Source organism: Dermacentor albipictus, chromosome 9, assembly GCF_038994185.2.
Source record: "Dermacentor albipictus isolate Rhodes 1998 colony chromosome 9, USDA_Dalb.pri_finalv2, whole genome shotgun sequence".
Lineage (NCBI taxonomy): Eukaryota > Metazoa > Arthropoda > Arachnida > Ixodida > Ixodidae > Dermacentor > Dermacentor albipictus.
The window spans coordinates 121,641,162-121,870,640 of NC_091829.1; the positions used below are offsets into that span (position 1 = coordinate 121,641,162).

Consider the following 229,479-nt stretch of genomic DNA (forward strand, 5'->3'; position numbering starts at 1 on the left):
GCCCTGACGTCTTTTCAGCATGTGGTATCTACTCAACTCCAGCGCGTGTTACTCCCGCGATCGGTCGCCCTGAGGGGCAACGTTCCGTAGGTTTCACTCAGCCTTTGTCTTTCAAGAGCCGCCGAGACCTGCTGGGCGGCCCAGGTTTGGATTTCGTGGTCGCAGCATTCAGCCGCAGCCACGAGTCGTGGCGGAATCCTTGTACTAGTCGAAGCTTCGTCGGGGAACTTGGTGCAATCCCATAGGATGTGCTTCAAGGTGGCCCTTTCCCGCTGGCACACACGGCACACATCGCTCACATATACTTTCGGGGACAGATGATTCATTAACACTGGGGTGCGTAAGGGACCAGTTTGCAATTGTCTGAACAGCACCGCCTCCGCTCGGCTCAGCCACGGGCGCGGGGGTGGGAATGTCTTACGAGCCAGGCGGTGAAACTGTGTAAGTTCGTCGAACGTCGTCATCGGTCCTTGGCACTACAGCACGTTGGACGGTCGGTTGCAGCGGCGTGGTTGATTAGCGCTCGCGCCACTGCGTGTGCCGTCTCGTTGTGGTTATCGTGCTTCTCCGACGCATTGTTGCCCGCGTGCGCCGGGAACCACTTGATTTTAACACACCTATTCACTCGTTGCAGGTCAGCCGAGCACAGAACGCGCACAGCCTCACCCCACACTTTGTCCTGGGCATAATTCCGCACTGCACTTCGTGAATCACAACACCGTCTGGCACCCGAGGTCCGAAGGGCCAGGACAATGGCCACCTCCTCCGCCTGACACGCCTCTCGGACCCGTAAGCTCGCCACTGCCCTCGTCGCACCGGGCGACGCCTCGATTACAGTAGCTACGAACACCGCGCTGCCTCCCTGGTATTATACCGCATCCACGAACCTTGCGTGCTCGTCCTTGGGGTGAAAGTCGATGAGGGCCTTGGCCCTCGCCGCTCTTCTCTCCTTGTTAAACTCGGGTTCATGTTTCTCGGGATGAAGTCTACCCAAATCCGGCGCCGGGTCCCGTCCGGGACAGGAACGTCGCTGCTCGCCTTTTTCGCCCCAGGCGTGATGAGACTTATTGCGTTGGCAATCTTGGCTGTAAGGCGGGAAATGGTCTCGGCGTTGCCCCGTCGTTTGTCTATAATCAGGCCGTGCACCCGGATTTTGTCGACCTCCGGGATCACTTGGCCGTTCATCGTCACGATCTTGATGGCCTCGTAATCCCTCGGTTTGCTCTTGTTACGTTTGAAGTACTTGGGTGGTAACACCAACAGTTCTGACTTGCTCGGTGAGCAGATTAAACCGGAACCATTTAGCTGGTTTCTTGCAGCGTGCTCTCAATGGGACCATCGCTGCCTTCCGGAACCCACAGCGTGATGTCATCGGCGTAGATGGTGTGCCGGACGCCATCGACTCGAGAGAGTCGCTTGGCTATACCGATCATAACGAGGTTGAATAACAACGGCGAGATGACTGAGCCCTGGGGGGTCCGAACACTGCCGAGCCTCTTCTCTTGGAGCCATAGATCGCCGGCGCAGAGCTCGATAGTCCGCCCCGTCAGAAAGTTATTGATGTAATTGTACTTTCTTACGCCCATGTTGAGCCTGGACACCTTGGCTAGGATCGCAGAGTGCTTCACTTTGTCGAAGGCGCTCTGCAGGTCCATTCCCAGGATGGCCTTGTTGTCTTTCGTTAGGGTGTCATCGTCAATGATATCTTTCTTCAACAGAATCTTCGCGTCTTAGGTGCCGAGGGAACGCCAAAACCCGATGATCGTGGTGGGGTATAGTCCTGACTCCTCCAGGTAGTCTTGCCACCTACACATGAGGACGTGCTCCTAGACCTTGCCCACGCCAGACATGAGCGAGATGGACCGGATGTTGTCCGTGTTCGGCGGCTTGCCTAGTTTGGGGATGAGGATGGTCTTGGAAGTCTTCCACTGATGGGGCAGTGACACTGCCCTCCAGCACTTGTAATAACCGATGCGGTTCTCAATGGCCGCATCGCTGAGGCGCTTGAGCGCTCTGTTCGAGATGTGATCCGGGCCGGCTGCCGACTTGCTGTTTAGTTCGTGCAGGGCCGCTCGCACCTGCCCCTCCTCGCACCTCCTCGATGCTGATGTCGTGGTAGAGGTTCTCGTTGGATTGACCGCCGTACTCGGTATGCCTTTCTGTTGGTGTAACCGGGAGGTACTTGCTGTCTATGCACCTGATTACTTCGGGTTGCCCGTTTTCCTTGACTGCTCGGTGAATGATCTTTGGGAGGTGGTCGCGTTGGTGGGATTTTATATTAGTCTCGTCGAGCAGATGGTGCATGAAGTTCAAGGTCTCGCCCCAATGCATCTGCCTGTCCGCAGTGCTACAGATTTCGTTCCACTGTTGCGTGCTGAGAACCTAACAATGGTCTTTGATGGCGCGATTCAGCTCCGCCACCTTCTTCCTTAGGCGCCGATTTAGTCGCTGCTCCTTCCACCTGGTTAGGATAGCTTGCTTTGCTTCGATTAAGTGCGCCAGGCGGCTGTCAACCTTGTCGACCTGCTCATCCGTTTCTGTGATCTTGGTCGTCTCCTTGATCTTCCCCGCGATGTGTGCTGACCATTCTTCTATGTTCTCGATTTTCTCCACCTCCGTTGGTAACAGGCTATGGAAGGCATCCCAATCCGTAAAATTATGTTTTCTGATGTCCTCCGAGGCCTTGACCTCCTCCGGTATGATGACATCTACGATGTAGTGGTCGCTGCCGAGCTCAGACCCCAAGTTGCGCCAGGAGATATTTCCATTCTCGTCGTTCTTCACGAACGCGAGGCCCAGCATCGTGTTCCCGGACACAGAGTTCCCAATCCTCGTAGGATCAGTCGGGTCTGTGATGAGGGTGAAGCCCAGGTCTATTGTGTCTTGGAACAGGTCTCGCCCCTTGGCCAATTGCTTGTTATATCCCCATGCCGTGTGCGCCGCGTTGAAGTCCCCGCAGGAGACGAGCCTGTGAGTCCCCGTCACGGTGCTGGCTCTGTGAAGGCGCGTCTTGAATTTTTGCTTCTAGGTGAAGGGCTACTTTAGACGTTAAGCAGAAAGGTGCTCTTTTGTTCCTTGCCCTTAACGACCTCGATGAGAGTGTATTCAATTTTACTGTTGTGCAACTCATGCTCAATGAAGGTGAGTCCCTTGCGAACCAATGTGCATATCCATCTACCACCGCTGACCTTCGGAGACTTGGCGTATACCCGATAATCGGGTAGCAATACCGCATCAGTGCGAGCCTCTGGTATCATGATTATATCGGGCTTGCGTGCTACTTGTGTTACGTGTTGCTGCAAGACTGCCCTCTAGCTAGCGAAACCATTACACTTTCAGTGCCAGGTCATGAGACCCTTCACTGCTGTAGTTGTTGCTGTTGCTGGAGCGGCCATGATTGTTGCTGATTGTAATGCTGCGATATTTGCTGTATTGCGTTCGTTAACTGCTGACACGCCCGCTCGATGGCGGTGAACCTGTCGTTAATCATCTTGGTGAAGGTTGTCTTAATATAATCTTCGAGCCCGTCGAGGTGTTCCTTAATTTGGTCGACCTTGTCTTTCAGGTTGTCCACACGGTCGTTGAGCTTGCGCTCCTTCAGGTTCTCGATCGCTCGTCTCTTGGGTGACGGTTCCTTCTCTGCGGGTGTTGGTGGTACAGCACTGCTGATGCTGGGTGTGAGTTCACACGATACCACTCGTGGCGTTTCATTATTGGTGGTTCGGGTCGTCAGAAGCGTTTTGATTTCCGTGATCTCGTTTGCCATCTTGCTAATAGTGGCCTCTTGTGTACTGACTTTCGTCTCGAGCTCGTTGTTTTTGCGCCGGAGTGCCTCATGCCTTCCTTCAACGTCCTCATCGCCTCGTCTTCCCTCGCCTTGCTGTTGTTGTTGCCGTCGACGTTCTTGGTGGTGCTAATGGTCTTGGTGGTTGCGGTGGTATTGGAGGTGGTGGTGGTGGTATCCCCCTGTGCTTTCTTGGCATCGTGCCTTGCTGCATCGGCCTAGCTCACGCGGTCACGTGACTGCGATCGCTTACGCCTAAGTCTACGCTGTCTACTCTCTCTGGTCCTGTGCTTCGAGACGGAACGCGACGTGCGGCGACCAGCTGGGCCAGCAGGTGTTGCGGTTGCTGACATCAGCGATGGAAATTCCTCAGCTCTGAGAGACGCTCGTTGTTGTTGCTGCGCTTGTTGTTCGGCCATCTAGCGCTCCCATTGCCTCTTTGTAACCACGTATGATATCTTGTACCTATTCTTGCAAACCTTGTCACCGGTGAGATGTGGCCTTCCACACAATTTGCAAGTGGGGGTACATCTATGGTCTTCCTTGGGGTCAACGACCCCACAAGCAAAGCAGGCCTTCACGTAAGGGTTTGGACAAACGTCACGGTGGTGGCCCACCTTTCCGCACTGCTTACATACATCGAATTGTTTTCGATATAGGCTGCACTTGGTGAGAGCGGGACCATAGCACACATAATTCGGGACCTTCAGGCCCTTGAAAGCCACGATGACTGTGGTCGAGCTACCAATCCTCTTCGCGCCAAGTGCCAAGGGATTTCTCGAGTTTACAATGTTCCGGTCGATTGCGGCCGGGGAGTCCTCTATTGGGATACCTCTAATAACGCCTTTAACGGTGCCATATGGCGCGATTTGATATACGCCAACCACGTGTTCCTTGCCACCAATGCAGATCGATTGTATTTCGGCGTAACGCGAAGCACGTATATCGTCGGGGGTACTCACAACCATGATGTTTTGTTGCAAGTTGGACCAGAAGGTGTCCGCTGCCCCGTGCTCCCTTGATACGTTCGCCGCCGTCATGATGGCCGATGCCACGGTGGCGGTCTGAGTCCTCGCAGTGTTAAGGCCTCCCCGAGGCCGCAATATCACCTTGGTCTCCTCCCTCGGTAGAGCGTCCGGCATCCTTGCTGCCCTCGTCAAGGCATCGTTGCAAGGCATAAGAAGCCGAAGAATGGTGCCACAAAAAGCAAAGGATTGTCAGCGATCCGCATTCGTAGGGTGCCGTTGGGCCCAGTCTACACTACAATCGCAAATTATGCTTGAGGTAATTTTCATACGACGTTTTACATAATGCGTGTTGGCTATTTGCTAGTATTGCTTCAGTTCAAGGCAGCAGATAAAGAATAGAAAGGATTCCACGCGCAGTGGAATCTGTTTAAGCAAAATTTTCATTGCGGTTCGTGATGAACATTGTTCCTGCGTAGCGTAGTAGAGCACGCGAAATGATTTTACTGCGAACGGCTTCGCTAAATATACAGTTGTTCCTCTAGATCATGCACACGTCGCACATGACGCGTGATAAAGCTAGGCGCCGCGATTCCCACTATACCAGGCGTTTCTTTGCACTTCCTCCGAACTGGCCAATCGCGCGAGGCTATAGCCAGAAGCCAGCAGTTGTGACAATGGTACGACGACGCAGGCGTGACCACGACAGTAATTTGAGTGTGGCCGGGGGATTTGCCAAGAGCCATTCGGTGAGGCAGCAGCCAGAAGCGGCGAGCAAGTGGCACGAAAAGGAAGCTTCATAACAAAAAAAAGGCTCGATCATGCTGTTATTCGGGAGCCTTATTGAGCCTTTGAATTTGGGAGGCACATCTGCATGTTTGCAAGGGGCCGCTGTAGATTGATTGGATAATACAGTGAGAGTGCACGCGTGGCATGAGAATGCTTGCAGTTTACCGAGAAATGCGGCGGGCTAGCGTGGCTTCGGTGCCGACAGGCGCTGCTCGCCGTCTGCCAGGTTGGGCGCTCCCCGGCGTCGCTCGATGCCCAACGGGAAAAGCGGTCGACAGGAAGCCGCCGAGTTGAACACGCGCGGCGCCAGGTGGCGGCCTCGCCCGTGGCGGTTCGGACCTCGGGGGCGCTGTCATGTCGATCGCCGGCCCGAGAGGGACGCGCGAAGGGAAGGCCGTGTGGGCGCCACTGCTGCGTGAGCCACCGACGTTTGTTGATAACCCCGAGTGCAGTGATATCGTGCACCGCCGGAGAATATAAATTCCCTCGTCCTGCCTAACGCGCTGTGCCGCGGTGATTCTGTGCGCCGCCAGCCTTGGATTATAGAGCCCGCGTCGTCCGAGTGCGGCCGATATGGGCGACAGCCCGGACCGCATCCAAGCTCCGAGCATCTCGGCTGTCCACGGCGCGTCGGCTTGTTGGAGCTAACGGCATAGCGCCACGCACGACCGGTGAGTTCGCCGAGCAGCTTGCTTGCGGGCGGCGGTCGCCGTTGCACTGTGGAACACTGCCGAGTGGGGAGGATAGCTCTTGCTTTGTTTTTCATTTTATTCATTTTCCTATTATTTCATTTCCTTAGTTTATTTTCGTAGACACCGATGGGTGAGTGGCTGTATCAAGCAACCTACCGCCTTCTAGGCGGACGACACGACTGGAGAGATCGTCATTGGGGAAAGTTTTCCGCACGCTGAATGAAGACAACGAGGAAATGACACATAGACCAGCGCAGACTGACAACTGAACTTTTATTCCTAATGACGGCACATATGTACCCTCGAGACCCACCACACGATCACCACCCATGGGCAACAGCGCATCCTTTCCACATGATAACCACGCTCATAAAATGCATCATGATCGACACACTATCGCCTAATATTGAGCACGTTAATTTCACTATCATACAAAGCGACAAACGGATTGCTAACACATGCTCGCTGTAGTCTAGATATGTGCCAAGCTTCTACAATTTCTCTTGCTCTCTGATTAGGATAAATATACAAAATAGTGGTTTGGCCAAACAGTGGCTTACACATGATCAATGAACATTGCGCACACTGCATTGCCTAATGCGTATAGGGCCTTCCCTTCAAGCTGGCAAACTGCTCTGCCAAACGCTATAGCCAAACGCTATGTCGGCCAATCTGGCCGACATAGCGCTGCCTACACTTGAAAGGAATCTTATATACCACATTTCTTTTACATTCTAAAAACTGGTGCACATGACGCATATGGCACTTATTAGTAAGACTGTTAACCTTGTTATCATACACACTATTTGTCGCAAGGCAAACACCCCCCCCCCCCACTTTGTCTCTTGCCGAAAAAGCTACATTCAGGTCATATTTGACAGCGACCTTCTGGAGTTTATGCGATAAGCCATGTACATACGGGATTACTAAAATTTTTATCTTATCTCGGCTTCTTTCCATACCCTTGCCCTCCGATTTTATTTTCCTCACTACCCTTTCGCTTGCAGTTAGCAGCGATGAAGTAGCGTATCCAGCGTTTCCGAAACGAAGCACCTGCTCAAGGAACGCTTTACTCAACTTGTGCTTGCGAGCTTTTGTCAAAACCGATTGAAAACAGCTCATAGCGATTCGTTTCGTGCTATCCTTGAATGGACTGAATTGTTTTGAAGAAGAGGTTTCTCAGTTCTCGTGGAATATTTCCAGCACAAGTGCTCATCTTCAAAACTGAGCATCACATCCAGGAACTGTAAAGGGCTGCTGGCACTTCATACGTGAAATCCAGCCCTTTGCCTCTTATCCTGAACGCATCCAGCACACGTGACGAGAACACATCTAAATCTCTGCTCATGTCTCTGTTCATGTTCATGGTCTATGTGTCCTTTATTTGTAGTCTTCTTTCAGTGTGCGCAAAACTTTCCACTATGAAGTCAAACCAACTAGCCCGCCTTTCAGACTTATTGGAGAGATCGACAAAATACGTACCAGTTCTCTGCTTCCTGGCGCATCTCAAAAGGTCATGCGCACTTTTTCATTTCCAAAGGAATTTGCAACAACAAATAACTTTTCTTTTGAAAAGTTACATCTGCATTTGTTTAGGTAACATGTTACTTATGCGTGTTATCCACGCAAAAAGCGCTGAGAAAAAAGAAATATCTGGACAATAAAACGGTAAGAATTTGGCCCTCTTATGTAGGCATGCGCCAAGATTTGTCCTTCTCTGTCATTACTTGACTTGCTGTCATCGTTTTCAAAAGGTTAATACAGTTAAAGTCTTGCGTCCCGCCTGTCTAGCCATCTTTCCTTTTCTCTGTTCTCTTTTCCGTTTTTCCCTTACATAGTGGACCATGTATATTTATTAAACTAGACCAGCTATCTGCCTGAAATGTTAAGAGTTATGTGCCTCAATTCAATGCTTGTTGTTCTTGAACTGCCACTTTATAGTAAAAATCAAGGAGGCATCGCAGAATACTTTCCGGCTGGCTGCGTCGTAAAGTCAGCTGAAAAGAATCAGCGGAGCAGACAGAATACGAGTTTTTGTCTCCGGTGAGATAGACACGTTTCTTCTATACACGCCTCACGGGAAACTATACAAGCATTATTCGGACAGCGAGGTAAACCCTAATTCTTAGCATTCGCAGCATAGTCCAACAATATACTTTGGGAATACGCACCCAGTCAGAACAACAGGCATACAAAACTACTACTTTCCGCGACGACGAAAGCTAACCGGTTCGGCCAGCACAGGGACCGTACAAGTGAAACAAGAGCTCGGTTCACTGGCAACTCTACTGGAGAGAAGCAGATGCAGAGGCGGGGCGCGGTAAACGACAACATATGTTATCCACGTTTACATCGCTATATAAGCTTCTGCATCCCTAAAATATTACATAGCAGTCAGTCAGTGGCGTTCTTCTTTCTTTTTGGCTATCCTGGAGTCACATTACGCTGCCCAAACTATTTCAAAGTACTGACTAGCACTGAAAAATATCGTGTTATACAAAAAAAAGAAAAGCTTTCACATACGCATAAGAAATTGATCGCGTATCCCTGCTATCATCCGGCGCGCAATGCTGTTTCACGAGGTTATGGAATCGTGCTTAAAGTGCGTCGAAGAAATTATGTCGAAAAAGGGAATTTTGAAAGACTACGAAAGTATTTTGTCAAATGTAAAGAGATTATTCGCCAGATTAGACGAACATCAAAATGCGCCTAAAGGCAGACTTTTGTATCCATTCTTAAACGTCTAGCCCTTGTCCGTGCTTTGCTTGTCATTTTTACTTTTACCCCGTCTAAATTTCCATGCGTGCGAAATGCAGGTTAGCTCTTGCGTAATCCAGCAACGAGATGTACAGCAGCGACAGTTATATTGGAAACACAGCAACAGCGCTGAACGACTAAACGACGGCACTAGAAAGACAACCCATAGTCATAGGCTAACAAGTTTTATTTGAAAGAAACTACAGACTGAATGAAGGTGCACAAACAGTTAAAATTCAGTTCAGTGAGCGATGGCACGCTCATGAAAGAGGGGCCCCTCCTATGAGTTGCATACGCTTCAACGATTTCTGCGTTCTTTGGTCTTTGTGCCGCCTAAGTATTAGTACAACCGCAAGAAACTGCATCAACGGCTAGGTTGCTCACAGACTATCTTTATTGCTACGATTCGAGTGATCTAAAATTTTGAGCAAGTAATACAGGTTTTACCTTATTGTTCGCAACAGACAAAGCCTCTCAAAAAATAACACGGTCAGAATCAATATGAAATGTTAAGATCAGAGCACCTGGTTTTGCTAAAGCCCAGCTTTAAGCAATGAATACGAAGATTTGTGTACTCTGGTATTTGTCTAACATGGCATAACAAACGAGGATAACAAATAGCAAAACAGATGAGAGACAGACGTGTTTAGTTCGTGCCTATTTCTGGTGGATGGTAATTTGGTGTCTAGGTAATTAAACATAACCCAGGTAACTGCATCAATTTCATATAATCAGATGAGAACACTCAAAGGTTTCTATCGCAGCGATACTAGATGAAGTTTACGACCTTTTTCGGAATCGTATATAATTCTCGTTATGTCGCCAATTTTGTACGGATTCCAGAGATGGGCAACATACTCGAGAAGTGGTCTTATGAGGGATTTGTATGTTAGTAATTTTGTTTCTTTGAAGCTACTCCTAATGAACTACTTATATGTCCGAGCTCTTCCAGGGCTGTGTGGCAAGTAAGGTTAATGTGACTAGACCAAGACCGGGATAGATAATTTATTAGAGGAAAGACAAAAAGGTCGGCATGAGCTCGTGTGCTCTGAGAAAGTTAGCGATAAGAAAGGAGGCTGAGATGCGTGTATAGTGATAATCGGAGCACTGAAGAAGCAATAAATTAAGAAAAGTTATATTCAATAAATGAGCGGAAGCAAGAGGGTATGCTGGAGATAAAAATTCAAGACGATTAGCAAAACGAGAAGAAGGTGAACGCAGGAGCCAACGTTTCGACAAGTGGACTTGTCTTTTTCAAGGCGGCTTGAAAAAAAACAAGTCCATTTGTGGAAACACTGGCTGCCGCTTTTACCTTGTTCTCGTGTTGCTAATCATATTCAACAAGTGAGTGTTTTAGTAGTTAACGAGACGATCGTTTCTTAAAACAGATAGCACGTGTCCTCTGAAATTTTATTTTCATTTGCCAGTTTTGACACAACCTACACGAAATTGTGAGGACTATGATTACCATCACACGACTTGAATAGGCTGTAGAGAACTCTGTTATCGGCGTAAAGACGAATCTCTGCAGAAGCTGCGCCTTGAAGCGCACTAAAAGTGCTTAAAAGAGACATGTTGGCGGTGACGGGAAATGAAGTTACTAATCCAGTCAACAAGCTAAAGTTCACGTATGGTAGAGCTCATAAGAAAAAAGTTTGAACGGCTTGGCAGCGTCGACATCTTGGGAAACGCCGACGAAAAATGGATCCACCTGAAGAACTAGGCCCCGAGCTAGAAATATGTTGCAAATTCATTCCGTTAGGTGAGTGATCATTGCTGCAGAGCGGACAGCGCACGAGAAACACGGGCGCTTTCTCTCATCGCGTGCGCAATTGAAGTGCGACGCCTGTCCTCGCTGCGCCACCGTTGTGCGAGAGCGCGTTCTTTCTGCTGCGCTCGGCGTATACGGTGTCGCCGCTAGCATGTCGCGTATTCTTCGAGCACTGTCTGAGAAACGTCAGCGCGATGCTTCCTCGCTATCGCTTGCAGTGCCTCACCCTTCGGATGAAATTGCCCAATTGTGGCGAGCTTGACCTAGGTGACTAACCGAAAGTAAGAGCAAGGCACTGCAACATGTATGCGCCGATCCCAGAGGCAGCGCACACGGTGACCCTAAAGCGCTGGCTGTTACAAGGGAAGAATGCGACAGACTGGCACGCGACACACTCTCCAGACGTTTAAGATTGCGACTTTGGCACGATACAAGCAAGCATGAGATCAAGCAAGAAAGAAAAGCGATCGCTTGCCCTAGTAGAGCCATAGGCTGCGGCCCGGGAAGAGAGAGGCGGATTTGGCCCACTCTGGGTGTATCTATAACAGAGAACTTGAGCAATGTGTAGCGTACGGCGAGTACGTAACAGTGTGCTTGAAATGATAAGTTGGTAAGAAATATTCCGTATAGAAACGTCACTTTGATAACTGCGAAAGCGCAAGGTCACCAGTGACGCGCCCGAGACGCCACAATGTAGTATGGTGTCGCATATCCCAGTTTTCTTTCATCGCCTCCCAGGCGTAGTCGAGGTTCAATAGCAAAACCTCTCCTGTGACTGGTGACTGATTGTGGACCACCGCTTTTTGTCCGAAGCTTCGCGACACTAGCCGCAGTAACTAGCAATCGCACTCGAGGGTTCGGGTTCAATAGACCTTATCGTGTCACATTCTGATGTTATCATCGAAAGAAACGATGTCCTGTCAAAGCTTCTTTCTTTTTTTTCATGTGTCGCCCGGAACTCCTTTATTGCCCCGCGGAAATTTATTCTTTCATCGTTTTTCTGAGCGCCGTCCACAACCGCATAAATTGCTCCCGCGGACATTCTCGTACACTTAAGATTCTTTCGTTATCCTCTCGTTCCTCAAGAACAGCACTGTGACAGATTGGAGACACTAGTGAGGTTGACACATTCCGAAGAGCTCCTCCTCCTATAGAGTCGTCGGCGCCGGCTGTTCTTGACTCGCTTTCACCTCCATTACTTCTCCTAAAAAAGAGTGCAGGAAAGACGACAGACGAAGACGGTGACGCACAATACGAGCGTTCAACTCACAACTGCTTTTTAATGCCTGTACCGAAAAGATATGGAACCTGTCATCAGTGGATGAATTGATGGCGTGTGGTGTACTACCGGTCGAAGGTCAGGTCAATGAAGCCAGAGGTATGACAGTCATAGTTCGCCAAGCCGTCTGGTTGTCCAGACGTGCAGGTGATGATGATGATGATACTATTGGCACCCCCTTTGAAACGGCGCGGTGAAAAATAGTCACCTAGCCTGCTTGATTTAACCAGACCTCCTATACATGTTTTTTTTTTTTTATCTAGAATTGTTGTATACATTTCCTTCATCGCTTTTTCTTCTTCAAAATGTACCTTGTACCGCTAGCCATGACTGTGAGAGATCCCGTCGTTCACAACTTTTTTCCACCAGTACTTTAACCGTCCCTTTCTTATCTCGACAGCTGACCATTTGATGCCTCCGTCCACTTTAAACCCAAGCGCTTCTAGAAGGTGTACGTTACGTACGGTTCTCTCTGGGTGAAACTCTCCGCATTCTATGAGGATGTGCTGAGTGGTCTCCGCATTTTCGCTGCAGCAGACACATGCTTCATCTAATTCCGAATATTTGCTCCGGTATGTTTTTTGTCCTTAGGCAACCGACTCGAGCCCCAAATAGCAAGGCATGGTCCTATGTGTTATCGCACAGATTTTCCCTTCTAATTTCTTTCTTGTCATTCTTGTAAATCTCCATGGTCCTTTTTGTTTCCACTCTTTGCATCCACTTTACTGTCTCTGTTTCTCACTTTACTTCTGATGACTCCTGGCTGTACATGTACAGTTTCAATTATCTCGTACTTGGTGGCCAACTTCCTTGGGCTCTTCCTCCATTCTGCGTCCACGCTTTGCAAGTGCAGATACTTGTGCACTTTAGCTGCCCGTTAATTTTCATCCATGCTCCCGAGTGTTTCTTTAAAACTAATTTTGCTCTGCGCTTCTCCGACTTCAAAAGAGGCCCAACCCGCGTCAGCCTGCACTGCCTCATTTGTGGTTTTGCCGTGGGCTCCCAAAGCCAACCGGCCTGCCGATCTTTGTTTAACTTCCAACCTAGACAAAATATTCGTTCTTAAACACTGAATGGCATTTGTGAACGTTAGCATTGTCACCATCGCTCCTTTCCAGATTCCGCGCACCACCTCGCACTTATTGCAGCCCCACAATACTGTGGGTTGCATTAATGCAGCATTACGCTTCAGTAAGGTGTAGTGCAGCGACGGTGTATGGGTGAAATGAAACAATGTACGGACGTGAAATTCTGCTTCACACTTAGGAAAACGCGAAGTGAATATCACGTATCACGACGTGCTGCGTCAAGTATATGGAAACAGTGGTTTATTGAAAAATTATTTACACTGCGCTTTGCGAGCATGGCCGACATCCAGCGCAATGTGAACGCGGAAGTGAACTGAATTCCACCGGTTAAAAATAGCTTTGAACAGCTGAACTGAAAACGCAGTTGGACTAAGGAAGGCAGACAAGGACGTCACTGTTGTCTTCTTCACTAAAGGCGTCCTTGCCTGTCTTCCTATGTTTTTTTTTAAAGCTGGACTGTTCAAAATTCGTCTTCGCTGTGAAGCAATGGGGTTAATCAATTAGATTAGTCTTGCTGGGCGAGTTGGTGCATGGCTATGTTAGGAAGATTAGCGCGAACACAAGAAGAAAATGAATTTAGCACTCTTTCCGTCGACTTCGTTTTCTCTTATGTTTGTCCTTTTTTACGCGCAAGTCTCCCTATCATAACTTCGTCAAATGCTGATCTGCCCCACAGGTGCTGTTTTCACCCAAACGCATTCTCAAAAGCTCTTAACCACGGGAGGCAATTATTCTGAAGGAAACTGTATTCTCGCACACAGGTATCATCTTTCCTCCAAATAAGTTATGAAATCAATCATTCACCGTATCGATCACAGGTTGTATATACACAGATAGATCGCGCATGTCAAAGAGAGTTAAAACAAACAAGCGAAAGATCAAAGGCATTTGTCTAACATTTATCACTGTCATGCATTAGCAAGGGTAGCTATGACGAGACGCATATGATAATGATGAGACGCATATGATATCACATATATCACAGACGCATATGATATGATATGCATCATATGAGACGCATATGATGCGCCTCCGAGAGTTTTGTCGTGATCTGATAAGGGTTTTTGACAAAATTACTGCTTTGAAACCAGGGTGCACGGCACCCTTAGTAATGCGGTGCAAGCTGAGAGAACGACGCGTGTGCGTTTTCTGACGCGTGTCTTAACACGTCGATCTGTTGGGTCGACGAATATATGTGCACAGTCATCAAAATCAATGAATACAATCGACAATGCGTTTTTCATGCTTCTGGATGCATTTTCCGCGGCCCACTGATGTGCTCGCGTGCCCTTCTGTACATAATTACTTCTCCTGGCTTTCTTAGTTTCCCCCTATTTTATTTGTTATTGCGTGGGTTGATTAAACATTGTTATGAAATAGATCTAAGTGACGGAAAATTACATTCATGCACGAGAAACACGACGGTAAGTGCTAGAGTACCTGCTTCTTGCGAGAAGAGCATTCGAAGCGTGGGACTAGATGACATCCATAATATCCAACAACCACTGCCTACATGTACGCCACGGCCTTTTATTGAAAAGCAATAGTTCACCTGAGTGTAAGCATAGTAAAGCCTTACTCATGGGGCCTTACAATTTTTTCATAATTATTTACCATTTTCATTGAAAACGAGAAATGCTTCCCAAAAGAAAAATGAAAACGCTCGTATCAGCGGTGCTTTAGTATGCTTGCAATAATGTAAGATATCGTTCAAGAATAACTGTTGCTAGTGAGCGCTCATCGCCGTCGTCTTTCTTACGTGCTGTCGCACTAATATTGAATTTTTTAGCAATGTTAATTTTTCTATAGCGGAAATGCTACTGTGAGCGGAATGGCTCGAAAATGTAAAGTAAGTGTTCTAACGATAAAAATAAATAAATAGCAAATTCTGCTGTTGTGATAGCGCGACGCAGTTTTGTGACGTGACCGCTGTCGGTAAAGAATCATGACCGCGTGCTGTGATAAGACGTCACTCCTCGGCCTATGCGTATCTTTACGGCTGCACTGAATAGAACAAGAAGAAACTTTAATAAACAACGGTCCGGCAGTGTTTGTTGTGGAGGCCTCAGGTGGCGGTTTGAAGTCCTTGTACTCGGGCGGCATATATTCGGCTTGCCGGACGGCCCAGAGAGAGCAAAGCCACCTATTTGCCCAGAGCCGCCTCCCAGCGGCGGCGACGCCGATGGAGCAGATTCCCGGCGAGAGAGTGAACGTATTGCGGCATCGGAAGGAAGCGAGCTCGAGGCTTATTGTACTCTGGCCATGGCCGTGATTACGGACGCGTCGCGAACGGAGGTGGTTTCATTACCGTTGTTTGCGGCACATTCCCAGAGCATGTGCGCAGCGATGCTCTCTGTCCGCAAGCTTTACACACGTCTGTTGGATATAAACCTGGGTAGCAGTGGTGTAAGATGGCGGGGCGATAGGGTAGGAGTGTGTGTGGAGCAAGCGTAAAATTACGGCCTCGCTCTTGTTTAATTTTTCGTGCGGTGGCGGGAATGCGCGTCTTTCGAGTCTGTAGTGTTGGGTGAGGTCCCTGAACGTGGTTAGGTGATCGCCCCACGCCCACTGTGAGTCTTGTTGCTACGTTTGTGTAGTAGTGTCCCGATCCGGCAGATCCGATGCCCCGCTCGTGCGGGCGGTGGTGGCGGCTACATAATCTGCAGCGGCTCGGCGTGTGAGACCTCGAGCCGTGGCGTGGGCCGCCTCGTTGCCCGCGAGCGGGACATCGGTGTGTGCCGGGGTCCAGAGGAAGAGCACCGTAGAATTTTGGAGTTGCGATGGCGATGACGAGTTTCCGTCGTCACAGATTTGAAGTATGCGGGCCGCTTCCCGCGAGACGCGACCGTGCGCGACGCCGCGGATTGCCGCCTGCGAGTCGCTGATCACGATCGCAGCGCTCGGCACCGCGTCCAGTGCTAGGGCTATCGCGGCTTCTTCGGCCGCCTCCGTGTGTCCCGTGGTCACCGTGGCGCTCGCCCGTGCGGTCTACAACCGCGATCGCGTGTGCGCTTCTCCGTCCTCCATAACGCGCAGCGTCTACGTACACCGCCTCGTTGCTGTTGCCAAACTTCTGAAGCTCGCTTGCTCGTTTGTTGCGTCTCCCGGCGTGGTGTGTCGGGTGCATGTTCTTGGGAAGCGGCGGGATGGTCAGGCGGTCGCGGACAGAGGCCGGAACCGCCGTCTTTTAACCGTTATGAGTGTGGTACGTGATGCCGAGTGACTCGAGGATGCATCGACCTGTCTTTGGCTTCGATAATCGTTCGTTTTGCGCAACGTCGTGCGCCTCGATTAACTCGTCAAATGAGTTGTGAAGTCCGTGCTCTAGAAGGCTGTCGGTGCTCGCATTGAGTGGAACGCAGACCGCCCTCTTGAAAGCATTTCGTATCATGTATTCGACCTTGTTTTTTTTTCGCATCCTATCCAATTAAGGTAGGGGGCAACATACGTTATGCGGCTTATCGCGTACACGTGCACGAGACGGATCGCGCAGTATTTACTCATACCATTGCGTCTATTCGCGATGCGACGCAAGAGTCGGATCGTGTCATCTACCGAACGACGAAGTCTTCGCACCGTCTCTCCGTTATGGCCGTTTGCCTGCAGGTGTCACCCCAGGATTCTAATTTTGTCTACGTGCGATACGGGAGTACCATCTGCCAATATAATGCGTATTTTGGAGTATTTCCGTTCCTCGTTGCGCAGCGTTTTACGACCTCTCCTTCTCAGTTTGTAGATTAAGAGTTCGGACTTAACAGGAATTTGTTTGTAGCCCAGGTAAGGCGTCAGTCATATCATCTGGCGACTAGGATGGAATTTTTTAGCATAAGTTTTCTACAATAACTACTAGAGGGAGCTGTGAGCACGTCTACCCAGCGGTCGATTTAGGCACCACTGGCCTCCTTGAAGCCCTTGGGTTCAGCGGGAGCAGTGGTAAAGCAAACAGGTCCGCAATAGACATTAGTAAGAGGCGATTGGAGGATTGGCGGAAGAAAAGTAGGGAAACGACGAAAGATGGAGACGTACAAAAACACAGTTCGCAATAGGGGATCAGAAAATTTGGACGTGTTAGTTCTTAGTGTTTTTTTTCTTTCCTTTTTTCATTGGTTAACCTAGGTAGGATATCAGGCAGCACAGTGGTAAGAGCTTGGTGGCGCAACCCACCGCCCCGTTCCAAAGGGGACGCTCATAACATCCATCCATCCATCCTTCCATTCAGCCACCATGGGAATGATGGTGCATGGATTTGTCTCGTCTACGTGCTTGTGGATTCAAAAGTTCTTGTGGCTTGTTTATTGGGCTTATATGCCTTCAATTTCGTAAGTTTCAGAACCATCTATGCTTTTCCCAAGTGGCGAAGACGCTGCGAACACGCAAAAACGCTACTAATGGCAAGCGTTCAGCTTGTCGAGGTGGCCAAATCGAAAGGCGCCAAGCGTCTCAAGGCATAGAGTTTCTCACTACATTACCTAGAGGGAAATCTGGCGCTCCTGCGCTGTGGTATGCATGGGAATGCCGGTTTATTGTGGATTCGGATTGGCATCGTTCTCGTAGAGACAGGACACCTTGAAGACGCGCTTGGCAAGTACCGTTCCGTCTGTCACAATAATTCATTTTCTACTAAAACAGCACATAAAAAGGTGCTTTAGCTTTATTATTACGCGAAAACATGTGTTGTTTAACTATGAGAACTTGTTATTGTGTGTACGACTACATGTTACGGAAAAAGTATCAGCGGGCCGCTAAAGTTGGAGGACAGACGACAAGGTTCGCGCTCGCTTTGCAACAGTTGGTCGTCTGTTCTTGCTTTTCTTCGCTTGGTCATGCATCGTGGAGGAGGGAGGGAAAGAGATAGGAAGAAGGCAGGGAGGTTAACCAGAATCACGTCCGGTTGGCTACCCTACACCGGGGGAATGGGAAAGGGGGAACACAAAGATAACATGGAGAGAGAGGAAGAAAGGAAATTGCAGTGAGTTCGATGACGGGCGTGGCCTTACAGAAACTACATTAATAGTGACAAATGGTAGCACAAGCCCGTCGTCCTTAAGAAGCACAAAAGTGCCTTCACCGCTTTATGGGCCGACGGGCGATGGGGGCGGTGTTCTAGCAGCACCTGCACAGAAAGCGGCCGATTGTCCAGTTTTTGAAAAGCTTTGGCAAGTTCTTGTCTCTCAGGGGTGTATCTTGGACAGTGGCATAGCAGGTGGTCGATGTTTTCTTCCGTGCCACAGACCTCGCATGCTCCACTGTCAGTCACTCCAATTAATGTAGAGTATGCCTTTGTGAAGGCAACTCCTAACCAAAGGCGACAGAGAAGCGTAGCTTCACGTCGAGGAAGTCCGAGTGGATGCCGGAGTTGCAGGGAGGGGTTTAGTCGATCCAGTCGTGTAAGTGGTAAGTTTGGCGAGTTCCACTCGGTCAGTGTGAGACTGCGTGCCAGGTGTCGAAGCTGCCTAGCGGCGTCTGTCCTCGAAATGGGCATTGGAACGTTCTGATCTTCATGATGTGCTGTACGAGCAGCGTTATCGGCGGAATCATTGCCACTGATTCCACAATGGCCAGGTACCCATTGAAAAATGACCTCGTGACCTTTTTGTTGGACATGGTGGTAAAGTTTCGCGATTTCGTATGTCAGTTGGTCATGGCATCCGTGTCGGAGAACTGACTGTGTGCACTGTAATGCCGGTTTTGAATCACAGAACACAGCCCATTTTCCAACTCTTTCAGATTCAATGAATTCCAGTGCTCGACACAGGGCCGTTGGTTCTGCCGCCGTTGAGGGCGTGACATGCGATGTCTTGTCGTTCCTCGCGTTGGTACCACTACGGCACCACTGGAACTGCACGACGTAGTTGATCCATCGGTATAGATGTGCACGTGGTTGCTGTACTGTTCATGCAAAAGAAGTAAGGTCAACTGTTTTAAAGCAGAGACCGGTAGATCTGTCTTCTTCTGTAGTCCTGGAATCATTAGATGTACTTGTGGACGGCTCAAACACCAAGGAGGAAACGCTGGCTTGGCCGCAGGTGCGTACCCTGAAGTAAACGACGCACGATGTGCACTAACAATGCCGCTAAATGTCGAGCAGGGCCTTGCAGCAGTGAGGCTCACCAAGTGGTGGGAAGGGGTCCTAGCATAATGCCTGAGATGCATGCGCATTGTCTCAACGGTAATGTGCGTAGTGATGCATCGTGGATGCATCGTAGTGCATCGTGGGTGAGTAAAGATGTAATATGCGTGAATTAAAAAAATTATGAAGATTTTACTTTGAGAACGCGTTATTTGCGTAGCCATATCCACGTTTTAGACGAAGCCTTTTACGACACCAGCCAACATGAGCCTCGCAGACACATATACCGTCATTCCCATGACGGCACGGTGCCCCCTTAAGAAACTCCCATAGACGGTGGCGCCAGATTACCCTCTAGGTGTTATAGTGAGAAACTCTATGTCTCAAGGCATACAGTTTCCTACGAAATTGCTAGAGGGAACTCTGGCGCTGTAGTCGTTTTCCTACCATGGGAATGATGGGAAGTACATGGATTTGTCTGATCTTCGTGCTTGTGGACTCAAACGTTCTTGTAGCTCTGTGTATTACGCTATATGAGTCTGATTGTCGGATATTTCAGCGAAATCTATATTCTTCGAAGTGCAGAAGACGCCGGGAACGCGTACAATTGCTATTGCAACGATCGAGCTTGTCCAGGTGGCCAAATCGAAACGCGTAAAGCGTCTCAACGCACTGGCATGCCCGCGATAAATTTATAAGGGCGTTTCATTCGCTTGCCGATACATACGTCCGTGGCTTAATAGTCTCAATATCAAGCTTCTGTGCTAGAATCCCTGTGTTCGAATCCTGCCGTCGGGCAATTTTAATGATGTTTATTTAAGTATTTATTGCGCAATATACTGTTGAAAATGACGAGTTTACAAAGTCACAAAGCCGTTTGAAGCCAAAAGAACGAAGTTTAGGCAAATCCATGTACTTCCCATAATTCCCATGCTGGGACAACCGCTCCCATTGCAGCTCCCGTAGACACTAGCGCCAGAGTTCCCTATAGTAATTTTTGTAGGAAACTCTATGTCTCAAGGCACTGGGTTGCCCGCGATAATTTCATAATGGCATTTTATGTCGCTTGTTGATGCATGCGACCGTGGCATAGTGGTTTGAATATCGGGCCTTTGTGCTAAACGTCCCGTGTTCGAATCCTGCCTTCGGGCAATTTTAGTAATGTTTATTCACTCATTTATTGCGCAATACTTTCTTGAATATAACGCGTCTAGAAAGTTACGAAGCCATTTCAAGCCAGAAGGACGAAGTTCAGGCAAATGCATGTACTTCCCATAATTCGAGGAGTTGAAATTCACGTGAAGGTTAGCGCCTTTTCGTGTCCCTGTTGAATTTCGCGCAGTACATTTATTTCCTCGCACTATGGAACGAACTCGCCCAACAACAAGTCTTGTTGCCCATAATTCCCCATAGTGGCTGAACCGCCCCCATCGCAGCTCCCGCAAGCGCTATACTCAGTCTCACATGCCGGCTGCTGCACTGTGGAAGCTACACTAATTATCCTTAGCCAATAGGAAGGCCCGTCGAGATGTGCCCATCCGCGCCGCGTCGTCTCCTCAGCGTCTGCTTGCCATCCTGTCACATGCTCCGTGGTTGGTGGATTGACGCAAAAAATGTTTTGACGTCGTAACCACAAGCTGTGTTTACATGCATAAGACAGCAGGGTATCTCTTGTGCGCTTTCCCTGCAGTTACCTTGCAGCCCCCTTAGCAAGTCACACGGGCGAATGTCCTTACAAATGTTCACCTATGCCACAGCGTCTGCTCGGCGTCTGCTTGGCGTTTGCTCGCTACCGTCATTCCGCACCATGCTACCGCGAGGTAATGGCCGTAAATAATGGCCGAAGAGTCAATGTCGTGCGTTCTTTCAGGTCCATTTCTATTTTTGGGAGTTCTATTCTTTCTGCGTCTTTTTCTTCAGCTGCCCTACTTTCCTTCGTTCTACATTGGACTTCTCGAAATTGTTAAAAATAGCTTGCTTTCTGAAGGTTTTGTAATTTTCGGCGTTAATTATTACGGAAGCGCTGGTTTCGTCCTTGAGTTTGACATTTTTGTTTTTCAGAAACGTACCAATCATGTTTTCGTGCGCCAATCCTTCTGTGGTGATGAAAGTCCTTCTTTTCTTCCGCTTTCACCGCTTCGTCAATACCAGCAAGCTTTTCTTGCTCTGGAGGCCTGGCGGCAATGCTTCGCACTTTGGCGTCACTTTTGGCCGAACTGCATATTTTCGCTATCCATCTTTCCATCTAGATAACCACTCGTTTTTTTTTCGAACCAGCATGGTTTCTGGTGAGATGTTTCATGTAAAACACGGCTTGTCGAGTCCACCACACACATTCACCTAAATCTTGATACCGACTTCAAAACAGACGTCATGTATCTCGATTTCGCAAAAGCATTTGATCGTGTATCCATCGTCGACTATTGATCAAGATTTCTTGCCACAGTCTTGACCCTGTAATATAATCATGGAACCATTGTCTTTTCTTTCTAATCATTACCACTACGCAGTCATTTACAATCGCAGCTCGGCTAGCAAGACAGTGAAGTCCGGCGTTCCTCAAGATCCGGTCCTTGGTCCCCTTTTGTTTTTAATTTTTATTAACGACCTTCCTAACGATATATTATCCTAAGTTCATTTATTTGCAGATGACTAGTTCCTGTACCGGTGCATAACATCGGAAACTGATCACTCATCGCTACAAAAGTACCTCAGCAAAATAAAAAAACTGGCGTTCACGTTGGCGTATGGTACTTAATACCTAAATATGCAATATAATGTCTATCTCTTGGCAGCGAAACAGCGGCATTTACCCGTATTAGCTCGATTCATCGGTTCTCTCATCTACAGATACTTACCGCTACATAACCGTCACAATATCCAAAAATATCAACCTGGTCTGACAGCATCTTACAAGGAGCGGCTGATTGTTCGAAATCGCTCGGTACACACTAAGAAAAAAAAAGAGTATCCCTTACTCTTTTCGAAGAGTCTGGACTCGTCACGTATACGACTCACTTTGTGGGAGACACCCGAACTCTCTTTTGGCAGAGAGTCCCGAGACTATCTGTGCTCAATACAAGGTGTTCGCCTGACTCTGCACACAATAGTCATGCATACTCTGTTGTAATAGTCGCCTATACCCTCTCAAAAGGGTTACAAGACTAGTGCTGAGGGAGTCCGTTAACAATTCTAAATGAGTCGAACGACTCAAGATAAAGTGTCTCGTGAACACTGCAAGAATGATTCAGGTAACTATTCTAGACGAGTCTGATGACTCCACCATCTGTGTCAAGTTACCCTTAGTGCGTGGTGCCGGCCTCTTGCAAATGCTAGCGGCAAATGCGGCCTCTTGCAAGTCGTTTCACTCTTGGATGGCAGTGTTGAGCCGCTTTTCAAAATGTGTCAACAACTCTTGCTGTAAGTACACACGACTACGGCTAGTTCTCAAGAAGACTACTATGAAAAAACAACATAGGATAACAAAGAATCCACAGTAAACTTGACAAAAAGCACATGGCAGGTTAGCAAGAAAAAGTTAATATTTCATCAATCTTTGTTACTGTCTTCTGGAAAATTCAAATGTATAAGTCAGCACAGAATCACTATGAAAGCAAGACAGTTCTCTTTACCATTAAACTGGAATCAATAGCCAACTAAGCAAAACAGTCTTAAATAAATATCCAATATGTAGCCTGCAGCTGCATATGCATGACACTGCAATGCCACTCAGAACCATAATGAGACCCCAAAATATTATGTAACTCATGTAGAAGGTTAATTCACCACCGCACAAGTCTCTTATAATATGTCAAAATATTCATAAGTTCAACCTATTTCCCTGTTCTAAAAGACTTAACTTACGACTTAACATTCTAAGCAAGTAAGCTACACATAACAAATAAGAGAGGCTGCACTTACGTACAAAGGAGACCCATATAATGAAGTGCAATAAAAACAATATTCCAACTTAGATTACATTATCTATGCATTATGCTATGCTTGCTGAAAACAACTGGTTGGCAATTGATAATCCAGTCTAATAGTAAGAACAGCTGTCTTACCTTATGGTACTCTTGTTGGCACTTTTTCCCACACAATTTGTGCATGTTAGCGTGATGAAAATTGATCTGAAAAACACCACATTAAAAAGTTGTGCATCAATTTTATTCTGTCATACAACATGCAACAGTGTATAAAAACCTCATAACTGACAAAATTACAAAAATAAATAAAGCAACACTTACACTGATCATTTATTTATGTTGAGAAGCATACTTTTGCAAGACTAAGTAAAATAGCTGACACAGACAGTTTCACAGGTAGAAATAACCGCTAATACAAAACTTTCCATAATCCAAACACGTTGACAAAATAAGTAGCACAGGCAGCTGTACTTTGTTACGGCAAAGATAGCGCATGAATGACGAGTACAAGAGGGGAATCAGAACACATAAACAAACTATACCATGCTGCATGCACGCAGCTGTAAGAATACACATAGTGCACAAAGATCCAAAAGAAACAAAGAGGAAGATGTGAGGAAGGCTTCTTGTACTCATCACAAGTCATCCTGTAAGAGCACATTATGCACTGGCTGTAATCTATCCTCAGGACATACATGAATAAGTTACTTTAGGTGCCACATTTATAAATCACTCATACAATGTTCTTGTGATTTTCCTTATTCCAATCTTTAGCTTAGCAAGCTGGACTTAGTTACGTAAAGCCTCCCTACGGCTTGGCACATATACACAAAGAAGTGTTTCTATAAACACTGGAGGTCACGGACGGATGACAGACACATGCCTCTTTTAATTCTTTTGTCTTTGTCATTATGATAACCTACCACAGTAGTCTTTTGTAGAGTGAAACACATCCAAATAACACACTGTGGGCAACCAAGTGTGAATACCTGTTCTCGATTTCTACCTTTCTCTGGTGTCCCGCTAAGGTAACAATGGCGCAAAGGATTGTCTTCCCAATGTATGCATTCCCATACAACAGGAGCAGATGATAAACCACATTAATGGTGCGTGAAATAAAGCATCTGTGCTTGACTTCCCACTGCCGCTCCCATCTGGAGTGATCTTTTTTTTTGCTTTGTATACACTAGTACAGGTGCTACGTAGTCCCCTTGGAACCCAAAGCAATTCTCACACCACAGCAGGATGTCAATTTTTTTTAAATTCTAAGCAGAACTCTCGTTATGGGGGACAATTGCGAACTTGTATTTTTGCTTTGTATCTTGATTATGTTGTTGACCTTTAAATTTAGCCACTTTACTACTTTTCTGCAGACAGGCCATTGCACCAATGCTAGGTTTTGAAAACACCAGAGCAGGGTAGAAAGCAAGAAGAGATATTTATAATTTGGGTGCCCTCTCTGCATTACATGGATATGTTTCAATGAACGATAAGACTACTTGGTAGATAAACATATAAAAGATAAGAGAATTAAGCACAAAGCCTACCAAATTAGTAACTGGGAATTTCATATGCAAATTAAATTTCCTGGTTCCCAGTGATGAAACAGTTTTGAGAATATGTGCGAAGGCAACCAAGTGACTCATTCTCACAAAGAAAACAAAATAAAAACAAGCAAGATTACAAGAACTTCGAACTTGCAACCTAAAGTAAGATACCTGACATGACTGATTTATGTATTTACTGAGCATAAATTACAGCTAGCGCATAATCTGCTTGAACAAGATGACAAAAAATGAGTTACTGTTGCTTTCTCTCTGGGGCATTTGGCTCTTCTGAACACATGCACATTGTATGGCACAGCTGCGTGGATGTAGCTGGGCATAGTTATGAGTCAGCATCACTTTGTTATTATGGTCCTTCACTATTATCGTTATAATTTATATTTGGCAAGCAGCCTAACTATCGGGTTGATCAGCTGTATATTAAACAAAACATACTGACAGATTTCCGTTTCTAGCTAACATAAGGAGGCAGGTACATCCTTTCAGATTTCAAGAAACAGCTGTGCAACAGAAAGTCTACGATGACCAGTACCTTTATTATTAAGTGCCATGTACTAGATCTTTCTGCAATGAATACTTCTATTACCAAAAATTGTAGTCTGAAAAACTAATTGGAAAATATTTACAAAAGTGACAGATACTAGAACTGAATTACAATTGCAAATGTTTTCGTAAACAAGATCACAATAATTGAAGTTTTATTAATTTCAGCAAAATGGCTGACCTCCTATTATTGAGGCTAGTCAGTGCTGAAGGTATTGTTAGTTTGTAGGAGTCCTCAGACTGACAGCTCTGAAATATTTATCGCCATACTTGGTGGAACATGCTTTGCTGTTGCAGATATTACTTAGCCACAAAACATTTTGTAAGCTTTATGGGACAATTCTGTGTGGAAGATAAACCTTTCTGATCATGTCTTTTTGGGTTGTGTATATCGGAACTGGTGCTAGTCCGAGTTCTTACAAACTAGACGTTATTGAGTACGGTAATTATAATGCCTGCCAGTGCTATAAATTTCTGTTAGCGAAAATTGTCGCATTGTCATGAAGCAGTTATGTTCAATTTTTAGTGGCAGTCACTGCTGAAACACTCAGTACAAAGCACAAAACAAAGATATGGAGTCAAAATGTAAATGTCGAACAAAGTTATAGTCAATTCTTCATTTCACAGAACTGTCTTTTTTTCTGTTAGTTTGCCAATACCAATTGCACATACACAAACATTTGAGCATTGCACTTCTGGTAAATGCAGGAAATTTCAGTGTTTAACAGAAGCCCTTGGGAAGACAGCCCAGAGTCGCTTCAACAAAAAGACTTGCGTTCAATTTGCGCTTCTAGGTTGTAGGTCACTATAGCAAGGGGCATGTTTTGCTGATTGAATATTACTCGAAACAGTCTTATTATTCGTGCTAGAGGCTTGAAAAGAGAGCAAATTGTAGAGTTCTTCATGCAGATGTCATATATGTCAGTATTTCTTTAGCTGCTTCTTGAGTTATGTCCTACACAATGGGAAAATACACTGATCTTTGCGGGCACTTTCTTGTGTAAATTTTCACAAAAAGCAGTGTGCTGTAGCTACCTCAGCTCTTTGTAGACTGCAAAGTGCCGATATCTATTCAAAGAGCATGTAAAGTTACTAGAAGTATGCTAATCTTGCATACTTCTCATGCTATTGTGAAAAAAAAACTATTGAATATACTTCAAAAACATTTTCTCACAATAGCATGAGAATAACCTTATGCACTTATAGTTGTCCTATACTTCGAAATTTGGCATACGTACTCTTCAAGATATGCAGAATGCTGATATCTAATTGAAATTGTAATCTGTAAAATTATTTAATGTGGCCTAATATATTTTTGCATAGTTCCAGTAATTGTACAAGCCATTTGGATAGGTATCACCACTTTGCAGTATACGAGTAGCTAAATAAGATACAGCATGAAGCTATTTCTGAAAATTTTATACACAGGAAAGTGCCCACAAAAATATTTTGCCACTGTGTAGGACATAACTGAAAAACAGCAGCTACACAAAAATAAATGACAATTCAAATCTAATAAAACACTTTATGAATGACAGTATATTCAAATCTCTAGTACAAATATATAAAAGAGTTGTTTCGAAGAGTTAATAAGGGGGTGTCAGTGTATTCTACCAAAGTGTTAGAAAATGCCTTCAGGCATACCATGGGGAGCTTTATAAATAGCACACGCACGCATCTGCCTAAAAAGCCCCATGCCCTGCTTGAATTCATTAGTCATTTTTGCATTCTGTTGTATGTCACCATTTGCATCCCTTAACACAGAGTGAACGAAACCAAAAACAGCCTATTACCGTATTTACTCGCATAATGATTGCACTCGCGTAATGATCGCACTCCTAAATTTTGTCGTGAAAATTCGATTTTTTAAATTTCCCATGTAACGATTTCACCCCGAACTTGCCGCAGCGATGTGTCATGTGCCAAATCTAGCTAATAATGATCGCGCTTACCATCTGTCGACTGCTATGCGAACGACTCTTCAAGACAAACCAAGCAGACTGCATGCAAAAAACTTTCTTAAGCAGATGCCCCATTTCATTCCTTTCATCACTTTCTGCACTTCTACGACAAAAAATGGTTGTGGTCAACAAAAACAACAAAAAAGGCGTCTTTCGATTCTTCTCATCTGCACTTGTGGGCACGCAACAAATCGCGAGCGGCAATGATAGCAGCCACGTTTACACTGATACGTTAGAAGTGTACCCTATTCATTCGCCGACGTTTGTAGCGCAGCTAAGATATTCGCCCACCCTTAGCGGAAATGTGCCACATTAGGATAGTGGTGAAGACAAATGCCGCAGTTTCCGCAGCATGCCCACCATGTGTTCCTATGTCACTGGCAGAGCTAAGCGCGCCTATCTCTGTCCCCTCACAGTGGGCATGGCTATGTTATTGCCGCAAACTCGCCGATTTTATTCATTACTAATATGGAAGAAACTGTTTGAATGCACTGTAATGTACTCACGAGAAGAAAAACGCAATCAACGCGTTCGGCTTGCTCTGCCGGCCACCATTTTTTTTCGTGTCCTGCACTACATACAGCAGCAGCCGCCTATTTGTTGACCTGTTGTCATCCCGTAGTAAATGCCAGATAATATATTTTTTCTTTTTGCGGGAAATTTAAACAGCGTAATGATCGCACCCCTGAATTTGAGTCAATTTTTTTTACAAAAAAGTGCGATCATTATGCGAGTAAATAGGGTAACACACTGAATTTTTAGCCTGTAAAGGGGTTGTACACAAATGGGGGCAGCCAACTCTAGTGTGACAATAAACAAATATTTGTTTTCACAATATTGAAACTAGTCATAAAATATATCCTCACAAATTTGGAAATGAATAACCAAAGAACCTTGCTGATTGTCTTATTGGTGTCCTAAACAAGATCTTTTCATGTTTATAATTCCTAGTTTAATTCACTTTCTCTAGTAAATGGGCTCTGACCTAGACTACTCAGTGTAGGAGACTAACCCAGACCTGGAAGCCAATATTTAAATCTGAAATAAAGACATTCATCCCACGAACACGTCACTGCTATGTCATCAGAAGCGTGCATCCATGGACATATAGTCTGTAAAATAATTTTTACATGATCTGTACTGTTACTCTTGTACTAATAAATTAGGAAATGCACTTGCTATTTAAAGCACTGCTGTAAACCTTTGTGTTTGAGAAATGCAATACTCAAAAGTGTAACACAACCAATGTGTGCATGAAACCTACGATGCCTTTGACATTCGTCAGTGTGGCAAATAGGCACTGAGAAATGCCAAGGGCATCATAGCTTTCTTGTTTGAAACCTTGTATGCGAGTACATTACTGGTATCTTTGCAGTGAAAGGAAGTCGCATTATTATCAGACCTATGAGGGGAACTCATGTTTCTCTAGTTTAATATTTTCTTTTTGTGCTCCTATATTCTTGACTTTTCCAAGAATAATGGGTGTTTGAAATAAGTACTCTATATTGCTCTTAAATTTTTCCTGCACAAGAGCCCACGTTAGGTTACATTTCTTGAACCCTTTGCAGTGCTGTAGATTATCAAAAGAAAGAAAAAAAATGCTGTAAGTTTGCATTTTAGCCTTCTGTATAACAAGTATGAACCTATCGATTACACACACAAGTACGAAACAACTACGAAAAACTGGGCATAAAGACATACATTATAATACCAGGAATCGATGGTGAGAATTTTAATAGAAAGGAACCATTAAAAACTCGGCACTAAAGACACATATTAATTATAATAACACAAGTATTTGCTAAGAATTTGAAGAGACAAATAGAATGTCTCTTCAAATCACTCCACCCAACATTCATCCATGGTTCGATGAGTGACCACAGTTGGTGATGCTGTTTGGATAAGTTGCGGCTGAGGTGCAGCTGTGAAATAGGTGGAACATGTAGAGGGGCCACCAAAGGTTGCATGCTGGTTGCACAGCAGGTTGCCTTGATCTCCAGACTCACTCGACACTCATGCGTTGAGCCTGGTTATACGCCATTTGCAAAAAGGCCTTGCCCGAGTGTGTGGTACGGCTTTGGTAAAATTTCGAGGCAACCTGAAAAACATAGATCGATATCTATAAGCACCACAATATTCTTCACCATAGGGCAAACCTGAAGTTTACCATCAGCACATAGCAGATAATGAAAACAGACACAAGCCACCAGACTTCAGGTATAAAAATGTGCAAAAGTGTAAATGAGTGTGAAGGGCTGCTTATAGGATGGAATGTTTCATTTTGTCTTTTGTAGATCAATAATAGTATCTTAACATAAAGTCAAGTTTACTTTGCCCTCCCTAAAAAAACTTAAAATTATGGGGTTTTACTTGCTAAAACCACTTTCTGATCATGAGGCACGCCGTAGTGGAGGACTCCGGAAAGTTCGACCGCCTGGGGTTCTTTAATGTGCACCTAAATCTAAGTACACGGGTGTTTTCGCATTTCAACCCTATCGGAATGTGGCCGCCATGGCCGGGGTTCGATCACACGACCTCGTGCTCAGCAGCCCAACACAGCCACTGAGCAACCACGGAGGGCATGGCCCTCCCTATTTGTGTAAGTAGGCTATTCCATGCGAGCTGTACCAACCTGGCACACGACCACTTGAAATTTTTTTTGAATAACTGGAGGCCCTTCAATATAGCGCAAATGTTAATTTCAAGAAATACTTAACTTAAAAAGTTTTTTTACTGGCGCAAGCACTAAGTGAGATTTTGTGTAATGCCCCAATCTATGCATCATAAAAGGCATAGCAGAAAAATTGGTTCCTTCATTAAGGGGGCCAAATTTTTCAGGGCAATAAAGAGAGGCCTTACACCAAAAATTGAACTGCTTATTAGCCACTGCTCAGTTTATTATGGGTCATTAAAAATGGACAAAATGGCCTATTAACTTTATTTTCATGAATCTGGCTTACAGCAAAAGCTGCAAATTTATGTAATCCACATAATTAGGAGTTGTGCTGCATGCAAAAACTGGTTTCAGGAACATAAATTATGCAGCAGTGCACAGAGATGAGGATGAACTAGCAAAAAAAAGTCAGTTTTGGTGTGTTTATCGGCATACTTACTATTGAGGCAATCCTAGTAAATTTATGCCCACTGCCATGTATGAATGTACACTGTATTGTTTTTAGATTGCTAAAGCTTTATCAGACAGTTTTTTGTTAAGCAAGAAAAAAAATTGTACAAGTGGTCTCCTACTGGTTTCAAAATTTGCAGCGCATTTCGTGTAATCCACATAGCCTTTTGGCGGCTAAGGCAAACTGCGTGGACTTGAGCATCCCTGCACAGATAGCAGGGAGTCTAAACTGCTTTGAAGTTAACTCTTTCATTGCTGAGTGGCTACAAGCCACTTCACTCAAAAAGTTGCCACTTAATCACATGTATTTACCTTAATCTTTCTGTCGGCTTCCAGCCTGCTTGGCATCATCACGAAGGCTGCCAACTCCCTAGTGGACGTAGTCAGGACACGGTGGTGGCAGGACGCAGTGGCAGGAGCCGCCAAAGGCTTCGAACTCTCTAGTGGACGTAGTCAGGATACAGTGGTGGTAGGATGCAAGGGCGGGAGCCACCAGAGTGTACCTGCAGCAAATTTGCACAAATGCTCTTAGTCCTAACATGTCACAATTTACAAGAAAAATTCAGCTGTCTGTGTAACATGGATACCAATACAAATAAATGTAAACAGTTAGGTCCTACAACACAACTAGAACATCGACAAAGAAGAAATGGTACTTATGCTTATGAAAATCCAAGCAATGAAAAAAAAAAAGAATGTGCATCCGATTTGTGCATGGAAGCTCAGTGGAAACCCGAGCTCATACCATCAAATGATCTGCTAGTCAACTGCAAGCCTCTTAAAATGTCATTGTATATTTTTTACACGCACTATGTTAAGCTGCATTAAAACAAATTCAGCATCTCTAAATATAAGTAATCACGAAGCAATTCAATTAATGAATTCCAGTGGTCGATAATGCAACAAAGTGCATGCTCTGATGAAGCTGGCCAAACTGGGTAGTGACAAATAACAATGTGGTTCTCTACATCTTGTTTTTCTGGCTTTTGCTGTAGCATTTACATACACAAGAAATTTCACATTCCTGACATTTAACCCTGCTAATTTTTATTCCATAATGCATAATACTTCAGCAAGAGCAATAATGCTGTCTTTTAATCATAAATAGTGATAGAACAAGAAATTTTACTGGAGCTAATGTTTTGACAAGAAAACTTATCTCCTTCTCTTTGTCGAAACATTGGCTCCAGCGATGCTCCTTGTTCTACGCCTCTTCATCATTTCAAGTCTCTGTCTTCCTGTGCACCTCTGTACTTTCAATGTTGTATCAATGAAATTGTAATAACGGAGAATTAGTAAATGTAGCTGATGAAGAACTTGGGCTTGTTGGTAGAAAATGACAGAGTAACTGCGCAACATAGAGATACGGACAAAGGAGGCTTATGTGTGCCGTCTCCTCCAGCCATGTTTCTCCTTTGGACGATTACTCTATCTCGATGTAAAAGTATTACCCTTTGCACAATAATGCTGAAATGAATAAAGGCCAGGAAAGTGGACACAACAATTACAACAAATAGCATCATATGCTAATGAGATATGCGAAAGTGCCTGCTACGATCTGTCTCACCCATAACGTGCTGGATAAGATGGCGTCTTCTGGATGTTGGCATTTCTTGAATACCTAAAATAAAGTACATTTCAAAATTAAAAAAATACACAGAACAGCAGTAGCAGAGGAGATAACGCATTGTTTAGTAAAAGAAAGTAAACTAATCTCTGATGCAGTGCAGACGAAATTTCCTTTATTAAATTAGTAGAATAATACACCACACTTCATTCAATGCTGTGAGCGTTTCTTGGTACAAGAAAGAAAGGTATTTCTGCATGAAAACAGTAAAATAATCATAGCCTTCTACTTTTACAAAATACGCGACAGTGACTAAGCCAACTACAGCAGTATATACTTAAAATTGTTATATGCACATTACAATAGCCAAGACAGGATAAACTTGGGTTTATATGCAGATCACCAGGAGGTACCACTTTGCAATCAATTCATTTCTGCTTGCCAAATATCTGCACTAACATAAGACTACAAATAAAAAGACCCTCTTTTTCATAAAACACCGGACTCAAAATAAAAAATCCAGTAGGAATACCACAACTTCTGTGCATAACACAGCCAGGTTTTGTACGCCTAGTAGGATTTACTATATAAAGGTTGCAGCAAATTCATGCTTTTAAATATTTACCACCATGAAAATAAAGATTACATAAAAAATAATAACATTATACATCGGCTTAGATTGTCAGCTAACGTGTTTTGTGTTTTCTACTTACAGCCAAATGCACATAAATTTTTTTCTGTTTCAGCGCTTTTAAAGCGCTGTGTCTGTTCGCTTGTGCATGCAGCCGCTTTACCGCTCTTAAGATATCTGTGCTGCCACATCGCCTGACACTGCCATACAGCGTTGTAGCGCTTTTATTATTCGCGGTAATATACCTAAAGCGCTAGTAAATCTTCAGAATACACAAGCTGTCTTTTCGACTACCTGTCTTCGCCAGCGAAATTCACATTGGTGCTAGTATTGTATCTACACTTCAAGTTACGCAGTACTTGATATTATACGGATTTTTCGATGCGACAGGCCACTCGTCACCGGAGTCGTTAAGAACGGTGTTTCTCCTGGCAGTACAGCTTTGCAATAATTTCAGATGCTCTCCTGAGGCTTCCGTCTGCCAGTAGTATTTTCGCATACATACGCGCACGCATGCCCAAGAAACGTCTGTGAACTGCCAAGAGGAACGTGGCGCAAAATGTAGCCATACCGGAAGGGCCGAGTCCGCGCCGTTTGTAAACTCGGAACAAAAGCTGATATGCTTACCTGAGACGTTAAGAGAAATATGGCACAGGTCACAGGTCCCCGCTGGTAGTGGTTCGTATGCATCTGGTCGTCTCTGTCCGTTGCGATCTCCCATATCACAATGAAAGATGCAGTGCAAACCGAAAGACGAAATCGGCGATACGCTGCTGCTGGCGGCGGTCCCCTCGTCGCAATCACACAGCACGGACAGAAGCTCCCACCGTAACTTGCCGCAACGCTTCGTTGCAGTCGCCCCTAACGCAGCGATTTCAGAACCACTCAACGACAACGCAGTCGCGCGTGATACAGCGCAACTTTAAAATGGCGTCATGCTATTGACGGCTTCGGCTTTGGATCATTTTGTATCTGCACAACTGAGCAAAACAGTTGCGCTAGTTTCGGTTTTGTTTCCTCGCGTTGAAATAAAAACTGTTTTGCTCACTGATAATTTTACGTCACTTAAGTAATGTTCACGAATGAAACAGCCATGAATTTAACACGCGTGTTGAAATGCCCGCTACGTTCACTTGGCAGAAGCAAAATTTGCCCGTCCGAGCGTGGTTACGTTTGAAATATCTCTCGGGGGGCTGTCGGAGCATGCTCGAAGTGTGAAGACGCGGCGTAATTGTCCTTAATTTACTTAGCTATAACGGTGCGGCTGCCCTTTATTTCTGTCGAGTGCAGTTTGCTCTGATGTGAGGTAGACCTACAAAGCCGCCCATGTTACTGAATGATCTAGTGCACCTGAAGCTGCCAGAACTCAGCTATTTCCTCCACAAGTTCTTGCGACTGTGTGCCGTTGTCACCAAATGCGAGCGTAGTCATTTGGCGGAGATTTAGCAACACATTTTCTAGAACTATCGTTCACCGCTCTCTCACGGCATGGAGAAGCAGCGTGGTTGGTCCTTAGTGAAAATTTCTATTTATTGCGAATTTTGCGATAGCAATTATATGGACACAACCGTCGAAATATATCTGTCGGTGTTACCGTGAGCTTTCGTATAAAGTCAAGTGCGATAAGATCCTATCCCGCTCCGTTGGCTGTGCGCGTTAAAGGAAGTTTTTGAGGCTGAGCCGGGCTCGATGGGCGCCCCAAGTATCTATAGGAGGTCACGTGATAAAACGCGCGCAAGCCGGGAGAGGGATGCGCTAGTTTAGCGCGCTTCTCCTCCTCTAGCCGTTGCTCTAGCCCGGTCTTGCGCCACCCTCGCTCTGTTTTGGTGATAATTTCCGATGGACGCAAAGCTGGGGGGAGGGGGGGGCGCTCAGATAACGCAATTTTGCGGAGACGCTTTGACGGAAGAGGCAGCAGAAGCGTTCGGTCCGCTCTGTTCGCGCCCTTCGTCACGCCAACGCTGTGACAGCGAGTGTTCGCCGTCATTGAGTGAGATCTGTTGTTTGCACGTACGCGCGTGAGCCAGTGCTTCCTAATTTAAGGAGCAAGAGAATGTTTACTGCAGTTTATTCAGCCGATGAAACAACGAACCTTGGTTCGAGCAATAGTTCGTGCAGTGGTTCATGCAGCATTGGGGCGAAACTGCTGTATTTTTGTTTTTATATTTCTAGGGGGTTCCAAAGCAGTGTTGCGTACGCTAATATTTGTTTCTGGCCGCGGAACGCAACGCACTGCGGTAGCCCAGTGGCTTTGGTGTTGCGCTGCTGAGCTCGAGGTGACGGGTCCAACCACAACCGCGGCAGTCACATCCCAACGGGGGCAGAATGCGAAAACGCGCGTAACCGTGCATTCCGTACACGTTAAATAACCCGAGCTGCTAGAAATAAATCTGCAGCTTTCCATTACCGTGCGCCTCATAACAAGATATTGATTTTGGAACTTAAATCTTCAAAATTTAGTTTAAGTCGCGGAATTACATTTACAATCGACACTGTTGACTGCACCTACTGAACTTATCTCTTTGCTGTGCTCTCTTTAGTAGCCAATACTTTTTTTTAGATTTACTTATGGTCAGAATCCAGTGTGACAAATCCAAGTTTTCCTTATCATGGGAATCCAGCTATCGCTTAAGCGTGTGAGGTATCAACAAACATGGTCAAGGAAAATCAATATATAGAGTTCGAAGTAATTGCAGAACATGACAAGGATGAAAGAATGATACACGGCATTACAACCAGGACAGGAACCCGAGGGTCTGCCTAAAACAGAAGAATTTATCTGGTATTTCTTCTCCTGCATTAAAATCTTTCTCTCGCCAGACTCATCTCGAATATCAGAGGAATGGCGATCTTCCATGACTCTTAGCGTGCTATTGAGAGTCAAACGACCCATGCGGGAATGTTGACTCTTCTTTCTGACTCTACTCGCGCAAAAGTGGGTCTTAGGAAGAAAAAAGAGAGTCAAGTTGCCGTGACTCACTTTTTACTCTCTTTTTTCTTAGAGTGTATAATCAAAACTTCCCTATCTATGCATCCGGAAAACTTGCCTACGAAACATTCATCCTCATTGAACTTGAATATAAGTCACCTATTTGGAGCCCTCATCAGACTTACTTGATTAACACATCAGAATCTGTACGGAATCGGGCTGCACGATTTGTAACTTCCAAATACTATTGGCAAAGAGGGTGCTAACTGCGTCAATCACTTTTAGCGGAAGAGAAATTGCCTATCTGGAAAATGTTTGCTTGCGCGTGCGATGATTTCTACTCGTTTTGTCGGGATAAGTATTATGCTCTTGCGAAATGCTCTTGCGCACGTCCTGTCGTCTTTTTTGCCCGTGTAACTCCAGCGCTGTGGCCTCAACAACTTATTTCCCAATAAAAACTTAATTTCCTCATACATTGTTTTGCTGTTGGGCTCTTTTCTGTCAGTACTATGTGATAATATATATGAAAATAAGGAACGCGCTAAGTTTCAGGTTTTCGAGTGGGAACAGCTGTTTAGTTTAGACTTAATCATGCCATGTATAATGGCTTATGCAAGCAAGCTCCAAAATCCTTGTTACGGAAAGTCGGGTTTTTGAAATTAAGATAAATTTTGGTTGAAGTTTTCTTTCTCTTTAATTCAGTTGTCCATCGAATGTTTGGCTTTGATTCTATACGTCGAGATTTTGGGCAAGAGACCGGGCAGCTTGCTAAGCGTTACTAGGATCTTCAGAGGAATAGTTGTATTTAGGTGCCACCTCCATTTCAATCGAATGTGCAAGGAGAACGGTGTCATCCGCCACAACCTGCGTCTGAAACGTCCGCTTTTATCATCGGAAGGCCTCCAGATCATCTCCGAAACTGAGCAGCGCTTGCTTAATGCACACATGCATGATTGCAACGCGACCATCAGGAAGAAAGAACTGGACCTTCACCCGGCCAGAGCAGGAACATCGTATTCCCGCAGCCATGCCATCCTTGGAGGACTTTGGAAAGAAAGCAGCCTCTACAGAAGCCAGCAAGCACAAGGCATTTCAAGAAACTCAGCAGCCCGGGTCGCCACCAAAATTCACCGGTAAATCCCCCAATCATCTTCGTGACGAACCTATCATCCCGGCGTGTTTCAGCGCCGGAAGGCCAAGAGTTCAACGTTTCAATCAGCCCCCCTCTGCCCAATATTATCGCAGCGTTTCAGGACGGTATATAAGATCTGGAAATTGGTGTCCACGAAGAGACTCGGCTAAAAGCAATAAGAATTCTTTACAAGATACCGACCCGCCAAAACAAAAACTTTTTAGACGACGAGGTGAAGGCTCTCCAAGACTTGAAGAAGGACAAAAGTATCGTTGTCCGCCCGGCCGACACAGGCAACAGCACTTTCCTCATGGGTCGGGCTGACTACGAGAAGAAAGCAGAGTGTTTAAAAAAGTCTCTCTGAAATGTTTCATGCAGAATTGAAAACCTCGAGGTTGGTATGTAGGAATGGTTCCGCCCCAAACATCCACGGCCTCCCAAAGATTCATGAAATATGAATTGCTCTTCGGCCTATCGTAGATTTCTCGTGTTCCCCCCAACGAACCTTGTCAACCTTTCTTCATAAGATAATCGCTCCACTCAGCGGAAAAACCGAAACCTGCATTCGCCACGTAAGACAGCTCGTGGGAATGACGTCCAGTGTCAGTATTGATGAAAACGACTGCATGGTGTCCTTTGATGTCGTTTCGCTGTTCACTAGTGTGCCTGTGCCCCTCGCGCTTTCTGTCACACGTTGTGCGCTCAAACATGACCACACACCTAAACACCGCAGTGCCCTTTCTATTATTCTCAGCTGACGCTGAAAGACACGCAACTAATTCCCTGTAGTTGCCACAGAATAGATCCTACCCACCACCGAGAATGGGCGAAGTAGCCGGGGCTCCGCACCCAAAACTAAACGGGCCGCAGGCACCAACGCTACGCTTGTTACAGACGCGTACCTGTCCCCACCCCGCCACGTTGCACATCGTCCACCCGGACGTCTGCCCCGACGACGCGGGCCCCTCGTGCGGCGACACTCGCACACGTGCAGCGTAGAAACGCTCCACCCGACTCGGACAAGTGGGGAGAAGACCCTACGAAGCCTGCTACTGCAGCAGGCCCGCGCTGTGGGTCTCTGCGGGGGAGACGCGCTTCCGGCAGGACCTTTACTATCCCATCCGAGACTGAAACTGAAATATGACTCACGATATCGGAGCGTAGTGTGGGGAATGAATGCGTCCCGTACTTCTGGGTCCTGTAGGAACACGTCGAAAGAATATACTGCAGCAACATTGGCCGACAAAATAAAGAACCAAGTGTTGAGGTTGTTCAGCAATGATGGGCTCCAGTTTACGTTCGAACCACTGCGCTATAGGATTGCCTTCGATTTATGGACCGGGACATCAATTTTGACAGCCTGCATACATGCTGGACCTACAAGACAAGAGCTGCCAAAATAATTTTACCGTATGACTCGGGGCACTCAAAAATTGTGAACCGTTGCCACCGCATACCGGTGGAGGCTACAACGAAGTCGCACGAGCACACGGTGGGAGTCAGCGTTGGGGTGCATATCGAGCGCCTGAGAAGGAGCAACTGCCCGCACTATTTCACAGCTTGCATCATGCACACGGTATCACACCGATAGAAAGAGGTAGCCGCAAGGTATGCCGTACGCGTGGTCCTTACAGCACCACAAAATCTAAAATGAATGCGCTCAAAAGCAAATGGAATGACCAGCGATAGGAATACCCCCAATGTAAGCACTCAAACCACCCCACAATATTTGTAGTCTACAAGGTACCTTTGCATGTGGGCCTGATTACGCGGGCCAGAAAGGCAGGTGTGCAGATGATCGACTGCGCGAACATTGATAAAACTGCAGTCTGATACCATCACCTTGGCCCCTTGCCACGCACATGCGCTTCATGCAAGTGCACGCCTCCCTTTCAGAGGACGGTGATTCCAGTCAACTGAAGAAAAAAAAACAAGAAAAATATAATTCGTTGAAGCCTACAACATCATGTTGGCCGCACATAGTTCACGTGCAAAAAGCAAAAAGAGATCAGCTTAATCACTCACAATAGAGGGCGAAGGTAGACTGGAAAGAGCATCTCTGCGCATGCGAGTGGCTATATGTTTGCCTCATTTTCTAAAAAATAACACAGTTAATAGTTTGTGCTCGGGTGTCATGTTCTGTTCCTCACTCGAGTCCTGTCTCTTCGTCGCTTTGAGCAAAAGAATTAATTGTGAATTGGGAAATTGAGCCACAAATACAGGTAAAAAATGCGGAATCGTAATTGGTTAAACCCTGTAGAGCAAATCGGAGTACCATATTTTTCTTCGCACTGTAAGGCATCTGTCCCATCGAAATCGTTTATTGGTAAATTCAGTAAATAATCTAGCAATGTACTATTTTATATATTCTTAATGAAACGTTTGTTCGAATAGTTGTCATAAATGGTCTCTAGGCGCTCATGCACATAGCGAATAGTTGGTGCCTTCCAAATGCATACATTAAGAGAATAAACAAAATGTGTACAGACACCGCAAGGTGTATGAAACCTAGGCCATTGTACTACAAATTGAGCGCAGGTTGAACTATAAATTAAATTTTCACACTGCTTGTAGGAGCACCATGGATATTCAAGAATGTTTGTACTGTCAGTAAACGAAATATGAATGTTAATGAGGGTAATCTGACTTGTTGCTGTAGCTCACTACTGGCAACTCATTTCGGCAATCCGCGGGGCAATCACCGACGTCTCCTGTTCCAGGACTAATTTATAAGCTAGCGGATCAGAAAATAATACACATCAAAATTCTGAAATGGGCCGCACATACACTTTGAGATCCAACGTAATTTCTTTCTTCATCGTAAACTAGGCGGTGTATGCGCACCTGTTTTACAAGTGTAGCTATACGACGCGTACAGCGCTCCAAGCACCAAAGCGCTGGCTTGCCCGCTAGGTTATTCCTCCCTTTCAGTTGGGGGGAGGAGGGGTGAGGGGGTGCATGCGTCCGTGGTCTAAGGGTAAGATCACCGAGCTTCTGTCCTTGGGGGCCAGGGTTAGAGACCGACCATCAAAAATGTCTTATTTATTTCTAGAAACAACTAGTGACATCTAGTGTCGCAACTTCGTCATAAACAGCAAGAAACTTACAAACCGCAAAGCGGAGGGTTATCACCTTGTGCATGACGCTACTAATTCACTTGAATTTATCAGACGATCGCTCCACCTCCTCGCCCTCAATTGATGAACTTGGAGAAACAACCTTTCTACGTCTAATCTCGCGCATGACTCTTCGATGTTGGACTCTGAGCAAAATTACTTTACCGATGCCTTAGAGAAAGTACAATTTGAAACGGCTCGTTTCACTGATCTCCCTACGCATAGCGAAATAAAAACAACCCCTCACTCACAACGTCTGGTCGCAAAACATCACGTCTGTGCCTTTTGTACCAGTCGTACAATTTGTCAGGCCTACGCGATAACGTGCTTCTTCCACCACATCGCACTGCGCGATGTATACTAAGTCTTATGTTTTAGTATGGTTCGACTATGGGCCGACCCTCTTCCATATGGTCTGAACAACACTTTTAAGCAATCTTCTATTCCGATTGTCATTGATGAGTGCAATAATTGCCTATTTCAGGTGCAAACGACCTTAACCATCTAAGTCTCTAAACGCGTAGCCAACGCATGCTACTAGTTTCTTTGTCCCGGTAACATTTTGATGATTGTAGATATGAGTGTGGTTGATGATTGCCCGCACACCTAAGTGTCCCATTGGTAACCAGTGAGAAACATAAATTATGGTGACGACGGACCCGAAAAAAAAAGCCCTTAACCCTCATCTTGTGATTTGCGCAAATTAACTTGTTTTCATGCCAGTTTATCGATATCTTGTAGTTTTATTGTTTGCTCTAATGATAGCAAATTCTCCAATCTCGATATTATTGAAAAATGGGGCGAGCTGGTCGTCAGTGTGAGCCGATTATAGCGCAGCCAACCGTCAGCGTTCAGTGGTTGTCAGGCAGCGCCGAAGGCGAACAGTCTCCACAATTTGCCCGCCGGCGCCCAGAAGTGGCGGCCGGCCAACTTAGCTAAGCGCGAGCAGCTCGAACACTTCGCTATTTCTTGCTGTCGCATCCTTTCGGCGCACTTTCGGATAGGCCGGTTTTATAATGCGTTTATATAGCGCGTCTTTATTACATGCTCAAGCATTAAGCTTTCTAGGTCGAAAAAAAAAAATCAACGATGCGATACAGGAAAAGCAGGCGTGGAAACGGCGCAGGGAAATAGTTTTGCCCCAGCTAATGGCCCCTCTTTTGTGCCCATTAAATCTCAAAATTTGTTTTCCCGACTTTTTATCGCGCTGCTTCCTCAGCAACGCTGCTCATGAGCTCTAGCCGTTTTTGTTACCTTTTGTCGTTGTTCTTTTATTTGGCGCTTGCTATTTTTATAGCGTACCGCCACTTTTTTCTTCTAGGTAACCGTCTGGTCCAGATAATGAGGAACAGTTTTGAATGTTGCTTGAAATATCGCCAATTCAAACAGCGTTAGAAACCAACGTTGGAAATTAGATGGGCTTGTGGCCAGATATGACTGGGACAGTTTTCTTGCGGATGTCACGAGAACTGACGTTTACAATAACGTTGTTGAAGTATTTAGGAGGTTGAAAGCAGCCGCTAAAAACAATAATTGTAAAACTACGCAGACCAGGAAATAAGTGTTTATATACTGACATTCTTCAGGCCATTAAAGAAACGGATGCCCTTTGGTGACGTTCCAAGCCGTCTCCCAACAATACAGGCCTCAGAGACCTTTATAGAACTATGCGGAACAAGGTAACGGCAATGATGCAGTCGGCGAAGCGTCGTTATTGCAAACATTTTCGTGATAGCAAGCAAGGTCCCCCAAAAAAACTTGGCCTTCAATTGATGTTTTGTTTGGACTAAGTTCTAAATTGACAGTACGCGAAACACTCCATCAAAATTTTGGAGATTTATAAATTGCGCTATACAACTTCAATGGGCGCTTTTCAAAAATATCGCCACTCCTTCCGTCCTTTAAATCAGACGCTCTTAAGTACGTCAGTAGTAGCCACCAATCAGCATTCTTGCCTAACATTTACGTTTATAAACGAGAAGAAAGGGGGTTAACCGAGAGGCCCGATTTTTATTAGTCATATCATATCATGTCAAGCCATATCAGGCAAGTTGTTTTTTCATCCACTTTCATTTCCATTATTTGATCGTTTCTTTATTTCATTTATTAAGTACAAGTAAATTCCCCTGTGTTGTACCTGGTGTTATTGTTTGTTGGATTCTTATGATATTTTCTTTTATGATATTTTATTAAGTTTTAAGCCCAAGAAGAACACCCGGCATAGCCAACGTACACATGCAAAACCTCCAACGCAATTTTCTTGCGCTGAATCATGTTCTTCTGCACATGCCTAACAGTACCATTGACCATGGCATCATGCCTCATAACCTTAAGGCAGCATTGAATAGCATTGGAGAGATCGTATCTCCCTGCCTGACGCCTTTCTTTATTGGGATTTGAAGCACTGCAGAAAGGCAGGTGGCTGTTTCAAAAATATCGAAAACTAAAGACCTATTTCCATTTTGCCGGCAATTAGTCTTATTTTAGAAAAACGGCCACTTTTGGTTATGACAGGTTTTCCTGACATGAACAATAATGTGTGTAAAGCGCAATATGGTTATAACTCTGGAAGAAGTACCACAACGCTGTTGGAAAAAATTTGTGACATTATATACACAGCGTTAGATGGTAATGAGGTGGCATGTGCTCTTTTCCTGGATGCAACAAAGGCTTTTGACTCTGTGTGTCATCAGTTACTGCTAAAAAAATTTGAACTGTTAAAATTTCGTGGTCCCTTTTTGAAACTACTTATTTCATTTTTTTCTCATCACACTCAAATTACTCCCGTCAACAATTACTCCAGCAACAGCGTAACCTTGAAGTCCGGAGCTCCGCAAGATCCTGCACTCTCCCGTCTTTAATTTATTCTGTATGTTAATGATTTCAGTTCTGTATATAGGTACTATATATTTCAATACGCGGACGATATCGTTATTCTTGCTACTGACGCTGTACATCAGAATGCAATCGAAACGCTTCAAGTTGATGCCATATCAGTCATGGATTGGTTTCACAACAGCCTGATATTGATTAACAAATCAAAAGCAAAACTTGTTTGTTTTCGAAACCCGCTTAAAAAAAAGTTGACGAGACCACATCTGGTATTGTGCACAATTCGCAATGCAGTAATTGTTGTTGTACAAAAATACCTTACTCAAGAACTATTAAGTACTCAGGTCTTACTTTCGGCGAACATATGACCTGGAATGCCATCTTTCACTTATGTCCAATAAGCTCCATGGTACGTCATGCGTTTTACACAACTTGCGTTCTTTAATTCCTTACCCTGTCGATTAACTTACTGCGCATGCGCTTGTTTATAGCACGCCCAGACGGGGCATCACTTTGTTTTATAATTGTTCTCTATATCCCGGCGCAAAAATATTAACTGTCTCTTGCAGGCTACATTTCGAAGTGTCGCGTACAATGTTCACCTTTTGGAGAGTTCGAACCTGTTTTGTAGCATGCACCTTCCGTAATTTGATGCTGTTTTTGCAGACCATTGTACGTAAACATTACTGGGGCAGTGCCTTTTTAACTCAGCATGTGCCTGTTGGACTGTTTCGGTCGAATTCCCGCTTTTCTGTTCCGAGATGTTATACGAGGTATGGCCATTTCGCAAGGGGTTCCGTACACCAAGCATTTTTAACTCGCTTTCGGATTTCCCATTTTCTCTGTTTTCAAAGCGTGAATTGCTTCAATACCAATGTGTTAACCTTTCCGAAGTGTCTATACAACCTGTGCAGCGTTTACCTGTGTAATATACCCTTTCATGTGATCACATTTTTGCTGTCTTCGTTGCTTAGGGTTTTTTGTTTTAGAAACTACTGCACTAGCGCCTTTTTACTGCTGGCTGCCGGGTACGGCCCGATAAGTCTCCTCCTGACTTGGGCCGACCCGCCAAAATGATCTGTACATCTTAAGGCGAAATAAACATTATTATTATTACTATTATTATTATTATTATTATTATTATTATAATTATTATTATTATTGCGCTCATGCCGGATGATTATAACTAGAAGGCCATTTCAGAGGCCAACACCTCGAAGCAATGCACGCTGCGCGATGGAGACCTGCAACGTTGCGACCAGCACTTCTCATGATTTCCAAGCGCAGAGAAGCGCAGCTCATGTGTATTTGGGGGAGGGCACGATTAGTGGTGCGAAAGGAGGTCAGAAAGTAAAGACACCAGTGAGTTAGAGCCGCAATCTACCCTGTGAGCGCCTCACTACATATACGTACGGGAATAGGCTGATTTCACGACGTGTTTCACTGTGCCACCTCAAATGCAAAGCATGCCGGTACGCTGGCGAAAATGTCTGCATTTATTGTGGGAGCGATTCGGGCACTCTGGGCGCATTTTCGCCGTCGCCGTGATGTTCCACACAAAGTCAAAGGGCGATAACACCGTCGCTGCGAGCCGTATGCTTAGAACGACAGAAAGCTGAGCTAGTTGGTAAGGATTCATTATGCAAAAAACAAGTGAGGCGTGCAGACAGGACACAAGAATGGAGAAGCGGACAACACGAACGCCGTGTTGTCCACTTCTCTACTCTTGTGCCCTCTCTGCACGCCTCACTTCTTTTATGCGAAGCATATTACGAGAGCTCAACCCAGCTCCTCAGGCGCGGCGGTGTCGCCTTCAATACCACGTGACACCGTGACGTCACGACAGAGGAGAAACGGCGCTCCAACTCGCGCCGTCGCTCGCGGCGTCGCGGCGGTATATAAGCAGCTGCGCTTGCCTCTGCTAGACACTCACGAGGGGAGATGCCTCCTGGAGACAGACCTGCTCGTTGGAATGACAAGCGAAGGTTGCGGCGTGCTACAGAGACTGATTTTCTAGGTGGCTTTGGCTCAACTCTTGCAAGACGGGCTGGGTGGGAATCGAACCAGGGTCTCCGGAGTGTGAGACGGAGACGCTACCACTGAGCCACGAGTACGATGCTTCAACGCGGTACAAAAACGCCTCTAGTGAATGCGGTGTTGCCTTAGAAACGAGCTGTTTCTAAGGCTCAGGCGTGCGTCGCTTGCTCAGGCGTACATTTCGTTGCCGCGCCGAACGCTGCGTTGCTCGACGCTCACCGCGTCAAATGCAGGGCGCGTAGTCGCTGCGCCGTAGCCCATTGTCTTACACCCCTTGGCGGGTCGACGGGAACGCTGTGGCGTTCCACTCTTGAAGGCGAAGCAGAGTAACGCATGAGTTGTTTCTTCGTCTAGCCGAACCAAATATAGCCAAGCAACAGCAGTTCACCAGGCTAAACAGTGGTTCAACAACTAAAATAAAGGCTAGTATGCTTCGCATCCTGGGCTTAACCTTAGCTAAGCCGCAGCCATTTTTTTGCATAATGAGCCGTATGCGGTATGTGCGAGTGAAAGCGCGCGAGGTAAGCCGACGATCGCGGCGCAATGTCGCGCGCGCGCGGGAGGAAAGCGGGAAGGAAGCGCGCAGTCTTGAGAAGGCACCTCAGGCCGCAGTCAATGAACGTAGACGAGGAGTCAGAAATGACATTTTGCGTCCTCGACGGCGCGCTGTCGTAGTGATGCGCGGCCACCCGAAGTTTGTTCCATGAAGAACGACGATTCCTCAAGCCACAGCGAGAATACGTTTTTGTGCTCGTAAACTCCAAATGGATCGCAAATGGGCCGATGTGTCGTACGTGTCTCCAGTGCGTTCTTGCAGTGCAGTGAAAATGCGTACATATTTTTCGTATCGCCAGACGTCCAGCTCGCAAGGCCGTCTGAGAGCCCCAGGAAGCCCAAGCAGAGAAAAGGAAGCAGAAGGCAGCGATAAAGCTGACATTTTTTAAAAACACGCAAGAACTGGGCAGCGGCCGGTACCTGCGGTTGATGAGAACAGTTCGGTCGGGTGGCCTTATAGAGCATGTTTATTTTCATAAAAGTAAGTAAAAGCAGCCGATTTGACCTCATGGCCCAATTTGCGAAATTCATTATGGGCTTCTTGCAACATGACTTCGGCAATGGTAATGCAATTAGACATCGCGATTACATCCTTTTGTTTAGTATAGCTGCGGAGCGCGCGCGTCCGAGCAGCCCGGTTGCGCGCAGTGCGGCGTGGTTTCGCGATTAATGCAAACAAGAGAGGAGAAGTGGCCCGGCATGATGTCGGAGCAACGCCAACTTCCGGCTTCACTTAGCGTCACAAAGAGTGACGTCAGGCCCCTTGGTCAGTTTTACTTCCTCCATGACTGTAAGTAGTGCGGGCGGATGTGAGGGCTGTAGTGAGAGGCTTGTGATAAGAGAAAATAACGCAGCGCCGTCGCTCCGGAAATCTTGAAAGTATACTTCATCACCAAGCAGCGGCAAGGAGTTCGCGTCCCTATGTGTTGTATTGTTGCTCGGTTGGCATTCGTTTTCTGGAGAAAAAACCGCGTTGTCGTCAGTAGCTTGCGAAGAACTGCTGAAGGACACCGCCGATGGCGCATCCCGAGGCGCCTGTACGATGACGCTCGTGTGAGCGCGGTGCTCCGGGTTCACCAGAAGCGACAGGACGTTCTTGACAGCGATGAAGGCGGCCGCGGACCAAGCAAGGGGAGGCGAAGTTGACTTGGTTGCCCGATGGAGCATCTCGAGGAGCTGGCCAATGGCGCGGCACATCAAGGGAACGCCGGTAATAATTATCGAGTCCCAGAAAGCGGCGTAGTTGGGGCAGCGATTCTTGGCGCGGTAATTCAGTGATGGCTGTAACATTGGAGAGAAGGGTATACGGATGCTGCTGGCGTCAACCAAGTGATCCAAAGACTCAAACGATGGAACACCGAAATCTCGTTTGGCCACGTTGGTTATCAGGCCTCGCTCGCTGATGATGCTCGAAGAGGAGGCGCAGGTGTCGAAAGTATACGGAAGGCGAGGCACTGGCGACCAGAATGTCGTCCACGTAGACGAACACGAGCGACAGGCCTTGAAGTATGAGACCAATGAAGCGTTGAAAATATTACGCGGCGTTTCTAACGCTGAAGGGCATGTAGGTGAATTCAAACAGCCAGAATGGGGTGGTAATGGTGGTCTTACGAACGTCTTCTGGAGCAACAGGAATCTGGTGGTATGCCTTCTCGAGGCTGAGCTTCGAGAACATCATGCATCCAGGCAAGTCCATCATGAAGTCCAGCAGAGCGTAGCAGTCTGGAACAGTTGCCAAGTTTAGGGCGTGGTAAAGCCGACACGGTTTCCCGTCCCCACATTTTTTCGGAACCATGTGCAAGGCGGCTGACCAGCTGCTTGATAATGGGCGCGCAGTTCCGATCTCGACTATGTGCTTAAACACCTGTGGAGCTGTTCAGCCGAGTTATGGAATTGTTGGCCGGTCATCATCGAAAGGTATAGCGCAACAAAACAAGGATACAAGAAGAAACGAAGACAAGCGCTATCAGCAACAAAAATTTACTTCCGGGATCGGTCATATTTATACCCCCCAAATAACCACACGCTGCGCGGCCTACCCATAGGAGTGCTGCAACGGGGGAGTTGCAATCGGGGTGGTTCAGCCAGCATGACAATTATGTGAAGTACATGGATTTGCCTAAAACTTCGTCCTTCAGGCTTCAACAGGCTTCGTGATTTTGGAACATCAATTTTAACAAAGTCATGTGTAATAAATAAATGAGCATTGATAAAAGCGTTCCACAGCAGTACGAAAGCCAGATATTTGAACCATTACGCCACGGACGCATGTTTCGACAAGCGGCATAGAACGTCCGTATGAACTTCTCACGTGTTGATCACGAAATATGTGGCTCGGATGCTTGTTTGTGCTTGTTTTTGATTGAACCAAATGCTGTTCTGTATGTTGTACGCGTGATTCCTAAGAAGCTATGCACTTTTCACCTCACTTTGCCGAGAGCTTGAAGACTGCGCCAACTCCGCCACGAGTCGGGGCGGTATTGCACAGCCTGCGTGATCAGCACACATTTTTGCCCACCGACGCGGACACGAAAAATGCCGACCATCGAGAGGATAACAGCTTCGCTGTAAAATACCCGGTGACGCAGGTTAGCCTCAAAGAGGTTCATTGAGCATATTCGCTGTGACGTCAGAACATTCAACCGTATACACAGCGCCGTCACCGGAAACACTGAAGACGCCCACCACAAGATTGCTTTCGAAGAAACCCAAATCCTTCAAACGAAGACCAACTCGTGGAAAGCACTACTGCTGGAGTCATGGCCCCTTCAGAATTCGGAATTTTCACAGACGGTGGCGCCTTCGTGCGGCGGCGGCCAGAAACAATCGAAAGATCATACTCGCCGCTGGCTGCCGCCTGTTCGCGTAGCGTATTGGCGTTGTCTACGCTTTTCCTTCACTTTTGGTTAATGTTTTAATGCGTTCAAAGCTCCTCTGAGATACCGAAGGACACTTAACGTGCTCAGAATGAGCAAACATACAAGTAACCGTATTTGCTGCGTGCCGCAATGCAGAAGTTATGCGGTAGATGATGTGAGCCTTCACTCAATCCCGCCGGCTGTGTCCATGAGGAAGAAATTCATTATTAAGCTGTCGATCGGCAAAGCCATCACAGAAGCGATGGAGGTTTGCAACTTCATGCCGGAGGACGTTTTTTGGAATACGACAGATGAGTGATGATTACGAGCACTTGAAATCGCGAATAGACGCACCTCCGTAAGAACGCACTATATTATGTGCAGGGAAAGAAAAAATTCGCAATCTTAACTCAAATGTGTTGTGGGATGATTGATGGTTGCGTTATTGCCACTCATGCCTTTGCGGCTACGTTGGAGCGCAAACAATCTCCGTGAAGCCTTGTACCTGCTTCAAAATTTATTGTTCTCGCTCATGCGTATCTGCTCTGCAACGCCGGTTTGACATTCCACCATTTTCGAACAGAGTGATGAGTTTCTCATTTGTGCATCGAAGCAAAGTGACGAAGGCGTAGAGGGACCTGGATCTCGTGCTTTTTGTCGTCTGCCGCTTCGATGTGCGGCTGCAACGTGTGCACAGGCGCGCATGACTGCACGCGTAAGGTAACAAATCCTAGTCCAAGAAATGTTAAACTACTGGGCAGTGTTCGCATAACGAACCACCAGCTGACTTGCGTGTATATTATTTTATAAAGATAACTGGAAGTATGAAGCGAGCATTGCCGCCGACTGGTAAATATGTATGGTAAGGGTTGTAACAGCGCACCCAAGACAAGGACAACAGAAGAAAAAAACGACGGCATGGCGTTGACTGTCAACTGATATTGACAAGTGTACTTGTATTTATCGGGCGACACGTCTCGCCGCCTAACAAATGTCATCGCACAGCGCGGGACGCGCCTGCATGTATCAGAAGTTTCTGGAATGTTATCGATGCTTATATCCGCTGTCTCTTGTCGCCGAACCTTGTGTTATCTGAGTTCATCACGTGACGCGAATGCTGTAGAACTCTTTGGAAGACATGCGGGTCCCAGCGATTAGTATGGGACATTCGACGACTGCTGTATAAAAGCCGACGCGCTTGACCCACTGATCAGATTTTCGACGATCGCCGACCGTGTTCGCCGCTATCGTTGTGCTATAAGTGTAGCCTCTTTTGTGGGCACAGGTTTGCCCAATGAAAGTTAGTTTTGTCTTTCACAGTATTGCTACTATGTTCTTCAACGTCACCACCACGTGAAAATATATTATTGAAGATATGTCTAACATATATACAGGTGCCATTATATGTTATAGATGCCATATATATGTTAGACATATCTTCAATAAAAAAAAAATATCAGTTGAGAGTCAGCGCCGTGTCGGCGTTTTATTTCTTCTGTTGTCCTTGTCTTGGGTGCGGTGTTACAACCCTTACCATGGATCCCAACCAAATGGCCCAACTTGCCGTTCTGAGCCGGTAAATATCGGCTATGTATCTCTTGATCTGTCTATAGGCAAGACGTGGTAGGACTCACGCAGGCTGTAAAACTACGGCAAGACTGTAGCTTGCACATCGCGAATAAAGCGCAATAACTAAATTACAATGGTGAACAGTTATCGTATTAGCTCGCAAAAGCGGTCAGATATTAGTTTTTGTTTACTTCTCGTGTTCGACATCCAGCTTCGTGAACACAGGCAGGGATAACTAGACACGAAATTTTCCCTCCCAAAACGCTGCTTTAAGGGTGCTTTCCACGCCGTCGATGTAAAGAACTTGGGTAGCGCAACACCAGGAAGATTTTTTTTTCTCGACACGGCTGCTGATTTAAGCGGTCCTAGTAACAACTTGAAGAGAGCACCACACCGTATAAAGGCTGCTGATTTAAGCGGTCCGAGTAACAACTTGCAGAGAGCACCACACCGTATAAAAGGCGACAGTACACGTTCATAGCGGTCAAATTAATAGAATAGCAAAGAGAAAGCACGGTCACTTTTCTTTATAACACCGTCGCCGTAAAACTGAAACCACAGCTCATGTGGTTTGCTTCGAAGCCGCGAATTTTGCATGCAAAGGCCTCCCTCCAACAGTCCCGGAGGTCGACGTGCACGCTTTTATACCGCAGCACACAAGATGACCAGCGTTTAGGACTTTCTCCCCTTCAAGCAGGCTTCGAATCCTGCGTTCTGCTCGCCCAATGTGAGCCATTACGTAGGCAAACGACTGCGGGCGTGTAAACTGAAGAGACATTTGAACATGACGACGCGAAACAACATGTCACTGAGCAAGACGAGCGCAGCACTGCACCGACTGCTCTAGTTCTTAATCTACCGGACAGCCATGTTGGATTTAAGGTAGCGCCCATTATAGGCCTTGAAAGTTGCGAATACGAAGGTAACATAAACCGCGTGAAGGGCAACCTACCCTCGCTGTATATCCATGGCCTTGCCGACATGACGAAAATAAGAAAAGGACGCCCAGCCAGGTGGATTCCCGCTCGCGGTACCCAACACCGAAGCGTCTGCGCTCCCCGGAACTCCCCACCCCACCCCCCACCTCCCGTCAACGGCACTCTCGCGGGTCAAGCTCCCCCAGTACGGGTCATTCCAGCCGACCAGCACCACTGCAGCCATCTCGCCCTTTCGCTTCCCCCCTTCCCGTATGTGAAGTGTCGCCCCACCTTCCGTACTCTCCCCTCGTTCTTTTTTTTTTTTTACAAAAGACCCTTTAAAAGCGGCACACAGCCACCCCCGAAGAGCAACCCCTGAAGAAGGAGCCCAATAGGCTAAGAAACGTCGCGCTAATAAAATTCGCTTATTTGGTTGGAGTTAGTCTGAAAGCCCTAATCATGTCCCAACCAGACAGGCAATTCTGTCGAAACGTTTAGCTTCAAAAAGAAAGTAACAGAAAGAGAATGTACAAAGGAAATTTCTCCCTACACTTAAGCACATCCGGCACACAGCAAGTGTCGTCTCCTTGTGTTACAACGTGCTCCGTGTTGACGAGAGCTTCGGGGTCAGTGTTGGTCCAGCCCCATGGTTAGCCCTTGTTACGTTGCGGGCTGCAAACGTAGCGACTGGCGAATGTGTCAAGCGGCGACATGGTGTCCCTCTGCAAGGCAGCAGACGGGCGAAATGGTGGCAGCGCATCGGACTGTCCGTATTCTATCCGTCGTTCCACGGGTTGAGCGGAAGCGCAAACGTGAATGGTCTAAAGCCCCTTAAAGGGCCCACGTGATGTTATTAGGCCAATAGCGCGCGAGGAGGAGGCGGCATTCTTCAAAGCGTGTCGCTACTTTACGAAGTTTAAGGGGTTTTAGAATGGACTGCACGGTGCAGCCACTTGGTGCCACATAGCTCAAGGAAGCACAGAACTAATATAGCAGTGACTAAGTGTATTCTACTTTGCAGTTGGTGTAAATTTTTGATAAGAGCGTAATCGTGAGCATGTTGGTTGTCTGAATGGCTAAAACATTTTACACTTGGTTAGAGCCATTTTAGCTCTGTGCCACCAGATGGCCGGATCATGCAGACCATTCTAAAGACCCCTGATAATTTGAAAGTACCGCCACTCTTTGAACTTTACCGCCGACGCGCGACCTCCGCGCCTGTGGCGCGTCCCCTCGGCGGGAACCGCTTTGGCGGCCGCTTTTCTCACGACCACAGGTCTCCCTGTCGTTGCCCTTGGAAGCGCGCGGACCTTGCGTTTTCTTTCTTTTCTTTTACCTGGCACCATATTTCTCTCTAGCTTTGCTGGCTCGGCGCAGCGAACGCTGCGCGCTGTGTTTCCTGCGGTGTTGTGCTAGTGAGAAGGGAACGGAAGAAACTGGTACATAAGAAGCCGGTCAACGAGTTAGCGGTAAGAGCGAAAATAGAGGAATTCCAGATCAAGCTTCAGAACAGGTATTCGGCTTTAACTCAGGAAGAGGACCTTAGTGTTGAAGCGATGAACGACAATCTTGTGGACATCATTAAGGAGTGTGCAATTGAAGTCGGTGGTAACTCCGTTAGGCAGGATACCAGTAAACTATCGCAGGAGACGAAAGATCTGATCAAGAAACGCCAATGTATGAAAGCCTCTAACCCTACAGCTAGAATAGAACTGGCAGAACATTCTAAGTTAATCATCAAGCGTAAGACAGCTGACATAAGGAAGTATAATATGGATAGAATTGAACATGCTCTCAAGAACAGAGGAAGCCTAAAAACAGTGAAGAAGAAACTAGGAATTGGCAAGAATCAGATGTATGCGTTAAGAGACAAAGCCGGCAATATCATTACTAATATGGATGAGATAGTACAAGTGGCTGAGGAGTTCTATATAGATTTATACAGTACCAGTGCCACCCACGACGATAATGGAAGAGAAAAAAACAGTCTAGAGGAATTCGAAATCCCAAAGGTAACGCCGGAAGAAGTAAAGAAAGCCTTGGGAGATATGCAAAGGGGGAAGGCAGCTGGGGAGGATCAGGTAACAGCAGATTTATTGAAAGATGGTGGGCAGATTGTTCTAGAGAAACTGGCCACCCTGTATACGCAATGCCTCATAACGTCGAGCGTACCGGAATCTTGGAAAAACGCTAACATAATCCTAATCCATAAGAAAGGGGACGCCAAAGACTTGAAAAATTATAGACCGATGAGCTTACTGTCCGTTGCCTACAAACTATTTACTAAGGTAATCGCAAATAGAATCAGGAACACTTTAGACTTCTGTCAAGCAAAGGACCAGGCAGGATTCCGTAAAGGCTACTCAACAATAGATCATATTCACACTATTAATCAGGTGATAGAGAAATGTGCGGAATATAACCAACCCTTATATATAGCTTTCATTGAGTACGAGAAAGCATTTGATTCTGTCGAAACCTCAGCAGTCATGGAGGCATTACGGAATCAGGGTGTAGACGAGCCATATGTAAAAATACTGAAAAATATCCATAGCGGCTCCACAGCCACCGTAGTCCTCCATAAAGAAAGCAACAAAATCCCAATAAAGAAAGGCGTCAGGCAGGGAGATACGATCTCTCCAATACTATTCACAGCGTGTTTACAGCAGGTATTCAGAGACCTGGATTGGGAAGAAATGGGGATAAAAGTTAATGGAGAATACCTTAGTAACTTGCGATTCGCTGATGATATTGCCTTGCTTAGTAACTCAGGGGACCAACTGCAATGCATGCTCACTGACCTGGAGAGGCAAAGCAGAAGAGTGGGTCTAAAAATTAATCTGCAGAAAACTAAAGTAATGTTTAACAGTCTCGGAAGAGAACAACAGTTTACAATAGGCAGCGAGGCACTGGAAGTCGTAAGGGAATACATCTACTTAGGGCAGGTAGTGACTGCGGATCCGGATCATGAGACAGAAATAATCAGAAGAATAAGAATGGGCTGGGGTGCGTTTGGCAGGCATTCTCAGATCATGAACAGCAGGTTGCCATTATCCCTGAAGAGAAAAGTGTATAATAGCTGTGTCTTACCAGTACTCACCTACGGGGCAGAAACCTGGAGGCTTACGAAAAGGGTTCTACTCAAATTGAGGACGACGCAACGAGCTATGGAAAGAAGAATGATAGGTGTAACGTTAAGAGATAAGAAAAGAGCAGATTGGGTGAGGGAACAAACGCGAGTTAATGACATCTTAGTTGAAATCAAGAAAAAGAAATGGGCATGGGCAGGACATGTAATGAGGAGGGAAGATAACCAATGGTCATTAAGGGTTACGGACTGGATTCCAAGGGAAGGGAAGCGTAGCAGGGGACGGCAGAAAGTTAGGTGGGCGGATGAGATTAAGAAATTTGCAGGGACGGCATGGCCACAATTAGTACATGACCGGGGTTGTTGGAGAAATATGGGAGAGGCCTTTGCCCTGCAGTGGGCGTAACCAGGCTGATGATGATGATGATGATGATGATGATGATGATGTGCTAGCGCTATGCTGTGCTGTAGCGCATATAATTGCAGCGAGAAGCTTGAAAACGGTTATGCCGTTTTATTGCGCAAGCATTCTTTGGCGAGTAACCCAGTCCTGACGCCAAAAGTATAATGTCTTGTACCTGCGCAAAAATGTAACTTGGTAGCTTTGTATACGATAAGGAACAATTTAAACTATGAATAAGATAAAAAAAGAATATCCATACGGAGAAGTAGGGCTCCTTAAAAAGTCCATGGGGAAGCTTATAGTAGGGGTGGGCCAACTGAAATTTGGGATTGGGTCAATTTCAAGTTTGGAAGTGAGCCAACTGAAATTTGGGGGTAGGCAAACTTAAATTTGGCGTGGGCCAACTTGAAATTTGGAAATAGGCCAAATGAAATTTGAGGGTGGGCCAACTTACGTTTAGGGGTGGCCAGAGTTGAAATTTGGGGCTTGGCTAAGCGAAATTTGGCAGTTGGATAACATATATTTGGGGGAATGCTTACACATACTTAGCCAACTCAAGTGGAGTTTCAGCATTCTTTTTTGGGATACTACAACGAAAGCTTGATGGTTTGCACAAGAGGCAGTGGCTGCACAACATTGGCCGAAATTACTTTGTTCCGACAAAGAACAGTGTTGTTTGCGAGGTAAAGCGCTTTTCTTATCGTTCCTATCAAAGCATCCCGTAGTGCGGCATTTCTTTCATTCTTCCGGCCTGCTCCCTAACGTTCTTGTTGCGGCAATTTGTACGTTGCATAAGAATGCGGTTGTCTTCCGTACGCTTAAAATTCTGCCGCGGCCCATCACCTCGTACGTCGCCAACTGTAGTTATTCAGTCAGAAATGCAGCACTAGAGGTACTGCTTTCCGATATGAACAATTATGTGCGAATATATAGCCTCTCGATCGCACTTTTTGTGATTGTTAGGATCCGTTGCCTGTTTTACTAAAATTGAAATAGCGACTTGTACGGGAGCTTTCTTTCTAGCTTAATTCGATGTGGACGTCAGCCACTTAAATACAATGAGTGCAGCCCTTGAAAAAATTAACGGCAAGTATACCCGTGGTATTGCGTTTGATGAGCGCTGGCTTGGCCACATATTCCGTTTTTCCAGTTCTTGAATTTGCTAAGAATTGGGCTGCCACGGACGCACGAATGGGTGACGATTATTATTTGGTTTATTGCCTTCATTGATTACTATTGCGGTTGGACCGCGGGCGCCGAAAACAGTTTTAGGTCGGCGTTGTATATGCTAACATTTGGCCCATAAGCCGCGTGAAATTTTTCGTCCAGTCCATGCTTAATCACAATAACAAAAAAGAAAAAGAAAGTGGCGCGGTAGCCTAATTTGCCGACATAGTGGATAAGGCGCTGCGCTGCTATACTCGAGCTCACGGGTTCAAACCAGCTCGCGGAATTCGATGGAAACGAAATGGAAAACATTCGTGTACACCTGTTTAGGTGCACGTTAAAGAACCGCAGGTGGTGAGAACTGCACAGCGTGCTTCATAATCATATCGCGAGACGTAAAACGCCAGAATTTGTTAAATTAGAAAAAGAATAAAAAAGAAAATAAATTAGTTGCGTCCTTCGACTTCTTTCTAGGCCTCTAAAACGAAATAAATTATTCTCGAGCCTAATTTCTGAATATGAAAGACGTGCTATGCTTATTTTATATTTCCCACCTAAATGTAATGCCGTTCCCAGCCGTACATTCGCTCAACTAAGCAGCTTCTGTGTTATAAACGGCTGCTTTCGACGGTTATCCAGTGCACTATCATAAGGACAATAATGAAACAAAGGAGCGGCATGTTTCACACACATTTAAATATATTTGTAGATCTACTGTGTCCATTGAAGGAGATAAGTGTGGTACCACATAGGGCGCCCAGCTTTGATAGGTTGCAGACATGGTGAGACTCACAAAATTGCTTTCCTTACCTGAATCAAGTTAGCAGACTTGCAGGCTGGCGCGAAACGGGGCGTTTATATTGAATGACAGCTGGGAACTTCTTGAGCAGAATAACACCCGTGCGTTAGTTATCTCGGGAACTGGTGAGCCTGTGCGCAACAGGCCCGACTCTCCAGCAGCACAGTCATTCGTAATGAGAGTCCTCTCTTGCATCGACCCCTCACCTTCGGTGTTTCAAAGGTACTGTTGGTCGATACATTCGAATGCAATGATTTTTAATAGGGAAATCTGAAGTAGAATACGATCTGAATAGCAATTACCACTCGATTGCACTATATGTTCCTACTTCATTTCACCCGCTTGCACCTTGAAGGAGATCGCCAGACAAGCCACGGATATTGCATTGGTAAAGACTTCCCGATCTCCCCGATTCAGTCTGAGTATACATAGGCAATATCTTTTCCCTAACGATGTTGTTCATATTAACGTACAATAATTGCCTTGATTCCTTTTCTCGGAAAGTGAATGGGTTCACCTGGGGCTGGTTCAGCTTCTAAAAGAAACACGCATTGTTCCGGTCGGGAGTTCTCACTTTTTCGATTTTCGATAAACAGAAGCTTTCTTGGCCTCTCCCTTCGACTTTTCCACTGCTGCTGCTGTGAGGCACAGAGTGTCTTGGGGGGATCACAGCGTGTGCATACATGACAGGAGCGAGTCAGAGAGGAATGGCGATGCCAGAAGCTCGTTTTCACCCCACCGCGTCGAATGTGCCCTCTGGAGCTCCCTGGCCGTCGCCACATTCGCCTCTTGACAGCTGTAATTATCTGTGACTCCCCTCATAACTATCGCAGAAATTGCAGGACTTCCCTTTCTGCTAAGGTGCGAGTCCGAGGGGACGTAAGATAGAAATGTAGGGAGGTGGCAGGAGAAGAGCCAGTTCCCATACAAGGGTGGGTTGGGAATGCGACGTGAGACTGCAAGCAAACCTGATACTATACGGCGGTGGTTGCGGGGAAGCTGGATGAGCTTAAGTTCATGGTACGGTGGAGTGCGTTGCTGCTTTTTCTGAAAAGAAACGCCATGCAAATATGTCAAGTGGACCAACTACGCAGGGCGTGCAGTAGCAGAGCCACATTTCAGGGTCCAGGCGACACTACGGAAGCGGCCGTGCCCGCCGCGGTGTACCGTTGCGGCTGCGGCATTGCTAGAGGTCGTGGATTTGATCCCGACTGCGGCAGCCGCATTTCGACGTGGGAGAAATAGAAAACCCACGTGCACTGAGATTTTGGGACATCTTAAAGAAGATGGCGGTGTCACAATGAATCCGGAGTCTGCTACTACGGCGTGCCTCATAATCCGATTGTGGTTTTGGCACGTACAGCGCCATAATCCAGTTTAATACTTCTGCCACAATGCGATGTGCCGTGTGAGGCAATGACTACGCTCAACTCTCCCAGACGTTATGAAATATGGCACACAACGCCTCAAGCAAACACCTTTCCCGGCCTGTGTGTTCTGTGTACCACGCAGACAAACAGCAGTGACGCCGGCAAAGTAACGTTTAACGTCAACTCACCACCCTCGTGTTAGACTACACGTTGAAGAAATTAAGGTTTAGCCGTCAACATCACCGCTAATTATCGTCAATCAAATCATCCAGCACGGAATGCTTCGCTTACATCGATTCCCGCAGTGCGTGGGATATGCGTAATTTTTTAATATTTTTTTCTTACATGTATGTCGTGGATATGTTGGTAGCTTGGTTTAGAGGAGGCAAGGAATACACGCCTTGACAGGTGAGTACGGAGAGTCGACTGGGTTTATTCAAAGGTAAAGACAAGTGGGAATCGGTTGGCGCAGGACAGGGGTAATCGGAGATCGCAGGGAGAGCCCTTCGTCCCGCAGTGGACATAAATTAGACGGTTGATGATGATAAAAAGGAGGTTTGCCGAGTGGCAGTGGTGACGCCCCAGTCGGGTAGTTAGGTCGGTTCCAAGACGAGGTGGGGGGAAATGACCCACACGGCGAGGCGAAGTGACGGACGGTCCCCACAAGGGCTTCCCCCCCCCTCCCCTTCCCTGGACTGCCGGAGGCTTAGGTGTGAATGGCGGAAAGAATGAAGAGTTAAGAGCGGCGTACGCAAGCACCACGTTTCGCGACTACTTTGTGCTTTTGTAGCGTAGTATCGTGTTCGCGATGCCGGATTGCTGTGCCGTCGGGTGCAACACAAGTGAAAGGGTCGGCAAGCGACCATTACGCATGCCATCTGACAAGCGAGACGCGGCAAGGAGGAAGGTCTGGCTTCAAAGAATCAGCCGGGCTGATTTCAACCCAACGCAATGATGCCGGCTCTGCGAGGTACGCGAGCGATTTTTCGCTCATCACTAATCTCATATGCTGCCACTTGTTATATGCAGCTTCGTTAGTTTTTTGCTCTCCTAAGGGCCCGCATGTTCACCCTGCGTTTCGTTACAACTTTCCTGCTCGACTTTAATGAAGTCGTCTTCAAACACACGTGCTTTTGGTCGACTCGTTCATACATTCCGTGGCGTTGTCTTTGTTTGGCCTGAATGTATGCGAACAGCACCTTTTCAGCGTATCGCCGTAGGTTACGAAGTTGTGACGGTACGTAGGCAAACAGGTGCGCCGGTGACGTTCCGGTCATTATAAGCCGTTATCGCTCTTGAGTGCCTCATTCCTCCGTGTCTAACCGTTATGAACCGTGGCCAAACGTACTCGGGCCGCGGCACCGCCGCGCGGACCGTACCTCGAAAGCGATCTGCGATGCCGGCAAAGAGTGCCGACTGGTGCTATAGCTTCGCGCTTTGTGTTCTGGCCGCTTACTGAGCGTTGAAGAGAGACGCGCGGAGAGAGTCTTTGCAGAGCGTCCGCAAGTCCTGCACCGTGTAGGGGGAACCACGGTCGACGGACGAGAGTGAACGCCGGCGCAGGAGGACAAGAGGGGAGGTGGCGCAACTTTTATTTCATTTAGGAGTTTTACTCGGACGTTCTCTCTCGCGCGCTCCCTACCGGAGTGAAGTGGCGCAGGAGGCGAGGACGCGGCGGTGGCATGCGATCGATGACGGACGTATAAAGAGGCAGACGCTGCTCCCTGTTGCAGATTGCGTCGCCACGAGGGAGCCTCGTAAAGAAGAGGGGCGGCGGGGAAGGAAGCATCCGCGGAGCAACGAAGCGATAAGGAGAGCGCAAGAAAGCTGATGAATTAGGTACTTCGAAGAAAAAATAAAGATTGAGGATCCATTCCACTCAGTAAAGGTAGATGGCCAGCGAAGCTGTAGCACATCACACAGGGTTAGACAAGGCCGCATGTACTTATTTTCATCATTTGGTAATGGTGGTGACGGTAGCTTTGCGATTACTGCGATATACACTGATTGATTCGGTTATTACTTTAGACAGCTTCTTGGCCAAAGTTAACTCTATACACGACCGTTGTTGAGTAGTTGAGTGACTTGGATTTAAGTGTCAGCTCAAACAAAACTCTTATAGCACCCACTGAGGGAACCCTTTCTTGTCTGGTTTGGAAAATTCCACATTGAAGTCTGCGACGATGATCACAGCGGTACTGTCATCACGGCTAAACTACGCAAAGTGTATTACTTCTCGATATCACGCTCGGGTGGGCCTGGAGATATACACACTGTGGATATCACTACTCTGTCTTTCTTCTGTACGGCACACACATCCCCACAGTCGGTGGCATTGTCCTCTGGCGAGTCAAGGGTGCATGGCTGTATATACGTTCCGTCCTTTGCGCATGTGGCAACGCTTCCTGCTCGCGAGTCCATGTGCTGTTCACAAACGATTCCGTATACCCATGGACTTGACAAAATGCATCTTTATTTATTTATTTCACTTACTATTATTTACTTTTATTGTGGCCGGTGTGCTTCACGCCTACTTCAGCTCCGCCGCTGGTCGGCCCGGTATTGCGCCATCTCCAGGATTGGCCCACGCTCACCTTTGTCATTGCCCAGGGTGTCTGTTGTTGACGAACAGACGCGAAAAATACATGGAATCTTAGCCATATAGAGCTTCGCTGTAAAAAGCCGCAGAGAGAAAGAAGAAAGTGTCATTATGGTTGCTCCACTCAACTCCGTGTTTTGAGGCGATAGCAACTACTCCTGACGATGTCCTTTCTATCACACCATGCCCTTTCTATCAGGGATCGTTCGCAAATATAAGCTTGTGGGTGGAGGAATCTCTGTTCCTGTACATATTTCTTCAGTTCCCGGACGGACGACTGCAAAAATGATTTGTAGTGCAGGCACTGCAAATTCACGAGTGGCTGCCTACAGATATCCTTGAAAACAAAAGTGTACAATTCCAGCACTTTTTCCGGTGCTAACGCGTCGGCCCAGAATTTTCAGATTGTCAGAGGTGACTAATAGAGAGCTCCAGGCCCTGCAGCTAGTGATGCAGCGGGAAATACGCCTTGCCCTGTGAGGTAAAATGGCAGCATTGTTGTTTCATTGCTTGTTTTCATAGAAAACAAGCAATTAACCTACACTGTGTAGCTTTTATTCCACATAATCGTCATTATGCATTGTACTTGAACAAAACTTGAGCAATTCGCCTCAATTCGAATACTCACCAGGGATGCGAAAAACACTGACGGCGTGCCTCACAAAGCACATCAAACTAAGGAAAAGACGACTGCACAGTACACTGGTACATAGTGTAAACAGACAAGTAGCAAATATTTGCTTTCAGCTGAACAGGAAGTGTACAGCTATTGAATTAACAACCCGTGGGGCAAAAATGTGAAAGTCAAAAGGAGCTTCAGAAGAAGCTTTAGACCATGCAACGGGCGCTGGAAGAAAGATAGTCTCAGCGTAAAAAGGCAGGCTGGGTATAGTATGGAAAATACGCCGTGCCGTAGAGTAATACGAGTCTCGCTGGTTATGTGCTTTGTTTGGGATTTTGTGCGTATATCACGCCCTTGAAAAGTGTTCGACACATACGTAGGACGTTGTGCGCTACCGAAAGCAGTTCAGGTCATGGAGTGCGGGCACGTTTTCAGTTTCATTAGTTAACTAATTCATTGTTATTGGGCCACGGTTCCGAGTTGGTGCATGTGCTTATAGGCGAATAGACATTTATTGCAGCAGTCTGCCGTCGCAGCTTGGCATCGTGCTACTTGCGCAGCACACGCACTGATTAAAGCGCGCTTTCAGTGCGCTTTCTGAACAAGATGAGGCGTTACGCCCGCGGCCGCGCACCGTAACAGCGTCTGCGACTTCGTACTGTAGTGCACGCGTTCGGCACAGTGCTTTGCTTCCTTGGCGACGGAAGGCGTGCTACAATGCCTCCCATGCACGAAATTCTCCAAATTCCCACCCCAGCGTAGCTGAGGCGAGCAGATATACCGTGGCGCCATGCATTCAGCAGCAGAGCGTTGCGGTTTGTACTACCCGAAACATATAAGTGCGGCATGGAGGGCGCTGTTGATCGGCGTTTCCATAGCGCCGCCTATATAACGGTTACGGGTTCAATGCTGAACAACTGAAACGCGGTATTTGGCGCGGATCGCCGCCGGCACTTCTTGCGCTGACTGTGAGCATTGGGGACACCGAACTGATTCATCGTAGTATACAATTTAAGTGAGACTTTGGGGCGCATTCTGACGGAATTTAGTCTCTCGGCGATCACCCAGCGTTCACCGCAAAAAAGCGACGGCAGACGCGCACTCCGAGTATCGCGTTTCAATGGCTGAGCGCTGGACATTTCCGACGCTGCTTTGCTTTTATCTAGTTCTTCGAACATAAATAAAGGAGCCGTTCATGCGCAAGGGCTTCATGTTCCACGTGAGTTGCGTGTATTCGCCTCCACATGTGCAAGGGCTCCGGAGCTTGGGCACCGAAGCCGAACACTCAGATTTGTAGTCCTCATTTTGCCGTGGTCTCGGTGGCTCAGTCTCTTTTTTTAGGCTACGTCTTTCCTCGCGCTTCTCAACTATGGCTGCGTCTGGTTCGGGACTCTTCGTGCTGTTCATCGACGGCGAAGACAAACGCAACGGGGTGTTCACACTCGCCGTACACGCCGGCCTCACTGTACACGTGCATCGACCGCCCCCGACTGCGGTCGTAGCGCTAAGCTGTTCGAAATGAACCAGGACTGAAGATTAGGCTAGCTTATAAGGCATTAGGATCGGCGAAGCAGCGCAAAAAAATGGCTGTGGCTTAGCTAAGGTTAAGCCCAGGATGCGAAGCATACTAGCCTTTATTTTAACACGACAGCGTTAAGGAGCTCGTGTCGCAGAAAAGCCGGTGTCGTCGGCGTCGGCTGAGGCGTGCGGCGCTTGCTCAGGCCCACATTTCGTTGTCGCGCCGAACGCTGCGTTGTTCGACGCTCAACGCGTCCGATGCGGGGCGCGTAGTCGCTGCGCCGTAGCAAAGCCACCTAGAAACAGTCTCTGTAGCACGCCGCAACCTTCGCTTCTCATTCCAACGAACAGCTCTGTCTCCAGGAGGCATCTCACCTCGTGAGTGTCTAGCAGAGGCAAACGCAGCTGCTTATATACCGCCGCGACGGCGCGAGCGACGGCGCGAGTTGGAGTCCCGTTTCTCCTCTGTCGTGACGTTACGGTGTCACGTGGTCAGCCTTGAAGGCGACGCCGCGAGCGACGGCGCAAGTTGGAGCCCCGTTTCTCCTCTGTCGTGACGTCACGGTGTCACGTGGTATTGAAGGCGACACCGCCGCGCCTGAGGAGCTGGGTTGAGCTCTAGTAATATGCTTCGCATAAAAGAAAAGAATTACAACGGACCGAGCACGGCAACTTACCGACACATATGGAATCAGCGAAGCAGCGCAACAAACAGAAAAGAGAGGCGCGTATCTCCCTTTATGAGTCCCTAATTTTGTGCAGGGTCGCAAGTTTACAGGATTAAATATGCGATAATGTTAACGTGCACAGCAAAATAATATGTGAAAAATAACTGCAGTAGCTCCACGTCTTAGCTTGCCACGGTGAGCTCTGTTTGTGGGAGTGCGTTTACATCGCAATTTGCACTCGTTTTCTGCTTTATACTTCCCGATGCCATGAATGTGACCAGCCTCGTTCTGGCGGTGACCTTTGTCAAGAGGAGACCCAAGAAAATTTGGAGGGCGCTTAAGCTTCGCCTTTAAGAATGGAACGCGATATCATTCAAAGACACCTAACTGCTTTTTACGCTTCCCGGCAAATGCAGCTAACGCGAAACGGCTAACGCTGGCGGACAACGCTATGCACAAAGGCGAACTTTCTGGTGGAAACGCGGCCTCTATCGTGGGCCGATCTCCTGTTATTGTGTCGCGCTATTAATATTTCAATCTGAGAAAATCTAACACAAACGGTGTGCGCTGTCGGTGTTTTGTTTTCATGACATTTGTTTGTGCGCGTTATTCTCAATATTCCGAGGAGTAACATTGCAAAGAATGAAAGACAACGTCTGAGCAACTTTGGTGGTAGAAGAGGGGTTGGGCATGCGCGATTCGGAACAATTTTTTTGCCGAAACGACGGTCGACACTGTGCGCGGGACGAGGGACGCTGACGCCGGATTTTCTGCGACACGGGGTCTATTAACGCACGAGAATACATTCTTGTGGCACGTCAGGCCTCAAAATCCGCAGTGCGAAGCCACTGGAAGCACCGTGTGCGCCTTGGCTCCGTCGTTTGCTTCACACGTTGTGCTGCCGACCAAGGCGCTGTTGACCAGCGCGCCGACGGCCGCGCGGTGCCTATAATGCCAGCCGGCGTATAACGGTTACGGGTTTCTAACGTGCGCGTCCTTGACAGCGCCTGGTGACAAAATGAAAATGCCGCCAAATGCCATTGCTAATCACATAATCTCGCAGTGAACACAAACAGCGAACACTTGGCGTTTACTGCAAGATAACAGCACGTCGCCGCTACCGGCGAAGCGCTCGTGCAGCGTCGCCGGTCGCCGCAAGGGCGACACAAACATCGACTTTTTTTTGGCTCTGTAGCTTCTATTATAGGAAAAGTGATGCTCGCTACAGTAAAGTGACGCGTAGTGTCCATTTTATTAAAAGCGATGTCTACGGTTAAACGCTTAGCGCCAACGAGAGTTCCGACACAAGTTCAGAGCTGTGCACTGCACGGCTATTGGCCTCTATAGCTCCACCACTGGAAATGCTGGCGCCACCGTCGGCGCGACGTGCTATTAGGGATCACGTGGACATAGCGGCCGCGTCGGCTGCTTAGGGAGCGCCGAAGCGAGCTGGAAACGAGAGTTCAAATTCCCTCGTACGCTGCGGTGCTCATTTAGTGGCGAGATTTGCCCGCTTCGAGTATCTCCTCTACAACGTTTGAAAACACTAGAATAGGTAGTGGCTGCCTTTGAAGGCGCGCAACATGGTAGGCTACTGCTCGGTGCCGCAGGGCCGGACGTACGCAACGGAGCCCGGTGTCAGCCTTATTCACACGTAGCCGCAGGACAAGAAGCTGCGTGAAGCTTGGCTCACGAAACATAAAACCGGCAAACAGTCATCGGCTACAACTCGGGTATGCAGCAAGCACAGACGCGAGGAGGATTTCTGTAACGGCGCCGGGTCTGCGATGTTCGGAAAACGCGCACTGAGACGCTCGCCTGAGTCCGCTGCCCGACTAATGTCATGACGGTTTGGTCTATGAACTTGTCGATGCTATAGATACTGGCAAGTTCACTGGAATGGAAATGGAGCGGTAAGCACATTAAAAAAAGGCATGACATATGGTCATGTTTGTACATGTTATGAATTAATGCACTGGATTACAAAAAAGAAGCAACGGGAATCGCACGCTGAGAACACCGATAAACATACAATGCGACGCAACTCGAGAAATAATATAGAAACGTCCAAGAATTTAGAAGAAAAAAAAAAGATTGAACCGTCGCCACGGCACATCGCAGTCCCCGTAGGCGTCGAAGTCTCTACAATGAAATTATTTTTGAACAGCTCTGATAGCGTCCAGAGCGCCCAGAACTTGTTGTTGGCAGTTCTTGGGATCAACCCTATCCTCATGGAAGAGCGGAAATATGAAATATCAGAAAATCAAAGGAACACTATACGAGTTGCACCGTTTCCCCGTAATGTTCATCCTCGACACAACGTAGGCAGACGCAGGGCAAGAGCCCTCGCCCTCCTCAAGCGTACCAAAGACGATCCTTACTCGGCATGTTTTGTCGACGCAGCCCAATATGGACAGTCGTCTAACTTCGCCATTGCCCTCGTTGATCACAACGGACAGATAGTGAATGCGGCTTCCCTGAAGTGCTCAACACCAACCAGAGCGGAGCAGGTCGCAGTTGCTATAGCACTCCTAGACAACAGCAGATCACAAATCTTCACTGATTCGAGATCGGCGGTCAGGGCTTTCGCTTCAGGATCCATCGCTGAGGAGGCTCACAAGATTCTCAAGAACAAGATAATCTCTCCGCACACCATCACGTGGTTTCCGGCTCACCTCGACCCCCAGCTTGACTCGTTTCCCAATCTTAATGACATTGCCCACTACCAAGCGCGCGCACTAACCCACCGCGCGGGAGCAATATTGAGCTCAGACTCTGGGGTTCTCGAGTTTCGGGACACTCTCACTACTTTCAGCAAAATTACTACGCACTATCACCTGGGTAGGCGGACTTATCCTCCCCCTCACTGCAAACTGGCTAGACCTCTGGCGTCCACTTTACGCATGCTTCAGACGCAGTGCTATCCGAACCAGGCCCTTTTCCACACGATCACTCCAGAGGCTTTCAGCTATACTTGCCCCGACTGTGGGGCTGTTAGCAATCTCGCACACATGCTCTGGCGATGCCCCTCGTTACAGGGACCCAATCGCATCACAGAACAAGAATGGAGCTCTGCCATCCGCAGCTCAGAATATGCACGTCAAACTTGGGCTGTCCAGAGAGCCCGCGATGCGGCGGTTAGGCTCGGCCTACCAGTACCCACGTGGCAGCGGCCCGCAGCTCTGCCCTAGGGCAAAGCGTCTCAGGACCTTGCTATTAAAGTTCTTTGTCTGTCTGTCTGATAGCGCCCACGCAACAATGGTTGCTTGTATACTGTCAAATGCTCATATTCTGCGGCCTAAAGCTCATGGCACGGTGCGAAAATGCGCACGCGGCGAAAGCGAAACTGCGCGGACAAGCATGCAGACGTGCAGTCGGTCGCTGCGAATCTGAGCGATCGCTGCATTGTGGCTTCATTCTATTACGCTCCATTTAGTTATACAAACAATATAAGGACATATTTCACATAGCTTGCTCTCAGCGTTTACCTACCTTTCACGCAAAAAGCCGGTTCGGGAAACTTCATCGGAGCGACCGCGCGCCGTGGCGTTCACTGTACGTATTCGGTAAAGAGATAGCGTCTGTAAACGATTCTGTGCTTTCAGTTTGCCCAAGATTATTATTTAGGTACTATAAAACTTCTCTCACTTCGAAATTACTTACAGAAATGTCCGGGAGAGCTCGCGCGTGGTGCTTTCAGTGAGCGCTGAGAGAAAAAAAATTACCGACGATTACGTTACTTCCTAATGCGAAATTTGAGCGCAGCAAATAAGCTGTTTCACCTTTTCGATAGATTGAGGCAAAGAAATCGAGCAACACATGTATGCGCTATCACAGAATTTTTTTTTTATTTTTCACACGTATTCCTTTAACAAAGACTCCATTAACAGTTCTTGACAGTCATGAAGGAAGCTTTGTGGTCGGAGAAATAGACTGATATATGTTCGACTTGGTACACCAATGCTTGATTCTCAAAGACGAGATGTATACAAGTGCCTCGCGAGGTTGTCACAGCCGTGGGACGCGTTACGAGCGAGAGGAACGGGATGTTCTCCCGCATAAGTGTTAGGAAATTGCTGTTTGTCTTTATGTCAACATTAAAGTCCCCCACTACTAATATCGGTGTGGATCGATGGACGGTTAATGCGAGTTGCAGGAAGTGCACGACGTCTTTCGTGAGTGCGGTAGCGGACTCACGAAAGCGGTATCAGTCGGTCGCTGCTAGCGCTGGGGGGATGAAAGGGGGGCGGAGCTGGTTACGAGGCCGACGACGACGCGAAACCCAGGAACGGACGCCAAAGAGCCATTTGTGTAGCCAGCCCTCCTTCACAGTCTCTCCTCCTCCCTTCCATCATCCTCCCTCGCCCGGAGAGCCGACAGCGCGCATGCGCGGCGGCGGAGCAGCGGCGCATGCGCGGCGGCGGAGGCGAGCTGGTTACGAGGCCGACGACAACGCCGACGACAACGCCGACGCCGACGACGACGACGACGCCGACGACGACGCGAAACCCAGGAACGGACGCCAAAGAGCTGCGCTCTAAAACCTATGATGAGCGCGTCGCGTGATCCCTCACACTACGCCAGCGAGGCGCTTCCGATAGATGGCGACTCCGTAACTCCTCGCCGCCAATACCGATGGCTCGGCCAGGGTCGCATCGCAGCCAGGGGTGCCGAAAATATCTTCTTTCTGTGAAATAATTGCGAGGAGAAGGTGAAACGGCAACAATGGTAGCAAAACATTGAGGCTTGGGAGCGTCGGCGGTTTGTTCTGAAGCGCCTTCAGCTTCAGTATCAAAGCGGAAAAGGCCTAGTGACGACATCGGCGGCCAGCCATGAGCAGCGATGAAGCTACCGACGGCGCCAAAGCGTAACCGCGACCACTCTTTTGTCGCTGAATGGACATGTCTGTGTGCCGCAGGTGGATCTCGCCGGAAGATCGTGTGTGACAGGTAGATCTCGCAGTTCGCCTGCAAGACCGGAGTCGGCCGGCAGTCCGTGATAAACAAACATCGTGCGGCGAGTTGCCGTTGCGCTACCGTGGACGGGCCTTTGGACGTCCTTAGGACGCCTTAGGACGTCCTTTGGACGCGCCAAAGTCAGCGTCACTCTTCTGACAAAGGAACTGTCTCTATTTGCGTCTGGAATATCTACAAATGAAACAAGTGATCGCTTGCTGGAATTGTGACGGAGCTTCTTAACTCGTGAATTGCATCTCGTTGAAACGCTGAACCGCCGCTGATCGACAGGTATCCCTTCTCGAGTTAACGCGAATAAAAGAACGAGTCGATCCTTTTGAAACCACTGTTGCCGGAACACTACGGGTGGTATGTACGCTTGCAGGTGCTGGTGGCTTGCAGTTTCCTGCGCGCGACACTTTTCCGGCGTTTTTCACAATTCGTCCTAGATGAGCTTAGACTCTTCGTAGTTTGAAATATTCACACTCAGAGAAATAAAAAAATAATAAAAAGATGCCGAATTCGCGGATCTTACAGTTTCGTAAAAGGTAGAAAACAGCGTGCTCCCCCGCGCTTCTTTGGGAGACTAAAAGTTACCGTGCTTTCTCACTTACCCCCCCCCCCCCCCCCCCCCGGGCAGGGCTGGTTTCCCATAGGCACGGCGTACATATATGCGCGCGCCGCTTTCTTTTCCCAGTTCTGTGCAGGGTTAGCCAAGATCAATACAAGGACAGCTACCTATGTGGCTAGATTTTACTTTAGTCGGCAGCGCATACCTATAGAGCATCAATGAAGGCATATTCATGTTTGACGGAACGTACGACGTGCTGCGCTTCAGCAGCATTGGAGCAGGAACAATTTTCTTTTCTCGCACTGTCTGTAACTAATAATAAACCCGTGCGCCAGCTTTCGGCTGGTTATCCAGTTCCCTACAAAAATAATTAAATAATAAATAAATAAATAAATAAATAAATAAATAAATAAATAAATAAATAAAAACGACATGAATTAGAGCATGCTCAACCCAAGGCTTTTCTGCAACAATTCTGCAACAATTTCTGCCTTTCGTGAACCTTCCTGCAGGCTGCGGGCTTCCGTAGAACTTACATGCCATATCAGTGTCCCTGTGCTTCGAGTTTCCTACTTATTGGCCTTCACGGTGCGACCGGCTAACCACCTGGTTATAGCTAAGGTGGCAGCTAGAGCGACCACCCCGCTAAGGAGTTGGTCGCAAATTCGGGTTTTGGACCAGGATAAAGTTTTTTCAACAGCGAGGCGATTTCAGGAACCCGCACGTATTTTCTTGTAGCTTTGTTTTGCACTCGTGTAAATGATCAGTTTTTCCCTTTCATAAATCCCGAATTCATTACTTTGTAATTACTAGTACTCGTTAGAGAGTGTGTATACCTTATACAAATTAGACATTCTTTCAATATAGGTTCCAGTACCCTGGCATAATCATTTGTATGTTTGGCACATTTATTGGCAGTACGCCTTATTTCCTGATCGTAATCGTATTAATTAAGCAACAATCCGAGAAATGCGTCTTCTGAACATTACACGAATCACCAGTTTGTGCACCTTGCCACAGTCTATTTCCGGTCAGTTTCAGCGAGCCAAGTTTCGACTTTCGTACGCCACTTTGATCTCACCGCGCCGCTCATGACTCGAGGTCAGCTCGCGCTCCGAGCCCATTTCGGGGCCCCCGAGTGGTGGCACGTCAGCGCCCGTATCGATCAACAGTCTGTGCCTGCGCGTGCAGTGGCTACTTCAGCGGCTACTAGTGTTCCTGTATATGCTCCCGCAGGGAGCAGAGTTGCGCATAGGTCCGCCGTCGAGATCCAGCTCTGCAGCGAAGCTCCTCCTCGCGCGCGCAGGAGCCAAATGCCGCGCGGTGTTCCGCCTTTTTCTCTAGTGGTCGCGAGCTACAAGCGCCAATTGTTCGCAGGCGCTTAGCAAAGGGCACTTCTTAATACAGGTTACGCTCGAATGAGTCATTCGTGCATTCGGAAGGGGTGGGCTTCCAACCAACCGAAACTTTGTATGTACCTATGTAAACACGCATATACAACACACACATGAACGTACAAATAGGGGGTAGGACCGCCTTCGATTCCCCAAAATAAAATACTCCCGTGGCTCGAACAGCTCTAAAGTTCGCTCGCAAATGCGCAGTACGTTGCCACAAAAGGCGGTGCAATGATTTTCAGCATGCATATGAAGTTGTCTTATCATTGTCAGAAAGCAAGACATGTTTTAAAGAGTGTTTAAAACTTCACACACGTAAGTGGACACTTAGCGCATTTTGGCTGCCGAAACCAGCCGATTAATGACCGTCGCCAAGAGAGCTATCGTGCCTGCAGTTATGTCAGTGACCGTTAACAGAGCGTCATTTATCACTAACCATCGTTCACAACAGCTGCACGTTTTCGATACATGCGGTGCAGACACAGATTTAAGCGCATTTCAAAATGTTCACATGCGCACATTTTAAGCAAAGCTTACTTTTAGGATTCATTCATACCGCAGACTAATCAGCTATATAGTAGCAGCGAATCTGCAAGTAGAAAAATATTCAAGATGCAAGAGCTTCTAGATCAAATTTATTTCATACAAGGGAATGCATGAACGGCTGCTGGCAGCACGCCAAGTGTGCTGGTTCTTGGAACCTTGGGGGCAGTATTCAAAGAAAATGGAAAGGCGAAAAGCTATTAAGAGTAACAACAGGTTATTTTTATTGCACTAATCACATCAAGATGACAAACTTGCAGAGTATTTATTCACACAGTGCAGACTGGAATCTGACAACACATTTTTGGCATCGTACTGGCACAATACAAGTGCCAGTACGATGTGTTTCGTATCACTTCACCAAGGTCCTTGACTTCACATCGTTGAATACCAAACCTGAAACCCGCAGCTGCTCCTCTCAACGCACGATCGACGGTCCGCTGATTGCAATGGCGATGGCACTGACGGAAACGACGAGTTCGCATGAGTCGGTGATGCGCCTGTAAAGTTGGCTTCGCAGCGGCGCGGATCATTTGACGTCATTTTTCGCGTTCGGCCAATAGGTGTGCGAGCGGCGCCGGAAAAGGTATGCGCAACTCTGCTCCCTGCGGGAGCATATACAGGAACACTAGCGGCTACTGGCGGCTAACGCCCTCTTTCGGCAATCGCCGCTAACGATCGTTGGCTCCGTCCGTTTTCTCGATTATGTCGACAGGCGATTGGCTCATATTGGCAAGTAGCGCCAGGCATGTCTTTAATGCGCGAACATAGGAGTATTTGAAAGCCGGTGTTTTCCGGAAAGCGTCGCAGCGTGCACGAAAAGGAGGATGCTTGTTGCTCTTGGGCGACAGCCAGGGTCGATGACATGTCTTCCGAGAACGCTGTTTGCGCAGCTCAAATAAACATGTCCAAACAAACCGACATAAGGTGCCTCTCAAGACAGGCCCTCGATACAGCCTTGTAGCTCTCTCAGAGCGAAGCTTTCTTGGCTTTAGGACTTTCCTGACCGGAGATGCTGCGTCTTGCCGAATAGCTGGGAGATGGTTCCCCAGCAGAGCAGCGCGATTCTCTGGTGGTAAGGCCAGAATATCTTTTCCTACATGGTACTTGTTGTATCATGTGTAATACTGTGTGCGAGAACTGTGCAAGTGTTAGCCAAAACATCGCACATTGATGGCCTGAAAACTATCTAAAGTACAATGTGTACATTTTGCAGCACATAAAGAAACAACAATTATTTTTCACCTAAATGAGTGGCAACGACAGGCAACTGATCGACAGTTGGTATCAGTCCACGTGAAGCTCTGTTAGAGTGTACGTGTCGGTAAAGTGAGGAATCGTTTTAGAAAACTCAATTTAGAGAAATCAGTGGGCTCAGCATTTTGGTCAGTGTAAACTTTAGCGCAAGTGCTACAGGACCAAAGTTTACGAGCGTGCCTAGGGGTCCCACAAGCTACGTCCAGTCACCTTACTATTGCAGAAAGGAGGGAACCACACTTCACCTGAATTCGCAGCCATGAAGCATGCCGGCATCTCTTCAGAATTTCTACTTGGCATTCTGCGCACCGACTTCTTTCAATAAATTAGAAACGTCCGGGTGCACAGGTACACGCCGTGTTTCAAATCAAGACTTCCACGATCGTTTTTTTTTTGTCACTCAGACTTTTCTCCTTCCCACCATGGCTTCTGAAGCACCGAAAATGGAAACGTCAGTCGAAGGTCTTAAAAAAGTCGCGGTTTCGCCCGAGAGTCGAAACGTCGATTGCGATAGCAAATTAGTAGACAGCGACACTACGTCGGGATAGTAGGGGCCGTATAACGCAAAACTATTCCAATGTGTTTTTATTCCAATCTCCTGGGGTGCGATCTTGTACGCGTTCCAAAATAGAACGGAGGCGGTCCGTTCCACCGAGCCGCACACGGTTGGTCAGTTTGAACGGTGAAGAACGCCATGACGTCAATTGTGAAGTGATATCTGCGGTGCGATCTTGTACGCGTTCCAAACTCGAACGGAGGCGGTCCGTTCTTTCCGTCGCGAAATTGGCGGTCCGTTCCGTTGCGTTCGTCCGATAGCAGACAACACGGAATGATTGACAGCAGATATCACTTCACAATTGACGTCATGGCGTTCGACACCGTTCAAACTGACCAAGCGTGTGCGGCTCGGTGGAACGGACCGCCTCCGTTCTATTTTGGAACGCGTACAAGATCGCACCCCTGCTGTCCATCATTCCGTGTTGTCTGCTATCGGACGAACGCAACGGAACGGACCGCCAATTTCGCGACGGAAAGAACGGACCGCCTCCGTTCGAGTTTGGAACGCGTACAAGATCGCACCCCTGATGTCAAATTTGCGTGACCGCCGACGCAAGCGTCGGGCGGTCACCCGCACGGTTGTCTGAACAAACCAATCAAATGCTCTCCTCGTTCACAGGAGGTCAATATTGTTCGCTTTAAAAACGAATAAAATTGCCTGCACAGAGCGGCTTGTCTTATCTAATTGGCTCACAAGAGGCGAGGAGCATGCTCAACTGGAGAGGGATTCGATGGGGCCGAGCCGCTGCACTGAATATCGGTAACCGGATGAAGAGGGTGGTGCCGGCGTCTGCGATTGGTCCGCTTTCTCTTACTTAGCTTGCGGTGGCTCGTCGACAATCGCGGCGGCATGCAACGGAAGCTTAAAAATGACGCTAAAACGGATCCTCAGCAAAGACGAGTTGGCAGACCAAGGTCGTAAACGTGCCGAAAGTTCTCGAAAACGTTACACGGCCACCCAAAAAGTTTTATTACACGCTAATAAACCCATGCTCTCCGGCAGGGGCGAGTAGCCAGTGCCGGAGCGATCGGCGGCAGCCATCTTTTTTTCCTTTCGGAACGGGACAGCCTGCGGCTAATCAGTTGAAAATTCAGTTTTGTTCGGCATATTAGTGCATCTTTAACGCGTACGCGTCACTTTGACGCGGTAAGTTTTTGCGGTTTTGCGACGTCACGTGAGAGGCAGGTGAGTGGGTGCAGCCCGCAATCTTTTAACTGCTTTGACTCTACTTCGCGTTCATTCACTCACACATTAACTACGGATTAATTGTTTGGGGTAATACATACCTATGTTATTTGTCTTCAGTCCAGCATATACAAAATCGAACAATCCGTATCATCACCCACAGTTCACCACGCCCTAATGCTATCGGCCTGCTTGAGCAGTACAAAATTTTATGTATAAAAGATTATTCAACTACAATTTAGCAATATTGTTTTATAATTTGCTTAATTCCCAGCTGACCTTTCAATATATTCAAAGCAGCTCCCTTAGATATACAAACCCTACTAGGTTCGCTTCTAATTATAATTTTTTGTTACCATCAGTTCGCACTATGGTAAAAAAAACATCTACATTCGCTATCATTACACTTTGGAATCGTTTTCCTGCTTCGCTTAAAATACTACCTACATTTCAGCGTTTCAAAGCTTCGCTAAAAGATTTTCTGCTAACCTCTGATAATTTTTCCTAATAAATATTTGTATTTTCATAGTCACCTAACTAATAAGTATCACCCGCTCTTTTTTTTTTGCATTGTTCACATTGCGCCACATTTTTTTCTCTTTGATCGTTCTTTTTTTTCCTCTTTGCCTTTAACAAGTGTATAATTTTTGTCACTTCCGTTGTTGTTTCTGTTATACTACATCGACTAGAGCATAATTTGTTGGGTTTTTCTTGTTTTTTTCTTTCGTCATCATTTGCTTTTCTTGCAACTAATATATTAATATGCTATCCACTTTATGCTGCCAACAAATTTACAATTCTGTTGTAGTTACTAACCGAGGGTCCCGTTTTCACTTTGGGAGCCTCGTCTGTATATTACATTTATGTCCCTATGTTTTCCATATGAATAAACTTCAACTTCAATAGACGAGGGCTAATGGCAAAAAGGCGTCGAATCAGAAATAACTTTTGTTTTGTTCGGTCAAATCATGCATGATTAGTGTGGTCACGTCATATCAGATGGGGAGCTATCGCGGTTTTTGTGACGTCGTGTGACAAACAGGTGAAGTGGTGGTGGTCCAAAAAAGTTTTTCACCAATCGCGGTTGGCTGATTGCAGAATTGGAATAGAAAAGTTTGGAATAGTTTTACATTATAGCGGCTAGTTTTATCGGCCGTATAATGTTATAAACATATGCATACTAAGTTAAAAAGTATGGTGCGACCCACGCACGAGCAAATATGAACACATCTCACCCGATGGCTGCGGAAACTCGCTGTCAAAACGCTAGGGTGCGCGGCTGCAACAGCGGGCGAATCGTCCTTCGTGCTGCTGCTCGCTTGAACGCCGGCGAAGCGAAAACACAGCGCGCGGCGGACTGTGCATCTGTGCACGCGTTCAAGACACAGCGGCCCGGGCGGACGCGCGACCGACCGCGCCGCCCCGAGTGGAACCCGGGACCTTATGCGGGACCTCACAGCCACGCCGACGGCAGAGATGCGCTTGAAGGGCTCATGCGATCGCTGGCGCAATAAAATAAACGCGACGCTTCCACAATAGCATGCGAAACAATTACCTTTACGCCAGGTATTCGACCAGCACAAGGAATCGACCCACGTCTGCGCGCACGGTTCTACAACCGAAGAAAGTGCGACAGCAGATTACGTTGTACGATCCTTACAGGGGTAGTACGCTTGTAGGCTAGAACGCACGTCGTTACCAACAATTGCGGAATTAGTGTCAATTCTGCAAGGCACCTATTCTATCAAAACATGTCAGACACCAAGAAAGTTGGTAAATTTTACAGCATCCTTACCGATTTTTGCATATATTGAAAGTAGTGGTGCACGCCAACCACACGAACGAATCATGTAAGCAGTACTGAACAGTTTAACATGGGCTACTGTAACCGCGAAGTGATATTCGAGTGGGTTGCGGGGCATGGTGGCCCGGCAGGCAACGAATTAGCGGACTCTGGCAAAATCGGCCCACAAAGATGCAAGAATTCAACTCATTCCTTTATCACCGATCGACAGGCAACGCATATTAAGAGTACTAAAGAAGGAATTGTGTATGTCAGCTTGGTTTATTCAATATACTAAGGAATCGATTCTGCAAGAAGTGGACCTTCAACTCAAATACCATCTGGTTGCAGAGCTTTCGAAAAATACCGAGATACTAATTCATAGGCTACGCCTTGAAAGAGCATACGCAAAACATTTTCTAGATGGCGTGAAACCAGCTTCATCCACACATTGCTCTTGTGGCAACGACGATGAGGATGTTCGCCATTAACTCCTCGAAGGCCTCAGACGTGCGACGCAAGGACGACAGCTAGAACAAGAGCTACACTCCACTCATCCTCACCGACTTTTCTCACTCGCAAAATTCCTTGGCCCATGGCCGTCGAACATAACGCGGCGGAAAGCATTGAAGGCTCCCAAAGATTCTTTTCAAAGACAGATGCCCCTCTAACAAGTAGTAGATACTGCTCTGAATAGTTACACAATGCAACTATAACTGGCTTCCATTGTTTGTAATTATTAGCACTTCTATATTACGCGTTATGCTCTTTTGTATTCTGTGCTGAAACTCACTTTTGTCTGTGCGCATTATTTTATATGTGGGTATCCGTCATTTGATTACCGGCTAATCGTGGCATACATCGCCGCCGCTTGTGTGCGTTTGTGGCTGCCCGCTACGGTGGCGTAGTGGCCATGGCATTGCGCTAAAAAGCACGAGGTCGCGGGATCAAATGCCGGCTGCGGTGGTCGCATTTCCATGGGGGCGAAATGCAAAAATGCCCCGTGTCCCACACAATGGGGGCAAGGTAAAGTTCACGGGTAGTAAAAAGTAATTCGGTGTCCCCCATGTGCCTAATAATCAAATCGCGGTTTGGGCACGTAAGCCCCCAAAACTTATTCATTCATTGTGTTTGTAAGTTAGATTGCAGACTCATTGTGCTGCGACATATATTTGCATTTTTATCTATATGTTCGTGTGTGGAAAGGACTAGGTGCTGTGGATTTCTGGTCCCATGGCGTTTTCTTTTCCTTCTTTTAGTACATATATTTTTGTATTGTTGTTTCTGCTACGCGAAAAGGAGTGGCCGTTGCTGTTATGTGGTGAGTTCATCTCTTTCTTTACTTGCATTGAGAAAGATTACTGTAGCGAGTGGCCTGCACATACCTGAGCACAATAAAAATTGCGGGTGCCAACCGCTGTTTCAAATGCAACGATTGTCAGCAATTCTAATGGCACACTGATGAGGGAAATCATTGAAGGTGAACAGATAAGCGTGCAATAAGCCACGTGTGTTAGTGGCCCGTCAGTAGCGCTGACTGATGCAGAAATAAGATATTTTAGTAGGAGTAAGGTTTTTTTTAACTTTCCTATGGGATTCTGTGTGAGCCTTGGATCTTCTTTTTGACTACGCATGCGCGCCCCCTGCGCTTCCCTGGAAACTTCAGAACGAAAGTAACGGCGCTAAGCAGACAAGGACGAAGTGAGGCACTATCGCGAACTTTGTCGCGTGTCATTGAGCTCGGGGGCGTGCGGATGTTGGTAGAGATGGAGTCGGGAGACGCAGGGCATGCAACACAGCTAACAGATTTTAATTAACCTAAACTCAAGATGAAAAAATTACCGACGATTACGTTACTTCCTAATGCGAAATTTGAGCGCAGCAAATAAGCTGTTTCACCTTTTCGATAGATTGAGGCAAAGAAATCGAGCAACACATGTATGCGCTATCACAGATTTTTTTTTTATTTTTCACACGTATTCCTTTAACAAAGACTCCACTAACAGTTCTTGACAGTCATGAAGGAAGCTTTGTGGTCGGAGAAATAGACTGATATATGTTCGACTTGGTACACCAATGCTTGATTCTCAAAGACGTTCACAAAGACGTCACAACTGGGCCCTTAATGCCATATTGGCCTCCGCCGTGCATCAGTCGTCGCACTTGCATGAATGGGATTCGCGGAGATACGAGTCTTACACTCACCGCATTAAGTTGTGGAAGGTGCGCTGGCCTCGAGGGATATTTGTAACCGTTTGTTGTCGAAATAACAACCGAAACAAGCGCGAACGAGACCGACCCAACAGAACCAAACAGGCGCGGGCGAGAGCTGTGGCGCGAGCAGACGATAGTACGAAACGAGCGGATCGGCTGAGACCAGACACGAGTGCGCATCGAGCCGTAAGGAGGGTCCGCATGACACCAGCATCGCGCGCGCACGTCACCGAAGGGGCCGCTCTCATTGGTCTCCGCCATTCGCGGCTCGCGTCCTTCGTCTCCCACTCCAGCGAAGGGGGGCGGAGCTGGTTACGAGGCCGACAACGCCGACGACGACGCGAAACCCAGGAACGGACGCCAAAGAGCTGCGCTCTAAAAAAACCCACAAAACTAAATTCAATAAAAATAAAAACTCCACTAAGAATAGTAACACACAATTGCACAGCCTAAATATCTCCTTATCCTCGTCTACGTTCGTCCTGAGTGGTTCTTAAGCGAAAGTCAGGCAAACCTAACCTATGGTTCCGGCTTACAAACTTCTGTCGTCTCAAGTATCACCGAGTCCGATGCCTGGCGGATCTTCCTCATCACCGACGCCGTAGAAGTTGCCTTGATGTCGGCCAGTCCACCTGTCCGTCTTTTGATGCCGCTGTCCGGAACTTCGTCGGTGACGTGGAACTCACGCCTCAGTGGCTAGCGCCGGGTTCCGCTGCTACTTCTTCGAGTGCCGACGAGACGCCCCGGGGACTATCGTACGTTCCGGTCTGCCTCTAAAGGGGAATCCTGCCTAGAGCGGCCGGCACTGCTGTGAGAGGCTGCAGCAGGTCCAAGGAGCCTCGCTGGAACGTCACCGAGGTCGATGGCCACACCCTGGATCGCCAGCGTCACGGGCTTGACCGTACCTCCGTGGATCCCGTCGCCATTGCGATGCTGATGCTCCAACCTTCTTGGCCCAGAGCCACGTCGATAATGCCAGCCCAGCGCCGCTTCTCTCCCGATCACGCTCGGGTCACGCACCACGAAGGATCATGCCGTTTGGACCGACCCGCCACATCGTCCTCTTCCTTTCTTTTTGTGCCGCATGTCTCTTACAAATGACGGAAAGAAACGGCATATGCGGGCGCCGTATACTGGCGCAGGCTGTTACTAAAACCCCATATTGTCACGAAGTAGTGAAGGTGAAAAACAGAGGGGCGAAACTGTGAATAACAAACTTTTTATTGGGCGAACCTGTGCACGCAAAAGAAAGTTGCGCTTTCTTTTGCGTGCACAAGAAAGCAGTGCACAATTCGCGTCGCGCATACAATCAGATTGCACAAGCTTCGGTGGCAAGAGACAACGCATAGAACCATCGGTAACATACCAGTCAGTTTAAATTCAGTAAGACAACGCATAGAACCATCGGTAACATACCAGTCAGTTTAAATTCAGTAACATTCGTGTAAGTAATATATTTTGGTTGTTAGCAGGTAAAATGCAGTCCCTGAGAAAAGGATAAATAAGTACAAGTGTCAATGCCCCCCTCTTAGAAAGCATTGTCCCCTTGCTACAAACACGAGTGCGAGAAACTAAAGCACATGCAGTGTAGAGAAAAAAAAACGCCACAGTTAGTTAGCGTTGGTAGAAGGGCTTAAGGCGCACAGCATGGACTACTTCAGGCCGTGAGCGGCGCCGTTGTGACTGCGAAATCTTGCCCTCATAGTCCAGTGCGCCAATACGTCGGATGATCTTGCAGGGTCCGAAATAGCGTCGCAAAGGCTTCTCACTAAGTCCTCGTCGGCGTATTGGGGTCCAAACACAAACATGGTTGCCGGGCTGATACCCGATGTAGTGTCGTCGAAGATTGTTGTGTCGGCTGTCGGTGCTGTACTGGTTCTTGATCCGCAGACGGGCGAGCTGTTGGGCTTCTTCTGGACGCTAAAGATAGACGGCGACGTCGAGATTCTCTTCGTCGGTGACATGCGGCAGCACGGCGTCGAGAGTCCTCGTCGGGTTCCCGTAAACCATTTTGAACGGCGCGAGCTGCGTTGTTTCTTGCACCGTCATGTTCTAAGGGAAGGTTGCGTACGGCACGACGGCATCCAACGTCTTGTGTTCGACGTCGACGTACATCGCTAACATGTCGGCGAGCGCCTTGTTCAGACGTTCCCTTAGGCCATTCGTCGGCGGGCGGAAGGCAGTGGTCCTCTGGTGACTTGTCTGGCTATGCTGCAGTGTGGATTGAGTAAGCACAGCTGTGAAAGCCATTCCTGTGTCAGTAATGATGACTTCTGGTGCGCCATGTCGCAGCAGGATGTTCTCGATGAAAACTTTGGCTACTTCCGCTGCACTAATTTTGAGCAGGGCTTTCATTTCAGCGTAGCGGGTAAAGTAGTTGGTGTCCTCAACGATCCACTTGTTTCTAAATGTTGACGTCGGAAAGGTCCCAAGGAATTCGATCCCGATCTGCCGAAATTGTCGGCAAGGAGACTCGATCAGCTAAGTAAACCCGCTGGCCTTGTCGGTGGTGTCTTGCATCGCTGGCAATCACGGCATGTCTTGAAGTAGCGGGCGACATTGGTGGTCAGGCGCCGACGTGGCTTGTACGCTTCTATTCTTGCGAGCGTACGGGAAACCCCAAGGTACCCGGCTGTCTGATGTTTGTGCCGGCTGTGTGACAATTGTGTGGGGAGTGCGAGACTTCTCGCCGGAGTGCTGCTTGTACAATGAGAAAGTAGCTTGTGCGAACTGGGGAGAGGTTCTTTTTTATGAGGACGTCGTGCACGCAAAGCGAAGAAGGTCCACACTGAAATACTCTAGGGACAACGCCGGTCTTGCCATCTAAGTACGCCACAAGGCTTCATAGAACCGGGTCTACTCGTTGTTGTTCGACGGAGTCGTCTGCAGTTATTATTCCAAGGAAGGCATTGACGTCAAGTTCGTCTTACGGTGGCTGGCCAATAGGCATCCGCGACAGGCAGTCGGTATCAGAATGCTATAAACCGGACTTACCCACCATGGTCATGTCGAATTCCTGGAGTCTGAGACACCGTAGGGTTAGGCAACCTTAAGGGTTCTTTAAGTTTGCCTGCCAAGAATAGGCGTGGTGGTCGCCTACGACTTTGATGTGCCAACCGTATATGTAATGCCGGTATTGCTAGTTTCCACAATTTCTTCGAAGTTTGCGATCGTCGTGCCCTTGTTGAAGCGCTTGAACTACTGGATGAAGTTGGTCAGCATCACTTTCGCTGTTCCTCCATGCAGTCAAGCGATCCCTCTTGCGACTGAAATTTTACGATCGAGCAGTAGACGTTGACTGCCTTGAATAACGCCTTCAACGTCTGCGGGTGTTTGGGCGCCGACGGAAATACGAAATCTGAGCGAGGCGGGGATGCTCACTTGATCTTCGAGCACAATCAAGGCGTGGTGACCACGAGAGCTCTTCGGCGGTGTCGCTTCATCTTCGGGCTGTGTTATCGACTTCGACTTCAGGTGGACGATTCCGCCGTGTTGGTTCAGGAAGTTTATGCCGAGATTGACGTCTCGCGAATATTGTTGGAAGATAACGAAGTGACAGGGCAGGTCCGGTCGTGAACGCTAATTATTGCCTCGCAAATTCCGGTCGGCGTGGTTACGCGTCCTCCAGCGCTCCAAGTTTGAGGGCTTTCCAATGAAGTCTTAATTTTCTTCAGCTGGGCGGCGATTGGTACACTCGTGACGAAGTAATCAGTTTCTGTGTCCATTAAGGCGGTGACTGCGTGGCCGTTGAGAAGTACTTCAAGGTCGGTGATTCTTTGTCTTGCGTTGCAGTTATTTCTTGGCGTCGGATCATGTCTGTGTCGAGTTGGCCTGTGGCTGGAACGTCGCGTCGTCAGGTGTTCTTTTGTCTTCGTATTCTTCGCTTCCATGCTTCATCAGGATAGTGGCGTCTCGTTGGTATGTCGCCCAGACACGCTTTTCGCCGTCTTTGTCGGTGGCGTAGGATATTCGTCAGTGTTGACGAAGAGCAAACACACCTCCATCAGTCGCTGCTTTCAGTTTTCCGGATATGGGCTTCCAGGATGGGCCAGTGTTCCGGAGGCCACAAAGATGGGGACTATATGTAAAATTAACTGCGCTGAAGCACTACCGCAAGGTGCCGACAACTTGCGCGAGACGATCAAAGTGGTCGTACGGGAAGAGCTGCAGAAGTTTTGCCCAAGGTCGAAGCCCCAGGTGGCCTGGATCTCTGATATAGTCAAAGTAGAGCTTCAGCGGTCACTGAAAGTACCAGAAGTTCCGGAATTGCCGCATCTCTAGCCTAAAGAGATGACCTACGTCGTCGTCGCCCGTTGTCAAGGTCCCCTTCAGCGACCCCGCCACGGCCCCGTAACGCTGCAATTCAGTCGTCAACCGCTGCCGCCGCCACCACGCCCGCCCGTCGCCCAGCGCAGCTAACCGAGGAAGACGGACGTTTGGCGCATCCCCGATCAGCGCCCGCTCTGCTATCACTGCGGGGAAGCCGGACATGTCTACCGCGGATGCCCATACCACGACTTAGGACTGCGACAGTTCGCCGTGAATGCACCGCGCCCGCACAGCAGGGTGAACGGCCACGGGATATCGCTGACAACTTCGCCGCCACTCAGTGGAGCCCTCGAAGACCGTCCCCCTAGCTATCGGGGGCTAGCTATCGCTGACGCGCCAACCCTACGCTTGCCCAACCCGGAGCCGGTCCGTCAGCCCATATCCGGAAAACTAAAAGCACCAACTGATGGAGGTGCCGTTGGTGTTCGTCGAAATGACGAAGCTCCTCCGCCGCCAACGAAGATGCCGAAGAGACTATCTCGACGACATAACAACGGCACGCCGCCGTCCCGACAACGCCGGGAAGCAAAGAATGCACCCCCCAAAGACGCGACGACGTGACGTACCAGCCACATGTCAACGTGACGCACCCGTGATCCGACAACAAGACCGTAGTGCAATGCAAAAAAAGAAGAGCCACCGATCTCTGCATACTGCTCGACGGCCACACGGTCACAGCCTTAGTAGGCACAGGAGCCGACTACACCGTCATGAATGGACCCTTCGACGCCCGTTGAAGAAAGTTAAGACTTGGGGGGAAGGCCTCAAAATTCGGGCCACTGAAGGACACCTAATAACGCCGACTGGAATCTGCATGGCAAGAATTACCATTCATGACTAGACCTACTCTGCCACCTTCGTTATCCTACAACAGTGTTCCCGAGACGTCATTCTCGGCATGGACTTCCTGAACCAACACGGCGCTATCGTTGACTTGAAGTCAAAATAAATAACGCTATCTGTAGATCAAAAGATTCTGCCGGAGAGTGCTCGTAGTCACCATGCCTAGAATGGGCTCGAAGGTTAGCATTGCGGCTCGCTCTATTTAGCATTGTCATTTCCGTCGGTGCCGAAACACCCGTAGATGTAGAAGGCGTCATCGAGGGCGACCAACGTCTACTGCTCGACCGTGAAACTTGCGTCGTAAGAGGGATCGCTCGACTGCATGGAGGACAAACGGAAGTGATGCGGACAGAATTAAGCCAGGGGTTCAAATTTAAAAGTGCACGATGATCTCATACATCACGGAAATTCTGGAAACCAGCAGTGCGTTTGCCCTCTCGGATTCTGCCGCATCTACGTTGAAGATCATAGCTCCCGAACCCAACTTATCATGGTCCCCCCATGAGTAAGCAGCAATAGCTCAAAAGTCTTCGCTGACGATACAAAGACTGTTTGTCGACGTCATAGTGCATTCGACAAATGCGAGTTGCAAGACATCGCTTAACAACTGAAAAATCCACTCGACGACTACGCCAGAGCCCCTATAGAGTTTAGACGCGGGAACGTGAAGCTATACGGCAACAAGTCGATAAAATGCTGCCTGACGACATCATCGAGTCGTCGTAGAGCCTGTAGGCATCTCATGTGGTCTTGGTGAAGAAAATGGATAGAACGCTGCGTTTCTGCGTCGATTACCGTCGACTGAACAAGATCACAAAGGACGTATACCCCCTCCCTCGTATAGACGACGCATTGGATCGGCTCTGCAACGCGAAGTTCTTCTCGTCAATGGATCTCCAGACTGACTACTGGCAAATAGGAGTAGACGAGAGGGATCGCGAGAAGACCACCTCCATTGCGCCGGCCGGCCTCTATGAGTTCAGGGTCATGCCATTGCTATATATGCTAGGCGCCTGCAACGTTCCAGCAGGTGATGGACATGGTAATAACAGGGTTTAAGTGGCAGACCTGTCTTGTCTACTTAGGTGACGTCGTCGTCTTCGCCGAGAGTTTCGATGATCACCTTAGGTGGCTTGGAACAGTACTAGAGGCCATCAAGTCACCAGGGCTCACTCTGAAGTATGAAAAGTGTCGCTTCGCTTACGACGGGCTTCTGTTTTTGGGACACGTTATCGGCAAATCTGCGGGAGGTTTGCATCGCCAACTTTCCGCCGCCCACCGACAAGAAAGGCGTGCACAGATTCCTTGGCTTGTGTGCCTATTACAGGCGCTTCGCCAAGAACTTTTCCCGCATCACCATTTAACTCTTCTCACTAAACCAGACGTCGATTTCAAGTGGGAAGCGCCGCAAGCCAAAGCCTTCGAAGACCTTAAGCAGCGCCTGCAATTACCACTTGTGATCGTCAACTTCGACGATGGCACCGACACCGAAATCCAGCATCATCATCAGCCTGGTTACGCCCACTGCAGGGCAAAGGCCTCTCCCATACTGCTCCAACTACCCCGGTCATGTACTAATTGCGGCCATGTTGTCCCTACAAACTTCTCAATCTCATCCACCCTCCTAACTTTCTGCCGTCCCCTGCTGCGCTTCCCTTCCCTTGGAATCCAGTCCGTAACCCTTAATGACCATCGGTTATTTTCGCTCCTCATTACATGCCCTGCCCATGCCCACTTCTTTTTCAATTCAATTATATTCAATTATTGAATTTCAAATTCCTCTAGACTATTCTCTCTTCCATTATCGTCGTGGGTGCCACTGGTATTGAACAAATCTCTATTGAACTATCTCACCCATATTAGTAATGATATTGCCGGCTTTGCCTCTTAACGCATACATCTGATTCCTGCCTTTTCCTAGTTTATTCTTCACCGCTTTTAGGCTTTCTCCGTTCCTGAGAGCTTGTTCAATACTATCCATATTATACTTTCTTATGTCAGCCGTCTTACGCTTGTTAAATAACTTCGAAAGTTCTTCCAGTTCTATTCTAGCTGTAGGGTTAGAGGCTTTCATACATTGGCGTTTCTTGATCAGATCTTTCGTCTCCTGCGATAGCTTACTGGCGTCCTGTCTAACGGAGTTACCACCGACTTCTATTGCACACTCATTAATGGTGCCCAGAATATTGTCGTTCGTATGTTCAACACTAAGGTCCTCCTCCTAAGGTCCTCCTCTGCTATTCCTAGAGCCTATGCCATATTCCCCCACTGACTTGTCTCCAGCCTGCTTCCTGTCTACCCTGACATTAAAGTCGCCCATCAGTATACTGTATTTTGCTTTGACTTTACCCATCGCCGATTCCACGTCTTCATGGAAGCTTTCGACTTCCTGGTCATCATGACTGGATGTAGGGGCGTAGGCCTGTACGGCATTGAGTTTGTACCTCTTATTAAGTTTCACAGCAAGATGCTCCACCCTTTCGTTAATGCTATAGAATTACTGTATATTACCAGCTATATCCTTATTAATCAGGAATCCGACTCCTAGTTCTCGCCTCTCCGCTAAGCCCCGGTAGCACATGACGTGCCCGGCTCTTAGCGCTGTATATGCTTCTTTTGTTCTCCTAACTTCACTGAGCCCTATTATGTCCCACTTACTGTCCTCTAATTCCTCCACTAGCACTGCTAGACTCGGCTCACTTGATAACGTTCTAGCGTCAAACGTTGCCATATTCAGATCCCAATGGCGGAATGTCCGGAACCAGGGATTCTTAGCACCTTCTGCTGCGTCGCAGGTCTGACCGCCGCCGTGGTCAGTTGCTTCGCAGCTGCAGGGGATTGAGTGCCGGAGTTTGATTGTTGCATTCATATAGGAGGTTGTGGCCAAGTGCTGCGCCAGGTTGGCCAATCCTGCTCTGGTGAGGGAGCGCGTCACCGGTTCTGGTCACCGTGATCAGGCCGCACTCCAGGCTTGTTTATGCAATTTTATCAACACGCGGATTTTTTTTAATGCGGTAGAAAATTGCGCGGCACCGGGATTCGAACCACGGTTCTCTTGCACGCGAGGCGGATGCTCTACCTCTACGCCACCGCTGCACCTCTGCACCGAAATCCACACTGACGCAAGTAGCCCATAGGGCTCGGCGCCGTCCTAGTCCAAATGAAAGACGGATTTGAAAGGGTCCTTGCTTACGCCAGTCGGTCGGAGTCAGAAGTGGAAGCGAAATATTCGACGACGGAAAAGGAATGCCTTGCATCATTTGGGCTACCACAAATTTTTGCCTTTAACTTTGTGGCAGGCTCTTTAAATCCGTAAGCGACCACCACGCCTTGTGTTGGCTAGAAAATTTATAGGACCATTCAGGACGCGTCGCAGGATGGAGTCTGAGATTCGAGGAATCTTACGAAACTGTAGTCTACAAATCCGGACAGAAGCACTCTGATGCCAACCGCCTATCACGCGCCCCTGTTGACCCTCCGCTGCAAGACGAGGAGGGCGACGACGCCTTTCTAAGAACAATAAGCGCGGAATACATGGCTGAACAGTAACGAGCAGACCCGGAACTAAAAAGCCTCGTCAAGTATTTGAAAGTTCATAGGGTATTGAAGTTAGGATTTTGTTGCATTTCCATGCAATACAATTTCCTGGTAAAAAGAACTTCTCACCACTCCGCGCCAACTACTTTCTTGTTGTTCCCTGAGCACTGCGTCAGAATACTGCACGCCCTACATGACGATCAGCCCGTTGGGCACCTCGGATTCTCCAGGATGCTATAGAGGATACCGGAACGGCATTACTGGCCGCACCTGACCGCCGACGTCGCCTGTTACGTGAAAACATGCCGAGACTCTTAGCGACGCAAGGCACTGCCGACAAGGTCTGCGAGATTACTACAGCGGATTAAGCCTCATTGCCGACTATTTCATGAGTTCGGGATGTATTCGCTGGGACCTTCTCCGACGTCAACATCTGGATATCAGTGGATCGTCGTGGCTACCGACTTCCTTACCCACTACGCTGAAGCGAAAGCTCTGCCTAAAGATTTGCTGAATTCCTCGTCGAGAACATCCTGATGCGACATGGTGGCCCGGATGTCCTCCTCAGCGACAGAGAAACGGCTTTCACTGCAGAGCTCACCCAAGCCATTTTGCAATACAGCCAGGCAAGCCACAGGAGGACAACTGCCTACCATCCGCAGATGAATGGACTTACGGAGTGGCTGAACCCTCGCCGACATGCGTGCAATGTACGTCGGCGTCGAACGCAAGACGTGAGATGCCGTCATGCCGTACGGACCCTACAAGATGACGTACTGGCACACTGGACTGTAAGGCCGGGCCAGACAGCATTTCGCATTCACAGCGGCGCCGCGCTTGACCTGAAGACGTCCACGTGGTGCGTCTTAAGCCTTTCTACGCCCGCTGATGAACTTAGAGACTTTCTTTGTTGATTCGTTGTGTTTTCTATGTTATGCGTGTTCGTTTTCGCTTTCATGTTTGTAACATTGGGACGACGCTATTTTAAGAGGGACGTATTGACACGTGTACTTGTGTATCTTTCTCGGCTGACCGCTTTTCACCGTCTAACAAATGTTATCGCTCAGAGCAGGACGTGCCCGCGCGTAAGTTTCTCGAATGTTATCAATGGTGCTACCCGCTGTCTGTTGTCACCGAACCTTGCGTAATCTGATTGTAGGCGCGACGCGAATTGTGCAGTGCTTTCTGGAAGACACGCGGGCAACAGCGATTACCCTGGGACATTCGATGACTCGTGTATAAAAGCCGACGCGTTTGACTCGCTGATCAGATTTCCGACGATTACTGACTGTGTTCGCCGCTATCGTTGTGCTTTCAGTGTAGCCTGTTTTTCTGGGTTCGCCCAAGAAAGAGTTACTTTCGCCATTTATAGTTTGGCTACTGTGTTCTTTGCCGTCACTATCACGTGACATCTGGTGGAGGCGCTTCGCGTTCACGTACCGGACGCCCCCGAGAAACCGTGATGACAGTATTAGGTCACGGAGGGCGAAGTATATATATACATATATAGCATTCTGGCCGTTGTGGTTCAGTACCGATTTCGGAAACTTCCTATGTTCATTGTGTTCGGCTGTTTTCGTGGATAATGTATTCATTATTACTGACGGAAATTTCGCTAGGCTCGTGCAGATGGAGTTGAAGTTCATGCCGTGCTGGCGGGAACTTGTAGGAGTTTCGAAGGGGTGAGGCCACACTTCTTTCGTATTTTCCGGCTTAACTTCTCCCGGTGAGAGCGGCTTCTTTTACGTTGTGGAAGCGTAATTTACCAACTTATGGCTCAACTTAGCTGGCAGAAAGGGTCCCTGCTCCAAAGGCGGCCAACCCAGGAAGGACGGCTCGCATACCGCGCACCAGAAGAAGCTTTGATCGCTCGATGTCATTCCCTGGTTCCGGTTCGATTGCTACTTCTATTCAAGCTGTGGCCATGCGCGGGCGCTGGAAAAATTGCCCTGGGAGGCGACTCCCATCGTTCGGCTGCTTCGCAGCATCTCTTATTTCCTCTGACGAACAAAAGCATCCGCTCATCCATTCGCCAATCGATCAGTCCCAGTCGTCTCGCGCAGCTAACGACCCGGAAAGGGTGCAGGGCGCGTGTCTGGCAAGGAAAGCGCTCGACTGCGCTTTGTTTTATAGACGACAACGAGGCTCGTCTTCCGAGTGGCAGAGCAGCAGAAAACCTCATAAGATAAAAGTGGTTAGGCTTTGCGTATTTCGTTTCTTCTCTTTCATGTGCGTCTGTGAAAGAATGCTCGTACCCGGCATTGAGTTTCCTCGCGGAGGCGACCTGAAGGGCCGTCGGTTTAGTGCAGCATGGGGTTATTTCTCAGCCTGTTATTTCATTCATATCACGTAAGGAGTTCGCTTATTTGTATGCACTTATAACTGTATTATTACTTTGACGAAGAATACTTTTCTCTGTCTTCTTCTGTGGTGCTCTGTCTCATCTATCTTTTCCTTTTCATATACATGCGCTGAGCAAACCTTTTTTGAAATGCCATACCATTCAGCCTATTAAAGTCACAATGTTATCTCTTTGTCGGTGTGTTTTAGGAAGCTTGCTATTACACAAGTGTAACATTTTTCTTAGGAGAATATGTCATCGCAAATGCTTTGATGTCCAATGATGGAGGACTAGTGGCTGCGACATGATTAATCAGAATCGGTGCCGTTTCGAGTTGTTTTCGGGGTTCGCACAACTGAAATAATTTTATATCAATGTTTCCGTTTCACGTCATTTCAACGTTTTTGTACCAAGAGCCACATTTTCGTGCTCTTGATAGTCTAGAATATTTTGGATACCTGTCCTTCAGCAGTTTTCTAACTAAAGAAATCAGATTTATAGTTGGTGCTTGGGCGTGTTGGCGTTTCATGGCTTAATGCAAGAGTGCACGTGCAAAACACGCAGATGTGCCCTACTGGGAAAAACACATGTGCTGCGTACCAATACCCTATAATGTCGCATATGGGAACGTACAGTTTTTTTACGGGATTCTACAGAATTATATAGGATAACGGCAACAGTGCCATATAGGTGATTCATCATTTTTCGTAAGTACAGATAGAACGCGACAGCGCTCTCTGGTGTTCAGCTCCGTCTCTGCGCGTTTCGGGCTCCTTCATTTAGTCTGTCAGAGCTATAAATATCTCCCCACTGTGTCACACATAGGTGCATCAATCTACAATTGTGACACGGCATCTTCAAGTTGCGTTACGACGAGCTGTATAACGTAGAACTATTCCAATCAGTTTTTATTCCCATCACACGACATTATGTCACCGCCGATGCAAGCATCGGGCGGTGACCCACCGCGCTTTTTGAACAGCCCAACCAAACTCTCTACTCTTCCTCTAAAAGGATGCAAAGTTGGTTAAGTTGGTACGGTAAGATATTCTTGGTTTATAGCGCGAAGGGACGCAGGCGAAGACTAGAAGCAGACAGGAAAGGCACTCGCCCTGTCTGCATCTAGTCTTGGTCTGTCTACCTTCGGGCTATAAAAGAAACAAAAATGTTTTCTTATCTAATTGGCCGACAAGAGGTGAGGAACACGCAGTAGTGGACAGAATTTGGACGGGGCCGAACTCGAGAATCAATTGTCTTCATTACAAGCCGTCGTTAGACATGTTGGTCAAATCATAGTCATCACTAGTCACTACAAGTCATTACTGGTTGTTACTAAGCATTTTTAGTCATTTCTAACCAATGGTGGTCGTTACAATTCCTTGTTAGACATTGGTCATTTCGTAGTCATTGGTAGTCATTACACGTCATTTCAGTCATTATGAGTCATTACTGATCGTTACTAAGCATCTTTAGTCATTTCTATTCAGTTGTAGTCGTTAGAAGTTGTAGACACATAGTGGTCATTTCATAGTCATTACTTGTCATTACAAGTCATTTCAGTCATTGTTAGTCATTACTGCTCACTAGTAAGCATATTTAGTCATTCGCAATCAATTGTGGTCATTACAAACCCACGTTACACATATTGGTCATTTCTTAGTCATTAATAGTCATTACAAGTGATTAGTCATCATTTTAGTCATTACTACTAATTACTAGACATTTCTAGTCATTTCTAATTAACGGTGGTCATTAAAAGTCGTCGTTGGACATATTGGTCATTTCGGAGTTATTAATAGTCATTAGAAGTCATTAGTAGTAATTATTAGTCATTAATAGCCATTAGTAACATCTACCAATGTCTATTATAACTTTTTCATTCACTAAATGTCACTATCAATCATTTTTCATCCTTTAATATATGTTTAATCTATCTTCATATGGCGTAATAACGCTTAGGCGGACGCTCCGGCAGTCAAGTCTGCTGACACAAACTTCACCTGAGCCTAGAAAGGCTTTCACCTTAAATAATATGACCATGGGTGAACGAGCAATTAAGTCAGCGCCAACGTTTGGATTACAGCTAAGGAGTAAGCTTCACCTGATGCCACCACCGTACTACCATCCGATAGCGTGTAAGTAAGCAAATGTCTATAACAAGTCGTTCAAAAGTTCCGTTATTCCAAGAAACGTGCATAGCAGTGCTTGGAAAGAGCAATATACCAGCCCTAAAGACAGACGAAGTAAAATTGAGCAGCGCGGCCGGCCTGAATGTGCAGCAAGTACTCCGACCGCGATATAAATCCCTACAAACGATCTGTTATTCCAACTTCATTGTGCAGTTTATTTATTTATTTATTTTACCTTCACGGTACATTACAGTACATTATAGAAGGGAGGGACAATCGTACATGAATATATCAGTCTGATAATAGGGAAGGACTAAGTGAGAAAATAACGTGGGTGAAACCATACAGCAGCAATACATAAGCACGTATAAGCACATAATTACAATATGTACAATAAATATCTAATACAACACGCAGAAATACCATAAAGAGAATACAGTTACAACATGGTTAAAGACCGGCTAATCAACTGCTAAGGCGTTTTTAAAACGTATGAGGTGGCCGATGCCTGTTATAGACCCAGGGAGCTGGTTAGTCTCTTGCAGTCTTAACCAAAAAGGACAATGAATGGCTATCTGTGTTACTTTTGGGAACGTGAACCTTCTGACGGTGGTCGAGACGCGCTCATATGGAATGTGCGGAATGTATTAACAATGAAAACAGATATGTGTTATGATAGTAAATCTTATGGAAAAGACATAGACGAGAATATTTCTTGCGAGCGGCAAGTGAAGGAAGTTGTAATGTTGCTTTCATGGAGGTTACGCTGGATGTTCTGTGGTAATTATATAAGATAAGACGGGCAGCGCGGTTTTGTACTGCCTCGATGCTTTGGGTCAATGTAACATGCTGGGGGTCCTACAGCGCTGACGCATATTCAAGCTGGGGTCGAACGTATGTAGTATATAGAAGTAGTTTAGCGGGAGATGGTAGTGTAAAGAAGTTTCTACGGAGGTAACGTAGACTGCGGTTGGCTTTAGATTTCATATGTTCAGTGTGTTTATCCCAAGATGAGTTGTTGGTTATAAGGACACCTAGGTACTTGTATAATGTTACTGATTCTAATGGTTGCCTATTTATGAGATAGACAGGATGCGCCAAGTTAGTAAGAGAAATTCGCATGGCCTTGCACTTACTGATATTTAATTCCAGGTGTGGTGCCTGTAGTACTAGTTATTTTACTATAGATTACGCAATCATTTGCAAGTAAACAAGTTCGAAAGATAATGCTGGTTGGCCAGTAATTTATGTATATTAAAGATAGCAGTAGTCCGAGGACGGAGCCTTGTGGCACTACAGATAAGACATGTGTCGCAGGTGACGCTGTCTCACTTGGAAAAACAAACTGAACGCGGTTAGTGAAGAAGGCTTCAATTCATTTAATTATAGCAGGGTCGATATTAGGTACTTGTAATTTATGTAAAAGGAGACAGTGGTTTACTTTGTAAAAGTTTTTAGCAAAGTCAAGGAATGCGCAGTCAGTAAGAAAACCAGAATCAATATTGTAAGGTAGAGCATTAGTGAACGATAGAAGTAGAGTGTCACATGAAGATGTCTTTCGAAATCCGTGTTGAAAGGGAGTAAAAAAATTATTGTCCTCAAGAAAACGTGCAGGATGCGAGTGTATGACATGTACCATTATTTTTCATGTTACTGATGTAAGTGATACTGGTCTGTAATTACGTAGGTTAGACGTATCGCCGGATATATGAATCTGTATGACTTTCCCTGTTTTCCGATCCGTCGGTAGTGATCCAGTAGTAAGTGATTGGGTGAAAATGCATTCCAATATGATAGAAGAGTATTCATTAGTGTTCTAAAGAAATTTGTAGTTAATGTCGTCAAAACCACAGAAAGAAGAGAGTGGTAATTTGCTGATTATAGCGCGAATACCACTAGAGTTATGTGTAATAGGTTCTATCGCGGAATAGTTATTTATTTATTTATTTATGATACCCTCAGGGTCAACAGACATTACAGAGGGGAGTGGTACAAAACACAGAAAAATATTATTTTAACTACAAGAGGCAGCACAATGTTACTAATTATGCGATAGTAGTTATGAAGAGGCAAAATACATGTTACAAGAAATACCATATATATACAAAGAAGCAGTCCAGTTTTTCTAATTATACAATAATAGCTATAAAGAGGCAAACAAAAACAACATGTTACAGGGCATTTGTTAATGAAGTCAAAAATTTTTCGTGATCTGAAATTGTTACTACCAATTTGGGAAGGCAATTCCAATCATTTGATGTGCGTGGTATGTAGGAATGTAGGAATGATTCTGTTTTACACAATGGAATGCCAACTTTATGAGCATGATCCAAACGGTGCGAAACGTAATGGGGAGGAAGTATTAGTAAATCACGCAGGTAGGGATGATGATACAGATTGTGAAAGAGGCTTAAGCGAGGCATCGCACGTCGAGAAGCAAGCGTAGGTAGATTAAGGTTAGCTTTCATTACCGTGATGCTCGCGCTACGATGTAATTAGAGAGTATAAAACGGACGGAATTATTTTGCACCATTTCAAGCGTATGTACCAAAGTATTATAATGCGGATCCCAAACCGAAGCGGCATATTCCAACTTAGGGCGAATGAGTGTTTTATATAGCATTAGTTTGAGAGACGAAGGCGATTTTGCAAAGTTACGACGACGATATCCGAGCATGCGATTAGCGTTGCAGACAACATGAGAGATGTGAGTATCCCAGGTTAGATTGCTACTGATGTGAACTCCGAGGTACTTATATGAAGATACGCTGTCGAGTAGTGAATTATTTAGGTGATAAGTAGGTAAATTAGTAATATTTCTAGACACTCGCATGAATTTGCATTTTTTAATGTTTAGTTCCATAAGCCATATATTACACCACTCAAAGACTGCGTTAATGTCAGCTTGTCAGAATGTCAGCTAATACCGGCGGAGTAGTGGATAATCATGGACCGATGCGCGTGAGAATAAGTTTACGAATGTGTCATTGGAATAGCTGCGCAGTCATGATCAAGTGCTGAAGTACGAGATGATGTAGTAAGCAATATTTTTTGCTATCTTTTCGCTTAACAATGCTCCAAAAACGTTTTGGGTTTGTTTTAAGTATATTAGGAAGGGTACTATTAAGAAAGCGGAATTTCGTTGTTCTTTGTATGGATAGGTATTCTCCAGCAATATTTTTATACGACAACCACCGATCCAGCGTGTTCATTTTTCTCGCGTTTCAGTATAGCCGCTTTTTCTTATTATTTAGTCGATTAAGTTGGGTATTGAACCAAGGAGCTGAATTGTTACTGCACACACGTCGTAGGGGAATATGATGATTAATAGTTTCTTGAATCTTGCTTTTAAATATGCACAAATTCAATTGAACGGTGCGTTCAAGATAGATAAGAAATTTTCAATTAAAGTAAGGAGTGCGGCGTCTATGGCTGAGAAGTTCGCTTTTTATAATCCTTGATAATTTGATAGGTTTTCGTTGGGATGGTCGTATTGATGTTAGCGTGAAAGGCAAGATGTCGTGATCACTTAAACCCGGTAAGTGTGCTATCGCTGATGTGTTATCAATACACGACGTCAGCACTAGATCCAAAAGTGATGAAGTATTATGCGTTACACGTGTTGCTAAAGCAACTGCCTGGAAGAAGCGCAAGTCAGAACATAAGGTGATAAAGTGTTCAGATTGTGTGCATAAGGGCTGTGAAATGCGGGATGCGCATGTCCAGTTAATTTGCGGGAAGTTGAAATCACCAATTAATATAACTTCTGCTCCAAGAAAATGAACTTTGACTTGATTCAAACAATCATGCAGGTTGTCGCAGAATGAACTAGGGCAAGCAGGAGGACGATAACGAACACCGATAATGAGCTTCTTGTAGTTGATGGCAATGCAGCAGCACAATAATTCTAAATGTGCGTTTAGAGGTGCACAAAACGAATTTATGTTTTCATCTGGTGCCAGCATCACATTGCAGTAGACAATACATATGTGAGTTGAATAAATAGGTTCCGAGTTAGGTGTTTTGTTTGTTAACCACCTTTCTGTTAGCGCTATTGTGTTTGCATTTGTATCGCTAATCAGGCTGCTCAGTTCGTCTCTTTTTGGTACGATACTACGTATGTGGGCGTGCAGTATCGAGATGGCCGATGCTGTGGCCACCACCCCTCTGGCTTATGTATTTCCTTGCCACAGCTCTACTCATTTTGTGCTTTTCTTGGACTCTGCCTTGAACTGTTGTTTCCTCCTTAACTGCGACGGAGATGGAGTCTCACGCGCGTCCGCCGGAGTCGGCAGTGCCCGCGACGGCTGCCTCCAGGAAGCGCAACGGCACCGAGAGCGACACTGACAGAGACGACACGATGCAGTACTATGTCAGCAGTGAAGATTCTTGTGACGACACCTTCGAGCTGGTGCGGAGTCGTAATGCGAAGCGAAGATTTCTCAGCGCATCATAGAATTCGAATGAGTCCACCGTGAGATCTTCGCGCAATACCGAGGAGCTCACCATCCTGTTCGCGCCAGTTCTCGCCACTGACAACCTAAGACGCCTCAACAGGCAAGCCGTGTCTTCACATCTAGAGGCGCTAGTTCCGAATGAAATCAAAGACATCAGAGTGAACACCCGTAAGAACGTCCTAGCGATTGACGCAGAACACGCAGCTGCGTTGGATTCTTTGCGCAATGTCATGGAACTTGACGGGATGAAAGTCCGCCCTCATATTCCGCTGGGCAAACAAGTCAGTACTGGCGTAATTTACAATGTTGACGAGACCATTGTCGACTCCGATCTGTCGATCTTAATCAAGCCGGCTACAGAAAACACCATCATCACAAACACGTTTCGCCTCGGCACGTCACGGTGTGCTAAGATCGTATTTAGGGCGAATCCCTCCCATCGCATGTAAAAGTGGGCCACTTTCGACACGCAGTTCGCCCGTTTATACCAAAACCGCTGCAGTGTTGGAAATGCATGAAGTTTGGACATGTGAGTAGTGTGTGCAAGAACACTACCGTCTGTTCTCGCTGCACTGGGCCACACACCACGAACACGTGCGAGGCCAATGTGCTGAAGTGCACAAACTGTAGCGGCCCTCATGATGCGTCCTCGAAGGAATGCCCTTTGATACGAAAGGAAATGGCAATATTGAGAAAAATGGTTAGAGACCACTCGTCTCACCGAGAAGCAGCAGCATCTATTAAGCGACGACGATCACGTCGCCGACGTCGGTCAAGAACCTCCAAAGCCTCTGCAGAACGCCAGCCGCGTACATTACCACCCGCTCTTCCGCCCCGGCCAAACACAGTCAGCTCAAAGGACACAGGTGCATCGAACAGCATGGCTGCTCACGCTTGGCCTGCACTCCCGCGGCTACATGCCCCTACTGAGCGAAACCAGAGCTCTACAGCAAAGGATACGTCATCTGTTCCTGATAAATTGTCAGACCAGGATCAACAAGTTGTTGTCATGATAAGCTCTCTGATGAGTGCTATTCGTGTTCTTCTGGACAAGCTACAGACACCAACAGCTCGAAGTGCGTTGCAAGTGCTGGATGCCATCAATCCGGTTCTTGAGAGCCTTCAGAAGTCCAGTGCTTGAGGGCTTCTCCAGCAGAACCATGGCTCATCGACAACAACAGCGATCGTTCCGGGATGATGTCAGAAGTGCCTCCATATTCCAATGGAATGCGAGAGGCCTGAGGTCACGTATTTCGGAGTTGCGGCAGTTCGTGTTTGACAACCACTTTCCTATACTGGTTATCTGCGAACCGAACTTATCAGTCTCCATAAGACTATCAGGATATGAACCTTTTGTTTCAACCACGTGTGTCCGTAGTAGTAAGGTTTCGGTTTACATCCGCAAAGACCTTACGTATTTTTCCCAACCCGTAGCGCCACACGACGGTAACCAATACGTCTGTGTTACTGTGAAAAAGAAGAGGCTGTCTTTTACTCTTATTGGCGTCTACCTATCCCCAACCAGTCAGTTTAATAGCAAAAGACTAGAAGATATTAAGACTGCTACTCCCGGTCCTTGGATAATAACAGGGGATTTCAACGCTCACCACCATATATGGGGAAGCTCCAGGATAAACTCGAGGGGCACGTCACTAATATCATTTGCATCAGGCCACAACCTATGTCTTCTAAACGACCGAAGCCCGACATTTCTGCGAGGGACATCGTACAGCAGCTGCCTTGACTTGACTTTTGTGTCACGTTGCCTGACTTCGAGCGTGCAGTAGTTCACCGATATTGAAACCCATGGAAGTGACCACATTCCGACCTATGTGATAATCGATGGACTAAACGCCGCATTACGGTTGTATCTCGCCAAATCGACTGGTCAGTCTTTCAAGCTCGTGTAGAAGACACATGCAAGAAACGTATCGCACGCAAATTAGAAGAAATAATTGCTGACGCAATGCAAGATTGCACGCGTTGCTTCACACATTCATCAAAGCGTTCAGAGAATGACATTGAGTTGGAAAGGCTTCGTGCACTTCGTCGCCGAGCTGAAAGGAGGTACAGGCGCACGAAGTCAATTCTTGACCTCAGAGAAGCTCGGTGTATGCAAAAGAAGATAAAGCGGCGAATGGATAAGCTAGCGGATCAAAGATGGAAATGCTTTTGCGAGTCACTGGACCCCCGCAAGCCATTATCCCGTGTGTGGCGTACCCTACGGGGCCTTAGCTCAAGCCCCCAGCAACGACACCCTTTCAACGCCCTTGCTCTCTATGAAAACCGCCGTGAGGTAGAAATTGCGGAGAAATTTTGTGCGAAAGTCGCCGGCGGCACAGTTTTAGCCTTTGACATGACTTCAGGTGACATCCCCGGTCCACGAGATACAAGTATGGACGCTCCATTCTCTATGGAAGAGTTAGAAGCTGCTATGGCGCTCTGTAGGAGTTCATCTTCACCAGGCCCCGATTGGATAACATATAGTGCTTTGCGCCACCTAGGTCAAGGTGCATGAAGACAACTCCTCAGCCTTTTTAACAGCTCATGGCGAGATGGTGTCGTCCCACAGGAATGGAAACGAAGCCGCTTGGTACCACTGCTAAAAACAGGAAAGTCACCGCTCGAACTGGCATCGTATCGGCCGATAGCACTTGCCAGCTGCGTCGGGAAACTCATGGAACGTATGATCCTCATGCGTCTCGAATGGTACCTTGAACACAACAAAATTTGCCCTGACTCAATGGCGGGATTTCGACGAGGCCGTTCATCGATTGATAGTGTCATCGATCTGGTATCTTCTGTAGAACAACAAAAATCTCGGAAGCGATTATCAGTCGCACTCTTTCTTGACGTGAAAGGCGCTTACGACAATGTTTCCCATCAAACCATTCTAGACGCACTTCTGACAGTTGAACTAGGAGGGCGAGTATATCGATGGATCAGAAACTACTTGACACAAAGGTCCTTGTTCGTGCGTACGGAAGATGGTCCGACTACCGACCACTACACATGCCGAGGCGTTCCCCAAGGCGGTGTTCTAAGCCCTGTTCTTTTCAACCTCGCGCTTCTTGGGCTGGCTGAATCCCTCCCGGAACCAGTGAGTGTTTCAATATAGGCCGACGACATCTGCATCTGGACATCAGCGGTCACTCGCCTGCAGGTTCGCGCAAGGCTACAGCAAGCAGCAACACAGGCATCTGACTATCGTCAGACACAAGACCTTACCATCTCAACAGAAAAATGTGCGTTAGTCGCTTTTACGCGAAAAGCGATGTCTGGTTATCCAGTGTACATCAATGGCCAGCCTATCTGCTACAAGAAAAATCATCGGTTTTTGGGTGTCATTGTTGACCGGGACCTCTCTTGGAGCCCTCAGGTTGCCCACTTGAAGAAGAGGCTCACATCTATTGTTCACATCTTCAAGTTCATCGCCGGCAAAACATGGGGATCGTCAATAGGCTCCATGCTACAGTTATATCGAGCACTTTTTATCGGATTTATACGCTATAGTTCTCCCGTGCTTGCTAAAATATGCAAGTCAAATCTTCGAGAACTTCAGAGCGTGCAAGCACAGGCACTACGTGTTTGCCTAGGCCTTCCGCGGAGCGCCTCAACAGCAGGAACCATTATAATGGCTCCAGACCATCCGATCACGACTTACATCAGCACCGACTCGCTCAGGGCCCATGTTCGTCATATTTCACGGATTCAATCAAGCTTTCTTGCCTGTCTGCCAAAACGACGACCACCGGCATCCTTCTCCAACGAGGTCAGCAAGTATCGTGCCTCCCTATCATCGGGGTTTACACCATCAGCACGTTCAACGTCAGCTTGGTGGTGTTTAAAACAACCTCAAGTGCGTCTTACGGTTCCAGGAATAAGAAAGAAGACCGACCTACCTACCTTGGCCTTGAAGCAAGCAGCTCTGGATTGTTTGCACACTTCCTACTTTGACCGAGTCCACATATATACGGATGGCTCTTCCGCCCAGACCAGCCCCAACCGGGGCAGTCACTAAGCCTCCGATACAAGATTTCTCACTTGACAACATCAACCGGTTCGGAGCTTGTTGCCCTCCGAGGTGCCGTTGATTATATTAACAACCAACCGGCTAATTGGTGGGCAATATTCTGTGATTCAAAGGCGGCCTTACAATGTCTTCTGTCATCTCTTCGTCGCGGGTCCTGTGAACAACTCGTATCGGAGATACGAGAAATGCACCATCACATGATTGCGAAAGGGCACGACGTCGTGTTTAAGTGGCTGCCTGGCCATTGCGGTATCTGCGGCAACGACCTCGCTGACGACGCTGCTAAAAAAGCACACGAAGGAGCAACCCTTGTTTCTATACCTTTATCGCGTACTGACGCAGCCCAACACTTAGGCAAACTAGCGCACCGTATGACATTGGAGAAGTGGCACACACCTGATTTCACTCAACATCGATTGCATTCCCTCGATCCATCTATGCAACTGCGGCTGTTACCAGGGCTTCCGCGTAATGAGGAAACAATGCTGTGCCGCTTACGCTTGGGCGTCGCATTCACGAATGCATATACGTTTTTGATTGGAATGGCTGATAGCGCCGAGTGCAATGCCTGTGGTGTCGAAGAAACTATAGACCATCTACTGTGCTACTGCCCATCATTTGAAAATGAAAGACAAGATCTCTGCACAGCTCTCAACCAGTTAGATAGAAAACCGTTCACCTTGAACAAGATCTTGGGACCATGGACTCGTATATCGCAGCTACAAAAGGCCACAAAAGCGCTGCTGCGATATTTGAAAGATACAGAATTGAGTCAGCGTCTGTAATCCGGACTGAGTGACTGAACGATATCCACGGTGGACTTTCTCTTCTTCCTTTAATCTTTCCGTCCCCGTTTCCCTTTCCCCAGTGTAGGGTAGCCAACCGGGCTCAGTCCTGGTTAACCTCCCTACCTTTCATTCATCATTTGCTCTCTCTTGCCACAGGGCGAGCGGGACCTGAGCGAAGTGAACGGGGCGAGAGACTTCGTTCTCTAACTGCGCTCGTTGACGGAAGAACTTCGTAAACGCTGTCATCGACCGGATCGTATTGATAGCATTTCCCGTCAACTAGTAGTCTCTTATGCCTCAGTTTAAATGGTTTCTTGAGGTTCTTGCTCAGATTCAGATTCAGATTCAGATTTATTGGTTCCAAAAACATGAAACACGAATATACAGACGAGGGTCCCAAAGTCAAAGAACTGTAGTGGGACCCTCGGTTAATAATAACAACATTGATGGTGATATAATTAGACAGCAAATTAGCGTATTATAAAACAACATCTACAGATCAAATACATCATTAGACATGTCATTTACAATCAAACAGGCAAAGCACGTTATAAAATAAAGTCGGAAAAAAGCATGGGTGAAATACATGAAATGACATTTGAGATAAAAGTCAAAGGTACACCGCCAGATCGTAGTTAAGTTATCGCAGGAAATGATGCTTAAGGTGATTTTTAAAAATTGCAAGAGAAGTGCAGAATTTTATGGTTGATGGTAATTCATTCCAAAGAGAAATTGCAGCGAAGGAAGATGTTTTTTTGCCGTAATTGGTATGAACCATGGGTAATAAGAAATTGTTGTTAGCCGCAAATCTGGTCATATTTTTATTCTGCAAAAGGTCAGTTGCAATGAACGGAAACGTAAGGTTATTATGAAGCAACCTGTGGAGTAAGACGAGTATGTTAAACTGAAACAAATTAATAATAGGCAAGATATCATACGCTCGAAGTAACAAAGAGGCATTAGACTGCATGGAGCTAGAAGTGATAATGCGTATTGACTGATTTTGGATATGTTGAATTGATGATAAGTGACAAGCGTACGTGTTGCCCCATGAAACAATGCCGTAATTAATGTGACTATGAATGAACGCATAATACAACACTAGCAGAGCCTCACGAGAAAAAAAAGGGCGAGCTTTGATTAATGCACGTATACCAAACGCAGTCTTGTGCTTGAGATGTTGGAAGTGAGAGCGAAATGTAAGGTTAGGGTCAAGATGTATGCCAAGAAAAGTGACATCGGTGCTAACGGGAATTGAATGAATTCCAAGCTTTACTTCAGGAATAGAAGTTAAGGCCCTTTGAGCACTTTTGAATAACATAAATTTAGTTTTTAAAGGATTAAGAACTAAGTAATTGTTGCTACACCATTCTATAATGTTACTTAATGCAATATTTAATTTAGAAGTAAGAGTAGTAACAAATTTGTCAGAACTCGATTAATTTCTTTCGTAAGCTGCGAGTCTTCGGGCAGAAATCTTCGCTAACGCCTATCTTACTGCCTTTGAGCTTATGGCACTTCGAAAAAATAACCTCTTTTATTTTACTATTGGTAAGTTTTACTATTAGTGGCGGGGATTTAGAGGGGTCCAAGCGTCCGATTCTCTGTGCACGGGATATGCTTTCGCCATGAGCATTAGCTTTCAGGAGGGTGTCTGTTGTTTCTATCTTTTGCTCTGATGCTGTGTGTTTTCTGTTGCCGCGTCAGATATGCCGTGGAACACGAGGTTGTCGTGACGAGCGCGGTCCTCCGCGTCATCTAGTCTCGAATGAAGCATGACTGTTTCTTTTCCAGCACAATTGAGTAAGTGTTCTAGCGTACGAACATCTGTTTGCCATTGATCGAGCACAGCGGTGCTACTTTCCACCATATCTAGCCTTTCTTTGATGCTGGCTACAGCATCACTAACGGTGCGCTGCTCAGTCTAATTCTGAGATACTTGAGGACATTGTCTGTTGCATGGATTCGATACGTATTGACCGTTTCTTATGGTCCCTGACTGTTTTTAGAAGTTTTTTATTGCATGATCAGTAGAAGGTCCGCGATTCATCTCGACGTCACCTCAGAGCATTAACAACAAACAAGCAAATGGCTCAAACAGAGCTCCGGGGCTTGGAAGCAAGTTAATAATAGGGGTGGTTGATTTAAAACGCTCATAAGGCAATTTAGTAAAATTATTTACCTGCATTACGAAGTAGAGGATGCGTGAGTATCCCATCCTGTTCATGCCTCCAAGCACATTGAAGAACTTCTGCGCAGCGCTTAGCTTTATAAATAATGTCGTCGATTCATTGGAAGTCGCTCCGGCGCAATTGTGTGGAGATAGGTCTTCTGGCCAGCTGCGTTCGCCTTGAATGAAGTTCATCCGCTTGAGTGGATCGGCGGGCAGATCTGCAGTCGTCTCTAGAGCCGAGGTGTATAGGCAGTCGTCCCGTCGGTCCGCTGAAGAGCTCAGCCATCCAGGTGACCGACCCGCATGGCTGCATTACGAGGAAGAGGGTGCGTGAGTATCCCATCTTGTTCGTGCCTGCAAGTACGATTGCTCTCGCAATCGCGGTTACACAAACAAAACGCAAACGAAGCTCATACGAGGCTATTCCCGAAAGTGCGCGTCGAGAATAGTTATTATTATTTTTTTATTACTAGCCACTGTTCTCGAAAGAGACAACGATAACTCTTGCGGACCCACCCTATGGGCTACATGGTACGAGTTAGCGGTTCTAAGGTTTCGCATTCAGAAATTTATTTTCGCCGGATCCCAGCGCTGCGCAGGAACAGTATAGTAAAGAGTAATGTCGGAAGTTTGCAGAAAAGCAGCGCGATGCGACCGAACGCAGTATTGCGAGAGCACAACTGAATGTCAATCGCCGATCGATGTTAACATGACCGCAAACCATGGGGACGTACAGTGCCCGGCATTCGATTACGGGCAGTCGCGACAACACGCTAGTCGAAAAAATTGCAGGGCTACTGATAGAAAAACTCCATGACTCCATTGTAGCGTTCCTACTTAAAGGACACAGTAGACTTAAAACATTGCTGTGGAACTGGCGTCCATCTCGTCTACATTTATTTCTCACTTCTCTCTTCTCTTCCTCTGTCCCCCCGGTTCCCGCGCTTCTTCATCTTCTATTCGAAGGCTCATACCGCTTCACCCTTCCAGGTTTCTTTTGCTCACCCCTCCTGGGGTAATACTTGAAAACGTTTCCAATCGAAGCACATTCAACTGAGCCCCGTTCACCAATGTACCACACAGTCTTCAATATTCCTTTCTGAGTGGCTGTCTTTGTCACAGAGTAAGGACCATAAAATTTGGCACTGGATTCTCTTACTCCTTTCCTAACTAGGATGAGGTCGGTGACTTGAATGTCTGGGATAGCTGAGCAATGTCTCTTGTCAAAATTTTTTTTCATTCGTTTACGGTACCTCTCCTCCTGTGATTTTTGTTTCCTTTCCTCGACGATCTTGAGATTTTCTAACAGCCCCAGTTCAAGGTCCGCTTGAAGAATAGGGGTCTCTCCTGAAGAAGCGAACTGCGGGCTGCATCCCAAGCCACTGGTGTAGGAGCGATTGTGATGTCTTACAGCTGCTTCTAAAGAGCATTTCCATCCACCAGGGAAACTATCGTACATCCTGATGTATTGCTTCACATCTCGTATAGCACGCTCTGCAAGCCCATTCGCCGCGGGATGGTATGGTGCACAGAATTTGATTGATATATTGTGGTCTCGAGCCCATCGTGCTAATTTTTGACTCTTGAACGCTGGTCCGTTGTCACATACGATCTTCCTGGTTGTCCTAAACATATCCCGTTGGAGGAGGGCGATGACACTATTCGCATCTTCTTGTCCTGCCCGTGCCGCGACCATCCTGGTGCACTCATCTATGGCCAGAAGAAAAGCTTGCGTTTTTCGGACTCCTTCTCGTTTCATATTTAGCTCGGCGAAATCCAGGTGTATAACTTCAAAAGGCACGTTCGAGTGGCAAGGTATTATCATGGCGTCTGTAGGCTGCTTGTATTTCACTTTGTTGACTTGACAAATGTGGCATGAACGAACGTATTGATTGACGTCTTCTTTCATGTGAGGCCACGTAAATCTCTTGACTAGCTTGTTGTAGGTGCGCCAAAATCCGTCGTGTCCTCCAGATTCTGGGCTATCGTGGTACAAATAAAGCACCTTGGGAACCAGCGTTGGCGGGACTTGATAGCGACCTGCCATAAAAATTAATTGTTCAGTGCCTTCCCACAATTTTACTTCATTGATTTCTTCCGATTGTTCTTTATTGGCCTGTATCATCAGTCGAGACAATGCATCTGCATCAGTCAAAAGGGGTCCAGGTCTGTGGGAGATGGTGAAATCAAACTGCTGCAAGTAGTTCACCCATCTGGCGATACGTCCCTTAGGTTGGGTCATATTCAAGAGATGAGTGAGTGCCTGGTGATCCGTGAACAAAGTAAACTTCGCACCTTCTAGGTACGTACGGAAGTACTGAATTGCTTTAAGGACAGCAAGAGCTTCCTTTTCAGTAGTGGTGTAGTTGATTTCAGGTGGCTTGAGGGTGTAGCTGTAGTAGCCTACTACATGTCGCTTTTCTCGGCCGGATGCTTCTGGACATTTCTGGTACAAGACTGCACCTGTTCCATAATGTGAGGCGTCGGTATTCAGTTCAAACGGTAAAGTGAAATCTGGTATGCGTAGAATAGGGTCAGCAGAGATTCTGTGCACCAGATCACGGTAGACTCTCTCACATTCCTCATCCCACTCAAATGGAACTTCTTTCTGCGTTAGGCGCGTGAGGCATCTTGTTTTTATAGCAAAGTCTTTTATGAAAGGTCTGAAATGTCCTGCTAATCCCAAAAACACACTCAATGAGTGGACGTCATACGGTTTAACCAGTTGGGATATTCTCTCGACGGACTCTTGTTTCGTGCTTTTGGTAGTCCCATCAAATACTCTTCCAAGAAACACAACTTTTCTTTGAAAGAATGCACTTTTCTTAAAATTAACCTTGAGTTGTGCCAAGCTCAAGGCATTTAATACCTGAGAAAGGTGTTCCTGATGTTCAGCCTCTGTTTTGGAGAAGACGATAATATCGTCTATGTACACGTTACAAAAGACACCCAGAAAAGGCTTCAGGACTTCGTTCATAATCTTCTGGAACCATGCTGGCGAGTTTTTCCAGCCGAAAGGAAGCCGGTTATACTCGTACAGATCAAAGGGCGTGATAAAAGCAGTGTACATTTTTGTTTCTTCGGTTAGCGGGATCTGCCAGAAACCTTTGCACAAGTCAATGCGTGAAAAAATCCGGCAACCACCTGTCTCATCTATAATCGTGTCAATCTTCGGCATGGGAAATGGTATAAGGTCTGTCTGGCGATTGAGAACCCTGTAATCTGTGCACAGTCGGAAAGTTCCATCTTCCTTCGGCGCAATAGTTATGGGAGAAGCGAAGGGTGACACCGAAGGCCGGATTATATCGGCGTCTAGCATCTCCTGCAATTCTTTCTTCAACCATATCTTACGTTCTCGTGACATGTTATAAGGTGATTTTCGGATGACGGTCTTGTCAGTTAGTTCGAAAGGCACCTTGTGCGACTTCATCTCCTGTGGATAGCTTCCTACGCATACCAGTTCAGGGTAGGTCATTGCAATATCTTCCGCGCACTTGACAATTCGCAGGTTATCTTTTCTATCTTGCTGTGTCTCTTCCCTTGATAGTCCTTCCACTAAAACTGCATCGTCCCAATATACGTTGATTTTTAGTTTCTTTATGTCTGGTCTGGATAGCAGAAAGTCATACGTCACCCCCGTTATCACCAGTACGTCACTCTCTATTTCATGACCTTGGAACTCGATGTTTACTGAGGCCCACTGATTATGCATTGTCACTTTTCCATCGTACCCTTGCACCCGTAGTACTCTTCCACTATGCAGGTGACTTGAATCTACCAGCTTGGCATTTATTATAGACACAGAAGCACCGCTGTCAACCAAAGCCATCATATGTCTATTTCCCACTTTGACAGGAATGTGAAGTAAGCTAGAGCAAGTTAAATAAACAGTCTCAGTTGTGGTCATCGGGTCGGACTGATCACCCTTGTTTATTAGTTTTTTGTTGTCGGAGACTCTTGAGCGTCTGAAAGTATGGGGACAGGGTCGTTGTCGACGTTATTCACTCGACCTCTGGGAGCACGCCAACTCAAGCTCTCTGTACTGCCTGCAAGGCGGCTCGGTTCTCGCGGATTACGGCTTGACCAATCCGCGCCTGTCCGTCTGAAGCGACTGCTTGAGCCAGCGGTTATATTTTCGTCTGAAGTAGATGGTATGTCGTGAAGGCACTCCAAGAGCCCGTCTATAGTTTTAGGTGATCGTGCTTGCGCTAGCTTCAGGACTTCCGCGGGGAATCCGTGCATTATTAGAGCTACTATGGCAGAAGGAGGAAGCATAGGCTCAGCCAGCTTTAAAAGGCGGCGTTTTTCAAAGAAATACTCGATGGGGGAGCCCTGCTTGAATTTGAAATTGAGTGCGGCGTCCCATCTTTGCACTGGGTTGCTTCGGAATGTCTTCAAGAATTTTTCCTTCCACTGGTGCCAAGAGTTGCCAACATCTTCAATAATGTGCAGATCGTACCACTTACGTGCAACACCTCTTAAATAACTACGCATGTTGGTAATTTTGTCCTCATTAGAGTGCCATTTGTTCTTCCCAGCCGCATATTCATAGAATTCAAGCCAACTTTCTGGGCTTGAAGACTTGCCGTCAAAAGCATCGGGTTCGACAAATTTAGTCGCCGGCTTCTCAGCGTTTAGAGAGCTTATAAGTGACGTCACCAGTTGGTTTTGTTGCGCCATCTGTTCTTGTTGTAGCTGAAGAGCTTTCAAAACGAGGCTCACCTCTTCTGTCGAAGACCGTGATGCAGAGTCCTTTCGACGCATGGGTTCAAGAACTAATTCGTCGAAGATCGCCAGACGCAAGTTCACTTTCACCGCACCCTTCCGACGTAGTTCAGCAATGTCTATGGAAGCCTTCTCTAAAACCAGGTTCACGAGGTCTGCCGAGTTGAGTTCGCGAGGTAGTTCCACCGCTGGTTCGTCTTGAGCTTGGTATCTCGAAAAGATGATCTTCTCTGCGGAGGTCTCCTCGAGGAAAAATGTCACCCACATGTTGGAGTCAGTTGTCGGCTGCGCCAAAATATTGTAGCGTTCCTACTTAAAGGACACAGTAGACTTAAAACATTGCTGTGGAACTGGCGTCCATCTCGTCTACATTTATTTCTCACTTCTCTCTTCTCTTCCTCTGTCCCCCCGGTTCCCGCGCTTCTTCATCTTCTATTTGAAGGCTCATACCGCTTCATGAACTCCATGAACTGCCACTTATGCCTTGATAGGCGTAAAACGTACAGGTGCCGCGAATATGGAGCTCCAAAGAGCACGACGACGATTACGCAGAATGAAATCGCGACCAAAAACCATGGGTACTGCCAAACCAAGGCAATAGATAGAACGCCGTGGGCATTTTTACCAGCGAATAAGAGCTTAAGAAGGACAGCAGCACGCAAGCGTGCGTTGCATCATTCCAGCCGTTCTCGGCGAGCCGGACACAATTGTAAGATATCGCCCCTGAGAAGCGATGAAGCGCCACTGACGCTGATAACGGTGCAGATATCTCAGCCAAGAACATGCACCGCGACGTATGGTGCATGAATTGAAATAGTGGAACTAGTACGTTCCACGCCGCAAACAAAAGGAAAATCAGCTTGCTCACCGCCCTCGGATGCCACAGGCCCAGCCGGTATGCGGGTGTGATTTAACACCTTGGAGGGTAGTGGTTTCCCTGATATGAGCTCACTGTGCTGAGGCACGTGGTGCTATAGGGCACCAGCAGTGGTAGTGTCAGGGTTGTCAGCATCCGAAGCAACCGCAATCTTGCCGCATGTCTTCTCTGAACCCTCTCTGCATTGCGTCCTATAAGCGGTACGAGAAAAAACTCGGGAATTCGCAGGATGCCGTTGTCGGTCTAAGGGAGAAGATCGAGATGGCGGGTGAAAATTTTTTCAAGATTCTCTGCGGCCCCCACCACGGCAGAGCGTTTCAGGCATTTGGATCAAGAGAACTGAGTGTCTGTCCGGGCTTGCCGCGTGACTTCGCGGACGTGTACGCTGGCGCGGCATCCTCGCAGTGATCTCCCTCTGCGCGCAAACTGGCTTCAAGGCAACGCCCGCAGGAGATCGCGGAGCACTCCCGCAGTGTGCTGGGCAGAGCCTACAAGCTTCTCGAGAGAGAGGGAAAGGCGCGGCCAAAAAAAGATATTGCTGATAACGACAATGGCGGCGCCACAGACGGTGGGTAACATTGCAGCCTCGGCAGTTATGGGTTCGATTGCGACGGAACGTGTGCTGCATAGCCCGAGGATATTCAAGCCAGCCTTTGTCTGGCTGTTTCGTTCGGGAGTACAACTCAAAGGATGGACATCGACCGGAGTGACAAAACAAACTAGTCCCAGAACTGGAATAACGCCTACAGACGCAGCTGCGGAAAGGGAAAAGCAACGAGCTGGACCCGTGAGAACAAGTTCTGCTCCATGACGCACGAAACGGATCGATAAACGGAGAGGTTGTCGAGAAATTATGCAACTGGCTCGCGAGCATCGCGCAAGGTAAACATTGGGACAGCCAGCGTCAATTTCATTAAGCCATTTCCTCGAGTGGGACCGTCAAAGTCACGCATAACACTGCAGTTTGATGCAGAAGCGACGACGCAATCTGGTCCTGTCGCTCGCCGCGAACCGCCGCGAAGCCAACGCCGCGTCCCAGCTCCCCGACATCCGAAGCAGCCGAAGAACGGGTCTCCATGGAGACTAGCCTTACAATAGTCATAGTCGTTTTGAAAAAATACAGCTTTCAGGTGTGTAAATGCATTGCATTCGAAAAAAAACGTCTTCTATAAAGACTCAGGGACTAGCAGATTCGCACAAGGAAGGGGCATCATTCTGAAGGTATCCGTCCAACAACAAAACACACAGCAAGTCATAAGAGACATAATCAACGTATCAACATGTAGCCGGGCCTTCCAGCTGGTTGGAAATATAAGTACCAACATCGCATCACAGCACATCGTGTCCAGGCACTTCGGGATGCAGCCATCAATACGCCACGTTTAGTGAGCCCGACTGCATTCGACATACTTTCTCTCACAGCGAAGCTTCACCTGGAGAACACCTAAGAACTGCTGATAAGCAAACAAAGCACAAGGAGGAGCTGAAGCGAGCATTGGGGAAGTGTTGTAACGGTAATAGTCCCGATATTAGGCAATACGAAAATTTCAAGCGGCTCCTAGCGCAAAACTTGTAGTTTTATTAAAAGTGCTGAAAGCGGCTACGAAAGCAGGGCTGCTCATGGGCCGCCTGACTGTGCGATTTGGAAATAGTAGCCATCAGTAACGCAATTCTTTTGGGCTGAGAGAATAAATAAAGCCTACGGCAGTGTAGTGAATTGAAGGGGATAATGACTGTAGTTCTTGTTGTCTATTAGACTTGCCCGAAGAATTGACGTATTGGAAATTGTTTAGCATATATCGGTCTGCTTAAATTATGTGATGCACTTGATAATATTGACTGCAGTTCGAACTCGTCCTAATCTTGCCTTGGTAAATTAGTAGCCTTTCAAGCAGTGGGATTTATAGGAAATAACAATAAGTGATATTTTATTATTGGAAATATTGCAAAAGTCGGGTACACTCTACTGCGAGAATGGTTCAAGTTCGAGTAGTGTAGTTACCTGTAGAATGAAGCGAATGAAGAAAGTAGGTGCATTTTTGCGTAAAACAAATGTTTTTAAGTACTCCTATTTTCCCCGTACCATTGTTGAATGCAGCGGGCTGCCTGGAAACGTGATCAGTTCTCAAACGGTGAACTTGTTTCTATAAGCCTTGAGTGAAGCATAGGGCACATATGTAATCCCTGTTTTGAGCCAAGTGTTTGGCTTTTGTCGTTTTTGTACTTTATTTTACGCTCTGTTTTGGACTCTGGTCAACTCTTGTTTGCTAGTTGTGTTGCAATGTACGTTTTCTCTGTTTTTAATGATTTCTGTACCCCACTCCTGCCTAAGGCTTCTAATATGAGCCGGCAGTATTTGCTAAATAAATAAATAAATAAATAAATAAAATCTTGTTTAGTGTTGAGTTCATTTGACGCATCGGCAAAGCGTGGAGGATTTGTGTGCGAACCTTTTAACAATTGTAGCGATAAATGTTTTGTCGATATTAATGTACAAAAGCACTAGTTTAGCACAAGTTGTAGTTTTTTATGCGAAGCATATTACGAGGGCTCAACCCAGCTCCTCAGGCGCGGCGGTGACCATGAAATCACGTGACACCGTGACGTCACGACAGAGGAGAAGTGGCTTTGGCTCAACTCTTGCAAGACGGGCTGGGTGGGAATCGAACCAGGGTCTCCGGAGTGTGGGACGGAGACGCTACCACTGAGCCACGAGTACAACGCTTCAAAGCGGTACAAAAGCGCCTCTAGTGAATGCGGTGTTGCCTTAGAAACGCGCTGTTTCTAAGGCGTGCGTCTCTTGCTCAGGCGCACATTTCGTTGCCGCGCCGAACGCTGCTTTGCTCGACGCTCACCGCGTCCAATGCGGGGCGCGTAGTCGCTGCCCTGTAGCCCATTGTCTTACACCCCTTGGCGGGTCGACGGGAACGCTGTCGCGTTCCACTCTTGAAGGCGAAGAAGTAATGCATGAGTTGTTTCTTCGTCTAGCCGAACCAAATATAGCCAAGCAACAGCAGTTCACCAGGCTAAACAGTGGTTCAACAACTAAAATAAAGGCTAGTATGCTTCGCATCCTGGGCTTAACCTTACCTAAGCCACAGCCATTTTTTGTCATTTAGTTAAATTAATCATCGCAACTATGTATAGTCGATATTTTAATCGCGCGTTCGGCTAATCTGAAGACACTTAGCTACGTGCAAGGCTCTCTTTCTGGGATCCTCCAAATTTCTTTCTGCATTTTTTCATTCTATTTGCGTGATTGGCATTACGCCAGAAGCACGGACGATGAAGCACGGAATCTTGGTGAAGCAACAGTTTGTGAAAGTCGTTGGAATCGCATCAATTTTAGGACGGGCGTGGCTGACATTCTAGATGACCTTCCGTTAGTGAAGTCTCTTCCTCTTATTTGGATTGACTTTCTGTCACTCTCAGGACCCTTTCTCGCTCGCACAAAAAGGAGGGATTGGTGGGCTGTCGCGCGTTTTCATTCTTTTGGCTTGACGGCGAAGACGACTTTCTACAAAACATACAAAACGAGTATTCAGAAACTGCCGGTTACCGACCTGTTTGTCATATTTGCTGATCATGTCACATAAATTGTAAATTGCACTATTTGTAGGCAACAACAACAAAAATGCAAAAAAAAGAAACTCGCATACACGCGCGCAGTCACGCACGCAAACGCCCTTCAAGGCCCCCTTCTGACGCAAGTGCTTGTAGAAACGGGGCAGGGAATTTCGTGTGTGTGAGCGCGTGCGTGTGTGTTTTTCTTGCGCTCCTAATTCTGTTACCAAGATAGGTTGCCAACTATCTCCACTGGAAGTTGTTCTACAATAATTATCAACGTACATTTTTTTCAGTACTTCCAACTGTCACACCGGTGAAAGTCCCAGTTTTCCGCGGGAAACAACGCAGATCCACGGCTGTCGTTGCTTCGCTGTTCTTACTATAGTTGGAAGAGACCGCACTGCGGCAACTTAAGCCGCACTCACCGATGTGTCGTGACACTACCTAAATTGTGAAAAAAAGTGTATTGCCACATTTAGTGCACTAGTTATAGCGCATGGCTCCTACGTTCGACTTAGGCGCGCTTTATTTTCTGCTTAGCCCTCACATTCGGAACATTGGAGGCGACGTTCTGCACTGCAGAGTTTAGACGGTGTTAGATATGGAGCTGTTTCCTGCGATTACTTCGAGTTCCCCAGACCACATCGGATTGCAGCACAGCTAATTGAGGAATGCAGAAGCAGGAAAGCGCATTCCAGAGGAGACACGTGCAAACAAGTTTGCGGCCCCCAGGTCGTGTGCCGCCGGGATTAGAAGGGGCCCTGGGACAATGGAGCTCAATCGTCCCCCTTCGCCTTTGAAGAAGGCATTTGCCACCGCTGCGGAGCCGAGTCACCGGGAGCAGGTGGGCCCTTGTACAATGGAGCATGAGCGCCCCTTCCCTTCTCCTGCTTTGAAGAAGCGCATTGCACCACTGCGAGACAAGACCGCAGAGAGCCGCCAGTTGTGACAACGCGATACGGGCGCCAACCATTGGCTGAAAGTGGCGTCATCTGAGTGGACTCTCCCATTGGTCAAACATGACGTGACTTACAGTGCTCGAAGGGTTTATAAGAAGCCTTCCAGAGAGACCTGAGGATTCTGGGACATTCCCTGATTCCCTGATTCACCTCTCTCGATCTTCTTGCCGCGGGCCGCAGCGTCCGAGTTGCTGCCGGCCCGTAATGACTGTACGACGGTTAATTGACGCTCACCTCCCTGTATATAATGTAGAATAAAACCTCCCAAGTTTTGGGTTTTTCATCCCGGAGTCCGTCCCTCGACCCCTACATCTGGTTGGCAGCGGTAGGATCGCCTCCGAATGCATCAGCTGGTGGCAGCGCTACGGATAAACCTTCGTCGAGAGAGATCCTAAGGAACCGGGAAGAGCGAAGAAGAGAGAGCTTTCGTCGAAATAGGTCCGAAGAAACTGGGAGTAGCGAAGAAGGAGCGAGCCTTCGACCCAGGGAGTCCGGAGGAACCGTGAACAGCGGACGAATGAGCCGGATGGCAGGGTGCTGCAACCGTAAGTGAGCGCGTGCTTTTTTTCCTTATGATTCGCCAGACTCAAATGTTGTGTGTTCATTTTGATAGTTCTGGGAATCGGGAGTTTGTTGCATTGTGTGTTTGCACAAATTAATTAAGGAAAACAGTTTTAACCACCTGTCGGGGCAGCTGCCATGGATCTTAGAAGGTTGACGAGGTTAGACTTGTTGGTGTGCGACGATTTGGGAGTTGAGGCGGACGAACGGATGAAAACGCCAGCTATCATAAAGGCGATTAGTGATAGTGGCAATGATGATAAAAGCATTGAGCTTGCTTGGGAGGTGATACAGGAACCACGGGAGCGAGAGCGTCGTGTACGTTTGCGGGAGCGTCGTGAACTTAGGAGTGAGCTTAAGCGTGAAGAACGCGAGAAGGAACGGAAGCAGGAGCTTCAAGAACTTACTCTTAGGTGTCAGCGTCACGAACGTGAGAATGAACGCGAACGTGAGTATCAGGAACATAAGCTTGAGCGTGAGCAAAAGTATGAGAGAGAGAAGGCAGCACTGATCAAAGAGATACAGTATTGTGATCAGTTAATGGCACAGAGACAACGGCTGTCTGAGAATTCTGTACGTAGTACAGAGCGAAAGAATGAGGCAGCATCGAGCGGATTTTAGCCAGAAGCCAATGAGAAGAGTAGTGCCTGTGAGATTAGCTGCAGAGTCATAAGTGAAGGGAAAGGGCTAGCTGCTAACGATGCCTTAGTGGCAACAGAGGCCGTTAAAGGCCGCAAGGAGAGCGACGAGGTGCTGTGCCAACAGATGACTGTAGAGACAGCTAGGCCAGCTGCGAACAAATTGGCACAGTTACCGAGCGTGTGCGTCGCTGGTAATGTTAGCGAGGTAGCTAGCGGAAAAAAGGGTACTTCTGACCCGACAGAAGCGAGCACCCATGTAGAGCCAGATGAGCGTGCAGAAGTGAAGTGCGAGCTGAGCGATGCAGTTGAGGGTAATTCTCGGGATGGTGAGCTCCGTAGTCCACGAGAGAACAATTGCATTGTTCAGGGATCGGTGCGGCTCTCCGCCAGTCTAGATAGCCTAAATAGGGATGGTTCAGTTATTAATCATTCGGACTGTGCGCGTGAGACAGCGATCGATACCGACGGGCTGTGTGCCGATGCACAGCGTGAGCTGGGCAATGTAGTAGAGGGCAGTTCGCAAGAGTGCGAGTTGTCTAACTCGAGTAAAGCCTGCTGCATTGTGCCAGAGTCGGTTGAGCTGTCCGCCAGTCGAGGCAGAGAGAGTGTTGGTTTAAGTGAGAATCACTCAGACTGTGCGGGTAAGAGACCGATCCGGGCCGACGAAATGTGTACCGGCCAGCACGAGGCACGAGAAGGCGACATGAAGGCGAGTGCAAAGAGAAAGCGCCGTAAAAAGAAGCGCGGTAAAGACCGAAAGTCGGTAACTAATGTAACGCCGCCAAAGATGGCGAGAAAACCAAATGGGCAGGGCGCGAGGAAAAAGATGCGGTCGTCTCGGACGATGTTGACGCATCGAAAACGTTCAAGCCACCGGTCAAAGGGGGACCGCGAAGAATGTTCTGCACGGACGCGGACAAAGGGCACGAGGCAGTTAAACTCCTCGTCGTTCCGTAGTTCTTTTCACAGCTCAGCGTGCAGTTCGAAGAAACGCAAGGTGGCAGGACGAGACCAGGTGGGGAGTAGCGACGCGGTCAATCGAGTTCGTGTTGAAAGCGGGGCGCGGGGACGCAAATTGGCAGGAGACAGTGACGTCTTGGGGGAGCTGATAGTGAATCAGCCCTTTTGTTGTCTCTCGGCAGCCAGAGTAGCTTTGAGACCACGCCCACCTAGGGTACGACTCAAAAGTGAGTCAGACATAAGCGTTTAGAAAGGGAGGCCAAGGGAGCTTCCGTAGTAAAACGTGTTATTTTGTTTGTTATTTTGAGCATCGGAATGTTTTCGCGATTTGAGACTAGGATTTCTTTCAATATGCAAGGTTTGAGCTTTGTTTGTGTTTTCGTTCGAGAAGCTCGAGATTTGAAAGATGCGTTTTAAGTAAACATGTAATCTCGCGAGATGCTCATTAATAAGTAGATAGGTTTTTTTTGTGTGTGTGAGTAACCTGAGGGTCAAGGTTATTGTTGAGAGGCCTATCGTAACGCGCGTCTGTTATTTAACCTTCTTTCTTTTTAAGTGTTTTTGAATTTTCTAAGGTTAAGCGCGTAGATTTTCAGTGAGTGCATGATTTGCACGGAGAAGCGTTCTTAGTTCCATTAGCGCGTGTCCTGTGTGGACGGAAGGAAGCAGATTTATGACTGGGTTGCTCGTGTGTGTTAGGGCAGCCGTATTCTGACTTCTCTGATAAGTATGCGTGGAACGAGTTATTAAGAGACGCATCATTTTAAGGGTTCTGCGGAGTGTGTAAGTCCCGCAATTTTAATTGTTCGTTTACGTCACGTGTCCTGTAGGACTTTCAGGGAAGAAACGTGAGTAAGCGTGAATGAAAAGTTTGCCTACAACGCAAGTACGCGTTTTGTTCAGTGACCACAAGGCTAGTGCGCTTGTGATTACGTACTTGTGAGGTTGACCAGATTGTTCAGTGGCACCAATACGTGTGATAAGTACGCCACTGCGATAGATTGGAAACATGCTGTTCGTGTAGTTAGGCCACTTAAGTTATGTTCGGCTGTTTTCATTTGTTGTTTGCAACGTCAACGACCTTTTGTTTTGCAACAACAATAGTACTCTGGTCTTGTCGGCAATCGAGGAGAAATGGATAGCTGTTTGGAAGGGTGGTTGGAACTGTTTAGTCAAAATTGGGGAAATAAAAGATCAGGGTTCATTTTGACTCAGTAATAGCCTGGCGAGTCAGGGGTGAAGAGCCTGCGCTTACGCGTGGTGCAGCGCTATGTTGTTTGGTTTGTTTGACGTATGTTCTCCAGGGCCCAGGATCCCGAGGGTTGTCAAACGAGGCTCGACCCCAGTACCCTGCAGCTTCTTTCAGCGTTCCTCATGGCCAGCGAATTGAGTTCACCGGCCATTCAGAACAACCGGGGCGAGGACGAGCTGTTAGATATGGAGCTGTTTCCTGCGATTACTTCGAGTTCCCCAGACCACATCGGATTGCAGCACAGCTAATTGAGGAATGCAGAAGCAGGAAAGCGCATTCCAGAGGAGACACGTGCAAACAAGTTTGCGGCCCCCAGGTCGTGTGCCGCCAGGATTAGAAGGGGCACTGGGACAATGGAGCTCAATCGTCCCCCTTCGCCTTTGAAGAAGGCATTTGCCACCGCTGCGGAGCCGAGTCACCGGGAGCAGGTGGGCCCTTGTACAATGGAGCATGAGCGCCCCTTCCCTTCTCCTGCTTTGAAGAAGCGCATTGCACCACTGCGAGGCAAGACCGCAGAGAGCCGCCGGGTGTGACAACGCGATACGGGCGCCAACCATTGGCTGAAAGTGGCGTCATCTGAGCGGACTCTCCCATTGGTCAAACATGACGTGACTTACAGTGCTCGAAGGGTTTATAAGAAGCCTTCCAGAGAGACCTGAGGATTCTGGGACATTCCCTGATTCCCTGATTCACCTCTCTCGAACTTCTTGCCGCGGGCCGCAGCGTCCGAGTTGCTGCCGGCCCGTAATGACTGTACGACGGTGAATTGACGCTCACCTCCCTGTATATAATGTAGAATAAATCCCTCCCAAGTTTGTTTTCATCCCGAAGTCCGTCCTTCAACCCCTACAACGGAAAGCTTTCATTTGTCCCGGAATGGGGGTGGCTCAGGACCGACCAGCATGTGTGTGTGTATATATATATATATATATATATATATATATATATATATATATATATATATATATATATATATATATATATATATATATATATATATATATTAACAGTTACACTTCAAGAAACTTCGAGTGACGTCGAAGAATTGTTCACAGAAGTGACGGCATTGTGAGTGTACACTAGACCTCATAGTAGGAGACAGTTGAATTTCACAGACTGAGTCCTCTCGCACCACCAAGAATCTGGCATATCTCAATGGTGTAATCTTCCTTCGTGAAATTGTGTTATTCTTCGCTATCACTCACATTGCTTCGCCTTTCCGGAGAAACTGTAGCAGCTCTCTCTCTCTTTTTTTTGTTTGAGTCCGAGTATAAGCGCTGCTCCGCATGACTGCTGTTGATGCTGATTTCCAGTTAATCCGGCTTGGCCTCATTTCGCTTATTGAGTGAATTATACTGAGTGTCCCAACTATAAAGCACCAGGACTTAAAAAAAAGAAGAGCAATTGCGTTACTCGAAGAAATCCTCCTGCATATTGTTTCCAGCACAGTGGAGTAGCCGCCAATAATTCTTTCGTTACTGATGTTTAATTGGGTAATTATATTTAGTTACTTAACTGGAGAAGTACTGTCGCATTTATCCAAATGTCAGTGGGGCATTTGTAGGCACCTCCATATTGCATCTGACTGCGGTGTTTTCAGCGACGTACCAATTCCGCAACTTTTTATCCGACTTTTAAAGAAACCCATCAAAAAAAATTACCGACGATTACGCTATTTCCTAATGCGAAATTTGAGCTCAGCAAATAAGCTGTTTCACCTTTTCGATAGATTGGGGCAAAGAAATCGAGCAACACATGTACGCGCTATCACAGAATTGTTTTTTTTATTTTTCACACGTATTCCTTTAACAAAGACTCCACTAACAGTTCTTGACAGTCATGAAGGAAGCTTTGTGGTCGGAGAAATAGACTGATATATGTTCGACTTGGTACACCAATGCTTGATTCTCAAAGACGAGATCTATACAAGTTCTGTAGTGAGCCTCCGCTTCGGCGGCGCGAACTGCAGGGTCTTCTCGGCGGCGGCGATGAGCTTCTGCTTCAGCCTCGCTTACTGCTGGTTGCTCTCGACGGCGGCGATGAGCCTCCGCTTCGGCGGCGCGAACGGCAGCGTCTTCTCGGCGGCGGCGCTTAGCCTCTGCTTCGGCGACGCGTACTCCTGGATCATCTCGACGGCGGCGACGGTAAGCTTCTGCTTCGGCGGCACGCACCTCTGGATTCTGACGGCGACGGCGCTGGGCCTCTGCTCTGGCAGCTCGTTTAGCAGCAGCAGCAGCAGCAGCAGACGGAGGACTTCCATCGGTCGTCTCGCTCATGGCTCAGAAAGAACTGGCAGATAATTTCGCAGTGGCGAACGGCAGCGGCAATTTCGGCTCGGGCGGTGCACATATACAGATCCGCCGCCACCGATCTGGCTCTCTGATTTCCACCGCACAGGGCGAACGGCAGCGGCAATTTAGGCTCGGGCGGTGCACATATACAGATCCGCCGCCACCGATCTGGCTCTCTGATTGCCACCGCACAGGGGTTGCATTGGAGGAGGAGCGAAGAAAGGAATTAAGTTCGAGCCGGCGCTTTGACAACCGGAGACTCGCAGGAAGAGGGGGGAGGGGGGCGGCGTGTACACCCAGCGGCAAACGATGGGGGCAGAAGCGCGCGCAGCAAGCGGACAACACGATAAAGGGAGGAGGGAAGAGATAGCAGCGACTGACTGATGCCGCTGACGCCGATAGTGAGTCAACCCCAGCTGCGGAGTTGGTTTCAGGGACAACGCCGCCGATGCCGACACAAACAATATGATACCCTCGCTTCCGCAGCGCTAAGAACCAGGTCTAGCCGTGGGAAGGTGGTCACGTATTCGTCGACGTGCCGGGGCCTACGTGAAATAACCGGCGCGTCGGCAACTGAAGAGCACCCTATCCGCCACACAAGAACAGGGGGGGGGGGACCCTTTCCTCCTCTTTCTGCATGGCGGCGACGGTGTTCTATGCAGTCACGTTATCTTGACTCTCTAGCGGCGTCAACGGCATCCAGCGGTATCAGTCGGTCGCTGCTAGCGCTGGGGGGATGAAAGGGGGGCGGAGCTGGTTACGAGGCCGACGACAACGCCGACGACGACGCGAAACCCAGGAAGGGACGCCAAAGAGCTGCGCTCTAAAATGAGATATACCTCGTGACTGCGCTGCCACCCGCATAAAAAAGCAGCGAGCTAGAATAAGCTGATTGAAAGGAACTGATTTGCCCGTCGCAAATCCGAACAGACAGCGCATCAGCTTGATAATAGAACGGAACGAGCACCAACACCAGATGTCGCGGCTTTGCAGCTATTCCTTCCACTGTACCATAAGAAACCAACAACCAAAGATACCAAGGACAGCACAGGGGAAATTACTTGTGCTTACTAAGTAAAATAAAGATATAAACAAATGGAATGGAAACCGGATGAAATAACAACTTGCCGCAGGTAGGGAACTATTCCACGTTTTCGCATCACGCATGCGATAGGCTCTAACCAATTGGGCTCTAACCAATCCACTTTCTGGGGTATTTATGTGTTACTACTAGAACTAGCCCGGGGAGTGTTAGCCAGCGCCACCACTCGCAAACATTGGCGGTGAATGTGGAACATCCTTGCTGCCGCAGGCGTCATATTACGTGATCTTTTTGGGTGAAAGCAACTGGTCAATAACCACATTAGCTACCTGAAGGCATCAATGTTGCCGGATTCGAGACCCTCGTGATGTAACGATCGAGAAGAAAGTGGGTTAGCCGAGGCGCCCGATTTTTATTAGGCAGCGTCTGAGATCGGTGACACGACTTCTCTTGCAATCGCGGTCACGCAAAGAAACTGCAAACGGCAGACGAAGCTTCAGTGCGTACCAAGTTTGATTAACAGCCAACACAGACGAACGTTCCCAGTTACTAAAATACAACATGTGAACGAGCAATAGTTTAATATTATAACATATAACAGTTAGCTCCTGACGTCGAGGAGTACATTCAGCGTGCCGAGGAAGCACGTCAACTGGCCCGTGTCCACATAAGACAGCAGCAGTGTACAGATGCCACAAGGTACCATCTTCACCATCGACAAGTTATCTATGAGCCTGGTGACCAAGTTTGGGTTTGGACCCCCATTAGACGGCAAGGCCTCAGCGAGAAACTCCTGAGCAAGCACTTCGGACCGTACACAGTACTAAGGCGTGTAAGCGACGTGAACTATGAAGTGGTTCCAGACGGAGACCTACCATCGCCCAAGCGCCGTTTACCACGCGCAGAGACTGTACATGTCGTCCGCCTCAAGCCGTATTTTGCAAGGTGGTGTTAAGTGTAATGGTGAAACAAACTTTTTTTTTTTTTGCTGTCGTCGCGTCGTCCTCCAAAGAACTGCGAAGCGTTATTTTTTCTTTTTTGTTCCCGACGACAGAACCCTTTTTTTTCCACGTGTGCATGCCCGTATGTGTGCTAGCGCGTTCCCCCCCCCCCCCCCCCCTTTTTTTGTCTTACATAATGTGCGTACTTTCCGTGTACCTCTTGTGTCTGAGCATCGAGTGGATGCTTCATTGGGAGAGGGAATAATGCCACCTGGTGTTTTGAGCCAGCGAAGAGTCAGCATTGCGTGCCCAGCAAAACGGCGAAGAAGACGACGAAGTCAAAGATCCCGCGCCAGCTGGAGAACCTGGAGTGCCTGGCATTTTTCGTCTCTGGCTGCTCATACTGTTACTAACTCTTGCGTTAGCGCGTGACAATATTATGACATTATTAATTGCTTCTCTCCACTTTGCGGGTTTAGGCACAACTATCACGTCAAACCCTTGCCTTTGCTTCGAGTTGTTGACAAATTCGACTTCGCTTCGCCAACGCCAATAGTGAAGCCTGGTTAGCTCAGATGATAGAGCGGCTGCCCCAAAATGGCGGTGGTGCCGGGTTCGAGTGCCGGAGGAGGACGATTTTTTCTTCAACTGCGACCCTTGTCTTTCGAGGAAACCGTATGAATTTCCTTTGTAGCACTTTGCCGCACTTTGGTAGATGTCTCATTTTCCGTTATGCTAATCTTTGGCCCGTAAGCCGTGTAAAATTTCTTGTCCCGCCCATGCTTAGCAACTACTACAAAAATCAATGCCCTTCCACTCTGTGAAGAAGATGACTAGCGAAGCTGTGTATATGGGCCCCCTAATGGCGAACTGCACATCCACCGTGGGTTAGCTCGGTATTGTACTATCTTCGGGATCGGCCCACGTACGGAGAGTGCTTAACGCCTGCGTCACGTCCGCCACGGTTCGGCCTGGCATTGCGCTTTGGGATTTTTTCTACTCGTGGACGCGATAGCGGGGAAAGTAGCCCTTAACAGCTTCTCTGTTAAGTGGCTATGGCGTTGCGCTGTTAAACTCGAGCTCACGCGTCCAAACCAAGTGGTGGAATTTGATGGGAAAGAAATGGAAAAAAAAACACTCGTGTAATTCTGTTTACGGGCGCGTTAAAGAAACCCAGGTGGTGATCACCGAACACGGTGCCTCATAAGCATATCGCCAGACGTAAAACGTTATAATTTGTTCAATAAAAAAGGCAAGAAAAAAGAAGGTAGCTGCGTCCTGTGGCTTTTTCTAGGGGTGTAAAGGAAAGAACGTATTCTCGAGTGATTTCTCAGAGAAAAAATGATACGCTTACTTATATTTCATACCTAAATGTAATGCCGTTCCCGACTCTACGTCCGCTCAAAACCAGCTTTTGCAATATAAGCGGCTGCTTTCAGTTATCTGGTGCACTACCATAAGGACAATAATGAAGCATTTAAAAGAACGGCGTGCCTGACATACACGTAGAGATATTTGTAGATATGCAGTTTTTTTTGAAGACTATAAGTGTGGTACCGCATTGGGCACCCAGTTTTAAGGGGTTACAGTCTTGCAGGCGTGGTGAGACTGTTAAAAGAACTATACTCCGTCGGCTTCTGCGTACGGTCAACACCACCTAGACAAGAGAAGGCCTGAGCGCTCGGCGAGTGACGTCACGGAAAAGAAGCTGGCGACGTGCTCGGGGATGCGGGTTGAATGAAAGAATCACGCCCTTATGGGCAACGTTAACCAGAGCGAAATTATTGTTTTTTTAAGCATAGTTGAGCAGATGGCCCGCAGAGAGCACATGGTGTTTCAAGATTATTTTATTTATGCAAAAATATTTACGCGCTGCACTATTAAAAAGCCCATCCATAAATAATGAAATGGTTCAACCTTAGGATTGAGAACAAATTTCGAGTAAATGATGACAGGGAGAACGGCTTATATTGAAAGTCACAGTGCTGCCCCTTTTCTTCAGAGTAGCTTCTTTGCATTGATTTATCGTCGGCGTCAAGGAGTTTGCCGTTAATGCGACCACAAATGTTTTTCAACATAACGTTAGCACTGCACCATAGCACATATCTCACGAAAATTTCACTCGTGTGCCCTTCTTCACATTCGGGACACATGTATTTATTCCAGTCGAGACTCTAAACGAATAATTTTGCTTTCGAGGCAGCATTACTACAGTACCGCAGTCCACATATTTACAGCACCTCAATTGAGTTTAGCAATGGAGGTACAAAACATTCGTGCAACTATTTAGAAAGAAACAGCTGCCTTATTCGTTAGAATTCCAGCTTTTCTTTTCTTTGCATTAGCATTGGCACCGAATATTCTGTTATTGTTCGTGCAGAAGCATGAACGCATCATTTTTTGGTCCCGATTTGCAATTGCTCCAGCAATTGAGCACGCATCACTTATTAGGCATATCCTGGCATAAACGTAACCCACATTCCGCGGCAATGATGGCTTGCCGGACACACAACCGAAATCGCAGCGCAAGCGCAGAGACTACATGCACGGTTCACGTCCAGAATAAAAGGGCGCTCGGAAGCATGTCGCAGCATGCCAGGACTTTTCTAACCCCGAAGCTATCTAAGGAGCGGCAGGGTTCCCGGAACTAATCTAATTGATACCGCCGTGGTCGCCCACTCAGGCTTCCGCGTCTCATTTTCAACACAGGTGCGCCACTCGTAGCTTCGTAGCAGGCTGCACAAAACTTCTATGTGGGCCTCTCTTGCGTGACGTAGCTCAAGGGGAGAGGGTTCAACCAGAAGGCCTTAAGTTCTCTAGAGGGTGTTGGTATGGCACGCCCTATCTTGGGAAAGCGCTCTGCGATGGGGAAAGAGTGCGAGTGCTGATAGCTTCTTGTGCGCTGTGTCTTAGCCGCATAGTTCGCGTTGAAGCCAGGGAGCACGAAGGTCAACTTGCTCGCAGCGGCTGCCGCGCTTCCCCACTCCAGCGTTTTAACAGCGAGTTTCCGCGGTCATCGAGTGAGATATGTTCACGTTTGCCTGTGCGCATGCCACACCGTACTTGTTAATTTAGCTAGTAAGCGAATATGTACAAGTTTATACGATCGATAAAGCTGCTATCCTTACTTCGTACAGCTGTCTCCTAATTTGTTATCGCAAAAAATCGACTTTTTATTCCGACCCCCCCGTTAGCCCTCCGTGATAGATAAAAATGGCTCAGACCTCACCCGTATGGGCATAAGAACAGATCGAAATACTTTTACGTTATCCCCACCCTGGGGACAGAGAAGATGGCCCGCTGAACCCGCTGCAGTGCACGCCTGCCTAATATGCAGCTTGCACGCACGCCCTCAGCCTACTTGTCGTTGTGTTGGGCCTCAGCTAGGGATCGCAGCGCCACTCGGACCATTCAACCGTATTCTGGTACAGTCTGAATACAGCTGCCCTGGCCATTCCGACAGCAGCAGAGAGTGGCCTCACGCGCGCCGGCCACTTGCCGGAAGCACGAAAATTGCGAGAAGCTATGCGGGAGACGCCATCGCGCGGTGTGCAGAATGTGAACGGCTCCACACTTTCTCCGAGAATGAATCCGTTCGCTGTTCGCGTCCACTCCCGGAGCACACGTGCCAGAGCCATTCTGATGCAGCGCGACACAACTTTGTTCAGTTTTCTGTGTTTGGCGCAGCTGGGCGCCGGAATTTGCGTTTCTATCAAAATGGCGCAATTAGCGCAGGATTCTCACCTGTGGGATTTATTGTGCCCGGCATTCGATTACGCGCAGACACAACACGTTAGTCAAAAAGGTAGCAGGGCTGCTAATAGGAAAACACTGACTCCATGAACTGTCACTTATGTCTTGATAGGCCTAAGACGTGCAGATGCCCCGGAGATGAAGCTCGAAAGCGCACGACGAAAACGTTACCTGGAACTGACAAACGTTCACGCTCTAACTGATGAGCACGTGACACAACAAGCACGTTCAGAAAAAAACGCGAGAACTGAGCGTGGGGCGCTTGGAGCGCATCAAGCATGACCACAAGAAGGGCGAAGATATTAATAAAATGGCGGTCTTAAGTCTAGAACTGTCATGTGACAGACTATGCGCAAATCAGCGCAATGCCTGCCTGCAACTGAAAGTGGCGATTCGACTGGGTAAAGGCAGCCATTACTCTATTATACGACAGGAGCTGCAGCCGTTGCTTTTCTGGAGGAAGGAAAAAGTTAGCAGAGAGCATTACGTCGCGGAGCCGGCCTTGACGAGCGAACGCTCCATGAAGCGAATGCATTTGCTCGGTGGTAGCCCAACACGTGACCTCTTCTTCTCGGGTCGAGATCACGGAGCAAGAATCGACATTGCTGAGGTGTTTGGGTTCCAGTAGCTATGCCAGTAGCTTTTATTCGGTGTTCGCTTGTTCGCTCTGCTTGCTGAGCCGGGACGCTAAAAGCAACCGTGCGCTTTGACGTGCGATCACGTGTTGGGCCACCAGGTTTGGCTTCAATAGAGTGGCGCGATTCTGCTTCCTAACGCTTTCCTTCCTCCCTGGTTGCAGTACTCGCCTTTCTCGACGTGTCCGGACAGAATAGGACACGATTGATTCGGTTAGGCATTACGGTAGGTGGTAATGCGTAGCGGCTCCGGTACTCTGCCTATTGCTTTTTCACGTTTCCTCTCGATATGCTTGCGCAGTTTCTGTCGTTCATTGCAACTTCTTCATTTCTCGCCGTCATTGGACGTTTGACTAAAGTGTGGCAGCTTCATGTTGCTGTGTAACATGCCTTTTCGGAAGAGCCTGCGCTGAAGGCAGCCGTGCAAGACACTTAACATTTCACGATACGATCACGTAGTACGTGCTGGATTGTGTCTTGGTCTCACATATGTCCGGTATGGGGCGTATCGCTGAAAATAAGCTCCGGACATTAATAGCTGGGCTTAAAGTTTTTGGGATTTGTTTAGATCCTAGAAGTTCAGTCCTGTGGATGCCCGAAAGATGTCTTAAACGAGTCGCCTAGAAATTAATGCCCTCGTGTTATCCACTGGACGTCCTAACCTGGGCGTCGGCGTTCGGATGCAATAGGGATGTCCAGAGGATATTCGGGATCCTATTGGTTAGAGCAATGTAGACAAAGGAAATTCCGATTTCGGGAAAATTCAATGCTAAATAAGCAAAATACGCAACATATCCGATGCGTTACAGTGGTCACCAGATGTGTCTTCCGTTGGGGCGTCCCTTCACCAACTGAAGTGCCACTGATGTCTGAGGGCTTATGCGCTGAACGTTGTGCAACACAGACAGATAAGCAGTCGCTAAGCCGATAAGGGTGCTGAGGAGTGATGAGGGGTTATAAGGGTCTCATCACCGTTCATAATAGTTCGATGCGGCTTGATGAGGTGCTAAAGCACAGTAAGGGCTTATACAATACAATACAATACAATACAATACAATACAATACAATACAATACAATACAATACAATCTTTATTGTGCATAAAGAAAACAAAGTACATATCGCAGGCCTACCAAAGCCTCAGAGGGCTTGACTGGTAGTGCCTGACAGTCAGGTCACAGAAAATTGCACAGGGTTAATAGCGGAGTTAGCTATTAGTGGGTCAGGAAAATGTTGAACAGTTATACAAAATGTTACATTAAACTTCGACAATTCTAAGTAGTTTCTTAATCCCACGTCTTGTGCTTGCTTCTAACACAGGCGTTGGCAATTTATTGTACTGCGACAAAGTACGGTCTCCTTCCGTACTTTGTCGCAGTCTTGGGGATGACGTAGGGTTCCTTCGGTCTTAAGGAGCGGACAGTCGTACATCGTGCTTTAAAATCATTATTGCAGAAGTGTTTAATTGCACACTTTCGACAATCAGGGAAGTGAAGTTTGGCAGATTCAACAACCTAAAGACTTCTGCATCTTGCTTTGGACCCAAATCGTAAGCCACTGTTGAAAGCAGTGAACGTAAAATTTAATTAATTCTTGAGCTCCACCTAAGAGTACAATGGCCATACACAGTCAAGCCATAACGTAGCACAGTGTAGACTAAAGCATGCACAATAATTTTTCGAACGGAGATTGGCATAAGGCATCGCATATTGTATAATACACAGGAGACCGCGCGCAGCCTTTCACAGACGTGGCATAATTGCGAGTTCCATAAAAGATCACAGTCAAAAAGCAATCCAAGATACTTAACAGAAGATGCATTTTTAACAGGTTGACTTGTACATTCATAACAGTTCGATGTGTGTAAGAATAATGATGTCGTAGGCAGGATTTTTTTCATGGGGTTATGGAAACAGGCAAGTCGCGTTTTAGAAGGGTTGATGCTTATTAAATTAGCCGCAAACCAGTATTTAGTTGCCTCATTCTGTGAGGAGCTGATTGCATCAGAGTAATTAGTTGCACCGGATACAAGAACAGTATCATCGGCATATTGATATATATAAGTTTACTTACTACACTGGACAAATCATTCACATAAGTGTTAAAAAGCAGGGGCTTAATATTCAGCCCTGAGGGACTCCAGAATAAATACTGGTAAAAACACTTAAACTACTTCCCACCTTTACACACTGCTGTCTATCCTGCAGAAAGTTAGTTAATAAATTCAAGAATGATACGCGAAGGCCTAGGAGAAACAGTTTATGTAATAAAATGTCATGACAAACACTGTCAAATGCCTTAGAGGCATCCATAAAGAGGGCACATGCTACCCGGTTACGGCCTAGTGTTAAGCTTAAAAGAGCAGAGAAAGCTTCTAAGAGTGTTTGTGTACCCTTGCCCTGTAGAAATCTATACTGATGTGATGATAATACACTATGCTTATCTAGAAACTGTGGTACCGAAAGAGCCGCATGTTTTTCTAATATTTGAGCTATACAGGGAATAATCGAAATAGGTCTGTAATTTTCAATACTATTGCGTGCACCTTGCTCATGAAGCGGAATTACAATTGCGGTTTTCATATCAACTGGAATCACACCACCATCCAGAACAAAGTTTAAAAGAGATAGCAATACGTGTTTAATTGCGTCAAAATTTTCTCTGGAGTTCACTGACAGAGATTTTGTCGAAGCCAGGTGATTTGTTCGTCTTAAGATTGAAGTCAATGCACCTTAATTCTTCAAGCGATAGTAAAGAAAGATATGCGGAATCTAGCCAGCTACCTGTTTAAGTACACACCGATGGTCACCGTGTCCTCGATCCCGAGACACTTGAAAAGAACTGATTAATTAAGTTTGCCAAAGTTTCGTCGTCTGCAGAAAAATAAGATGAAATGCGCTGTTTAGGCGTTGAAATGTTGCTGCCTCTAAGATTATTGATTAGGGACCATGTTTTCTTTATGTCAGATCGAGCTTCTTGAAATTTCTTTCTAAAATAAACGCGCTTCGCAAGTCTGATCATTGCATTCACCTTGTTTCTGGCACATTTATATCTTAAGCGCGTGTCATTGCAGTTTGACGACCGCTTGGCCTTCGTCCACAACAAGTCTTCTTCCTTTATAGCTGCTAAGATATCGCTGGTCATCCATTTCTGGCTCCGGTTACGCTGCCTGATTTTGGCAACGCGTGTTGCCGCCTGCCTAAAAGCATCAAACGCGGCTACGAATTCGCGGTACATGTTTCCGGTGACACAGTACATAAAAAATTATCCCAATCATTTTTCTGGACTAGTTTATCGAAAAGCCTTGGATCAATTATACAAATTTGTTTGATAGAGTTAATAGCCTCTGATAACAAAGGGTTCACAGTCTGTTTCAGTGAACAGCAGACGAAGTAGTGGTCAGAAAGCTTAACCTGGGCCAATAGCAGATTTTACTTCCAGATTATGGGCTCTAACATTTACATGATCAATGCAGGATGAAACAAGACGTTGAGACAGGAATTCCTCGCGAGTTGCTGCATGGATTGTCATTTTAATTCCCCATTTAGATAGTGTATCTAAATAATCAGCAACTATTCCTACTGTTGGACGTATATTTATAATAATGTCACGTGTGAGGCAAATACATTCATCGGTTCCTATACGTGATAACGCAGAGTCGAGCTCAGCCAAAAAAAAGACACCTGTTACCACATGGGGGACGATACACAGAAAGCAAGGCCAATGAAAATCGAGGATTAGATAAGCGGAGAGTAACAGTTTCGGCATGGTCGAAAGGTAACTTGAGTTCGGAGACTGACCAAGTGTTTTTACGAAGAGAGCCACGCCTCCACCCTTCCGGACCGAATGAAAAAACGAGAATGACTGATAGCCCTGTAGCGCGAAACTACAAAATAGACCTAGCGAGATATTTCTCTCGGTGAGTACGATGACATCAAAAAGCAGTGGAACAGAAGATAGAATGGCTACTAACTGGTCCCAGTGCTTACGAATGCTTCTGATGTTTACGTGAGTAACATGGAAAGCGTCGTTACCCGGATAACAAAAAAAACCGAGAAACTTATAAAAGGTCATTGGAAACCTTGAAAGTACTACCCATGACTAGATAAGCCTCTCAATGTCCAATTTTCTATTAATTAGAACGAGTGGAGCGCCGTCTGCTTTCCTTGCAGACACCTTGCCATTTCTTGTCCAGACGTACTTGAAGCACATTTCCTTTGCTTTAGTGCAAACTAGCCAGAACAGTTCACGATTAACCCGCGTGAGGTTGTCATTGAAATACAACCGTGGAAAATCATTCTGAACTAATCCTGTCAAGTTATTACGTGATCAAAGCCATTGTTCCTTCACTTCAACGGAACACATCTGTACAAGAATAGCTGGTGCAGTATTATCCCTACTGGGTAGACGGTGGATAGCAGAGACTTGAGTTGCCGCAAATTTAGGTACCTCGAGTTGTTGTGCAAGATCACTGAGGAAGGATTGAATGTTCTCCTTTGGCTTGCTGGGAAATCCGTGGATCTCGAAGTTCATTCTCCTACTGTACAGCTCCTTTTCATTCATTTGCTCACTTATTATGTCAATCAGGTCTGACTGGAACTCGACGGTAGAACACAGCGAGTCAACCTTGGAACATAATTCCGCCACTTCCGTCTGATTTTTGTTGACTGTCTCCAATACCGACTCATATTTTGTGGAAAGAAATTCTATTGAACTCTGCACTTCCTGTATCGCGTTCTCGATCTTTCCAACCGAGTGCTTAAATGTAAGAAGTTCCTGTACCTTCGTGGCGAGTATTTCTACACTAGATGCAAGTCGGCCTAGTTTTTCATTTACAGCAGTAAATTGCTGTGCAAACGATTCTTCTTCTGCTGTGTGTGTCAAGTCTCCTCGTGTGCTTTGTTCCGGTCGACATGTTTGGCACAGCCAGGTTTCACGTTTAACTGTACTCTTTTTTGCGTAGCTGTTTTCAGCTACTGTAGAGCATCGTTTTCGAAGGTGGAAACCTTCTTGGCAAGCCGAACATGTTAAAAATTTCGCATCCAAAGGTAACGGCTTAGAGCAAGCAGCACAATCGGAAGGTATTTTTGCGCAGTCAGCGGCAAGAGCTTACAATGATAAAAAAAGTAAGAGCGAAATGCTCACCTGCCGAAAGGCACGAAATGATTAGCTCCGTGAATGTATTTGCCGCTGACTGCAAAGAAGCCGAGCGATGCTGTTCCTTAAGTAGGCATCCCCAAGCGTCTGGGGTGCAGGCTAGGCGATGTGCTGATGAGAGGGTGACAGTTTGCGGGCGAAAATTGCAGACGGAAACCCGCTGTCTGCGCAGGCCCTGCGCAGATCCAGGCTCACTGATGCTAGCGGCTGCACTGCCCGTGTCTCAGTGAAGCGTCCGATGACCGCAGGGAGCACCTGCCGAAAGGCATGAAATGATTAGCTCCGGGAACGTATTTGCCGCTGACTGCCAAGGGTCGGCAATGGTTTATACTGGTCGGATCAAGTTTCATAACATTGATAGTGACACCGGGCTGCGTGGAGATGAGGAAGTGGCACAATACTTAAGCGTACTTGGACAACTCTGGGAGCAGTTTGCGTGAATTTTTTTTTGCCCAAAAATGCAAATGGGTGGTATATAATTCAGTTTTCACCTAAAAACTCTGATATTGCCACCTTGAGGATTTCTGGGTAATAGAAAACGGCTGTTCGTTTGGTCGTAAACCTAATCGCTGTTGTCGACGTGTACGATTCGTTACTCATGGAACGTTAAACGTACCCAATAAAAGAAACGTGTACTTGAAGAAACCTTTTTGGAGTGAAAAAATGAATGGCACGCCCGAAAACAGCTTTAGTTTTCGCCATGGACTCGTACTAGAAATTGTTGCGAAATGTGTAGTTACGTTGCCTTTTCTACTAAACCACCTGAATCTCTTTATGTAGTGTTGTAATTTATTTCTTTCTCTTTTCAGAATATACGGTTGCAATGAAACTTTCTTTATTGCTATTAGTTTCTAGATTGTTAGTAGCATATTGCATTATACATGTTGAAGGGTGCGTTTCCATTTTCGTCTTCCACGTTTTGCCACTGTCATAGGGTAATGATGACGTTACAGTCCCCTTCGAGTTTTTTGTAAATCTTAGGCTGTACCTCCAGCATTTTGTGCTACAAGTGTACCGCGATGCTGAAATAAAATTAGCACACGAATCAACCACACACATTAAAATTCTGCCGGCGTATGAATCACCCGTTCTCAACGTTGCCTCATATAAAGCTGTGTGGTGCAGGTTGAAGCGGGACAAGGGAGACAGAAAAACGAGGACAAACGCTTACTGTCAGCTGAAATTTTATTGCCTGATGCAAGGGCTTGAAGGGCCCCTCACAAGACCCCATAGCAAATTTTGGTTATACGCGGGAAGTTGTTACTTGTCCTCTAGGGAGCGTTGTGCCACAGAAATTTTTCAAGTCGGCTCATTAATAGCCGAGATAGAAATATTTCAGTGCCGCGAACGCATGATTTCAGCAGGCGGGCTCCACTGCATAGCGAGACTCCCTCTCCACTCGCCCCGTCTTGTCTTCGCAAGTAAAATTCCTTCTCTCCGTTCTCCCATACTGGACCTCGAGGACCGCGTGACACATACGTCATGGGCCCCGCCTTCACTTCTTTCTTTTCATTTTTTTTTTTTTGCGGTGCTACGCATTTACGCTGATGGCGCTGCGCGCGAGCTGTTGTCTCGTTCACGTAGCGCACAATTTGCGCGCTGCGCACAAGGATTTTCAAGGGGTGTACGGCAGCCCGATTAAAAGACCGGACAAAAGAAGACACACAGGGACACACACAGCGCTGTGTGCGTCCCTCTGTGTCTTCTTTTGTCCCGTATTTTAATCGCGCTACCGTACACCCCGTGAAGATGCATTACCAACAAGCCCACATTCCAACCTTTGTGCACAAGGAAATATGAATAGTGGTATAATTCAGTCCTACACTAATACTGAGGCAGAACAAGTGGATCGCTGATCATGATCACGTGCTGGCGGCCGGTAGAAAATGGCATGGTTTCGGTACCTACGCACGTGACCGCACGACAGTGGGAACAAGCAGACGAAGCGGAAATACACCTGTCTTGCTTTGGTGCGAAGGAAAGCGAAAAAAAAACGCAGACATTCCGTTTGTCTGTTTTATTATTTCTCCAAACTTCAATTCGTCAATTGAAGCAACAGATCACACAAATAACAGATGGTGCCTTGAATAAGCCTCGAAGTCACGTGTCACCATGAGCGACGTCACACTTCGGGCTCGACTACGTAGGCGCAGGCATGACTACGTCACCGTCCGGCTTGGTGCGCGGCGGCCGCGAGAAGGAAAAATGCGTTCGGTTTGCAATTTCAGATCTTTCCGCGGCGCGTAGCGATGTAATATTTTGTAGACACGATCGTAATCACGCAATGTATGCTCTGCGCTTGTCAGCTCAAAATGGCCAGACCTGGTGAGGGGCCCTTTAAAAAAATACAGATGAAAAAGACAGCATAGAAAATCAAAGATGCCATGAGCGCTCGCTGGTCGTGCTGGCGTGGTATAAATTGCCAACTTCCTTCGTCATAAGGCCAGGGAATGCTTACTCATGCATGGACATTGTTCATGTGGCACGCTAGCTGATTCCACAATGATGCGCGTGCGATCGTCCATGTGCTTAAGGATCACTTTTGTTTTCTCGAACGGGGTACATCTGTACACTCTGCGATACAGGGCAAAAAAACAACAACAACCTTCCTTCTCATTGTTAACGTTGTTCGCATGTTCACACAGACAGTTAACTGAGTAATACTTGTTGGGGGGCTAGTTGGTGCATGTTTCCAGAAGAGGGTTATAGCGCCGAAAAAACACAACACACAGCAAGCGAGACGGGACAGGCGCAACTTCCAACTGTTTATTCACCGCGTATGCGGATGAATATAAGGACAAACAAAGATGGGTAGCAAGAACCACACATGCGCACGAAGTTTTTACAAAAAGCGGATAAAGATAGGTGAGGTACACACGTATCTCACGCCCGTGTTTCTAAAAAAAGCAGTTTCATTCTTATGGATGGGGCGCTAACACAATCGCTACAGTTTCTTTCAATATAGTAGGCCTCCAACAGTTCACGGGCTGTCTGGTCCTTACTTCTGTTTAAAACCTTTGCTTCTTTCAGCCTTGCCACACACTTAATCTTCCTTTCTTCTCCGCAGACTTTACAATGATGCGGCAGATGAGAACCAGTGCCATTTTTTTCAATCGCGACTATGTTCCGCTAATCGGTCATTAATATAACGGCCGGTTCGACCGATGTACTTCTTTCCACATGTGAGCGGTATCTGATATACTACTCCCACAGCGCATTTAACAAGCGGGGCTGCATGTCTCTTTTTACAGTCAGTTTTGTTTACCTTGTTGGGATCAGTTTTAACGCACAAGCCAGGTAATTTTTTGGGGGGCAGAAAAAACCACAGGAACCTTATATTTTGTCGCTAAATGCTTCAAATTGTGCGCTACCTTATGGGTGTACGGGATGACAACCGGTCTACTTTTGCTTTTGGGGACGTCATCTTGGTCGCCCTTCTTTGTACTTTCTTTTTTCAATTTTCGCAGCAAGACTTCCGCTACTCCGGTTAAGATCGAAGTTGGAAAGCCTGCTTTTTCTAACTTCCGAATCTGGGTGTGAAAGCTTTCCTCTGCCTTATGGCAACAAGATTTCTTCAGCGACGCTTCCAGGCACATCTGAGCAATGGCGCGCTTTACTGTCTTTGAATGGGAGGAATCATAGGGCATTAGTTCTTTTTGTGCGCGAGGGCGATACATCCAGCAAAAGCTTTGGTCATTAAGGGTGATGTCAATGTCTAAAAACTGCAATCTGTTGCCTTGGGCAAGCTCATGGGTGAAGTCCAAACCTTTTCCAAGTAGTTTAAAACCAGATAAAATTTCTTCCACTATTTGTGGGTAAGATAAGGAAACCTGTTTCTTTAAAATAATTAAAAAAAGGTTTTAAACAGAAGTAAGGACCAGACAGCCCGTGAACTGTTGGAGGCCTACTATATTGAAAGAAACTGTAGCGATTGTGTTAGCGCCCCATCTATCTCCATATATAAGAATGAAACTGCTTTTTTAGATACACGGGCGTGAGATACCTGTGTACTCCACCTATCTTTATCCGCTTCTTGTAAAACAAAAAAAAGCCTCGTGCGCATGTGTGGTTCTTGCTACCCATCTTTGTCCTTATATTCATTCGCATACGCGGTGAATAAACAGTTGGAAGTTGCGCCTGTCCCGTCTCGCTTGCTGTGTGTTGTGTTTTTTCGGCGCTATAACCCTCTTCTGGATTCACACAGACAACCGTTGAAACACCTACATGTCTGGCCCCCGTACCATGTGCCTCATTTCAAGGGGATTATGTACACGACTCCCTGTGCGCAATACGCGTAACGATTATGGCGCTCAACATTGGGCTTTTTTGTTTCTTGAAGGGGGTGCGGCTCTTTCATATTGAACATAGGTCGCTATATCGTTTTTTCTTCTTCTGTTTTTTATATATAAGATCTTCTATCGGAAAATAACATTTCATCTGGCAGAAAGCGCTCATCGCCTGTCCCGCTTTGCCCTGCACCAGACTGCCACATGGAAAACGAATTAATTAATTATGTATGGGGTGTAACGTGACAAAACCACTTTCTGATTATGAGGCACGCCGTAGTGGAGGACTCCGGGAATTTCGACCACCTGGGATTCTTTAACGTGCACCTAAATGTAAGTATATGGGTGTTTTCGCATTTCGCCCCCATCGGAATGCGGCCGCCGTAGCCGGGATTCGATCCCGCGACCTCGTGCTCAGCAGCCCAACACCATAGCCACTCAGCAACTACGGTGGGTATGGTGAACCAACCAGCCTAAAGCGACACCCTTCTAAGTTGCAGATAAGCCTTTCGCGCACTTGATTAAGAAATTTATTAGCCCTATTTCACCCACAATTTATTAAACTCGCATGCACATCGACCACAATGTTTTCCGCTTTTCTCGTTACTGTTTATATTTATTGAATACAACAGACTCAGTGTTCTTACTACGGAGGCTAACAAAACCATGGCAACATCGGCAACAATGTTGTCTGATACAATAATAAAGAACATAAAATCATTATTGCATCATTAGGACCTGTTCTACACGGAAAAAAACAATTCGTGTATGTGTTCTTTCCTGCAACATACAGAGGTAACGCGTCCCGCTTAAGGTGGCGAGTAGGTCTAGTAGGTTACTGAGATATGAACATGAAGATGGCTTGAAGGTCAAATTTTTAGCATTAGGCAGCTGGAGGAATGCATCTGTCTTTTCCTCGATGCTCTAGTGGTTCGAAATCATTATTTAAAACAGTTAATACTCGATTAATTTTTCGATCTTTATTTTTTGTACCCAGGAACAGCCGGAAGTCTAAACATTGGAACTCAGAGACTAAAAAAACAAGGTTGAACTATGGCTAAGAGTTACGGGGTAAAAATCGAATGTAAATAAAGGAGATCAGGGTAAAATGCATATAAATGGCAACAGTCAAGAAATAACTTAAGATTGCATCCATTGTACGTTACACACAAATACGCAAGAAGAGAAACAATGAGAAAACAGGGGAGAAACGCAGCCAGTAAAAACCTAAAAATAAGTAGCTATTACGTACCTGCATTCGATTTCGCACCCTATGAAGATTATTGGCATTAGGTACAACGTGGATGTTGATTTTTTTTCAAAAGATAAACTATTTATAGAAGGGCTGAGGGCGGTATAGCGCGTCAGAACGTTGGCTGTTCGATCAAGCACAATTGCATGTTTACGACATGTGGTGCTGGCGTTATGTACTAAGTTCCATTTTCTTGTGGTAAGCTCTACATGGTCAGGCCGGGCGCTGCATCAACGTACGCCTCAAGGAACACCGCAGTTCGTTAAAAGGCACATCCAGCTCTGATCTATCTAGCCACTGTTGCACTCGTGGTTGCGTACAGCGTTTCGATAGTACCGCTATTGTTTATGAGGAGAGAGCAGCGCGCGAGAGAGATAGCGGAGACTTTTCGCATTCATAAGCACGCGAGCGAACGCGAGAGCGAGCCATCCGTCGCTCGAACACAGGACGAATTTAACGCTTTGAATCATGTTTAATCACACGTGATGTATGATGTACACGGCGTTGGTTTCCGTTTTTTTTTTGTTTCCCGCTTTCGTGCAATATGCGCTGCATATATTGACCATGTGTTTGGGGTAAAGCTTCAGTTGATAAGCAGCGCCTGTGATCGTCTTGTCTTTTTAGTATTTGTGCAGTTATTGTACTGATAGAACAAGAAAATATACAACTCGCACAGTTCTTCCCACTTGTGTGCTATAAAGAGTACATCCATTATCGACAAGGCTATGCATGTAACATCAGCAAAAAGCGTTGCCATTTTTGGGAACAGGTTATGAAATGGATCCAACTGCTGCTTGGAAAATGGGCATACGTTTTTGGAATATGTCAATTTTATGAGAGTGTTCGCTGCAGGCCCGCGGAATGCTGGCCAAATGATTCTTTCTGATGGCAGAAGTAGGTACATGGAAAGGTTTGGACAGCTGAGGTATTTCTCGCGGGATTGGGATACTAAAGTTATCTTATTCTTCTGTACAATCAACAAAACTATTTACACGCCTGAAGAAGATGAATTTAACGTTGGTGCGTCTGCACTCCAGGTCTTCTACACCGAGCAGGGACTGAGGGTGAGGCTATTGATCACGACCGACCTTCCCGGAGTACCGATATCGCTGTATAAGGAAACATTTATTTCGAAATCCGTCTATTCGACCTTTGTGGTGGCTAGTTCTGTTCCAAACGACAGCGGCATATTTCCTCAGAAGTCGGCATAGCACTTTAATGCGTCCTTCAATGCGTGCAGCCGCACCTCAGTGGGTTCAGTGGCAGCAAATTTATTGGCAATCAAAGATCGCCTGTGATCACTTTCGCGGTGCTGAGGTTCTTCTTTGACACTTTGTTCTGCGAAGGTTACGACTGAACGAGGTGGTGTCTGCAACGCTCCTTGTACTGAACGTGGCGTGCACTTCAAATTTCATTTTGAATGTTCACGTAGACTCTACTACCTCTCACTTTTCCGCCCACGATGCGGCAAACTAAGAGGCTATCGCTCTGCTTACGTTTGAGTTCGCAGATCCTCCGCCTACGCGGAGGCACTGTAGGTTAGTCTAAGCGGAGAAAAGGACTTGAATCTATTGACGTAGATAATCTTCTTGAAGCTAGGTGACGCACTTCAGCCACCGTCAAGCTAGGAAGACGAATGAAATGGCATGGCGTGTTCGGTATTTCGCTCCTAGGTTGAGTCGAGAGGGACAGGAGCACTCGTGCTCGAAATCCGACCAAATCAGGGGTCTTGGCCCGAGTGGGATTAGCCTCTCTTGCTGCCGTCTGGAGAGGCGAGCAGACGACACGCCACGCGCTTAGCGAAGTGCAAGGAGAGGACACGTGTGCAAGCACACCGATCGGCTTGCCGTTCAAACCTGACGGGTGCATGCTCGGTCATTCATCAAAACAAGAAAACCGCACGGGTTGTACGTAGGCAAGGGATATCGGAGTTTTGCCTGAAATAAACTACGCTTGTCGTTTCCTTCTCTATCCGTTAGCCCTCCCTTCGTGCGTAAACAGCAGACTGATACTTGCGGATTAAGTCACTGACTGAGCCCACTGTAGCTAAGCGGCTCTCGGGTCATGTATGCTTATGCGAAGGCATGTTGAAAGCGCCTCTGATCGCTCGGCATACAAGCAAAGCATATAAACCGTCGAGGCTATTGTGACCATAAGCCAAACTTCTCGACACACAATACACAATAATGACCCACAGACATGACGAGACCGAAATATAACTGTAACGTTGCCATTCACGTTACCATTCAAGGAAGTTTAAAAATTACTAAAACCGGCATGACTTGGCATGAAGCCCTTCGAAGTGATGGCCGGCCACTTACCATAATTCTTGAATTTATACACATTGAATTTAACTGGTGCTGCCAAATGGGCAGAAGCTGGGAGGTCAAGAAGCTTGAAAGAGACCGAGGGCTGCGACAGCGAGTGATGTAAGGAACAATTATGCGTAACGTGAATGAACACAGCGCTGTGATTTAGATAGCAAATTGGGGTAGCCGACAGCCTAGTTGAGTTATAGGAGCAAATTGCATTGTTTCGCGTAGAGAAGACAACAAGTGGTAGCTATTGCAGTACCAGAAGACGACAGAAGTGGTTTGGGGAAATAACGGAATTTGCTGGCATAGGGTAGAGTCAGCTGGCGTAGTCACCGAGAGGCAGATGATAACTGAGGCAGGTAATTTATGTCCGGGCGTCTGCGTTTTCGATCTGCGGAAACCACCTACTTCTACATAAGGAGCTAATTTGAGTTGATATTGAGAGAACAGCGTGATATGTACACAGGACGATAGAATGAGACATCAGACAACGCGGGAGCTATATTGTATGATTCTTTCTTCCTTTTATCCTTCTGCGCCGATTTCTTTCTACAACGTTCTCATCAAGCTCTTCGTTTTGACCGTGCCGTTATGCTCCTACCAAACAGCACGCTCCCCAAATAAAATAATCACCTAATCAAAATATTTATGGAAACGTTATGTGCCCAGATCGTCAAAGCATATTGTTGGTCTGGTTACTTCGTTATGAGAGCTAACGGTAAAGACAACATAAAGGACCCAGAAACGCCAGTGAATTACCTTGTTTTGCTGATGTATCCCATAATCTTTTTTTAATATTCCGCTGACTCTTTAAAAATGCAATGTTCGTGCTAGCTCACAATGACCAATGTTGTAAAATTACGTGTCTTGTTTCTGTTAAAAAACTCCGACGCCCGCTGCTGGCATGTTGAACTTTTTTGATGGACAGCTATGATAAACGGATGAGTTAGAACGTGAAAGCAGGACCGAAAAGCGATTCAACTGCAAATCATTCTTTTTTTTTGTTTCGAGGGAGAAATTTTACACCAATAATTTAGGAATCCTTTACCAATGATTTCTTAATTTTTAACAGCAGTGCCACAGAGCGTTAGATTTTTTCTGGTGTGATTGGCTGTTATAAATAAGAATGACTATATAGGTGCCGTCGCTTAAAGTCACGTTTAACTGCCTTCATTTGACGTGGATTTCGTGACAGGTGTATATTTTATCTTCAGATACGCGAAACTTCGTACGATGTATCGAAAATACAGATGCTGACACACGTCCTGCCCGATGTATCATACAGATAAAATATATAATGCATCTTAACATAGCATCTGAGATGCACTTATGTTCCATACTTTCCATCCCGGCCTCCAGATCATTCGGCTGCATGATTCTGCTCGATACAATAGATGGAATGTTGTATTCTCACAGACATAATCGCACATTTTCTTGGTTCAGATACTTCGCACATTTTCATAAGCAGTTCGCTGTCATTAACATCTCTTCTCTTCTCAATAAAGGGACGTGTGGCGTTCCTTTCGTTCCTTGGTCATAAGTTTTTTTTTTTCTCTAAGAGCCTTCTTTCTAGGCCCTCGCCACCTGTTCAACTTTTGGCCGATTCTATAGTCTATCGCAAAAATTATTTCATGTTACCTTGTCCTTCTCGAGCCAAATTTCGACCGCTTTACCAGATGGTGCTCATCACCTTCCCTTATGCCCTCAATACAGACAACTAAAAAATCAAATGAGCTGTACTCAAAATTGCTAAAATTTCTACGGTTGGTTACTCCTGTGGTGGCATGTGTGCGCCACAATGCTCATCGCAGAAGAAATGCTGAGGCGTTCACCTCACATCCCTTCACTGACGCTCGTGGTGTCGTGCGCAGGCTTACTCAATGGGATGTCCCTTGCGACGCACCAACGGGATGGATTCTCTTTGCGAGCTTTGTTTTATTCGTTATTCCATCTGGGTACAGAGCCGTGCTGTTCGGAATCGGTTTCCAAAAGTGTCCTTTAGTGCGACAGCAATTAGATGTTGGAATTTGGGTTTGCCTTGTCCGTCCAATTCGCCACTCTATTTATGAATTCTAATCCTTGCTTTCTCTCTCTCTCTCTCTCTATTACGCTGACAGTGACCATTGTCATCATCGATCGACACGCAATGACGATTGCTGTCGTCCTTAGCCCACTTCATTGTATTGACACGCGTACTTGCTTATCTTTCTCGGGCTACCGCTTTTCACCGCCTAACAAACGTTATCGCTCAGCGTGGGAGGCGCTTGTATGTGTCGGAGGTTTCTCGCGTGTTGCCAATGGTTCTGTTGTTTCGGAACCTTGTGTGGCCTGACTGTGCGCGACGCGGGTTGTGTGGTGCTTTCTGGAAGGCACGCGGGCATCGGCGATTGCTCGGGAACATTTGACGGCTCATGTATGAAAGCCGCTGCACTTGACCCGCTGAGATTTCGACGATCGCTGACTGTTTTCGCCACTATCGTTGTGCTTGGAGCAGAACTTGTTTTTCTAGGCACATGTTCGCCCAATAAAGAGTCAGTTTCGCCATTCACAGCTTCGCTGCTGTGTTCTCGATCGTCAGTACCACATGACATCTGGCGGAGGTGCTTTGCGTTCATGTACCGGACGCCTCCGAAAAGCCGTGATCCAAGCCCTGACCACGAAGACCCCACCAACGCCATTCCGTACCATCGAGCAAGCCGCAATACCTGCCTCCGGAGCGAGGACTTCTACCTGAGACAACTGGAAAGATCGTGACAAGTCAGCAATCACAATGGCAGCCTCAGCGTTGCCCATCGTGCTTCCCGGGGAGCTGCCAACCTTCCGCAGATCATCGTTTGAAGACCCGGAAAACTGGCTTGAAACGTGTGAAACTGCAGCTACATTTAACTGGAACAGCGACGACAAGCTGCATGATGTCTTTTTCTCATTGGAAAACGCCACCAGGACATGGTTCGAGAATCGAGAAGCCGCCTTAACGACGTGGGACCTATGTCGCCGCGACTTCCTACAGACCTTCACGAGCGTCGGGCTCAAAGAGCGAGCGCAAGCTGTGCCGCGATCCCGAGGGCAGCTGCCTTATGAGGCCATCGCCAACCTCACGGAAGATACGACCGACACGCCGACCCGGAAATCTCTGAGGAGAAAAAAATCTGCTTCCTGAGGCGGGGCGTAAACCAAAAACTTTTAGCCGGAATGATCCGAAACTCCCCGAAGACCTTAGCCGAGTTTTCGACAGTGGCAACGACGATTGAGAAGACGCTGGAAATGCGCACTCGCCAATCGTCGAAGAGCGAAATTCAAGCAGTACGCTCCGATGAACTGCGACAGGCTGCTAGAACTGTCGTGCGCGAAGAACGGTGCGGCCACAAGCAGCATAAATTGCGGACATCGTCCAATAGGAGATCCAGCAGTCACTTCGTTTTCATTTTATTTTTCATTTTTTTCTTTATTTCTCATTCTCTAGGATGGAGGAGGTCGAGGTAAACGCCGCATGCAAGTAGCTTGAGGAGCCCTCGACCCCCGCACATCAGTCAACATCAGAACCCCGTTCAGACGCGCTTATATACTCTATCATGGATTCTAACCAACTAGCCTGCCAACGTGTTTTAACTAGGCATATACGGATATACGCACCTGGAAAAATAATTCAGGAGTACTTTCACAGGGCAACACATAAATATTTAATATGGAATATGAATTACAATATAGAAGAAAATGACACAAGTGTGTCATAATATATGGTACGCGGGTGTGGAAAGCATAAACATAGGAAGGCAGTTCGCCGTGCGGGGGCGAAGAGGACACCGACTCTTTGCAAATACCCGCCAGAGAACCATCATCATCATCGACGCCGATTTGGGAGCGTCGACAGTGACGCCTCAAAAAGCGTGGCGCGAGAGAGTGTGGCCCGTGGCCCGTGGCGTGAGCAGTGCGCGAGGTTCGGCGGTCGACGGAAAACAGTCTCCTCGCTGGGCGTCTGGCCCATAGGAGCTATCGCCGACCGCACCAATACGGCACACCTGAAGCAACACTGACGCCCGCTGGGAGTTTACCTCGCCCCGCTCTTCCGCTGGGCACTGGTCCAGGAGGGCTGGCAGTCCGGAACCGGGGCGCTCGAGCGTTCGGGTGAGCGGCCACAGGGCTACCCCGCCAGCTGTGGACGCGACCCGGTGACTGCGGCCGGCTACCTGAGCCCCGCGAGGTGGTCCGACCCGGCCGTCCAACCCAGCTGTCCGACCAAGCCGACCGTCCCGGCCGTCCGACCCAGCTGTCCGACCCGGCCGTCCGACCCAGCTGACCGACCCGGCCGTACTACACGGCTGTCCGACCCGCCGGCCGACACTGTTGTCCGACCCCGCTGGCCGGCATCGGTTCAACGAGGTCTCAGACACGGCGACACACGCTTCCGCCGGAACTGTAGGCCAATCATAATCCACCGATCCATAGATATAGTGCATGTCGCCTATGAGGCATTTTGGGACATTGTCAGGTGTGTGTGCCGTTATCTGTGTCGTGTACGTCAATACAAGTCTGATGTGTGTTTTTTGCTTTCGCGTGCTGCTTCTCCCTTTTTCTGGAGTGATCCGGCCCCAATAACATCACAAAGTGTACATAATGCGCATTTCAAGATGATCTTATAAGTTGAAAATCAAATACAGAAGTAGTTCTGTAGCATTTTCACAAAGCGGCAGATCAACATGAATTGCAACACATTGGAAATAAATGCATATATTGCAAACTTCCAGTTGGTATTGTAGCTTAAAATCAAAGAATTCAGAAATACGTGAAGTAATGTGGTCACATTAATGCAATGTTAAAAGGAGTTAGCAGTTGGTGGAACATACTGACTAGGGGTGACGGTTCATAAGCAATTGGAATTCTAACCGAGTTAGGTTGCAAATTTTTATGCCACTATCATGGAAACTATTCAGAAGTTCTGGCAGGTGACACTAAAGCACTTGATCGATTGCCATATTTAGTTCGGGACTGAAGAACTTTCCACATTTCTGTGTGACGAGCAAGTCGTGCAGATGCACTGTTATAAATGAGCTATTTCAGCGAATGTCTTGCAATGTCTAGGATGACTGTTATACAATTGTGTTAATAACCTTTGGGTATATATTTGTTGAATTTTAGGAAGATAATACTTTTCAAAGGTTCCGTGTGCTCTGAATATGGTATGATTTGGCTTCGCAAAAAGCCAGACTACAGAACACGGCGGCGGGCAGAGCCATCCTCCACAGGACCGGAACGGCAACGGAGCTCCGTGCCCTCGATGAGCAAGGATCACTCCCGCTCGAGGTCAGAGGCAAGGTCAAGGCAAACCGCATACCGAAGCACATTAGTCATGAACTCCATGAAGGACGACGCAAGGCTCGCGTCGACAGACAGCGCCGACATTTAAAGGGTGACCCGAACGTAACGTACGTGGACGTGGCGGCGTACCCTGTAGGGGCCTCTTCGCGGTAGTCACCGTGAATGGGAGAGACAACTCCTTGACCCTCGCGGCCTCCGTCAGGGCAGAGACTGAGACCATAGCGGCTGAGACCACTGCGGCTGAGACCATAGCCGCGGCGCTGCTAATAAAGCAAGAAGACAAGGTAGGCAGGGAAGTTAATGTCGTTACTGACTCGCAACAGGCGTGCTGTGACTTTACCAACGGACGAACACCGCTGCTGGCGGTTCAGATTTTAGGCCCGAGGCTGCAAGAATCCCAACAAATCACGTGGACGCCGGGCCACGTTGGTCTGGATGGGAACCAAAGGGCGAACGCCCTAGCTCGAGTGCTAATCAACTGAGCGGGGCAAAACCAATCGTCTCACCAATCCCCACCCTTTACCTTCGTGCCCCTGCCATCCCGTTACTGCGACCGACTCGAGATCCAGCGACTCAAACGCAGGATTTATCCCCCCCCCCCCCCCCCATATGAAGCTCAGCACTGAAGAGGCAGTGGCTCTCAGACTTATTCAGACCAACACATTCCCAAACCTACACAGCTGCAGCAAAATGTTCCCACATGCATATCGCGGCATCTGCCCCTGGTGCGGCGACACACGCCCTACACTCTTTCACATCTCGTGGGGTTGCGGGAGCAAACCTCAACACTTCAAGACGCCGAGCACGTCATTTGAGCGGTGGGAGGTACATCTGACCGGCGATACCCTGACAGGACAAGCAGCTCTCGTCCAGCAAGTACGTCGAGCAGCCATGGCCAGTGGAGTCTTGGGATGAAGACACCACCTACTCGACCTCAAGAGCAACGACCTCAATAGTCCTAATAAATGTTTTCTCTCTTTCCCTCAATAATACACAGCATCTTTTTTTTTACTAGTAACACTTTGTTAATCTTCGATTCAGTTGTCGAACCCCATACCAAATGGCAATAGAGTATATGGGAGACGAATATTGCGTTAAATATTAGGAGCTTTGCTGACGCAAAGTATATCTATTTTGACCTAATAAGCTTACAGTGTGACTAACTTTGTGAGCTACGAAGTTACCTCGTTCATCCCACAATAGATAGCAAGAAATATATACACCGAGAATGTAATAGTATTACCTTTTTCAAGCTGTGCCTAATGAAATGTTACACTTTAGTATGACCGAATACCTGCCTTTAGTGTGAAAAATAACGGCTTTTGTTTTAGTTACATTAATTTTAAGAAAATTCTGCATGGAGCATGTCCTCAGTTTTCGAAAAAATACATTTGCCTGGTGAACTAAATTATAGGAACAGACGGAGGATATAAATATGCTAACGTCGTCAGCGTAGATTATGAGCTTTGCCTCTTCATCGATATATGCAACATCATTCACGTAAAAATTGAAAAGCAACGACCTTAGTACGCTACCTTGAGAAACGCCTGAAACTATTCGAGTGCGAGGCCCCTTATAGTCTATCTTTCAAGTTTTTGAAATAATATGTGGTGATTAATAAAATCGGAAGCCTGGGTAAAGTCTACAAATATACCAATGGTCAGAAGATTGAGTTGAGAGTTACAGAGGATGAATCCTTTTTGGTCAAGAAGCGCAATCTCCGTTGACAGTTTTTTTTAAACCGCACTGAGCCTTTGAGAGGAGCTGGTATTTCGAAACAAACGATGACAACTGCTTATTAAGAAGCTTTTTTAAACATTCGAAAAATATCGAGAAAGTAGAAATTGGTTGGTGATTTTTACCGCCTAATTTATCACCCTTTTTATGCAGGGCTAGAGCTCTTGCAATCTTCATTCGAGAAGGAAATGTTGCTGTAGAATACACTAATTTTTTATATAAACGAAAATAGGAGCTATATCATGAATTACATGCTTCATTGGTCGTATTTGTAAGCCAGTGGCGCCACAAGTGGAGGTGTTACAATTGTAACACCTCTACTATTTCAATATTCCACTACTTCCAATATCCACTACCCCAATATTCCAAGACCTTTAAAGGTCTTGGAATATTGAACAAACGTCTGCAGTGTTACATGACTGTAAAAAAATTGTGTTATGATTGAAAGGCAAAGGACTTTCCAGTGGCTCTGACGCCTGCATAAAGTTTCTGTGCTCGAAATACTAGACGCATTTGCCATGTGCTGTTCAGTTGCTTCATGTCCTTCTACGGAAATTCCTTCTATTTGCTCAACGGTTTCCATGCGCCGAACAATAGCGTTTATCTTCCTTAGTTTATCACTTTTTCCTAGAGAGGATACAACTTGTTGAAAAAAAAATGAATTCTTTGTTCTCTATAATTCTTTAGACAATTTATTACGGAATACCTTAAATTCTTTCAAGTGCACATGTTTTCGTGCCTTGATGAACCTGGCAAAGAGCCTTTCCCGCTTTCTAATTTTCCTCAATAATTATTTAGTTAGCCACGGCTTTCTAATGCTCCTGTGGTACATCGTTTCCTGAAACAAGAAGCGATTTCTGCATATTGCAATAAATTTCTCTAAGGAGTTGCTATAAGCTACGTCAGCATCAGCTTCAAAAAATTTTCTCCCAGCGCACCTCCTTAAGTTCCGAGTAGGCGTTGGCGGGCAGCAAGTATGCAGACGCACCTAAAGACATGTTTCTTCTTTATCCAGTTTCTGGCTTTCACCTGGACTTGGCCCGTTGCCTTGACGGATCAACCTGCTATCGTGGTGCACCAGATGAATACTATCGCCCGCAACGTGCTGCTGACGGCAGCAGATGATTATCCAATTCTTGCTTCCAAATTCCGCCTGGAAACAGCACCAGTGCTCCCTCTGGGCTGGTCAACGACATCACTGAGGACATCGCCGGACGTGCTGTATTTAAGGGACCGGGCATCGTACGCACCTTTCAGTGGGCGTTGGCGGGCAGCAAGTATGCAGACGCGCCTAAAGACATGTTTCTTCTTTATCCAGTTTCTGGCTTTCACCTGGACTTGGCCCGTTGCCTTGACGGATCAACCTGCTATCGTGGTGCACCAGATGAATACTATCGCCCGCAACGTGCTGCTGACGGCAGCAGATGATTATCCAGTTCTTGCTTCCAAGTTCCGCCTGGAAACAGCACCAGTGCTCCCTCTGGGCTGGTCAACGACATCACTGAGGACATCGCCGGACGTGCTGTACTTAAGGGACCGGGCATCGTACGCACCTTTCAGTGGGCGTTGGCGGGCAGCAAGTATGCAGACGCGCCTAAAGACATGTTTCTTCTTTATCCAGGTTGGTACTTCATATACCTTGCATTCTAAACGCTCGAGTAATTGCTGCTTGCTGCTCGTCCCACGCCCACATGTTTTGGTACTTTTGGTTGCGGATTGCTTTCAAGTGTTGAAGATGTTGCTATTGCCCGGTGATGTGGAGCAAAACCCTGGTCCCGATAAAGTTGACAAGGGCAATGCTGAAGTACTGGCTGCCATAAATGCTCTCGCGAGTACGATGGAGGCACGACACGCTGAAGTGATGTTTTCACTTGACGTGGTAAAAGCTAGTCAAAAGCTGTTGGAAGAACGAGTGTCTGATATCACCACGAGATTAACAACTGTTGAAGGGAAAGTAAGCGCTCTCGAAGGCACTCACAATGTGGATGCGACCGAAGTTCACCGCATTGCGGCTAATACAGTGCGAAGTGAAAACGCTGCACTGCAAGCACGCCTTGACAAATTTGAGGACCGGTCCCGCCGTGAAAACTTAATTATGTATGGTTTGAAAGACAATCCTTCAGAAAGCTGGGTCCACACTGAAGAAGCTGTACGAGCCATTCTTGCTGATCGTGTATCTTTAGAACTTCCTGCAGATGCAATTTCACGAGCGCATAGACTTCGCTCCTTTGTTATTGGCAGAAATCGTCCTATAGTTGTGAAGTTTGCTTCGTTTAAAACACGAGAGAATGTTTTAGCACACAGGAATAAACTTAGAAATACGGGAGTCGCTTTACAACAGGACTTCTGTAAAACAACGCGGCAGATACGTAAAAAGCTGATAGATTTTGCCAAAGCTACTACACAGCCCTCCAACCTAAGATATAATCGATTATATATTAATAAAAAATGCTACGTCTACTGCAAAGAAACTGATAACGTCTGTGAAATAGGTTCCCCTAACGCATTTGCATCTGGTACCCACGTAACTTCTTCAGATCCACAACACGTTGCTGGTTTTCGTCCGGCACATGCCTCCGATAATGCTTCAACTTCCAATGTGTCACACCCTCATAGTGCTCCGACTTAGGAATCACCGGCCGTTCAGACGAAGCACATCGGCGACTATTCGTTCCTTCTTGCGAACATACGAAGTATATTAAAGAAGCGTGATACCTTGCCATGTTTAATTGACACGTGCGTAGCCGATATCGTTGTTTTAACAGAGACTTGGTTGTCAAGTAAAGTCATGAATTGTGAACACTTTTCTTGTGAAAAGAAATATACAGTGTACAGACACGACCGAAGGGACCGATCAGGGGGCGGTGTTTTGATTGCCCTTTCTGAAGACATAAATTCTTATATTGTCCCGATCCAATCAGAGCTTGAATTCCTATGTACATGCGGTACCTTAAACCATCAAGATGTCATTGTTTGTGCTTGTTATCGGCCTCCGCTTTCTGCCACCACGTTCTGTGATGAACTCCATGATAGTCTGAACAAAGTTGTGTCTCGATTCCCGAAAGCGCCAATATTTCTTATGGGTGACTTCAATTTTCCAGATATCCAGTGGACCGATTCTAACCCCATTGTAACTACTAATTCATCCGAGTGTACAGCTTTCATTGACCTCTGCTCTACATTTAATCTTTCCCAGCTTGTACAAGAACCAACTCGCGTTACCCCTTCGTGTGCAAATGTACTCGACCTTGTACTCGCCAACTGTCCCGATTCGGTCTCTTCCCTAACGCTACTGCCAGGTCTAAGTGATCACCTTACAATCCATTTTACTACGCCATCGCGCTCGCGCCGCACATCGAAACATTCGAAAATAATCCGCGATTACGGGAGAGCAGACTTTCAAGCCATTAATACTGCTTTGGAAAAATTCGTCGACGAGTTCTTGCCACAGTTCTGGGAACGCACAGTGCAAGAGAACTGGCGGTTATTTCAAATGCAAGTCAAAGCACTCATCGATAAATATATTCCGCTACGAAGAATATCTAGCAAGAGGCGTTCGCCGTGGTTCAACTTATCGTTAAAACGCGTACTAAACAAGAAAAAGCGCATGTTCCGCCGCTGCAAGAAAGTTATGACTGACAGATCAAGGTTGGCTTATCAATCTACCGCTGCGGAATATAAACGTGCTCTCATCGGTGCTAAACAATTATTTTCATGCAACCCTTCCCTCTTTAATTACTTTACTTACTTAAATCCGCGCAAATTTTGGAATGGTATCGGCATGCGCGAATCCGAAGAAGTTCGCTTGAAGAACGATCGAGGATTCTTTGTATCAAAAAAACAGTGCTGTATCCTACTCAATGACACATTTTCATAATCTTTTTCACATGTTGCACCAAGAACCGTTCCTATTACTTCTGCACCTGACTTCTTTCAAATGGACACTATCCTTATCGATTGGGTAGGCATTTGTAAACTCATTCAAGTTGCTGAACTCTCATCGTCAGCTGGCACCGATGGTATTAACTACAATGTTCTGAAAAACACCCAGACTTATTCATCCATTATACTGTCGTATGTCTTTTCTCAGTCATTGCAGAGCGCCACGTTGCCGGACGACTGGAAGGTGGGAAAGGTAGTTCCGGTGCTTAAATCTGGTGATGTTCATAGCCCCCACAACTACAGGCCTATCTCACTAACATCAATTCCATGCAAACTGCTTGAACATATCATATATTCTAACCTAATGTCGCATCTAGAATCGAACTGTTTCTTCACACCTAATCAGCATGGTTTTTGCAAACACCACTCCTGTGAAACTCAACTGGTCGCGTTTACTAATCACTTGTTTTCCATTTTGGACTGTTCATCACTTGTGGATTGCATTTTTTTCTAGATTTCGCGAAAGCATTTGATACTGTATCTCATCAACTACTACTTCTCAAGCTTAGTAAACTAAACCTAGATACTAATATGATGAAGTGGATCGAGTGTTTTTTGCAGGGCCGTACCCAGTACGTTTCAATGAATGAATGTGACTCACCTGCATGCCCCGTAACATCCGGAGTGCCCCAAGGCTTCGTACTAGGTCCTCTGTTTTTTTCTAATTTATATTAACGACCTTCCTGATTCCATTGACTCACAAATTAGACTCTATGCTGATGATTGCGTAATATATAGACAAATGTCTAAACCTTCAGATGCAGCCATTCTTCAATCTGATCCGGATAACATCTCCACTTGGTGTCACACCTGGTCTATGAAACTAAATATTGGTAAGTGCAAAGCAATGAGAATAACGCGCACGCCTCACCAGCCTTCATGCACCTACTTCCTTAATAACTCTTCTTTAACTTCAGTCTCTGATTATAAGTATCTTGGCGTATACATTACTGCCAACCTATCATGGAACAATCACGTTGACCATATCACTAATAATGCTAACCGCACTCTTGATTTCCTTCGCCGTAATTTTGCCCTGGCTCCTGTGTCCCCAAAACTACTTCTATATAATACTCTTGTGCGCCTGAAACTAGAATATGCTTCTTCCGTTTGGGATCCTCACACCAAATCACTCATACGAGCCCTCGAATCCATCCAAAATCGTTCTGTTCGTTTTATACTCTCTAACTATTCTCGTTCAGCCAATGTAACGCTAATGAAGAAAACATTAGATCTTCCTGACCTTTCCTTACGCCGTCGTATTTCTCGATTATGCCTCTTTCACAAAATATATTTCACCTCCGACACTCTGAAGCAATCACTCTTTATTACTCCTACTTACTTTTCATCCCGCATGGACCACCGGTTCAAAGTTGGCCTGCCAAGCTGCAGGACTAATCTTTATTTTCATTCGTTTGTTCCGAAGACAAGCGCGGACTGGAACCACCTTCCTGCCTCCGTCGTGTCCATCGCAGTACCCGAAGTCTTCAAGTCTGCTGTATACGATCACCTTCATTAAGCTTCCTGCTAAAAAAAAAAAAATGTATTCGTGTATAGCCATTTGCATTTTTGTATACCCACCCCTCTTTGTAACGCCGAACGGCCCTGAGAGTAAATAAATGAAATGAAATAAAACATTTTCTAATAAACGTTCAGTTATTGATTGGAAAGTTATACCTGTTCTTTTTAAATTACGATCAGTGCATCCGATGTTAAACAAGAAAGAAATGGGCACAAGATCACCTACAAAACTACTTAAAACGCAACTTGTAGCGCATTACAGGACATCGTTCATCAGAAAAAAAAAAAAACTGGAGTTCACGAATAGCCGCGGCCTCAGAGCCTGCCGTCATGCGCCTGCGCCAGGATCCTGTAATGCCGGACTTCCGTCGTTCGCCCCATCCAGCTCTCCTTCCCGTCGCCCTGCGCACCCACCCAAGAAAGACAGATGTATGGCGCGCTCCAGACCACCGCTGCGGATAAGCGGCCACGTCTACCGCCGGTGCCCATACCGCGACTCGGGCTTCGCCCTCAACGCGGCGCGTCCACAGCTTGGTGAACGGCCTCGTGACATCGCCGACTACATCGCCGCAACGCAGTGGAGACCCCGACATTCTTTGCGGTCGCCGTCACCAGAACGCTAACTTTCGCCGCAGCATCGACCGTACACCGGACAGGTCTGGTCTGTAAGCACATATCCGGAAAAATTAAAGCAAAAACCGATGGAGGTGCGGTTGCTGTATGGCCAAATACCCAAGATCCTCCGACGACGATACGTGGAGTGCATTGGGTTCCGACCCCAATACACCGTCGAGGTCCTAGTAAGATACTTCTGCGACGCTACTTCGGACCCTACAAGTTCATCCGGCGGTTTGGCACTGGACTAAGAGGTCGTGCCAGACGGCATTGCGCTATCACAACAGCGCTGCTCACGACCTGAGATAGTCCACGTTCGGCAGCGTAAGCCGTTTTACCACCGCTGACAAACTCTGGGGCACTGTTTCTCTGTTTTTTTTTTCTTTGCTAAGCGTGCTTTTTGCAGCTAAGCCGTATATCTTTATTCCCACATGCGCAGGGCCCCCCAAAAAGGAAACAACATATTCAAAACACAGCTCACCTAACATCAACATGTGTGCTCAAGTCACATGAATTTTTCTGTTGTTTTGTTGTATATTCGCGGCTTCCAAAAAGGGTATTTCATTTTCGATACCAGCAGTGTCTTCACACATACACGAAATACTGGCATTTGAAGTGCCTCATTTATCTACCTTTGTGTCAGGTTCTTCGACCATGTGATAACTTTGTCAACTTCGTCATCATATTACTCAGGAAAGGGTGCAGACCGGCACCCTTACCTTTGGCCTGGTATGCGTTGCTATCACTCTTCTATCAGCGATGCTTGGAAAAATGGCGCCATCGGACAAGACGCCAGAAGGCTTTGTAAGTGGAACTCGTAAGGCTAGAGGAAGATTCGCCTGTTTCGGCTTTACATTGGCGTGACGTGTGAGGCAGTCTTAAGGTGCGATGCATCACACCAAACCGCTAAGTATTTCTGCCACGCAGCGGAGATGGTGGCTCAGAGTACTTCGGTCCCTAACTTTAGGTTCCTTCTAAAGGGAAGAAAAGTAGAGGCAGAATTCAGTTATATTCAGTTACATAAATTTCCTCGGTGTATGTGATTGCCATGCTCTTGTTCAGGAGCTTGAAGTCCTCGCCGAAGTTTGCCAGCGTCACTTTCGGTTTCCTTCCGTGCAGTCGAGGGATCCCTCTCGCGACCCAAATTTCACGGTTGAGCAATAAACGTTGGTCGCCCTCGATTACGCCTTCAACGTTTGTGGGTGTTTCGGTGCTGACGGAAATGACGATGCTGAAGTGAGGCGGGACGCTGAGTTGACCGTCGAGCACACTCAAAGCACGGTGACTGTGAGAGTTCTCCGGCGGTATCGCTTAATCTTCGGACAGCGTTATCAATTTCGACTTCAGGTCGATGATTGCGCCATCTTAATTCAGGAAGCCCATGCCGGAAATGAGGTCTCGTGAATACTGTTAGAGGATGACGAAGGCGACAGGGTAGGTCCGGATATGAACGGTAATTCTTGCCGTGCAGATTCCAGTCGGCGTTATTAGGTGTCCTCCAGCTGTACGGATTTGAGGGCCTTCCCATTGTTATGATCGGCCTGCAGGGGTACTGCTCTGCAAACCTATCTCAGCCCGCTGCAGTTGTTTCGATCGACCCGCAGGGGTGGCGTCCTTCAAAGAACCGGCGACGCCGGCAACGCTGACCAACCATGCACTTTCATCTGAGAACTGGAGACCACAGCAATGTTAAACAACCATGCGCCTCCTTCGTCGAATCGACGGCGCCTGCAAGTCAAGCCACGTTTGGCAGACCGTGTATTGTTGGTTGATTCGCCATCGCCTTCATGTTCTATTTGCAGCAAAAGAGCTTCTCGGAAAACGGTGTTTTGCTGCGCGTTTTTCCTCGGGCCCCAGGATTCGTCACAGTCTGCTGACACTCGTGGCGGCTATACAGAAGTCAGCTCTGGAATTAAGAGGCGCCGACTGGGGTCAAGCGTGAAAACCTAGCCCGCTCAACTCGTTGGGTTCTGGGAATCCAGAGTGGGTACGTGAGTGTGTGAGCCCTCCCTCTCAAAGGCGGGTCGACTACGTCTCTAACGACTGTGGACGGTCCGATTGGACGAAGGTTGTAGAGCAGTTTTCCCTCACCTAGGGATCTGGGGAGGACAGAGTGTTTTTAAGCAGCCGTGTGCTCGACAAGCGTGGTGCTTGGAAGTTTGTGCTCGTGTGCTGTGTGCTCCGTCTTGCATGCTCCATTTGAGAGTCATGCTAGACTGTTCAAATGTGTCTCCTGTCGTAATGTAAATAGTGTAAATAAATCCCTTACTCTTAGTTGTCCATGAGAGCAAGTCCCTCCCTACAACCATGTCCCAAGCGTGGGTGAGAACTATGTGAGAACCACATAGTTCGTGCCCGACTATAACCCTTACAACTGGATGCCAGCGATGGGTAGTTCCTCCCTTCAACTACGTCTAAACCACACAAGTGGTCGCTAGCGGTGGGATCGTCCTCCAACTCTAACACCATGCAGTCTTATCTTTATTTATATTGGCCAACAATGGGTCCACTCATAACAGAGAAGTCGGCCCATGTGTCCACTAACACGGTGACTGCGTGGCCGCCGCGAGAAGCCCGTCGAGGTTGGTGGTTCTTTGTGTTGCGCTGCAGTTTGGTCTTGGCGTAGGATCGCGGTTGCGTCGCGTTGACCTGTGGCTGGAACGATGCGACGTCAGGTCTTCTTTTATCGGCGTATCCTTTGCTTCCAGGCTTCGTCGGGATACGTGGATATGGTGGTATGTCGTCGAGATTGTGTTTTCGGCGTCTTCGTCGGCGGCAGTGGATCTTCGTCAGTTCGACTAACAGCAACCGCCTTTCCTTCGGCTGCTGCTTTTAGTTTTCCAGATAAGGGCTGACGGACCAGCCCCGGACTGGGCCAGTGTATGGTCGGCGCACTGTATTGAGTAGTTTACCTACGTCAATTACAGAAGAATAAAAATGAGTTGCGGTGTACACGGCAGACCTTGCCAGATCTTGACTGGAAGCTTACGGCTATCATTGAAAAGAAAGGTGTGCATTCAATGTATTCTACCGGGGCTAACATATGGGGCACAAACTTGGAGGTTGGCAAAAAAGCTCGAGAACAAGTTAAGAACCGCGGTAAGAGCGATACGGTCCAAAGATTAGCATATATAATCGCTACCTAAAGCTGTTTTCAGCGCCAGAGTGCCAACCCAATAAAACAACCCGTGCCAATTACTCCGCCTTCTGTTACGCGAGGAAGACGGAAACATGAATGGTATATTGCACTGCAGTTTCTTTATTATTTCTATCGGAATACTTCCATACGAGTACAGATATGAGTACAGGGCGCCGGATGGGGCCGATATATATATATATATATATATATATATATATATATATATATATATATATATATATATATATATATATATATATATATATATATATATATATATTTGGTTGAAGCTGCAAGCAGGACGTGTACATATGTTTTTTTTTTCCGTCAGCGTTTCGCGAGACCTACTAATTCAAAACTATATGCGCCAAAATAAACTCGAGAGATACATACTGCTTGCAGAACAAGACAAATACTTGATCTCCAAATGGAACCGTACAATAGCATAGTAGAATGAAAGCTGAAACTGCGGCCGCAATGCAGGAGCAGTCACTGAGCAGAATTAAAAATAAGTAAAATGAAATAAAGAAGAGAAAGAAAGGCGTCCATTCCTACGGTATAAATACATGTCATATCCAATTATGAACACCCTTTGAGCGGTTTGCTCCAAAACAGCACCGAGCGAAGCAATACGAACGACTCCGCCGAGCAGAATCGCCAGCAGTTTCCAACGGCATGACCTCGATGTGGCCCAATCTACTTCGATCGCAGCGCCGCCACAGTATTTTTCGTGGTCGCGCGCCTCACCGCAAAGCGTGCGCCGCTCCTGCCACTCGTGCCACTCAACGTGCCAAAGGCTACAACAACAACAACAACACTCAACTATGGTAACTCAACCGTATTCTACTACACTCTATGAGAAACCCAGCGAGGTTCTAGAGGATGATGATGATGATTAAATGGTGGTCGGCGCTGCTGCTAGAATTAGCGGCCTGGTGACGGCGAACGTCAATGGATGGGTGGATGGATATTGTCCCTTTTGGAACGGGTCGGTGAGTTGTACCACCAAGCTCTTCTTATTCTGTTGCCTAATGTCCTACCTATGTTAAAAAAGAAAAGAAAAAAACCCACGATTTATTCCCATAATTAAAGTTTCTGAAACCCTGTTGTGAACTTTGTTTTCTTACGCCTCCGCGTCATACGCCTCCGCGTGTGGCGCCTCTACTCCGGCCGTAGCCGCACTACTCCCTTTGGTCGACCGCGCCTGCCCCTCTTTTGGGGGGGGCAGCCTCTCTCCGGTTTCGCTCGGTCGTAGTCTTTCGAGGGCCGCCGAGATCTGTTGGACGGCCTGGCCTCTGACCTCTTGATCGTAGCACCTCCTTGGGGCTTCGAGCCTCGGCAGGATCGTTGTCATCGTTGCAGCTTCGTGCGGATTCTTGGCACAGTCGCAAAGGATGTGAACTGCAGTGGCTCTTTCTTTTGGCACACACAACACAGGTCACTAACATTAACACTCGGACACATGTGCCTCATTAGCACCGGTGTGAATAACGACCCTATCTGAAGTTGTCAATATAACACCGCTTCCTTACGGGTCAAGCCCGGATGAGGTAGCGGCAGAGTCCTCTCTATTCTCTTACCCGTGGTATTTCCTGGCCCTGTATTGCCGCTGTCTGTTGACTGTTTTCGTTAAATACCATAACACCTGATTTTCTAACACTAAAGTTCAATCTTAAATTTATTGCCTTCCTGTCCACAGATATTAGCCAGACGTTCCAAATCACTTTGCTTGTTAGCTAGCAACACAATGTCGCCTAAATAAAACCTCAATGTTGCTCCTCTACTACTGCACCCGCCCTCTTCATCCTCACCGTGCACATAATAAACAGCAGTGGGGATAAAGGACACCCCTGCCTCAGTCCCTTGTTGATATCAACTTTCTCGTCGCTCCTCATCCCTTCCCATTCAACGAAAGCGGTATTTTCTAGGTAAAACTATCTCAAAAACTGTAGACAATCGTCGCCTAAGCCTTCCATTTCCAGAATATCCCTAAAATGTTGCGGTTTACGTTGTGATAGGCTCCTGTAATGTCTAAAAAGGCCACGTATAATGGTTTGCTTTCTACTCTTGAAATTTCAATACACGGACTAAGAACAAATAAGTTATCATCCAAACGCCTAGCTACTCTGAAGCCATTCTGAAGTTCTTCAATAATGACATGATTCTCTGCCAATGCTTGCAGCTTTAGTATGATTGCCTGCATTGCTAGTCTGTATATCACCGATGTAATGGTCAACGGTCTCTACGACTGTATTGTATCTTTCTCCCCCTTACCTTTATAAATTAAATTCATTCTGTTGTGTTATCGCCGCTTGAGCGATAGCGGCGGCGCGACTATCGCGACAGCTTGCTATATTAGCCCAGTCATGTGGCCAACGCGCCGCATTCCACTACGAGCCGTCATGGAATAAACCACGTTTGGTTCTGCTTACGCCTCTTCCTTCGGCTGCGGTTTTCACCCCGTGAAAACACTACGCAGTCTACTTTGCCGCCAACTGTCTGGTATTCGTCTAACTTTTAAAGTTTTTCCATTGTTTTCACCAGAGCTTCCTTACTTCTTGGTCCTTGTTCATCAAACAGCCTAACGAGAACCTCGTCTAGCCCCGTGGCTGTGCGCTTACGAATTTTCTCTTCGGCTTTCTTCCAGTTGAAATTTGTCAGCGCCAGCTCCTTTTCCCCCTCGTTCTCTTCCATGCTCTTTTCTTTCTTCAAATACAGCCTAGCAATTGCCTTGGAAAGATTCGGCTGTTATTTTTCGGATGTAACTTATTGCCGCTTCCCCTTCCAGTTTGTTTCCATTTTCGTCGAGGATATGTTGTTGCATATTTGTTGACTTCCTGCCTAATAATTTTATGTGGTTATGAAATATCCTAGGTGCGGCCTTCTTTTTCTCACGTATTTCTTACAACCAACGTTAGCTTTCACCTTTGAACTTTGCTTGCACCAGTATTTGAACCATTGGCTTTTTCTGCCGGTATATTTCCCATGTACCTGCTACTTCATCCTGCGGCAACTGTGCCTTTTTTGCCTGCGTGTGCTGTCGGGATGGTTTCTGTCGTTCGGCGATTGGCTTCTCGTACCTCCCTGTTCCACGAGGTTTTCGTTTTTTTTTCCTTTCCAACGAACATACTTTTTCGCTTTCCGTATTTCTGGCGTTATTATACTTAGAAGCTCACTATTTGCCACTTTTTATTCGGCAATTTGCCAAGTTCTTCCTCGACTTTAGTGACTATGTTTGTTATTCGTTCAGCGTTTAAATTTGGACTGTCAATTTTGCACTCCTTGGTCTCTTTCCGAACTTCATATCCCATTTTCAAACTGATGTGTTTATGGTTACTCCCCGTGCTGCTATACCCTTCCTCGTCAATGACCGTTTCTCTCAATTTATCATGAATTCCTAATGTCATCAGACAGTAATCAATGGTCGATTGCCGGTTTCCGACTTGCTGCGTGATTGGCCCTTCACACTTAGGCCCTGTATTCACGATAACGAGGTTATGTTGCTCACAAAGGTCTAGCATGGACTTTCCGTTGTCGGTATATTGTCGAGGCGAACGTCGAGGGCTCCACTCAGTGGCGGTGAGGTAGTCGGCGGTATCACGTGGCCGCTCACATTGCTGTGTCCGCGATGCATTGACGGCGAACCCTCGTAGTCCCAAGTCACGGTATGGGCATCAGCGGTAGACATGGCCGACTCCACCACAGTGCTAGCAGAGAGGCCGGTGGTTGGGGGCCCGCCACATCCCCGTGTCGAGCTGCTGCGGTGAGCAATGGGCGGGCGTGTTGGCTGCGGCAGCAGTAGACAAAGAAATTGCGAGGTTATGGGGCCCTCACGCGGTCGCGGAGGCGGACCTTGAAGGCGGGCTACGGCAGCGTAGGTTGTCGCTTCCGGCTGGGGCTTCGGCAATGCCGGAACCTCTGGTTCTTTCAATGACCGCTGAAGCTCTTTATTACCTATGTCAGCGATCAAGGCCACCTGGGACTGCGACGCTGAGCACAACTTCTGCAGCTCTTCCCGTACGACCACTCTGATCGTCTCACGCAGGTCTTCGGCGCCTAGCGCTTGAGTTACGGTGCGCTTTGTTGTCAGCGCACGACGGTTGTATTGCCTGGTGCGCATTTCAAGCGTTCCTCTCCGTCATTGTGGTCTCCGAAACAAATGCTGGGACAGCCTTCGGCGGGCTGCGTAACGATCCGGCGAATAGTTCTTTGACACCCCGGATCAAGAAGTGAACTGTTTTTTGTTCAGACATGTCGTGGTCGGCGTAGTAGAAGAGGCCAGTCATCTCCTCCGTGAAGATCACGATAGTATCGCTCGGTAGTTGCACTCAGGTATCTAAGTGAAACTCGGTTTTTTCGTTCCGTATGACACTCGTTAAGGCCATCACGAAGTTCTCACGAAGCATGTCCCACGTCGCCAGTCTGGCCACTCAGTTCTCAAGCAAAGCGGGTCAGAGTGGCGTCACGCAATGAAAAATAGACATGGCGCAGCTTGTCGTCGCCGCTCTAGTTGTTGAACGCCGCGTTCCTCTCGTATGTGTCCAACCAGGTTTCAGGGTCTTGAGCCGATGATCTACCGAAAGTCGATGGCTCATGAGGTGGTTGCAGCAAGGTAGGGGATGGTGGGACTGCCATTATAGTCGTTGAGTTGGCTTTGATCCCTGTGGTCTTCTCGGGAAGAGGTCCGTATTCCACTAGCAGTCCTTGCTGCCTACGGCTAGCTCGCTGGTCATTGGCTACGGTGGTGTGTTCCTCTGGTTTCGGGCTTGAATCGCAGCTTTGCGATGGCTTTCGGTACATGAACGCACTGGCACCTTTAGCAGATGTCACGTAGTAGTGACAGTGAAGAACACAGCAGCAAAACTATGAATGAGGAAACTAAGCTTTTTGTGGGCGAACCCCTGCCTACAAAAACAGGCTCCACTCAAAGCATAACGCTAGCGGCGAACACAGTCGACGATCGTCGGAATCTGGGGCGCGATAAGAGATCGTTGTTCGAAACGCGCGTTCAGTTTGCGTTCAGTTTGAACTCACGCGATTGACCTAAACCGCGCCGAGTGGTCAGCTGCCGGGTGAAGAGTCGGCGTGGCCGAGGCCCATCGCGTGAGGCAAAACTGAACGTGTATTTCGAACAACGATGTCCGATCGCGCCCCTGATCAGCGGGTCAAGCGCGTCCGCTTTTATGCATCACTCGTCGAAGGCTTCAGTGTAATCACTGGCGCCCGTGTAGTTTCCAAAAACCCGTTCGTCTGCCACGTATAAGACGAATCGCCATAACGATATTGATGTTTCTTTATTTATGCATACTGCAGGCCGCAGTTGGGCCCAAGCAGGAATATAAAAACAATTAATTCGAAAGGAAAAGCGTTAGCGGGGGGGGGGGGGGAGTTTTGAACCTAGGACCCCACAATAAGACGCTGAGTGTCTTACTCACTGGGCTATGATGATAGCAATAGGGGCTTGTTGGTACGGCATATCTTATTTTGTTATAGCGCAAGCTTGACCCGGACAACAGAAGGCACATCTGACACACACAGCGCTACTTTCAACAACAGATTTATTTCTCATTTTCGTCGCTATATATACACCCTCGACCCGTCATACAGCAATTGTAACATTTTTGGAAAAATAAACAAAAAATATAAACTGGGAACCACACGTAGGCAGTTTCTTGACTCACATATTCACAGACATGTACACGTTCAACGCGAACAAAGATAATTCAGCTCTCTTGAGGATAATGAAATGGAAGGTTTACTCACGCATGCGTCGCCGAATGTTGAGATGTGTCTGGCTTCTATTATCCCACTTTTTTCTATTAATCCACGTGGGTGTTTAGCACACTTTTTCACTGGGCTAAACACCCACGGTTGCAACAGGTGAATATATCTGAACAATATGACTGCTTTTTATCAGCGGTACAGTTCCTGCGAAGGCTTTGAAAGATTTGGGGATGAGAGAATAAAAGCCATCTCTAGGACCATATGTTAAGCCGACTTGGAGCTTTGTAGACATCTGCAAAAATCCGACTGCGAAAATTGAACGGCAAACACGCTGCATCCATAATGAGCTTCGGTGGTCTCGGGTTGCGCCGTCCGTTGGGGCGTTCCTTCACCGACCGAAATGTCACCGACCCCTGAGGGCTCATGCGCTTCACGTAGCGCAAATGGGGCAGATAAGCAATTATTTGATTAGGATGATAAAGAGTGACGAGGGACTATGTGGGTCTCATTACGATTTGCAATGGTTCGACGCGGATGTGTAAGATGCTAAAGAGCGATAAAGGCTTGAAACTACCGGTGCAATTCTGATAAGGACCGATAAGCGTTGATAAGGCTCGGATCATGTCCGATAAGGTTAATAAGGACAGATAAGTGGTGATAAGGACCGGATCAATTTCGATATGGTCGATAACAATCGAGAAAGGGTGATAAAGGTCAGACCGAGTCAAATAAGGTTGATAAGAACCGGTCAGGGTTCATAAGGGTCGTATCTATACAAATAACATTGAGAACGACCGATGAGGGTTCATAAGCGTCTATATTGGTGCGATTAAGTTTGATAAGATTCATAATGACACCGGGCTGCGTTGAGATGAGCAAGTGGTACAATGCCTATACAAACATCGACAACTCCATTGAAGTTCCTGCGTGAATATTTTTCTTCATGGATGCACTGGCGAGTGCATCCGGCGTACCATTGGTTTCACCACGAGTGGTTGCTCCCGCGGGAACAAGAAATGCCAGCACAGAACGGTGAAATAGCGTCATGTCGTATGGATTCCAGTAATGGAGCGTGATGATGATCATGTCACGTACTATCTCGTTTAATTTGAGCTGAACTGAACGGGCCCTGACCGCAGCAACGCTGTAGGGTGAAAAAACGCGGAGAGGCTTCGCTATTACATCAATGCACATAACCGAATGATGATGAATTTAGCGTTTTGTGGTGCTACAGGCCTCGCTTTCCTTCGTCTGCTTTGTTCTCGGAGCAATGACACATTGGCCTAACGAACAGCGCGGACGTCCTGGGCCCTTACTGCTGCGTCCTTCATCATAGCGCACCGCTGCCCTACCTTCGTAACTATGCTCGCTTTCTTTTTCTCTCCACGCCGGGTGCGTTGGAGCGGATTGGCCGCGTCCGCCTGTACGTCGAACCGTCGGTCGAACTAGACGCTGTTGATCTCGCTAGCGTGATGTAATGTGTGGGCGCGTTCCCGCTTCGTGGAACTATACTTAGGCCTTTAAGAGACTACTTTTAATGCGGATGAAATACACGAATCATGGAGAAAAATAAAAACGGAGTACTTGCTTTTTGAGGCTAGCATGGTCATTTGAGAAGAACTGCGCCAGAAGCAGGTCGAGCCTTCCGCGCAATGAACACACACTGAACAGCTTCTCAAAAACAAAGTTCCTATTTTTGCTATGCATTCGCACCGTGCAGGATCCGGGACTGGCTATGCGTGTTCACTTCACGCAGCGGAGCCGAATCGCAGGCCATTAAAAAGTACAGCCTTGCGCTGGTCGCCTTTGACGCTGCCATTTTGGGAAACTCTTTTGTCTCGCGCTCTCCCAAACAAACGAGAACCACGAGAGCAGCATGCAAGGCTCTCTGCGTACGCACGCAAGAATCGGATGCGTGCGTACGCAGCGGCCGCGTACGCATCACGTACCGTTCGTGTTGCGCTCTGCACATGTGCACTTTGCAGAACGTAGCGATCTTACGTACGCAACGCCGTTGCGTACGCTACGTACACAATACTAAAACTGTCTATTATCGCTCCGCGAAGAAAGCAGACGACAAAAAGTAGAGGGTTATGCGCACTGACAGAATAGCGAAAGTACCTACTGTTTTTCTTTCTTTTGTCCACCTTAACCTGCCAATTGCCGCTCTTTAGATTTATAGATGAGAAGTATATTGGACATTGCAGAGACGACACGAGAAAGCGGGTAGACGTCCTTTCTCGTGATCTTGTTGAGCCAGCGGTATGCAAGCGATGGTAGTCGACACAAAATCTTAGGATATTGTCTCTTTTTTTTTCAGTAGCACGATGGGAGAAACCCAAGGGCTTTGAGAGGGTTCCATGATGTCGTGGTGCAGCATTTCTTAAACCTGTTTCCGTATTGCTTTGTGTTCTTTCATCGACAGGTCGTACGGTGACTGGTGAATTGGCCGTGCAGTTTCCTCTGTTATGACTCATTGTTTTGTAAGCGTCATCTCGCGAATCTTCAATGATCTAGCGAAGCAGTCTTCGTAGATATGAAACAGGTTTCGAAGCTTTTCTTGTCTCGCACGTGGCAGCGTAGGGTTTACATGCCAAGAAATGCCTGGTGCTCGAGGTGTGAATTTGTTCTGCAGCGTGAGGATGTTGCCGATGTCGGAGATGGTCTCGAAGCGCGCTACGAGGTGGTACTCCTGAGAAGTCGATACTCCGAGCAGACATTCGTGATCAGTATGCTGGCTGTTCATTGATGAGGTGAACAATTTCTCTTGCTACGGACAACTCCTGCTCAAACAGCAAACTTTGATTGGCGGTGACATTTCACCAGCGCAGCTGCAGTTCTTGTGGTCCACCCCGATCAGAGTACACGAGCGTGGTGTTAACGGAACGTGCTTATGGAGAATTGCGAGTGAAGCACATAATACACGGCTTAGATCTTGCATGATGGCGTTGTGCACTTTCGCAGCAGAGATGGCACATACTGAAAACGCTCACGTTCTCCTTGTCTCACAGGTTTTAATATTTTCAGCCTTTTGTCAATCTTTTTCTTTCTTCTTTTTGTTGCCTCTGCTGCCAAAAGTGTACATCATTGAATTGTGCCGCATGAATTGTGCCTGAATACGGGAAGTGAGATGGAGCGTTTGAGGCGAGAGTTTCAAAAAGAAATCAGGGACCTAAAGAACCGCTTGGACTTCATATAATGGTTATGAAGCTCTCAAGAAAGAACGTGCAGAAATCGAAAAACAAACTACTAAAAACGAATAAATAAACCATCTTGCAAGAAATTGAGTATCTCAGAAAGACAGCGCAGCAAAACGCGTCTCGCATCACCGCACAAGATCTGTATTCTCGAAACAAAAACATCGAGAAAAGGCATTCCCCAGGCAGCAAATGAAAATCTTGAACAGGTCATTAGTAAAATATAGCATGCGATGGGAGAGGACATTACTGAACATGACATTGAAGCCTGTCATCGTGTCCCGGCCCGAAGCTCAACTGCTCGTTCGAATGTGCCGGCAACCAAGATTGTTCTGTAGACGCAAACATTGTTGTATGTTTCAACTGCCGGGTGAAACTTGATGCCGTAATTAACGAGGCGAAATGAACTCGAATTAATTCTGAAGAGCTCGGATTTGCCGCAAAGCAGCTGGTTTACGTAAATGAGCACTTGTGCCTGCAGCTGAAGAAGCTGCTTGCCATGGCAATTGCAAGGAAATGGGAACTAGACTGGCGCTTCGCATGGAGCACGGATGGCAAAGTGTACATCCGAGAAGAGACACTTCTCGTGCCAAATAACCAGTGAAGCAGATCTGGACAAGATGCAAGCAGCTAGCTCCTGCATAAGATATTTTCATTTACTGTAATTCTTTTTTTGACATGACATCCCCAAAAATTAACATGTATCAAAACGATCGTGGACACGTGCCATTTTCGCACTGCTATACGTGATCGGCTCGAAACAAGTAGGACAAGCTCACTACATTTCTTGACAAATTTTCCTTCCAGTTTGGCGATTACGGAGACATGGTACACATGTGAAGATGAAGTGCTGAGATTACCGGGCCAGAATAATTTCCACATGAATAGGTAGATATTCCCGACGAGGTGGTTGCGTATTGCAACTGATGTTGCAACTAATGATGATTTACAATAATTACACCAGATTATGAAGGTTTAGCGCTAATCCAAGGTAGGCTTGCTTACGTTGTTCCTTATCGCCCACCTGATGGGTGTGGTGAAAAGTTTTACGACTGCTTAGAAAAACTTCACTTTTCTAGGTACAAATGGTTCCGTGTGTTAATAGGTGAAGATACACAACGTAAAACATCAACGTTTTACAAAACAAGGCAACGTCACGTTCGTTCCAGCTATAGCTTGATTTTTTTGTGAGTACAGTTACCCTAAATGAACCGACCCGTGTTACCATTGACTCGGAAAGCCTTCTCGACAGATTTATTAGAAATAGAAAAAACGTCTGCATGAAATCAGGTTTCATTATATCGGATATGCGCGATCACTTTTCAATATACTCGATTTACAGGAAAAATTAGGTTTCTGGATGCCTAAAAGCATGTCACCCTGAGTCCTACCACATACAGCAAATCAATACAAATACTGTGGAGCAATTTAGACATCAAATTGCAAGGTTTACATTGTATAGCTGCACAAATGCTCACAGGGCTTACGACACCTTGATACATATTTGAACAAAAAAACGCTTATCACATTTCCTTTAGGCTAAGAACTGCGAGAATCTCAAAGAAAATCCTAAAGCCATGGTTAACAAAGGAATGCCATCAGATGATTCGTAAAACGACGGCTTTATATTTGAGGATTATCAAAAATAGAGACAGCAATCATTAGGCTGAATTCAAGAAGTTTAGGAACTCTTAAGACAACACTTTACGTAATAAAAATCGCTTATCTTTTGAATGTATTTGAAAAAGCAAGTAGTCGTAGTGATGTTCTATGGCAGGAAATTAATTATTTACTGCATTCGGGCCCTAGGCAGAGCAAGGGATTAGAGCTCGTAATGCATAACAAAATACTGAAGGGTGAAGACCTCGCAAATAGCTTTAACAAATATTCTACTACTCTTGTCTCAAGTAGCGCATCAGCTGCGCATAACGTAAGCATTCTATATTGCAATTCATGGGCACACCAAATGCGAAATGTGCGTTTCTTGAGCCAACAACTCACGAGGAAGTGTATTCTACTTTTATGATTCTTGATAACAGCAAAACGTGTGATGTTGAGGACCTGCAAATTAGGCCAATGAAATACGTACTTTGAACTTTTAGTACCAGCACTTATATACCCTTCTATTTAACTTGTGTCTGTGCACAGGAGTTTTTCCTGAGGAAATGCAGTACGCTGAAGGTAGCGCGTTGCACAAATGAGGAAATAAGAATGATTTTTCCATCCACTGACCCATCGCAATATTACCCGTTATTTCAGAAGGGCTGCAAACAGTTATCAGTCAGCGGATCCTCTTTCTGTGAGAAGCATTCTCTACTCGCGGCTGAACAATTTGGTTTTCGACAAGGCTTATCAACTGAATACGCCTTATTACCACAAAAAGATATTATGCTAAATGGGTTTTCAAGAAAAAATGCTGACATTGGGTATACATATTTTTCAATGGCGTTTGATGGAATACGTCATGAAACTCTGTTTACTAAACTTGAGCACTACGGTTTCCATGGTGTTGCCCTAAGGCTAATAAAATCTTACCTAGAACTCAGAAAACAGTGTGTGATCATGAGAGACGAAAGCTCCTCTATATTAGAAACGTGTACTTGCGTTCCACAGGGCAGTGTGTTAGGCGCCGTGTTATTCTACGTAAACGTCTACGTAAACGATATAGTACGAGTTAGTCAGAGTGCGCAATTTTCAGTTTAAACCGATGATAGAAGCTTGTTTTTTCAATCCGATGATATATTTCATCTCGGAGTACTAGCTGAAGATATGCTAGAAAGATTACTTTATTGAAGTAGGGCGAATTCTCTGGTTATTATTGCTAAAAAAACGAAGGCTCTCCCACTGAAATCAACTCTCAAAAAAATTCATCATAGCTTAGACTTATACCTCGGTGACCAGAATACTGCGATAGCGAAATATATTGAAATATTGGGGATTACGCTCAGTGAAGATTTAAGCTGGGATTTCCATGTACATGATGTTTCCAAGAAAGTTGCCAAGGCATGTGGTGTACTTTCAAGAATTGCGAGTTATGGTCACACCCAAAATCAAATTACCCATTTATAGTGCCTTTTTTAAATCACATTTGAATTATTTTAGCCTTCGCCGGGGAACACCACGCAAAATACCGAATTAACGTTGCTCATGCTACAAAAAAAGTCAATCCGACATATTGCAGCTGTCACACACGATGCTCATACATTTAGCTTATTCAAAACGGGCTTCCAATGGAACAGCTATACAATTCTGACCTGTTCGTTAAATACAAGCATGGTCTGAAAAATAAAAGCAACTAATTTCTCACACCATGCCAACTAAGAAAATAACCGAAAATAACATAACATCAGGCAAAGAGGCACATGGTAAGTACCTTTTTCATGAACAGGCTGCAATTTAAAATGTCTCTGGTACATTATGGCAAATTTTTAAAATTCTTTAAACAGCAAGCGTATACTGAGAAGATTTTGCGCCAAAAAACACAACACACACAAGAAAGACGACAAGAAAGACGACGTTGTGTTTTTTGGCGAGAAATCTTCTCAGTATGCAAGATCACCAACTAGCCCAGCAGTTAACTCTTCTAAAGCAAGCGTATTACCGCTGATACAAGAACAAGGAAAGAATTTAATTAGGGATGCCATGTAGCACCGCGGTATGCACTCAATTATTACAGCGAAGTTTTTTGTGTGGGTATATATATATATATATATATATATATATATATATATATATATATATATATGTGTGTGTGTGTGTGTGTGTGTGTGTGTGTGTGTGTGTGTGTGTATGTGTGTGTGTGTGCGTGCGTGTGTTTTCCCCCAATATGTGGCATATTTTTATACATGCTTGTGTTTTTCTTTTGCTGTTTATTGCTTACGTTGTTTACTGATTTCTCTTTTTGTGTACATGTACTTTATTTCTCTGTCTGCTGACAAACCGCTCTAAAATATCAGGGCCAACAATGCCGTCAAGCTACTATTTCCGTAGCTTTTAATTCCTGTCCTTGAATATTTTTCACTCTCATTTTATTGCTGCTCTCTTGCGTAACCATTATCGTTGTTTAAGTATCATCATTATCATCATCATCATCATCAGCCTGGTTACGCCCACTGCAGGGCAAAGGCCTCTCCCATACTTCTCCAACTACCCCAGTCATGTACTAATTGTGGCCATGTTGTCCCTGCAAACTTCTTAATCTTATCCACCCACCTAACTTTCTGCAGTCCCCTGCTGCGCTTCCCTCCCCTTGGAATCCAGTCCGTAACCCTTAATGACCATCGGTTATTTTCCCTCCTCATTACGTGTCCTGCCTATGCCCATTTCTTTTTCTTGATTTCAAATAAGACATCATTAACTCGTGTTTGTTCCCTCACCCAATCTGCTCTTCTCTCATTCCTTAACGTTACACCTATCATTCTTCTTTCCATGGCTCGTTGCGTCGTGCTCAATTTAAGTAGAACCCTTTTCGTAAGCCCCCAGGTTTCTGCCCCGTACATGAGTACTGGTAAGACACAGCTGTTATAAACTTTTATCTTCAGGGATAATGGCAGCCTGCTGTTCAAGATCTTAGAATGCCTGCCAAACGCCCCCCAGCCCATTCTTACACTTCTGGTTATTTCAGTCTCATGATCCGGATCCGCAGTCACTTCATGTCCTAAGTAGATGTATTTTCCCTTACCACTTCCAGTGCCTCACTACCTATCGTAAACTGCTGTTCTCTTCCGAGACTGTTAAACATTACTTTAGTTTTCTGCAGATTATTTTTAGACCCACCCTTCGGCTTTGCCTCTCCAAGTCAGTGAGCATGCATTGCAGTTGGCCTTGCAGTTACTAAGCAAGGCAATATCATCAGCGAATCGCAAGTTACTAAGGTATTCTCCATTAACGCTTATCCCCAATTCTCCCCAATCCAGGTCTCTGAATACCTCTTGTAAACAGGCTGTGAATAGCATTGGAGAGATCGTATCTCCCTGCCTGACGCCTTTCTTTATTGGGATTTTGTTGTTTTCTTTATGGAGGACTACGGTGGCTGCGGAGCCGCTATAGATATTTTTCAGTATTTTCACATACGGCTCGTCTACAACCTGATTCCGCAATGCCTCCATGACTGCTGAGGTTTCGACAGAATCAAACGCTTTCTCGTAATCAATGTAAGCTATATATAAGAGTTGGTTATATTCCGCACATTTCTCTATCACATGATTGATAGTGTGAATATGATCTATTGTTGAGTAGCCTTTACGGAATCCTGCCTGGTCCCTTGCTTGTCAGAAGTCTAAGGTGTTCCTGATTATATGTGCAATTACCTTAGTAAATACTTTGGAGGCAACGGACTGTAAGCTGATCGGTCTATAATTTTTCAAGTCTTTGGAGTCCCCTTTCTCATGGATCAGTATCATGTTAGCGTTTTTCCAAGATTCCGGTACGCTCGAAGTCATCAGGCATTGCGTATACAGGGTGGCCAGTTTTTCTAGAACAATCTGCCCATCATCCTTCAACAAATCTGCTGTTAACTGATCCTCCCCAGCTGCCGCCCCCCTTTGCATAGCTCCCAAGGCTTTCTTTACTTCTTCCGGCGTTACCTGTGGGATTTCGAATTCCTCTAGACTACTCTCTCTTCCATTATCATCGTGGGTGCCACTGGCTGTGCATACGAATAGTGGAACATTATATTTTAACATGCCATTGTCTGAAAAAGAGTGCCCAATAAACGGAAAACTGAAATGGTTATTGTGTCTTAGAAAAAAGATTAATGACTGTGTTCGCCGAAAAGAAGTCAATGCTGAGGATGATGTCCCGGGAGCATTGGGATAGAAAGATGAAAACGGTAGAGTATATGTGTTCTCACATTGCAACCCGAGACGCACATTGTCCCTTTGGCGTCACTACGTGACCGCCTGCTGTTCGTATCTGCGGGCCGTCCGATGCAGTGATGACTTTATTTCAGCGGCGAACACTCCCCTCACGAGGGAGAAATGAGCTGCAATGTCAATCAACGCAAATACATTCTTCCGGTGGGTAATCTTCTCTGTTAGGTCCGTGTATATTGTGCTGGCACCGCAGATACGTCGTGGTTTTCTGACGTGACTCTGTCAGAAATAACTGCTGAGACATAGCTCGGTCTCTTCTGTTGCATCCAGATTGTGCTGTCGCGCCGTTGGCACATTTTGTGCGTTCTCTGCAGATAGATTCACCCACCAAGGACGCCGCGGTGTTCTTCAGCAGTGCGGCGTGCAGCAACCGCACCTCCATCAGTTGCTGTCTTCACATTCTTAATCGGGATTCGGGGACATTCACCGTGAAGCTCCTACGTGTACAGGACGGGGCGAAGCAGAACCCACATATTCCGAGGTTACCATAGTAGCAGCCGCTGTATACGTGGCCCGGTTCGCTGCAGTGAAAACAGAGGGCGCCAGTCGCGGTCCTCGTGACGTCGGATTTTCGCGAGGCTATCCCTTCAGTTGCAGGCGGTCAGTCATTTGTCCGTGAGTTGGTCTGATTGGACGCACTTGGTTCTTCGCAGCGGAGGCCTGCGGCGCCCGAGATGCGAAATCAGGTTCCCGGTTCAGATGGCCTGGTCGCCCCGCCCCCAGCGCCTGTTGAACTTATTGTCTGATAACGTCGCTCATTGCAGAAACCTGAGGACAAGAACTGTCTGAATCTGCTCGACCATAAAGATGCATTTCTTCCATGAAGATGGAAGCTCTTCTATTAGTATGTCGGAATGGTGTTTGAAGTAGTGATTGAGCTTTTTCCTTGAGGACGACATTCGTAAACGTCCGGAGGAGGCCGCACTTGAAGTTTTCCTAAATCCTCAGCTGGGATTTTGGTTTACGAACCAAGTACGTGCCGGATCCTCCACCGCAAAGTAAACGTGCCGCAACTTCGTGCCGTCGTCGCACTTGTTTCAGTGGCTTCGCCTTTTAATTGTTCGAGCCAGTGGTGTTCCACGGAAGGTTGGCGACTCACGTGGTTGTCTCAGTACGATGGCTGTGGGTGTCAGAGGTTCACTCATCTTGACTGTCATGAGGGCCTTTGTAGGGCGCGTAATGCTCTGAGAGGGGGCCGTGCTCGGGGAGGGGGGGGGGTGTAGTCCACGCTGCCTGTTGCTTCTTCCCTGGTCGTCTTCTAGTCGATGCGGACTGGTGTTATGACCGTCCGCAGGAGCACGGCGCACACCCAGCACTTCAACCCGATGTCACGAATTGCGTCCACCGCGGTTAAACACCAAGGCAAGCGTACGACCAGACGTTTTTTGAGGCGAACCTGGGCCTCGAATAACCAAAATGACTAGTGGGGCTGCAGCAACATGCAAGCACTGGCCGTGGTCGTCGAACAGAGCACATCAATTAGGCGTCGCCAGTATTTCGAGACTGTCAAGGAGCATGCGCAGAACTATCGTGGAATATGACCCTGCTTGATACGATGAGCCCATCCAACCTGCGAAGCTGGTATCGAGGTAGGTTTGGGCGAGTTCAAACGTGATAACACTCCTTACTTGAGGGTCACAGCTGCAAAGCCCGAAATGTACGTGCCACTATAGTATACACGTACACATGCACGCTCTTCTAAGCTCCCTCATTCCCTCTCTATTTGTCTCACGTGGTTTGTCTCACGTGACCAGTTTCCCACATTTTAAGCGCACATTTTTTCCATGTTGCCACTTCCACTGCTAACGAACTAAAAAAAGTAAATTTCGGTCATTCAGGTGGCCTGCGGCTGGCCTCGCGCTCTGATAACGAACATCAAGCTTGGGTTATGCTTTCCAGCACGCTGGCAAAGCGAACCTGTTTAGACGCGTCTGCTCCGGTTTGCCTACTTTGCGCAGTGATACACAATGGCGCATCGCGAAAGAAGCCTCCGTCACTCAGCCCGCATGGCGAGATGAGTGACATGCACATCGTGTTGCTGTCCTTTGATGCACCGGTACAAACGGAAACAACTGGTGGCTTCCGGCACATTTTAAGGCGAAAGCCTTTCGAGGCTCATGGTGAAGTTTGTGTCAGTAGACCTGACCGCCGGAGTGTCCGCCGAAGCGTCATCACGCCATATGAACACAGATTAAACACATATTAAAGGATGAAAAGTGATTGATAGTGACATTTAGTGAATGATAACGTTATAATAGACATTGGTAGATGTTAATAATGACTATTATTGACTAATAATGACTACTAATGACTTGTAATGACTATTAATAACACCGAAATGACCAATATGTTTAACGACGGCTTGTAATGACCACAGTTGATTAGAAATGACCAGAAATGTCTAGTAATTAGTAGTAATGACTAAAATGACGAATAATGACTGGTAATGACTAATAATGACTAAGAAATGACTAATATGTCTAACGATGGCTTGTAATGACCACAATTGATTGCCAGTGACTAAATATGCTTACTAGTGAGCAGTAATGACTAACGACGACTAAAATAACTTGTAATGACAAGTAATGACTATGAAATGACCACTATGTGTCTACAACTTCCAACGACTACAACTGAATAGAAATGACTAAAGATGCTTAGTAACGATCACTAATGACTAATAATGACTGAAATGACGTGTAATGACCACCAATGACTACGAAATGACCAATGTCTAACGGCGAATTGTAATGACTACAATTGATTAGAAATGACTAAAAATTCTTAGTAACAACCAGTAATGACTAATGACTGAAATGACTTAAAGAAAGACGCAGACATTACGTTTATGTGTTTTATTATTTCTCTAAGCTTCAATTCGTCAATTCAAACAACAGATACTCGCACAAACAACAGATGCTGTCTTGAATAATTCTCGAAGTCACGTGTCACTACGAGCAATGTCACACTGCGGACACGATTATGTGGGCGCAGGAGCCTGACTACGTCACTGTCCCTCTCCGGGCGAATTCGCCGCGAAGGAAGAGGGAAACGACGTTTGGATTGAAATTTCAGGCCTTTCCGCGGCGCGTAGCCATGTAATTGTTTGCAAACACGATCGTTGGCCGCATTGTATCCCTGCGCTTGTCAGCTAAAAATGGCCAGACCTGGCGGGGCGCCCTTTAAGTTTTCTTTTGATGCTGCTAGTCCTACTTCGATTCTCATTCATCGATACATAATTGAAGCATTTGGGAGTTGTACACAATGTTTATTCTGTTTACTGATTTCAGATTGGGAACCATGGACTACATCCGAGAGTTCGACATTCGTCTAGAGAAGGAAATGTACTACGCTGGCGAGACACTCGCGGGCCATATTATTGTCAACACCGTGGAGAACTTCAAATTGAGAGGTAAGCAACGTTTCTCTTGGACCGCAGCAGCGTGTCGCGGCCCGTTGTTTTTGGTTGCGTTGAAGTTTCCTTGTTTAGAAGAACGAGCGATCACAGCCCAAACGCTACCAGCGAAGAAATCTGGACAAGGGTTCTAAATCGGGCCAACTGGTTTACCTTCATTGTGGCGAAAAAGCGTCGGCGATGGGAGGAGTGAAAAAAAAACAACAACACAATGCGCTGAATCAGCGTATTTTGTTGTCTATGTTGTAGTATATTGTGCTGAGGTAAAAATACGCGTGTTTGATTTGAATAGGTATTTGCCACGAACATTTTGCTGTTGTTCAAGGAACAGGTTGTAGAAGTGGAGGATCCTCCTTCCTAACTCAATTTGTAGGAGAAAATTTGGTCTGCGAAACTCATGCTAGTTGCTCGACGGATTGGGCGTGTTGGTACATACGGTATTGTGAAAAGGCGGAAGAGGAAAAAAAGGAAATACACGGATGGAGACGAGACGACAAGGACGAGAGCTGACATAAAACAAATTTTATTGTGAATGATCCGTAAATATACAAATGCTGTCTGAGCATGGGATAATCATGTGCGCATGCGTAAATATGCCAGCTCTTTGTCTGAGAGCTGACACGCCCTTCCCAGAATCTAGAAATCCGTTCAGAATCTGCAGTTTCCCGTGTCACACGTGCTTTTTCTTAATAACGAAAGTTTTTGCAAACTCAGGCGAACACTCCTTGCAAGTCAGACAGTGACTTGCCAGAAAAACTTCAAAATCGTTTTTCTCATGCGAATGTTTAATGTTAATCGCATGCTCCCTTAATCTACCGCTAGCACATGTCCAAGTTTGGCCACTGCACACATTTCCGCACCTGAAAGGAACTTCACAAACTGCACCTTCTGCACATACAATGAAACGCTGCTTGTGCTTGATACTGCATTCACTTTGCTGGGTTGCATCCGGGTTGGTCATTCTACAAAGCTTCGACAGCTTGTTCGGGCTAGAGAGCACGTATTTTATGTCGTAGCGCTGGGGCACTTTTTTGAGATTGTGTGATACCATGAGAATCTAAGATATCAAAGCTACCCTTTGCCTACGCTGTGTACGGGCTTCATCTGTTTGCGACTTTGGGCGCATGTTTTTAAGAAGGCCCTGTGCGACCAAAATGAGGACGTGCAGATGATACCCGGCACTCAGCAGCCTTTCGTTGTGATTGTTAAACATATCGAGGATACGAACTCTAATGTTGCCGCTCAAATCTCGTAAATGAGCTGTTGCTACGTTGGGCCTCAAGAGCGCTCTTGGTAAGTCTTGCCCGCACTGCATCTTGACTCTTGCTCTTTTTTGTGCCGACGCTTTCGAAGTTTCCATATTTGTGATGAATTGGCAGTGCTTCTGGAGAAGCAGAAAACATTTTTAGAGCAAAAAAAAAAAGAGCGAGATAGGGAGGATGCGTGCATTCAGGCAATTTGGCCAAACTGTTGGTGCCCTTCAAGAACATGTGCGCTACAGGTTATTTTTCACGTTCATGTTATGCAGGAATGCCTGAAAACAAAGATTTTTCAGCGCTTCCCTGACTCCAATTGAGGGCTAACCGATGTAACACGGTGCCTATTTGTCATTATCTGTGGCTTTGCCGCAGGCATGCAGGCAGTGCCGACTAGCTCACGGTTCTTTGAATATACTCCGTCGCCTACAAGATCTATAATTTTACAGAGTATTCGATCTGCAAACCCTAACGCTGGTACCATTAATCATATCAAAACTCCTCGTGCCAAGCGTTGGTTATTGCAGCCCTGAAATGCTTTATCTGTGTATGCTTTATTTGAGCAGCGTTCCGGTTTTCTATAACTCTGAGTGACCGCAGTTCTTCTTAAAATGCCAGCAGTTCATTCCTCACTTCCCTATTAAAGAACATAATCTCCGATTTATTTTGTGCTAAAATTCAGTACCACACTCGTTGCCTCTTTCTCAGGCATTTAGCAAATGACTATATATCCCTGCAATTTCATCTAGTAGCATGATGTCCTCTTCATGCATTAGCCCATGGACAATCTATTGCACCAGTTTGCTACAAGTTTAGACAAAGCGGTAATTAAATGTTTTCCAGCCACCCTACTTTTCAGTCGAACGGCATCCCGTCTTGTCACGGAGATCATAATTAGGGACGATCCCTGAATCCCAACACCGACATCCAACACCGTCTGGCTGCAAGACTGTTTGAAACAATCTACAAAGGCGCTAGAGGCTATCATACATCAACACGGAACCTCAGAAATATTTCCTGCTGCCCCGCTTTATGCAGTGCGAGCTCCACACCTTGGCTCGGCTTTCCTGCGGGTGGTCTCTCACAGAGTGCGCTGAATGCATTTCTTCGCCGTGGCTCAATAATTCTTTTCTCGATCAGCCAGTTACTGTGGTTTCGCGATCCAAGATCCGAGAATGGCGCATACGCGCCTCATTCTGCAGTTACCCAGGTTTCGCGACCGGTATTTGGGTACCTGGATAAGAGACTGTGGTACAGCATCGATAAAATGTGTATTATCGATGCCGTACAAGAATCTCTTAAATGTATATATATATATATATATATATATATATATATATATATATATATATATATATATATATATATATATATATTATAAAGAAGGTTTATTAAGGTTCGCAGCGGCCGCCGGTTCTACGATGCACCGAGCACAGTCCCCGAGCTCGAGCTTCTGCTGCGCGCTTGATGCTGCCGATGCTGCTGACCCAGCGCGCATGTTCGTTATCTTCCTTACAATGGCCCTGCGGAAATGAAGGAGCCATCCTGGTGACTTAGGTTTCTGGCAGGACGGTAGAATCGTGATACGGCTTGAGACGCTGAACGTGAATGACTTCGCGGTTACGACGCCGCATGTCGGACGGCGGCGTTAGCGGCTCAATCAGGTAATTCACGGGTGATGTTCTCTCGAGAACGCGGTATGGCACGTCGTACTTCGGAAGGAGTTTTGAAGCGAGCCCAGGCATGCGGTGTGGCACTAACAACCAGACGAGAGCGCCCGGGAGAAAAGTGGGAGTCGAGTTCTGGGCATCGTGAAGGGCCTTTTGACGGTTCTGGTCGTCCGAGGTGAATCGGCGGGCCAGCTGGCGACATTCCTCGGCGTGTCTGGCGGCTTCCGAGATCGGCAGGCATTCGGATGGGTCTGGCCGGTAGGGCAGAATAGTGTCGATTGTGTGCGAAGGATGACGGCCGTAAAGAAGGTAAAAGGGTGAGAATCCGGTAGTGGCCTGAGTCGCGGTGTTGTAGGCATAGGTGACAAACGGAAGAACCAGGTCCCAATTAGAGTGATCAGGTGAAACATACATGGCGAGCATGTCACCAAGAGTTCGATTAAAGCGTTCCGTGGTACCGTTCGTCTGTGGGTGATAAGCAGTGCATTTACGATGAACAATAGCGCATTCAGCAAGCAGGTGTTCAACGACTTCAGATAAGAAGGCGCGGCCTCTGTCGCTTCACGTTCACGTGGACCTCCATGACGAAGGAGAAAACGGTGAAGTATGAAATTGGCGACCTCTTGCGCTGTAGCATTTGGCAGAGCAGCGGTCTCCGCATAACGGGTTAAGTGGTCGACCGCAACGATTATCCACCTGTTGCCGGTAGGAGTCAACGGAAGTGGCCCGTAGAGATCTATGCCCACGCGATCAAAGGGTCGGGATGGGCATTGCAGAGGCTGGAGTTCACCGGCGGAGTTGTGTGGTGGCGCTTTACGGCGTTGGCACTCACGACAAGAGCGGACGAACGTGCGAACGAAATTGTACATTCCCCGCCAGTAATAGCGGTGGCGAAGTCTTTCGTAGGTTTTGAAGACTCCCGCATGGCCACACTGAGGGTCGACGTGGAACGAGGAGCAGAGCTCTGATCGCAAGATTCTCGGAATGACGAGTAACCAGGTGCGTCCCTCTGGGGCATAGCTGCGTCGATATAGTAGCTGGTCTCGAATCGCAAAATGAGGAAGTTGGCGCCGAAGCGTACGTGACGCGGGAACTTTCGATGTATCCGAGAGAAGGTCGAGCAGAGATGCATTCCAGGGATCATCACGCTGTGCAGCAGCGATAGTGTCAACGTCCAGAGAGGATAGTGTACACTCGCAGGCGGAGTCGTCACGGGCCTTCGGGGGAAGCGGCGATCGGGATAGCGCGTTAGCAGCGGAGTGCTTTCGCCCGGAACGGTAAACCACGCGGATGTCATATTCTTGGATTCGCAATGCCCAGCGGGCAAGACGGCCGGATGGATCTTTGAGCGTCGACAGCCAACATAGTGCGTGGCGGTCGGTCACTACGTCAAATGATCGGCCGTATAAATATGGGCGAAACTTGCCAAGCGGCCACACAATGGCCAAACACTCCTTTTCTGTAACGCTGTAATTGGTTTCCACCTTGGTTAACGTGCGACTCGCGTATGCGACCACGTATTCTGTGTGGCCAGGTTGACGCTGTGCCAACACAGCACCAAGGCCCACACCGCTTGCATCGGTATGGATTTCGGTTGGTGCTTGAGGGTCAAAATGGCGAAGAATGGGTGGCGTCGTCAGAAGACGGCGCAAGGTGGCGAAGGCGTCGTCACACTCTGGAGACCATGATGAGAGATCTCGAGCGCCACCAAGGATCTGCGTGAGAGGCGATATAATTGACGCAAAGTTTCGAACGAATCGTCGGAAGTAAGAGCAGAGGCCGATAAAACTGCGTAGCTCTTTCATAGAGGTAGGTTTTGGGAACGCAGTAACAGCACGTAGCTTCTCGGGATCCGGGCGAATGCCTTCCTTTGACACGACATGGCCTAAAATTGTGAGCTGACGAACAGCAAATCTACACTTCTTCAGGTTAAGTTGCAACCCGGCGTTGGTCACGCAAGTGAGTACGTGCTGGAGACGGAGCAGATGCGTTGCGAAATCAGGGGCGAACACCACAATATCGTCAAAATAGCAAAGACAGATTTTCCATTTGAGGCCACGTAGAACATTATCCATCATCCTTTCGAACGTAGCAGGAGTGTTGCAAAGTCCGAAAGGCATGACGGTGAATTCATACAAGCCGTCTGGTGTAACAAAGGCAGTTTTCGGGCGATCGGCCTCTGCCATCGGAACCTGCCAGTAGCCTGACCGCAAATCCAGCGAAGAAAAGAACTCGGCTCCCTGTAAACAGTCCAAAGCATCATCGATGCGTGGTAATGGGTAGACGTCCTTCAGCGTGATCTTGTTCAACCGTCGAAAGTCAACACAGAAGCGGATGGAACCGTCTTACTTTGTGACGAGGACCACGGGAGAGGCCCATCGGCTTTGGGAAGGTTGAATGACGCCTCGACGGAGCATGTCATCGACCTGGTCTGCAATGACGCGACGTTCCGTCGCGGACACGCGATATGGTCTTGGTCGCAGCGGTGAGTGAGAGCCAGTGTCGATGTAATGCTCGACCGTCGATGTGCGGCCAAGAGACGGTTGCGCAACGTCGAAAGAACGGCGGAAGTGCTGAAGGAGGGCGAGAAGTTGAGATCGCTGCGAATGCGGCAGATCTTCGGCGATGAATGGGCTGAAGACACCAGTGCATGTTCAGTCGGGTACGGAGAGGGCACTCAGTTCATGGACGGTAGTAGCAGGCGCTTCGTCGAGGACGGAGACAATTCGTGTTGAATCGACCGACTCGACGTAACCAAGGCATTCGCGGCGGAGCAGTGATAGCGGCGATGAAAGATGATTGTAAATGGGCATCGTGCTGACACCGGCGGCAAGGTCAAGAGCTGCAAAGGGCAAAGGAAGCGCTTTTCGGCTAACAAAGTGATGAGAGGGCATGAAGAAGACCGTCCCGTCGGATATGATACTACAGAAGACTGGTACGAATGCTGAAGAGCGCGGAGGAATACAGGTGTCTTCTTTCACGACAATTTTAGCGGCAGGATGAGCATCGACGGAGGCCAGGTCACCAAGGTGGAAAAGTTCAATCTCAGCCCGAGCGCGATTGATGATGGCGTTGTGGCGTGAGAGAAAATCCCATCCTAGAATAACGGCGTCGGAGCACGATGAAAGAACTATGAATTCAATCGTGTACAAAACGTCCTGTATGGTCCACGGGCAGTACAAGCAGCGGTAGGGCGAATGGGTTGAGCTCTCGCCGTTCGGAGCGACAATCCGGACAGAGACGTCGTCACTTTACGAAGCGAACGGCAAAATCCCGCATCCATAACTGAAATAGCGGCACCGGTATCGACTAGGGCGACTGTAGCGAGATCTTCGATAAACACATCAATGACATTGGCAGGTAAAGGAGGAGGACTTCGGCATGTCGACACTTGCGCAGTTCTTGCCTCAGGAACTGCGTCGTCTAGTTTCCCTCTTCATTAGAGACCGGTCGTCGACGCATAGGGGAAAGCGATCGACGACGTAGGGAGGGTGACCGGAGGCGTTCGAAGCGAGGACGGCGATCAGTCGGGGAGCGAGCTGGAGGTGGGCCGCAGGGTTCGTAAGGCGCATTTGCATCAGGCGGCACATAGGGCGTTCGGCGATCGTCGTCGAACGCCTGCGATCGGCGGCGGCAGAACCTTGCGACATGACCGGGACACCTACATGCGAAGCATATAGGGCGATTGCCCGGCGTACGCCACGGGTTAGCGACGGCAGTGGTGGTCCAGGGGACGGGAGGGGGAGGGCGGTGCACAGGCTGCTGGAAGCGACGCACGGGCACACTGCGAGGGGCCATTGCAGCAACCGTAGCATAAGTGACTGGTGTAGTCACGACATCCTGCTGGTGAACAGCCGGCAGCGCTTCCGCGACCTCTTCATGGATCACGTTACGGATATGAGACGGCAATGTGCTGGCAGACTCCTGAGTGACGGACACCAGAGATAGCTGTCGTGCGACTTCTTCGCGAACGAAATCCTTGATTTGCGTTATCAGGGAGGCGTGTTCTGGGCCGGTGGTAAGGCTGCAGAGGGATGCCGCATTTGGCGTGGGATGTCGCCTTGTCAGGGCTCGCTGCTTACGCAATTCATCATAGCTCTGGAACAAGCTGATGACGTCGCCAACAGTGCGCGGGTCCTTGGCCAGAAGCATTTGGAACGCGTCATCGTCGATTCCCTTCATGACGTGCTTGATCTTGTCCGCTTCCGTCATGGCAGCGTTCACGCGCCTGCACAAATCGAGAACGTCTTCTATGTAGCTGGTGAATGTCTCACCCGTGTCCTGTGCGCGTGTACGCAAACGCTGCTCGGCTCGGAGTTTCCTGACGGCGGGTCGGTCAAATACTTCTGTGATGGATGTCTTGAGCACCGACCACGTCGGATATCCCTTTCATGATTTCTGAACCAGAGACTGGCCACGCCCGCGAGGTAGAATGAGACGTAAGCCAGCTTGTCCGAGTCGTTCCATTTGTTGTGAACGCTCACCCGTTCGTAGGACGACAGCCACTCTTCAACGTCGTTGTCGTCGGTTCCGCTGAAGATGGGAGGCTCCCGCTGGCGAACGGTGCCAGCGCAAGGGACGGGTGGCGATGGAAGAGTCTGCTGGTCGGCGTCCGGCATGGCAGAGGGTAGCGTCCGAGAACGGAGTTCCAGGATGGTAGAGTGGAACGTTACCCCGCACCTCCACCAATTATAAAGGAGGTTTATTAGGGTTCGCAGCGGCCGCCGGTTCTACGATGCACCGAGCACAGTCCCCGAGCTCGAGCTTCTGCTGCGCGCTTGATGCTGCCGATGCTGCTGACCCAGCGCGCATGTTCGTTGTCTTCCTTACAATATATGTAAATCATCAGCCTGGTTACGCCCACTGCAGGGCAAAGGCCTCCCCCATACTTCTCCAACAAGCCCGGTCATGTACTAATTGTGGCCATGTTGTCCCTGCAAACTTCTTAATCTCATCCGCCCACCTGACTTTCTGCCGCCCTCTGCTACGCTTCCTTCCCCTTGGAATCCATTGTGTAACTCTTAATGACCATCGGTTATCTTCCCTCCTCATTACATGTCCTGCCCATGCCCATTTCTTTCTGTTGATTTCAACTAAGATGTCAATAACTCGCGTTTGTTCCCTCACCCAATCTGCTCTCTTCTTATCCCTTAACGTTACACCCATCATTTTTCTTTCCATAGCTCGTTGCGTCGCCCTCAATTTAAGTAGAACCCTTTTCGTAAGCCTCCAGGTTTCTGCCCCGTAGGTAAGTACTGGTAAGACACAGCTATTATACACTTTTCTCTTGAGGGATAATGGCAACCTGCTGTTCATGATCTGAGAATGCCTACTCTCCTGATTATTTCCGTCTCATGATCCGGATCCGCCGTCACTACCTGCCCTAAGTAGATGTATTCCCTTACCACTTCAAGTGCCTCGCTACCTATTGTAAATTGCTGTTCTCTTCCGAGACTGTTAAACATTACTTTAGATTAGTGCAGATTAATTTTTAGACCCACTCTTCTGCTTTGCCTCTCCAGGTCAGTGAGCATGCATTGCAATTGGTCCCCTGAGTTACTAAGCAAGGCAATATCATCAGCGAGTCGCAAGTTACTCCATTAACTTTCATCCCCAATTCTTCCCAATCCAGGTCTCTGAATACCTCCTGTAAACACGCTGTGAATAGCATTGGAGAGATCGTATCTCCCTGCCTGACGCCTTTCTTTATTGGGATTTTGTTGCTTTCCTTATGGAGGACTGCGGTGGCTGTAGAGCCGCTATAAATACCTTTCAGTATTTTTACATACGGCTCGTCTACACCCTGATTCCATAATGCCTCCATGACTGCGCAGGTTTCGACAGAATCAAACGCTTTCTCGTAATCAATGAAAGCTATATATAAGGGTTGGTTATATTGCGCACATTTCTCTATCACCTGATTGACAGTGTGAATATGGTCTATTGTTGAGTAGCCTGTACGGAATCCTGCCTGGTCCTTTGCTTGACAGAAGTATATATATATAGAGAGAGAGAGGCTACGTTGCAACTTCCAGCGTTTAACCTAAATTTTGCTATGGGGCCTGGTGTTTGCTGTTTATATACATGAGTTTGGTCTGATGAAAACCCCGTTATCCTACAGACTTGGTGGCAAGTTTGACGTAAACTGTTCCACTTGTTCTACCAGTTATGCGTATACTAGCGCACTGCATAGAAGGAGTTGCACATTTTCAAATGGATGGCATGTTGACAATGGGCTTTCTCTTTCTCACAGCCATCCGGGTAATGCTCAGGGGCAAGGCACACGCCGAGTGGAAGGTGGTGGTTAGCGGCGACCGGCGGACGGTGAAAGACGACCAGGTCTTCATCGACGACCGGGCCGTCATATGGGGAAAAGGTGAGTGCTTCCTCACGTTTAGGTCTACGCAAGTCACAATTAGGAACTGAGCCGCGGCGCACAGGCTGAGAGGTTCAGAAATGCCCCATAGTTTTCTAGCTGCCTTGAACAAGTGCAGGATTGTTTTTCAGCCTCTCCAGTTTCAATGCTTTGATAGCACTGGCCATACGGCCTGCGTAATTCCTACTTGTGACGAGGCTTTCAAAAGGCATTATTTTGCAGCACGGAGAGCTACCGCTATTGCATTTCTGCGTCATCACATTGTCGAAAGGCGCCCTCTGCCTGCTACAGCCTTCCAACTCCGGCCACAAGCAGCCTCTTTAGGTGCTGGTGTGGAGATGGAAAACAAAAAGAAAATAAATAGGGGCCATTTCCGACCGGTCAACTGTGAAACTACGCAATTAGCGGGAACTGTGCGCAGGCAAGCTGCAGGATATATGCACGTGAAGAAAACGCTGTCGTGTCGTCTTAAAGCAATACTTAAATTTGTGCTGCAAGAATTTGAGAAAAGAACGGCACACTGAAATATGCACGGAGACAGGACACAAGTCCTAAATTATCAATGGTTTTGTTTTTTCTAGAGTGAACTAGCAAATAAATAAATGTGGCCACAAAACGTACGCGACTACAATATGCCCAACCTACCAACGCCATCCAGTACTACCTATTAGGCGGATCTGTTCCTTGTTCAGAGCTATGCGCTGATACATGTCGAGTGACAAAATTCAACGGCCATGTTTTTGTTTTGATTGCGGGAGGTGTGCAGTCTTCATGCTGTCAGAAAATGCGGTGCGCATTGTGATGCGTTAGTATTTGCAGGCGACCACAGGTTGCCATGGATAAGCCGCCCCGTTTGGCAAGCGTAAGGAGCACCGCCCGACGAATATATTGCAAACCGGCTGGTCGGAGTTGATAAGTGGTGGCCTCTTCGTTGTTTGGGGAAGCTGATTTATTTGGAGCTCTCGATCCGACCAAGACGACTGGAGGCACCAAAGGAAAGTCAGTGGATCGCAATAATTGTTGTGTCGCGGGGGCAAATATTTGTCATCTGCTCTAGTAGATCCATGCTGCTCACAATAGCCTCTGCTGCGACTGCGCCTCCTTCTGAGGGGAATTTTCTAATCACCCCTATTTGGCACAGGGCACACAGGGCTTGGAATGTTTCTATTTGCATCCTTGCTTGTCATCACATGCACTACGAGGGCATGGTATTCTCATTTCATTGGGCCGTGAAAAAAAAAAGAAAGGAACGCTGTACTTTTTGCACATTCATTCGCACCAACTTGCCCTGTAACAACTACTGATGAACACGACATGGGCAATGCTTCTCATCTTATCATTGAATATCTGTCTAAAAAGAACTATAGCTGTTTTTTTAAACAAAGCTGCAGGAGTGAGTTATCTAAGTGAGTTACTCTTCCTGCACACGCCTGTTGCTTATTAAGGCGACCCTGAGCAGAAAACGCATGTTTTTGAGAGACACCTTGATGTCATCATCCGGAATGACGTGCGTTGACGTGCACGTCACGTCAGAAAGATGCGTTCTCACACCGGTAAGCTGACCTCAGAACGTGCCCTTGTTAACAGTCGTCGTGACCTCTATGCAGAAAAAAGTGATGGCAGCCTTCCCATACTGCCCCGGGGCCAGCACGCTTTCGCATTCCGGTTCCAGCTGCCCGAGAGCAATCTGCCATGCTCGTTCGAGTCACGGCCCTGCACAGTGCGCTATTACGTCAAGGTCACCATGGACATCCCGTACGCGTCACCACCGCAGGGCATGAAGTACTTCACCATCATCGGGCCACACATCGACTGCATGGACGAGCAGTATCTCGTGAGCACCCGGCGCTCTTCTCTGATTGGCTGTGTCTGCACTGGTGATATGCCTCTGTTTCGCAGAAACCGTTGGTCGGCCAGGACAAGCGCGCCGTGTGCTGCCTCTGCTGCCAGAGGGGCGTAGTCAGCTTGCGTAGCGCCCTCGAACGGTCTGCCTACTGCTGCGGCGAGAGTTTGCGTCTCAAGGCCGACATCGACAACCAAAGCGAGGAAGAAGTGCGGCTCAAGCTCAAGCTCGTACAGGTAGGTGTATACTTCAAGGAGAACCGAGAGTTGACACCTGTTCATAAAAGGAGTTTGTTTGGCGTAAGAGTACTTCTTGTTGGACTACTAAAAAGGGACGCAACTTTACACGCACACAGACGTCTCGCCTACTTCGTCTGTGTATGCGCTGATTTGCGCCTCTCTTTTATAGCTAATAGATCGTTTTTCTGAAACGCGAATGTGTAATACACACTTGAGTTTTGGAGCGCTTAAACTAAAGAAGTGTGCTTTTCTAGCGATGATTGGTGTGAGCTTTCCTTTAGCTTGAAATGGAAGGCGGGCAAGCATGCGGTAAATGCGTTTAGGGTCTAGGCTGTGAGCAAAATTATGTGAATCCCACGACGGCTCGTTCAAAGAACAAGCAATTTCGCCAAAGTTTCTACCAAAGTACTGTCTTTGAAACCGGTTAAACGAAATTTAATCAGTCTTTCAATAGGTGAAGCGCCAATAGTGACGGCACTCAAGAAGGAATACAGACAGGACAAGGCGCTACTTGCAACTGTTTGCAAAGGTATTGCAGTAAAACACGTTGTGGGGCTAGTTGGTGCATAGCTATCAATAGGTGAGGCGCCAATAGTGACGGCACACAAGAAGGAATACAGACAGAACAAAGCGCTACTTGCAACTGTTTGCATAATTTCAGTAAAACACGTTGCAGTAAAACACGTTGTGGGGCTAGTTAGCGCCTTGTCCCGCAACGTGTTTTACTTTAATCAGTCCTTGCTCTGCCCTTCTGAAAAGGCACCTGTAAATTTATGTGATCTGTAGCAAAGATTACCCTGCGCTTCCCGTTGTCGATCCTCGGCGGTAGCGGCTTCCCTCTGCTGACGCTTTGCTTGCGTGTCTCGCTTTCAGGGCCTGGATTTGCCCGACGTGGGCGCGCAATCGGCGGAAGTTGATCACGCGTTAAGCACCCCCCATACCTGGGCCAATCCCAAGAATAGTGCAATACCAGGCCGACCCGCGGCGAAGGCGAAGCAGGCGTGAAGAACTCCTCATACGTGGACCGATGCCTAAAATAGTTCAATACCAGGCCTACCCGCGGCGCAGGAGAAGCAGGCGTTAAGCACTCCCCATACTTGGGCCGATCTCAATAATAGTGCAATACCAGGCCGACTCGTGGCGTTAAGCACTCCCCATACATGGGCCGATCCCAATAATAGTGCAATACCAGACCCACTCGTGGCGTTAAGCACTCCCCATACGTGGGCCAATCCTAATAATAGTGCAATACCAGGCCGACTCGTGGCGTTAAAACTCCCCATACGTGGGCCAATCCCAATAATAGTGCAATACCAGGCCGACTCGTGGCGTTAAGCACTCCCCATACTTGGGACGATCTTAATAACAGTGCAATACCAGGCCGGATTGTGGCGTTAAGCACTCCCCGTACGTGAACCGATCTCAATAATAGTGTACTACCAGGCCGACTCGTGGCGTTAAGCACTCCCATTACGTGGGCCGATCCCAAGAATAGTGCAATACCAGGCCGAATCGTGGCGTTAAGCACTCCCCTTACTTTTCCCGATCTCAATAATAGTGCAATGCTAGGCCGACTCGTGGCGTTAAGCACTCCCATTACGTGGGCCGATCCCAAGAATAGTGCAATACCAGGCCGACTCGTGGCGTTAAGCACTCCCCTTACTTGTCCCGATCTCAATAATAGTGCAATGCCAGGCCGACTCGTGGCGTTAAGCACTCCCATTACGTGGGCCGATCCCAAGAATAGTGCAATACCAGGCCGACTCGTGGCCTTAAGCACTCCCCTTACTTGTGCCGATCTCAATAATAGTGCAATACCAGGCCGACTCGCGGTGTTAAGCACTCCCCATGCATGGGCCGATCCCTATAATAGTGCAATACCAGGCCGACTCGTGGCGTTGGGCACTCCCCATACGTAGGCCGATCCCAAGAATACTGCAATACCAGGCCGACTCGTGGCGTTAAGCACTCCCCTTACTTGTGCCGATCTCAATAATAGTGCAATACCAGGCCGACTCGCGGTGTTATGCACTCCCCATACGTGTGCTGATCCCAAGAATAGTGCAATACCAGGCCGACTCGTGGCGTTAAGCACTCCCCTTACTTGCGCCGATCTCAATAATAGTGCAATACCAGGCCGACTCGCGGTGTTAGGCACTTCCCATACGTAGGCCGATCCCAAGAATAGTGCAATACCAGGCTGACTCGTGGCGTTAAGCACTCCCCATACATGGGCCGATCCCAAGAATAGTGCAATACCAGGCCGACTCGTGGCGTTAAGCACTCCCCTTACTTGTGCCGATCTCAATAATAGTGCAATACCAGGCCGACTCGCGGTGTTAAGCACTCCCCATACGTGTGCCGATCCCAAGAATAGTGCAATACCAGGCCGACTCGTGGCGTGAAGCACTCCCCATACGTGGGCCGATCCCAAGAATAGTGCAATACCAGGCCGACTCATGCCGTTAAGCACTCCCCATACTTTGGCCGATCTCAGTAATAGTGCAATACCAGGCCGACTAGTGGCGTTAAGCACTCCCCTTACTTGTGCCGATCTCAATAATAGTGCAATACCAGGCCGACTCGCGGTGTTATGCACTCCCCATACGTGTGCTGATCCCAAGAATAGTGCAATACCAGGCCGACTCGTGGCGTTAAGCACTCCCCTTACTTGCGCCGATCTCAATAATAGTGCAATACCAGGCCGACTCGCGGTGTTAGGCACTTCCCATACGTAGGCCGATCCCAAGAATAGTGCAATACCAGGCTGACTCGTGGCGTTAAGCACTCCCCATACATGGGCCGATCCCAAGAATAGTGCAATACCAGGCCGACTCGTGGCGTTAAGCACTCCCCTTACTTGTGCCGATCTCAATAATAGTGCAATACCAGGCCGACTCGCGGTGTTAAGCACTCCCCATACGTGTGCCGATCCCAAGAATAGTGCAATACCAGGCCGACTCGTGGCGTTAAGCACTCCCCATACGTGGGCCGATCCCAAGAATAGTGCAATACCAGGCCGACTCGTGGCGTTAAGCACTCCCCTTACTTGTGCCGATCTCAATAATAGTGCAATACCAGGCCGACTCGTGGTGTTAAGCACTCCCCATACGTGTGCCGATCCCAATAATAGTGCAATACCAGGCCGACTAGTGGCGTTAAGCACTCCCCTTACTTGTGCCGATCTCAATAATAGTGCAATACCAGGCCGACTCGCGGTGTTATGCACTCCCCATACGTGTGCTGATCCCAAGAATAGTGCAATACCAGGCCGACTCGTGGCGTTAAGCACTCCCCTTACTTGTGCCGATCTCAATAATAGTGCAATACCAGGCCGACTCGCGGTGTTATGCACTCCCCATACGTGTGCTGATCCCAAGAATAGTGCAATACCAGGCCGACTCGTGGCGTTAAGCACTCCCCTTACTTTTCCCGATCTCAATAATAGTGCAATGCCAGGCCGACTCGTGGCGTTAAGCACTCCCATTACGTGGGCCGATCCCAAGAATAGTGCAATACCAGGCCGACTCGTGGCGTTAAGCACTCCCCTTACTTGTGCCGATCTCAATAATAGTGCAATAGCAGGCAGACTCGTGGCGTTAAGCGCTCCCCATACTTGTGCCGATCTGAATAATAGTGCATTACCAGGCCGACTCGTGGCGTCAAGTACTCCCCATACATGGGCCGATCCCTATACTAGTGCAATACCAGGCCGACTCGTGCCGTTAAGCACTCCCCATACTTTGGCCGATCTCAATAATATTGCAATACCAGGCCGACTCGCGGTGTTAAGCACTCCCCATACGTGGGCCGATCCCTAGAATAGTACAATCCCAGGCCGACTCGTGGCGTTAAGCGCTCCCCATACTTGGGCCGATCTGAATAATAGTGCAATACCAGGCCGACTCGTGGCGTTAAGTACTGCCCATACATGGGCTGTTCCCTATACTAGTGCAATACCAGGCCGACTCATGCCGTAAAGCATTCCCCATACTTTGGCCGATCTCAATAATAGTGCAATCCCAGGCCGACTCGTGGCGTTAAGCATTTCCCATACATTGGCCGATCCCAATAATAGTTCAATACCAGGCCGACTGGTGGCGTTAAGCACTCCCCATACATGGGCCGTTCCCTATACTAGTGCAATACCAGGCCGACTCATGCCGTTAAGCACTCCCCATACTTTGGCCGATCTCAATAATAGTGCAATCCCAGGCCGACTCGTGGCGTTAAGCATTTCCCATACATTGGCCGATCCCAATAATAGTTCAATACCAGGCCGACTCGTGGCGTTAAGCACTCCCCATACGTGGGCCGATCCCAAGAATAGTGCAATACCGCACCGAGCCGCGGCGCAGGAGCAGCATGCGTTAAGATCTCCTCATACGTGGGGCGATCCTAAGAATAGTGCAATACCAGGCCGACCCGCGGTGAAGGTGAAGCAGGCGTTAAGATCTCCTCATGCGTGGGCCAATCCCAATAATAGTGCAATACCAGGCCGACTCGTTCCGTTAAGCACTCCCCATACTTTGGGCGATGTCAATAATAGTGCAATACCAGGCCGACTCGCGGTGTTAAGCACTCCCCATACGTGGGCCAATCCCTAGAATAGTGCAATCCCAGGCCGACTCGTCGCGTTAAGCGCTCCCCATACTTGGGCCGATCTGAATAATAGTGCAATACCAGGCCGACTCGTGGCGCTAAGTACTCCCCATACATGGGCCGATCCCTATACTAGTGCAATACCAGGCCGACTCGTGCCGTTAAGCACTCCCCATACTTTGGCCGATCTCAATAATAGTGCAATACCAGGCGGACTCGTGGCGTTAAGCATTCCCCATACATTGGCCGATCCCAATAATAGTTCAATACCAGGCCGACTCGTGGCGTTAAGCACTCCCCATACGTGTGCCGATCCCAAGAATAGTGCAATACCAGGCCGACTCGTGGCGTTAAGCACTCCGCATACATGGGCCGATCCCAATAAAACTGCGATACCAGGCCGACTGGTGGCGTTAAGCACTCCCCATGCGTGGGCCGATCCCAAGAATAGTGCAATACCAGGTCGACTCGATGGCGTTAAGCACTCCCCATACTTGGGCCGATCTCAATAATAGTGCAATACCAGGCCGACTCGTGGCGTTAAGCACTCCCCATACGTGGGCCGATCCCAAGAATAGTGCAATACCGCACCGAGCCGCGGCGCAGGAGCAGCATGCGTTAAGATCTCCTCATACGTGGGGCGATCCTAAGAATAGTGCAATACCAGGCCGACCCGCGGGGAAGGTGAAGCAGGCGTTAAGAACTCCTCATGCGTGGGCAGATCTCAAGAATAGTGCAATTCCGCACCCACCCGCGGCGCTGGTGCCGCATGCGTTAAGAACTCCTCATACGTGGGGCCATCCCAAGAACAGTGCAATACCAGGCCTACTCGCGGCGTTAAGCACTCCCGATACGTGTGACCGATCCCAAGAATAGTGCAATGCCGCAACGACTCGCGGCTCAGGTGAAGCAGGCGTTAAGCACTCCCCATACGTGGGCCGATCCCAAGAATACTGCAATGCCACACCGACTCGCGGCGATGGTGAAGCAGGCGTTAAGCACTCCCAATTCCTGGACCGATCCCCATGACAGTGCAATACCGGGATGACCCGTGGCGGAGGTGAAGCAGGCGTTAAGAACTCCTCATACGTGGGTCGATCCCGAAGATAGTGCAATACCCAGCCGACACGCGCTGGAGGTGCAGTTCGCTATTAAGGGGCCCACATACACAGGTTAGCTGGTCATCCTTGCTCAGTGCTGAAGGTGACTGAGTTCGTTTATATTTTATTTAGTACATACTGCAGTCCGAAGACCAAGCAGGACCAAAAATATGTACATAGTGAAGAGAATTTAAAAACTATACAAAATTATATAGTGAGCTTTGCCACTCAGACAAGTATAGACAAACAAACATGATTAGAACTACGTTGGCGAGAACAAAAAGTTAGGTTCGTTGGAAAGTCAAAGTATCAACTGTGAAAGGAAATTAGTTTACTGCTATACGAATCGGCCGTATAATCTTGTAAGAATAGGCATACTATACTCTCGGACAACTTTCTGTGGCAATGAAGGGAAAGGTACATGCGCGTGGCTGCCGCACACGTATTACCGCGCTAAGTACTCCGGCAGCGTTGGCAGTGCTTTGGTTGCTCGGAACAGACGCTGAAGTGATGCATCTTCCACGTGCGACGGTTTAGGGTTTCCCCAGACACGGAATGGAAAAGCCGCAAAATAAGTGAACCTTTACACTCAGTGGTGTGTTCTAATTTAACTGTTGCTTATAAGCCGTTTCTGTTTTCTCTTCCCCTGCCTACACTAATGTGAATTAAGACGCGGGGCTCTTTTCAGAAGTGCTCCTATTTGGGCGTGCTTTGCCTGAGAAGCTTGTCCTTCATAGTCACAGAATTTCTGCAATTATAACTAAATTAACAAGCATGCTGTCACGCGCTCACAAGCCTACATGAACACATCTCACTTGATGTCCGCGAAAACTCGCTATCCAAATGCTGCAGTGAGGAAACGCGGCAAAATGTGCCTGGAGAGTCCACATAATTGCTATCGCAACACACAACAGCATATCGCAACATAATTGCACAAATATGTAGGGTCACTTGAATGCGTTCAAAAAGAAAGAAAGCACAAGTTCATCAATTGTCACGACGTAGACAAGAGTATGGCCATATCAAAAACGACGTTTAAATAAAATGATACATCTCTTTCAAAGTAACGAAGGCCAACTGCTGAAAAAAATACATTTCAAGCGAGTGCGTTCCAATCGGTAATGGTACGCGGCAAAAACGAGTATTTGAGAAGCTTAGTTCGTGCGATGTATGCGAGGTCGTGATTATGACTATGTCTGGTCTCATAGTTTAGAAGAACTTTTTGCTGGGCTAGTTGGGCTTGCCAAATGCGCTCTTTTCGTCTACGTCGTTTTTTCCCTGTGTTTGTTCTTTCTTAGGCGCAACTCTTCCTAAAATATCTGTCTGGCCTGTCAGGGAAAAGTGCGAGAAAGGTATTTACCGGCATCGATAGTAAACTGCCGAGTGGGGAGCAAGAAAAGAAACTTGATCCAGGCGATAGCTCTGTGCTTTTCCAAAAGTGTGATGTGCTTACTAGTGATCAGTGATGAATGCGAATCAATATTGTGATAGGTGTTATAGATGAATCTTAATGTTCTCCTTTGAACCATTTATAGCTTATAAACAGCTGTGCGCCTTCGTGGCCTACAATACTTATATTCATCCGGAGAAAGCGTTCGGCAAGCGCATCTTGCACTGTGCTCGCGAAACGTAGATTGGGCAGCTTCGAGAAGAGCACTTTACATGCTTTGTGAGCGTTGGCTGATCCGTGTCGCACTCTCGTGCTGCGGCGCGGTTCACTCTTTCGTCTTGAAAGCTGGGACAGGAACGATGTCTTCGTCCTTCTTTTATGCATCGTTGTGTACTGCACAGTCATCGCTCATGTTCGAGCCCACAACGGCTACGCAACGCATCGGCATTCCTGCAACAGCTCAAATCACTGCGCAAGGAGAAAGCACGCTGAGAGAGCCGCCCATCAACTTGCCAATGTTGAGCAAGGGACGCGCTTGGGCGCTGAGGCGCAGCTCAGAGGTCAGCAGTCGTGTACGGTTCTGGAACTTTTGCCATTACCGCATCGCTCACTGCCAGGTGCACGCGTCGTCTGCTTAGGCGCTATGTAAAAGTTGGTAATACCGAAATTATACAACAGAGTATTAGCGTGTCCGGTATTCTGGAAAGGCAAATGGACTGCGCGTTTTGCCGGATGAGCGGATGTGCAAACGTGAACTGCCTGCATGGTGCAGCCACCTGGTGGCACAGAGCTTAACCAGACACAGCTAATGTTGCAGTAGGCAATTGTGTTTTACTTTGCTGCTAGTGGATATTATCGATGGCAACACGATTATGCTGCTGCCGATAACGTAACAGCGACAGCGAAGCGCAACACACTTCGTCACTGCAATATTCTTAGTTTGTCTGGCTGAGCTGTGCGCCAGCAGGTGGCTGCACCGTGCCACCCGTTCACGTTTGGGCCCCCGCTGATCCGCCTGGTTAAGTGTGCAGTTCGCTTGCGTTTACCCGAATGATGGGCACCCTAAATCTCTCTAATTACCAGCCCTGCAGTTTTGCTAAGATTGCGTTGATAGTACATGCTAATCATTTATAGGCAATATAGCCAATGTGAAATTTCATTGCAGTTGGTCTTTAGGTGTCGGAAAGTGCTGAGTAAACAAACGCTTATATAGAAGAGCGTGGTATGCTGCTATAGGTTGGTGCTGCCGTCAGTGTAAGCACTCCACGGGACATGTTATTCCTACAGTTTATTCGCGAGACACAGCGCGGAATGCAAAAAGGAGAAGAAACTGCTGCAGTGTTACCTGTATAGCCTGTTTAATCATTGGCAGTCAAATTCCGTCAACAGCATCACGGAATGTCAAATCGCATTGTATCGCTTTAATACGTTGCCTAGATTGATTCTTATCTATAGCCGCATGGGAAATAGTTATAACGCTAGCAGGCCAAAATTTCAATCGTCCGCATCACCCATAGTCCTTATACAAGAAAGACTTCTTTAGAAGTTTGACGCAGACACGCAAATATTCGGCAGGCTGCTTCGAAGGTTTCCGTGTTGGTTAAATGTAAGAGAGAAAACAGTTTTCTTTATTATCATTTATTGATATTATTTATTACACCCTTTAAGTACAGTTGTACATTGCAGAGGTGAGGGGCAAACGTAAATACAGAGGCAAATAACACGTACTCGATTAGACATACAAAATACAAATAATTTAAAAGCTTTCAGACCAAAGGCATACACATGTAGTTTAATAATTGAGAAGAAGGAAAAACAAAGTTTTCCCCGAAGTGTTAGATAAGCAGTTCATACAATACATGGCAAAAACATGGCAAAGATGGCAAGCACAGGGATAACAATGGAAAATTGCAAAACTTGCAACAACTGCATTGCAAGAAATGAGGTGCGCTCTCGGTGCCCTCACTCCGGGCCTCGCTTGCAGCGTTCTCCAGCGCGCCATTCGCATCATTGGTATGGGCGGTGTCCAGGCGACATTCATTCGACACCGTGAACCACTTGCGTCTCTGGAGCGGGATGTATTTGACGAAAAACCAGTAATGAAGCAGAGGATACGAATCCAAGCGTTATGAAAAAAAAGCAACTTAATTCTGTTCCGTTACTCCTCTAGCCCTCGCGGTGGACAGTGCCGCGTGCATGAGCCGACGAAACTACGGCATTTTTTACGTGAAGATTTCTTCCGCGTATAACATGGAAGAAAGAAAGAAAATTGGAGAGGCCCTGACGTCACGTTTTCGAAGCTGGAATCGCAGCCATGTTGGTGTGCCATCCCTGTTTGCCCCTCCAATCAAATCGCCGGAGCAGACTGCGCGAACTGTGCAGAGATGCGAGCCATCGGAAGTGTGCGCTGTTAACGCGGGTCAGAACAAAACCTATGAAATTTCTGGAACAGTTTTCGTGTAACAGACACGTCCCTGTGTTGTTAAACAAATACCCACGACAAATACCCACGCCGTGATTACGTTATAGTGCCTGTTTTGCTGGCTGACACTCACACAAACAAACACAACTGTCAAGCTTACTCCGCGCACTCCAAACTCAGCTAGTCTAACTAACAGAATGAGCTTCGATATACACGCTGGCGGAAAATCTTCTCTGTTTTAGGAAGCCGAGAGCAGCAGCGGCAGATTTACGAGAGCGGTTGCTGTGGCAATGGGAAGGTTTGGAACACCAGTTCCAGTGCTTCTTTGGGATAAATAACAGGGGACTCACTCCAACACGTCCAAGGAGGTCGGAGTCTCTCCTACGCTTTCCTTACTCCATGGCATATAACATGGCCTCAAATAATATTAGACATCGTAATTGTGGACATACGGACGAGCACTAAAGCTGACAAGCACGAGCAGTGTGGAACTGCAGCTGTGAGTTGCAATGCCATAAGAAAGTATTTGCGAGATCTAGACGAAACAATTGCGCTACTTGGTGCTTACTGCAGACTTGCGATATCATTAACTAGCGCGTAAAGACATCGAACGAGAGCGCACAATACAGAACGCTGGCGTTCTGTCCACATAGGACGCTAGCGCTCAGGGCATAAGCACACAGGACAGAACGCTAGCGTTAGGTCCTGTGCGCTATCGACCGATATGTTTTTGGCTCTAGTTTGTATGTCTCAAACCTGTATTTACAACAACACCTAGCCACTATGCATAGAGGATTCCTTTCGTGGGAAGAAGGTTGGTCGGTTATCCAGTTCCTGTCGATAGGGGCCATACCCGGATGGAGGCAAATCATAGACGTTGATGACTTATTTTACTATTTGGAACATAAGACTCTGTTGAGATTAGTCTGTATACAAAATTACGATGAATGGCCTTTCAAACAAGTGTGGCGTTTTCATGGGGGACTTTCTGAAGCTGTTGTCCGCCTCTGGTCGCATGCAAAGATGACGGTTATACAGAAACATCTAGAATTTGTAATGGTTCCCACGTTGCGTCAGTGCTTAGTGAAACATAGCTGCGTAGGATCGATCGTGCACTTTGAAGGTGTGGTGTTGAAAAGGACGCGCTGTGTTGTCCGGTTACCTTGTTTTTGTTGAGGCGAATCGATTCGTCGCTACTATAGAGTGAGTGTGGTTATTCTATTTAAAGAAAAGGATTCTGGTTCGTACTTAACGTTTGAAGTGCCTAAAAGACAGGGCATCCAGTTTGGGCTTCAAATATCAGCATAGGCGGTAATTATACTTGTCGGTTGCAGGCGCCGAGGTGTGTGAAACCAACTCCAGCTTTCCGCTCTGGTCACTCTAAGGTCGTCAAAGCAGTATTGCCCATTTGTTTGTCGTTAAGATGCAATTCGTGCCCGCACTGAATGTCTGAAACCTTTCCGAAACAGCTAAACATATTTCAGCAGCTTAACTATCCAGAGTAAATTGGCTTCACTGAGTGCACGAATACTGAGGAAGCTAAAAGTGAAAGCGTAGAATGACAGGAAGGCTGAACATAAAGAAAAGCCAGTCGTTCGTATTCCGTACCTGCTCACTTTATCTCATCGCATGAAGAAGGTAAGAATCTGATTTGGCGCAGACGTCGTATTTTCGGCAATAAATTCGGCCATTTCCGCGCCGCAGTAGGGAAAAGCTTCAAGGCGCCGCGCAAGAACGCGCCCCAATGTAATGCTTTTTCCCTTTGATGATATGTCCTCCACTTGACGGCATTCCCCAGAACTTATTTGCTAAATGTAAAGTTAGTACCGTGAGAGGTTGGTTGTATGCATGGGGTAAGGGTGTATCGTACCACATTCCCTTGTCCTGGTGGCACATCGCCCAAAGCAGACGGTGTTTGAACAAACGCTTAATGAACCGCAGAGAAGGGGCAGCGCCGTCTAATTTATGCCTAAATTGCAAAGAATGCGAATGCGAGCCGTTGCTATCTGATACTGAGGTGCTGTCGAGGCACAGAGTAAGACTGTGCGGGAAATTTCGGAAGCTTTCCGCATTCAAAAGTCTGATTACGTGCGCGTTGCGAGGTTGTGGTACTGCATAAGTTAGAGATCGATTATGTAGCCGCGAATCGTTAAGCTTTTACGTGTGTTTGTGCTGGGTTATATTTTTGTATTTTTGACCCCGCACTACAGTTGCTCGTTCACGCTCGTGTCGTGTTTCTTCCTCGTCCCTCGTTTATCGCGCTATTCGTGCATATTAAATACCAACTCGCCAAGCATGCAGTACTTGTGATTTTAGCGCTGCTCGCTTTTGTGTACTTTTGTGTTCGTGAGTTTGTTCATAAGTGCACTAAGTTAGAAAAAGAATAGTCTACAAACCAATTTGTCGGCAGCATGAAATGTTCGTTGTGCGCCGTTCGGCAACTACATGGGAGAGAGGCCTTTGCACATAGCCGCACGATCGGATTGGATTGGAGCCAACTTTATTTGTGCCTGCAGTTGGGCGCTCCGCGCCCGGACCAGGGCCCTACGTCATCTACGAGGTCGCCGTTACTCGGCGCGGGTCTCCGCTTGCCGTTGCCGGCTTGCTGGGTCCCTGCCTTTCGAGCGCACGAAAAATATTTGTCAGCAGCATAGCATGATGCCGTACGTCCAGCAGTTGCCATGGAAAACTACCGACTGTCCTTCAAAATAATTTCTCAACTATAATTAAAGGACCAGGGCAGCAGAAGGCGGGTGTAATCTTTTGTACTACAGAGATAAATGAAGAGCAATTATGCGGCCTCAGTAGCCCACGCAACCATGTTAGCGCGTTGATGTCAGCTTGATTCTTCCTTTTTGAAGTTTCAAAGTTTGCCCATTAGCACAAAGGAGGTGAAGGCTGTTATTGGTTTATGTTCCTCTGAAGTAAAGGTATTGTATACTGCATAGCTAGGTGGTGCTAGAACTAGCAGTTGTGTAGAAAGAAGGAAATTTGCAGGCATAAGAATAATGATGGCGTCAGTTGTAGCAAAACAGGGGTACATTAACTACAGCGCCAAAGAAAGGCAAGAGACAAAACCGAAGTGACCACACAGAGCGCTATGTGTCCCCTTCGTTCTTGTCCGTTCTTTCTTTTGCTCTATAGATAATAATGAATCCACACCAACTCGCCCGTCTTTCAGCACGTATGTAAGAAATGGATCATTGGAACTTGCTTGGAAAAGCGGTTGTCCTGCAGTGAACGTAAATGAGTTGGTTCTGCTGCTGCTGCTGATGATGATGATGATGATGCTGAAGCTGTCGCGCGCGTCGTACGCAGTCATGTCCACAACTGGTTAAATGGGTAAGTTTAGTGAGCTTCAGGTATATAGAATCACGGCGCATCTAATTGTCTTTAAAACCGAGATGAGTCAAGGTGATTTGTGCCTCATTTTGCTTGAAGTTGAAAGAGCCAGTTTTCTTTCCGTGCTGTTGGTGTGACTCTACATGTAGCTAGTAATGGCCCTTGCGACTGATATGCTGTTTGATTGCCGGCACAGCATGTCGAGTTCTTCATCGACCGTGGCGTGTTGGGCGTGAACAAGGAGGCGACGCACACAGTGCTCGAGTACCGCGGCGACCAGATCCAGCCGCACACGCGCCACAAGTTCGACAGCTCCAACAGCCTGGTGGTGCCCGTGATGCCGCCCACGGTGGTTGGGGTGTGCCGCCTCCTGCAGATGTATTATGTGCTCAAGGTACGTGCCGCTGACAAGCATCATCTCAGCGCCGCATGTGTCTCAGTTCACACGATGCTTTTCTGGAGACAATCGCCGCTACAATCAAGAGTACAGACAATTTTTTTTCATGGGTGTCGCAATTTTTTTAGGTACTAGCGCCATCTTTGAGCTATCTACTTACACCGCCATGCAGGCTTAGGCGAACTTGACGGCTCGTTGAGACAAACTCAAGTGATTGCTGTCGGCACGGTCAGAGTTTTTGCTGGCGTTGAGGCGAACGGAGTACCCGGTTGGATATACGTGCGCAAGTTTAAGCTTTCAATGAGCGTCGCAGATTCATTGTGTAAGCAAAATTATTTTCTTAAATGTGCCCATATTACAACATTCTCCCTGTAGTTCTAAGCTGTTGTTTATCAGCGAGGAATACTGAATAAACATGCCCGACGATAGTAACAGCGTGGGCATTGCTGCTATAGAATATGTTCTGTGGCTTGCTTTGAAAGCTTTCAAGCGATTATCTTCAGACACATTGCACGACTGCCTTATTTGTTGGATGCAGTTTTCGCTTGCGAATGAAACAGTTTTGGTTAGTAATAATAGCATATCGTACAGTGTGAATCACACTTGTCGAGTGGCTGGCTGTGAACTGCGCGAGCATCAGAAGCTGCGACTTACCGGTGGTTCCTGGGCTTTAAATGTTTGTTAGGGTTTCGCATAAACCAAGCATGCTATATCACCATGCGTGCTGTTACTTATTTATTTTATTTTTATGTACAGATACCACTGCGCAATAAGCGCTATAGCAGGAGTGGGTTAACAGAGGGAAATATCCAGAGCAAAATACCATACAGCGATAAAGATAATGCGCCAAGAACATACATCTTGGAAGGCGGATACAATACTTCTGCATGTGCATGAGCTATAGATTCGTATAAGGAATTCCATTATTCTATTGAAGTAAGGAAAAAAGCTGAATTCAGTCATAATAATGCGTGCAAAGTAGGGCATCAAGTTTAAGTTATGATGTGGTCTCGTCGATTACTCTGGCCCGAGGATAACGTAGTTGTTTTTTGAAAGTCTAACCGAAGAGTTGAACAACATAACACAGCGCTGATTCATCAGCGATTTAGAGTATATAGTATATAGAGTATTCATCAGAGTATAAGCCTGCCCGCTCGCGTTTTCGTCAGTCTTTCCTGCTGCGCCATCTGTTGCGCTTCCGCCATCTCTTCTATCGTATTGTGCACGCCTAGGTTCATGAGCTTCACGTTCGAGGTGCTGATGGGTATACCTAGGGTACCCTTCACTAACTTTCTGATCATTGTGTTTAGCTTGTTCAGTTCGGCATGCGACCATTTAAATAGACCTGCCACGTAGGCGAAGTGACAGAGAGCGAAGGCGTGCACTAGCCTTAGAGCGCTGTCCTCACCCAGGCCTCTGTGTCTGTTGCTGATTCTCCTTAGTAACCTGATGACTTGGTCCGTCTTGTTTGAAATGTGTTGAATGGCATTCAGGTTGGTACCTCCCGCTGCTATGTGGAAGCCTAAAGCTTTAATCTTTTCCACCTGCTTGATCGCGGATCCGCCGTGACAGCGTAAGATAATCTTGGTTTCCTCCCCGGGGACGTAGCCCCTGGGTCTTCGACCCCTGCGCCGATGTTTTAGGACCAAAAGCTCCGACTCTGCCGCCGAACAGTTGAGTCCCATCTCGCCTAGCGTGCTTTCCACGGCGTGTATGCTCTCCTGCAGTCTGGTCTCCGTTTGGCCTACGTTACCGTTGGCGCTACATATGGTTATGTCATCGGCGTATACTGCAAAGTGTATACCTTCTATACTCTCCAGTTTCCTCGCGACTCTGGTCATTGCTAGATTAAACAACATGGGCGAAAGTACGGCCCCTTGCGGGGTGCCCCTGTTTCCCAGGTTCATCACCTTCGATTTTAGTTCTCCTAGCGTGAGGCTCGCTTGCCTACCGCCCAGAAATGCCTTGACTACGCTGTATAGCCTCTCGCCCAACCCCAGCTCTGGCCTTGTGCTCTATGCGATCAAAAGATTTTTCGACGTCTAGTCCCAGAAACGCTCTCGCGTGCACCGGGCTAACGTGTATGAGCTGGTGTTTGATCAGGAGCATGGCGTCCTGAGTCGATAGTCCGGGGCGGAAACCGATAACGTTATACGGGAGTATGTCATTTTGCTCGACGTATCTAGTGAGTCTGTTAAGAATAACGTGTTCCATAGCTTTACCTATGTACGATGTAAGCGACATTGGACGTAGGTTATCCAGATGGAGCGGTTTCGCCGGTTTTGGCATGAGGATGGTGTTAGCTATCTTCGTTTCCTCCGGATAGTCTCACTTTCTCCACAACTCGGTTAAATCATCCGTCAGGAAAGTGATCGACTCATCGTCTAGATTCATTATGAGTTTATCGGTAATACCGTCGGGTCCGGCTGCCGATCTACTAGAAAGACCATGGAGGGTGGCCCGTACCTCACCCTTGGTGAAATCGAGGTCCATTTCCTCGCACGGTCCTCCCATGTACTCCACGCGTTCGTCGCTATTGCCCGGTTGTTTGAGCGGGAGATATTTGTCCGCGAGCTGTTTCATGACTACCTCCTGAGTCGTGTACTGGCTGACTTGATGTACCAGTTTTGTAATTGCCGTTCTCTTGTTTCACTTAGTGTCGCTCTCATTCAATAGATGTTTGAGGATGTTCCAACTGCCTCCATGCTTAATTCGGCCGTCTGCCAAGTGGCAAACTTCGTCCCACTGCTGTTTCACGAGCGTTCTCGAATGCTCCTCGATCTGTCTGTTTAGCAACGTTATCTTTTTCCTGAGCTTTCGGTGCAGTCTTCGCGTTTTCCATCTTTGCAGAATGGATTGTTTGGCCTCGATCGGATGCGTGAGCCTACTGTCTATGCTCTCTGTTTGCTTCGGTCTTAATTTCTTTAGTGGGCTCCCTGAGGTCCTCCTCAAGCTGGTTGATCCAGGTCTGAAAGGACTGTCTGTCTGCTTCTATCGGTTTCGATTCTAGTCTCTTCGCACTAACTTTCTCAAAAAGGTCCCAGTCCGTGCACCGAAAGGTTCTAATCTCTTGTTTCGGCATACCTATACCTATGTGTATGATATAGTGGTCGCTGCCTAGATCGGTGCTCGAGTTTTCCCAACTAGCTTGCTTCGAGTTGTTGACAAAAGTTAGGTCGGGCGTAGAGTCCCTGCACGTGGACGTGCCACAGCGGGTGGGCAAAGCCGGATCGGTGATCAGGCACAGTCCCAGGTCCGTGGCAAAATTCTATAACCCCTCACCTTTCTTTGTATTCCAAGCGTATCCCCACGCTTGGTAGGGGGCATTAAAGTCCCCTCCGATGATGAGCGGGGAGCTCTTTGCGACTGCGAGTGCCTTGTTGAAAAGTGCCCTAAAGCTTTGTTTCTTGTAGGTGGGACTGCTATAAATGTTTGGGCAGAAGATACTCTGCGCCCTGCCCTTGTGCCTTTTGAGTACGACTTCTACTAGGATATACTCGATTTTACTCAATGCGAGATGGATATCGTGTTCGATAAAGGGTAGCTTTTTGTCAACGAGGGTGGCCAATCCCCTCCCGCAATCTCTTTCTCTACATACCGATTTGTACCCGGTTAGCTTTACTTCGTCCGCTGAAGTTTCCTGCAGCATATTTACTTTTGGTTTGACCCCCTTCGATCTAATTATTTGGTCTATTGAAATATCCAGAGTAGAAAACAGACCGTTATATGGGACCTTTTCAGACATTACAGGAGCGCATGACAACGTAGACCGCAACCTATTGTGGGATATTCTGAAAAGGGAAGGCTTGGGTGACGATTGTATACAACTTTTGAGAGACATTTGCCTAGAAACTAATGTTCGTGTTGAATGGGAAGGGATGAGGAGCGAGGAGAAATTTCATATCAACAAGGGGCTGTGGCTGGGGTGCCCTTTACCCCCACTGCTGTTTCTAATGGTGAGGATGGAAAGGGCACGAGAGGGAAGTAATATCGCGTCTAATCTCTCATACAGCAGGCGGGCACAGCAGTACTGCAGCAGCTTTCAGGTTTGTTTTATGTGGACGATATTATGTTGCTGACTAACAAGCAAAGTGATATGCAACGTCTGTCAGATATCTGTGACGAAGAAGGTGAGCATTTAGGATTGAAATTTAGAGCGAAAAATTGGGTGTTTTGGGATTCCAAGAAAACAACGAAAACAGACAGCGGCAATGCAGGGCCTGGAAATACCTCGGGTAAAAGAATTTAAATAACTTGGTATACGGATAAACGAAGGCAATAGATATACAGAAACACAGAAAAAAACAATAACAGTAAAGGGGACGAGACATACAGCCATTATGAAACAAAGAGCGCAATGGGGATACAATAGGTACGAGGTGCTTCTGAGTATGTGGAAATGTGTAATGGTTCCAGGACATACATTTGGAAATGCGGTTGTTTGCTTCCGATCAGGAGTACAATCAGGACTCGATGGCAACCAAAGGTCAGTCGTACGCTTCGCATTGGGTGCTCATAGGAAAGCTACAAATGAAGCTGTGCATGGTGATATGTGTTGGAGTAATTTTGAAGTAAGGGAAGCTCAGAGTAAAATTGATTATGAAGAAAGACTGTGGAATATGGAAGAAAGTAAATGGCCAGAGACAGTGTTCAGGTATTTGTACAGGTAAAAACATTGATTCACAGTGGAGGAAAATAACTAAGAAGCTTACCAGCAAATATACGACCAATATGATGAGCAATATGGCAACAAAGAACGCCAAGGGGAAAATCAGACATGCTGAGATATTCTCATGGCTGGCGACAATGGAAGAGAAACGTGCTATTATTATCTACTTAAGAATAAAAATCGAAATCGGGGAAGAAACCTATGTCATTTTGTAACATGGGGCACCACCTGCTCAAATGAAGACGATGATGGATAAGTTTTTGTTCGTCTCCTTGAAAAAGATTCTTGTCGCTTGTGCGAATGTTTACGCTAAATGATAGCGCAAGAAAGGGTGTGCTTACTCGAAATTTTACTTTCCCCGCTTGGTAATGTTCGATAGCGCAGCGGTTTTGAAATTTTCTGCGTGTAGCACGTGACAACGAAAACGCGAGAACTACTTTCGGAGTTTTGAACGCTGAGAGATTCGAGGAGATGCGGGAACACCAAATTACTTCGAAACCGGCCTAGAAGTCCTACCACACCAATAGTCGCCACAATGCCGCCACACTAGTCGGCATAACGAATGCTTAAATAACTCAGTTTTGAAGAATTACTGTAGTATGTGTTCACTTGAGCTTGCGAGCTGTAAACGATGTGTGTAAAAAATTTAGCTTTGAAGTGTGCCACATTTAGGGGGATCACTTCGGGGAACAGTTCGTTATATTGAGTTTTCAACAGTTCTGGCTCTAGACTTGTGAGTTGAAACCACCGTATGGTATGCATCGTTATACCTTGCATACCTTGTACTTCGGTTAACTATGTAACTTTTCTTATTAGTCAATTCGAAGTGCTTATTTGTTCTGATTGTACTTACAGGTATGGGTGGAGATGGAAAAGTCTGGCGATGACCTGGTGATGAACTTTCCCATCACTATTGCCACCTGTCCATTCAGGATTCCCAATTCTAAGCAGGAGCCCTGCATCGACTATGGTATGGCTGTTCTTTGTAGCCGATTTATCAAAAATAAGGTCATGTGTGTGTCAAAACACTCTGTGAGCAAAGAGAGAAGGAAATGGTTGGGCTTGAAAACGAGATAACACCCCAACGCTTCATCAAAGTGAACCTTTGCATTGTAGTAGCGACACTGCGAACCATTAGGACACCTGACGCGCACAGGATTTCTCGGTATCTGGCGACACCTACATTTAAGGGAGTGAACAAAGAATTCGAAGCAATCAATGCGCTTTCAATTTATTCGCAGTAATGTACTATAAGTTCTTTGATAGCTCTTACAGCGATAGGCATGTCCTCGTGTTTGATCGTATACACTCCAGTTCTTTTCTTCCACCAAATAGCCCAAGTGCGTAGGACAAAAATGTTTTTGCAGTAATTTCTTTCAACGAATAATGGACGCTCATCTTACTTTAGTTACAAAGAGTAATATGAGTAAATGAATGAACGTACGTACTAACCAACGAAAAAAAATGAACCTTTACTCGCGTAAGATGATCTGAAGCCTCGTTGTGGAGAAGGAAAGACAAACATTCTGAAACTGATAATGGCCCGCAAGCCAAATTGGGCGACAAATCTAAACAGTGCGACTAGCGCAGTGCGTGCGTCGCGTATGCAGTGTTCGACCATTCGTTAAAAGGCTGCGCCCTGCAGAGTCAAGCTCTTTTCCTGGATAATACGTGTTCCACGACGAAGTCTTCAACTCGGCAAGGGATAACCCATTGTCTGTGCCGGAGCACTGCACGGGCCGACTGTTTCCGCCTGGGCCCTGGTCGTGTCCGGTCGTACAAGGGCCAGGCCCGACGCGGACCCATCGCTTCAAGCTCGAGCCCAACTCATGCCCTAAGGCAGCGAGCCTTGTCCCGGCCCGGACACGCTAAAGCTTGCTTTACTCAGCCCGGCCCGGCCGTTCGGGCCAGACCAGGCCCTTGCAATGCTTTATTCAGGGCCTGAAAGCATTCACAAAAGCCTACAATGAGCCCTTGGGTAACTTTATGAACCATCTGTCCGATAGGATGTTCATCACTTGTCATATCTACCGTTTCTTGTGAAGATTCTTCCCAAAAAGTTGAAGTGCGTAAGTCTTCTCTTATGCGGCTACTACTTTTTGATAGCACATTTGAATGGGTCACAGTTTACATCATTGGGCCCTCGAGTTCAATGTTGACTAAGGACAGCCAGCATGTGCTTAATCTATTCTGTAGCATTCCCTGACGCCATTTCGTTACACTATATCGACTCAGTAACCGCTGGTTTTAATGTTCCCTCGTAACCACGTAAGATTGTTTGTCTCCAGATATGTTATACGACATCTCGCCCGATGAGGGGAAAAAGTGCATATGTGATGAAGCACCATACTTCCAGGTGTAATAGGATGGTGGAACGCTTGATGGAACGTGTGTACACCTAACGGTCATGGTACCAAAATTCTCGCAAAATCACCGAAAATGGTTAATTTTTAGAGTGTTTTAGTTGATAGTCCTTACGCTCCGCTCCACTCAGAGTGGTCCCGCTAAGCCAAAGCGGAGCTGCGGGCGATTTTCACGTTTTAGTTATACGTTTAGCGTAGCGGAGCGGACCTTTCGTAGTTGCAGCGCCCTCTGGCCAAATTCAGGGTAATGAAAGAAAATAAAAACACCTATTGATCACTTTCATACAGTAAAACGTATATATGTGTATATACAACTTATTTCTCCGTGAAGTATCTAGACGTGCGCTTGTAATACGTTACCGGTCCATTTTACCTAATGGAATATAAAGCGCCACCTTGGGGAACGCCACGTGATAGCCAGTGTGCTTGCTTTCTGCATCCAATCCAATCCTTTCTAACGCCGACGCTAGCCAAAGCACTCCGCAGCACGCTCCACTCAGGCAGCTTCTCAGCGGACCATGTTCCTCGCTCCGTTATCCCGCCCACGGCTAAGCGGACAGCGCATGCGCATTCGCGCTTCCGCTCCGCTTAGCTGCTTAGCGGAGGGTAAACACGCTCAACTAAAACACTCTTTTATCTCGCTATCTTACTTTTGCGTGCCGTGACGTACCGCAAACAAGTCCCTATATTTCAGCTCATATATGGACAAGTGTGAGGACCCTTGATATTTCTGAAAGGAGTTCTGTACAAGAGCCGGGCTCAGAACACATGTCAAAACTACATGCCCATATGTCAGTGACCCAAGAAACAAGTTAGTGTGTGCTTTAAAGTTAGAACACCATAATTTTTTCAAAGGAAAGAAGGCCCAAAGTGTACTAGGTCTGGAACAATTCGATAACAAACACATGCCGTCAAAGTGACTAATTGTATTCAGTGGAAAGAAAGCTGGCCATTAGGTGGGTGTTACTCTTAAAAAAATGAAATTCATGAAATTTCATTGAAAGCCATGAAATTTCATATGTTGTCATTATCAGAATAAAGTTATTCCATATTGGTGAAGCAGTAGGCCAGAGACAGGACCCTTCGGTAACCTCTGCTTTCGCTCGCATGAAACTTTCTACTCTCTCTCTATTTCACATTGCCATGCTGCATTGGTATGGATAGCGCGAACCACTGGCCATGTTTAAAATTTCACAGCTGTTTTCACGTGGAGTATTCGGAAACTCAAGCTATCTTACTAAGCTCTAAATGAAAATATGCAATGAGAATTGATGGCATTTGAGCATCTGGTGTCCTTGATGAAAATCAAGTGTCTGAGCTCCAAGAACACTTACAATATTACAGAGACAGTATTCTGGGAGGTTACTGTGAAGAGTACACTCTTGAACTGTTGCCTTAAACTATCCGCTTCAGAGCCCACCAGCGCGCTGCAGTATCCTCTGGCTTTGAAAGCGAAGTTGTGTTTGCGCGCTCTCCCGGAACATTGTTGAGAATGTGTGGCGCCAAAAAGGCGACTTTTCACTGATTTGTTTGCGTGGTTTTTTTTTAAGTTGAGGCTATCCTATACAGCAACTGGATCACTGCCTCTCTTTTATCGTCTGTTTGTCTGCGCCATCTCTAACAACTTTCCTTCCTATTTAACTCAGCAATATTTAGCAACTGGGCTTAAGAAAAAGTGTGAGCACCCATCGATCTAGCAATCGAATGTGCGCTGTACTTCACCGCTGGTGCGCGTTTCTTCTTAAACATCTGCAAATTAAAAAAGAACAGTTAATAAGTTGTGTTGAAAACATACGCCACTTTCAGCGACATCGTGTTACACGGACGACCATGTTGCTTCACATATTGCGACTTTCTCTATACAATAATACAAACTAAGTATTGAAATACAGATTTGTACTTAGTAAGCACAGAGCTATCTTTGCGTGGTTACGTGTGCGAGAATGACGTGAAAAAGTTACAATGACCTCAAGGGCGAAATTATTACCTTGGATTTTTTTGAAGCAAACAATGGCTGCTGCGTTTGGTAAAGTTAGCAGCGCCACACTAAAGAGCTAATTCTAAGAGCCGCGGGAAACTCATATTCATTAAACTACGATTTTACGCAGACGACTGTGTATTCTGAAGCCTCGAGGGCAAGTGGCCAGTTAGTGTTAAAGGATGTTTTTTCTGAGTTCCGTGCCTGGAGCGATCTTGGCAACAGCTCATCTAGCGAAGACAGTCTCGATGACCTTCATTAATAAGGCTACACTTTTGCATTTTTTGATGGTTTCAGCGGGACTAAAATCGCAAATGTAGACGAGTTTAAATACCTAGGGGTAACTTTTCCTCATAATATGAAGTGGTTGAACCACACAGACCGCATCCACTCGAAGGCACTTCGCTAACTAGCATACTTAAAACCAACGGTAAAGGGCGCTGCTAAGGATTTCAAACTTACTGCGTAGAAAACACTAATCACCTAGGCCAATTTTGGAGTACGCTGCTATTGTCGGATCTCCCTACTCACAAATTGCCGCCCACAAATTAGCATCTCCGCGAAAGAAAGCGGAAAATTTATATATAACAGATATTGCCGCGCGCCTATGCCACGCGCTTGGGCCACTTGCTCCCAGAAGACGAGGACGGGCTCGCTCACGAGCTTGCGCCTTGGCCTTTTGTCGGTGCTGCGCTGCCCCTTCGATCGCTCGGACTTTAACGGTCTCTTTTAGAAGTCACCTGTCAATTAAACGTGACAGTTTTCTGGTGGAGGTGCGGGGTATGCTCGACCCATGCAGCAGACCCCTCCCAGCAGCAGGAACGCTAGACCGATACCGAAGCTCGCGCCAGTACACGGCGTCAGCCGGAGAATCCAGGGATTGGACACCAAATTTCAGCCTTTACTGCGAGGACAACGACAACGTCGGCAGGTATGGATGCTACATCCGGTACTACCACACAAACCCGGCGACGTCTGCGACAGTACCTCCTTATTACACGCTGCAAAAGCCGTGCGTGCCAAGTCCCTTCCATGGCCACCTTCTTGAAGACTTGGAAGAATGGCTGGCGGACTTCCAGCGCGTAGCGAAGTTCAGTGGATGGGATGACGACTCGAAACTCCGGAACGTCTATTTTAGCCGTTTGAATGGCGCTGGCATGTGGTTCCAAAACCGCGAAGATGTCCTGACATCACGTGATTTCTGTCGCAGTCTCTTGGACACCTACGCCAGCTCCGATCGCCTGGAACGAGCCAAATAGTCCCTCCAGTCTCGCTTTCAGAAACCTAATGAGAGTGTGGCTATGTACGTGGAAGACATGGTGCGTCTCTTCAGGCGAGCTGACCCTATGATGCCGGAAGACAAGAAGCTGCGTCACTTGATGCGAGGCGGGAAAGAGCAGCTTTTTCGTGGACGCATTCTCAGTGCGTGCGGAGTTTCTCACTGAACCCGTCACAATAGAGAAGGCTCTGCAGCAGCCCTCGCACCAGTACGATCGGCAAGTGAATCTCTCCTCTGCTGCCAGTTGCGTAGGAGCTCTCACGACTGACGTCGAATTGCTTCGCGTTCGAATTCACTGCTTTGTGAATTCAAGGGCTGCTTCGCTGCGTCGTCTAAAGTCACTCAGACGCCGATCACACAGCACAGGATAATTACTTGCGACGATGCACGTCCCCAGCAGCCGTATCGTGATTCGCAGAAAGAACGCGAAGCAATTCAGCAAGTCAAGGAGATCATTGGCGATGTCGTCATCCAGCCTCGAAACAGCCCGTGTTCGCCACCGGCTGTCCTAGTAAAGAAGAACGGCACTCTCCCCTTCTGTGTCAATTACAGAAAACTCAACAATGTCGCATAGATGACTCTCTCGACCAGCTACGGCGAACTACGTATTTTTCTTCCCTTGACTTGAAGAGTGGGTACTGGCAGATTGAGGTAGACGAGCGTGATCGGGAGAAAACAGGCTTTGTCACTCCCAATAAACTTTACAAGTTGCGAGTACTTGCTTTCGGGTTGTGCTCTGCTCCGGCAACTTTCCAGCGGATGATGGACACTGTGCTAGCCGACCTAAAATGCCAAATACGTCTCTTGCCTACCTCAATGATGTGGTCGTATTTTCAGGCATGCAGCTTCTCTGGACATCTTAAGCGCCTGCGGCAAGTTCTCGCGGCAATACGATCGGCCAACCTCACCTTAAAACCTCAGGAATGTCACTTTGGTTGTGAAGAACTAAAGTTCCTTGGACATGTCGTGAGTGCGGAAGGCGTCTGTCCCGATCCCGAGAAAACTGCCGCTGTAGCTGCTTTCCCGACTCCTGCCTAAAAAAAAAAAAGGCGATCGACGTTTCCCGGGACTGTGCGCATACTACCGTCGCTTTATACGCAATACTTCTAATATCGCTAAACCACTTACTCACGTCACTAGAGACGACACGCCGTTCATCTAGAGCTCTGAACAGGAAGCGGATTTTACTGACTTTCGACACCGCCAGGCATTGCCGCCTTTTCTTGGGCATTTCGACGAGGAAGCCGAAACGGAAATTCATACCGACGTCAGCAACGTCGGTCTGGATGCAGTGCTCTTACAGCGGCTGGAGTACGGCGAAAGGGTCGTAGCTAACGTCAGTCGCGCCATATCATGACCGGACTTCAATTACACTATCACTGAGAAAGAACGTCTTGCCGTGGTATGGACACTTGCGAAGTTCCGACCTTATCTATATGGCCGCCCATTCCGGGTCGTGACGGATCCCCACTCCTTATGCTGGCTGGGAAACCTAACAGACCCTTCTGGATACTGGCAAGGTATTCCTGGTTCAGGAGAACATTCATTTGGGCTAGATGGTGCATACTTGAATTAGGAAGGTACAGCGCCAACTAAGATCACAAGAGGGGAGAACGACACAGGACAAGCGCCAAACTTCATCTTTCTTTATTCACCGAAAATTCAGCAAATATAGGAAAAACACAGACATGCGCACAATGACCATCACGCGTCATCTGCCGAACCGTTCCAGATAGGACATTTCGTTTTTGAAGAGGGTCACGGAAGTATCACTAACACAGTTTTTTCCTCTTTTCTTTATATGGAATGCTTCTAAAACCTCACGTGCCTTAGTTTCCCTACTTCTGCCAAGAATCTTTATCTCTCCGAACCATGGTTCACACTTCTTGCAGTACTGGCATTGTTTTTGTGGCGAATGTTCTGCCGCTTGGTCACTGACATTTGTGCTTACTAACATTTTCTTAACCTGTATTGACAGCGCCTTGGAGCCAATTTTAACAGGAAAGGGTGTACTGAAAGTGTTCAGGTATGTTGACGATTTTTTATTAGTTTTTAACAAACTGAACGTGTTGACTTACACAGATGGTGTAAGCATTGTCCTAGACAGCTTTAAAGAGGAGGGACGGGGGTTGGTTTTCACGCATGAGCTACCCTTGCACGGGCGATTACAGTTTTTAGACATTAACATTACCTTGGGTGTAGATCATGTATGTTGGCAGTACGCACCTAGAGCACAAAAGGAGCTCCTTCCTTATGCGTCGGCGCATTCAAAAACCGTAAAACGTTCGATTGCAAAACTTTGTCTTGAGTCTGCTCTCGTGAAATCGTGTCACCACGCAATGAGTGCGAGCTTTGACAAGCAGGTTGATAGGTTGGTTACGGCGGGGTTCCCAAGCACGGTTATCACAGCAGTGGCTGAAGTGATCTTGCAAAATATCAAAGGTGTCATGGTCAAGAAACCGTGCGCACAAGAAAAACTAGCTGCAAAACCGGAAGTGGTTCCGTATAGGATAGCCCACAATATGATAAAGGTGGCAAACAGACACGGCGTCCCAGTCGTGTTTTCGGCTCCTCGAAAACAAGCTCAGCTCTGCGCCCGCGTCGCGAGCGAGGGTACGAGGAGCAACTGCACCAAAAAACATGGAAAGCAGTTTGTAAAGTGCTGCACCGGTGTGGTATATGAAATACCTTTGACGCGCGCGAAAACCTATGTGGGCCAAACGGGCAGATGCGTGAACGACCGTGCTGCTGAACATGTGAGGTCGCTGAAAGAAGGAGGTGCGCATCTTTCGCAACATTGCGCAACTTGCACCGTGTGTGACCAAGCGGCAGAACATTCGCCACAAAAACAATGCCAGTACTGCAAGAAGTGGGAACCACGGTTCGGAGAGATAAAGATTCTTGGCAGAAGTAGGGAAACTAAGGCACGTGAGGTTTTAGAAGCATTTTATATAAAGAAAAGAGGAAAAAACTGTGTTAGTGATACTTCCGTGACCCTCTTCAAAAGCGAAATGTCCTATCTGGAACGGTTTGGCAGATGACGCATGATGGTCATTGTGCGCATGTCTGTGTTTTTCCTATATTTGCTGAATTTTCGGTGAATAAAGATAGATGAAGTTTGGCGCTTGTCCTGTGTCGTTCTCCCCTCTTGTGATCGTCTTAGTTGGCGCTGTTCCTTCCTAATTCAAGGTATTCCTGCAGGCTTGCGCCTGCAGGAATACGACATGACCATCGTGTACAAGTCAGGCCGCAGACACAACGATGCCGACACACTGCCGCGCGCGCTTGTTGAGCCTGCCGATCAACACACCGAAGATGAGAGCGCTTTTCTCGACACCATAGGCGAGGCAAACGTATGTACTCAGCAGTGAGCAGATTGTAAATTGCCACCTATCGTTGTACATCTAAAACGCCGCAACGTACGTCTGCCCCGACAAATTGCTCGCGGACTGTGCACGTTTTGTTTGCGACAGGGAATCTTATAAAAGAATAATTCTGCTCCCAGCAACAAAGCCTATCTTCTGATCGTACACGCAGAGCTTCGTAACGAAATCCTGTTCACATTTCACGGTGAACCTGCGTCTGGGCACTTGCATTTCACTCGAACTCAGGCTCGGGTATGGAAATGGTACTACTGGCCTAAACTCCCCAGTTGTGTTGGAATATACGTCCAAGCCTGCCGTGAATGCCTGCGCCGAAAGCCACCCAATGTGAAACCTGCGGGATTGCTGCATCATATCCAGCCTCCTCGAGGGCCCTTTGATCAAGTCGGCATGGACCTCCTGGGCCCGTTTCCGTTGGCTACTTCCGGAAAGAAATGGGTCATGATCGCCACAGACTATTTAACCTGCTGTGCTGAAACAAAAGCTCTTCCTAAAGTACCGCTTCTGAGGTTGCACAGTTTTTCGTACAGAACGTCATGCTATGTCATGGCGTCCTAACCTCCGTCATGACAGATCGAGGGGCGGCGATTACGGCAAGGCCGCTTGAATTTTTGTCATTTGACTTGCACCACGCACTGAAAGGCCACTGCATATCATCAGCAAGCAAATGGCTTGACCGAAAGCCTTAAAAAAACATGATCGACAAGCTGCCGATGTAGTTCATAGACGCGGAGCACAAAACGAGGGAGGAGGTACTACCGTACGTCACGTTTGTGTACATCACCGTTACGCAAGAGACCGCACGCTTCACACCGTTTTCTCTTGCTTACGGTCGTGAAGTTCGGACGATGTTAGAAGCATGTTACCATGTGACAATTCTCCCAGTCTTGATGAAAGCACTGAGCGTTTTGTGCAACGTGTCAAGGAAGCACGCCAACTGGTTCGCGTGAAGAGTGTATTGACGCGCGACGCTGCAACCTCTGCCGCCGACAAGTTGACTACCAACCGGGTGATTAAGTGTTAGTTTGGACCCCGTCCGTCGTAAAGGCGGTTCGGAAAAAGCTTCTTAGCCGGTACTTCGGCCCTTACAAAATGCCTCGGCGACTGAGTGACCTCAATTATGAAGTTCTTCCGGATGACACCCAGCCAGCAAGACCCGGACAACCGCGGCCCGAGATTGTGCACGTCGTGCGGTTAAAACCATATCACACATATCTGCCCGTCAACGATTTATTCAGCATCGAATCGATGCTCTTCTGGGAGGAGGCGTAATGCCACGTACTTGTGCCACGCACTTGGGCCACTTGCTCCGAGAAGAGGACAAAGAAGGGCGGGCCTTGGCCTTTTGTCAGCGCTACGCTGCCCCTTCGACGGTTCGCACCTTAACGGCCTCTTTTAGAAGTCGCCTGTCAATTAAACATGACAACATGACCATCACATTTCGCCTTCATTACATGCCCATGGCTTATTGCTTGACACTTGCACACAGATGTATGTGTGAATGCCTTATCACTTTGTATAACATCATACATGGGTCATTATTACGGCACCGGTTTCATCTGTGAAGTGCCCCGCCCGCGCAAGTCGAAACACTAACCACCTTAACGTAGTTTCATTCCAGCCATGATTGAATAGCTTTAAATTTTCATTTTTCCCATCAACAGTAGAGCTCTGGAATGGTCGTGACCGCTTGCTTCAGCAGTTACCTCCCGCACAATTTGCGAAAGAAATCAAGCATCATATTGCCACTATGCGTCACGTGCCAGCGCTGAGAAATAAGTGACTGGAACGCGCGCTCGGCAAGAGGTGGGCGCTGAAGAAGTAGATGCTGAGGAAGCCGGCTTGAGTTTTCGTACGCCATCTTGTACAGCTGTCTGTCTCGTCGACGCCGGGTACATCATCAATCGCCCTAGGCCTTTCGCCATATCTGGGCCTTGGTGAATCCGCGAATGACTGATTAGTCGAAAGACCTGCTTGCGCACTGTTTTTTTTTTGTACACTTCAATACGTGCTTTTAAGATGGAATATTGTTTTGCTGTTTTGTTATGATCTACGCGTAAATGCAACATCCTCTTCTGTTCCTTGCGCACTGATTTACTTTTGTGTTTTGTGCGCTTGCCAATGGATGCTATGTCACGTGGCCAACTTCTCTACCCACCCCTGTTATATCTCGCACTCAGACGGCAGTATATGTATATATAAAAATAAGACCTGCGTTTAGTGAGTGCTATGTCACACATAATTTAGCTGGGTGAAGTTGTAGGTCACTTGGTGAGACATTGTGAATGTAACCGCTACAACCACGGGACGGAGGGAGACGACAACACAAGGTGCTACTTGCAACTGAATGTTTATTGAAGAACCGCCTGGCTTTTATAACGGATAGCACACGTGGCCCGACAACTAATAGTAACCAGGATGATGTAAAGACCGACAAAAAAATTTAAGATTGCAGAATCTTCTCGGAAGAATAAAACCGACCGCATACACGTGGACGTAAAAAAGCTGAAAGTGAGCAACACAAATGATAAGCGTAACGCATGAACAAGCTAACCCAAGATGAGAAACCTGAAAGGCGACGAAACCGCATGTGCAATGATGACACACAAAAAAAGAAAAAACATGCATAGAAGAATGCAACAAAGGATTCACATGGCAAGAAACCCGCAGTTTATTTCTCAAGACAGAAACTGAAGGGGAAAAACTAGAGTGCAATTTATGAACGCATGATTTTAAACGCGCAGATCTCAGGCAAGCAGGAGCTAAACCCCTCGTTATCACCTTAGAATGGGAAGAGGCGAAAGGTCACAAGGCTTTTTTCAGAATTGGTTGGAAAGCCCAACACACATGACCTTGACTAAAATGCAGCTTCAAGTCTAAAAACTGAATTAAATGATATTATGTAAGCCGGAAATTGAATGGTTGAAATTGAATGATATTGTGGAGACGTGTATGCGGTCATTGTTAATTTTTCTAGAAGATTCTACTTTCCTGTATTTTTTTGTTGGTCTTTACTTCATCCTGGTAATTATTGGTTGTCGGGTTACACGTGTCATCCTTTATAAAAGCCATCCTGTTCTTCAATAAAAATTCAGTTGCAAGTACTTCCCTGTGTTGTCGTCTCACTCCCTCCCGTGTTTGTAGCGGTTTTATTCACAATGTCACATATCACCTTTATATGTTATTGATTTTCGCTTTAGTTTTATGGCAGAGAATCGGAGTACGAGAGTGCAAACAATGGCATTGCAGGAAAACCACATGTTTATGGCGCCGACCATGTTTATGGGTTAGAAAGACATGTCCCGTGAAAACTGACAGGATGATATAAAATAAGTAAATTGAATCGAATGTGGAGGCTAATAAATGCTTGCGACCCCTTATACGCGATGCCTCACCACTTCAAGTGCACACGAGAGGTGGAAGAATGTCAACATTATACTTCTTCATAAGAAGGAAGACTTAAAGGAATTTGAAGAACTATAGGCCAATGGGCTTGTTTTCAGTATTGTCTGAAATATTCAAGATAATTTTCCGTAGAGTCAGAGAAACACTTGTATCAACCAATGGATTAGGCACGCTTCAGGAAAGGATATCCTACAATGGACCACATCCACGTCATCAATCAGGCAAATGAGAAATCTGTGGACTGCAGTCAACCTTGTCTGTTGATTTCTTGCACTATGAAAAGGCGTTTAATTTAGTAAAGGTACCAGCAGTCATGGAGTCATTGCGAAACAAAGGAGTACAGGAGGCATAGGTGAATGCAAAAGTGAAATCAGTTTACTTGCCCCAATGTTCAACAAGCTGTCGGTAAGACTGCAGATAAAGGCTTTAGTTACGCTGCTTGACGAGCGCACAACCCCTAATTAAACATATTTTCGCATGAGCGCGATACAGTGCACACCATTACCACCGATTCATTGCCCAACATTTAAAATAAACCAGGACCAAACAAACGCAAAATTAATCAGCAAAGTATAGCATTTTCTAAGAGAATAATTTTGTTCATTTGTAATAATCTAGAGAATGCATACGTTTCACGTAGCTCACGATACTTGCAAGCAAAAATATCAAAGTAGTTGGCATGTTTCGAAATATCCACTAAGATTGCACAGCTACTTTTGTTCTTACAAGGAAAGTAGAATATTACCTATCAAGAAAGCGGTCCGGCAAGGATACACGATCTCTCCAATGGTATCGACTGCTTGATTAGATAAAGTTTTCAAGTTGGACAGGCTCAGGAGTGAGGATTAACGCCAAATTTCTCAACGTTCGCTTCGCAGACGACATGGTCCTGGTCGGCAAGACTGGGGATAAATTTCGAGAAATCATTGAAGCCCTTAACCGAGAAGGTGTAAGATTAGAAGACAGATGTAATGTCCAATAGCCTCATAAGCGAACGAGAATTCATTAGCGCCAGTCAGCCCTTGGAGAATGTGCAAGAGCACATTTACCAAGGCCCCTCCCTCACAAGGGATCCTGGTCATGAGAATAAAATCTGCAGAGGAATAAAAAAAAATTGCATTGGCGTTTCACTTTTTGAACATAGGTTACGCGCAAGCGTGTGAAAGCCGCGAACATGCAGTGAGCACCGCGGCGTCGAAGCACAAACGGAAAGAGCGCGAACGCGGTCGCAGACGCTGCAATGATCTCGACAGCGCGACGCCTGGTGTGCCGCAGGGAAAGCACATACTGCTACACATGCGAAGAAGAGACGCCCCGAACATGCACTGCGAGCACCGGGGCGTCGAATCAGAAACGGAAAGGGCACGAATGCGGCCATTGGCCTCCCCACCTCTGGGCGCCTTCCTCCTCCCGCGCTTGCTTCCCTCGCCGCGACGGACATAATCGCGCCGATTTGAGGGACGGGGCACCTATGCTTGCGCGTAAAATGTGTCGGCGTGGGTTCGACAGGCATTACAAAATACTTAGTGGGAGCGTCCGACTATCGATGAAAAGTTTACAATCATCGCATTCTGTCGGCGCTGACATACGGTACAGAAACTTGCAGGTTGACAAAGAAGCTCGAGAACACGTTAAGGATAACGCAAAAAGCGATGGAACGAAAAATATTAGGCGCAACGTTAAGACATAAGAAGAGAGGGGTGTGGATCAGAAAGCAAACGTGGATAGCCGCTATTGTAGTTTACAGTAAGAGGAGTATTTGAACTTTACAGGTCATGTATTGGGTAGCGCCGATAATAGATGGAAAAGAGTTGCAGAATGGGAGCCAAGACAAGGGAAGCGGAACTGAGGACGGGATAAAATTAGATAGAGTGGGGGAAATAAGAACTTTCCATGCGCAAGTTGGAATCGGTTAGGGTAAGACATGGGTAATTGGAGACCGCTGGGAGAGGCCCTCGTCATCCAGTAAACCTACAAATAGTCTGATGATGATCATTGCATTGAATTTACTGTTTCTCTCACTTTCTTTTGGAGACTCCTGGCTGTCTTTTAATGATTCTTTGTCTGGTTGCCAACTGTCTTGACCTCCTCATACATTATGTGTTCATGCTTTTGGGGGCAATATACTTACACATTTTATCCGGTCATTTATATCCAGCAATGTTCCTTAGTCATTCTTCAAAACGAAATTCCCTCTGGTCGTACCTGAATTAAAAAGAAGCCCGACGTATGTCTCCCTGAACTACATCATTGCTTGTTTTACCGTCAGCGCCCAAAGCCAACCGTCCTACTGATGTTTTCTTAAGTTGCTATGCTGTCTGATGTCTGATTTTAAGCACAGAATGAAATTTGCAGACGTTTATGTTAGTTATGTCACTCTATTGCAGTTTGTACGCACTACCTCATATGTACTGAAGCACCAAAGTGCTCTAGGTTTTGTTATTGCTGCCTTCCGCTTCTCCTTCATTCCTTGATTATCTAGATGGATGCTAGAGTAAGTGTTTCATTTGTATATGCATACACTAAGGTGTTTACATTGCTTCATGATAACTATGGGGGGAATGGCTGTTAAGTTGACACTACATCATTGCATGTGTCTTCGTCAAAGGTCGTTTAAAATTTTAGTGGAGAAAAGCAGCGGAATGTGTTTATTTAAATAACACGGTAGTAGTACCAGATGAAACACCAGTAGAGCTAATCAAAGAGCTGGGTCCCAAGAACATGTCACAGCTGACTAGTGCCATAGGCATGTGATTAAAGCGAAGGTCAAATTGAAGCTTCCAGCGCCTTCTGCCTGGTGCAAAATGCCTGTAGTTTGGCTATAAATCACGGTATATATATATAGTCAAGCAGCAACCGGTTTCCTTGTGCGGTAGAGTTCAAATTATGTGCAAGCTGCATCCTGAACGTCCCCGCGATGCTTAATTGAGCTGTAATATTAGAACGAGGTATCACTGTAATTCAATCCCTACAATTTCATACTGAATAATCATTTCATATGGTCGTACGTTTTGATCCGTTACCGGTAATTAGGGATGCTTTCCATGGAGTCATGTTCGGTTCACGTGGTGCATTAAGGTTACGTTAGTAGTGTAGGAGGGAACCATGCACAAGCCATGCCCATTGAGTCATACGCTCTTGCGCAGTATGCTTTAGGGCGTGTTCTCGCGCGCGCCTTATTTGTCCCCATTGATTGAGAAAAACTGCAGACGCGACTTTTCCATTACAATATTACTTGATCCATGCGCATGCCCCGCTAAACAGAGAAATGTCTCATTCCGGCCTTGAGAGGTCCACGGGAGTTTCTTCTAGACACCAATCTAATTAATAACATTTAAATTGTACGCTTCTGTGAACTGTGCAAATTTCGTGTTAAGACATAATTACTAGCCTAACAAAACACACACTATAGGAAGAACACGGGACTACGGTAAATTTCAACTGAATTCATTACTTGAACAAGCAACCATATATGTATATATACATAAATCATCGGCTCAACGCATGCGCACTCGAAGCACGTTATCACTGTACACCTTAATCAAGACCATGCGCCGGTCTACTCTTTCGCATATAATCACGTTCCTTGTCTGACAGTGCCAAAGGAGGACTGCTAATGAAGGCGTCTGCTTCTTTTACAATTGTTAAAGCTTCGAAGATTTCCCTATCTTCTTGCGTTGCGATGTTAATGCATATAAGCTTGCTTGTGTAAGTAACAAATTCGGTTTAAGCCTAGCATGGTCCCGTGTTCTTTCTTTAGTCCCTGTCTTGTTACTCTAGTAATCACGTCTTATTATGCTCGTTATCAACTAGCCCGCAACTTCCTGCATTAGTTCAATTTACGACGCCAAGACTGCTGACTGCTGCAAAAATGAGCTTCGTACCTTCTGCATGTAATACTGTTTTTATTGCCCAGTGCTCATGAACTCTTTCTCAGGGGAGGGGAGGGAGGGGGCACATATCAGTCGCTTTTCGTGGTTTCATTTGGTTTTGTTTGTAGTTATTTGGTACATTTAGTACGTTTGTGATGTCTGTGTGCATGCTTTCCGACTTTGTATTGAGACAGGAGGCTATAATGTAGCCTATTGGTTTGCAGGTAATAAACAACGAAGGCGAAAATTCTGGAATAACTCACCTAGGATGTATGCAGATAGACAAAACGCTTCACGCACGATCCTCGTACTGCAGACAGGCCCCACTCTCGCGCTCCTTTCTGGATATAAACAATAAATTATGGGGTTTTACGTGCCAAAACCACTATCCGTTTCTGAGGCACGCCGTAATGGGGGTATCCGAAATAATTTGGACGACCTGGAGTTCTTTAACGCGCACCTAATACCCTCAGGATAGGTTGCGTGCTCTGGTGGCGCCGCCTCAAAGTCGGTGCATAGCAAGTCGCACGTGTGCTCGAAACCAATTTGAGGGTAGAGAGGGACCGGCACATACCCACAGGCACATATCCGCGTGAAAGGCCTATATTTTTAGAGAGCACTACATTCAGGATCGGCCTAAAATGTTGGTGAAATAGCTATACAGCCGGATATAAATATGGCCTGAACCCTATTCACATTATTATCCTTCACTTCCTCTCCTCCGCAGCCGTGTGCTGCGATCACGTGGAAGGAGGAATGTACATCGGTCCCGAGTTCCAGCTGGGTCAAGTTTACGACGGCTCGATGGGTGTCGAAGAGGGCGAGACAGTTGTGCTGTACAGGCCAGTGTACGTGTCCATACGGAACCCGACCCGCGGTGGCAGCACCTCCAATGCTGGTGGCGGCAGCGCGTCCTCCGCAGGAGGGCAGCACCAACCTGGAAGCGACGACCCGCCGCAACGACAGCTCGCCACGGCGTAACGCTTGTAGGTCAGCCAACGGGACGATTCCAATGTGCCGCACGTGAAAATGCCTTTCTCTCCATTTAGCTTCGAAGCCTGTTTCACGTTAGCCGGGGCCGGCCTTACAAAGTGCATTCCCTGAAGTGCACGACGTCGGCAAACCAGACTTTGCCAACAGAGATGGCACTGCCGCGCGCGCATAGCGAAGCTTCGTAATAAAAAGAAAAGAATACCAGCATACATTAACAGAGTAATTTCAGTTACTACTTATTTCGGCACTATTCACCACCTTGATATAACTGTTGTTGGTAACGATGTGGTTAGCAACATTACTAAAAAAAAAGCAAGGGCACTTGGTTGTTCCACGTCCATAAATGCGAAAGCATTGCCACGTGTCTCCGATGGCGCCTCGGCATCGTTCGCCTACTTGCGTCCAAAGGACCCGGGTGCAGCCACTGAGGTCGAAGGTTCGGAGGGCACGACCCCGACAGGTAGCGACGCGCGGAGCTAGAGTTGACGGCAGCTGATGCAATCTTTACTAGCGGCAAACGGACGAGCTTGTTTGCAGTTGTTACCCTCGTATTCAAAAATGCATCTTAACTTGAAGTGACACAGTGGGCAACTGGTTTACTTGTATCTTGACAGAAGCTCCACAATGTCAACTTCCAGCTCTTCGTCGCTTAACAAGTCAGCTACGTGTATATTCACATGTTCAGCTACGAAATTTGGTGGCGTGCTGTATCAGCAAGGAACCAAGCGGCCCAAGCGGCACGCGCCTCCTGTTGATCGGCTTTGACCACGTGACTTTTCGTGCCATCTCCGAGGACGCTGTCGAATTTTCTGCATAATGAGCATTTAATGCTTTTGCATTAACAAATAAGGTGCTCACTGTTTCTAATGGGTCTGAACTGTCAATTCCAAGCACAGCACCAGCGGATACACAGATCATAGCCTCCAACACATGTATCAGACTCGCACTAGAACACGCCAGGAATGGTACGAAAATGTGTTATAGGCAGTGCATCCTGTGGTGCTAACTGCACTTAGAATTAGAAGCTGGGACCCATCACTAACAGTGAATGCCTTGTGTAGTCAGTAATGTTACCAATTCTATCCTTACCAACAGCACTTCTGCAGTAACCGCAATTACATTTCTTTAAGATAGTATGAATTAGCAAAATGGAGCAAGCGTGTATAGTAGGTAAAGTTTAACAAAATGTGAAAATATGAGTGGCACCAATGCAACTAATTCGGCGTACTAGTGTACTCTCTGGCACTAATATTCGCGTTGCAATGAAAAGAACTGCATTTATGCACCGTTTATCTGTCAGTCTTCTGGAGGAATCTTTATAGCGACAATGCAGCGCTGCTTTTGTACTTTGAGGCTTTATTCAAATATTATCCTTACGTGTTTTTTGTCGACTTTCATAAACTCCGGCTTGCTTTTAAAGGGGCCGTGCAAAATCTTTTAAAGCTTGTACAGTTCAGTATTGCGAGAATATTCCTTCGGCGCTATACCGTAAAGCTATTCCAATCTTTTCTTTTCCAATTCTGCAATCAACTCTCCGTGAATGGTCAAAAACTTTTCGGTCTACCCCCCCTTCACCTGTCTGCCATACGACGTCACGAAAACCGCGATAACTTCCCATTTGATATGGCGTGTACACGCTTACTGTGCATGAACAGGGCGAACAAAAGAAAAACAATTATTTCCGATTTGACGCCTTTTCTCCATTAGCCCTCTGCTAATGGTCAGAAGCTTTCGGGCTACGCCCACATCGCCTGTCTGAAAGCGACGTCACAAAACCGCGACAACTCACTGCGTCAAAGCGGCGTGTACGCGTTAAAGGTGCATTAATATGCCGAAAAAAAAAGATTTTGAATAGCCAGAGATTACCCCGTCCGTAAGGAATGGAAGATGGCTGCCCGCCGATCGCTCAGGCACTGACTACTCGCACCTGTCGGAGAGCATCGATTTATTTGCGTATAAAAAACATTTTACATGGCAGTATCACGGTATCGAGCCCTTTCAGCACGTATACGACATCGCTCTGCCCACTGTTTGTTGAGGATCCGTTTTAACGGCATTCCTAAACTGCTGTTGCACGTCGACGAGATTTTTGCCCAGCCACCGCGAGAGGAAGGGTACCTATCACAGGATGCTGGCACAAACCTCCTCCTTCCGGTGCCTATTTTCACAATGCTGGCCCGGCCCTATCTCAACCCTCTCCATTTTAGCGTGCTCCTCGCCTCTTGTCAGCCAATTAGATAAGAAAAGTCGCTCAATGTAGGCGATGTTATTCATAATCATATATTGTCCCTTAAACACCCTTTTCACTGTATTACGTAGGGGAGGGGGGGCGATGGCATCAATAAGCACTAAGGTCATTATTATACAATGGTTAACTTACTTATACCATGGTAAACAAAAAAACAGTACAACTGGTAGCACAACTGGCAGTACAACTGACAGCACAACTGGCGGTATAACGGAGCACTACAGAAGGTAGACTTAAGAGTAACAGAGCAGTGGTGGTAGGTTAGGGATTTAGAAAACATGACAATAGGTGCCTAAATTGATCTGAGTCACTTTCATTTACTATATCCTCGTTTTGAAAGCATACAAAATTGAACTCCTATAAATGAGGCGAGCGTTTGATTGTTCGATTGGGGTGTTCAGACAACACTGCGGGTCACCGCCCGATGCTTGCGTATGCGCTTACGTAAATTTGATGTCAGTAATTGGAATAGTTTTACGTTATCGGGCTCCTTGTTGGACACGTCACGACGGAAGACAAACGGGAAAAGGTGCACACACAGCGATAAGCGAAATGCTAATCGTCGAAGTCTCTTTTTTCTTGAGCGTCCGATGTGTATCGATACAGGCCATTACTCTGGACAATTTAGGAAAGGACAAGCTGGTAGCTAAACGAGTTAGTCCAAAACTGCAACTACGGACGACGAAACAGAGAATTCGAACAAGCTGCCGGCTCAGTACGAAAATAAAAGCCAAGCATCTTCTATAGAGAAAGGAACATATCAATCAAGGGATATGAAAAGCTTTGGAAGGGTGAGGTTACCAGCGTACAGTCCCCATGAAATTTGATGATGTGCGCGAAATTTTGGTGACGCGCACATCTCTGACGATGCGCACTCTCGTCCGTAGCCTCAGGTACAAAGGAGTGTCGATTTGCATGATAAGGTAGTCCAAACAATACACTACTCATTACCGTTTCGTGGTACAACCGTAGCACTTACGCTTGCGGCGTTTGGAACTGTGTGGCACTTGTGTCTTCTCTTGACGCGGGCAATACCGTGGGCTCTCAGCGCAGCGATCAGCTCATCATGGGTATTTACAGACGGAGATAACAGATGCACATTTAGATGTCGCGCGTTTCACGCAATCACCGCTGGTTACAAAATGTCCGAATGCTGACTGGCCGAGGGGCACTGTAGCTTATATCGCACTTCGTTTTAGAGCGCAGCCTAGCGTCGGCGTAACCGAGTGAACGAGGACAACAGCGAAAGATGAAAGAGTGAACGCGGAGCGGGAGGTGAAAGACGACGAGAGTGAGGACACCGTGAGCAGGAAAGCGAAGGGTGAGGGTACAGCGCAACCATAAGGCGGAAAACGCAGCAGGAGGGTATGGAGAAAGCGTTAAAACAATAGCCTAGTGCCGCTCAAGACATGCTCTGCAGTGACGAACACTACGATCTCGCGCCAGAGAAGCGTGCGTCGTCTGTTCACTGATGACGTCATCTATAAGGCACGCGGTGAGCGCGTCCACAGATAGCCTATATGGAATCAAAGTGCTGCATGAGCGGAGGTCTGTTTGCGGTGGCTGCTGTGAATCGACCCACGCGTTACCCACGCGCTGCCCCTCGCGATTTCACGATTAGCGAGGCAGTCGCGCCAAACTTCGCTCCAATTGCAACGTGTCGCACGAGACGGATTGTCAGCGCCAGCCAATGTATCGCGATATAAAGGCACCTATAGAGTGCGCTCATATTTCGCATTAGGAAGTACCGTAATCGTGGGTGAATTTTTTTCTAGACAAAGTCTGTCTTAGTGTGTGAATGCCACTTTTATGTATTGGGTATGTTTGTAGCCTTTTACTGTGGGCGAATTACACAGGTAGTGCTACTGTGTATACACCCGTGGAGCCACTGGTAGCCGTGATGTTGAGTGTGTATATATATATATATATATATATATATATATCCTAGTAAAGCCCTGGGAGTGTTAACCAGTGCCACCACTCACACACCTTGGTGGCGGATGAGGAACATCCTTTGTACCGCAGGTGCCACCAGAACGTGGTCTTTTTGGGTGAAGGCAACCGGTCAATAAACCCACACTTGCTACCTGAAGGCATCAATGCTGCCGGATTCGTGGCCCTCGTTATGTAATAAACAAGAAGAAAGGAGATTAGCCGAGGAGCCCAATTTGTATTAATCATATCATCAGAAGCCAACAATCACTCACACGAAGGACAACATAGCGGAAATTACTTGTTCTTAATAAATGAAATAAAGAAACGATAAATTAATGGACATGAAAGTGGGTGAAAAGACAACTTGACGCAGGTAAGAGGCGATCGCACAACCTTCGCATGCGAAGGTTGTGGGATTGTTGGGGGATTAGAACGTTCTACGATCATCACTCATAGAGGCAAATCGACGAATATAGTATTATAATTTTGCTTTCTTCAGTTAACTGTTCAGTTTCTTTCTAACTTTTTTAAACCTTTTGGAGACGTCAGGGTCGTGAGTATTTAAAGAGTCATTCACTAATTTGTATTTGTGTTGAATGTGCTTGTATGGTTGATTTGCGGATTCCTTTCTAGCTTCCTTTATGTGTGACCACAGGGGCCGAAGGATATTTTGTATGTTATATTTGTTTCGAAGAATGCCTAACCGGTGAACCATTAGAGTTACAGAAAGGGTGCCAAAAGAAGGGAAACGCAGTCGAGGACGGCAGAAAACTAGGTGGCGCGATGAAATGAGGTAATCTCTGGTTGGAAATTGGAGTGAGTTTGCGCAGGACAGGAGCAATCGGAGATGGCAGGGAGAGGCCTTCGTACTGCAGTGGACATAAATATAGGCTGATGAAACGATGATATTTGTTTTGCTTTTAACACAGATGCATCATATGATGCTGTATGACTTTTTTCAGCATAAACATTAGACCAGTTTGTGCTGGAAATTAAGCACTGAAACACCCACATACTGCGATTATTTATGACTCGCTTGAAGTCACGTTTGCTATTTGTGGGCATAGCAAATGGCAACGCGACAAGAAACGATAGATGATCATTTATGCCTTAACTGAGCACTCCAGAACATGTCTCGTCTTTTGTGGCAGAAGTAAAATATAAATAAATAAATGTAATAAATCCGCGTAAGAATTAATAAAGGGAAAATGAGACATCCCTCCAAACGTAGCTAAGTGCTACAAAGGAAACCTATACGGGTCCCTCGAAAGAAAAGCTTTGCGGTTGTGGAAAAATTCGCCCAGGATTCGAACCCGGGACCACCGCCTTTCCGGGGTGGCCGCTCTACCATCTGAGCTAATCAGGCGGCTAGCAGATGGCAGGCGAAGTCGAATTTGTCAACAATTCAGAAGCAAAGGCCAGAGTCTGACGTAATAGTTCTGCAGAAACCCGCAAGGTGGAGAGGAGTACTTAATAAAGGGAAAATGAGACATCCACGCAAACGTAGCTAAGTGCTACAAAGGTGCTACAAATTTTAGTATTCCTCTCCACCTTGCGGGTTTCCGCAGAACTATCTCGTGTAAACTGCGCGTAAGCAGTTCAATAAGGTTTTCACAACCATTTGTTAATATAACTTCAATAAGTTGTATCCTGTCATTATTTTTTGAAAATAAGTCAATATTGGCGTCACTAACAATTACCGAGTGCAATTTCTTCGTGCTAGCAAGTTGAAGTACCGATATCGTATAATGAAGCGGTCAGCACGACTTCTTGTGAGCAGATTCTACGCAGAGCTTAGCGTTCCCTTGATTCTCTGCGATTCTGTGCTGTCCAAATTTAACGACTCGAAATACGGGGACAATGAATATGCCAAATCGGTTCGGCGGAAGCCCGCAGAATGAAGAAGCTGCAAAGCTACTAAGCTGGTTGTTTGGGTGGCTCATCGGTTTCAAAACAAGAGTATTTCTGTGTTTTGCATCTATTTAAAAATGGGAACCGAAGTTTGCGTGGAGGTAAACCTTCCATTAAAGTGGTGACAAGATCGTCAGCGGCATCGCGACGCCTGCAGTACCAGCGTGTGCAATGAGAACAAAATCTGTGCCATTCGGTGAAATGTTTCCGCATTGTTGCCCCACAAAACGCTCTGGCATCGTTAGTAGAATACCAGTTGCAGAAACAATTTCCAATGTAGATTCCCAGGGCACCATTAAGCGCATACGTGTTTGCAAGCTTATTTCTATGCACATTTACTACAGTGGTAGTGTACAAAATGAAGATAAAGCGCGCTTACTTGTACTCGGCATTGCAGCGCACATCCACCTCTGTGCTTGTATTTCTTACGCGTTCAAATATCGCCGTGTGCCGATCAAATACCGAGGCGCCGATTTCTGTGCGGGGAATGTGGCGGCTCCAGCGAGCGTGAAACAGGCTGCTGCACGCGTCCCGCACGACAGGCTGCTAGATCTGCGCATGTGCAGTTGTCTAGGCAGTGCGATGCTATCGGCAATACGCACGCCAATCTTTGCGAACTGCCGCCGTGATAACGCTTTATCGAATTACCATGTAAGGGCAGTAAGTTTGAACATTACTTCTCAGAGTATCCATGTGGAATTGATCTAAATGTGTTTTAAGAAACCATTCCGTTTCATCTGCGATTATAAAAAGTCATTTTTTTTCTCCTAGAGAATAACCTTAATATTTCTAAAACTGCAGTTTAAGCGTCTCCTAGAAATGCCACTGAGGTCTGAGCGCCTGGAGTCCTGTTAAGCAAAGGCAGTTGTAATGGGGCGATCAGTATAGAAAGATGCGTACCTCAGTGATTACAATTTTGTGGTCGCTGCTTACCACTGCAGAGAGGCGTGCAGATTGCCGAAAGCAACTCGAGTCGCTTGCAGGATACAGGCTCCCTCGTTAAGGAGACTGCCGTTCTCTATGGCATGGAATGACAGGGTGATCCAGTGACGATGAAGCGCCTGGCATCTGCGAATAATCTCCACACAACACTTAGGATTTGGCGAAGCTTGTGCTGGTTTCTTGTACTCCACAAAGGAACAAGAGCTTAACAAGAAATCAAGCTCTGCCCTCCTTCAAAGCGAAGCTGATCGTGAAGGGGCTGAACGGAAAGAAGAGGAGAAGACTGCGAGCGTGAAAGAGGACGAGGAGAAAAGACACAACAAAAGTGCAGTGGACGCTGTTGTGATAACCTTTCATCGTGAACACAGGATTTTGAACTTTACCGAGCAGCACAACACGCTCTCATGTGTTTAGAAACGATGGAATTAGCGTGTCAGAAATGCTGGTAGCGGAAAATATAATTCAGTTGAATATTTTGTCGAATAGAAGAAGTCACGTGGTGTTTGTTTGACTGTGCATCCTAGAATGAGAAGCTCATTTTCGTTCGTTAAAACTCGGTCACAACGCGCATGAAACACTCAGTCAGTGAAAACAGACCTTAAGCAGGGATGAAAGGTGCTGCGCAGAGAAATACATTCTCTCGAAAATAATGGAATGCAGCTGCCCGTTTTGAGGAAACCAGCGTCCTATATTTGTACTCAACACGAGGCTGCGAATACTGGTGGCGTCATTAGCTTGTCTTGAAAGAAGACGCACGGCTCAAACTGATTTAATCCGTTTTTATTGGTTGTCGAAAAGGCAGGAATGGAAGCTGGAGTTGCAGGCGGGCTCCTGTGTTTCTTCAGACATTCTCCGTCTATGATCACATGGAAATTGGCACTTGCAAACTGAGTGGGTTATAAGCGTGCCTACGAGTAGGCATCACTGCGACATTGCAGTGACCATCTTTTCATCCCTGTCTTGAGGTGCTCCATCACCCATCTCTCGTGCTGGCTTCTTCACCAGGCATTGTACAACTGCTTGTGAACTTGGAGTGCGGCTCACAACGGGGAAGCACTCGCATTTTACACCTTGCAAATTCACCGCCTTGTGGTTAGACTCATTTGCATTCATTGTACATTCCAGTTTAGAAAGCTCGTCATGCGCGTATGCGGTGTAATTTCGTCTCTTGCAGCTGCAGAATTAGTGATAGAAATCAGTAAGTTCCTCATCTGAAGCGCATGTCTTTGTACCACTGAAGTGAACTGAGGAAAGTGTACTTCATTCCGCGTTAACTATTCATTTCGCCTCTTTTGTGAACCGTCCTGTTGTCGTATAGCAGTATCCTTGAAGAAACCATGCGTATTTCTATGGTGTTTGGTGGAAAATTTTGGTCATGTAAATCTCAGCGCCGAAGCACCACCAAAATAAATAAGAGCATTGCAGATTGCACAACGATATCATGCCAGTGGCTTATAGCTTGGTGCATTTGACCCACAGTGGTTTTTCATTCGTGACAAAATACACTGTCGCGCCATGCACCAAGCAGCTTCTTACCAGAGTCGTCTGCGCTTATTGTGCCGCGCACGAAGCTGGTGTCCCCGTGTACGTGCCTGGCGGCAGCCGCGACCCAAATATACCTTTGCTCTTTAATTTGCAACAGTACCGAGAAAATGAAATTTTTCTATTAACTTACCAGACAAGTTCATGCGCAATGATTGGCCTGCCGAAGGCTGGCTTAATAAGGATGCTAAAGACTGTGGTATGTTTCATCAGTAGTATTTTAAAAATTATTCTTTCAGTGTCGATTCTGGCAGATTTAAAAAGGATCATTGTCATCAATTTAGTTTCGTGCTAATAAATGTCGAAAGAATATCAAAAGGTGTAAGTAGTGAAGTGGACTAAAGGAAACATGGCATGCTTTCTTAAATAGACAAGGACGTCTCGGAGAAAGAGATTTCTACATAGATCTCCTTCGGCGCAAGATGATCAAATTTAGAGCCACTCGAAGAAGGAGCGCTGCTCTGTGGCCTCGCGTTCAAGGCACATTTTGAGACTTACAATGACGATGATGCACGCGCGAACGCGTTTCAATGTTTTGAAAGCAATTCAATCCTTTAAACTTGTATAAGCGTCTGTAAAATTTAGTTCTGTCCTGTGCGTCCAAGGCTATATACTGATTTCCATCTTGTGCAAGAGTTTGCCTTTCGGAAGAGCTGAGCTGAAAATCTTTTGTGCTGTGCTAAGGAATGTGCCGCCTCGGAATGGCTTTTCTATACTCTTGCCTAAGGCTTCAAGGGCGACTCAAACTGATGGGGAGCTAGGATGAATTCAGTATGTGTGTTCAGTATTCGCCCACTTTTTCATATGTATTTGTGAAGTAGAGATAATTCACACATTGTATTCTGTGCTGAATCGCAAGCTGAGTCGAGTGGTTACATTTTTAGCATGGTGTTCAGCCTTTGTAAAATATAGTTTTGCCCAACTTATAGAATTCTAATTCTTTGTAACAGATATCTGTGTTTGTTGAAGTGTGCGTTTTATTTCCTGTGTTCTTGCGTTGTCACTTGTGGTAAATGGTGCAGTGGACATTGTTCAATAGTTCGATAATCGTGCTGGGCGAAGTCTACCAGACGCGAGAAATGTTCATCCCGGAAGAGAGCGTGCAGTGCGGTGTTAGTTGCTTGGCCGGTGTTATGCGTAGTTGCGCGAAGCATTGCATCTTATTTTTAACATGCGATGCCGTACCGAAAAACTTAGGTTTTAATACCGTGTGACAACAATGGAGGGGTAGTGTTTGCACAAAATCTTGGCTTAAGCGCATGCACTGAAAAAGAAGTATGAAGTTTTCATCATAGGGAAGACAAATGAGTGACGCAGATTTTCGCATCACATTTGGTGTTACAAAAGCCACACTTGATGGGTAGTTAACGTACATCTTCGATAACGTACGTCAACACGGAGGGTACTGCACCTACCGCACGTCAGTAAAATATGCACTGTTAGCATACTACTGTTGTGCCTGCAGAATTCATAATGGTCACCTCGTGAGCAAGAAGATGTCGGAACATAATTATTTTGTGTCGCCAACCTTCAGCTAAACTGCGCCTGGTGGTGACTGTGAGGATGTCGCGCCTCCTGCGTCTCACAAGACATGATTGCATCACCGCTAAGGATTGATACTTATTAAACCAGAAGGAAACAGACAACACAAAGAGACGAAACACGAGAAAGCTTGAGCGCTCAAGCTTTCTTGGTGTTCCGTCTCCTTGCGTTGTCTGTTGAATTACTTGCAGGCCCGAACGACTGCATCTGAAAGAAATTGCGCATGTTGTGATCAAACCCGAATGGATCTCTGAGCGTTTCCGCTGCTGTTCGGTGATATGCAAGGTATGGAAAACAAAATTTTTGCTGCATAAATACTTGCTGCATCAGACAACACAAGTAATTACACGTTTGTAAGTGATACAACAATCGCTCCAAGGAGCCGAAGCCAGAAAAGCCAGTGCCTATGCAGTTTTAGTTAAGCGTTTGCTTCCTGTGAGTGCCACACATTTTCTTCCTGAAGTATAAGCGGGTATTCTACATGGTGAGATCTGTGGCAGACTCATTTTCAAATTATCTTTCAGCGCGTGTACATTGATCACGTGATAAGGCGTTATGTCTGCATAAAAGCAAGAGCTTCGCCATATCAAAGTATAGATGAAATAAAATAAAAGTACGACGCCGGAGTTGTGTCCGAAGCCTTCATCTATTTAAGGAGATTTTTATCAAAAGCAGCAATATTGAAGAAAGACATAGTTAAAAGCAGCTGAGGGGCGAAAGCGTGTCTGTACCTTGGATAACACAGGCATGTTATGAGGAGATTCTTGTTTTAAGTTCAGAAAGGCACTTTGTCTCTTCTTATAGGTGATGTAGCCAGGCGCCAGAAAGCACCGACAATTTTTTTGTAGGTGAAAGTACAAAATACAAAGAAAATTCTTAAAAAATTATTAGCCTCATTCGAAATAAAACAAAGATTAATGTGCGAGAATTGGAAAGCAATCTTGTTGCAAGCGTTAATCCTCACTCCCCAATGTATCTAAAAACCGTGGTTTTGTCCTGGACAACTTCTTTCCTTTAGCTGCCGTTGCATTTTGTGCCGCACCTTATTTACCTGTTATTCTTATATCCAAGGAACTTCTGCTACACAAAGCGAAGGTCGTCTGTAAATGCGTCTTGCACAAAAATTCACAACATTTCTGTAATTACAGCCCATGACCTGGTCATGTGGCGTGTGCGACCTGTTGCTTACCTTGAAGCTATAAAGCTGGTTGCATACTCCAAGTTTTCTATGCCTAAAGAGCAGATCAGTTGAAGCTATTATACCACAACGCCGAATACTAATTCCTGTGCCAGTTGAGATGGG

The 229,479-nt window shown here is 47.0% G+C and overlaps 2 protein-coding genes and 1 long non-coding RNA gene across 4 annotated transcripts; 2 read left to right on the forward strand and 1 right to left on the reverse strand.

Annotated features, from left to right (window-relative positions):
- The first annotated feature begins 5,580 nt into the window (after positions 1-5,580).
- LOC135912601 (arrestin domain-containing protein 3-like) lies at positions 5,581-222,197 on the forward strand. Its single transcript, XM_065445098.1, has 8 exons — positions 5,581-6,209; positions 171,353-171,474; positions 180,657-180,779; positions 182,387-182,613; positions 182,679-182,858; positions 195,914-196,111; positions 201,639-201,753; positions 217,791-222,197. The coding sequence occupies exons 2-8, from the start codon at positions 171,363-171,365 to the stop codon at positions 218,042-218,044; spliced, it is 1,209 nt and encodes a 402-aa protein (XP_065301170.1). The 5' UTR covers positions 5,581-6,209; positions 171,353-171,362; the 3' UTR covers positions 218,045-222,197.
- On the reverse strand, positions 23,264-33,413 carry LOC135912600 (uncharacterized). Of its 2 annotated transcripts, XR_011508473.1 has the most exons (5): positions 33,140-33,413; positions 31,882-31,935; positions 30,627-30,817; positions 29,197-29,288; positions 23,264-23,325 (listed from the first exon to the last, which is right to left on the reverse strand). It is a non-coding gene; the product is annotated as an uncharacterized lncRNA (long non-coding RNA). The 2 variants fall into 2 exon arrangements; XR_010567726.2 differs by lacking the exon at positions 23,264-23,325 and having other exon boundaries at positions 28,911-29,288; positions 33,140-33,396.
- On the forward strand, positions 145,213-149,588 carry LOC139050099 (protein unc-13 homolog C-like). The gene is made up of 2 exons (XM_070526312.1): positions 145,213-145,293; positions 145,370-149,588. The coding sequence occupies exon 2, from the start codon at positions 145,436-145,438 to the stop codon at positions 146,678-146,680; it is 1,245 nt and encodes a 414-aa protein (XP_070382413.1). The 5' UTR covers positions 145,213-145,293; positions 145,370-145,435; the 3' UTR covers positions 146,681-149,588.
- Positions 222,198-229,479: the final 7,282 nt, after the last annotated feature.

Excerpts from the sequence above, each read along its gene's own strand:
- LOC135912601 (XM_065445098.1), top strand. The coding sequence starts at position 171,363 with ATGGACTACATCCGAGAGTTCGACATTCGTCTAGAGAAGGAAATGTAC. Across the intron at positions 182,859-195,913 it reads TCAAGCTCAAGCTCGTACAG|CATGTCGAGTTCTTCATCGA; the intron begins GTAGGTGTATAC and ends TTGCCGGCACAG. Across the intron at positions 196,112-201,638 it reads AGATGTATTATGTGCTCAAG|GTATGGGTGGAGATGGAAAA; the intron begins GTACGTGCCGCT and ends TTGTACTTACAG.
- LOC139050099 (XM_070526312.1), top strand. The coding sequence starts at position 145,436 with ATGAATACTATCGCCCGCAACGTGCTGCTGACGGCAGCAGATGATTAT.